Below are 288358 nucleotides of genomic sequence, written 5' to 3' on the forward strand. Positions count from 1 at the left end.
GCGTGTGTGGGTCAGTCATGCTGGGCGTGTGCGTGGTCAGTCACGCTGGGCGTGCGCGTGGTCAGTCACGCTGGGCGTGCGCGTGGTCAGTCACGCTGGGCGTGTGCGTGGTCAGTCACGCTGGGCGTGTGCGTGGTCAGTCACGCTGGGTGTGTGCGGGTCAGTCACGCTGGGCCTGTGCGTGGTCAGTTCCAGCCACACAGACCCCGGAATCCCAAAGGGAATTCACCAATAATGTGTTTTCCTGAGATTTTTACCCTGACTGCTCCAATGAGTTACAGACACCAGATTCATAAGTAAAACATTTACAAACTGTTTATTTAGTTTTATGCTTTTTTACCTATTCCCAAAACCCCGTCCCATCCTCCACCCAGATACACACAAAACAGACCCATGGCGAAGGGGTAGGAAAAGGGTTAGAATAACGGGAATGGAAGGAAAAGGTTTGAGATTAATCTTCGCGGCTGCAGTTGTGGCCCCTGTAGGCGCTGGTCTTCTCTGAATGTGACCTCCTGGGGAATTAGTTTATACAAGAGATTCAGGTTGGTGCAATTCTGACCTCTGACCACCGGATGGAGCCTTATACAGAAGATTCAGGTTAGTACAATTCTGACCTCCGACCACTAGATGAAGCCTCTGTCTCCCTGAAATATTATTGGAGCATTATACCTGAGAATCTCAGACTTTTCCATTCACCCGACATCTGAGCAGAAATACTGGCAGTATTATAAATAGAGTTCTCGGTTTGGGTTCTTCCCAGCCATTCAGACAGAGGATGTTAATATTACAGACTGGTGAGAAACGGCTTGCAATCTTTCACTCCAGAAGATCCTCTCACAGTTCTGACTTCTGTCTGTCTTTTAAATAGGAGTGCCTTCACAGGTCTGACTAGCAGCCTTTTAAAATCACCTGTCAGAGAAAGAGAGAGACAGCAGAGAGAGAGTGTCCTTGAAGGATGGTCTCCATGACTTTCTGGAAAATAGCACAAGCTGATGACACCCTGAATGGCAACCTTGTATATTCGTAGAAACCTCTGTGGGTATTGATGCTCACGAACCTTCTGAAAGCTGCGTTTAGCTCCAATTGGAGGTGACTCATGCCAAGTTTAGAAAAAGAGTGTCCTCCAGCCAGCTCTGGGTAGAGGTGGCATTGGATATCTGTCCAAATGAGAGGCCTTGTTCACTCTTAGCTTGTAACCCCCACACAGATGGACAGTTTTGTCTGCTTTCAGTACCGGGACTACAGGCCTTCCTGGAAAACATCCGGGTATTTCCCAAGGATCTCGTATAAGCGCCCAGTGCCCATCCTGAAAATCCGTTGTCAGTCCAAACGGAACTTCTATAGTCAATCACAAACCGGCAGGTTCAGTTCGGAGCCCCATGCTATTATCAAGGGCAACCTGATGGACCGCTGTCTGTAGGAAACTGGGGTCATTGTTGTGTCCACGATGGCTAGTGGTTTCCCCTTGTACTTTGCCAACCTCGCCTCGGTGTCCCTCAAATTCAAACGCTGGATACCTGTCCAGATCTTTTTGAATGTCTGACGTACTATCACCGAGACCACAATCCCCATATCCAGTTCCATTACAAGTTAGTGACCATCCACCTGGACCGTGACTTTGATGGAGGCAACCCTCGGTGTGGCGATGCAATTCAATTGCATGCACTCATCTCCGTCAGGCTTCTCTTGGTGGAAGGCCCAGGCTCTAGGTGGGCACGTCCCTCAACCTCATGTGCCTGTTGGCTGACCTGACATTGTCGGTCCCTGTGGCTTCTCCAGCCATAGGTGCAGCACCTCTGTGAGCCCTCCTCCAGTGATTCCGAGGAAATGTCTTGCATGGCTGCAGCAGTCTTTAGCAAACAGGCCTGGCCCCGATGGTGCCGGGCAAGGGCTGGCTCCCAGCGGTCTTGGGCTGGATTCTCTGTTTGGGAGACTAAGTCCCCACGCCGGAGTGAAAATGGTGATGTTTTATGCCAGGAAAACTGATGCAAAACAGACACCAATTCACCGTTTTGCTGGGGACTAGCAGGGAGGCAGCATGGAGCTCCCAGCTCTAGCTGCCAATATGGCCCTGAGCATTTCCGGGTCCGTGGCCGTGCATGCGCACGGTGGTGGCCTGCAGCGGCTGAGCCGTGCTTCATTGCGGACTCAGCACGTAGACCCGGACCGCAAAGATACTACCCCACTTTGGCCGCTCGCACGCCCAAGGGCCGCTCGCACGCCCTGGGCCACCCACCCATAATTCCCCCAGCCCCTGCCCCCACCCGCGGATCAACCCTCCCGTGACTGTGGCGGCGCCGGACTGGGTCCACAGCTGCCATGCTAAGTTCACGATGGGTGAGGCCACACGTGTCCCACGCTGTCGGGAACTCGGCCAGTCGGGGATGGAGCATCGCGGGGCAGGCCTCAGGCAATGGCCTGAGGCCATGGATAAGTGGCGCAGCGTACGCCTGGTGGTCACCACCTTTCAGGGGGTGTCATCAGAGATTCTCCGCCCCCTCGCCAAACGCAATTTTGGCATCGGGGAGCGGAGAATCCAGCCCCTTGTTCCTAAGGCGCACCACTCACCTGAATCGGGGGTGGGGGGGTGGGGGGGGTCCTATGCGATTCACCTCCATCTCTGATGTATCCTGGAGCTCCTGGACTCCCTTCTCCACGCTCTTTCGTGAGCGGGATACCTCAACACCCCTTTTCAGGACCAAAGACGAGTCGGCCAGCCATTTCCACTGGGTTGCCCGATTGTTAACTCCGCACACAAGGTGGTCTCATAGCATCTCGGGTAAAGATGGTCCGTAATCGCAGTGCTCTGCCAGTTTTCATAAGTATGCCAGAATAAATAAATAAATAAAATAATCTTTATCGTCACAAGTAGGCTTACATTAACACCGCAATGAAGTTACTGTGAAAAGCCCCGAATCGCCACATTCCGGCGCCTGTTCGGGTACACAGAGGGAGAATTCAGAATTCTCAGCTGGTACGGGAATTGAACCCGCGCTGCTGGCCTTGTTCTGCTTCACAAACCAACTGCATAATCCACTGAGCTAAACCAACTCTGAAGCTCTGTTACAGAGTCCCCCAGGGTTCTCCCATACTGAATCGGTATCTTTGGACAATGACCGACGGCTTGGGGTTATAGTGGTCCATTACGAATGCCACCATTTCATCTAACATCTTGGAGTCCAGAGCCGCAGGGTAGGTTAGGCTCTTTGTGACGCTGAAAGTGGGGGCCCCACAGGTGGTCAAAAGAATCACCTTCTGGCGGTCCTTTTCTGAAAAGGTAGCGCATACCTTCTGCGTACTGAGCCCAGTCTTCCACACTGACGCCAAAAGCGTTGAGTCTCCTGAGGAGCATCATTTTGAAACAGTGCTAACCTGCTGCTCTGAGTGTCCCGCACCACCACCTGTAGTTCTGTTTTATCACCAATATTATAGTCAATAAGGAGTCCTGAAAAGTTAAGTCAAAAATAGTTTATTTCCTACTCACAGTTAAGAAATACAGCAACAAAGCGACATTCCAAGTCTCAGCCAGGACTGTTCCGAGATGCCGGCTCCCTCTTCGGCTGAATTTTATCTCAGGGAATTAACAAGCTCCACTGTTGGTCCTCCTCCCCTCAGCGGGGGAGCTCATATTCCACCAACCCCATGTGGAGATCGATCGGGTGGACTCGGAGGGTCCCGTGGGGGTTTTAACACAGTTCATGAGCCAAACTTTGCTCACAGGCCTGTTCTGTAGCAATATATCAAATGCCTCTTGGAAGTCCTTGTGGACCACATCAATAGTATTACGTACATCAGGCCCCTTTATTTCCTCTTCAATAAATCTCCAGAAAGTTTGATAAATGGTGGCACAGTGGTTAGCACTGCTGCCTCACAGCTCCATGGTCCCAGTTTTAGTTCCGGCCTCGGGTGACTGTGTGGAGTTTGCACTTTCTCCCCGTGTCTGCGTGGGTTTCCTCCGGGTGCTCCGGTTTCCTCCCACTGCCCAAAGATAAGCAGGTTAGGTGGTTAGGCTGGGTTACTAGGTTACATGGATATGGTGGAGGGTGCTCTTTCCAAGGGCCAGTGCAGATCCGATGGGCCGAATGGCCTCCTTCTGCTTTGTAAATTCTATGACATGTTCACAACATGATTTGCCCATAACAAAACCATGCTGACTTTCCTTAATTAACCCACATTTGTCCAAATCATTACAAATATTGTCCCAAATTATTGTTTCTAGAAGCTTCCCCACTTATTGCTGATAAGTGGGTTAAACTCATTTACCTGGTAATGTTCCCACAGACATCAGGAAGCCTGCCACCTACACAAAAATGCCAAAGGCAGGGAAATGTGAAATTCCAGCAGGAATCTAAATTGTGCACCTGATATCACCTTAAGTGTGTATTGCATTCTGACAACCCCCACCCCCCCCACCCCCCCCCCCCCCCCCCCACCCCCATAATTCTTCATCCAGGGAAAATGGTTGATGGCAGGAATCATCAGCAAAATTCAAGATTGTTGCAAAAAACATAGAAAATAGGAGCAGGAGTAGGTCATTCGGCCCTTCGAGCCTGGTCCGTCATTCATTATGATCATGGCTGATCATCCAATCAGTAATCTTGAAAACCAGCAACGTTTTGGCCTCAACTGCCTTCTGTGGTAGAGAATTCGATAGGCTCACCAGTCTCCGGGTGAAGAAATTTCTCCTCATCCCAGTCCTAAATGGTTTACTCTGTATCCTTAGGCTGTGACCCTGGGTTCTGGACTCCCCGCCCTCGGGAACATTCTTCCTGCATCTACCCTGTCTAGTCCTGTTAGAAATTTATAGATTTCTATGAGATGCCCCCTCATTCTTCTTAATTCCAGCAAATATGATCCTAACCAACTCAATTTCTCCTCATACATCAGTCCGGTAAACCTTTGCTTCGCTCCCTCCATAGCAGTAGCATTCTTCCACAGATATGGAGACCAAAACTGCACATAATATTCCAGGCATAGTCTCACCAAGGCACTGTATAGATGTAGAAAGACATCCCTTCTCCTGTACTCAAATCCTATCGCTGTGAAGGCCAACATATACCATTTGCCTTGAAGAGGCAATTTGCCTTCCACAATACCATTTGCCTTCTTTACAACATGTTTACTTTCAGTGACTGGTGTACAAGGACACCCAAGCCTTGTTGCACTACCCCTTCCCAATCTATAGTCATTCAGATAATATTCTGCTTTCCTGCTTTTGCTACCAAAGTGGATAATCTCGCATTCATCCACATTATGCTACATCTGCCATTCATTTGCCCACTCACTCAACCTGTCCAAATCACACTGAAGCAACTCTGCATCCTCCTCACAGCTCACCTTCCCACTCAACTTTGTTGGAATATGCCTTTAAAGCAGCATGTCATCACTGCAAGGGAAGTGTGTCCTGTGATCCAACTTCAGTTTCACTTCAGCTGGAGCGGAACACAGACACACACACAGCTCTGACGTCCTCAAGCTTTCTATCCGTATATATGTGTTCACATGTGTCTAGAATTAATAAATGAACCCACAGTGTGTTTACATAATCCCTAATGATCAATTGGTACCTTTATATCATTATAACACAAACGGCACAAATTACAGCCCCACTTTGGTCCTCCCAATTCCATTTTCAAGTCAGGAGACAAGAAATCAGCCCAAGATATTTAACATTGATAGAAGATATTCCCTGTTTCTGCTATTTTACCCTGAGTATTATCAGGTCTGCCACACTTGCGTTATCCTCGATAGACTACACAGCATCATTGCTTTTCCGTGTCAAAGAATCAGGGTTTCCAATTCAGGGTATGGTGAAAGGCATCAGACGTCAGGTACAAATAGGTTCACATAGGACCACCGCCCTATCCAGTGACTGTGACATGTGAGATTGGGTGTTTGAACAACTGGTATCGCACCCAGGTTGGTGGGTGCTCTGTGACTTCCCCCCAACAATCATCAAATGATCATCTGATGCTATCTTGACCCCCGATAGTGCAATGGAGTCACTGAAAACATGAAAACATACTCTAATGTACTTCAGCCAATGGATTTTGAGGCCATGCTCCTTGAGGCATGATCAATTTGGCTGGAGACGAAGTTGAATTCAAACTGAGGCTTTATTAGTATCTGAAGTGTGGCCTCCTACAGCAGCTGACGAAATGGCTGCGAGCTGAAGGCCACGCATATTTATAACCCGGCTCCTGGGCGGAGCTAGCATGCAGGGGCCCAGGTGAACCTGTAGTGCAGGTTCTACCGTACAACCCTTAATATAGGAACACAGTGATTTACCACATTCACCCCCTGTTAAAATTGAGTCCGGTGGGGGTGGTGGGTAACTATATACAATTCGCAACTTTTAATATTTACAGAACAGTGAAAAAAAAAAATGTCTCTGGTCATCCGGTGTGCCGGTCAGAGGTTCAGCCGGTCCGGCGCCTTGATCGTCCTCTGGGATCGACGAAGTGGAGCTGGCGATGTTGGTGCTGTCGTGGTCAAAGTTGACTCCAGGAGCGTGCCAAAATCCTCTTCATCAACGGGGGTGGGCAGGGGGAGGTCGGAAAGTCCGAGGGGGAGTGATGGGGGCGGCGGGGGAGGGGAGGATGGCGCCGGGGGTGGTGTGGGGGCGGAACCTGGTGCCAGGTCCCTGAGGGAGACGGTATCCTGGCGGCCGTCGGGGAACGCCCCGTAGGCGTACTGTGGGTTTGCGTGGAGCAGGTGCACCCTTTCCACCAACGGGTCCGCCTTGTGGAGCCACACATGTTTACGGAGAAGCACGGTTCCCGGAGCTGTGAGCCAAGTTGGGAGTGATACCCCGGATGTGGACTTCCTGGGGATGGCAAAAAGGCATTCATGCGGTGTACTGTTAGTAGCAGTGCAAAGTAATGAGCGAATAGAATGTAGTGCAACAGGGAGGACCTCTTGCCAGCGGGAGGCCGGGAGATATCTGGACCACAGGGCCAGCTGGACGGCCCTCCATACCGTCCCATTCTCCCTTTCTACCTGTCCATTTCCCCGGGGGTTGTAGCTCGTCGTTCTGCTGGAGGCGATACCCCTGCTGAGCAGGAACTGGCGTAGCTCATCACTCATGAATGAGGATCCCCTGTCACTGTGGATGTAGGCGGGGAAGCCGAACAGAGTGAAGATAGAATTAAGGGCTTTAATGACGGTGGCAGACGTCATGTCGGGGCATGGGATGGCAAACGGAAAACGGGAGTATTCATCGATCACACTGAGGAAATACGTGTGTCGGTCGGAGGAGGGGAGGAAGCCTTTGAAATCCACGCTGAGGCGTTCAAAGGGGCAGGAGGCCTTCACCAGATGCGCGCGGTCCGGCCGGTAGAAGTGCGGTTTGCACTCCGCACAGACCAGGCAGTCCTTGGTGATCATCCTTACTTCCTCGGCGGAGTAGGGAAAATGTTGTGCCTTAATGAAGTGGTACAACCGAGTGACCCCTGGGTGACAAAGGCTGTCGTGCAGGGTCCGGAGTCGGTCTATCTGTGCACTGGCACATGTACCTCGGGATAGGGCGTCTGGGGGCTCATTGAGTTTGCCAGGGCGATACTTAATCTTGTAGTTATAGTGATCGATTCTCCACCGCAAGATTGTCATTTTTGATCTTGCCCCACTGTGTGTTGTTGAACATGAAGGCTACCGACCGTTGGTCAGTGAGGAGAATGAATCTCCTGCCGGCCAGGTAATGCCTCCAATGACGCACAGCCTCAACGATAGCCTGGGCCTCCTTTTCGACGGATGAGTGCCGAATTTCGGAGGCATGGAGGGTGCAGGAAAAGAATGCCACGGGCCTGCCTGCCTGGTTGAGGGTGGCGGCAAGGGTGACGTCCGATGCGTCGCTTTCTACTTGGAAAGGAAGTGTTTCGTCTACAGCGTACATTGTGGCCTTGGCAATATCAGCTCTGATCCGGGCAAAGGCCCATCGGGCCTGTGCCGTCAGGGGGAAATGAGTGGACTGTATGAGTGGGTGGGCCTTGGCCGCATAGTTTGGGACCCACTGAGCGTAATATGAGAAGAGCCCCAGGCAGCGTTTGAGGGCCTTGGGGCAGTGGGGGAGGAGAAGCTCCATGAGGGGGCGCATGCGGACGGGATCGGGCCCCAGAACTCCGTTCTGGACCACGTAGCCGAGGATGGCTAAGCGGTTTGTACGGAACAGACACGTCTCCTTGTTACACGTGAGGTTGAAGAGAATGGCGGTGCGGAGAAATTTAGCGAGGTTGGCATCGTGGTCCTGCTGATCATGGCCACAGATGGTCACATTGTCTAGGTACGGAAACATGGTCCGCAAACCGTACCGGTCGACCATTCGGTCCATCTCCCTTTGGAAGACCGAAACCCCATTGGTGACGCCGAAGGGGACCCTAAGGAAGTGATATAGCCGGCCGTCTGCCTCGAAGGCGGTATATGGCCCGTCCAATTTACGGATGGGGAGCTGGTGGTAAGCGGATTTCAGGTCCACCGTTGAGAAGACCCGGTACTGTGCAATCTGGTTAACCATGTCAGATATGCGTGGGAGGGGGTACGCGTCGAGCTGCGTGTACCTGTAGTCCACGACCATTCGATTTTTCTCCCCAGACTTAACCACTACCACTTGAGCTCTTCAGGGGATGTTGCTGGCCTCGATGACTCTCTCCTGAAGCAACCGCTGGACCTCGGACCTGATGAAGGCCTTATCCTGGGTGCTGTACCATCTGCTCCTGGTGGCGACGGGTTTGCAATCTGGAGTTAGATTGGCAGAGGGAAGGAGGATCAACCTTTAGGGTCGCGAGGCCGCACACAGTGAGGGGTGGTAAGGGTCCGCCGAATTTAAGGGTCAGGCTCTGGAGGTTGCACTGAAAATCCAGGCCAAGGATAAGTGCAGCGCAGAGGTCAGGGAGGATGCAGAAGCGAAAACCGTGGAACTCTACGCCTTGGACTGTGGGCGTGACCATGCAGTACCCCCCGTGGATCACTACGTGATGGGATCCGGAGGCCAGGGAGATACTTTGATTGGTAGGGTGTACCTTAAGAGAGCAGCGCCTTACCGTATTTGGATGTACAAAGCTCTCGGTGCTCCCGGAGTCCAGTAGGCAGGAGGTCACGTGGCCGTTGACTTTCACGCTGGTGGATGCGTTGGTCAGAGTGTGTGGTCTGGACTGGTCGATTACCATGGGTGTGAGTCGTGGTTGATCGTTGGGTAGTGAGGCGGCCGCTGCGTCAGGGTCGTGAAACGCCGTTGGTCTCCGTGTGCTGCGGGGTGGACAAGATGGCGGCGCCCATGAAACGCACGTGTTGTGCAGGGGAGAAGATGGCGGTGCCCATTGCTCGCACATGGCCTGGGGAGGAGGGGAGGATAGCGGCACCCATTGTCCGCGACAGGGGGGGGTGGGAGCGACCGCTGAGCGGGCCTGGTGCGGGGGAGAAGATGGCGGCGCCCATTGCTCGCACATGGCCTGGGGAGGATAGCGGCGCCCATTGTCCGTGACGGGGGGGGGGGGTGGGGGCGACCGCTGCTGCTGAGTGGGCCTGGCACACCGCCGCTTGGTGGCCCTTCTTCCCACAGGCCTTACAAAGGGCAGCGCGGGCCGGGCAGCGTTGGCGGGGGTGTCTTTGTTGGCCGCAAAAATAGCATCAGGGCCCCCCCCGGAGATCACCGGCTGGCGCATAGCGCAGGTGTACTGGGTGGATAGCGCCCCTGCTGGGGTGGCTGCCTGTGCGGCCCATGAGGCGTAGGCCGCGGAGGACTGTACATTGCGCAGGGCGACCGTCATGGAAAACGCTAGTGTTTTAGTCTCTGCGAGGTCGCGCGTAGCCCCTTCTATGAGACGCTGCCTGATAACATCGGACCCAATCCCAGTTACAAAAGCGTCCCTCATAAGGAGATCGGAGTGCTCCTTAGCTGTAATGTCTTGGCAGTCACAGTCCCGAACTAGTGGGATCAGGGCCCTCCAGAAGTCCTCGATTGACTCACCAGGTAGTTGAGTACGCATTGCGAGCGCGTGTCTGGCGAAGAGTGTTCGTCTTCTGCTCATAACTCTCTTTTAGTCGAGTCATAGCATCAGCGTAATTGGGTGCATCCTGGATCAGCGGGAAGATTTTAGAGTTGAGTCTGGAGTACATGATTTGCATCTTCTGAGCCTCTGGAACAGGGGTCGGCGCCGCGTTGATATACACTTCAAAACAAGCCAGCCAGTGCTGGAAGTCCTTACTGGCGTCGCTTGCGTGTGGATCCAGCTGCAGTCGATCTGGTTTAATCCGGAGGTCCATCTTCTGAATCAGATACTAATAAATTGAGGCACGATCAATTTGGCTGGAGACGAAGTTGAATCCAAACTGAGGCTTTATTAGCCTCTGAAGTGTGGCCTCCTACAGCAGCTGACGAAATGGCTGCTAGCTGAAGGCCACGCATATTTATAACCCGGCTCCTGGGCGGAGCTAGCATGCAGGGGCCCAGGTGAACCTGTAGTGCAGGTTCTACCGTACAACCCTTAATAGAGGAACACAGTGGTTTACCACACTCCTTTCATTATTTGTCAAAAAAAAAACCCAGAAAACATTCAATTTTCAGCCTCACTTTTTGGGCCCTGGCTCTTCACTTCGATTTCTGACTTTTAAAAAGCTGCAGAAAAAAAACACCGTTACTCACAGGTCTTGAATTTCCATTACCTTGTACATCGGAATTTGAGTAATTACTTTGAGACACTTTGAGACAATTAGAATAACTTGTTTTTTCTGTGGCCTATTGTCCAGTGGAACAAAACTAAGCCATGATTTGAGCTGCATACCTTTTGGACAATGCCACTGCAGGATAGCTTCCCCTCACCTCCATCTGCCCGGGTTGTTTACTGTATCATATTGCCTGGCTTAGAGAACAAAAGACAATCTGATTTGGACTTCAGCACTGGCATGGCTTATATTACACCTGTTTGAAGAAGGTTTAGTTATTGTGTGTGAAGGCAATGGTGTCCAATCGCTACAGACATTAAACTCATCACACACAAAGTAAGGCAGGGAAATTATGCCCAGCTATCATCAACAGTTTAGTTGGGATTAAAAACCTGAAATGCCCTTTAGGTTTTGATTAACCTCCTGTAAGGTTCTTTTAACAGTGGTGTAAGCCACTTAGCATGAAGGAATAGGGAATCCAAACTAGATTTCATCAGGGCCCAGTTTAGACAGCACTAATCCTGTAATATTTGTCTTTGGATAGGAGTAATTAACAGTCCAAAGGTAACAGCTTCAATTTAACACCATCCTGGATTAGGGAACCTGTGAACACCGCCTGAACAAAAATCACAATCGAGGACAATTTGGAACAGGCTTTCTGCTCAAGACCAGAAATTGCAAGGCTCCATCACTGGTGTTAGCATGAGCAGAGGTCAGAGACAGGGGGCGAGATTCTCCGACCCCCTGCCGAGTCGGAGGATCGCCGGGGGCTGGCATGAATCCCGCCCCCGCCGGTTGCCAAAGTCTCCGGCACCGGAGATTCGGCGGGGGCGGGAATCGCGCCGCGCCAGTTGGCGGCCCCCCCCCGCGCGATTCTCCCGCCACTAAAATGCCTGTCCCGCCGGCGTAAATTAAACCACCTACCTTACCGGCGGGACAAGGTGGCGGGGCGGACTCCGGGGTCCGGGGGGGTGCGCGGGGCGATCTGGCCCCGGGGGGTGCCCCCACGGTGGCCTGGCCCACGATCGGGGCCCACCGATCCGCGGGCGGGCCTGTGCCGTGGGGGCACTCTTTCCCTTCCGCCTCCGCCACGGTCTCCATCATGGCGGAGGCAGAAGAGACTCCCTCCACTGCACATGCGTGGGAAGCTGTCAGCGGCTGCTGACGCTCCCGCGCATGCGCCGCCCGGAGATGTCATTTCCGCGCCAGCTGGCGGGGCACCAAAGGCCTTTTCCGCCAGCTGGCGGGTCGGAAATTCGTCCGGCGCCGACCTAGCCCCTCAAGGTTGGGGCTCGGCCCCCAAAGATGCGGAGCATTCCGCACCTTTGGGGCGGCGCGATGCCCGTCTGATTTGCGCCGTTTTGGGTGCCAGTCGGCGGACATCACGCCGTTTCCGGAGACTTTCGCCCAGGATTACAACCTTTTAGAAAAAGTATACCCTGGGCGCGATTCTCCACTCCCACGCCGGTTGGGAGAATCGCCTGGGCCGCCAAAATTTCCGGGGACGCCGGTCCGACACCTCCCCCCCCACGATTCTCCCAGGCGGCGGGAACGGCCCGGTCGAGTTTCACGGGCCGCAGGCCGGAGAATCGCCGGAGACACCGAAAATGGCGATTCTCCGGCACCCCCGCTATTCTGAGGCCCGGATGGGCCGAGCGGCCAGGCCAAAATGGCGGGTTCCCCCAGCGCCGTCCACACCTGGTCGCTGCAGTCTTGAGCGGTGCGTGAACGCTGGGGGGCGGCCTGTGGGGGGGCGAGGGGGGATCCTGCACCGGGCTTTACCTGAAATGTGGGGTGGCCTGCGATCGGTGCCCACCGATCGTCGGGCCGTCCTCTCTAAAGGAGGACCTCCTTCCTTCCGTGGCCCCGCAAGATCCTTCCCCCATCTTCTTGCGGGGCGGACTTAGAGAGGACGGCAACCACGTATGCGCGGGTTGGCGCCCGCTAACCCGCGCATGCGCGGATGACGCCCATTATGCAGCGCCGGCCACGTCATCTATGTGGTGCCGCTTTTACGTGGGCGACAAGGCCTGGCGCGTGGAGATGACACGGCCTCGATCCTGGCCCATTGTCGGGGCCTGAATCGGTCGGGACCGGGGCTGTTCTGCGCCGTCGTGAACCTCAACGGCGTTCACGACGGCGCGGCCACTTCGGCGTGGGAGTGGAGAATCGCGCTCCCTGTGTCTAGAGAAGCTCTATGTTAGCAGTTGATCATCACAATTTCTGTATCATAATCTCTGTGTTATATACAGAGGGTGTAACCCCTTTTCTAAACACAGGTCAGTGCAGATCTAGACTCAGAGAGCTCCCATTATCCGTATTCCTGGCCCTTGCTTATCCCAGCCTTCACAGGGGGCACTACAGTCGGCCTCAGTATGTTTAGGAGATAAAATAAAAAGTTGGTAATCCTGGGCCTACCCTCTCTGCTGGAACATACACAGGTGGGGATCAAATGGGACAGGGCTAAACAATATCAAATGGATGACACATATCATCCAGGTCGTTATTTGGGACAACTGCAAAGTAATCCCTTTAACCATGGACCTGGACTCCAGCCAGTCAGCATCCTGAGGAGGATGTGAAAAGAGGAAAAAAGGAAAATTTGAAGAAGAAAATAATAAGATTTATGCACTGACCACAATAGAACTGAAGGATATAGGAGTCAGCTCACTTTGCCATCTTGATACTCCTTCAGTTCCCAACATGTATTTCCTTATCTTTCCTCTGCACTAGTTACATGTCTTTGTTAGTTCCACTGAACCAGGTTTGGATCCAGTTCCCTTCTGAATGTGACCACTGACTTCACCAGGCTAAATCTGTTCCAGAACTTATCAGATTGTTTATTTTTGTAACTCTAGAGGGATCCATGAAGTCAGGGTAGCAGCTGTTACCCTAACTCATTTTTTTTTATGAGTCAGTCTCTTTGACTTGAGTGTTTCATAGTGAAAGAGCAGCCCCCACAGCTGTTCTTTCCTCCGAACAAAGACACAGACCTAATGGATCCTTGCAGAGCTATAAAAATAAACAATCTGATTCTACCCTTTGAAGTTCCAGCGAGCTGGCAATCATGATGCTTTTAGCAGGCAATGGAGTGTGAATTTCAACGTAGATAATGCAGCACAAATCATTTAGCCTGTCTTCAATATTTCAAAAGGCAATGAATTTGATGTGTGAAAGCTACTTAAAAGGTTTCCACACTTTAACGTGATTACTTTCCCCTTCATCTCACAGACCTTTAAATTTGGCATACTGACAGACTTTTTAAAGGATTTAGAGGTACAGATGGGATCACTTTGACTCCATTATGAGAAAGCTTTATTTCTTACATACTGACTTACTATTTGAAGGGTTTGGGGTGCACCTAAGAACACTTTCACTTTATTATGATGGATGTGTATAATGAGGGATAATATAATGAGTGACTCTTAAATAGTATCGGGGTACATTTGAGAATATTTTCACTTTATTATGGGAAAACTTTAGCTTTTACAAACTGACCTTCGACTGAGTGAATTGTTTAATGGTTTTAAAGCAAGGTTTTTCAAGCTGTGTGTCATGACTGGCTTTTAAATTGAGAATGCCGGCCACGCCCAGCTTTGAAATAGAATGATGTCGTCTTCCGGCCAGAGGAAGAGAGCAGGTCACACGCCCGGCACGTACACTGATACGTCCTGTACGTCCGTGGCTTTTGGCACAAAATCACGGAGGAGAAATTTCTCCATTTTCTAGCTACGAGGAAGCAAGACAACAGGACTGTGAAGAACTGAAGATGGGTCATTTTAAACAAAGACCGGGAAATCGGGAACAAAGCAGTGTAAAGATAATTTCTTGAGGTAAGGCTTTGTTAATTGTGCTGATGCAAATCAGAATGGAAAACCCATGTGCAGGGAAGTACTGGCAAATTAAAGTTTAAAACTCTCAAAACTTCAAAGACATTTGAAGACTAAGAATGGCAAGTTCGAGGACAAACCTCTTAATTTTTTTCAAAGGATGCAACGAGAACTTAAATCAACGAGAACAGAAATGCAACATTGAATAACAAAGTAAGTGAGATGGTGAGGACATAGCAGGCTCATCTGAGCATTAACGGTGGAAATGATGTGTCGCAAAGGTCAGCCGGTGTGGGTCGCGAAGGTTGGCTGGCATAGGTCTCGAAGGTCAGCCATTTGGTAAAGAACAAAGAAAAGTACAGCACAGGAACAAGCCCTTCAGCCTCCAAGCCTGTGCCGACCATGCTGCCCGTCTAAACTAAAATCTTCTACATTTCTGGGTCCGTTTCCCTCTATTGCCATCCTATTCATGTATTTGTCATGATGCCCCTTAAATGTCACTATCGTCCCTGCTTCCACCACCTCCTCCGGCAGTGAGTTCCAGGCAGCCACTACCCGCCTAGTACAAAAACTTGCCTCGTACATCTCCTCTAAACCTTGCCCCTCGCACCTTAAAGCTATGCCACCTAGTAATTGACCCCTCTACCCTGGGAAAAAAGCCTCTGACTATCCACTCTGTCTGTGCCCCTCATCATTTTGTAGACCTCTATCAGGTCGTTCCTCAACCTCTGTCATTCCAGTGAGAACAAACCGAGTTTATTCAACCGGTCCTCCTAGCTAATGCCCTCCATACCAAACAACATTCTGGTAAATCTCTTCTTCACCCTCTCTAAAGCCTCCACATCCTTCTGGTAGTGTGGCGACCAGAATTGAACACTATACTCCAAGTGTGGCCTAACTAAGATTCTATACAACTGCAACATAGAACAAAGAACAAAGAAAAATTACAGCACAGGAACAGGCCCTTCGGCCCTCCCAGCCTGCGCCGATCCAGATCCTTTATCTAAACCGGTCACCTATTTTCCAAGGATCTACTTCCCTCTGTTCCCTGCCCGTTCATATATCGTCTAGATGCATCTTAAATGATGCTATCGTGCCCGCCTCTACCACCTCCGCTGGCAAAGCGTTCCAGGCACCCACCACCCTCTGCGTAAAAAACTTTCCACGCACATTTCCCTTAAACTTTCCCCCTCTCACCTTGAAATCGTGACCCCTTGTAATTGATACCCCCACTCTTGGAAAAAGCTTGTTGCTATCCACCCTGTCCATACCTCATAATTTTGTAGACCTCAATCAGGTCCCCCCTCAACCTCAGTCTTTCCAACGAAAACAATCCTAATATACTCAACCTTTCTTCCTAGCTAGCACCCTCCATACCAGGCAACATCCTGGTGAACCTCCTCGGCACCTTCTCTAAAGCATCCACATCCTTCTGGTAATGTGGCGACCAGAACTGCACGCAGTATTCCAAATGTGGCCTAACCAAAGTCCTATACAACTGTAACATGACCTGTCGACTCTTGTACTCAATACCCCGTCCGATGAAGACAAGCATGCTGTATGCCTTCTTGACCACTCTATCGACCTGCGTTGCCACCTTCAGGGTACAGTGGACCTGAACTCCCAGATCTCTCTTGTGCATCAATTTTCCCCAGGACTCTTCCATTGACCGTATAGTCTGCTCTTGAATTAGATCTTCCAAAATGCATCACCTTGCATTTGCCTGGATTGAACTCCATCTGCCATTTCTCTGCCCAACTCTCCAATCTATCTATATTTTGCTCTATTCTCTGACAGTCCTCCTCGCTATCTGCAACTCCACCAATCTTAGTATCATCTGCAAACTTGCTAATCAGACCACCTATACCTTCGTCCAGATCATTTATGTATATCACAAACAACAGTGGTCCGAGCACGGATCCCTGTGGAACACCACTAGTCACCTTTCTCCATTTTGAGACACTCCCTTCCACCAGTACTCTCTGTCTCCTGTTGCCCAGCCAGTTCTTTATCCATCTAGCTAGTACACCCTGAACCCCATAAGACTTCACTTTTTCCATCAACATACCATGGGAAACTTTATCAAACACCTTACTGAAGTCCATGTGTATGACATCTACAGTCCTTCCCTCATCAATTAACTTTGTCACTTCCTCAAAGAATTTTATTAGGTTTGTAAGACATGACCTTCCCTGCACAAAACCATGCTGCCTATCACTGATAAGTCTATTTTCTTCCAAATGTGAATAGATCCTATCCCTCCGTAACTTCTCCAACAGTTTGCCTACCACTGACGTCAAGCTCACAGGTCTATAATTCCCTGGATTATCCCTGCTACCCTTCTTAAACAAAGGGACAATATTAACAATTCTCCAGTCCTCCGGAACCTCACCCATGCTCAAGGATGCTGCAAAGATATATCTGTTGAGGCCCCAACTATTTCGTCCCTCGCTTCCCTCAGAAACCTGGGATAGATCACATCCGGACCTGGGGACTTGTCCACCTTAATGCCTTTTAGAATACCCAAAACTTCCCCCTTCCTTATGCCGACTTGACCTAGAGTATTTAAACATCCATCCTTAGCCTCAACATCCGTCATGTCCCTCTCCTTGGTGAATACCGATGCAAAGTACTCATTAAGAATCTCACCCATTTCCTCTGACTCCACGCATAAATTCCCTCTTTTGTCTTTGAGTGGGCCAATCCTTTCTCTAGTTACCCTCTTGCTCCTTATATACGAATAAAAGGCTTTGGGATTTTCTTTAACCCTGTTAGCCAAAGATATTTCATGACCCCTTTTAGCCCTTTTTATTGCGCATTTGAGATTTGTCCTACTTTCCCGATATTCCTCCAAAGCTTCATCAGTTTTAAGTCGCCTAGACCTTATGTATGCTTCCTTTTTCATTTTAGCTAGTCTCACAATTCCACCCGTCATCCATGGTTCCCTAATCTTGCCATTTCTATCCCTCATTTTCACAGAGACATGTCTGTCCTGCACTCAAATCAACCTTTCCTTAAAAGACTCCCACATTTCAAATGTGGATTTACCCTTAAACAGCTGCTCCCAATCCACATTCCCTAGCTCCTGCCGAATTTTGTTATACTTGGCCTTTCCCCAATTTAGCACTCTTCCTTTAGGACCACTCTCATCTTTGTCGATGAGTATTCTAAAACTTACAGAATTGTGATCGCTATTCCCAAAGTAATCACCAACTGAAACTTCAACCACCTGGCCGGGATCATTCCCCAATACCAGGTCCAGTATGGCCTCTTCCAGAGTTGGACTATTTAAATACTGCTCTAAAAAAACTCTCCTGGATGCTCCTTACAAAATCTGCTCCATCTACGCCTCCAACACTACATGAGTACCATTCAATGTTGGGGAAATTAAAATCTCCCATCACGACCACCCTATTGCTCCTACATTTTTCAATAATCTGTCTACATATTTGTACCTCTACTTCACGTTCGCTTTTAGGAGGCCTGTAGTAAAGTCCCAACAATGTTACTACACCCTTCCTATTTCTTAGCTCTACCCATATTACCTCAGTGCTCGAATCCCCCATTGTGACCTCCTTAATCACAGCGGTGATATCATCTATGACCAGTAATCCAACTCCTCCACCCCTTTTACCTCCCTCTCTATCCCTCCTGAAGCATCTATACCCTGGGATATTTAGTTGCCAGTCTTGCCCTTCCCTCAACCAAGTCTCCATAATACCAATAACATCATATTCCCAGGTACTAATCCAAGCCCTAAATTCATCTGCTTTACCTGTTACACTTCTCGCATTAAAACAAATACACCTCAGACCACCTGTCCCTTTGCGTTCATCATCTCTTCCCTGTCTACTTTTCTCCTTAGGGTAGTGGGTGCCTGTAACTCGCTACCGGAGGAGGTGGTGGAAGCAGGGACGATAGTGACATTTAAGGGTCATCTTGACAAATACATGAATAGGATGGAAATAGAGGGATATGGACCCAGGAAGTGTAGAAGATTGTAGTTTAGTCGGGCAGCATGGTCGGCACGGGCTTGGAGGGCCGAAGGGCCTGTTCCTGTGCTGTACATGTCTTTGTTCTTTGTTCTTTTGTAGTCACATTGAGTTTATTTTCTAGTACCTTACTGGCTTTAGTTGCTGCCTCTTTACTGACCTCTAACTTCCTAATCTGGTTCCCATCCCCCTGCCACATTAGTTTAAAACCTCCCAACAGTGTTAGCAAAAGCACCCCCTCGGACATTGATTCCAGTTCTGCCCAGGTGTAGACCATCCGATTTGTAATCACCCACCGCCCCCAGAACCAGTTCCAATGTCCCAAAAATCTGAACCCCTCCCTTCTGCACCATCTCTCAAGCCACGTATTCATTCTGACTATTCTTGAATTTCTACTCTGACTGTCTCGTGGCACTGGTAGCAATCCTGAGATTACTACCTTTGAGGTCCTACTTTTTAACATATCTCCTAACTCCCTAAATTCTGATTGTAGGATCTCATCCCGTTTTTTACCTATATCGTTGGTGCATATATGCACCACGACAACTGGCTGTTCACCCTCCCCCTTCAGTATGTCCTGCAGCCGATCTGAGACATCGCTGACCCGTGCACCCGGGAGGCAACATACCATTCGTGAGTCTCGTTTTTGACCACAGAAACGCCTGTCTACTCCCCTTACGATTGAATTCCCTAGGACTATAGCCCTGCCAGTCTTTTTCACAGACTTGCCAATTCTTAGACTCAATGCCGCGGCCATTGAAGGCACGCATGCTGTATGGCTTCTTGACTACCTTCTCCACCTGTGTTGCCCCTTTCAGTGACCTGTACACCTAGATCTCTCTGACTTTCAATACTTTTGAGGGTTCTCTGTACCATTCACTGTATATTCCCTACCTTCCAAAATGCATTACCTCACGTTTGTCCAGATTAAACTCCATCTGCCATCTTTCCGCCCAAGTCTCCAGACAATCTAAATCCTGCTGTATCCTCTGACAGTCCTCATCGCTGTCTGCAATTCCACCAACCTTTGTGTCGTCTGCAAACTTACTAATCAGACCAGTTCCATTTTCCTCCAAATCATTTATATATACTACAAACAGCAAAGGTCCCAGCACTGATCCCTGCGGAACACCACTAGTGACAGCCCTCCAATTAGAAAAGCACCCTTCCATTGCTACTCTCTGCCTTCTATGACCTAGCCAGTTCTGTATCCACCTTGCCAGCTCACCCCTGATCCCATGTGACTTCACCTTTTGTACCAGTCTGTCATGAGGGACCTTGTCAAAGGCCTTACTGAAGTCCAGAGAGACAACATCCACTGCCTACCTGCATCAATCATCTTTGTGACCTCTTTGAAAAACTCTATCAAGTTAGTGAGGCACGACCTCCCCTTCACAAAACCATGCTGCCTCTCGCTAATACGTCCGTTTGCTTCCAAATGGGAGTAGATCCTGTCTCAAAGAATTCTCTCCAGTAATTTCCCTACCACGGACATAAGGCTCATCGGCCTGTAGTTCCCTGGATTATCCTTGCTACTCTTCTTAAACAGAGGAACAACATTGGCTATTCGCCAGTCCTCCGGGACATCACCTGAAGACAGTGAGGATCCAAAGATTTCTGTCAAGGCCTCAGCAATTTCCTTTCTCGCCTCCTTCAGTATTCTGGCGTAGATCCCATCAGGCCCTGGGAACTTATCTACCTTAATATTTTTCAATATGCCCAACACCTCGTCTTTTTGGATCTCAATGTGACCCAGGCTATCAACACACCCTTCTCCAGACTCAACATCCACCAATTCCTTGTCTTTGATGAATCCTGATGCAAAGTATTCATTTAGTACCTCGCCCATTTCCTCTGGCTCCACACATAGATTCCCTTGCCTATCCTTCAGTGGGCCAATCCTTTCCCTGGGTTTCCCTCTTGCTTTTTATGTACGTGTAGAAAGCCTTGGGGTTTTCCTTAACCCTATTTGCCAATGACTTTTCTTGACCCCTTCTAGGCCTCCTGACTCCTTGCTTAAGTTAAAAGTGGTCTCCGGAATTTTTTTTTGAAAAACACTGTTTTAAAGGCTGCAGTTGGGGAGAGCAGCCAAAGAAGCCCCATCCCAGGGAAGACCCCAGACCTGAGCCCCTCCAGCACAATCCCCCTTGACCCCGACCTCCCCCAGCACCCGGCGGCTATTGCAGGAGGATATTTACCAACTTGCCACTCCTCAGACTGCAAGGTGCCAGGTTGGAACTGCAAAGGGCCTGAAGGGGGAGTCAGGGGGTAAGATGGAGGAATGTGGGGGCTGAAGGCAGGATCTTACCAGCGATTATGGTGGGGTGGTGTCATGTCTGCCATCCGGGGGCAGCAGTTAATTGAGATCGGAGCACCCTGTCCAAGAGATTAGGTCCCCTCCCGTCCCTATCAGTAGCAGCGCAGACCCTGCTGTGCCATTCCATGGCATGGAGAAGCCGATTTTTTTTTTTAATTCCCAGGTGCCATGGAAGAGCACGTCAGGAGCACTCCCAGCACTAGCAGTGGCCAATACCGATTCTCCGCTGATGGGAGCACTTTAGACTCCGGAACGGACTCCGATCCGAGTTCGCCCCGCCACCGCTGCCAGCGAGAACGGAGAATTTGGCGCTCAGCCAAAACTTCATTCACTGCAGCGGGACTCCGGGAGCTCCGGTTTCCTGCCACAGTCCAAAATGTGCAGGTTAGGTGAATTGGCCATGCTAATATTGCCCAAATGTTAGGAGGAGTTATAGGAGTGGGGGATAGGTAGGGTGCTCAATCGGAGAAAGGGCTGGTACAGACTCGATGGGCCGAATGGCCTCTCTCTGCCGGGATTCTATGATTTTATACGATCGGTGGGAAAGGGCCGAGGCGAACGGCGGGGTGCCGGACAGGAGTCCTCACACACTTTTGAGAAATGGGCCCTGGAGGTCGCTGAGGTGGCTGAGGACTGAGGGATCACTGACATAAAGGGTGACCTGCCCCATAGAGATGAGGACCCACTGACCCCCCACCCAGGTGACCTATCTCAAGTAAGTTTTGCATGTCAGACAAGATGATCCTTCCCTCTCACTGACCACAGGTCCATTCTCCCGGAGAATCCCCATCTGATGGTGCCGGCCCATCCAGTGTGGCACCCCCCTACCTGCTAAGAGAACACCTCAGAGGAGAGCTCCAGGGATGCCACCATCAATGTGTCACAACTGTCATCCCTGCCTTCAACCAGCGCGGCGACCCACACCTCGGTGGGCGACATTAGTGGGCAGGCTTCTGGGGCACGATCTGGTGAGCACCGCACAGTTGCGGATGCACAACACGTGGAGGCAGGAACATCCAAGGGAGGCAGCAGTTGGAAGTCCACTGGTACCCATAACCCAGCGAGGTCCCAATCAAATGATGAGCCTCTGGACCAGGCTATACTGAGCTGATGCAGATGCTTGATTGCGGCCATGATATTCAGGAGCAGATGGCAGCGATACTCCAGCGGGTCCGTAGCCGATTGAAGGAGTCCCAAAGGCTATGGGCACAGGAGGTGGTACCGACAATGAGTGGCACCAAAGCCAACCCTGCTAGGCTGGCGACCGCAGTGGAAAGCCTGCAACAGGGCGCCAGCATCATGGGTGGTGGTGTCCAAGGCATTGCTCAGTCAGTGATGGCCATGGTTGACCGCCTCAACATCATGTCCCAGTTGCTGGGGGACATTTCCCAGATGCATGCAGGCATTGCCAAAGCACTGCAGAGCATGTCCCAGTCTCAGGTGGGCATCGCCGAGGCATTCCAGAGCCTGTCCCAGTCACGGAGGAATGTGTCCCACACACAGGTGGACATTGCCGAGGCACTCCAGAGAATGAATCAGTTGCAGAGGAGCGTCGCTGAGGGCGTTGGCACCATGGTGCAGGAAATCGGGAGCCACCAGGGCTGGCATAGCCAAATGACGCAGGGGCCTCTGGAGCTCACTCCAGCTGCCCCTCCATCACAAGGAGGCCCCCAGGGCCCTACATGCACTGTCTGGGAAGAGGGAGCGTCCCAACAGGCAGACGACAGTGGTCTCCAGCTCTCCTGAAATCCTACCTCCCCTCCTGAGAACAGCGCATCGTGAGGTCAGTAGGCAGCATTCTGTGTCATGGCGAGGCATGTGTCAACAAGTCGACTGAGGCCCTTCGGACCCAGGCCCTCCAGGGGATTCACGCTAGGGGCATCACAGGGCACTGAAACCAACAGGCTGCCTCCCCCTCTGGTGTGCATACTGGGGACACACCTGGATGTATCGGCAGAGCACGGAGCTAAGATAGAGGATCACAGAGGGCATGGGGAGGGGGGGGGGGGGGGGGCGAGGGGTCACCGTTTGTAGCTAGGGGCAGTCAGGGTTTTGATTGTACAACATTAAAACATGTTACGTCAATACATGTGAAGCCTCTGTCATGTTATTCCACACTGCAGGCTGGCCTGCAACACCCACACTCTGGTACCCTCTGCTCTCCCATGGCCCCAGCCTCCTGGGCACAGTTGTCCTCGATCTGGGGCGCCCACGAAGCATACCACGTGTAGGTAATGCGTGTGAGCGTGCTGTCAGCAGAAAGACAGGAGTCAGACTATGGCATAGATTGAGGAGCACCAGAGCTTTCCTCACAATTGGTTATCACCCGCCTTTGTAAATTAACCCACTGACAGTGCGACACAGGCCCATCACCCTGGAGCGATGTTACACAGACCCTGGGTGGGTGGAACTGGGTGGTCGGTGCGGGGGGAGGGAATAGGTGGACGGTTAAGGAGGCCGCTCGGCAGGGGATTAAGGGGGGAATGGGCGGGAAGAGGGGGTGCAATGACGTTGATGCCTGATCCTGTAAGAAACAGGCGAGGATGAGGGTCTCCCCGGTCCTCCGGGTAGTATGGACCCTGCCAGCGCCACCTGTCCTCCATCCACCAGCTGCTTCCACAGGTCCTCCACGGGCTCATCCGCCAGCTCCTCCTGGTCCACCCCCTCCTCGTCCTCCTCCTCAGTCGAGGTGTCCCTGCTCCTCCACCTCCAACACATCGCCTCACTGCTGTGCCAGATTGTGGAGGGCACAACAGACCATCACAAAGCGGACGACCATCGGGGGGCAAGGGGGGGGAGGGGTGGTACTGCAGTGCACCATCAGAGCAATCCAGGAATCGGAACCGTATTTTGAGCAGTCTGACAGCCCGGGTGGCCACATGGGCCTCATTGTATCAGGTCTCTGCATCGGTCTCCAGCCTCAACCTCAGCGGGTGTCCCTTATCTCCCCCGCCCCCCGCAAGAGCGAACCCGTCATCCTGGGGTGTTCCTCGAAGACACCTGGGAAGTCTGACTGCACCAGGATGTTACTGTTGTGCGCTCTCTCTGGGAAGCGTGCACACATGAGCATGATCCGGAGGTGGTGGTCGCACACAAGCTCGACGTTCCAGAAGTGGAGCCCTTCTTGTTGATGAAGAGCACAGCAAGGCGACATGAATGCCATCAATTATCCCCTGGACCAGGGGCATTCAGGCAATGGCAGAGAATCCTGCTGCCTGGGCATCTTGTTGGGCTTGGTCCAGGTCATAGTTTATGTAGTCAGCTGTCGAGGGGGGCAAATAGAGCAGCTGCGATGACCTGGATGGCCACCGGGAGCAGATATCCTCCCCCTCCAAGTGGTGCCAAGTCCGCAAGGACAGGGCGCAGGTGCTGCAGCATCTCCTTGTTGAGGCGGAGCCTCCTGCAGCACATGCTGTCCAACATTTCCTAGAACAACCAACAACGCATGTACACCTTGGACCATTGCTGACCTCTCTCTCTGGGTCCCTCCCTAGCCTGATGGGTCCTCAGAGTGTGGGGCACATGGGCTGCCACTCCAAGCCTGCATCAACGCTGCTGCCACCAGTGTCTGGCCACCTGGATTGCCACCAGCATCGTGAGGGTAGCTGCTGCGGGGTGCACTACACCATCCATAATGTGATAGCATAGATTATCGTAGAACTTACAGTGCAGAAGGAGGCCATTCGGCCCATCGAGTCTGCACCGGCTCTTGGAAAGAGCACCCTACCCAAGGTCAACACCTCCACCCTATCCCCATAACCCAGTAACCCCACCCAACACTAAGGGCAATTTTGGACACTAAGGGCAATTTAGCATGGCCAATCCACCTGACCTGCACATCTTTGGACTGTGGGAGGAAACCGGAGCACCCGGAGGAAACCCACGCGCACACGGGGAGGACGTGCAGACTCCGCACAGACAGTGACCCAAGCCGGGAATCGAACCTGGGACCCTGGAGCTGTGAAGCAATTGTTCTATCCACAATGCTACCGTGCTGCCCGTGCTATCTGGAAGGAATTGGAGGTGAGAGACTAACAATCAGTTATGGATTCCACCCCGGGATCCTCGAGTCCCCCCATGCCTCCCAACCCTTACATTCCCCATATTCCCCACCTTCTGTCAGGGTGCCATTCAATGAGCCGATTGTTCTGGGGGATCCCGTCCTGCACACGCACCCCTGGCCATAGCAGGAGCCCCTAGGCTCCATGGACCCCGGACCCCAGACACCAGCCCCCTGCTGGGAACATAACTTGGACCGCGCTTAGGTTCTCTCCCTGATGCATACACACACTCTCTGGTCGTAGGGATATCCCCAGTGCTGAGGCCAGCTCATTGGAGTGTGATTGTTGGCTGCTGCCTCTGTGGTGTTGATGCCTCCAGTGTTCAGGCAAAGTGTCCAGGCCTCCCAGTCTGGTTGGGACGCTAGGGAGTAACACTCGCCTGAAACATAGCGCGTCTACCCACAGGAATCTACTCGAGAGCTGTGAAGTGCCTGTGCCACTAACATTGCCAATTCCCCCTAAGCAATAGCCTTGAGCTGTGCAGCTAGAGTCCGCCATCGTCAGAGGGAGTTAAAGTGACCTTCACCATATTACCCAGGACAGAGCTCTGCCCTGGGGCTGGTCGGTGGGACAGACAGGCAGCAGCTGAGGCTGCCGCTTTTATGGCTATACATGATTCGGGAGTTGGCCTGTTGGATCTGCAGGTGCTGAGCCCCTCGTGCCCTAGCCCAGGGGCGACCCCCCACCAATGCTGCCAAACCTCCCTGACCGTGCCGGTCCCCCACCCCCACCCCGGTCCCCCAAGTGCTGGGGCAGCAGCTCCAGTGCCCCTAGGCTGCATGTCCGATTTTGAAAATGGCTGGTCACCTCCTCCGATCCCCACAGCAGCCATTGCACTAGTTTCACGTTTTTAAAGGGCGCCCACATGACCACCCGCTGGGGAGCCGTTCAGATCACGGGAGACCATTAGATAGGGGGTTTGTCCCATTAACGATATGGAGCTTAGCCTCAATTGGTGTTAATTGGAACCTCGCCATGTCTACATGTCTAGGCGGGACCTGGAACCAGCCAGCAGGATCGAGCCAGGTAGATCGGAAACTGATCAGTGCCCAGCACGGATCTCAATTGCAGCTTCATGATCTAACCAGCTGGCACGGATGCACGCCAGGTGCCATCGCACCCTACATCTCTCATCTTCACCATCAACTGTAGGTTGCTATCAACCCACCTTCGCCCCTCCCTTATGAATCATCTCTCCCTCAGCTCCCCCTTAGACATGTCTCGGGGATTCAGTATGGCTCAGTTGCCCTTGGTTTGTGGCACTGAGAGAATTAGATTCCAAAGTGTTTTATCTTTCAGCCCTATCCAAACTTTTTCACATTTTGAAGTGCAATTGTTGGCCTCGGGGAAGCAGTTCCCACATTCTTAGTTAATATGCAGCCAGGAGAAGATCTGCTATGCCTGATCCACCACCAGGAGGAGTTTAGCTCACAAAGGGGGATAAATTAGCATAAGGATTGCAATACATGATTAATCCATACTTGTTAATTTTGTTGCAGGCAGAATGTTAAATTATTGCTGGTCCTTGAAATGAGTGGTGCATGCCGTCAGCTCTCCATACTGTTCAGATTGGCAAGGTGTGCAACATCGAGAGTGGCAAGTACCACATAAAGACAGCCTGTCTTTAAAGCAGAGAGAGCTAGCAGTTCATATTTAAAGGCCATTCTGGGCTGCATAGATCGCTCCTCAGCCTTTTGAAGTGTAGGATCAGGTGCAATCCCCATAATACACCCAGGACACACACACAAGAGTGTATCCATCGAAATAAAAAATTCCTTTCTCAAAGTTACAAAGCCAATGTACAGAGTGGACCACCATGTCAGGGGATCAACCCTGGTTCAATGAAGAGTGCAGGAGGGCAGGCCAGGGGTAATGCCAGATGAAGTGAAGGAACAGACCTAGGATCAGGTGCAATGCCTGTTTTTGTCACCAAGATCTTGTATCTCTTTTGTGGGGAGATACAAGGATTTCGGACAATGCACTCTAGTTTTGGTGGAAAGGAGTTGCAGGAGTTTCTCCAGACACATTTTCAGGGGGTAGTGGGAACAATCAGTGATGGAGGTCAATACTAGGAGTATTACTGGAAAAACATGGACAAACAGGGAGATAGCTTCATGGCAATGTCGCTGGACTAGAAATCAGGGTTAATTATCTGGAGATGTGGGTTCAAATCCCACCGCAGCTGGTGGGATTTAAATTCAATGAATAAATCTGGAAGCTAGTCTCAGTAATGGTGATCATAGCAACTATCACCAATTGTTGTAAAAACCCAACTGGTCAGGAAATTTGCTGTCCTTACTTAGTCTGGTCTACATGTGACTCCGGACCCACAGCACTGCAGTTGACTCTTAACTGCCATCTGAAATGGCCCAGCAAGTCACTTAGTTATATCACAAAGGCTAGAAGAAATGGAACTGGGTGGACCACCCAGCACAGACATAGGCACAAAAACAACAATGGCAAACTCAACCTCATCAACCCTGCAAAGCCCTCCTCAGTAACATCCGGGGCTTTGTGCCCAATGTGAGAGGGTGGTCTCACAGACTAGCCAAGCAACAGCCTAGTCAAAGTCAAAGAATCATACCTTACAGATAATGTCCCAGACACCATCATCACCATCCCTGGGTATGCCCTGTCCCACCAAGAGGTCAGACCCAGCAGAAGGCAACCCCCTATCCTATGGAACTACGCTCAAAAAGTAATCGCAAAATAAGGAATCAAAAGCTGGTTGGAAGTGAGGATCTGAGCTTGGCGGCTGCAATGGCAGAGAAGCGAGGTTCGGCCCCGACGGCTCAATGGTCGATGGATCGGTTGGTTACATACCTGGATGAGAAGTTCACCCGGCACCGTAAGGAGTGTGCGGAGGACCTGACCAAGGTGGTAGCCTTGATTAAGGAGGCTGTCGACCGGATGGAGGTGACAGTGATGGCCCAGAGACAGTCGATCCAAAAGCTACAGGAGCAGGCGATGGAACAGGGAGCAGTCCACTGGGATGGCATTGCAAATTGGAATTTTACAGGATCGGCAAAAGGGGCTGCTGGAAAAGGCGGAAGACCTGGAGAACCGTTCCCACAGGCAGAACATTTGGATCATTGGTCTACCAGAGGGAAAGGAAGGGTCGGATGCTGGTGCGTATGTTGTGAAGATGTTTGAGACATTAACGGGGGCAGAGGCGTTCGACAGACCATTAGAGATGGACCCGGCTCACAGGGCATTTATGCGCAAGCCCCAGGGTCGTGAGCCCCCGAGGGTGATGGTGGCGAGGCTGCACCGATTCCTGGACAAAGAACGCATCAGGAGATGGGCTAGGCAGACAAAACGGTTTGTATGGGAAGAAGCCGAGATCTGGGTTTACCAAGACTTGGGAGTCGAACTTGCTAAGAGGAGGGCGATTTTTAATAAAGTTAAAGTGGCCCTGTATGCGAAGGGAATAAAATTTGGACTGCTCTACCTGGCCCGCTTTTGGGTAGCCTACAAGGACCGGGAACTATATTTTGGCTCGCTGGAAGAAATGGCGGTCTTTATGAAAGACAACAACCTGGGGGACCCAAATGGGCTTAAAAAAAAGAAAAAACTGGTCGTTAGCAATTTAAATCAAAAGGTTCTGTGGTGCACTGTAACTTGAGTTGTGATGACTGGGATGAGAAGGATTTCTCTGAGTTATTTAACTTTGACCTTTCAGTGTATGTACCAAGGTACAATTTCTTCCTTTTTTTTGTGTTTGTAAAAAATGTGGAGGGGGGAGGGTGAAGAAAAGTTCTCAAATTGAGATGTTCTAGGAAGGAAATACATCTGTCTGAGTTTTTGCATGCATAATTTTTTCTGTCTTTCCATTTATCCTGTTTGTTTTCACATTCATTGTTTGAAGGTGATGGGATTGATAAGATGTTGTAAAGGGGGAGGGGTGGGCCGTTGAGCCTAGACCTTAAGTGGATGGTTTGTTTGCTTTCTGTGCTTGGTGTTATTTTTTTGAAAACTTATATTAAGAGTTGGGGGGTAAAGATCCAGCAGCTGGTGGAATCCTAGGCGCCAGGTTGGGTGACCTGCAAGGCTGGCTGGCAAGGCTGGTTCATGGAAGCGAAGTGGGGGGGGGGGGGGGGGGGGGGAGGAGGAGATGAGCTAAAAAGTGATGAGGTAGGGGGGACTGCTGACGATTAGGTGACTTCCAGGGGACTGGAGATGGTGACTAGATGGCGGTTGCTGCTGAGGGGTGGATCTGGGGAGGTGCGGGCCATGGGCTGGCCTAGGAAAGGTCATGGCTGATCGACAGGGGGGGGCAAGAGCCCCCCCGACCAGACGGGTTACGTGGAATGTTCGTGGCCTGAATGGGCCGGTCAAGAGGGCCCGTGTGTTCGCACACTTGAGACAGTTAAAGGCGGACGTGGCCATGTACAGGAGACACTTGAAGCTGGGGATCAATTGAGACTGATAAAGGGATGGGTTGGGCAGGTGTTCCATTCAGGATTGGACTTTAAAACAAGAGGGGTAGCCATCCTGATTAACAAAAGGGTGGCGTTTGAGGTGGGGAAAATGGAGACAGACCCGGGAGGCAGATTTATTATGGTTAGCAGGAAACTGGAGGGAATGGTAGTGATGTTGGCAAATGTATATGCCCCAAACTGGGATGACGTTGCATTTGTTAGGAAGATGCTGGGAAAAGTCCCGGACCTCAACTTACGGGGTTGGTTACGGGGGGGGTGATTTTAACACGGTCTTGGATCCTAGGATGGACCGGTCGCGTTCTAGGTCAGGGAAAGTATCAGTAATGGCAAAGAGCTGCGGGCATTCATGATCCGTGGAGATTTGAGGGGCCAAGGAGCAAGGAATATTCATTCTATTCGAAGGTGGACTCCAGGATAGACTTTTTTTATACTGGACAAAGCATTGTTAGCGGGGTGGCGGACACAGTACTCATCAATCGTAGTATCGGACCATGCACCACATTAGATAGACCTACAGGCGAACACGGGAAATTCTCAGCGCCCATGGTGGAGGCTAGATGCAGGGCTGTTAGCAGACGACAAGATATGTGAGCGAGTGAGGGAGGCCATTTGGGGGTATATAAAAACCAACGACACGAGAGAGACCGCGGCTGGGGTGGTGCGGGAGGCATTCAAAGCGGTCATCAGAGGGAAATATATTCCGATTCGGGCCCATAGGGAAAGGGCGGAACGGACGGAGCTGGACAGGCTAACAGGAGAAATCGTGCGTGTGGAGAGGAGATATGTGGAGTCTCCGAATGAGGAGCTCCTGAAGGAGCGTCAGAGACTTCAAATGGATTTTGGGCTCCTTTCCACAGGCAAGGCGGAGGGACAGCTGAGGAGGCAGTATGTGAATATGGGGGAGAAAGCTAGCAGGATGTTGCCACATCAGCTGAGGAAGCAGGAGGCGGCGAGAGAAATAGGGAAAATTAAGGATGCGAGGGGGAAAGTATTGAGGGACCTGGGGGCGGTTAATGACATGTTTCGTGAATTCTATCGTCGTTTATATGAGTCAGAACCCCCTGTGGGGGGGGCGGAGGAAATGAACCAATTCCTGGAGAGGCTAGAGTTCCCGAAGGTAGATAAGAAGCTGATGGAAGTCTTGGGGGACCCAATTGGGCTCGGTGAAGTGATGGACGGATTGGGTGCAATGCAATCAGGTAAGGCCCCGGGACCTGACGGATTCCCAGTGGAATTTTATAAAAAGTTTTCGGGGTTAGTGGGACCGCTGTTAGTCAAGGCTTTCAATGAATCCAAGGTGTTGGGAGTGCTTCCCCCAACGCTACCACAGGCATCAATCTCTCTCATCCTGAAGTGAGACAAGGACCCGGAGAGCTGTGGATCGTACGGACCAATTTCCCTTTTAAATGTAGATGCTAAATTACTGGCAAAGATCTTGGCCACCAGAATAGAGGACTGTGTCCTGGAGGTAATAGGTGAGGATCAGACGGGATTTGTGAAGGGCAGGCACCTGATGTCCAATATTAGACGGCTTCTCAATGTTATAATGATGCCAGCCGAGGGGCATGAGGCTGAGGTGGTAGTAGCCATGGACGCGGAGAAGGCTTTCAGCCGGGTGGAGTGGAAGTACCTATGGGATATTTTAGGCAGCTTTGGATTCGGGCAGGGATTTGTGGACTGGGTCCGGCTGTTATACCAAGCCCCGGTGGTAAATGTGAGAACCAACCGAACCCGGTCAGAATATTTTAATCTCGGGGGATAACAAGGCAGGGTTGCCCGCTCTCCCCATTACTGTTTGCCCTGGCCATACTGCCTTTAGCAATAGCCCTTAGAGCATCGAGGCGGGGGATAGTGAGCGGGGGGGTGGAGCACAGGGTTTCTCTCTATGTGGATGACTTGCTGCTTTATGTTACAGACCCAGTGGGGGGGGTGACCGGAATCATGGCGGTACTAGGAGAATTTGGGCGATTTCCAGGATACAAGTTGAATATGGGAATGAGCGAGATGTTTGTGATCCAGGCAAGGGGGCAGGAAAGGAGACTGAGGGAGTTACCTTTTAAAGTGGTGGCGGGGAGTTTTGGATATTTAGGGATTCAAGTGGCTAAAGAGTAGGGGCAGGTCCACAAGTTAAATCTGGGCAAAGCGGTCGACCAAATGAAAAGGGATTTCCACAGATGGGACATGCTGTCGCTGACGCTAGCGGGAAGGGTACAGACGTTGAAGATGACAGTCCTCCCAAGAATGCTCTTCTTTTTTCTATCCCGATTTTTGTCCCAAAGGATTTTTTTAGGAAAATAAATGTGGCGATTACAGGTATTGTGTGGGCGGAGAAAACCCCGAGAGGAAAGAGGGCACTCCTGGAGCGGGGTCGCGGAGAAGGGAGCCTGGCCCTCCCAAGCTTTATTAATTATTACTGGGCGGCCAACACATCGATGTCAGGAAGTGGGTAGTGGGGGAGGGGGAGGCCTGGGAGCGAGTGGAAGCGGCATCCTGCAAGGGTACAAGTTTGGAGGCTTTTGCCATTCGCGCCGGCTCGGTACTCTACAAGTTATGTGGTGGTGGCAGCCCTAAGAGTGTGGGGGCAATGGAGGCAGCACATGGGATTGGAGGGGGCGGCAGTGTGGTCTCCGATTTGTAACAATCACCGGTTTGTCTCGGGGAGGCTGGATGGGGGCTTCAGGTGATGGCAGCAGGTAGGGATCGAGAGATTTGGGAATTTATTTATCCAGGAGGGCTTTCCGACCATGAAGGCACTAGAGAAGGAGTATGAGCACCCGGCGGGAATGGGTTTCGATACCTTCAGGTCCGGGACTTTGTACGAAGGCAAGTTCCTAGCTTTCCTCACCTCCCCCTGAGGAGACTACAGGTTAAGGTGATGTAAAAAACTGGGGTTGGAGAGGGGAGGATTTCGGAGATACACAAGGAGTTGGTGGAATGGGAGGGTTCCCGATCAGGGAGGTGAAGCGGAAGTGGGAAGAGGAGCTGGAAGGAGAGGAAATGGAAAAGGAGATTCAATTCACCCTCGTCCTGTGCCAGACTTAGCCTGATCCAGTTCAAAGTGGTCCACAGGGCCCAAATGATGGTAGCCCGGATGAGCAGGTACTTTGATGAGGTGGAGGACAGATGTGGGCGGTGTTGGGGTAGCCCGGTTAACCATGTACATGTGTTCTGGGCATGTCCGAAGTTGAGGGGATTCTATCAGGGATTTGCGGGTGTTATGTCAGAAGTCCTGGAAGGGAGGATAACCCAGAGTCCAGAACTGGCAATATTTGGGATATCAGATGATCCGGGGGCCAAGGGGGGAGGGAGGCCGATGTCCTGGCCTTCTCCTCCCTGGTGGCCCGGAGATGAATTTTGCTGGGATGGAGGGACTCGGAGCCCCTGAAGTCAGGTGTGTGGGTCAGAGATATGGCAGGGTTTCTCAGCCTGGAAAAAAATCAAGTTCGCCTTGAGAGGATCAACTCAGGGGTTCGCCCAGAGATGGCAGCCGTTCATCGACTTCTTCAAAGAAAATTGAACATCAGCGGTAAGGGTGGGGAGGAAGAAAACAGGCGGCATGGCAGTGTTAGATAAGGACAGGGAAGTCAGTAGATGGGTAATTAGGGAATAGGGCATGGGCAGTAGGGGACATTTTTTCATTTTTTTGCGTGTGTCAGCCCATGCGGTTGTTTAAGAAATGTTAATGTGTTAAAACTGAAAATTACAAATGCTTCAATAAAATATTTTCTAAAAAAAAACAGTGCTATCAAGCGGCACTTGATTAGCAATAATCTGCTCACTGACACTCAGTTTGGATTCCGCCAAGGTCACTCAGCTGCTGATCTCATTGCAGCCTTAGTTCAAACATGGACAAAAGATCCAGAGGTGAGGTGAGAGTGACTGCCTTTGATATCAAGGCAGCATTTGAGCATGTACGATATCATGGAGCCCTAGCAAAACTGGAGTCAATAGGAATCAGGAGTGACAAGGTGGCACAGTGGTTAGTGCTGCTACCTCACAACGCTAGGGCTCCAGGTCCAATTCCGACCTCGGCTGATTGTCTGTATGGAGCTTGCACATTCTCTCCGTGTCTGCGTGGGTTTCCTCCGGGTGCTCCGGTTTCCTCCCACAGTCCAAAGATGTGCATGTTAGGTGGATTGGCCATGCTAAATTGCCCCAAAGTATCGAAAGGTTAAGTGGGACTACAGGGGTAGGGCGGGGATTGGGTCTGTATAGGGTGGTCTTTCAATTGGACCTTAATGGCCAAATGGCCTCCTTCTGCACTGTAGGGATTTTATGATTCTGTAACGAGGAAAACTCGCTGCAGTTTGGAATCATACCTGGCACAAAGGAAGATGGCTGTGGTTGTTGGACGTCAATCATCTCAATTCCAGGGAGCACGATGGCGCAGTGGTTAGCGAGGTCCCAGGGTCGATCCGACTCTGGGTCACTGTCCATGTGGAGTTTGCACATTCTCCGTGTTTGCGTGGGTTTCGCCCCCACAACCCAAAGATGTGCACGGTACGTGGATTGGTCATGCTAAATTTCCCTTAATTGGAAAAAATGAATTGCGTACTCTAAATTTTTTTTAAAAAATCATCTCAATTCCAGAACATCACTGCAGGAGTTCCTCAGGGTAATATCCTAGGCCCTTCAATTACCGTCCTTACATCATAAGTGGGGATGTTCTCTCATGATTACACAATGTTCAGTGCCATTTGAGACTCCGCAGATACTGAAGCAGTTCATATCCAAATGCAACAAGACCTGGCAAAATCCAGGCTTGGGCTGACAACTGGTATCTATCATTTATGACACGCAAGCGGAAGGCAATGACCATCTCTAACAAGAGAGAATCTAATCATTGCCCCATGGCATTCAATGGCATTCCCATCACTGAATCCCCCAATATCAACATCCTAAGGGTTACCATTGACTAGAAATGAAATGGAACATCCACATGAATATCATGATTACAAGAGGAGCTCAGAGGCTAGGAATCCTGCATCGAGGAACTCATCTCCTGCCCCCACCTCCTCCTCCCCCAAAGCCCTGTCCACCATGTTCAAGATGTGGAGATGCCGGCGTTGGACTGGGGTGAGCACAGTACGAAGTCTTACAACGCCAGGTTAAAGTCCAACAGGTTTGTTTCGATGTCACTAGCTTTCGGAGCGCTGCTCCTTCCTCAGGTGAATGAAGAGGTCTGTTCCAGAAACATATATATAGACAAATTCAAAGATGCCAAACAATGCTTGGAATGCGAGCATTAGCAGGTGATTAAATCTTTACAGATCCAGAGATGGGGTAACCCCAGGTTAAAGAGGTGTGAATTGTACCAAGCCAGGACAGTTGGTAGGATTTCGCAGGCCAGATGGTGGGGGATGAATGTAATGCGACATGAATCCCAGGTCCCGGTTGAGGCCACACTCATGTGTGCGGAACTTGGCTATAAGTTTCTGCTCGGCGATTCTGCGTTGTCGCGGGTCCTGAAGGCCGCCTTGGAGAACGCTTACCCGGAGATCAGAGGCTGAATGCCCTTGACTGCTGAAGTGTTCCCCGACTGGAAGGGAACATTCCTGCCTGGTGATTGTTGCGCGATGTCCGTTCATTCGTTGTCGCAGCGTCTGCATGGTCTCGCCAATGTACCGCGCTTCGGGACATCCTTTCCTGCAGCGTATGAGGTAGACAACATTGGCCGAGTCGCACGAGTATGTACCGCGTACCTGGTGGGTGGTGTTCTCACGTGTAATGGTGGTATCCATGTCGATGATCTGGCACGTCTTGCAGAGATTGCCATGACAGGGTTGTGTGGTGTCGTGGTCGCTGTTCTGAAGACTGGGTAGTTTGCTGCAAACAATGGTTCGTTTGAGGTTGCGCGGTTGTTTGAAGGCAAGTAGTGGGGGTGTGGGGATGACCTTGGCAAGATGTTCATCGTCATCAATGACGTGTTGAAGGCTGTGAAGAAGGTGACGTAGTTTCTCCGCTCCGGGGAAGTACTGGACGACGAAGGGTATTCTGTCGGTTGTGTCCCATGTTTGTCTTCTGAGGAGGTCGGTCCGGTTTTTCGCTGTGGCGCGTTGGAACTGTCGATCGATGAGTCGAGTGCCATATCCCGTTCGTACGAGGGCATCTTTCAACGTCTGTAGATGTCTGTTACGCTCCTCCTCGTCTGAGCAGATCCTGTGTATACGGAGCGCTTGTCCATAGGGGATGGCTTCTTTAATGTGTTTAGGGTGGAAGCTGGAGAAGTGGAGCATCATGAGGTTATCCGTAGGTTTGCGGTAAAGCGAAGTGCTGAGGTGACCGTCCTTGATGGAGACCAGTGTGTCCAAGAATGCAACTGATTTTGGAGAGTAGTCCATGGTGAGTCTGATGGTTGGATGGAACTTATTAATGTCATCGTGTAGTCGTTTCAGTGATTCTTCGCCGTGGGTCCAAAGGAAAAAAATGTCATCGATGTATCTGGTGTATAACATCGGTTGAACGTCCTGTGCGGTGAGTAGGTCCTGTTCAAGGCACAGGATGTGTGATGGAATATGCTCCACTTGCCTGGATGCTCCAATAACACCTAAGAAGCTCGACACCATTGAGGACAAAGCAGCCCGCTTAATTGACACAATATTCATTCTCTCCTCCACTGACGCACAGTAGCAGCCGTGTGTACCATCAGCAAGATGCACTGCAAAAACTCACCAAGTTTCCAAACCCATGACGACTATCATCTAGAAGGACAAGGGCAGTGGACACATGGGAACACCACCACCTGGAAGTTCCCCTCCAAGTCACTCACCATCCCGACTTGGAAATATATTGCCGTTCCTTCACTGTCGCTGGGTCAAAATCCTGGAATTCGCTTCCTAACATCATTGTGGGTGTACCTACAGCACATAGAATGCAATGGTTCAAGAAAGCATCTTACCACCACCTTCTCAAGGGCAATAAGGATGGGTGATAAATTCCAGCGACACCCAAATCCCATGAACAATTTTCTTTTTAATTATCCCTGTTACGTTGTCTCCCAAGCCAGAATTACCCCGTTTGGTTATATTTAAGGGGATAGAAATACAAACGTTTGGTGGTAAGGTTGGTTACAAATTTTCAAAAAGGGTCAGGCTTTTTTTTACAGAATTACTTTTCCTAAAAATATTCTTATGACCATGACGTGACCATCAATTCACACAAGACGATTAGTAGAAGTGAACAGTGGTTTTAATAAGCTAGATCTGTGCCTGCCTGCGACTGCTCTGCACTGAGTGCCGCCTACAAGCTGCAGATCTATATACCACCCCCGAGGGGTCGGAGCCACAGGCGGAGCCCACAAGGGCATCAACATAATACAATACAATACAATACAGTGATGAATTGTAGCAGCAATGCGTTCACCACATTCACCCCTGTTAAAAAATTGAGTCGAGCAGGGGTGAAGTGGGCTCACAGATCGAGTCAGTCCAACGTCTTGATCTTTCTCTGTGATCGCCTCAGCTCGGGCTTTGCTGCGGCACGGGTGTTGGGTTCGTTGACTCCAGAAGCGTGTCGTCTGGAGCTTCATCACGGTGGGTCAGCGATGGGGGGTGTAGGCCATGTAGGGGCGGGGGCAGTGTTCGGTGTAGGGGGGGGGGGCGTAGGTGATGGTCGCTGGGGAACCGGCGGGTGCCAGATCCCGGAGGGAGACTGTATCTTGTCGGCCGTCGCGGCGCGCCACGTAGGCATACGGAGGGTTGGCATGTAGGAGCTGGACCCTCTCGACCAGGGGGTCGGACTTATGGCTCCTCACGTGCTTCCGGAGGAGGACAGGTCCCGGTGTTGTCAGCCAGGACGGAAGCGAGACCCCGGAGGTGGATTTTCTGGGGAAAACAAATAGGCGGTCGTGAGGGGTCTCGTTTGTGGCTGTGCAGAGGAGCGACCAAATGGAGTGGAGCGCGTCGGGGAGGACCTCCTGCCAGCGGGAAACCGGGAGACTTCTAGACCGTAGGGCCAGAAGGACAGCCTTCCATACCGTCGCGATCTCCCTCTCCACCTGTCCGTTTCCCTGGGGTTGTAGCTGGTAGTCCTGCTCGAGGCAATGCCCTTACCGAGCAGATACTGACGCAGCTCATCGCTCATAAACGAGGAGCCCCGATCACTGTGGACGTAAGTGGGGAAACCGAACAGGGTGAAGATGCTGTGCAGGGCCTTAATGACAGTGGCCGCGGTCATGTCGGGGCAAGAGATGGCAAAGGGGAAACGGGAGTACTCGTCAACGATGTTGAGAAAATACACATTGCGGTCAGTGGAGGGGAGGGGCCCTTTGAAATCGATGCTGAGGCGCTCATAAGGGGCGGGATGCCTTCACCAGGTGGGCCTTGTCTGGCCGATAGAAGTGTGGCTTGCACTCCGCACAGACTTGTCAGTCTCTGGTCATGGCCCTGACCTCCTCGGTGGAGTAGGGCAGGTTGCGGGCCTTGATGAAGTGGAGAAGCCGGGTGACCCCCGGGTGACAAGAGGTCATTGTGGATGGTCCAAAGTCGGTCATCTTGCACGCTGGCGCATGTGCCCCGGGACAGGGCATCTGGGGGCTCATTGAGCTTCCCAGGACGATACACGATATTGTAATTGTAGGTGGAGAGTTCGATTCTCCACCTCAAGGTTTTATCATTCTTGATCTTGCCCCGCTGTGTGTTGTTGAACATGAAGGCTACAGATCGTTGGTCGGTGACGAGGGTGAACCTCCTACTGGCCAGGTAGTGCCTCCAATGCCGCACAGCTTCCACAATGGCTTGAGCTTCCTTTTCGCCAGAGGTGTGTTGAGTCTCGGAGGCGTTGAGGGTACAGGAAAAAAAGGCCACGGGCCTGCCTGCCTGGTTAAGGGTAGCGGCCAGGGCGACATCGAACGTGTCGCTCTCCACCTGGAAGGGGATGGACTTATCCACCACGTGCATCACGGCTTTGTAATATCTGCCTTGATGCGGCTGAAGGCCAGGCGGGCCTCAGTCGTCAGGGGAAAGATGGTGGCTTTGATAGGTGGGCGGGCTTTGTCCGCATAGTTGGGGACCCACTGGGCATAATAGGAAAAGAACCCGAGCCGTCTTTTCAGGGCCTTGTGGCAGTGGGGAAGGGGAAGTTGCAGGAGGTCGGGGTCGGGTCCTAGGACTCAGTTTTCCACGACATAGCCGGGGATAGCTAGTCGGGTTGTGCGGAAAACGCATTTCTCCTTGTTGTAGGTGAGATTGAAGGCTTGGGTGGTTTGGAGGAGGAACTTCTGAAGGTTAGCGTCGTGGTCCTGCTGATCATGGCCGCAGATGGTGACGTTATCCAAGTACGGGAACGTGGCCCGCAGCCTGTACTGGTCAACCATTCGTTCCATCGTTCTTTGGAATACCGAGACCCCATTGGTGACGCCGAAGGAAGTGGAAGAGGCGGCCATCTGCCTCAAAGGCCGTGTAGTGGTGGTCTTCCAGGGGCATCGGAAGCTGGTGGTATGCGGACTTCAGATCTACCGTGGAGAAAACCCGGTAGTGTGCAATCTGATTAACTGCTATGCGGGGAGATGCGTGTAACGATTTATGGTCTGGCTGTAGTCTACAACCATCCCGATTCTTTTCCCCGGACCTGACGACCACCACTTGGGCTCTCCAGGGGCTATTACTGGCCTCGATGATCCCCTCCCTCAAGAGCCGCTGGACCTCCGACTTCATAAAAATCCTGTCCTGGGCACTGTACCGCCTGCTCCTGGTGGCGATGGGTTTACAGTCGGAGGTGAGGTTTGCGAAGAGCAAGGGAGGGGGCGACCTTAAGGGTCGTGAGGCTACATACGGTGAGAGGGGGTAGGGGTCCGCCGAACTTCAGGGTCAGGCTTCTGAGATTGCACTGGAAATCCAGTCCTAACAAGAGAGGAGCGCAGAGATGGGAGAGTACTCGGCGCCCTGTATCGCGAGCTTCGCGACACAGTACCCCCGGATCTGCACTGAATGTGATCCGGAAGCAAGGGAGATTGTTTGGGACGTGGGGGAAATCTGGAGGGAACAGCGCCTTACCGTGTCCGGATGGATGAAGCTCTCTGTGCTCCCAGAGTCAAACAGACTCTGAAGGCCCATTGACCCGGACAGTCATCATGGAGTTCTTGAGGTGCTTGGGCCGTGACTGGTCGAGAGTGACAGCACCAAGCTGCGGGTAGCCGGCGTGGTCGGTGGTAGCGAGGTGGTCCCAAGATGGCGGCCCCTGTCGGTCGCACGTGTCGGGCAGCCTTGAAGATGGCAGCCAAGATGGCGGCCCCCGTCAGTCACACGTGTCGGGCGTAGTTAAAGATGGCGGCCCCCACGGATAGCACGAGGCGGATGACGGATCAATAAGGGGGCGTTACCGGCAGACACGCAGCCACGCTGCGGGTCTGCGAGTCTGTGAGCCGGGCCTGCGATTTTGGAACTTTGGGTCGGGCCAAGCAAACTTTGGCAAAATGTCCTTTCATATCACAGAATGTACAATGCAGAAGGAGGCCATTTGGCCCATCGAGTCTGACCCGGCTCTTGGAAAGAGCACCCTACCCAAGGTCAACACCTCCACCCTATCCCCATAACCCAGTGACCCCACCCAACACTAAGGGCAATTTTGGACACGAAGGGCAATTTATCATGGCCAATCCACCTAACCTGCACACTTTGGACTGTGGTCGTGATCCTGAAAAGACATTACGTGAGACCGGTGAATGAAGTGTTCACGCGGCATCTCCTCACCACATGTCGTCAACGCCCCGGGGAATCGCTGTCTTTGATTAGTACAGAAATTCTGTGGCTCACCTGGGCGTGGAGGAGACTCAGCTTCTATGCCTCGGTGATGGCGGGCGAGGAGGAGGCGGCGAGGTCGGCCTTAAAGCAGTGTGGAAAGATTCCTTTGGCTTCAGCTGCCTGTGGGTCGAGTTCCAGTCGATAAGGTTGGAGGGGGGCTTCCATCGCGATATCTTAGCTTATTAAATTGATGCGACCATCAATTCACACGAGGCGATTAGTAGAAGTGAACAGTGGTTTTAATAAGCGAGATCTGTGCCTGCCTGTGACTGCTCTTTACTGAGTACCGCCTACAGGCTGCAGATCTATATCCCACCCCCGAGGGGGCGGAGCCACAGGCGGAGCCCACAAGGGCATCAACATAATACAATACAATGGTGAATTGTAACAGCAATACGTTCACCACAGACCATATCCCTCCCACCTTCAGAACACCAGCTCTGCATTCATTTGAGTTGTTCCCTATAGCCTAACAAACAGCCCCTTCACCTGGAGAGGAAGAACTTCTGTACAGAAGGAAATGGTTAATAAATTATTATGTGCCCTGCCAATATTCTTCTCTTTTCAAAGAACTTCCTCCCATTTCAATGTGTGTCCTTTGCAACCTTCAGCCCAAGCCAATTCCAAACGTCTCCTCCAAGCATCCAGCTGGTTTAAATAAGAATGTGAAGGGTAAAGAGTGCAAATGAAAATGCTCTGATCCCAGATCAGGATCTCAACTTCCACAAAAAAAAGATAAACAGTTTGGATATTACAAATCCTCTTAACCCTCTCAATACTGTAAGACCTTTCCAACTTGCAAAGTAAACACCACTAATGTTATCATAAAACATCTGCACAATAATTATGTCTTCTCTTCCAATCTGCTCTCCTCTCTTCTCCTGAAGCCATTAAACTTTAGTGGGGCACAGTTCTATGAATGCTGGGCAGCCCTCCCAATATTTCACTAAAGCGGTCATTTGTTATGTCTGAACCCAGACAGTAAGGCCTAGTTTTTCCAGCTGAGCAGGAATCCCTTTAGATCTGGAGGTGATACCCACAGGCAGTGGAAATTGGGCAGAATTTGCCATGGAACTTAACCTGCTCTAATCTCACTGCATTTCTGTGAGTTATGGTATGAACCTGCTTTCTTGAGTTAGTGAGAGAGACATCTGCAAAATGGCCTCTGACGTCCTTCTTCAAATACATTGACTGGGCTCCATGATATAACTGGGGCTCAACTATCAGTTTAAATGGAGGCTTGAATGGTAACAGTTTTGGCTTCCCGGACATCTCAACCTGACAACAAGGAGCAGCAGTGCTAGTCTGGGCCGGACAAGGAAACGTTAGGTCCTTCCTGCCCCAGGCTTTCCTCTCCTTCGCTGTCCACAAAGCTCTCTTGGACATCACCCACTCCCCTCCCCCCAACCATTTGCCTAAGTGCTGGGGTACATTGTTTCAGGTCTTTGGTTGTACGCTCTTTCCTCGCGACATTCTGGCCCTGCCCACCAGTCAGCTGCCAGTCCCTGCCAGGTTTGAACAGGAGGCACTCATTGGGCCAATACAGATCGAGCCTGGGAGCTACAATCTCTGGAGCCTCATGCTGTGAAGGCCTGGACACTTTGTCATTCTGTTCATCAATCAACACGACTCCATTCCCAAGTTAAAATCAACCCCACAACAAAAGTAACCCCCATCCCCCACCTATTTCCTGATTGAACTCTTCTTCATAAATACCTTTCCACTCAATTTTTTTGGAATTCCAGCAGTCACATCATAATTGTTCCAGCAGCATTTAATTAATTTTCTTCAACAACTGGGTTTGGCACTCACCCCATCCGATGGATTGAGCTAAAATCGACCCCACAGACACAAAGACATGACAAAAAAAGTAAAGGTGGTTTTTGTGGTGTTGGGTGCTCTGGTGCACAGATGAGCCAACACAGTTGTATGTGGTACAACTCTATTTTATTTTAACTCTTATCTACAGTTCGTTCTGGATACTCTGCACGTGCTGTCTCCCTGAGTGTGTCGTGTAGCAGGTCTGTCCTGGTACTCCTCTCCAGCTAATACTGACCACCGGGTGTCGTGTTTGTGTGTGTTTGAATATCATGACATCCCCCCTTTTTACAAAGATATGTGCCTACGTGGTTATAAATATAATTGTGTCGTGAGTGCATCTAAGAGTGTGTGCGTGTGTTGTGTACAGCGTGTGTATATGACGTAACTATTTACATGGGGCGATGTCGGGTGCATCACACTAACAAGGTTGTACCATAACAAAACATGAATGCGAGAAAGAAAACAACTTGAACAGTGGTCCGGTCAGACGATATCTGGAACGATAAACAACAACAGGTTATAATACAGAAGTGTTTGACTTTTTGAACGTATGAACAGCGTTATAAGTCCAGTCTAATGGGTGACCGCCTCAAGAATAGGCTGGTCCTCAAGCCGGTTCAGCTGTGGAGATTTGGGTTCACACTGGTTCACCTTGGACTGTTGGAGGTGATGCTGTTGCCGAAGTCTCTACTTTTCCATTTGTTGTACTTCGTGCAGTGCTTGGTTTTTCATTCATGCAAATATAACATTCAACATCTTTGTTAGTGTTGCCTTGGCTGTGGTTTGGTTCTGGTGGCGATGGAAGGGGCATGATCCGTGGCATCTCCACGAAGTCATCCTTGGGAACCAGTCGAGGATCCGGCGTGTGCGTACGGCTCAGTTGCGAGCGTGGAAGGCGGCGCAAAGCTCGCTGATTGCGCCTACGCACCAATCCATCCGCCCTGCATGCCAGGAACAAGGTGGAGTCTTTTTTCTTTTTATGTTTGTGGTGGACGGCATCTTGTAGCTGATGGGTCGTTGCCATTGAAGTAGCACCATCACTAATATCATGCAAGGCGATGACTGTGCCAGATGTGGAAGTTGGCAGAGACCGTGCACGCTGGTTCCGGCCACCTGCTGTGCCGGAAGGGTGACTCCGCAGAGAAACGTCGAAGCATGTCGCCTTGGAGAGAGAATTGTTGCTCGCATCAACGTCTGGCGATGGCGCGAATTGGTGTGTCCATCTTGGACCGCCGGTGCTGGTCGCCACTGCCGACCCAGTGGGACTGCCACGCGATCCATTCCCTGTCGCCGTGGCATCCGCCGTCACCCTGAGCGTGCCATCACCGAGGCCGCAACACCGCCCGTCCGGAGCAAGGTCTGGCGTGCGCGAATCAGAGTCGGCGCTTGGCTGCTCCCCATCTGGAGTCCGGTCTGCCTTCCGTCGATGCTCCCCTTCCGGAGTCCCAACAGGTTCACTGGAGGCAGCCGAGATTCCCTGAAGCTGCACTTCTGGAGTCGGAACATGCAAGAATGCACCAACCAGTGGAGAGGCTCGAGCCATCGAGGGTGGAAGCGGTGCGCCGCCACCGCAGTCGTCAGTGGTCCCACCGTGATCGTCGAGTGCCTCGGTACGCACTAGGCGAGGTCTGTCACCTTGCACCTTTTGCATGGGAAGTGGGATGCTGTCGTCACTCGTCTCACATCCCGTGGATAGATCCTCATTAACAGCTTGCTGTTCACTAGGGTTGGGTAAATTGTCAGAGTTTTCATCTGGTGGTGCACACCATGTCGGTGGACTGTCATTGTCTTGCCGTTGTCCTTCATTTGGGCTTTTCTTCTTTGGAATTTTAAATCTTCCCCCAGACATTGCAGAACCTTTTTTATTACCCCCAAATTCTCCCATATGTATGGTCTCGAATATAGGATCCAATGTTTCTATTGACATTGTACTATTTTCCAAAGAACATTCCGTTTCACTTTTCTTCTCAGGTACCTAATATGTATCTTTGTCTAATGTACATGCCTTCATGGTCTCTGGGTCTGATTTTGCTGGGACTGGCATGGTCACAGTCTCTCTTTTACTGTTCTCAATTGCCCACATTATACTCCCCATACATAACTGCTTAATCACTGGGGATAGTGTGGTACAATGGATAATCGGGTCGACCTTATCTGCATCTTCACCATTAGTGGAAAGCACACTTGGTTCACTTGAAACTGCTGCGGGTTTTAAATTCGTTATCTGGCTACTCGATGTCGTTGTCCTCAGGATTCTTGCTCCAATGTTCTGCTCATTTATCAGTGGAGTGTGTATAGGTTCAATGCAATTAATGTTCCCCTCAAGGTTTGAAGAGTCATTACTGACTAACTGCTGGTCTCCGAAGTTGGGACTTTGCGGCGTTGTGTTGAAGGGAGACATTTGTCCCTGCTGTAGATATGATTCAGGTTGTGTTATTTCCATTACCTGAGGATCAATGTCTTGTCCATTTTTTCGATCCGTACTAAAACACTGGCAATTCTCAGTCTGCTCCTTGCAAGTTAAACATTCAATTAATTTCTTTAGCAAATCCTCAGCATCCTTCTGTGACCGTGCAGCATTATTAATCTCTGTTCGGCTATAATGATCCTGAAGGTCAGCGCATAAACCTTTTTTCTTCGGGCTTGGAAGAGGCGATTCCTTTGGCTTGTCTTCAGTTGGGCTTCAACAGTCTTCAGCGCTGTGCCCTTCATTGTAGCATGAGAGACCATCATGGTCATGCTGCTGTGTAGTGGAGCATGGTAGGCTGTTATAGCCTTCTTGCTGTTCACGTGAGCATGGCAGACTTGCATCGTCTGCCGCTGGTTGGTCAGGAGAGGTTGCTAGACCCTCACGGTCTTGTTCCTGCAAGGACCGCACATTGGAGTCTTGCGTTGCTTCTATCGTGGAGGCTGTCCACGAGCTCTCTGTGGAGGCTTGTGACACTGGAGTCACTTCTTGTTCGTGCAAGGACTGCGCTCTGGGGTCTTGCGTTGCTTCTATCGTGAAGGCTGTCCACGAGCTCCCTGTGGAGGCTTGTGACACTGGAGTCACTTCTTGTTCATGCAAGGACTGCGCTCTGGAGTCTTGCGTTTCTGCAATTGTGGAGTCTGTCCATGAGCTTCCTGTGGAGGCTTGTGACTTTGGAGTCACTTCTGGTTCATGCGAGGACTGCGCTCTGGAGTCTTGCTTGTCTTCTTTCATAGAGTCGGGAACGTTGAGCGGGACGTGGACCACGCTCTGTGTGGCAGCAGGGCGCTCTCCGTGTGCTTGCACCACTCCCTGTCTGTTAATGTCAGGCTGCAGCATCATCCGGTACTGATAAGTTGGGACGTCATATCTGCTGGATTGAAGAATTCAAATCCGAAAAATGAATCCGCATCTGCGTCGGATTCAATGTGGGGACCGCCAATGTGCAACACGAAAGGTTCGTCCGAGTCATAGTCGTATAGGACCACGGAGCTATCATTGGGCCCGCGAGGTCCGGAAACACTGTAAAGATCGTCATCGAAGTATTCGAGGTCGGAATCATCGGCTTGTGCGTAGGTAACTGCTTGTCGGAGGGTTCTTCGGAGGTCAAATTCATCTCCTGGGTCAATTTGCGGCAATGTGCTGTCATTCCAGGTGAGGGAAGGTTGTTTTACAGCTTTAACAGATTTTTGTTTTTTTGATTTGGGACGTTGCCCTTTTAAATTGGATTTGGGACGTTTCCCCTTTAAATTGGTGCGGTCTGGGGCCTCTGACATCCTGACGCTCGGTATGTAGCACGTAGGAAGCGACTGCACATGCTCAGATCGCTGTTCCTTTACCGATGGCCATTTTCTTGACTGTGCATGCGCAGCATCTCGCGCATGCGCAAACGAAACTTCCGGTTCTGCGCACTGCTTGCGCAACTGTGCTAGCGTGATACCTTTAGCAAGATGGCCGCCGACCTCGACCCAGCCCTCTCTCAGGCCCGGGATTTCGGCCTCTGGGAATTCGGGCTCCGGGATCCCGGCCACGAGGTGAGTACTGCCGCTTTTCTTACCTTTACTTGCCGATTGGATTGCGTTTTCTTCACAGTACTTGGAGAATTTGTCCAGGACTGCCTGGTAATCGTACCTTTGCTGCCTCCTGAAGAACCTGAACCTTGTGAATATTTCTCTTGCCCTTGCACCGGCGATGGTGAGGAGAAATTCAATATTTTCGCTATCATCCAGGTCTTGGAGTTCAGCTGCCACCAGGAACAATTCGAACACTTGCCGGAATCGCCGCCAGCTTTCGCGGAGATCGCCGTAGCACTGGAGCGGCTGCGGAACCGGGAGCTCTATCATTTTGCCTGGGCACTGCTGGTTGTCTCTGTACACTGAGGTATGCCGGCAGGTATCGATCCACTCCTGTACCATGTGGTGTTGGGTTCTCTGGTGCACAGATGAGCCAACACAGTTGTATGTGGTACAACTCTATTTTATTTTAACTCTTATAATACAGTTCGTTCTGGATACTCTGCACGTGCTGTCTCCCTGAGTGTGTCGTGTAGCAGGTCTGTCCTGCTCCTCCTCTCCAGCTAATACTGACCACCAGGTGTCGTGTTTGTGCTTTTATATCTTTCTGTGATTGGTTGTGGTGGTGTGTGTTCTGATTTGTCTGTTGGTGTGTCTATCATGATGTGTGTGTTTGAATATCATGACAGTTTTAAGCAAAAATTCCTGCAGGTATGTGTTCTAAACAACATATAGGTTGCAATGAAGTTCGCAATAATTTCCTCACTAATGCAAGTGTCTACGATGTCTGTAGCTGATTTAAGATTGCATCCAAAATTTGTTTTGCCATTAACCGAGGAGCATCCAGAATCCAACACATTCCCGGAATATGGATGCCATCATGAACACAAGAAAGAACTCTGGCAGTTTCTTTAGTTCCTCCATAAACTGAAGATTTGGCTGCTTTACTGCAAAGACGGGCTTGTGAATCAACAGGCCCAGTACAAGGGCTCCCCCTATGTTTCTCGTAGAGCACCAAGCAGAGACCTCACACATGCAGCAACTAGGTCGTCCTGAGTTTAGCCCAGTGCACTTCCCACCTACCCTGCCCTCTGGGTTCCAATCTTGTAAATATTAGCAATAGCCTGTTTATAATCGGAGTTATAGTTTAGAATATTTGCTGAGGTCAATTTCCCAAAACTGTCTGTGATCCAAATTTCTGATGCTGCCAAGAGAAAAAGGAATTCACACTGCAGTCATACACTCACTGCACAAAACAATCGCACAACTACAGCTGAGTTCTTTCTGTATGTACTGACTGTGCTTTTAAGTCTCTCATTGAACATTTCCCCATGTGTGTCTGTTAGAGAAGTTCTATATTGCCACCGAAACAAATTGTCTGGTATGTGCTCATACCTTACACATAATATTGATGTTGTGGAGCCAGTCTGGTAATTGTTGCAATCAGTGTCAGCTTGGCTCACTTGGTAATTGAATCACAAGGCTGTAGGTTCAACACCCACCTTAAGACTCGAGTACATAATCTAGGCTGACACTCAGTGCAATAATGTTATACTTTCCAGATATTAAACTGAAGTTTCATCTGACTGTTCAGGTGGTTGTCAAAGTCCCATGCTGCTACTCATAGGTATATTAAGAGCAGGAAGGTGTACCAGACTGGAAAGGGCCATTGCTACGCATCTGGTTAGTCCCAGTGTCTAGAAAATATCATAACGCACAATATGTACACACTCCTATATCAAATATTTCTCCAGGCAATTAGTCCAAGAGAGTAGGGAATTTTCATGAACCCTAAGGAACATTCTTCCCTCAGCCAACACCACTAAAAATAGATTAACCCAGACAGACATTCATCTAATTGCTGTTTGTGGTATCTCGCTATGAGCCAAAGCACAACAGAATTCATTGCACCACACTCACTGAATGAATCTCAATGGAACAAACCAGATGTGTACTTACTGAGGCCTTAAACATGCACACTATAAGTCATAACTGAAGTTGGGTTTTATACCCCCAGTAGAGAAACTATTTCCTCTGGTGCGGGAATCAAGAACAAGGGGGTGCATTCTTAAAATGAGAGCGAGGACATTTAGCAGTGAAAGCAGGAAATACTTTTTGTTTTACGAAAAATGGGCAGTGGAAATCTGGAACTCTTCCCTTCCCAAAAGGCTGTGGGATGCTGGGTCAAATGAAATTTCCAAGACTGAGACGGATAGATTGTGGTTAGGTAACAATAGGGACCAAATGTGGGGAAGTGGAGTTGAGATGCTGGTCAGTTGTGATCAGATTGAATGGTGGACGAGGCTCTGAATGGGCAGCTCCTGTTCAAATCTTTTTATGTTCCTCTGCCCCTGGAGTACATTCCTCAGACACCCACCATCGTTCAGTCCCTAAGACGAGAACAAAACGGTGAATATTGGCAGTACATTCAATCACAGGTTGAGACCAATTGAGGTAGCACCTCACTGGCCGAGACGAGGCTCAGGCCAAGATGGATTATGAGCGTTCTCGCTTTGAGGTGCTCAGTTACTGACCAGGCGATCAGTGAAGTTCCAGGGCCTTAATGGCTTTGAAACATTTGATTTATTAAGCACTTGGCAGCAAATTAATTTAACAGCTGGAAAATGCTGCAGATCAGTATTCCAATGATATTTTAATTTCTAAAGGCCGCACAACTGGGCTCTCCTTCGAATCAGATTTTAAAAGCAGTTTCAATCTTTTGTTTGAAAGAAAACATTGGCAGTAGAAATGGTGAATGTCACTCTAAACTCTTTGTTTTAAATTCATTCATGGGATGTAGGCGTTGCAGGCTAGGCCAGAATTTATTGCACATCCCTAATTGTCCTTGAACTGAATGGCTCGCTGGGCCATTTCAGAGGACATTTAAGAATCAACCACATTGCTGTGAGTCTGAAGCCACATGTAGTCCAAACCAGGTAAGGAGAGCCGCAAGTCTTCCCTGAAGGACATTAGTGAACCAGATGGGTTTTTAATGACAATCGACAATGGTTTTATGGTGATCATTGGACTTCTAATTCCAGATCCTTGTTGAATTTAAATTCCATCATCTGTCGTGGTGGGATTCAAATCCTGATCCCCACAGCGTTACTCTGAGTCACTAGTCCAGTGACAACATCATTACACCACTGCCTCCCCTGCTGCCTGTTGCCCAACAGCAACAATATCTGTGTCTGTTACAAACCTAGTACAACCCATGGACCCTCCCTGGTTCTTTCCCTGACTATCAAATGTTGCTTATTTCTGTGAAATATATTGGAAAAGTTTTGTCCAACTTTTTTCCCTCTTTCAATTGTCTCCCTTCCTCTTAAAGATTCTACTTCCCTCACTGCTGAGGGTGGTGTACTTCTTCCAACTAACCACAGGAAACCAGGGACAGGTTATAATCATTTTTATGATTCAAGCATGGAGGGCACCACCCCAGATAAACCCCCGAAGCAGTAATCTCCTTTGATACAGCTCTCAGCTCTAATACAGCTCTCACAGGGAGAGTAATGCAGCTCTCTTGTCTAAGTCACAGAGACACTGTTCCTACAGTTAGTCAGTACACAGAATGCTGTTTAAAATTCTGAACTTATCTACATAGGTTTAATATTAAACCTTCACCCAGAGCTTGGCTGTTATCTCCTCCTAGCTAGAGACTATTTCTTCTGACAGATACAACCCAGGCCTTGCTGCATGGCTCTAGCTGATCTTAGGTCCTTGAAGGGGTGTAAAGTCACTCGAGGCATAAGCATTTAACTCTCATGTGTTCTTTACTCTAATGCAGGGGTTTTAGCTGTAACCCCCTTTTACTAAGTCTATTCATTTACCCCAACACTGAGATAGGTTATTGTCACCTTCCAGTCCCTTGGCCAAGCGGAGGCAAAGAGTCTCAAATGCCTATCTGATGGTGGAGGCATCAGAGCTAGGCCTAATCAAGTTATCACCCATTAACTCACAGGCGGGTAACATTGAGGGGCTTTTTGTCTGTGAGGCCTTCAAGCCATCTTTAAAAAGACCTCCAATTGTTGACTCCCTTAGATATTCCTGCCTCCACTTGATGTGTATCAGCAACTGTGTGGTGCTCACCGTGTTGTGCCTGTCCACTAATGTTGGCCACCGACGTGTGTGTTTCTGCGCTGCTGGAAATGGGGGCGATAGCTGTGATGACTCGATGGTGGTCTCCTTGGAGGTCTCCTCTGTGCTGGTCCCTTGGGTGGTGGGGGGAGGATGGAGATCCTGCGAGAGAATGGGAATGTGGTCAGTGAGAGGGAAGGATTATTTTGTTTGACATGAACAATTCACTTGAAACAGGTCATCTTGGTGACTTATTGGGTCAGTGAGTGCATCCTCACCTCTACGGGGCAGCCTGCCAATCATGCCTAAACTGACACTTAGAAACGTTTCCGTTAAATCGTGCCCAATGTACATATATCAGAGTGGAGGTAGAAGGTCTAATCTCTCTAGTCGGAAGTCCTACAGGACTGTGGGGGCACTCAGTAGCGAACTCAGTGTTTGCCCTGAAATTGAAGTAATAGTGAGTTTCGAATGCGACTTTGAGTGTCTCAGGGAGAGACACCAGTTGAAGAAAAGCATCTGGTGAATGCTCTGAAGTTCGCAAGAAGAAATCCTTGGTGTTGAGACAGTGGTAAATATTCACTGTGGTTTTGTGTTTGTTAGGGTATTTCCCATAAAATGGAATAGTGCCAGTATAAATCATTTTCTGGTGCCTGTACGGAAATCTTTTCACCCTTCTCGTCTCGTGTAATACAGTTCATTTTTCTTGTTTAAAAGAACATTTGAAGTGCACGGGCAGATTGTTTGTGAAGATGTTCAGGAATTGACGTCCATGGTTTTTTAAAAATACAATGGGCGCGATTCTCTGACCCCCCATCGGGCGTGAATCCAGCCCCCGCCGTGTCCCGAATTCTCCGCCACCAGAGATTCGGCGGGGGTGGGAATTGCGCCGCGCCGGTCGGCGAAAATCCCCTGGCAATTCTCCGGTCCGCGATGGGCCCAGGTCCCGCTGCTGTCGACCCACGCAAGCCGGCGTGGATTGAACCACCTTTCGAACGGCGGGACAAGGTGGCGCGGGCAGGCTCCGGGGTCCTGTGGGGGGCGTGGGGCGATCTGGCCCGGGGGGTGCCCCTATAGTGGCCTGGCCCGTGATCGGGGCCCACCGATCCGCGGGCGGGCCTGTGCCGTGGGGGCACTCTTTTCCTTCCGCTTTCGCCATGGTCTCCACTATGGCGGAGACGGAAGAGACCCTCTCCACTGCGCATGCGCGGGGATGCCGTGAGCGGCCGCTGACGCTCCCGCGCATGCGCCGCATGGCAAAGTCATTTCCGCGTCAGCTAGCGGGGCACCAAAGGCCTTTCCCGCCAGCTGGCGGGGCGGAAATCAGTCCGGCGTGGACCTAGCCCCTCAAGGTTAGGGCTCGGCCCCTCAAGATGTGGAGAATTCCGCACCTTTGGGGCGGCGCGATGCCGGACTGATTCACGCCGTTTTTGGCGCCGGTCGGTGGACATCGCGCCTATTGCGGAGAATCCCGCCCAATGTTAGTGGGCTGGACTCTCAGATAGCCAACGCTGAAATCGCGTTCGGGGATTGGCCGGAGAATCAAAGTTCCCGACTAAATCGGGGGCGGCGCCGCTTTCACACTGACAAGTGGTGTACTCGGAGAGTATGCCGCGCGATGTATCGACAGCCTCAGGACGTTGCCAGAGGCCCACCCCACCAATGCTCCGCCCCCGATCGGCTGGGTTCCCGGCGGCGTGGGTCTCTCATGGTCTCACCCATCGGGAACTCGCCATGGGAGAGCCGATCTGCGGGCAGGGGGAACTTTTATCAAGGGCTTGGGGGAACTGTGAGGGGTAGTCCAGAGTGCGTGAGCCAGCCAAAGGGGAGGGGGGGGTGTCACTATTTCGCAGGCCAGGTCCGTGAGCGACCACTGCAGGCCGCCGCCATGCGCCCGCGCTGCCACGAACCCGGCAATTCTCCGGGCCGTATCGGCAGCTAGAACCGGGTGCTCCACGTTGCCGGCATGCTAGCCCCCAGCTACACGGAGGATCGGTGGCCGTCTTGCACCGAATGTTCGGGGGTAAAACGCCACCATTTCCACCCCGCCGTGAGGACATAGCCTCACAATCAGAGAATCCAGCCCCAGGTGTTGACGCCGGGGCAGGATTCATGGATTTTCACAACAGCAAAACTGGTACCGAACCTGGACCGATCAGCAACTGGAGGGGCTAGCAATGGCGCCACGTGGAACACAATCGATTCCAATGAAAAACGGTGCGGTATTCGCCGGGCCCGTGATTGACATTCGGGAGGCTGACAAGCTGCAGCCGCATATACACATTACAATCCCCACACACACTCATCCCAGCCAATAAGGTGGCAATGGTTGCGCTGGAGCGTGGCCATCCCACTGATGGGTCGGCTGGGGTCAGACGGCACCTAGAGGGACACTAAGGTGGCACTAAGTTCACAGTGGACTGTCAGTGGCGTGCGCAGCTGCATGGCTGCCTTTCCAGCTGCAGCAATGGTGTTCCGTGCTCGTCTGCCCCAACCCACAGCCCACCTCCTGACCACCCACCACTACTCCCCCTGGTCAGCGGCACAGCTGTCAGCAAACTATGGCGATTTTGCATCATTTCCAGACCCCCTCTCTCTCTCAGCAGCCATGACGCCGGTTTAACGATTTCTGAAAGCGTACGTAAAATGCGCCACCACAAACTCGACCCATCGTAGGTGGGGAATCACGGAGGCTCCGGAGAATACCGGGTCGGGCCCACTAATGATATGCAAACGGTGTTTACTGTATGTGCATACCGGACCGTATTGACGTCCCTGACAAGATGATGGAGAATTACGATTTGGCGCCGCCGCAATTTTGTCATCAGGACCTATTCTCCGCCCAATCGCATTTCCCGATTTCGGCGTCAGCCAACGGGGAATCCCGCCCCCTATCAAGCCAGGTTTCACTCTGGGATCTGTATTAACATCAGCTGGGATTGTAACACAAAGGTGCCACCTCATGGTAGGGAATGGAACAGCAGCTTGAGGGACACAAAAAGAAATAGATGTTCAGAGATGAAGGTGGAGTGACATTGAGCAGTGATAGACAAAAAATAAAGAGAGACAGGCGAACAAAAGAGAGGAATGGGCAGGCTTGGACAGAGGGTCAGGAAAGAGAAATAGAAATATGTAGAGAGTAGTGAAATGACATAAAGTGAGATAGAGACAGAGACAAAGGGATTGAAGTTGGATTGTGCTGTTTTTGAGTGCAGGAATTGGAACTTGCGGTTATCCCATGTCCATCCAAGTGATGCAGGGGCCACACAGATTTCATGCTGACTTCCCATCACCAGGGCTCCATGTTCAGTCCAGGTTCCAGTGCAACTAGCATGAGTTAAATCTCGGTTGCAATGGTTAAATTCAGCCTTATTGATAGGTGTGCTCAGTGGTGAAACTGTCTCCAGAAATGTTTCTGAGAAGGCGGGAATACAGCAATGGAACAGCAGACCAGAGAGAGGGAAGCTTTCAGCATCTCCAATGCAACATCGGAGGCCTGAACTCCGCAGGATGACAGGAGACCTTCGAGGCAAACATTCCGACGGTGATGGGAACAGGAAGTCAGAGGAATCAATTCAAGGAATGAGGCCCCGAGGACATGGATGCAATGCTGAAAGAAAATTAATGGCCTCACAGGAGTGGTCGAGGTCAGTGAATGCATCTTCAAATACCACCTGCTACAAACCCCATCACCAACCTCACCCACTCCTATCACTCAACATCAGCCATCTCTAGGTATCAGCACTCATGCCTAACATTCACCTACCCCACCTCACACTCAGACATTCACTCCTGCCCCAGGCCTCACATCCACATCCTTCAGACTTCCAGCTATTTAGTTATGACAGACACACCTTTACATGACAAGATGGCACATAACCGGAGAAAGCAGCATGGGATTGCCTGGGGGCATCCCCGGAGCCTCTTGGAGGGGATAGTGCTGCAAATCATTGGGCCAGTAGTGACTGAAGCCATTGCAGACAGTGTCCCTGCAAACATCCAGGGTGATGGTATGTTCCTGCTTTATCTATTTCTCAAACCCCAATTCACCCTCATTCGGCAATCTGGCATGAAGTACATGGGGTGTCATTCTCCGACCCCCCGCCGGGTTGGAGAATCGCCGGGGGCTGCCGTGAATCCCGCCCCCGCTGGTTGCCGAAGTCTCCGGTACCGGATATTCGGCGGGGGCGGGTATCGGGCCGCGCCGGTTGGCGGACCCCCCCGCTGGATTCTCCGGCCCGGATGGGCCGAAGTCCCGCCGATAAATTGCCTGTCCCGCCGGCGTGGATTAAACCACCTTTTGAACGGCGGGACAAGGCGGCGTGGGCGGGCTCCGGGGTCCTGGGGGGGGGGGGGGGCGCGGGGCGATCTGGCCCCGGGGGGTGCCCCCACGGTGGCCTGGCCCGCGATCGGGGCCCACCGATCCGCGGGCGGGCCTGTGCCATGGGGGCACTCTTTCCCTTCCGCCTCCGTCACAGTCTCCACCATGGCGGAGGCGGAAGAGACTCCCTCCACTGCGCATGCGCGGGAAACTGTCAGCGGCCGCTGACGCTCCCGCGCATGCGCCGCCCCGAGATGTCATTTCCGCGCCAGCTGGCGGGGCACCAAAGGCCGTTTCTGCCAGCTGGCGGGGCGGAAATCCCTCCGGCGTCGGCCTAGCCCCTCAATGTTGCGATGCCCGTCTGATTGGCGCCGTTTTGGGCGCCAGTCAGCGGACATCGCGCCGTTTGGGGAGAATTTCGCCCATGGTGTGTGACAATAAACCTCTTGCTTTCTGCCCAACTTCCTTTCCTGAAGCTAATCCTCCTCTTTCAGATATCCAAGCCTCCCTGCCCAGCCAGTCATAGAAACACAGAACATACAGTGCAGAAGGAGGCCATTCGGCCCATCGAGTCTGCACCAACCCACTTAAGCTCTCACTTCTACCCTATCCCCGTAACCCAATACCTCCTCCTAACCTTTTTTGGTCACTGAGGGCCATTTATCATGGCCAATCCACCTAACCTGCACATCTTTGGACTGTGGGAGGAAATCGGAGCACCCGGAGGAAACGCACGGACACTGGGAGAACGTGCAGACTCCACACAGACAGTGACCCAGCGGGTAATCAAACCTGGGACCCTGGCACTGTGAAGCCACAGTGCTATCCACTTGTGCTAGAGTGCTGCCCAGAAGTGCACTCTACAAAGGACAAGAATTAGAGCAAACATCTGATGAAGAAACAGTGTCACCGGGTACTTTAGAGGACAATATGGAGGTGAGATTAACACATGTTGAGTCATTGGGCATGAGTGAGCTGCACCCAGGGCAGGGCAAAGGATAAGGCAAATGCCACCCGCTTGGAGGGCCTGGTTGCAGAGGAACGCTGCATCAGAGGACTTAGATGAGGTGCCCAATCGACCAGCCTAGGAAAAAACTGAAGGAAATGGACCCCCAAGATGCTTGGTCCATTGGCAAGCCTGCCAACAGTTTGTAATCAATGTCAAGGAGCATGGAGAAGACCAGCTCCAACTTGGCAAAGGGACAAAATTGAACCGAACATGGAGCCCATTCTTTCCCTCGTGGAACTGTGAAGGCCCCTTGAGAACACTTGCAGATCAATAGGTGACATAGTGTCCGATGGCTGGTGTTTCAGCTTTGGATCCAGCACAGGCAGAGGCTGCCCATTGCCTGAGTGCTGCAATGGAAACTCCCAGTAAGGCCATCAAATCTCAGCTAGGTGCCATGCAAATTCTGCCATAGGCGGAACGCAATGCCCAAAGTGGCGCTCAGGTCCTGACGGCAGTCCAACAGCCTCCAGCAGCCTTGAACCAACCACACTGCAATCATTGGGGTAGCACAGTCTGAGGCACCCACATGCCAGTCACAAACTGAAAGAACAAGGGTGAATAGCCAGATTTTTCCTGTGTTACTGGAAGTGATGATGCTGTGGAATTTTCTGTGTTTTTTATTTCAGGATTATGGTCAAGAAGATGCTGCAATGTCGACATTGAAAAAAAATGGAAACATGGAGCAGCAGTGAGGCGGGCATGTTTTCAGGGAAATCTAAATCCGATTAGCTGCTCACGGAGAACCCGCCCATAGCAATGGTGTCCAGGTGTCCCTCCTCCCTCCCTCCTCTTATACCTCCCAAGCTACTTGCCAAAGACCTGGTGCCAAAGGTTCTGCCCTCATGTGTGCTAGGTTGTGGAAGACGCACAAGTCCATCACAAAGCTGGGTACAATCTGGTGGGTATTATAGAGCTCCCCTCAATTGGTATGGCCCACAGAACCATTGTTTTAGAACACTGATGGCTTGTTCCATAATATTTCTGGTGGCAAAAGGATTCTTATTGGAGGTGCATTGTCCACACGTGGTCAAGTGGTGTGGTAGGGTCATATGGAGTGGGTAGTCCTCGTCAGCAAGTAGCCATCCTCTGATTTGTTATGATGGCTTAAATGTGGTAGTACCAGCTGACTGGCACAGCATAAAAACAGATTGATTGCTATTAGGATGGAGAGTATCCACCAACACAGTTCTGTGTATGATCATAAACCCACAGTGTATTTGGGGAATGGAATCTTTTGTGATACATCTCCCATTTGAAATGAGGTAGTCAGAGCCATGTCCATGTACACAATGTCTCCCCACATCATTAGTAATCCTACTACCCTGGCAAAGCCGCATTGTCCTCCTCCTGTTTCGAAAGAAGTCTATGACGTCTCCTCTCCTTGCACACAGGCTCTCCTGGAAGCAATGGTGCAAGGTGACTTGATACCTGTTGGGGCAATGTCACGGTTTCCAGCCAGGAAGCATCCTGAAGATCTCACCCTGTATTTGATATCAGACAAGCAGTCTGATAGTGGAGCAACAACTCACACTAGCATTACAACTATCACCCATACTGATACTACTAATTTTACTCACACCAACATTATTGATTCAGACCGTCACATCTGTTCCTTAATTCAGTAAGATTTTAGTTGATCTGATCCCAACTCCATTAATCTGCCTAGTCCCCATGTACCCTGGTTTAGAAATATCCATCAATCTCAGATTTGAAATGATCAACTGAGCTAGTATCTGGGATGGAGTCCTACCCTTCTCCCAACTTCTTCCCTCAACAGCCTGGCCTCTGATTTTCAGGTGATGCCTCTTTGTCATTGGTCTGGATTTCTCCCACTATCCTACCCCAAATTGAGTGGGATCGCTCAAATACAAATAGCTCACTAGGAAGACTAGGGATGTAGGGATAAATTGCAAAAAAGCCAGTCTGTGAAGTCATACATTCCCAAGTCTACATCAATAATTCCAATCTTTTAAAGTCCCAGGAGGGAGATTATACCATACATAGTAACAAACGTAGAAAATAGAAGCAGGAGGCAGCCAGTCAGCAATTCAAGCCTGCTTCGTCATTCATTAAGATCATGGCTGATCATCAAGTTTACTACCCTGATCCCACCATCCCCTTGATCCCTTTAGCCCCAAGAGCTATATCGAATTCAATGGGAACTTTATGATATGATGGTCAAGTGGGTCTGTCATCACCCACAGCCCAATTTGAAGGCACATGGCAACTGCTCACAGCAGCAGATTAATAGTGTACATGATTATTTGTAGCACTAATAACATCAAGGTTACAGTACAAATTGTGAATGATTTAAGCACATCTTCTCATGGGTTTCCTGGCAGCATGGGAAACCCCATTGACAAGAGCAGGAAGAGAGAATCCCACCACCAGTGAATGGCACATTGCTGAGAAACACACGACTGAGGGACTAGAGAACCTCCCCCATGATGTCTGCAGTTACCAAGTCACTGAACAGGTTTATGAAACAACTAGATTTCTAGACTCTAAAGATGTCAAGGGGTTTGGAACAAGTATGGGATTGGAGATGGAGCATCAAGCATGATTATATTGAATTGGGGAGCAAGTTGCTGGGCCGAATGGCCTATTCCTAATTCATAAATTTGTATCGTATGTTCTCACAAGTCTTTATATCTTAAAAAGAAATCAGTGGTCAGTATTTTCTACGTTTGGTACTGATCCTTGGGGATCACCAACGCCTACCATCCTCCACTCTGAGGAACAACCAATTATCACCACTCACTCCTTTCTGTCCTTAAGCCAAATTTTTATCCAAGCTAAAACTGATAGTCCTATTCATGAATCTCAGTTTTGTTTAACCAGCCTTTTGAGTGATACTTTGTGAACCACTTTCTTAAAATCCATATAAGCAACATGCACTTCACAAATATCCAGTTTGATTGGTCAAGCCAGATTTGCCTTTTACTAATTTGTGAGGGCTCTCCTTAATAAACTCAAACCTCTCCAAGTGCCTTGTGATTTCTTTTCCATGATTATTATTTGTGAAATATTACCTACCATTCAGCTAAACTGATTGCCCTGTAGTTACTCAGACTGGCTTTGCACCCTTTCTTGTTTAAGGGTATTCTACAGGCCTCTGCATTTGCCTGTCTCCAAACCTCTAGCACCTCAACCATCCGGACTAGGTGACTTATCCACTCGAAGCATAACCAACCTTTCCAGTACATTCTGTTTATCAACTTTCACTCCATCCATTACATCAACTATCTACTTTTCTGTCTACATTGTGTCAACATCCTCTTCCTGAGTAAACACTGATAGAGTTTCCCTGAGTCTCAAAGCATAGATCACCTTCTTTGTCCCCACATCAATGTTAGTATAAGATGGCAGAACGACACAGCAGCTTGTGTTTTACCTTTAGCAACTTTATTCTGCCCTCAGCTCAGCAGAGACACAAACTCCTTATAGTTTTCCCACATCAATTGTTCCAGCTGTGTATATTTATATTCCTTAGGAGGTTGAGCCAATAACCATTACCTGTCTTTAATAAGGCAATTAGCTTAATAATGTAATTGCCAAATGTATGCACTTGTTGACACATTGATACTAGGCATCATTGTGTTTCTTCCTACCCACTTACTATTAAATGCCGATAAAAGACTTTTGAGTTTCCTTCTATGTTCACTTCAATTCTGTTGCAGTTGATCTCAGCACGGTAGCACAGTGGATAGCACTGTGATTTCACAACTCCGCTGGCCCATCTGTGCGGAGTCTGCATGTTCTCCCCGTGTCTGCGTGTGTTTCCTCCGGGTGCTCCAGTTTCCTCCCACAGTCCAAAGACGTGCAGGTTAAGTGGATTGGCCATGCTAAATTGCCCTTAGTGTCCAAAAAGGTTAGCAGGGGTTATTGGGTTACGGGGATAGGGAAGAGGTGGGAGCTTAAGTGGGTCAGTGCAGTCTCGATGGGCCGAATGGCCTCCTTCTGCACTGTATGTTCTATGTTCTCTCTCTCGAAGAATTCATCTGCATGTATCATGAACTTTTGTTTCATCATATTTTCCACCTCCTTCGTCATCCTGGCTTTGGTTCCCCTACCTTTTGCCCTTGTTAGAATGAACCCAGCTTATAACTGAAACATCTGCTTTTTAAAGATCACCAAATGTTCACCAACAGTGTTCCTATTTGTCTTGGGTTCCAGTTTACCTGGTTAGATCCTTTCTCATCACATTGAAATAAGTCCTCTTCCAATTTAAACATTCGCTTTAGATTGTTCCTTGCACTTCTTCATTAAAAATATAAACCTTCTGATACATTGATCACTCTTACCCGTGTTCCCTCATGGCCCCTTGGTCTAATGGGGCCACCTCATTTCTCCAGCAGCGGGTTCTTCAATGCTTTCTCCTGAGTTGGAACAAGAACATATCGGTCAAGGAAGTTCTCCTGAACATATTTCAGAAAATACTCACTCATCATGCCCTTTACTTTAACATGTTGTCTATCAATACTTGGATAATCAAAGACCCCCCCCGCCCCCATTACCACTACTCTGAAGTTCATCCACATCTCTGTAATTTCCCTGCAGATTTGCTCCTCCAACTCTCTCTCCTTATGCAGAGGCCTGTAGAGTACCCTTAATCACTGGTCTGATTAGTAAGTTTGCAGACGACACAAAGGTTGGTGGAATTGCGGATAGCGATGAGGACTGTCAGAGGATACAGCAGGATTTAGATTGTTTGGAGACTTGGGCGGAGAGATGGCAGATGGAGTTTAATCTGGAAGGTCTAATGCAGGTAGGGAATATACAGTGAATGGTAGAACCCTCAAGAGTATTGAAAGTCAGAGAGATCTAGGAGTACAGGTCCACAGGTCACTGAAAGGGACAACACAGGTGGAGAAGGTGGTCAAGAAGGCATACGGCATGCTTGCCTTCATTGGCCGGGGCATTGAGTATAAGAATTTGCAAGTCATGTTGCAACTGTATAGAACCTTGTTAGGCCACACTTGGAGTATAGTGTTCAATTTTGGTCACCACACTACCAGAAGGATGTGGAGGCTTTAGAGTGGGTGCAGAAGAGATTTACCAGAATGTTGCCTGGTACGGAGGGCATTAGCTATGAGGAGCAGTTGAATAAACTCAGTTTGTTCTCACTGGAACGAAGGAGGTTGAGGGGCGACCTGATAGAGGTCTACAAAATTATGAGGGGCATAGACAGAGTGGATAGTCAGAGGCTTTTCCCCGGGGCAGAGGGGTCAATTACTAGGGGGCATAGGTTTAAGGTGAGAGGGGCAAGGTTTAGTATAGATGTCCGAGGCAAGTTTTTTACACAGAGGGTAGTGGGTGCTGGAACTCGCTACCGGAGGAGGTGGTGGAAGCAGGGACGATGGTGACATTTAAGGGGCATCTTGACAAATACATGAATAGGATGGGAATAGAGGGATACGGACCCAGGAAGTGTAGAAGATTGTAGTTTAGTCGGGCAGCATGGTCGGCACGGGCTTGGAGGGCCGAAGGGCCTGTTCCTGTGCTGTACATTTCTTTGTTCTTTGTTCATGTGATCTGACCTTTTGTGCTTCTGAACTGTTACCAAATGGATTTTCTCTTTCCTCCCTCAAGTACATCCATTCGGTCCAACACTACAATAACTTCCAGAAGAAATACCGCCACCCCACCTCCCTTTTTTCTTCCCTATCTCTTCCAATCCTAAAATATTAAGCACTCAGTCCTCATAATTTTAAGCCACTTCGCCATTATTATTACCACCTGTACAGCATATGGTACTATTTCCTTCCCCAGTACTGTCCAATACTCCCACTCTTTTATGTATCTTATTCCTCTTTTTTATTACTATTTGCTGGTATCCAGCCCCTTGCAATTTAGTTTAGAACATTCCGAATCACATTCCTCAACTGTCTCACAAGGGCATTGGTCTTAATCTTGTTTAGGTGCAACCTCTCCCATTTGAATAGATGTCTTCTGCCCGAAAGCTGGTCCCAAGAATCTGAAGCCTTCCCTCCTACACTATGGCTCAAGCAATATAGTGATCCTCTCCAAATTCCTATTTAACTCTTGCTAATGCAAAGATCATCATCGTCCTACTTTTAAATTTCCTCTCTAACTCTGGAAAATTAGACTGCAGAGCCCCAATACTTGCCCCCGCTGTACCATTGGTACCAACCTGTACCACAATGTACCTTCTCTCCTCCCCTACAGAATATTCTCCGTGATGTCCTTTATCCTGGCACCAAGGCGACAACACACCATATGGGTATGTGGATGAAAAATATAGAGATGCCTGTCTATCCCTTATCCATGGAATCTCCTATAACCACTGCATTTCTACTTTCTGCAGTCCCTTTCCCATTGGTGCCATGGTCTGCACTGCAGTACTTCAGGGTGTTGCCACTCCCAGCAGTCTGCCTCTTCCTACTCTTCTCGAGAGCCATCCAGCTACCATCCGGAACTCTCACTGTCTGTGGAGTGACCACCTCCTAGAAGGTCCAGGGAACACTCATCCTCCCTGAGGCTCCACAGTGACTTTGGTTGCCTCTCAAACCCAGAAACCCTGAGCTTGAGCTCCAGCAGCTGGAGACACGCATGGTCACCCAAGTCATGTGAAATGTCCTGAAGTTCCACATGGGGAGGAATCGCAAATGAAAGTCTCAGCTGGCCATGCATGACCAAGTAAAACCTATATTTTCCTCTTTTAAAACCTGTTTGATAACTTGTTTAAAATATTAATTTTAATTAACGCCTTTGGACCTGCTCTATGCTAATACTCATTGTTAATTCACCTCCTGGTACACTTAACTCATGTGAAATGTTACATTTTCTGGCTCCTACTTTGAACAAATGCCCTAGTTCAGGGAAAGAGAAAGAGAAACCAATCACTTACGTGGTTTCCTGTGATATAACACTTGGATTTTTTTTTCTCTTTTTATTATTGAACGTGGGGCAATCTGTTGCAAACCCCCTAACACTTTATATCCCACTGCAGGTTCACTCCACTCTCACTCCAGAATGAATAAAGATAGAAAATCTGATAGAAAATGTCTTTGGATGATCTTCTGCAGGGTGAACAGATTCTTTTTTCTTCTATCATCAGATCTTTTTACTGGAAACAGTCTCAAAGATAAAGAATGTAAAATAGCAATGACTAAGAATTATTCGGCTCATAGTTTTTCTTATCTGATTGCTGAGTGCAGTTGCCATGTTCCACATCAGGTGGCAGCAGAGATCCATTCCTGCAATGACTGCCCTCAGGGCAACAAGTGTGGAATGGGTTTGATTTTCTGGAACCCGAAGATGGCGGGCAACCTCGGGGACCAGTGTGGGAGGTCACGTGTCAGAAGTCCGGTGGCAGGAAAATGGATCCCGATTATGTCAGTGGCGGGAGGTTCAGCAAGCGGAAAACTCACCGTTATCAACAGGAGTCAAACCACTTGGATGCAATTTAAATGTAATTTACCAGGATTTAATGTTTCCGCCCCCCCCCCCCCCCCCCACCCAATTAAATGAAGCTGCCACGAGTCCCCCATGCCTTCAATAACCTTCCCATTGAATGTAGGCTGCTGTAGTCTCTGCCCTGTGGCCTTTGATGACCGTGGCGGGCGTCCTCTAGTTGGCAGTTCTAGACCTGGATGAGCCAGGAGAATCCACTGGAGTCACTGCTTCTGGAGGAGTCTGAGTCACTGACATAATTGGGATCCTGACAACACTCAAAGTGCCTTGAGTTGACTCACCTGTGTCAGGCTGCATCTCCCCTGGCCACTCAGTTCAAATTTGTACCACCCTGCTTCACGTCGACTGAGGTGCACCTTGATGTCCAATCAACAGCCTCACACTGGCCCACTGCTGCAATGAGCCCATGGTGCCAGTGGCGATCCACAGGGAATATCAGACGCCAGTCTCTTGGCCTGTCATGAAATAAGCAATGTGCTCTCCTACTAGAGTCACGGCAGAGGTTATGCCCTGGATGGACTCCTCCTTTAGAAACCCTTACTACTGGATTCCCCTCTGGCCCCAGAAGGTATCAAGTTGTCCAGCTGTCCTTCCAATCCTCATGCTGTCAGGAAATCTGAGTAAGTTGAAGAGAAAGATGTAGATTCCAGAGAGACACACATGCAGCCTCGGCAAATTGACTATCAGCTAGAAATGGAATCTCTCGGCATTCCTAAATGGCTCTCACTGAACTGTGAGCTGATATGCTGGGTGGATTATCACATCTCTGAACAAAGTTGATTTATTTGATGACACGGACTGAACTTTTACGGAATGGGGATTTCTTCTATGGGAGCCCTCAAACATGGGTCTCTCGATATCCGAGTGACTCCCGCCATTGTGATCCGGCGACAAGCCTGAAACGTCCATCTTCATGAGCTGGCTATCACATGAACAGATTCAGGCAGTCACATCTTTCCCATACCAGATTCCCGATGACCTCTGGGCCCACCGATAGGTGCTGGGATCCAGCCCAATATGTGATCTCATCAATTATTGTTGTTCTTATAGAACAACAATATCTTCGAAGGGCTATAATTGAATCCTTATTTTTCAATGCCCAGCACTGTAGGTTGAGGTCTTTGGTTCTTTACAACAAGATAAATTTGAGCAAGTGCCCTAATTTTAGGTCATTGGTTGTGGTGAGAGTGTATGTTACTGGACTGGATGAATCAGAAAGGAGTGGATTTGCTGAGCTTAATTTATTTTTCCTCTTAATAAACATCTTTATCTCTTTATTTAATCTTCCAAGGAAGTTGAATTACAGTGAACGAACTTCCAAGAATTTGGAAACAAAGAGAAATTGTATTGCTGGAAGTGCTAGCTGTCAGTGTTTTATTAATGTTAGTCTAAGTGGGCCACACATCATGAAAATTTAGTACAACCGGCAAGACGCAATGGCCGCAACCTACCGGCCTCGTCACACCTGACTCGGGATGTGACGAGGCCGGTAAATCTTGCCAGAGGCCTCTCGCGTGATTTACCAGCCCTGTTACACCTCACGAGATCTAACGAGATCTCTTGAAGTGTGGCGAACTGGATACCACCCACAATGGGCAGGGCCTAAACTTGCATATTCAACTGTGCAGTTTGGCTCACTTGAATATGCTCTCGCCGGAGTTACCCAAGGCACGGAATCTAACCCCCGCGCCTAGGAGATTTATGTGAGTGCCATTCAGCACTGGTCCCCACCAATGTGGACCAGGCGTATTGGCACTTGGGGGGGTCTCCCAAGCAATCAGGGTACCTGGGGGGGGGGGGGGTCTCACAGGCAAGTCAGGGACCCTAAGGTGCTCGGGCTCTAGACAGGATGGTGCCCTGGGCATCCCTGAACACCATGGTACTATCAGCCTGGCACCAGAGACACAAGAATGCCAAATTTCAAAGGGACCAACTCATACTGCATGTAAAAAGAGTTGCTATTTGGTTGGAAAGTTGGCTCTGATTTGTCGAGACATTGCCATGGTGAAAACGCCAGGAAGCTATTGTTTAGTCAAAAAAAGGTGCAATATCTGGATATATTCCTTTTGGCTGCAGAGGACAGGTCTTTGTCTAAGAATACATGCAGTTTCTAGCAAGTGTAAGTAAGTTACATTGTGAGCCTGTCTGATGACCTTTGTTAGTGTAATTCTTAGCACACTCAGGATTGTTCAGCAATTCCTGCCCAATCACATCTACGTTAGCCATTACATTCTGAGTTTTGCAAGCATGGGTAGATTGAGTACACTCAGTACTCTGCCTATTGCAAACAGCCAAAGGGATGTGCTGTTTTATATAATCAGTCCGTCCTTGCAATGTATGGACTACAAGCCTGCAATGAAATTCATATACCACATTACTCGTTTGTGTGGTAAGCAGAACTTATTTTTAGCACGACAGCAGAATCCTGTTTATGGAAAACACCATTGCCACTGCATAGTAGCAGCATAGTAGCAGCAGTCTGTTGCTCAAAGTTTTGAGATAATTAAACTTTCCAGGGTATTCTGAGGTAGACTGGTCCCTTTACAGGTTCAAAAATGGCAACCTTAGGCCCTGTTTTGGAGTCAAGCTTGTACAGTGAGCAAATGGTTCGGGTGCTGTTCATAAAATTGTCATTAAGGAATCCCAGTATGCATATTATGGGGTAAAGATAGGCTTGAGGGGGTGGGGTTAAGTTAAAGTCGCTATAGCCCTAGATGACCATAGGCTCCTGGTGATGATTTAAGCAGAGGATCGCCACACCTCAGGCGAGGAGCAAGGTTGATAGATGCTTTAAGGGAAATTCATAAATGCAGCTGCAAATTCAAACATAGCAAACATATTATCCATGTATGGAAAATAAAGCAAGGCAAGGAGGTTAGAATTAAAAAAACATTTCTCCTGGAAACGGATGAAAATTTTCGAGAGATGTAGGCCTAGAGAGGAACCCATGGCAACACCATCTATTTCAGCATACATGGTGTCATTAAAGCTGAACTCAACTGCACAAATTGCTAAGTTAAAAAGTTCAATGAATACAGATTCAGAACATAGAAGCACATTGAGATCACTATGGTATAGTGACACGATGAAAATGTGTATGCCTTCCTTGAGCAGTATGTTAGTGAATAGGCTAGCAATGTTGAACAAGCACATGGACACAACATTACTATTGACATGAAAGTCCAGTTGTGATCTTTGCAAAGACGAAGGAAGATGTGCCACTTCACTCCATTTGGATTTAGATTTATTGTCACGTGTACCGAGGTATAGTGAAAAGTATTGTTCTGCGTACAGTCCAGACAGATCATTCCATGCATGAAAAACATAGGACATACGATAAATACACAATGTAAACACATAGACATACAAATCAGGTGAAGTATAGAGTGTACTGCTACTCAGTAGAGAAGATGCGTGGAGAGATCAGTTCAGTCCATAAGTGGGTCGTTCAGGAATCTCGTAACAGTGGGGAAGAAGCATCTTTTGAATCTGTTAGTGCGTGTTCTCAGTGTATCTCCTGCCCGATGGAAGAAGTTGAAAGAGAGAATAACCCTGATGGGTTATTCACAAATAACCTTTGATTATGCTGCACGCTTTCCCAAGGCAGCAGGAGGTGTAGACAGGGTCAATGGATGGGAGGTGGGTTTGTGTGATTGACTGAGGTGTGTTCATGACTCTGTCGTTTCTTATGGTCTTGGGCCAAGCAGTTGCCATACAAGGCTGTGATAGGACACTTTCCATGGTGCAGCTGTAAAAATTGATAAGAGTCAATGTGGACATGCCAAATTTCCTTAGTTTCCTGAGGAAGTATAGGCGCTGTTGTGCTTTCTTGGTTGTAGAGGTGACATGGGTGGACCAGGGCAGATTGTTGGTGATGTGAACACCTATGAATTAGAAGCTGTCAACCATCTTCACCTCGGCACCATTGATACAGACAGAGATGAGTGCGATACTTGGCTTCCTGAAGTCAATGACCAGCTCCTTATTTTTGCTGATGTTGAAGGAGAGATTGTTGTTGTCACACCATGCCACTAGGTTGTCTATCGTCCTCCTGTACTCTGACTTATTGTTGTTTCAGATCCGGCCCACTACGGTTGTGGCATCAGCAAACGTGTAGATGGAGTTGGAGCCAAATTTTGCCACACAGTTGTGTGTGTAGGGAGTTTAGTAGGGAGCTAAGTACGCAGCCCTGCAGGGCCCCAGATTGAGGATTATCATGGAGGAGGTGTTGGTGTTTATTCTTACTGATTCTGGTCTTTGGGTCAGGAAGTCAGGGATCCAGTTGCAGACAGAGGAGCCAGGTTTAGAGTTTTGATATGATCTTGACTGGGATCATCCTTCCCGCCAGCCCCGTTTTCCGGCACGGCACGCCCCCACTCGCAGCGGGATCCTCCATTTCCGCAGCCAGCCAATGGGGTTTCCCATTGTGGCCCACCCCCACGCCGTCGGGAAATCCGCTGGCGTGGGTGCACTGCTGGTGAAGCGGAGGATCCCGCCAGCGGAGAATCCTTCTGATGGTGTTGAAGGCAGAGCTGTAGTCAATGAATAGGAGTCCATTGTCTGCATCTGTATTCACAGAACCTATGAACTTTTCCAACTCATGCAGTTGAGCTCAGTTTTAATGGCACCATGTATGTCCAAATAGTCGGTGTTGCCTAGGGATCGCCTCTAGGCCCAGCTTTAGCTAACATTTTAATGGGTTTCCATGAGAAACGCGTTTTCCATGGAATGACTCTTAAGATCCTACCCCTTGCATATTTCCCATACGTGGATGATGTTTGCAATATTTGAAACTAAATGTAAGAATGTCCTTCCCCAACTTAATGGGTTCCACTCCACGCTCAAATTCACCTTTGAAATTGAGCAGTCTAATGAGCTCCCTTTTGTTGACATGTTTGTTGACAGGGGCTGGTTTAGCACAGTGGGCTAAATAGCTGGCTTGTAATGCAGAATAAGGCAGCAGCTCGGGTTCAATTCCTGTACCAGCCTCCCTGAACAGGCGCTGGAATGTGACGACTAGGGGCTTTTCACAGTAACTTCATTGAAGCCTACTTGTGACAATAAGTGATTATTAATTTGAGTTTTTTACTACTGCAAGACAACCTTCACTGGTCAATATACTTGGTTAGATTCTTTTAGCTACACACTAGCTACTTCACATTGGCAATCTCATAAATAGGGCCCGAACCATTTGCGCACCATACAAATTTGATACAAGTTTGCTTAAATATGGTACATCAAAGCCATTCTGTGAGAGAATGGCTACCCCGACCAGGCCTTTGCTCGCTGTTACATTGGGCAAACTCATGAATGGGCTGAAGGCAATCGCTATCAGATCTGAAAAGTGGCCAGTCTACCTGAAATTACCCCGAAGGGTAAGGTACCTCAAATATTTCAGCAACAGGTTAAGATAGCTGTTTCACGTTGCTACTATGCAGTCGCAACACAAGTGATTTTCACCTCTAACAGGATGATGCCAATAAGCCAAAAAGACGTTCTGCCTACTACACAAATGAGTAATGTGGTGTTATGAACCACAGTGCCAGATATGTAGGACAAACGCCCAAATGACTGGTGGATCATATTAAAAAACACATCACGGTATGTGCGTGTTAGGAAGAATACTAACCATACAAAACTGACCCATGCTTGAAAAATCCAGAACATAGGCGCAAATTCTCCAGCCTTTCACTGGTGGCGGGAATCTCTGGTCGCGGCAGCAGGAGATTTTCCATGCGGTGTGGGGTGGCTCCAATGGGATTTCCTATTGACAGCAGCGGGAGCAGAGAATTCCGCCGCCAGCGAATGGCACGCTGCCGGGAAACATGGGACTGGGAGGCCGGAGAATCCCGTCCATAGTGTCTAACATTGGATTTGATTCTAGTGTTGGGCAGGATCTGTTGAACAGTCCAGGGTATGTTAGGAACTACACTAAGAACCAATTTTAGATTATCGGTCGGGCTCACAATGTAGCTCACTTACACTTGCTAGAAGCTACATATATTCATAGGCAGGGACATGCCCTCTCCAGGCAAAAGGAATATGTCCAGAATTGTACCATTTTTGAATGAACAAAAGCATTAAGACAATGGCGTTCACCATGTCAATGTTGCAACCAGAGCAGGTTTGCCGACCAATCCGCACCCCTCATCTCAGGATAGAAACATTGTTGTTCCCTTTGAAATTTGGCACTTGTGCATCTATCCTGACCAGTGCACGAACATTTTGACAGTATGTCTCTTTCTTTTCAGCAATGCTCAAGTTCTGTACTACCAAGCAACTAATCTATGGCTAAACAGAACTCCGGTGTTTGGACTCAGGTAGTATAATTGTTCTCAAACCAAACTCCACAGACCTCTGGATGATCTGTAGAGACATTTCTGGGAATCCATGCTGCAAGGCCAGCCTTGCGGATCCGTGACTGTGTAGAGCGTTGATGTTAAGAGTAGGCAAATGAGCTGCAGTTGTAGGCATGTAATGCTGGCAGACCCGTTGTTTCTGTTCTCCGAGCACTCCTTGTGTGAAATGCATCGCCTATGCTCCTGTTCTCTGTGCGCTCCTACCTGACAGAATCTGCAGTGAGATGGACACTGCAGAGACAAATCTAACGGACTGATATAAGTAAATACCCATTTTCTTAAAGGAGTTATAAAAAAAGTATTTTAATAGCACTTGCATAATGTCAATATGATATATTGATCTACCAGCCATGTCCCGGCGGAAATGGGACGGGGCCTCCCCGGGATTCCCGACGGCTGTTACACCTCGTGAGATCTAACTGGATCTCGCGAGACGTTGCGATTTGTGGGTGGGGCCCAGTCTCGCACAGTTAAGTGAGTTTAAAAACCCACTTAGCTGTGCTAACGCCGGATCGGACGCCCACCTGGCATTTAGCGGCTTTGCTGAGGAGACCCCAGCCAGGCACCAATTAGTACTAGTCCACCGAAAAGGGGACCTGACATACCAGCACTTGGAGAGGGCGGCCTCTGGCTATGCTGGTACCCTGGCAGTATCACCTGGATGCCACCATGGCACTGCCAATGTGCCTAGTGGTACTAGGGTGCCAGTGCCAAGATGGTATTTTGCCTGTACCGGGGATCGGGCCCAGGGGTGCCCTCCCAGTATGTGGTGGGTTGTGGGAGGGCTCGAGGATCCCCCAACAGGTGAGTTGGGGCGTGGGGTTCGTCGGAGCTCCTTAGTACAGGAAACAACACTGATGCAGCCTCGGGGGCTGGGGGGGGGGGGGGGGGGGGGGGGGGGGGAGGATTCCCCGCTGGGGCCCAAAATAACAATACCGGAATTAGTGTCACCAATCCTGACCAGAACCGACTCTGATTTTGTCTGGTTAGATTGCACCCATTATAATTTACAATTCAGATGGGATGGGTTTCGGGGTGGGCCGTACCGGCGCCGAGGAGTGGCAGGAACCACTCCGGCTACGGGCCGCCCAGAAGGTGCGGAATCTTCCGCACCTTCAGGGACTAGGCCGTCGCCAGCGGGGTTGGCGCCGCGCTAGCTGGCGCCAAAGGGCCTCCGCCGGCCGGCACGAGTTGGCGCATGCGCGGGAGCCACTGTGGGGGCACCCCCTGGGGCCAGATCCCACCCTCCCCCCACCGAGGACTCTGCAGGCCGCCTGTAGAGCCAGGTCCTGCTGGTACGGATCTGGTTTGATTTACGCCGGCGGGACCGGCCGAAAACGGGCAGCCGCTCGGCTCATCACGGGCGGAGAGTCGCGGGGGGGGCTGCCAGAATCCCGCCCATGATTACCAATCCATTTGGAGAGGAATCCTTCTTACGAAATGGTTTGTAAGCCATCACTGCCACTGTATGCATCAGATTCCACTTATCCACATTAAGCTTTAGCATGCTAGTATTAAAGTTACTAAATTAATTAAAATTCATGTTGTAATGAGTGAAAAATAATTAAATGAGATGTCAATTGCTCGAATGGCTTGTTGTCAAGCTGCAGATTGCATAACACTACAGTTCCGTTGTGAGTTTCAAAGCTGTGTAAACATCCCAGAGAGCTTTTTGAATTCACACCCACTGCTCCTGCCGCCCCCCCCCTCCCCGCCCCCACCCCTCGCACTGCCAGTGTTAACCTCACTGATGTTTGTCAGTAGAATGGATGGCCACCTTATTACAATAGGACAGACAGCTGCAAGTTCCACTACAGATAATCTCTGACACAACCCAACACAGCAGCTGGAACTTCCCATTTTGTAAGGCATATGCAGTTTACCAGGAATCTCCCCCAACTGCTCTGATGGTCCTCTTGGCCCTTCGGTAAGGGAGCAATTCTTTCAAAGTTTCAAATTCTTATCTCACTAGGTCACCATCAATGGAGTCCATACCTGCCCTTGTGAATGTGCTCATTGGCTGCACCATTGTCCACCGACAGTGGGAGGCATGATGGCACAGTGGTTAGCACTGCTGCCTCACAGCTCCAGGGACTCCAGTTCAATTCCGGCCTTGGGTGACTGTGTGGAGTTTGCACTTTCTTGCCATGTCTGCGTGGGTTTCCTCTGGGTGCTCCAGTTTCCTCACACAGTCCAAAGATGTGCAGATTAGGTGGATTGGCCGTGCTAAATTGCCCCTTAGTGTCCAAACGGGTAGGCAGGGTTACTGGGTGACGGGAATAGGGTGGAGGCTTTCCAGGGGCTGGTGCAGACTCGATGGGCCGAATGGCCTCTTTCTGCACTGTAAATTCTATGATAATCTATGATATGACACTCTGGATTCTTTACTGAGCCCAAGCAGTGGGAATTCCTGGAAGAGAGAGTGCCCATTTCTGGCTCTGCTGGTGTGCAATCATTTCATTCGTATGGGACAGGGAGAAGCTACCTGTTCTGATAAAAATGAACTTGAAACCCCTGGAAGAGCAGAGGTCTGGAACAAACAGGTCACCACAATTTTCCAGGGGAACTCCAATGCGTATTATATTTTTTCAACTTTGATGTTAATTGATGGTTCTATGCAGACTGGATTTTTTTTTTTTTAATATATTTTATTGAAATTTTTTTTCCCCTGAGCAACATTTTTCCGCTTACAAAACAAGCGAAACGATAACAATAAAACAGAATTTTAAAAACTTTTTAACAATAATAATAATAATATACAAGTAACAAAACCTCGTACTCTATTGACCTATACTCAACTAAGCCTCCCCCCCCCCTCCCCCCTGGGTTGCTGCTGCTGGTCATCTGTCTTCCCTCTAACGTTCCCCTAGGTAGTCGAGAAATGGCTGCCACCGCCTGGTGAACCCTTGAGCCGATCCTCTCAGGGCAAACTTTATCTGCTCCAGTTTAATAAACCCCGCCATGTCATTTACCCAGGCCTCCAGTCCGGGGGGTTTCGCCTCATTCCACATGAGTAGGATCCTGCGCCGGGCTACGAGGGTCGCAAAGGCCACGACATCGGCCTCTTTCGCCTCCTGCACTCCCGGCTCTTCCGCAACTCCAAATAGAGCTAACCCCCAGCCTGGTTTGACCCGGGCCTTCACCACCTGCGAAATCACTCCCGTCACTCCCTTCCAATACCCTTCCAGTGCCGGGCACGCCCAAAACATATGTGCATGGTTTGCCGGGCTCCCGCCACACCTCCCACATTTGTCCTCCACTCCAAAGAACCTGCTCAATCTTGTCCCCGTTATGTGTGCTCTATGTAGCACCTTAAATTGAATCAGGCCAAGCCTGGCGCATGAGGAAGAGGAATTTACCCTGCTTAGGGCATCAGCCCACATACCCTCCTCTATCTCCTCCCCTAATTCTTCTTCCCACTTTCTTTTTAGTTCGCCCACCGACTCCTCCCCCTCTTCCCTCACCTCTCTATAAATCTCTGACACCTTGCCCTCTCCGACCCACACCTCTGAAAGCACCCTGTCCTGTATCCCCTGTGTCGGGAGCCGCGGAAATTCCCTCACCTATTGTCTAGTAAACGCCCTCACCTGCATATATCTCAAGAAATTCCCCCGGGGTAACTTATACTTTTTCTCCAGTGCTCCCAAGCTCGCAAAAGTCCCATCTATGAATAAATCTCCCACCTTCCTAATTCCCAACTGGTACCAGCTCTGAAATCCTCCATCCATTCTTCCTGGGGCGAATCTATGGTTGTTCCTGATAGGGGACCCCACCAGGGCTCCCCGCACCCCTCTCTGTCGCCTTCACTGTCCTCATATGTTCAGTGTTGCCGCCACCACCGGGTTCGTGGTGTACTTTTTCGGTGAGAACGGTAGCGGCGCCGTCACCAGCACCTCTAGACTCGTCCCTTTACAGGATCTTCTCTCCAGCCTTTTCCACGCCGCTCCCTCACCCTCCATCATCCATCTACGTATCATGGCCACATTGGCGGCCCAATAATAATCTCCCAAGTTCGGTAGTGCCAGTCCTCCTCTGTCCCTACTGCGCTGAAGGAACCCCCTCCTTACTCTCGGAACTTTCCCTGCCCACACAAAGCTCGTAATGCTCCTATCTATTTTATTAAAAAAGGTCCTGGTGACTGGATTTTATTTTAATGATGAAACAATCATAAAGCAAACACCCAGAGTGCAGGACTCGAAGAAGTAAGTCATCAATCACAGAGTTTTAAAGCCTGTGCGTTGTCCTGGGAAAGAAAGATTGTAGATAATTCTGACTCTGCAAAAGTGTCAAAATGGATGAAAATGCAATTCTGTTCCCAGTTGCCATCGCATCAAGTAAAAATGACCATCACTGAACGAGGGTAGGAGGTTGCCCAATTTCGGGATCCAGGAAGAAATTAAATAGAGCAGTAGACTGGAATATGTATTGATTTTAACAGATTAAACGATGTAGGCAAGTGAAATGTTGGTGGGGCATTCTTGGCTTATTTCTGACCCTGAGAGGGTTGCGAAGTTTAATTGTAGTGCCCTTTGCACCACCCAACTGAAATGACCAACCTCAATACAGTGCAGGCTGATAAATTTGCCGACTAAGTTATTGAAATAAGGTGGAAAAGATTACAGAAACATTTTGAAGTAATATTTATTAAAATGATCTGTACACTTTTGAGCAGATTGTCAAGGAAAAATATAATTTTTAATACAAGACGTAATATTTTTAAAATTCTTATACAAATTGGACACAATATTCGTAGGAATACAATATGTACAATTGGCAACAAAACTCATACAAGTTAAAATACCTGAGATAAAAATTACTCTTGCTGTTAAATAGAATCTGTGCCATTATAGGTCCCTACAGGTCTTTCACACCATGAATATTCAATCACACACATTCCTCCTCAGTACAAGATGCCAGTGGGCACAGGTAACATCTATTAATATAACATACAAGAACTCTGTACAAATGCATTCTTCACATCTATTTCTTTTCCACTTCATGAGAATACAATATTGTAATATTAATGATGAACTAAACAAATTGTGGGTATGCTCTCCACATCTTGCCATCCATTAACTGTAATGGTTGGAAAATCATGCAAAATGCACCTGCCTAATTTCTAAACATGGTCCCCTGGTTGGTGAGGTTCTCTGCCAAGAGCACAATTTTGTGTAGTTAGCCCTAAGATGTAAGTTTCATAGCAGATTCTTCTAAATATTCCTGTACAGAATGCCCTTTGTGTTTCTTCTTCACGTTACACAAAACCACTGGTAACTTCAGATGTCACAGAAGGGAGGTTGTAATACAAGGAATCAGAAACTGGGAAAAGTTCATTCTTCCATTAAAGACCAATGCTTCTACAAAGCTGAGCAAATATTTTGTCGTGAACAGTAGCACGGTAGCACAAGTGATTAGGACTGTGGCTTCACAGCGCCAGGGTCCCAGGTTCGATTCCTCGCTGGGTCACTGTCTGTGCGGAGACTGCACTTTCTCCCCGTGTGTGCGTGGGTTTCCTCCAGGCGCTCCGGTTTCCTCCCACAGTCCAAAGGTGTGCAGGTTAGGTGGATTAGCCATGATAAATTGCCCTTAGTGACCGAAGGAGGAGCTATTGGGTTACAGGGATAGGGTGGAAGTGAGGACTTAAGTGGGTCGATGCAGACTCGATGGGCCGAATGGCCTCCTTCTGCACTGTATGTTCTGTGTTCTAACTATCCATCCCAGCCACTCCACCTCCTGAAGAAACGTTCTGTATAAATGTGGTTACTAGTTCCCACATATAAATCAGTCATAACTCCAGAATACTTAACAATTTATCCAATGGCATATACCCTTGCTTTTCTTGGCTTGGTACTTCAATGATTCTAGCAATTTTCGAACCATTATTAGACTACTTACAATACCAGGTTAAAGTCCAACAGGTTTCTTTGGAGTCTGTAGCTTTCGGAGTGTGGCTCCTTCATCAGGTGAGTAAAGAGGTAGGTTACACAACACAGCAAGATGATACTTTTGCAAAGACCCGCATTCAAAGTATCATCTTGCATCATTGGCTTTGTCTTGATATGCTGTGTTTGTATCTTTACTCACCTGATGAAGGAGCCACGCTCCGAAAGCTAGTGATTCCAAAGAAACCTGGGCCGGGATTCTCTGACCCTGCGCCGGGTAAGAGAATCCCCGGGGGGGGCATGCGAATCCCGCCCCACCGCCGGCTGCCCTATCCTCTGGTGCCGTTTTTCAGGGACTGGCCGGATTCCCGCCACGCCGGTCGGGGCCGTTGACATCGGTCCCCCCGGCGATTCACCGGGCCCCGATGGGCCGAGTGGCTGTCCAGTTTTGCCCAGTCCCGCCGGCGTGAATCACTCTCACCTCACGCACGGCGGGACCTGGCAGGTAAGTGTGTGGTGGGGGCTGTCCTGGGGGGGCCCCCCATGGTGGCCTGGGCCGCGATCGGGGCCTACCAATCTGCGGGCAGGCTGGTTCCGTGGGGGGCCTTCTTTCCTCCGCGCCGGGCCCCTGTAGGGCTCCGCCATATTACCCGGGGGCCGGGAGAAGGGAACACGTGATCATGCCGGCCGTTCCGCGCCTGCGTGAACTCGCACCAGCCCTTCGGCCAACCACTCCGCCGTCAACCTAGCCCCCGAAAATTTGGAGAATACGTCACTTTTGAGGGCTGTTGACGCTAGTTTTCCCGCCGGCGTGGGGACATAACCCCCCCTATTTCCTGCCCCTGGTGTTGTAAGACTTCTTACTGTGCCACCCCAGTCCAACGGCGGCATCTACACATCATTATTAGACTAGTTCACATTTGATTAAAGGATTTAAGTACATATTTTGAGATGCAGTCGAGACCCAACCAAGAGGCTCACTAGTGAATTCTCACTGCATCACTTCTATTCACAAAGAGTAAAATAGCTCATGTAGCTGGTTACTCTATAATGCACGCGGGTTGAGATCTTTTACCCTCATATTGTTCTGTTATTACTCTCCCTTCCCACATCCTTTCTCTTCCAGCCACCTTTATGCGGTTGAGGTGAACTACTGAAAGTGTTGAGTTCCATCTGCCTTTCAATCCAAATTAATTTATTTCCATTGTACTCAAAATTTCAACCCCATCTATCTTGAGTTGTGTTTGCTCATCTTCTGCTTCATGGACGCAACACAAGAATGAGAGAACTTAGGAATTGCTTTAAAAGTATCACCAGCCAAGGCCTCTGTCACAACAAAGCTGGGCTACTTATCATTTCTACCCGTAGAGATCGGCGATATCCAATTTAAAAATAACAGACGCATTTGCAACAGACCTAAACCACATCAAAATCAAAAGTTAATCTTTAAAAGGGAAACATTTTTTTCCACTTTCAGCTCACGCTCCTGCAGTGAGAAGCATGTCCTCAGCCCCTAGCAGCCAGAAGAAAGGAATGGGGTTTTAGTTGTGATTCAATGGATGAAATCAAGACAACTAGAATGGACTGAATTTAAAATAGATCCTCCCAATGATGATCAAACCGAAGAGATAGAGCGCAATTATAATCTTTTAACCTGCACCTCACTGAACGAGTACATGATTCTTTGCAGTTCGTAGCCAAACAGGAAGTCTGTTTAACAATTTCAGACCGGCCAATGCTGTTACTATAGCAATAGGAAGGGCACACTGATAGAATCAAAGATGAGGGAATTAACAGGAATCCATTATCTGTCCACAATCTATGCTGTTGTATTTCCTGTTACAGAATTTTTTTTTTAAATTTAGAGTACCCAATTCATTTTTTCCAATTAAGGGGCAATTTAGCATATTCAATCCAGCTACCTTGCAAATGTTTGGGTTGTGGGGGCGAAACCCACGCAAACACGGGGAGAATGTACAAACTCCACATGGACAGTGACCCAGAGCCGGGATCGAACCTGGGACCTCGGCGCCGTGAGACTGCTACCACTGCGCTACCGTGCTGCCTTCTGTTACAGAATTTTAAGTTTATGCTCTTTACACAATGACCAGACATTTCAAATGTTCTGCGACGTATTTATCTTTAAAGGCTGTGATCCAATCTCATATCTGGCACCAACCTTATTCCTGTGAACAGCTAAATAAAAATTTCACAATCAATGGTATGTGGAAGAAATGCAAAGATTAAACGTGAAACAGTGGCAATGCAAAAGATGAGTTTCATTCCATTTTCCCGGCTGGCGTGTGTTGGGGGTTTGTTTTTCCTTCTTTATTTAACAATTGACACAATTCAGTAATATTCAGATTCAAGGGTCTATTCAAACATTAGAACAGAAAATCTCTGGTAGTATTGTGACGATTGATTAAATGGGATTTACTAATAGGAGATCTGACTTTTGCAGCTTCAGGTACAGTGCAGCGAGACCTGTTCATGTTCACAAGGCTCCAATGATTTTGCAATGTTTCCTCCAGGCCGCAAGTGAGCTACATAATGCAGAGATATGGATCTCAGTGTCATAGACACCAAAGCAAAAAGGGCTTGGAGGTCCAGAAAATTTATTGTTATTGGAGAACCTGCATCGATATGTTGGAACTATTTTTTTTAAATGAATAATGTAGCAATTGGTAGTTGGTGCTAAATGTTGGCATTCCAGCCAGCTATCACTCCACCCTGTCTCAGGCTGGATATTTCATTTGTTTCCAATAAGACTCATAGGTGTTGCCACGGACAAGTGACTGCTGGTAGACCAAAGCAACCGGTTACTGCAAACAACACTGAACTACCCACCACACAATGTATACACATATATCATGCTGTCACAAATTATACCATCTTACATCTATTAGTATACCTTCCAGCAGCAATATTAGTCTCAAATCAAAACGCCAAGCAAACCCAGTGCAGTGCAGTTCATTACCATGTCTGAAAATGCATCAAACAAATGCAACAGAAGATGGTGAATAAAACTCTAACATGCACCACTGGGTGATTTGTAATTAATTGTGTTGACTTACTTGCAGTTCAGCTTTTTTATGTTTTAAATTGTAACGTTGAAAAATAAATCACAGAATCTTTACAGACAGGAGGGGGCCTTCCAGCTCATCAGGTCTGCGCTGGCTCTCTGAAAGAGCATTCTACCGAGTTCCATTCCCCTACCTTATCCTCTAGTCACACTGATCACCCACGGCCATTGGAAAGAGAACTCAGTTATCCAACTGAATTCATCGTGGCTGTCAGTGAAACAGCAATCACCTATTCCCAGCTCCAATGTTTTTATAATTAATACATGAAAGAGTTCAAAGAAAATATTAAAACACACAAAGTTTGTTTTGTTCCTCTTGGGTTGCTTGGAATATTGTTGCAACAATATTCCAAAGATCAATCTTCAATTCCTGGTGAGTCCAGGAGTTTGGCAGTCCTAGGTACATGTTCTATGTGACGAGAGCCCCCTCCCCCGGCCATACAGCTCCACATTGGCCATGGATCAATATCTCCACAAGGGGATTCCCCAATCTCAGTAATGGGGGCAGAGATTTGATGCAACAGACTTCAGTTAACCCCCCCCAAAAAAAGCTTGCCAGAGTGTAATTCATCACTCTACAATCGATTGTATGGGCTTCCTGACACTTCATCTTTCAATCCCTTCATCCACGACCATAGCTATGCTGAATGCCAGGCATTAAATAGTGTAACCTTGGCACCCACGGCTGCTATGGATATTGGGTCATGTATTTTTGTCATTTGAATCCCATTTTCACATACATCTGCCTATGTACTATTGAATGTCCAGGAAATTAGGTGGCTTAAAAATGGGCAATGGTGTCCCCTTCCTACTTTCTTTCCTCGCCTGCCGCAGCTCAATCAATAGAGGGAGGGCAAAGATCCTGCACGCTGATGTCCAAGAATTCCTCAGGATACACTGGAAGGGTCACTAGGCCAGTGTTGTTAAGGCACTGGGTACACCTTATCCTGCTGGATATAAGGACCGTCTCTCGTACAGGACCAACCCTTGTGAGTAAAGAAAACAAAACTAATACAAATAACAACATTACAAAATCAGCAAGATTGAAGGCACTGGCTATGTTGGGGAGAGATCTCACAACTTCAGAAGTGCCTGGTGGCCATGAAGTGCAATAACAGGAAAAACTCCCAAAATCTGTGAAGCCAGGGCTATGATCAACTCCACTGGATGGAACAGATGCATACCCTAAATGGGGTGATACCACTGGAATTGTAGAGAGGGAGCGATAACATGAAAGCATTCACTTGAAACAAAACAGGCTCACTTGGAATTAGGTGGGAAGATGATCTCCAGTCTGGGGTCCAACTCAGATGCTCAAAAGGCAAAAACATTTGAGAATGATCAACGATCACACTCTGAAAGAATGTGGTCAGTGTGCATCAGCTTGGAGTTTATCTGGAGGGCAATAGATAAGTCAGAACAAGTTGCAATGACATTGCACAGATCAATTGAGGCCAGTTCTAGAGAACGCTGCGCGGTTTTGTCACCTGACCACAAAAGGTATACAGCAACATTGGAAACGATACGCGGGAGAGTTACCAGGATGTTTGTCAGCCTCAGGAGGCTGAGTTCTACAGAAAGGTTGAAGTAACTAAATTTATTTTCATTAGGGAAAGAAGGCCGAAGGGAGTCATGAAACCATTTCCAAATAATTAAAGGCTTCAATAAGTTATCTAACTTGGTCAGTATGCATAAGTTCAAAAGACATATCCAAAATTCACAAGGTTCAAATAGGGTTAGACAAAGTATTTTTACCCACAGGATTACTAGCACGTGGAAGAAGGTAATTGATTTGGGGCCTTTGAAAGAGTGAGCTTGGTTAATATCTGATGAAAAGGAGGAATGAGCATATTATTGAGATGTTAACAACACAGCTTGGTTTTATTTTCAGAAGAGGGAGATAAAGACTGTATTAGGAGATCATATGATGGATGGTATATGCTCACGGACCCTAGATAAAGGAAGCCTGATTGGTCCACTGGCCTTTTCTCTCAACAATTTCTCATGTTTTTTTGCAGATCACATTCTGTGAATATAGCCATTTCTAACTAGGGCAAACATTTCACAGTCAGTAATAAGTCAAAGTTTTGTTTTACATGCATGGAATATTTCTAGTATATTTAACATTATTTGAGTTTTCATCCCATGATTAAATCCCTAAAAACCCACAAACCAGTGTCCAAGCACCCGCATGTGTACATGAAATATTCGCTCATCATCAGTGTGCACATCTGCAGTGCAGAAACATATGTACATACCATCAATGTTCGCTCATCACCAATGTATGTACATCTGCAGTGCTGAAGCGTATGTACATACCATCAATGTACACTCATCATCAATGTGTGTACATCTGCAGTGCAGAAACATATGTACATACCATCAATGTACGCTCATCACCAATGTATGTACATCTGCAGTGCTGAAGCGTATGTACATACCATCAATGTACACTCATCATCAATGTGTGTACATCTGCAGTGCAGAAACATATGTACATACCATCAATGTACGTTCATCATCAATGTGTACATCTGCAGTGCAGAAACATATGTACATACCATCAATGTACGCTCATCACTAATGTATGTACATCTGCAGTGCTGAAGCGTATGTACATACCATCAATGTACACTCATCATCAATGTGTGTACATCTGCAGTGCAGAAACATATGTACATACCATCAATGTACGTTCATCATCAATGTGTGTACATCTGCAGTGCTGAAGCGTATGGACATACCATCAATGTATGTACATCTGCAGTGCTGAAACATATGTACATACTATCAACTCTACAACAACACAAGATTTCCTCATAATGATGCAGCAGATTTGAGGGAAGGGCTCAGGAGTCACCAGGCATTGATCCAAAGGGGGTAAGGGGAAAGAACACAATTGGACATCTCATTACATTTGACTGCAGAATCACCAAGGTTGGGTTTACAGAGCTTCATCTGCCTCCCTCTACATTGAGGTATTGTACAAGCAATGAGCAAAGGGAACAGAAAAAAGGAAACAGAATATATACCTTTAGATCTATCTACCTGCTGGATATGTACACGTACACAGGGGATTGTATATTAGAATCATAGAATTTACAGTGCAGAGGAGGCCATTCAGTCCATCGAGTCTGCACTGGTCCTTGCAAAGAGCACCCCACTTAAGCCCACTGCTCCACCCTATCCCCGTAGCCCAGTAACCCCACCTAACCTACATTTTGGACACTAAGGGCAATTTATCATGGCCAATCCACCTAATCTGCACATCTTTGGGAGGAAACTGGAGCACCCGGAGGAAACCCACGCAGACACGGGGAGAAAGTGCAAACTCCACACAGACAGTGACCCAAGCCGGGAATCAAACCTGGGATACTGGAGCTGTGAAGCAACTGTGCTAACCATTGTGCTATCATGTTGTCCTATATTGATACCCAATATATATTGAATGTGCAACATAATAAGTTAATGCAGTACTCTCCAGAAATGAGGATCTTACATGAGTATGCAGTTAAACAGAACAATCTCATATGGTATAAACATTTATTCTTGCCACAGAAAGCACATATTAGATTGTCTGTCAGTATCAGCCTACACTCAACTTCCCAAACACACCATTCCACTTGAGGTCAGCTATCAATTCCCACACGCTCCCATCAACAGCCCCCAGCACTTCCCCACACACAGTAAACACTTCCCTAGAAGTTAACATTCCATACCCCTCTCACATATCCTTATTCCATTGTTTCAGGGCCTCCACCCCAAAGTCGAAAGTATTTCCTTGCAGTATTTTTTCTACTAGCTGATAGGACTTTCATTATAAACAGATTCACGGCCAGATCGGTAAAGCTTTAACAAATGAGCACAAACTAAAATAGTCTATTTCTTTGCCCCAGTTGCATGGGTGCAAGAATTTCACAACGGTTGAGGAACTAAAGACACAAACAAGCAATAAAATTAAAACAGAAATTGCTAGAAAAACTCCAAGTCTGGCAGAGCTCTTCCAGCATTTTCTGTTTTTATTTCAGATGGCCAGCATCCAGTCTTTTGCTTTTATTATAATAAAATTAAAACCACTGGACAGAGGGACAAATTCTTTTTCAAGGTAGCTCACCAATCACTGGTACTTCAATTGGTAAAATCTATCAATATAATGATTATATAACAATCATTTAAATGTTGTTCTGTGAGGCAGATGTCAGGAAGTATTTCATTTTATAGAGGGTGGTTGCAGCCTGCGTAATAGACACGTACTTCCAAATATTCTTTTAATAAGAAGAAGATAGAAAGGGTGGTCTACTGTAAGTATAATATCAAATGGGCTGAAGAGCCTCCTTCACCTGAACCTATCTTGTAATTATATCTTGCCTGGCTGGGGTAGTTAGAAGACTGATTTTACTATGGTTGTCATTTAATGGTTGGTTGGTAACAGGGCATACTTGTGAAAGACATGTTTCTCCTGCTTGCAGTGTCAGCTCAGTTCAGGTTTTGGGCTCTAATCCTCGTGCGTTTGGTTGCAGAAAGGAGTCCCGTATCCTAGCAACCTCTATGGCACATAGGTATCCGGAGACCTTTTTATACCATTCTGGAGTCCGGCCCCTGAAGGAAAAGAAGGGAGAAATAAAAACACAAGAGTCAACAGGGAGAACAAGCTAATCATTACCCTAACTCTCCCACTGTAAGATTCACCTTAATTTCAAACATCTCTAATGTTTCTGCCACTGCTACTCCAACCTGCAAATAATTCTAAAACTTTTGTGCGAAGGGTTCCCCAATATCCATTTTAAAATTAGTGTGCACTAATTTCCATTTGTCTTTAAGTTCTCTTTACCTGACTTACTTGGAAGTAACATTCTACCCATTAATGTGTCTGTGATATAAGGTCCCCATTAACTTCCCTCTTTGCAGGGCACATTGTACTTTAAATAATCTAGGAGCTATTCAGGAACATCTCACCTAGAAGGAACCCATAGCGGTCAGGAAATGCTTTGATGACAATCAGATTTTGGGAATAGAGCGGCTTTAAACAAAATACTGCCTTCACTGCCATGTAGAAAAAGATACACAAGATATATTCTTGGAGCTCCATCTGTCATGTACATAGAAGATAGGGATAGGCAACAAATGGAGGCCAGGAACTTGCACAGGGAGGAAGGGAATACCTTGGAGGAGTAGCGCGAGTTGTCATTGATTGAACTCTCCTCCCAGCAGAAGAGACTGTTAAGTCATCTGTGCCGAGTATCTACAGAGGAAGGCACATTGTCATGCAGAAAACAGTTTAAAATGGGATAATATTACTCTTACTTAGAAATAAAGTGGCTCAATTCCTGCCGGGCTTCTCCCAATTGTTCGCTGTAACTGCAGGATCTGAAGAAACCTCGGCGAAGTGGAATAAATACCATTTATACAATCACCCCAGGGCTTCCACGGATATTCTGCTGCAACAATGTTGAACAATCAGGAGAATTCCAACAGAAATTCAACCCCACAAAATATTATTAAGAGGAGGGATCTGAGTGACAATCAAAGAACACGTTACATAATCCAAGAACCAAATGCACACTGGACGGATATAGAACATACAGTGCAGAAGGAGGCCATTCGGCCCATCGAGTCTGCACCGACCCATTTAAGCCCTCACCTCCACTCTATCCCCGTAACCCAATAACCCCATCTAACTTTTATGGACACTAAGGGCAATTTAGCGTTGCCAATCCACCTAACCTACACGTCTTTGGACTGTGGGAGGACACCTGAGCAGCCGGAGGAAATCCACGCAGACATGGGGAGAACGTGCAGACTCCACACAGACAGTGACCCAGCGGGGAATCGAACCTGGGACCCTGGCGCTTTGAAACCACAGTGCTATCCACTGTGCTACCATGCTGCCCCCCCTAAGGACATTCAAAGGACTTTTTCAGTAGTAGTGCTGGCAGTCCTTGGCACAGTTAAGAAACCAACTATTCAGCATCTTTTATTAAATCTATGGATTTATACAATTCCTCTGCATTTAATACGTTATTGTTAGGCCACAATGTGACACGGTGAGTTTGTCATTGTACTCTGAGCTCGAGCTCCCAAAGCTATTCTGCCGTCAGTGAAGGTCTAACGTGAAATGAGCCACAGCTGTCTCAACTGAGGAAAACAATGTTACATTGGAGCAGAAGAGGCTGCTTTTTTGAGATTGAGACACAGTCAGAGGAGATTGAGACACAGTCAGAGGAGAAACCGTTCATCTGGCATGTGACCAGAGCTACATTTGATTGGAAAATATTTGATGCAATTCCAGTGCTCCAATTTCCAGCACTAATATCCCAACATCCTAATGAGCATAAAATCCAAAGGGAAAAAGTGTTTTTTTTAAAACACGCATTTCATTATTGAATTCAAGACTAGTCTTTGAGGTTTTCAATCTATCACAACACTTGTCATAGAGGGAACATCTTTCCCTTGTCTGGTAACCTAGATGAGCAACTTAACCAACTGCTGTACTTGCATCTGACCCCAGGGGCTGAGAATTATTCCAGTCATCGGGCCAGCTCTCTCCCTTTATGTTCAAATTCTTGTGATTCATGCAGAACCACATCACAGAGTAGGGTGGGGAGAGATGAAACGCATACCTCAGGTCAGTCCTGGAGATGTAGGTGAGCCGGGACCGGCCTGGGCCACAAGCTTCAACCAAGTATTGCGAATTCAGGACTACTGCTCTCACACCTTCATCCAGGTGCACGGACTCATGCTCAACAGAAACTGCCACCAGAATGCACGTTTCCTTCAGCAAATCAGTGCGCCATGTCCTAGATCAGAAGAAAAACAATTGCATTGCTACAGTGAATTGGACACTGGACTTTCAACCCAAAGAATTCAGCACAGACTAAAGACGGTAAAGGGACCACACAAAGTAAGTTTGGTATTTAGTTGGAATGTGCCCACAGCACCATAACATGAGCTGAATATTACATGCTCCTGGCGGGCGTGTTTCCTGCGGGGGAGTGGGGCATATAAACGGGACAGACGCCCATCCCACCACCTTCCTGCCCACTTCCATAATACAGGGGATGGGCAGGTGCCAAAATTAACAGCCCTCCCACCATCTTCAAATGACAAATTAATGTTTAATTACGCTTGTTATCATATCAAGCCAACTGACCTTGGGAATAAGCCACCCACGCCACACAATGAGTGGGAATCCCGATTTTTCACCTTCGATGCTCTAAGGGTGAGAATGAAGGGTGGGGGAGGGGGTTAACTCTTCGGAGGCTTGCCCCTGCCAATCCCAGGCCGGCCCCCTTCGGTTGAACCATCCCTAAACTCCACCATCTTTCCAACCCGCTGCTTCCTTTCAAGGTCCTCCTCCATAACCTAGCCAAATCTTCGCAGCACAAGACCTCAGGCTTAACTGAGGTTGCAAAGCCTTGGAGTATCTTTTTTTTCCTGTAGTCCCGGTGGCCATTGCTGCCTTCCTGACACTGTCGGGACTAATGGAGCACAGCTTCAAAGGGCGGGACTTTGCCCCAATGAGGAGCGGAAGTCTCACTTGGAGCTTATCATTCCGCCCCGCAGCACTTTATGGCAACGGGGTGGATCGGAGTGGAATGTGCCTGTCCCACACCGATGTGGTTTCCGGCAGGGTAAGGGATGTGCTGTCTGACCCCCATATTATTCAGCCCAACATATACTGACAGGCAGAAATCATTGGATATGCAAGGGTATTTTTGGTATACATTTATGGAATATGGGTTTCACTGGCTTGGCCAGCATTTATTGCCCATTCCTAATTGCACTCGAGAATGGCGAACTGCCTTCCTGAACCCCTGCAGTCCCCGAGGTGTAGGTGCACCCACAGTGCTGTTAGGGAGAGAGATCAAGGATTTTGACACAGCGACAGTGAAAGAGCGGTGATATATTTCCAAGTCAGGGTGGTGAGTGGCCTGAGGGGAACTTCCAGGTGGTGGTGTTCCCATGTATCTACTGCCTTGTCTTTCCATATGGTAGTGGTCGTGTGCTCGAAAGGTACTGGGTTGGATTCTCCGACTTGCAGACCAAGTGCTAACGCCGACAAAAACGGCGCAAAAGCTGCGCCGATCCTCCGTCCAGTGTGGGGCTAGCAGTCGCACAGCGTAAAACCCGGCTTTACCTGCGGATACGGCCGGAGGATTGCCGGGTCCGTTGCCGCGCATGCGCATGGCGGCGGCCTGCAGCGGCCGTGCCGTGCAACATGGCACTGGCCACATGCGGATCCGGACTGCTAAAAACTACCCTCCTGTAACCAGCCTCGTCACTCCCGGACCACCCGCCACCAGTCCCCCCAGTCCCCGATGATAGCCCCCTGCCTGGTGAACGGCTCCCCCCCTGTCTGTGGTGGTGCTGGACTCAGTCCGCAGCCGCCATACGGGGTCCACAAAAAAAAAAAGGATAAGTGTTCCACGCCATTGGGAACTCGGCCCATCGGGGGATGGAACATCAGGGGAGGGCCTCAGGTGACATCCTGAGGCTATCCCGATGGTGTTCGGCATACTCTTCGAGTACAATGTTTCTGAGGGGGCGGATCATCGCAAAAGCGGCGCCCCCCCAATTTTGGCGCAAACGGGAATTCTCCAGCCGATCACGATTTCGACATCGCCGACCGGAGAATCCCGCCCATTGTCTAAGGAGCCTTGATGAGTTTCCACAGTGCACCTTGTTGATGGTAAACACTGCTGCCACTGTGAATGTTTATGGGTGGGATGCCAATCAAGCATGTTACTTTGTCCTGGATGGTGTTATGTTTACTGAGTTTATTGGATCTGCACTCATCCAGGCAAGTGGAGAATATTGCATCAGACACCTGACTTGTGCCTTGGAGATGGTGGATCGGCTTTGGGAAGTCAGGAGATGAGTTACTCACTGCAGGATTCCTTGCCTCTGACCTGCTCTTGTACCCACAGTATTTATATGACTGGCCTAGTTCTGTTTCTGGTCAATGATAACCCCCAGGATGTTGATAGTGAGGGATTTAGCGATGGTAATGCCTTCAGCCATTTTTCAATATCTTGTGGAGTGAATCAAATTGGCTGAAGACTGGCATCTGTGATGCTGGAGACCTCTGGAGGAGACCAAGATGGATCATTCACTTGGCGCTTCTGGCTGAAAATTGTTGCAAATGCTTCAGCCTCATCGTTTGTGAGGCACCGTGCGCTTACACCCAGGGTGTGCGTGGATTTTCCATATGGTAGTGGTCAGGTGCTCGAAAGGTACTGGGATGGATTCTCCGATTTGCCGACTAAGTGCTGACATCAGCAAGTCAACAAGCGTTGACAAAATGCACATGCACTTCAATTTGTTATTGCAGGCAGGCAATCAATTCAGAGAAGAGTGCAAGGACTCAGAATATATTTTCAGTTTAGTTCCTGGGCAAAAAGTTTACAATGAATTGAATTAAATGGGAAGAATTCTGATTTGTAAAATCCTTATTTTGTAATTTGATAATTTTTTCAATGCTAGTACACTGACAGCACCTGTGATAAACGAGATACAAGGGGAAGATTTTCATGTTCCTCTACTGAACATGTTGAACTGCCTGAAAAATCAGCCAGGGAGGACTACATGCTCATAAAAGGAGCCTGTCTGACATTCCAATCATTGTATGGACATTTGGGTACTCTTTGATAATGTGACATACCCAGCAATCCAATATACTATCATACAGAAACAAAAACATCTGCCGAATGGTCGTGCAGAATCAGTAAGAATGGTATTTCAGAGAGTACAGGACAGATGTAATGGAATGTGGAACTTATTGCTGTGAAGAAAAGAGGTCATTGGAAATAGACAATTGGGAACAAGATATAGCAAGAAAGGAGAAAAAAGGTGTAATAGTGGGTTTTAAAACGAAGAAAGAAAAAAGATTACTTGACAAATGTGCATTAATCCACAACACAGTTAAGAACTTAAATAAAAGTAACAGGGTCAGGAAGGAACAAAAGGAAACTGGAACAGCTTGTGTTTAATGGCTGAGAATCGGAAAAAGATAGAAAATGGCATAATGAGAAGTCAAATAAAGCCACGGAAGAGGGCCAGGAAGCAGGACGGTAATGCGGGCATGAGGGTAGGAATGAGGGAAAGTACAGCACAAAAGGGACTATCAGCCAAGTAAGGGAGGGTTAGCAGGGCTGGAAGGGGTTGGAAATTAAGCAGGAATATCAGGGGGAAATGAGTAGGGATGAATGGCAGGTGTTGAAATGAGGAATTGCGATGGTATGTTTTTGAGGTTGAAGTGGGTCCAAAATTGAGTCGCCGCACCCGGGCGGGGTCGCCGCACCCGGGCGGGGTCGCCGCACCCGGGCAGGGTCGCCGCACCCGGGCGAGGTCGCCGCACCCGGGCGGGGTCGCCGCACCCGGGCAGGGTCGCCGCACCCGGGCAGGGTCGCCGCACCCGGGCAGGGTCGCCGCACCCGGGCGAGGTCGCCGCACCCGGGCGGGGTCGCCGCACCCGGGCGGGGTCGCCGCACCCGGGCGGGGTCGCCGCACCCGGGCGGGGTCGCCGCACCCGGGCGGGGTCGCCGCACCCGGGCGAGGTCACCGCACCCGGGCGAGGTCACCGCACCCGGGCGAGGTCACCGCACCCGGGCGAGGTCACCGCACCCGGGCGAGGTCACCGCACCCGGGCGAGGTCACCGCACCCGGGCGAGGTCACCGCACCCGGGCGAGGTCACCGCACCCGGGCGAGGTCACCGCACCCGGGCGAGGTCACCGCACCCGGGAAAGTAGGCAACAGGAGGCATTGGCTATTTTTAGCACAGATAATCAAACTCCAATGTTGGTAACAGCAGTGGAGCTGAAGAGTGAACAGCAGGTTAGAATCAGAACCATGAGTGAAGCTGTAGGCTGATGTGAAAGAATAAGTGGGACAAGGAGCCAATCCTTTTTTGGAGAGGGTGTGGTTGTGTGGGGACTGGTGGCAGGAGCCCGAGATCAATAGAAGACCAGAAGGAAAGTAGAGAACAGGAGCAGAGATAAAATAACTTTTGAAAATATCACTATCAGACAGGTTTGGAGGCACAAGCATTAGTGTAACATTTTTTAAAATGTGATCAGCAGTTGAATTGTGAGATCGAAATATATAGTCAGGAGTGGGCCGGAGGCCAACAATTTGAGTTTCTGGTCCACCCAACTAACTTGGCATTGAGCCCAGCAAGTTTCTAGGATCAAACATGTTTAAAATGTTTAGATGGGCTCCTACAGTAGAATCAGTAAGTATCAAAAGATATGCAAGTCCCTTTTCTGAGAGTTGTCCAATTAGTCCCATTTAGCTGCTCTTTCCCAATGGCCTGCAATGTTTTCCACTTCAAGGAGAATCCGACCCTGGTTTGAAATTTATTGATGAATCTTGTTCCACCACCCATTCAGATCAGAGCAGTGTGGGCTGGATTTTGTCGGGCACCACAGTCCTTTCCCCCGAGACAGGAAGAACAGCTGCCCTGTTGTCATTTGGTTGGAGGCAGAATTTCCGCGCTTAGCAACAGGATGTCCCACCTTAGAGCGCAGCCCACCATAGAATCACTACAGTGCAGAAGGAGGCCATTCAGCCCACTAAGTATGCAGCAACTTTCCGAGAGAGCCCTAGGCCCACATCCCCACCCCCTCCCCGTAACCCAGTAACCTCACCTAACCTTTAGGATACTAAGGGGCAATTTAGCTTGGCCAATCCGCCTAATTTGCGCATCTTTTGAACATAGGAGGAAGCCCACGCAGACACGGGGAGACAAACCCCACACAGTCAGCCAAGGTCAGATTAAACCCGGGTCCCTGGCATTGTGAAGCAGCAATGCTAACCACTGTGCCACCATGCCGCCCCAATCGGATGGCCGGCAACAATGTAGTTCCAGCAATGCCAGATGGGAGTATTGGCACCGCTGGGAATACAAGCAGTCCCCAATGGAGATGATCATTGGAGCCAGACACCAAGGTAAGTGAGGGATATTTTGCCAGGGCCAGGTTTCCCTTTCCGAATACTAGCCTGCCCAGCTAAAGCTGCCGGGCAACCTGGTTTGGTATATACTCCCCTCTGCTATGGATAAAATAGCAGAAGTGGAATTAGGCCCTTATGTGGCCGTTAATTGACTATGTAAGAGCCTCAACAGGCCCAAGGACAGGCAGGCTGCCCGATATCTCCACTGCCCATGTACAATTTCATACAGCTTGTGAGTGGGCAGGTAGGCGGTCGGAAGGCCACTTGTTGGATTTTACAAGCCCCTGCTGTGGGGATGCATAAAATCTAACCCAGTAGTTTTATCTGCACTTGAGAGTTCATCGCTTGGAAAGGCAGCATTATGCATATCCCACATCTGGAACAGGAACTTTCAAATAGTGGGGTTTCCCACTCACCACCCAAAAAGGGATATGCGAGGCCAAGCAGTTGGGGGCTTTTTCTGGAGTGGCCAGGAGGTGAGGGAGCACCTGCAGGGGGCAAACCTTGGGAGAGGGACAGGGGGGGGGGGGGGCCTCTTGAGGGAGGCATTCCCACTTCCCGCTCGAGGCCCGAACAGGCTAACCTCCAGCCCCCTCACCTCAAACCTCTCCCGTCAGCCTCAAAGTAGGTCAGGTGGGAACGGCCCATAAGTGGCCATCAATTGTTCACTTGAAGGCCTCAACTGGGGCGAGCCACCTTTTGCATCGTGTCTGTCCCATGTAAAATTGTGGGTGGTCGGGGAGGCAGCAGGGTGGCGAGAAAGCTATTCGGGGAATTTTACAGACCTCCCTGCGTGCAAACCTGCGGCGGGGTATCATACAACTTCTACCCTTGTTTCATATTCCCTTGAATTTAGAAAGCCAAGAAGTGGTTTAGCTGAAGTGTGATTAAAGAACTTTAGAACCACTGACAATCATGTGGCAAGTAAGCTGACAACTTGAGTCCAATTTAAAACCCGAAACAGCTGAAGTTTAACTTTGTGTTTTCTACTAGAAAATGCTTTTGGATACTGTAAAATTAAAGGCTTGTTCAAACTAACATTATTCAAGACCATTTAAAACAAATGCTTTTGAGCGACTATTTGAGCGCTCAACCTGCTGTTCATACAAAACATTTCAGACAGCCTCTGCGCCTTTAGGGACATGTTGATTTCCATTCAGTGGGGGCAAAGGCCTCAGGTTGCTGTGTGTCAGTGACATCATAAATATGCTCATGAAGATACTGAGCAGAAGAAATCATTTACATAGCGTGCTTGGCCTTGGGCCCAATCCTAATTACGCTCATTCAAAAATAAATATCTGTTCACAAAGATGTAAACTGCTCTTTCTGGTTATTAAACACATTGCAAACTATTCATGACCACGAAAATGACTTGTGAACATAAAACATTTCAACAGTTTACTCAACTGTATCCTGCGATGTTGATCTTACATATATGCTGGGAAAGAAACATCAACCAGTGTGACTGCTTCAGCTTTTCTTACATGATGTCACAATTGAAATTCTATTTAATTATTTTAGATAAACGGGATTCCACCAGGTTCCTCAACATGGTCAATCGGAAAACAGGAGAAGTACCGAATTACAATGCAATGCTACTGGCATGAGCACATTGGCATTCACTGTTGCTGAGCCAGTGACTGGTCTTACCTCAGGACCACAAAGTCTCGTCTGGGATGCGGTGCCATGCTGTCCAGAACATAATGGCAAATCTCCATATTTTTATCGATATTTTCCACAATGTTTCCCATCAACACATCATCGTCCCAGAGGTGGCGTTCTCTTAGCAGACGGTTTAGCACGGTGTTTGGGGGCGCTTCTACCTCAGTTGTCACTTTCCATAAACGAATGGGATGCCCATCGCCAACCTACCAGCACAGAGAAGAACAAAACAAAGCGTGTTGCGAGCATTTCACTCAGAGGTTGTCACCTCCTTTCTCGTGTTGTCAGAGCCGTTTCATCAAAGGAACTGTTCTATGTTCTATGTTACAGAAAACCCAGGGTATTCCAGGAAATATTCTGGCGGCAAATAACATCTGTCAAATATGCTGGGTCATTCCTGTTTGCGAACTATTGTTCAGCCCCATTCCCTAGCTTAATTCCAGGGTTTATGGAGCTTTCCCACCCTATTTATACTTATCTGGCATCTCCACTGCGCCAGCTCATGCAACAGGGAAATCTTTTCTCTGATGTACCAATACAAGGCAGCTCCATGTTGAAGACATCAAACACATAGCTTTGCCAATTGCTAAATTTGCTGTGGTGTCTGAAGACAGGCAAGAATAACCACAAGCAATTATGTCACCAATGATTCTCATCCTCAACTATTCCAGTCACAGTCTTGTAATGATTCAGTGGAATGTTTCAAGCTATGATACCAAAGGGATAGTTCTGCTTGGTTGAAGTAACACCCACAATTCTTTTCCAACCTAATTCTCAGTAATGGCACAGAAAGTCTGGTCTCCTATGTAGACAATATCTGGAGAAAATTTTGTTTTGCGTGATTTTATCTGGAGTTACACATCCTAAATAAATCAGTGGCTGAGATCACACAAAGTCTCGCCAGACAGATTGCCAAGATACATTTTTTTAAAACTGGAATTGGTTTAAATACTCATTTATAGAATGGGATCCCTTGACAAATGACAAATACAGAGTACATTCTTATCTGTTAAACAGACCGAAGCTTTTCCTGTTTTCCTCTTTTCTATGGGTTTCTATATTGATCATTTGTCCCAAAGAGTTGTACAGTCTTCAAAATTTCCCCCCAAAGTTCTTCAATTATAAGCACTTCCAAACAGTGGTTAAAGAAATCACTCAATATTTAGCCACCGGGAAAGCTGACATAACCATCACAGCAGCCTTGTGAGCAAGGAGGAAGAAAATAATCATCCAGGTTTACCATTGAAATGAGTGAATGTAATGTTGACTCTCCCCACAACTGAATGCTTTACTTTTCCTTTTCATTTGTTGTAGGAATGTGAGCGAGGCTGACAGAGTCAACATTTAGTGCCTATCACCATTGCCCTCCAAATGGTGCTGACACTCATGATCTGGAGAGGCATCTGAATGCTGTCAGCACCTGAGCAATTGTACTCCAGTATGAGTTTGGCTCTCCAGAACAGAAAGAGAAAAATGGAGGAAAAAAATAGACTCAAGATCATAAGATCTTGATGATAAGTTAGAACAGCTGGTGCCCTATTACATTGCAGCAGAAGCATAGTCTTCTAGTTGGTACACCAGCTGGCAGTGTCATACCCCTCATGAGGCTCACAGGGAAACCATTATCGATCTCCCCGTGAGGCTCGCAGAGTACGAGCTTCCAGGGTAGGTGGCAGAGGCCACCCAGCTAGGGCTGATTAGAACTGAACATAAATGCCGGCCCAAGCAGGGCTCAGGCAGTTTGTTGTCCCAACAGGGACTGTGATTGTGGATAGTTACTGCTGTGGGCAGAGTATTGGAAATAGTTAAATTAAATCATTGTTTCCTACCGCTGGCTTCCTCGGTCATTAAACACAGGAAATGTAAAATTAGAAATTAATGCAATGTGGGCAACCCAGATTTATCTCGGCCAGTTCAGGGCGGCAGTGATGAAGGCCCAGGAGCAACTTGCACACCTTCCCAGTCAAACTTGACATGTGGCATTGGGAGACCAGAGGGTAGAAGAACAGAGAAAAGTTTGCAATCCAGCACTTAGTTCTAAGTTTGTAGAGATTGGAAAAAGCTAAAAATACACATTACATTAACAGTAATGTGCAATTTTTAGTCTGTGGAAAGCAAGAAATGGTTTTAGGACCATACATTCATATTAAATTTTAAGGAAGTAAATCTAGTGTGCTTGTATTTTCAGAACAGTTCTACAGATGGCAAACAGGCAAAAATGAAGTTACACAAGCTTATGTATATGTGTGTGTATATTATGATGCTATGATTCAAGTGCATATGAATGGTCCACTCTTTTTGCAGATTGCCCACTCCAGTCTGAATAGAGGAACCACTTGACAAGTTTGGCCAGAAGCTTAACCTTGAAGAGGGATTCAATGGCAATTTACAATATTCACTCATGTTGTGAAATTCCATCCAATACCTTCTTATAAGAAAGTTCTGTGTTCACCGGTCCTATGGCGCTGGTCCAGCCTTTAAATTTCTCACTGGCCTCCCTTAGCAGGCCCTGAATAGTGTTCTCCATGTGGATCATATATTCCTTAACCCTGCCTTCATGATGTCCCCTGAAGCCCTCCAGGGGCAGAGGATGAGCATCTGCTGCAATGTAGGAGTTTCGGGACTGCACCATTATATCATGTGGAATCTGTCAAAAATAAAATAATGTAAAACTCAGTTACAGTGGTGCTGATCACTTTTATAAATGATTCATGCACCCTATGTTCAGGAGTATGCCGATACTGCCCTACATATAAATAAACATTAGCATAATTTGGGGTCGGACATTATGGGGCTGGATGCTCCGCCTGGTCATGCTACATTTCTATTTCACCCCGCCGGCGGGATGCGTTGGGAAACCCCCGGGCTGCCGGCAAAACGGAGTATCCCGCCGGCAGTGAATCCAGCCCTGTCTCTCTTATGCACACACACAAAACCTCACACAATTTTCTTCAATCTTTACAAAAGCAGCTGAAACATTTAGTGAGATAAAAATCTTTACGCTGTTTTATTTTACAGAGAGCAAGTGAGCTTGCAGAGGAACTGGTAACCATGCCAGGATCTCAATTCCAGTACAATCTGCCCTTAAAGACAGCTCTGAGTTTCACATTTTGTTCTTTCTAATAATAATAATCTTTATTGTCACAAGTAGGCTTACATTGCAATGAGGTTACTGTGAAAAGCCCCGAGTCGCCACATTCCGGCGCCTGTTCAGGAGAATTTAGAATGTTCAAATTACCTAACAGCACGTCTTTTGGGACTAGTGGGAGGAAACCCGAGCACCCGGAGGAAACCCACGCAGACATGGGGAGAATATGCAGACTCCACACAGACAGTGACACAAGTCAGGAATCGAACCTGGGACCCTGGCGCTGTGAAGCCAAAGTGCTAACCACTGTGCTACTGTGCTGTCCCCATCTGATTCTTTCCACCTCATCCACCCTCAATCAGCACTCACTGTTTTGTCATGGATGATGCTTTTGCATCACTCTTTAGGATGCAAGGAAAATTCATTGGAGGAATAGGAGCCTGGGAAACCAGGGCAGAAGAGTTGGCGAGGGGAGCTTCTTTATGTAAATGTTGTAACACATTCATTGCTAATATCACACATTGCAATTTTAACTCTTTCATCACTCTCCTTTGCTCCTCATAGCCAAGTGTTGTTGAAAAATACCGAAATACAATCCCCAAAATGTTCTTTTTTAATTATTTTTTCAAGGGATCTGGGCACATTGGCAACTTTACCCTAATTGTTCCTGTGCTGAGTTGCCTGCGAGGCAAATTTCAGAGGGGCAGATAAGAGTCAGCCACATTGCTGTGGATCTGGAGTCACATGTAGGCCAGACCAGATAAGGGCAACAGATAAAGGACTGTTGGTTTTATCAACAATCATTGATAGTACGTACCATGGACTCCATTACTAAGACAAGCTATATAATCCAGATTTTAAATTCTGAATTTAAATTCCCCCAGCTGCAGTGGTGGGATTTGAACCCCCATCCTCAGAGAATTAGGCTGTCTTCTGTATTTCTAGATCAGTGACATTACCATTACGCTACCATCTCCCCCTTTAATGGTACCTGGAAAAGTTTCTTGCACTCTGCGATCATGTGACTCAGTCCCTCAGTTGCTGCCAGATTCTCACTGAGGTCCCTCTGATCGGGCTTGCTCAGTACACCCCTCCTTCGTATCACCCTACAAACAAGGACAGGAAAAATGTGACGTTAAAAAACCCAGGCAAAGTGACATAATACATATAAGCACATAAGTAGATACCACTGTTTCTATGATGTAAACTGCTATATAGTACCACATTAATCAGCTGGACAGATGGAATACTGAGCCATAATACAAATCTTCACATTTCGTCAGTATCCATATTCAGTCTAGTTACAGAGGTAGCGGTTGCATTTCTCTGGTGGAGGGTTTCGTTCTACAGTGGTATAGATGATGCCATTTCTTTTTTCCTCTTAACAATTTAAAGTGCTGTAGTGTTTCTCAATGTTTTCTAGATCTGTAAAACACATTTTTAAGACATCCTTCTCAGAAAAGCGGCTGAACAGCTTCCACCTTCACTGCCTCAGATAAGTATTAGGCATCTATGGCAAGTGCCAGTGTGCCGAATATGGAAGTGTACCAATATGCGTGTATCCCCAGAATGTTTGGGCGTGCAAGTCCACAGATCTTTGAAAGTGGCAACACAAGTGGACAAGATAGTCAAGAAAGCATACGGAATGCTTGCCTTCATTAGATGGGGCATAGAGTATAAAAATTGGCAAGTCATGCTGCAGTTGTATGGAACCTTGGTGAGGCCGCACTTAGAATATTGCGCACAATTCTGGTTGCCACACTACCAGAAGGAGGACACTGATCAGTCAGAAAACTGCACATTTGCCTCGTTATTTTTAAAAGGGTTTGAATTCCAATGCAGCTTCCTGAAAAACTCACTCAGTGCCGGAATCCACACAGAGGCCTGCGAAGAGGATCAGCGCCAATGACACTGTCCCATTTTTATGGCTCTAACTGCTGTATGGTAAGTTTAAAGGTCTAGTTTGAATGTTAGCACACTGGTGAATGGATGAGGTGGGTAAGTGGGTTGGGTGGGTAAGTGAGTGGGGTGGGTAATGGGGATATTCACAGAACGTCCCAAGGGGCAGAAGAATTGCCCATTGAAAGATGAAATTCCCGGGCAATTCCCTCAGATTCGGGGACCAGAAGATTTAGCCAATTTTCATTTTTAATGCATTTTGTCACCTCACAATAATATTTTGAATGCTTGCTTTAACTAATCCTGTTCCCAGTCAATCCAGAATTATTATTTTTTTTAAATTAAGGGGCAATTTAACGTGGCCAATCCACCCATCCTGCACATCTTTGGGTTGTGGGGGCGAAACCCACGCAAACACAGGGAGAATGTGCAAACTTCACACTGACCGTGACCCAGGGCCGGGATCGAACCTGGGATCTCGGTGCCGTGAGGCAGCAGTGCTAACCACTGTGCCACCGTGCTGCCCATTCAATCCAGGGTTATAACATAACACTTTATATTAGTCAAGATGATAATGAATTACTGACATGAAAATAACAAGCCCAAAATTCTTCGCCCACTAATTTTGAAATCAACCTTTTACTCATATCTATTTGTTCTCACTAGAAATGGCGAAAATAGAAATTTCCGCATGGCCTCCGCCAGCTACTGTCCAATATGCGAGAACCATCATTGAAGTTGCAGCTACTGTAAAATCTCCTAATCAAACACACTTAATAATAATAATCTTTATTAGTGTCACAAGTAGGCTTACATTAACACTGCAATGAAGTTACTGTGAAAATCCCTTTGTCCCCACAGCATGGCGCCTGTTGCGGTACACTGAGGGAGAATTCGGAATGTCCAATTCACCGAACAAGCATGTCTTTCTGGACTTGTGGGAGGAAATCAGAGAGCCTGGAGAGAATGTGGAGGCTTATCATGTCATCTCCTGTTGACTATCCCAAAACCTTTAAACTAAGGAACTCTTTACTTCCACCTTTCTTCCCTTCCTCTTATATTCTACTACCTTCTGAAATACAAGCATGTTGACAGCTAATTACTATTTTCAATTTACTTAATTTTCATTGCAGGGTTTCTGATGCTATCATTGGCAAGTCTGATTTCTTCCATCCTCGAAGAAAACTAGCAGCAGCAGAGACCCTGTGAACTGCGGAGCTCACCTTGGGGAGGAGCTTTCTTTTTTTGGCACATTCAGGTGGAACAGAGACGGTGCAAGGCAGACAGCCAGGTTTCCAGCAGTCATTTGGTTCTGCTGTACTGATGCAATGTCACTCAAGAAGTACAACAGCGACTGAAGTACCTCACGATTCTCATCTGGCATCAGCACAATAGCAGCCTGAAGGGCTTGGAGTCGTTGATCCTTTGGCACATCTGTGAGGCAAAAAGGAGGATTCACACACGTGGAACTACACATGCTTACAACTTTAACATTCGAGAAATTCCACCAAACAAAACCCCACTGCAGGCTTGATTACAAATACAGCAGCTTCAAGTGTGGGCCTTAGACATAACATTTTTAAAAAATTTTCCAAGGCCAGAATTTATTGTCCATCCATAATAACCCTTGAGATATAACTGAGTGGCTTACTAAACTATTTCAGAGGGCAGTCATGAGTCAACTACCTTGCTGTAAATCTGGAGCCACATATAGACCAGGCAAGGATGGAAGACTTCTTTCCATATTCACATGAGTGAACCAGATGAGTTTTTACAACAATCCAGTAGTTTCATGGGATTTTCCGGCTTTCCAGTCACGTGTTTCTCGGCAGTAGGAGGTGGCGCACCGCTCACTGGCAGCACGATTCTCTGTTCCCGGCCCTGCCAATGGAAATTCCCATTGAAACTACCCCACACCACCGGAAAACCTGCACTGGGCGGGTGTGCGCTGCCGGCAGGATGAGAGAATCCCGCCGCGAGCGAACGGCCAGAAAATTCCAGCCATGATCACCATTACCGACACTCGTTCTTTATCTCTTTCAAATTTATTTCAATAGCCGAATTTACATTCGCCGGCTGCGAGGATAGGATTTGAACTCATTTCTCTGGACCAGTAGGCCAGTAACTACACCATACACTGCAGCAGCTTGCCCAGGCTTCTTCAATAGTACTTTACAAACCATGGTCTCCACCACATAGGCCAAGGGTCACATGCTCATGAGAATGTCACAACCTCCAAGTTCCCCTTTAAGTCACATGGTCCCCAAATTTACCATTCCTTTATCATTGGGTCAAAGCCTTGGCAGTCCCTCCTTATAGTGCTGTGAAAGTACCTTCACCACACGAACTGCTGTTGTTAAAGAAGGCTGCTCCCCACCACCTGCAGGACATAAACAATGAATACCAATCGTGCCAATGATACCACTTCCCATGAAGGAACAAAAGAAAATCGGACTGCTTCAGATGCCATCAGAGTAATAATCTCAATTCAGTTCCTTGTGGGCATGGCCTCATTGCAAAGATTGATACCAGATTGATCATTTCTTTCATAGAGTAGCAGGTGTGAGAAACAGAAATCTCACACTGGCACAATAGACATATTGGGCACAATTCTCTTGCCACGTTGCGCTCAAACAAGAGTTGTAAACCTACTTACAACCTACCTGCCCAGGATCCACTGGCCTCCTTCGATTCTCCTGCCTCCCCAGGAAGGCTGCAGCCGGGCACCATTCTGTGCTGGTCCACACAAATGTTGCCCATGCCGAACGGCATCCAGGGGGTACCCCGGGCCATCGGAGACACCTGAGTGGTCAAGGTAAGTGCAGGGTGGCTCCCTGGCCCTCCCACTGGAACGCAGGCAGCTTGGCACTGCCCAACTGGCACTGCCACCCTGGCTCTGCCAAGGTGCCCGGGTGGCACTGCCAAGCCGGCAGCAGCTCTACCAGGGTGCCCAAGTGCCATGGCGGTACTTCCAAGGGTCAGGGGCCAAGGGGAGCCATGCCCATGAAATGAGGATGGAGGGGGGTTTAAAGTGTTGAGAGGCTTCTTGCGAGATTTGCAATGCTCAAAAAGTCTCGCAAGATTCAACGGATTTTCAATGGGCAAGATCCAGGAACACATATTTAAATGATCTATTAGGCTCATTTAAACATGTGCGCGCCCAATTCATCTTGACCCCGGGATTCACCGTCCTCGCCAGGGAGGTCTCACCTAGATGCCATTTGGTACTGGTTCACTGTGAACCAGTCGAGGTGGCACCTCGGTGGGGTGCCGAGGCCCCCAGATGGTCGGGCACTGGGCAGAGTCCCACCCTGGCACTTCCCTTGTAACCTGGGCATCTTGGCACTGCCAGCCTAGAACCTTGGCACTGTCACCTTGGCACTATCAGGATGCTTGCCAGTCTGGCATTGCCAAGGTGCCCAAATGCCACATTTTGATGCCAGGCATAGGACCCAGGGGGCCTTGCCCATGAGAGGTGGGGTTCGTGGATGCCGGAAGAATTAAGTTGGGTGTAATGGGGGAGTCCAGAGGCTGCAGTGAGGGCAGTCGAAAAATCGGGGCTGCCTATAAAAATAGCCCCCCAATAAGCGAGTAGTTCCTGCACTGGCAATCTCAGCTTAATGAGCGGTCTCGACTGGGAGTTCCTCACCAAGACCAACAAGGCAAGCGCTGCAGGCACTGAGAAATACACCACTAAACATGCCGTTTAGCTGACTTTAATTTGAGTCCGCTGAATTACACCCACTGTTGCTACACAGCTTTCTCTGCAGAATGATAACCCTCACTTTGATTATTGGGATAACAATGCTCAACTGAGTTACAAAGAGAACACCTCACTAGGTTTAAACTATTCAGAACTTACGACATTATAATTCACAATAAGGAGGAAGGGGAAGGAAATGCATTTTCCATATTTTACTCACACTGATAGATCTGCAGAAAGGTTTCTGTCAATTTGCTCGTGAAGATGGGTTCTGGAAGGTCCCGGAAATATTGTTTTAACATGTCTGCTACATCGAACGCTGACTGACCGTGATAATCAACATTGTCCGGATTGTTTTCATTCATCTGCCTCAGAACCTGGATTCGAGATTTCACCCCCGACTTCCTGAAGATGCCAACCTGCTTATAAAATATCAATTAAAATGTGTTTTTCTTTCTACTCCAAGCAACTCAAACACTGGCAGCTAATCAGTATCCACCACTGAATTCTAAAGAGGCTATGGACATTGAATCATTGTAACTGAAACGCCATGCTGCAAGATTGCAGAGGGCTAGACAGGGATGTGTTAGACAGGATATCAAAGTCACGTTCAGGATTTATTTATTCTTACATGGAATGTGGGTGTCACCGGCTTGGCCTTCATCGAAATACATGAATAGGATGGGAATAGAGGGATACAGACTCCGTAAATGCAGAAGATTTTAGTTTAGACGGGCAGCATGGTCGGCGCAGGCTTGGAGGGCCGAAGGGCCTGTTCCTGTGCTGTACTTCTCTTTGTTCTTTGTTCTATTTATTGCCCATCCCCAATTGCCCTTGAACTGCGTGGCTTGCTGGGTCTCACCAGTGGGCAGTTAAGAGTCAACCACATTACTGTGGGCCTGTAAACAGCAGATTTTCTTCCCTAAAGGACATTAGTGAAATCGGCAATGGTTTCATGCTCATTTTTCAACTTTTGATTCCATTATTGAATTCAAATTTCACCATCTGCCGTGGTGGGGTTCGAATTTGGACCCTATGACGCATCTGGATAGCACGGTGTCACGGTGGTTAGCACTGTTGCTTCACAGCACCAGGGTCCCAGGTTCGATTCCCGGCTAGTGTCATTGTCTGTGCGGAGTCTGCATGTTCTCCCAGTGTCTGCGTGGGTTTCCTCCAGGTGCTCCGGTTTCCTCCCACTGTCCAAAGGTGTGCGTGTTAGGTGGATTGGCCACGATAAATTGCCCTTTAGTGTCCAGAGATGGTTATGGGGTTACGGGGATAGGGGGCATGGGTAGTGTGCTCATTCGAAGGGTCGGTGCAGACTCACTGGGCCGAGTGGCTTTGTTCTGCAATGTAGGGATTCTATGATTCTATTAAGCTGGGTCTCTGGATCAGTCGCCCAGTAACATTATCACTACATCACCCCCTTCCCATCTGTCAAAGAGAATCAAAGGACATAACCCATAGCAAAGGGCAGGGATTTTGGCACGTCCTCTTAAACCTCTTCAGTGACTCCAAATGTGGAAAACACTTGGAGGATGCAGGTTAATTTGAAGTCCCGGTGGAAGGATGAAACTAGCAAGGGAGAAATGACTTTGAAAAATAAAGAGGCTATTGGAGGTAATTAATTTATTCTACCTTAACCATTGCTTTAATGGCTTACTGCCGGCCGTTCCTTTTTCAATTGTGAGGGGAACGTCTTGAGGAAACGGGATTGGATAAACCCCAGTCAGGAAGTTGGTAGCATAATAAACATGATGCACTGATGTTCAGCCTCATACTGTAAAGACACTTCCATGATTCTCAGGTTGCTGGGAGTAGTGAAGTTACTGAACTCAAATCACCACCCAACAGGAGAAGATTGCCTGCTGTTTGGGCAAAGGGAAATTGTACCCTCCTATTTTTGTTGATGTAATTTCTCCCAGCTCCTCTTCTGGTCTTTGCAAGTTATTCATTAGCTGGGGGGTCCAGGTCAGATATGCATGGATAACCTTTGTCTAGACCTCCACCTAGATTATTCATGGGGATATGCAAATCTAGCCTAGGTGATGACTTTATTGCCTGCTGTTACAACACCCTGAGTGAGTGTGCAGTCAATTCCAGTCCCAAAGGACCCAGAGTCTCAACACAAGTGAATTAACATTTGTATAAAGTTTCTGGGATCTTTAGCCCTTGACTGCTCCAATGACTTGCAGGCACCCGATTTGTAACTGAAACACAACAACTTTATTTATAACCAACAATAGAGATAAGGCATGCAATAATTATAATAAAATAATGGCCAACTAATCTACTACTCATCTCCCTTTTTACCATCCCACCCTCTACCCAAACACACACAAGACAGGCACACACAAAGGTAGGGGGGAGGGGTAAAATAAGAGGGTCAATATGAAATGGAAGAGGAGTATCCTTGCTTCAGATATTGGCATTGTTGCAGCAGCAGGCTGTCCTCCCAGGACGCAGAGTGATTGTAACCACTGATAGGATCGCTAACGAGGATCTTCTGGCAGTAACATTCAGTCAGAATCCCCAGCTGTAGGATCCCCTCACAGCCCAAGGCCTATATAATTCTTAGAATAACCAACAGCCTTTCCGAGATAAGACTAGTTCCCCACATGAGATTTCAAAAGGGTTTTTAAACTACTGACCCTGCCTTCAGCTTGTGGCTTGTCCCGATGTCCTTAAGATTTTCTTTGTCTCCCCTCAAACCGTAAGGGCTGTCTCAGCACGACTTTTACTCTTACTTGGTTTGCAGATGCACTGCAATGGGCAGCACGGTACCATAGTGGTTAGCACTATGGCTTCACAGCGCCAGGGTCCCAGGTTCGATTCCCGGCTTGGATCAGTGTGTGCGCGGAGTCTGCACGTTCTCCCCGTGTCTGCGTGGGTTTCCCCCGGGTGCTATGGTTTCCTCCCACAAGTCCCGAAAGACGTGCTGTTAGATCATTTGGACATTCCGAATTCTCCCTTCGTGTACCTGAACAAGCGCTGGAATGTGGCGACGAGGGGCTTTTCACAGTAACTTCATTGCAGTGTTAATGTAAGCCTACATGTGACAATAATAAAGATTATATCCTTTAGCTGTGCTGAGGGGGGGGGGGAAAAAGTCTCCAATCGGGTGTCTGAGACATATTTATCCTTTCATGGAGAGAGAAACTCTAATATCCTCCTTCAGCTCTTGAGCTTAAAATTAAACTAAAAGCAAAAACACAGTCCCATGGAGGAAGGAACATTCCAGATCGGTCAGCACGAATCAGCATCGAATAGCAGCTAAAGTTCGGCAACTGTAAAGCAGCTCATTGGCCGCCAGCCAAGTCCATCAAGAGGTGTCATCACTGAAGTCAGGCCAAACAGCACATCCTACTGGAGTGCTCTGTTTTTTTTTAATGAATTAAAGGTGAAGTCCATTTTAAAGGCATGGGTCCTATTAAAAACTGAAATAGCAGAAAACAGAAATTAAAAGGAAAAAACAAGGGACAGGCAGGGATTAACAGTAGGATCTTTACACTGCTCTGTTTCATCCTTCTTCCAAACGTAGTGCATGACTTACTATGAGTAGGACAATGGAAATGACAAACTCATTGAGTGGAATTCACACCTGTAAAACTATGCCTAACCCCTCCAAGGATATCACGCATTGGAACAGAAACACGTTTTTTTTTCTCCACAAGATGCTCAGACCTCCTCGGTTTTTACAGCATTTTCTGTTATTATTTAGGATCTCTTCACAGACATCCTTAGTGCAGGGGCCCCAGCATTAAAATCTTGTTGAGTGTGGCGTTCGCTGTCAATGATACCCTAAGAGAGTGTCCTTCTTGTGAACATTACAGTGAGTTCAGATTTCAGCGGAACATGCAAACGTACCTGGCCCATGCATTGACTGCGTAGATAGCGCATGGCCTGTTGAATGCTCTGAGGTAGCGGCTGTCCTGACCTCTTGACATTTACAATTGGCGGAACACCAAACACATATTTGCTTCTGTAGTCTGGTTCCTTGCTCCTTTTCATGAATTTGGGAACACCCCTGTGGGGGAGAAAGAGCAGAATAGTTAATAAGGCACCAAATCCTTTGGATTAGTGACAGAATTTAGATAAATAAAATTACATTAACCCTAATTACTGACAAAATACCAGAGAGACTTGTTCTCTCTTTTTATTTTTTTTCTCTTATTATCATGATCTAATAGTCGAACTTCATCCCTTCCTCCATCTCCTTCCAACACAATATTTCTTGCATAGTTCTATTTTCTCAAAGTTTATGGCTCATTCCTCCTAAGCTCCAAATATATTGGGTTCAAATCTCTTAACCCTGGACAGGCATTGGATGGACAGCTATTGACTCTTTGCTGAGGATGGATTTGTTGCAGCCTACCATTATTTCATGCATTGTACCCTCAATACACATACAGCAGAGATTTGTGTCTGAAAATGGATGAGGCAAAGTGGAACCCAGCAGCAGGCCCGTGAAACCCCAAGACCAACATTCCAATAGGTGCTGAAAAAAATACTATGTCCTCTAGGGCCAGCAGATGGTCACATACACAAGGCCGAAGCTCCCACTCCCAGCATGGTGCTCAACACCCCATCCGGGTGTCTACAACTAGAGGGAATTGAAGCAGGAGGCTGTGAACATCCCATCCCACTTGGTGAACATCTGAACACTGGTTCCGTACCTACTGCAGATGAAGAGTTAGTTCTATCCACTTTGCCCAATTTTCCTTTCTAGAGAAAAGAAAAATGGTGGAAGATGTATAGGGAGTCATTATCACCCATTTTCCACTGCCACCAAAGTTGAATTTCAGGCCCTAAATCGTGCTTTAGGCTTTTGACTTCTGCATCCTGTCCTCAAGTTATGGGTTTGTTTTCCAAATTCCTTCCCTTCTCACAGATTGTTGACCTTACTTTAGTAGTGCAACTCTCTCATTTTGCTTTTACACAAAGAATTACAATCTGTTTCCACCCTTTGTGGGTTTTTGAACAATTCAAATATAGTCCCCCAACCCCACCACCAAGCTCATGTTCCACATTTCCTCCCTCTATCACTGCTGTCATATGGCACAATCTACATCCACTCCCCACAGCTGCAAGGAGGAAACCATCTGCAAAGTTCTGAGTCAAAGGCCAGGGTTGGACCAATTCCAAGTCCTGTGGATTCCTGTTATTGTGCATTCTCTGTCTGGTTACAGTAAACATGAAGAGACAATCGCAGGGCTCATATCCAATCGGATGCTTTTTATCTTCAAGGAAACATTAAGAATGAATCTTCTTGATCACCAGGACACAGTCCATGTGCACGGCCAGCTCCTGAAAACCATTGTACAGATTTCAATTATCAAATGCACAAGGAAGGGAACGTTGTGGCAATTTACGAACACACATAATCTGATTTTCCTTCAGCTCCGAGGCCACAAGTTCAAATTTCACTGAACGCCAACGGGTTGTTTCATTGAGCAGTGAAACACGGATCGAGTTCCTGTCAGAGGGAGAGTCAACCCTGCACCTCGCTCCTACGTTTCCTGGAGGCTGGATTCACATCCTTAGAGGAAGAAGTCTGGAAGCTTATTTTCCACCTGACCTCTTGACCAGAGCTCGAGAGATCCAAAACAAAGAGAGCAACAAAACAATCAGGATCCTCCACTGGTTGAAGTGGACAACACTCAGGGTGGGACTGAGTCAGCCATGAAGATTTTAGCTTTGATCCCCATACTGCATTGAATATGTTGCTCTCAGCTAGGATGACAGTGAAAGCGCTACGACTGATTAAGTAAATTAAAAAATTATAATCCAGGGTTCCTTCACCTGATCACTTTGCTGCGATAACTGTGTGTTTGTGGTATCTCGGAATAGAATTTTGCACATATACCATTTGCAATTTATGGATGGGACATGTCTTTGGGATTAGATTATAAAGTATCATCAGAGATTATCACCCGGAATCAGGTAATTATCCAATTTCCTGAACTGGATTCCCATCTACTAGTCACTACTGGGTATTGTTTATGTATAAACCATTTAAATCCCTCAATTAGATTCCAGCCTGTGACGTACTCTGGGTGTCTATTGCTTTGGAGGCAATTTGCTGCATATTACGTTTTGTTACAGTCTATTAATATTGCCCTGTGTGGGATAATCTGCATGTCACTCTCTGTGCTGCCATTGGATGTCATACACTTCATGTCTAATCAGAATTAGTTACAGGTCTAACTTTGGTACATTGTATGAGCAGTGGTAATATAAAAATTGAAAATTCTTTCCTGGCCATGGAGCCCATGTTCAAATTCTGCACTTTGGTTTTCCAAACAAAACAGATGCAGCAAATTATAAAAATGAGTGAGTCCCTTGGCCACCCCATAAAACTCTTCGGTACTGACCAGTTCCAGCCCTGCTTGCTGCGGATTGTGTATCTTTCCATAATGGCAGTCAGGCGCAGTAAGGAGAATCGTTGCAGAAGGTTGAGCTGAGCTGCTGACTGTCTGTTGATTTCCAACGAAGCAGAGTTCAGGCTTGGACGGTGAGAGTTCTGGAAACTGTGCCAGCGTAGCTTCCTGGGGGAAGAAAATGTAATTATGAACCCAGGACACCAAACACCAAGGGTGCCAACAGCATGCTAGATACTCACAGCCTGAACCTGGCCAGGACAGCATACCAGCAAACATATTGCAAGGCACCCACTGCCACTGACCCTGTCTGAGTATGCAGGGACAGAAGAAAACTCCCCAATTTAAAAACTTCAAGTGGGCATCTGGGTTATTGCCGGCATCCATCAAAGCAAGGGGGGTTGTAGGTTTCATTACACTAGTCAGCTGCTCAGTTTCTAGCAGGAACCCAGCCTGAAGACAGATTTCCAGAAGGAATTTCAATTCTCAGGGAGGGATCTCAATTCTCAGGGAGGGATCTCTCCTTTTCTCAGGTTTTGCCCATAATTAAAATATGTTCAAACCTGTTTACCTTTTTCTATTGTGCTTTTTTCTTTACTTGTACAATTCCATTCTCTTGTGTTTAGTTTAAATACTTTATCATTGTGCTCAAGTATCAATAATATTTAAATGAGCTGAAGGAGTCATTCAGGGGCTTGGCCAAAGGCCCACAGATACACACAGCCTGGACAACGTCTGGCTTATCTAAGTTCCAGCATAATTCACAGCCCTTCCGCCACATTCCCAGCAGTCTTCAACCAAGTCTTTCCTGGAAATCCTTGTGTAAATTCAGGTCCTCATTGCCTTTACAAGAAAGTTTATATTTAATTTTATTCTAAATGACTCTTTATAAACCTGGTTCAACAAAGTTATATATTATGAAAGGGTTCACGCCTGCGATTCCACAGGTAGTGGAGTGCCCACAGCTACTGCAAAATTTATTGAGATGTGAGTGAAGGTAAATTCACTCCCTCAGGAAGTCCAACAGGTTTGTTTCGAATCACTAGCTTTCAGAGCGCAGCTCCTTCATCATGTGAATGAGTCAGCTGAGGAAGGAGCTGCGCTCTGAAAGCTAGTGGGCAAGCAGATTGGTCAGACGGTCTTTATGTTTTAGCTGCCACCTCAATCCAGGGCAGGATGAAATGACAGGGCTGAAATAAAATTTTAAAAGGTTCCTGGGGATTTGAAGTTTGTGCTTGAATGTACTGCCTAGATACTTCGGAATTTATTTTCTTTACAGTCCTGCCGCTACACGAGACAGCTCCTCAGCGGCTGTTCCCAGGTGGGAGTATATTAGAAGCAGCAGCCCACACTCTTCCTTTTCTCAGCACCCACCCTCTTCTTGCCCTCCCTGACAGTACGGCGTCTTTATCAATACCTTTTCGCATTGGCTGCCGGTTAATTAACCAGCCAGCGTGAAATCATGGGTGCGATTCTCCGCTCCCGAGCCAGTTGGGAAAATCGCATGGGTCGCCAAATTTTCCCGCGACGCCGGTCCGACGCCCTCCCGCGATTCACGGAAGCGGCCAGATTGGCACAATCGCGTTTTGCACGGCGCAGTACAGCGAATCGCCCGAGACTGCCAAAATGGCAATTCACCTGTACCCCCGCGATTCTCCGGATGGATGGGCCGAGTGGCCTGCCCAAAACGGCGGGTTCCCCCGGCGCCGTCCACACCTGGTCGCTGCCGGCAGGAACAGCGCGGGAACGCTGGGGGGGCCTCAAATGGGGTCTGGCCTGCGATCGGTGCCCACCGATCGTCGGGCCGGCCTCTCTGAAGGAGGACCTCCTTTCTTCCGCAGCCCCACAAGATCCGTCAGACATCTTCTTGCGGGCCGGACTCGGAGAGGACGACAACCACGCATGCGCGGGTGACGGCAGTTATGCGGCGCCAGCCGCGTCATGTATGCGGCGCCACCTTTACGCGGCGCCAAGGCCTGGCGCGCGTAAATGACGCGGCGCTGCTCCTAGCCCATTATCGGGCCCTGAATCGGTCGGGATAGGGGCCGTATCGCACTGTCGTGAACCCCGATCACAGCCAGACGTGTTTCTCACATCCTTTAGAGCCATGTCTCACTATTTATGTAGTTTTCACTCTGCTGACTCTATATATACACAAGTCAGGGGCTGGTTTAGCACAGTGGGCTAAATAGCTGGCTTGTAATGCAGGACAAGGCCAGCAGCGCGGGTTCAATTCCCATATCGGCCTCCCATAACAGGCGCTGAAATGTGGCGACTAGGGGCTCTTCACAGTAACTTCATTGAAGCCTACTTGTGACAATAAGCGATTATTATTATTATTACATGTGTAACTACTGGGCTATCACATAGATTAGAGCTTGATCCTCAGCAAGTTACAATCTATATCAGTAACATAGGCCGCAAAAGGCTGCAATCTACTTGTTGTTCAGGCCAGCGGGATCCTGCGGTCCTATCGACGTGCACCCCCGCTTTGGGTTTCCTGGCAACAAGGGGTGCATTTAACAGGAATTCCATTGACAGCGTTGGGACAAGAAGATCCCGCTGGTACATGCAGGTACTGCAACCAGTCAGGAAAGCAAACAATATGTTATTCTTTTTCAAAGGGATTAAGAGTATAAAATAAAATAAATCTTACTGCAATTACATGGGGCTTTGGTGAGACCACATCTGCAGTACTTTGTATAGTTATCATCCCATAAGGAAGGATATACATGCCTTAGAGGGAATGCAACAAAGGCCAGGATTTCCCGCTGCAGGCCTAAGCCCTGGGGTGGGAGTGAAGTCATATCTGGGCATCATTTTTAAAAGGCAGTTGTTGACTTAACTGTGCTCTTACCTATGGACCTGGGCGTGGAACGTACAACCCAAGGAGCACCAACACCCAGATTCAACGATGCATCACCAAAAGTACTGCTGAATGCAGGAGGAGAGGAGGGACATCATTTATCCAAAGAATGGAAGGAGGAGGATGCCCAACCCGTCAACTCTGAATGGGAGTCAGGCGCCAGGGTGGTGAGTGCCAACCGCATTCACCAGAGGACCATCCTGCAGTGCAGGAAAATGATGAACTATGTCATCCGCACCAGCAGGGTAAGTGAACCCTCTATCCCCATTATCACCTCACCGAATGGAAACCTCACTGGAAAGGACATAATCTGTGAAACCCACGCACAAAAGCATGTCTTAACCTGATACGATGATGCCTCATCGCCCCACTGCATATTATCTCTCTGTAGATAGAGTGGGGACTGAGGATTTCTGTGCAACACAGACAGATAGTACCGTGTTGGGGGAGTTGGCATAGAGGGCACCAGCATTCACTGCTGATGCCATGCCTCTGTCGGCCTTACTTTCTATCTGCAGAAGCTCACTACTCTGGAGGGTGCTGCTGAACAATTCTTGTGGACCACCTGCAGTGAATCTTTCACATGGCACCCAGGAGCCAGTGGGTTATTGGTGAAGGCTGGCAGCACACGACTGGCACCTGTTTCGCAATTGCTCACAAACTATCTTCTCTCCTTGCACAGGAGAGAGAACAGGAGGGTATGGTGACTCACACCATTTGAAGAGCGGGCTGCTGAGTTGGTATGGGAGGTTCGGGACCATATGCAGATGGTGAAGTCGGCCTCCGGCCTCCATCCAATGAGAAACCATACTTACTGAGCGGGATTCTCCCGAATCCCCGCGGTGGCCCGATGCTGGCGTAAAATGCGGCGTGAACCACTCCGGCGTCGGGCCGAGCGGAAAGTGTGGAATCCTCCAGGGCTAGGCCGGCGGCGGAGGGGTTGGCGCCGTGCCAACTGGCGCCGAAGGGCCGGCACGAGTTAGCACACGAGTTATACGCAGACCGGCCGGCGTATTCTAGCGCATGCGCAGGGGATGTCTTCTCCGCGCCTACAGGGGCCGGCGCGGAAGGAAGGAGTGCCCCCACGGCACAGGCCCACCCGCAGATCGTTGGGCCCCGATCGCTGGGAGCAGTCCTAGTCAAGATGTTGGAATGCAGCATGTTGGAATGCAGCATGAAGTGGGGGAACGAGGCAGAGGTGCCAGAGGCCCTTAACAGAGTGGCACGTGAGACAGAGGTGCCCGTCCACCTGCTTTCTGATTATATGCACTGACATATGCAGACATGGAGGTCCATGGGGAGAAGGGCGTAAGCCATCAGGAACCTGGTCCAGAATGTTTCTGGAGGGATGTGCGCAGACCTGCACTCCATCGCTATAGCCATGAGTGAGCTTTTGTAGTGGCTAAGCGAGGGGGGGAGGGAGGTGCAACACGACTTCCTCCAGATGTCCATTTCATATTTCAGGGGCCCTCGAGCACCCAAAGAGAGGAGGAACATAATGATAATCTTTATTGTCACACGTAGGCTTACATTAACACTGCAATGAAGTTACAGTGAAAGCACGGTAGCACAGTGGTTAGCACTGTTGCTTCACAGCTCCAGGATCCCAGGTTCGATTCCTGGCTTGGGTCACTGACTGTGTGGGTTTCTTCCGGGTGCTCCGGTTTCCTCTCAAGTCCCAAAAGACATGCTGTCAGGTGAATTGGACATTCTGAATTCTCCCTCTGTGAACCCGAACAGGTGCCGGAACGTGGCGACTAGGGGCTTTTCACAGTAACTTCATTGCAGTGTTAATGTAAGCCTACTTGTGACAATAAAGATTATTATTAAATGCCCCTAGTCGCCACATTCTGTTCGGTACACAGAGGGAGAATTTAGAATATCCAAATTACCTAACAGCATGTCTTTCGGGACTTGTGGGAGGAAACCGGAGCACCCGGAGGAATCCCACACTGACATAGGAAGAACGTGCAGACTCCACACAGACAGTGACCCAAGCCGGGAATCAAACCTGGGACCCTGGATATGTGAAGCAACAGTGCTATACCCACTGTGCTGCACATCAAGTGAACACTCCTGGGATCTCAACTCAGGATTCTTTAAGGGTGCCTGGCTGTTCCGGTTATCCTTTGTCTGGAGTCACCTCAGCTTGGGCCTCAGAGACCACAGAGGTTACATCAGCCCCAAAGCAGGAGAACCAAACTAAGCCAAGACCGTCCCGGCCTCTAGGCTCCAGAGGACACCTGCCAAAGTCATCAAAGACAGGAGGGCAAAGTGTTGAGCTGGCTGCCTCCACCCCTAGACGTTTTGGGCAACATAGGCACAGTGGCAGGAAACGTAAATTAAAAAGTACTGATCTCATTATGGTGGCATAGTGCACTATCATTAGTCATTGTTGATGCACACTTGCTAATAAATGTACAGTTGTAGTTTTAAGGAGGTCTTCTGTCTTTTCATTGCGCCTGTTCACTATAATGCCTGTACACACCTATATTCAAGGGGACAATTCTGCCTAGGTCTATGTCCCTCCAGATTCACGTATGCTCAGGGAGGCATTGATCTTTGCCACGGTTTTTGCAAACCAAGTGTGAATCGTCACCCTCACAGGCTGTTCTACTGCCCCTCACAGTTTATTCAATACAATCTCCTTTTCCTTGTCAGAATGACATTTTAGGGTTTGCCTTTAGTTGTCCAGCTGACCTGGCCTGCAACTCCACGACCCAATGACCCTAGTCCCATCTAGCATTTCCATATCCGGACTTTGAGGCACTAATCGGTCTGGAGCAGCCATTGTGCATGTGGTCCTTCGAAGCTCGCTCAAATACCTTTTACTCTTCCCTCATTGCCCATACTCTTCCCCCAATCGCATCGATACCCTCGGTGACACAGTCAACCTCTCTACGGTCAACCTTGAAGCCCTGCCATCACTCTTCAGCCTGTTACAGTGAATGTCTATGTCCCTTTCCTGCCCCTCCCCCACCCCAGTCACGGTTCAAATGCCTACACTTATCCTTCCCAACCTGAAGATCTGTGTCATTTTGGCTCCCCTCCAACAGCCGTAACTGCCCCTTCACCCATCATCGCAGGACCCTCACCCTCCCATCTTACCATTGCCCCCTTTAATAGTTACTATTCCATCATTCCACCGCTTTGCCCCCCAGGATTCTTTGATTAATACCACAGACCCCTACAATCATTAGTACACATGCTGCTGGAGGGTCCACCCGGAGCTCCTAACTCCAACATCGAGAGGCTCCACCTGCAGCTCCTGACTCCAACATTGAGAGGCTCCACCTGCAGCTCCGTCTCCAACATCGAGAGGCTCCACCTGCAGCTCCAGCATTGAGAGGCTCCACCTGCAGCTCCAGCATCGAGAGGCTCCACCTGCAGCTCCGTCTCCAACATCAACACCTGGCTGCACTTGCTGCTCCAGGGGTCCATCCAGGTCCAACTTGTGCACACCATTTTGGTTCAGGCATGCTCTGGACCACCATGAAATCGCGGTCAGGTGTTCATTTAAATCCCGACTATTAGATGCAAAATGACTTCTTGATGGCCCGTGGCAGGAAGGGTGCCCCATCACAACAGTCGGGACTGCAAGTTCCTGCCATCATTTACCATCATTGGAAACCAATTTTTCAGCTCCCGGCGTATTGTCCGTCCCCACCCGCCATGAACCCCACCGCTGGCATGAATGGTCAATTCCACCCAAAGGTTCACGAGACTCATCCCCGAGAACAGGAGAAATTGAATAGATTGGCCTATATTCCCTAGACTTTACAGGAATAAGAGGGATGAGAATAACTCAAACTCAAATTCCTTAAGGAGCTTTACAGGGTTGATACTGGCAGGATGTTTCTCCTAGCTGGGGAATTTAGAACGTGATATCACAATTTCAGAATAAGGGTAGGTCATTTAGGAATGAGATGTGCAGACCTTTGTCAATGCAAAAGGCACTGAAACTTTGGAATTCAGAGGCCATGGACATGCAATTGTTAACCATATTTAAGTCAGGGTTGATATTAAGAGGAACAAGAGATTATGGGGCTAGCGTGGAAATGTTCAGTTGAGGTTGAAAATCAGCCATTAATTTACTGAATGATGGAATCGGCTAAAGGAGAAAATGGCCTTCTCCTGCTCGGATTTTTATGTTCTTATGTCAAGACACTCCATAATATCTCGTGATCACAGTGCACTGATGACTACAGGAGCTATTCTATGCAACACCAATGCAGGATTTTGTAAAGTGCGGGTCACGGCCCGCAGGTGAGTCAAGGGCGGGTGTCGGGAGGGTCCCGGAACCCAACAGTCATGAACGGCTTCTAAATTGAGAATGCCAGCCACGACTGGTTTGTAAATGGAACAATGCAGTCTTCCAGCCAGAAACAGTGACAGATAACAAGTGACTCACCCGGCACTTACACTGACGTCGCGCCCTGTAGGTCCGCACTTTTGGCACAAAATCACAGAGGAGAGATTCCTCCATTTTCTCGATGCAAGTAAGCAAGATAAGGAACTGTGAAGAATTGATGATGGATAGTTTTATTAGAAGGAAGAGAGGGCCAGAGACACAAACAGGGAATGTGCCTCCTGGCCAGGAACTCGAATTGAATCTGCTAGAAGAGAGCTGCACAGGAGAGTCCACAGCAGGACAAAGCAAAGCTATGTTAACTCTGTGCAGAACACAAGGATCTCTGGTGAACAGCCAACAAAGAAAAAACTGAAATCGAGAACATAGTATAAAGATGATTTCTTGAGGTATGGCTTTGTTAATTGCGCCAGGAAAACAGGATGCATAGCCCATGGGCTGGATTCTCCGTTTCTGAGACTAAGTGTTGACGCCAACGGCGGATCCGTGGACTTTTATGGCAGAAAAACCGACACCGCACCCGATTCCACTACCATTGAGGGGTTAACACCAGTGCCACGTGGAACACACTCGATTCCACTGAAAAATGGTGTGGGATACGTCGGGTCCGTGATCGACACTCGGGAAGCTGACAAGCTGCAACCGCACATACACATTACACTCCCTACACACACTTACCACATCCAGAAAATGGCACTGGATGTATTGGAGTGCGCCCATACAGCCAATGGGTTCTCTGGGGCCAGAGGGCACCTCGGGGAGTGCCCTGGGGGGGGAAAGCTATACCACCCGTGGCACCAGGTTCAAATTGGGCTGTTAGCGGTCTGTGCAGCTGCAATGCTGCCTTTCCAGCTGCGGCAATGGTTCTCCATTACCCTCCACTATGGCCCCACAACCCACCTCCTGGCCACACACCCTACTCCCCTCAGCCCTGGCAGAAGCTCCCGGCCAGCGGCACAACTGTCAGCAAACTATGGCAATGTTGGACACCTTCCGTACCCCCTCTCTCCCTCAGCAGCCGCCACGCCGGTTTCACGATTTATAAACGCACAAGTGAACCACGCTGTCCGGAACTCAGCCCATCGGAGGCAGAGAATCACGGAGGCCTTGGAGAGTACCGGATGTGGCCTGCTAATGATATGGAAACAGTGCCTACAGTACATGCGGAGTGAAACGCATTGACGCCGTTTTTGATGTGACGGAGAATCGTGATTTGGCGTCAAATCGGAGCTTGCCACGATTTTGTCGTCCGAAGCTATTCTCCACCCAATTGCAATTCCCGATTTTGCTGACGGAGAATCCCGCCCCATGTGTGTTATATGTATGGAAGGAAGTACTAGCAAATGAGAGTTTAAAACCATCAAAACCTCAAAGGCATTTGAAGACTAAGCATGGCGGGTTCAAGGACAAACCTCTTGATTTTTTTCTAAGAATGCAGTGAGAACTTAAATCATCAGCTGAAACGTAACACTGAATGACAAAGCACGTGAGATCGTCAGGATCAAGCAGGCTCGCCTGCCGCATTAAATATAAGCAAAAATGTGTTGCGAAGCCCATCTGACGTGGTTTGCAAGAGCTGGCCGGTGTGGGTCCCGAATGTCGGCCAGTTGGTAAAATAGCTCCTGGGAAACAAAACTTGAATGTGCTCAATTTAATTCAGTCTCTTGGTTAAACACATACAGGACAGGACTGGTTAGTCTCTCATCACAGGAAACCCTTTGTTAAGATGAAGTAAAGATAGAAATCTATTGAAAAACAATGTCCTATTCAAAAGGCACCAATGAACTTTTGAAACCCAAGCAGAGGAGAGCTGATTGATAATACACAAACCATGAAATAGCTCATTTTATTTCAGTGGAATGTTGCAGTTCAGTTCTGACTTTCTTTTCCTCTCAATTAACTCCTGGTTCTCCTGAAGGCACCAATTGTCTTTGAAAAACCACGACTGAGGTCTTCCGGCTGTTCGCGCCAATGAGATCTTCCAGTCGCGCTGACATCACACCCTGGCCACGGTTTCCCGGCGGCGTGGGGTGGATTCAATGGGAAATCCCATAGACTGTGGCCAGACCAGAAGATCCCTTCACCAGTCATTGACGGGCTGCTCCTGCTGTGGGGATGCCAGGAATCTCATCCCGCATTATTGATTTGAGAGTACAAATTAAACATGTTGGCAAGACAAGATATTTGGCCATGAGGATATTGCAGTAAAGTTTAAATCTCGTCCTCACTCATTGTCCACAAATATGGGGAGCGATCTCACCAAATTACAACAAAGTCCCGTGACGAGCGCGTTTAGCTGGGTGTTTCCAGGTTTTTGCAGTGTCGAGAAACACACTATCTAACAAAACTTATTGTAATTCGGGACCATTGTGGGGAACGCTCCACCGAGGCTACACTTAGACCTTTTTCCTGTACTGAGGAACTCCGCTCACCGGGACTCCTCAGTGTAGAAATAGATGGGGGCGCCATTTATCAAAAACGTTTCTTTAAATTTCCAATTAAGGGGCAATTTAGCGTGGCCAATCCACCCACCCTGCACATCTTTGGGTTGTTGGGGTGATACCCACACAGACACGGGGAAAATGTGCAAACTCCACACAAATTGTGACCTCGGGCTGGAATCGAACTCGGGTCCTCGGAGCCATGAGGCAATAGTGCTAACTACTGCCACCAATGCCATTTTTAAATGGCATCCCGACCTCTCAATCCCCCAGCTCGACCCCGAACACACCCATTCACCCATAAGGAGCTCTTCAGGCCGCCCCGCACCTGACCTCACACGCATTGAGCACCCCAGGATCCAATCCCCGGGTTGAGAAAAATGCCAGCCTGGTACCTTGACACTGCCAGCATGGCAGCCTGACAGTGCCCCTGCCAACAGGCAGTGCCACCTGGGTTGTGCCAGGCTGCAACCCAGGTGGCACTGCCAGGGTGCCAGGCTAGCAGTGCCAAGGTGCCAGGTGGCACAGCTGTGCCAGGGTGCCACCCTGCCCAGAAGGCAACCAGCTTGGGGCCTCCGATCTCCTGTGAGACCCTTTCTGGGACCAGCACTGAATGACACTTCCCTGAGGTCTCCAATGAAAAGGGGTTAGATCCCAGAGTCTCGGTAGATCCAGCGAGTGCTTATTAGAATGAGGTTAGCCATCTCACTCTAATATGCAGATAGTGATCCTGCCCACAGTGAGACTGAGTTACAGCTTGCGAGGCGCGGCGAGCCGGGTAGATCCCGGAAGAGGGATCGCCTGTCATCGACCGGCCGCGCCGCCTTTCGGAGGCAACATGGCTGGTAGATCGCGCAATTTCCAGCTGTTAGTGAGTATAAATGGGAACTCCAGCTGATTTCCTCACACCCCACCTCCCCAACCCACCCACACCAGCCCAGGGAGGATGCTGCCAGATGCTGAATCATAACTGCTGCGTTGTCTCAAACCAGCCAATTCAGCACAGGCCTCGAGCAAGCCTTCACTAAAATATTTGCTGAATTACTGCAAATAACTGGGAGCAATTACAAAACAGCTTCATGAATATTTAAACAAATGTGAAAATTAGATACAAGAAGAAAGTTTTGCTTTCATATAGTACAACATGTTTCTCAAATTACTTCACAAATAGAATTACTTTGGAGTACAGTGACCACTGTTAGGATGGCAAATATAGCAGCCACTTTGTACACAAAAAAATATCACAAACTAAAATAAAATGAGCATCCAGTTAATTTGTTTTGGGTGGTTTTCATGACTTAGGAATGTTGAACAGAATTCCCTGCAAATATGGGACCTTTAATATTCACTTGAACCACTAAACCTCTAACATCTTACCTAAGGAATGAATAGTAAGGTAACAAATATCATAGCAATCTCCAGTCATCTACACTGGGATCTGTTTTGGTTACACAAGGCATATACATATTTGTTTCTGATGATATAAAACATGATATCAAAAGGCAGATTTCTGTCTTTACATTTTAATGGAAGCAAACTTTGGGAGGTTCTATCCCGCAGAGCTCCCCGAGAGGCATGCCTTTCCGGATTCTGCCCTGACACGGTGTATTGGCTGGGCACTAAACTGAAAACCATTTCTCACTGTCCAAAGTACAATATCATGATAAGTGTGATATTATCCACACCTTCTGAAATTTCCCCTTTCCCAAAACAGGAGGAATATTTGTGAAATGCACCCCATGTTATTTTTCAGAAGCTGACCAACAGTTTGGATCATTTATCAGTGAGGAAATAGCTAATTTCAGCCCAGACTAAGGCAAGGGCAATACAATTAGATAAAGGTCCTTTGGATGTGAAATTGCAAGACCAGTATCTCAGTCAAATAACCATTCTTCATCTGCAAGCTTAAGCATCAGGGGCGGGATTCTCCCAACAGGCGGCTAAGTGCCGATACCGGAGTAAAAACGGGAGTGTTTTACTTTGGTGTCGGCGCCCATTCCGGGACCCCATTCTGCAGCCCACAGGGGACTAGAATTGTGCTGGAGCTGCCTCCGCCGCCCCAGCTGCCAATCCCGGCCTGAACCCAGGAGCCAGCGCGGAGGAAAGGAGGCCGAGGGGGCAGAGAGGCCGGCCCGCTGTTTGGTGGGCCCCGAATGCGGGCCAGGACACTATGGAGCCCCCCCTCGGGGTCGGACCCCGCCCCTCACGCCCACAGGCCGCACCCGGACCCTTCAACACCGAGGTCCCGCCAGCCCACAGCAGGTTAGAAGGGCGCCGGCGGGACTCGGCTTTTTGTTGACAGCCACTCGGCCCATCCGGCCCGTGCCAGCCCAGGCTGGAGAGTCGGCGCATGCCCCAACCGGCGCCGCGCCGACCACGCCAGCGCCGATTCTCCGCATTGTGGTCCCCGGCGGGGGGTCGGAGAATTCTGCCCCTGTGGTTGTCTGAAGGAGTGTTGCAACATAGCTGACTTCACCCCCGCTCCCCTACCCCCCCCCCCCCCAATCCAATGTTCACACACACAATTACAAGCTAGATTATTAAAAATTACAATTGTCAGAGATCAGAAGTAATAACCCTACACCACTGTCATTGTAGCAGACTGTACAACACCTACTGTCACCCTGGCTAAGATCATCTAATTCAGGACAAATTTGCACTTGAGCTGGAAGTTCCCTCACCTTTAGAATTCAGTTCCCCATCTGGCTGAGAAAAGTAATTGAGACAGCCTGCAAAATGATGTTTTATTGATGATTTGTGATTATTTCCCAACAGAAGATCGGAAATCACTGACCTGTTTGGTCTGGTTAGTGAAGCGCCTACTCCAGAATCTCTCCGTTCCCTCATCTCTATCTCTTCATTTTCAATTAGTGAATTCCCAGTACTGTCAAAATCACTTGCAGAGGTCCCCACATCAGACATGGAATGGTCTTCAAAGTTCAAACCCTGCAAAGGAAAAACTGTCTCTCCAGTAGAGTCGGACTCTGTGTCATTAAATTCCGTGCATATCATTTTTGACCAGAGGCCCACTGACTGCTGTATTCCATTGACATGCTTCAAAACATCATCCAGTTTTTTAAAGTCGTACTCAGGCCCAGCTAAACCAATATATGGATGAGTCTCAGGCACATTGTCGTAAACACTCTGCTTGCTCCCCATGGAACTGCACGAACCTTTTCGTCCCTGAAACGCAAATTGAAAATTGTTGATGCTACTGCAGGTGGACATTCCAAGGGACAGGTTTTCTGATCTCCAGTTTACCAAACGGTCATTCGCACCCGGACACAAGCTTTCTATTGAGAGGGCTTTGGGGAAGGTCCCGACTTTGTGGTTTGCGGGGATACGGACAACATAATCTTCATGTGAGCAAGGTTCATCTTTTCTGTTATGGTTGGAGGCCATAAGCCCCCTTTCATAGTCCTCCAGGTATAGCCCACAGTGTATTGTGCTGCGGCTACTTCTTGAGTTGAAAGTCTTGGAATGTTCTCTGTATCCAGCAAGAGGGGCAACACCAGATTGAGAAACATTGTTCATCAAGCCCTTTGGGCTCTCATTCTCAGTTTTCAGAGGACTGGTGTTCTGTGAAGATTCACATTGCTGTTGTGTGACTGTCTTGTCAGCTTTTTGCTCTTTGCTTTTTGAAAGAGTTTTGCTTTTACCCCGAAGTGTTCTAAATCGAAGGGACTCAATTCGTCTCAGAAAGCTCTTGGTCCTGTGTTTTCTGGGGTTCCCCAGAAAGTCTAGAGTTGTTTGCGTTCCAGTGGAAATAAGGTTCTCACTCGAGCAGTCGTCAGTCTTTCTTGCTGCTTGGGAATGAATCATCATAACGTTCCTTGGACTTTCCTTTGATTGATCACCTGAACAGTGACCTACCAACACCTCTTGGGTGCTCCCAGCACTACTGCTGCTCTGCACAGAACTGGCCTCTGGATCACTGAGGTCAGAGAGCATGCTCTCACGACTGGCTGACTCCTTCATTGTTGAGTTTAGGACCTCAGCACGGTTCGACAGGAAGTCAACAGTTGTCAGCCGCGACCATCGTTTGCTCTCTCGCTGAAATGCCCAGCGATCACTGATAGCGCAGAGGTCGTCTTCTTCAGAATTGTCATCCTAGAATAATAATGATACAGTAGAAACAAAAGGGTTACATCATGAGAAAAGGACAACGGGAAACTGCTAATGACTGTGTTCTTCCCTGCCCCCAAATACCACCTGAAAAATGAAGGCTATTTCTTTGCACACAATCATCCCTTATAGCTTTTCTGTTATTTGTACCTGACTATTCTTGGAGAGAGTAGCAATGTAACTTACCTGCAAAAGAAAATTAGAGGCCTTTGCACGCAGATTTCCTCTAATCGTAACAGGTGTAAAGTACTCCCAGAAAAGTCTGGCACTAGAGCTCCATTCTGTGCTAACTGGCTTAAAAACAGACTCGAATGGTTAAGAAAATTTGCTGTTTTTTTAAGGTTTTTGTACTTCACTGGCTACAAAACTATTTAGATCATAAAGAACTAAATAAAAGCTATTTTTTTTCTCCAAATTAAAAATTGCTTTTTGGTTATGTAACTGTTGCAGATATTGTTAATCCGTTGAAGTTAACGATGGCAGTCATATTCAGCACCTTGCTATTCTGCACCCCACCACCTTTCGCAATGTTACTTATTTAGAGCCACATATGGGAAGTAACCACAAGCCCGCATGACAGCTGCTGAGGTCATTCACCTCCTCCGTCCCCGAGTCGCCAAAAAAAATCTTTCCATACCAGGGAGCAGAATTCCCCCTTCCCCAGATTACCTTACTCCATAAATAAAGGAGCAGCCTCAGTCAAACCAGCACATTCCCCCTATTTTCGTGCCATTGCTCTTCACCCCCACATGTGGGTTTCCTGTGTCTCAACCTACTGCTTGGCACAGTAGTGCCATCTTATTTGTCTGCTGCAAGACAGACTACTAAGGCACCCAGAGGGCCATTGGGATGCTGCCAACTAATATTGAAAACATCCCAGCGAGCTAAGGAAGGTTTGATTAAGGCTACAGACGAAGGATAATAATATTAACAGTGAGCCTTCCAAATATCTTATCCAACTTTCAGGTCCTCGAATGTTAACAAAGATCATAGTTAGGCTACATAGTACAACCACAGTTGGCAATTACACACCATCTCAAAGCTAGACTTGAACCGAGAATTTCTGTATTATGTAATATTCTAGGTGGAGGAATTCTATGATCTGCAGGTGCACAGGATCGCCTGGATTTTTCAAGAGTGCCATTTAAAGGTGTGGGCTGGTTCCTGTTAAAAGTCTGCCTCTAGCACTCCCGGCCTGGCTGACTCCATGAAAAAGATAGGTATCTCCTACTCCTCAACAAATTTGATGGAGGCAGGATATTTTTTAAGAGTCGTGGTTCACAGCTCCTCAGGAGGTGTCATGAACCATAGTCTGCATGAGCAGACCTTTTTGAAAGGTAGTTCAATAGTTTCTTTTGGCCCCAAGCCCTGCCCTTCCACTCACCCCCTATGTCCCTTCATGCCCACTATACCAAGCTACAGCACTTCCATGCCCACTGACCCACTATACGACATCTGGAATCAATGAACACTATAGTGTATGGTGGGATGTGTAATTATAAACTCATTCATAACTTTCTCCTTGGGTGAAAAAAAAGTCATTTCACCACAAGTCAATCAGCCAGACCCAGTAAAGTATCAATAACAAAAAACAAACCCTTGAAAAGACTTAACTTGTATAAACAAACAATGTGAAACTGACAGCAGACATCAGAGAGCTTGAGCTCACAATGAAACAATGTTTTCTCTGGGGAGCAGATGTTTTTGTACTCTAATAGTTGCTCTCAGACAAACATACATAATGCAGCTTGAGACACAATGAGGGCCATTAGGGGGTTGATATAAGGGCAGAGTTTGGCTTAGGGGACATGAGGGTCCATAGGATGTTGGTAGGGAGTATGAGGGGGCATGTGGAGTGTTTGGAGGGTGAGAGGGTATGAAGAGTGAGGGCTGGAAAGCCTTTGTGTTTTTAATTTAACCTAACCGTGGTGCATACAGAGGCCCCCGTGGCTGCCTCCAAACGTCTTCCCAGGTTGGCTGTCCCAACACCAGCTCACATCTGGCCATTGGCCTTTGCGGGCAATTTCGTCCGAGATGGGCAGCCAAGCCAGGAATTTTCCTGACTCCCGCTACCTGCCTCCTGGCCAGTGTGCCTATATTGGTACTTAGTCCAGAGGGTGGGTGGGGTGGGGGAGCATCTTTATCCTCTTACGGAATTAGTTATAGAACAGTGACTTTCTGTACCGCACAGTACTTGGGAGGTGGAGCTGTGCAAGTATAAGGCTCAAGGGATAGAGCAGGGATCTGTGTAATGGCATAGGATGCATAGAAAAGAGCAGTCAGTCTCTCGACTACTGTGAATAATTCCTCTATAGATTCTGTCTTAGACACAGCTACATCACACCAAACTCTGTTCCCATCAGTTTGATTGGCAAAACTATATGCTTTTTTAAATAATAGGCAATGCAGCAATACCGAAGAGTTCCAAAACAATGGAGGAAAATATGTCTGTTCATTGACTAAAACAGCTTTAGAACTGGGAGCGCAACTTTGGACCTTAAAAAGAACAATCGGAAAGTAGTTGCTAGAAACAAAAGTGAACAGTACAATTCTCCAAGCATGCTCACCAACTTTGTTTTAGTGTTGACATCAAGTTTTATGGAGGCATATTTATTCAGGACCATCAGTCGCCTGAGGAGAAAGAAAATCAGATGAAAGCTGTAAAATTTTATCACATGACTTATTTACAGAAATTACTCACAATAAGACCTCAGCTGTGAACCCTCTTTAATCTGTGATTGTTTATGAAGGGTAAAGTTGTAATATCATTCAGCAGCCTCACTTCTGTAACATTCAAGACATCTGCACGATTCTTCCCAAACCTCCCCTATTTGAATTTCTTCCCTCCTCTCCGGATAGCTCTTGCTGTCATACAATTCACAAGTATTGGTTGCCCTTGCTCACATCCCGATTCTTCGTTGATGGATGACTCTTGGGGTACATCAGAGCTAAAGCCTACTGACTATGCCTGACATGCCCTGTCCATCATGCCTTGCTGATCAGACATGAACTGGAGTTGTGACAAGTTTGTCTAGCCAAGGAGCAATTCTGGCACTGCGGAGGTCAGCACAGAACAAGGATCGGACTTGGTATGTTTTCTCTCTTTATCACACAGCATGAAATCAGACATCGCGCTTACCCTTCAACCATCTGAATTCTCTGATAATTCTTTCCTCAAATGCAGGAATTTGTCAGGTTTGCTTTAAAAATGTAATTCCCGGTGAATAAAGTGAATGACATATTTACTGGGGAAACCCCCCACTAGAAATTAGAAATCAAATGCTGATTTTATCAATGCTTAGAGGGCTGAATACCCTGAACACTTCTATGTACTCATAAACAGAATACAAACTTTACTTGGAACTGTTTCTAACTATATATGTAACAAATTATATTCATCCCACGTCCCTGCACAAGCTCGTCCACTATTGATATTCCTACTATTAACTTTTACTTATATTAATTGTTTTTGTATTAAAGCTAAATTTCCCTAAAGTTTACTCACAAATTTAATTAGATACTCATTTATTGTTCTCTACCACCACCAACCACCCCACTCCTGCAAGTCTCTCAAGAGTTGTGTATAATCATGGAACTTCAGAGGATCATTTTGGCTGACAGGTTTCTTAATAACTGATTGCAAATAAATTTAAAATTCTGATGGGCGGATGATGGCAAAGCTGGAGGCACGTACAAAGATGTTGAATATAGAAAATGCTGGGAACACTATATATGCGGTAGTGTTTGTGGAGAGGAGAGAAGAGTTAACATTTGAAACATAGATCCTTTATCAAAATTGCTGAACTGTCCACACCCAAAACTTAACTGCCTTCCTCCAAGATGGCACCTCATTAAGTGAGTGGTTCAAACAACAACAATATTCTGATCTGGTGCCAGGGTGCAGCGTAGCACATCGCCTGACAGAAGCTGCAATTTGGGATGGATCTGGTTCTAATGGGACTTCAGCACAAATCACATTCTCAGTGACTTTTTCCATCCACCTCCTTCCCATAATAAAAAAAGGGTCTCTGGAGCAGTGCCCTGGCAAACTAAGGAACTTTATCCAAAATGCCCTTATTAAGGCATCAGGCAAACTATCAGCAGCTGAGGTCTGGTCGGAGCCCCACTGAGTTCATTGCAAAGGCCCAGAGCTCACAAAGACAAAACCAATATCTTGGTCTGGGTCTTCCAAAATTGCTCAGTGGTCTGAATTAGGCAACGCAGAAACAGATGCACCTTACAAAAGGCAGGTAGCACACCCTTGCCCACGTGAGGGGCCCCAGCTTGGGCATCTGAGACACAGAGTGCGGCCTTTGCTTTGGGTGGGTGGAAATTTTGCTCCGCTGCTGGAGTGAGCCCACCAAAATATTGTCTCCATAAGGAATAATTTATCGCTTCACACATTTGGCAGAGAACCATAGAAAATAACAGAAAATTGAGAACATACTACAACATGTGTAGAGCACACATTCAGGTATTTTATATGCGCACCCAACTGGTGAAGCTCCCAGCCAAAGCTTTACGTTGATCCCAGGGTTTTATCAAATGATGAGAAGGATGATCTCCAATTCATCAGAGTACTGATGGTTATATCAATTCTTTGAAACACTGGTTTAAGTGCTCCTGCACCTGGCACATATTAGCAAAATCGCAAGGGAAAGATAGGCAAAGAATAGGTTATATCTCAACAGAGTCACACAAAAGCACTGGTGACCGTTTTATCAGGTTTTTTTTCTTCTTGGGTCAATCAGACTTGGAAAGGGTGGGGTTGATACTGACCTAGAGTAAACTTTGGAACACAAGATCACTGTGAAGTGGATGATGCTGGATTTTCAAATAACTAACATGAGACTTTTGCTGACTGCAACAGCATTACACAAAGTTCCTCACATGACGAGGCCACAGCACATTGCAGGAAGTGGGTTCTGTAAGTTCAAAATATAGTCCTCTGGGCACACTATTGACAGATACCAGATGAATAAAAATTGTAAATGATACTGTGGAAACTAGAGACGCTGTCAATGACATGCACAAGTGTTTATGTCTGTTACAGTATAGGAATTACAATCTAAGGACTGTTTGAACAAGATAATTCATACTCTAGGGACTGGGGTAGATTCTAGTCTTTGCTACCTGGGCATTAATTATTATCTGGAAAGAAGTGTTAGGCTGTGGGCATCACATTTCAAACAAGTGTCTGCCCGGTGCTCAAGAAAAATTGGGTTGGCTCAGTTAATGATGCGAGCAACCCAGGCAATAATTGAGTCAAATACCAACCCATTCAAACTGACTGCCATTTCAACTCTGAACTTCAAATATGTGGCTGAATCTCAGCTGGGGACAAGCGGCTGCTCCATCAATGCATGCAAACTAAGTCAAATGACATTATGATCTGATGCTTATGAATTTAATAACATTATGATTTTAATGGGCAGAGGCCACACAGGACTGGATGAAGGCACTGACTCATTACTCAAAAGATAATTCGGATTCGCTTTAATTGCATCCCCACACTTGGCCAATGGGAATACCACCAGAAGTCCACTAAAGAAATGCAAACAAGACTGAACCCAGACAATTAAAATCAGTCAGTAGCTTGCGGTTTGCTGGCCTAGCCCTAGCGGGCTGATCATTGGTACAGCTCCACCAGGATTAAAAAACAACACAATTTTGGAGGCACAGGAATTTCAAGAGTATTTGAGTTAGGAGGAGGGCCATAAAGATCACAGGTTCACCAAATAATTTTAAGACTTCCTTCTGCGTGAACTTAGGCAAAGGACAGAAGCACAGTTTGGCAATGCAGCAATGGCTCACGGCAGAGCAACTCAGCATCAGAAAACGACCAGGGCAGGTCAAGCACTTCAAATCCAACAACTCAGTGCAAGAAGAAGGTTAATGGCCTGACCAGGACAGACAAGGTAAGATGAGTTCGACACATCTTTCCAGAGCATACTTAGAATAAGAATGTCTCATAATCAGTGATCTTCCCCTCCCATTGTGTTGAAGTGCTACCCCTCAATACCCCGGAGGCAGCACCGTGCTTTCAACTTTCACTTGGGAGTGCTCCTTTGTTCACACACTTACATTAAGGTGGCACTAGAAATCTAACTACCTGCCGCATGCACCTCAACACACATTACGGAAATCGGACAATAGCTAACGGTTACTGCCACTCGTGAAGGTCATTTCTCGTTCTTCTGATGTAAAAGACAAGCCAAAATACCAGAAAGTGAACAAATCTCCATTCTCCCTTCTCCTATGAGGAGGAAGCTCGGCTGATATTGAGGAAGGAGGTCATACAAAATGATAGAAATTGGGAAGTCTAGAGCAGCTGCAAATTACATTTTGCTTTGTGCATAGGCTGTCAGCAAATGCTATCATGAAACCCAACCCACCACATCATTGCATCGAAAGTCACAATTGAACATGGTTCCTCAACTACCCAACCGAACCTAACTTCCTCATTTTCGCCTCCAGATTCATCTGAAAGGGAAGAAAAACCAAACCCCACTTTATCTGGCCTAGTCAACCCCTCAAAGCATAATTACGCTGTACCCCTAATTACCAGTTCAAGAGAGTTCACGAGGCGCTGCACAAGAGGTGGACGGAAAAATTCAAGGACCTGGAGAATAGGTCAAGGAGGAAGAATCTTCAGATTCTGGGTCTCCCTGAAGGAGTGGAAGGGCCCGATGCCGGGGCATATATGAGCACAATGCTCAATTCGCTGGTGGGCGCGGGAGCTTTCCCGAGGCCCCTGGAGCTGGATGGGGCTCATCGGGTCCTGGCAAGGAGACCCAAAGCCAACGAGCCGCCAAGGGCTGTAGTGGTGAGGTTTCACCGCTTTGTGGACAAAGAGTGTGTCCTGAGATGGGCCAAAAAAGAACGGAGCAGCAGGTGGGAGAACATGGCGATTTGCATTTATCAGGACTGGAGTGCGGAGGTGGCTAAAAAGAGGGCTGGTTTCAACCGGGCTAAGGCGGTGCTCCATCGGAAGGGGGTGAAGTTCGGGATGCTGCAGCCAGCGCGATTGGGGGTCACATTCCAAGATCGGCACCACTATTTTGAAACGCCTGATGAGGCTTGGAGCTTTATACAGACTGAAAAGTTGGACTCAAATTGAGGGTTTGTCGTGGGGGGATGTTTACTGTGTTTACCGCGTTTGGGGAATGTTCTTTTTGTTTGAGTGCTGGGTGGGGATGGGTGAATGGATTTGATGTGGGGGCTGTGGGAGAGTGTGGGCGTCGGTATTGGAGGGTGTGGTAGTATGTATTGGGGGTCATGTGGGACTGGAAGCCCTAATGTCATTGGCTGACAGATCCCGGGTCCTGGTTGGCCGTTGACCTCATACTCCGCCCGGAAGGCGAAGTATAAGAAGCCGGTGCCTTCCCCCGCAGGCCAGTTTACTATCGGGCTGCTGGGGAACAGACACACTTAATAAAGCCTCATCGACTTCACTCTATTCGTCTCACGGAGTCTTTGTGCGCCACAATTTATTAAGCGTGTCTGTTCCCCAGCAGCCCGATAGTCCCTGGAGAGCGCAGGTGGTAGTAGTGAAGACAGGGGAGAAACAAAGGATGGTCATTGACTATAGCCAGACCATCAACAGGTACACACAACTAGACGCGTACCCTCTCCCCCGCATATCCGACATGGTCAATCGGATTGCCCAGTATAAAGTCTTCTCCACCGTGGACCTCAAGTCCGCCTACCATCAGCTCCCCATCCGCCCAAGTGACCGCAAGTACACAGCCTTCGAGGCAGACGGGCGATTATACCATTTCCTACGGGTCCCTTTTGGCGTCACAAACGGGGTCTCGGTCTTCCAACGGGAGATGGACCGAATGGTTGATCAACATGGGTTACGGGCCACGTTCCCGTACCTCGACAATGTAACCATCTGCGGCCACGATCAGCAGGACCACGACGCCAACCTCCAAAAATTCCTCCAGACTGCCAAAGCCTTGAACCTCACGTACAACGAGGACAAGTGCGTTTTTAGCACCGATCGGCTAGCCATTCTGGGCTACATAGTGCGCAATGGGATAATAGGCCCCGACCCCGAACGTATGCGTGCACTCATGGAATTTCCCCTCCTGCACTGCCCAAAAGCCCTGAAACGCTGCCTGGGGTTCTTTCCACAACGCCTCACGAGCGTCTCCTTGTCTTCCCTAGGAGGTCCTCCTCTGGAACGTCGCTGCCGACCTGGCTGGCGGCCCCAGGACCCATCCTGCTCCGAAAGCACGTGCGGGCACATAAGGCAGACCCGTTGGTCGAAAGGGTTCACCTCCTCCACGCAAACCCCCCAGTACGCCTACGTGGAGTACCCCGACGGCCGACAGGACACGGTCTCCCTGCGAGATCTGGCGCACGGCGGCACCACGCACACCCCCCCGACACCATCAACCCAACCGCCCCCCTTCCTGCCACCGCCGCACCCCGCGACCGCCCCCTTCCCAGGAGGATCAGTCCCCCTCCCCTTTGCACCGACAGCTGAAACCGTACGGCTCCCGGAGGCGACAACGCTGGTACAAGCACCACCACCACCGCCGGGGCCGAGGCGATCGACACGGACGACCAGACCACCCGACTGACTCGTGGCGTCGATGTAAAACAAAGATGGACTGTCCAATGAACATTTTGTTTTTCCTATACCCTCTGTAAATAGTTGTAACAGGACGATACTGTCCAATACTGTACTACCATGTAACTGTTCTATCCTCCCAGGACCAGCCCTGTAAACCCTTACCACCATACGAAGCATCACCCCGCCGGGTTCATTTTGACAAGGGGTGAATGTGGTAGTATGTATTGGGGGTCATGTGGGACTGGAAGCCCTAATGTCATTGGATGACAGATCCCGGGTCCTGGTTGGCCGTTGACCTCATACTCCGCCCTGAAAGCGAAGTATAAGAAGCCGGTGCCTTCCCCCGCAGGCCAGTTTACTATCGGGCTGCTGGGGAACAGACACGCTTAATAAAGCCTCATCGACTTCACTCTATTCGTCTCACGGAGTCTTTGTGCGCCACAATGGGGAAGGGCCCCACGTTAGGAAGAGAGGGGGTGGAGGCCTGGGGATGGGGAGTTGGGGAAAGGCCGCAAAAAGGAGCTGTGCCAGAGGGGGCGGGGCCAACTGAGGAAAGCGAGGGCTTTTTCCCGTGTTAGGGAAGGATGGAGCGGGGCCGGGGGGGGGGGGGGGTGTGGTGGAGGGGGGGGGTGGAGGGGGGGGGGTGGAGGGGGGAAGGGCGGTGATGGAGAGGAGTGCACACTGACTGCCAAGGGGTGCGGGGTCGATGGAATGGCGGGAGGGGCCGGGGTCAGCAGGAGTCAGCTGACTTACGGGAGTGTCATGAGGTGAGCAAAATGGCTAGATGAGGATCTAGCGGGGGGAGGGGGAAATGGGTTGCTGCTGCATTGGCCAGAAGGGAGCTGGTAGTAGGAGAGGTAGTCTGGGCCGGGGTGCGCCACCTGGGGGACTGGAGGGTGCGGGAGGCGCAGGCACGTGGCTGTCCTAGAAAAGGAGATGGCTAGTCGGCAGAGGGGGGGGGGGGGGGGCGGCGCAAGTAGCCCCCCTATCCGGCTGATTACTTGGAATGTGAGGGGCCTGAACGGGCCGGTCAAGAGGGCCCGGGTGTTCACGCACTTAAAGGGACTGAAGGCAGACGTGGTTATGCTCCAGGAGACACATCTGAAGGTGGAAGATCAGGTTAGGCTGAGAAAGGGATGGGTAGGGCAGGTCTTGCATTCAGGGCTGGATGCGAAGAACAGAGGGGTTGCAATACTGGTGGGGAAGCGGGTGTCGTTCGAGGCACTGGATATTGTAGTGGATAATGGAGGTCGATATGTGATGGTGAGTGGTAGGTTGCAGGGGGTGCAGGTGGTACTGGTGAACGTATATGCCCCGAACTGGGATGATGCCGGATTTATGAAACGCATGCTGGGTCGGATTCCGGAACTGGAGGTAGGAAGCTTGGTAATGGGGGGGGGGGGAACTTCAACACGGTGCTGGACCCAGCACTGGACCGTTCCAGGTCCAGGACGGGGAAGAGGCCGGCTGCGGCCAAGGTGCTCAGGGGGTTTATGGACCAGATGGGGGAGTGGATCCATGGAGGTTTGCCAGGCCGCTGGCCAGGGAATTTTCCTTCTTTTCCCACGTCCATGGAGCCTACTCGCGGATAGATTTTTTCATTTTGAGTAGGGCGTTAATCCCGAAAGTGGAGGGAACAGAATATTCTGCCATAGCCATCTCGGACCACGCCCAGCATTGGGTGGAGCTGGAGTTGGGGGAGGAGTGGGACCAGCGCCCGCTGTGGTGCCTCGATGTGGGACTGTTGGCAGATGAGGGGGTATGCGGGGGTGTATTGAAAGATATTTGGAGGCCAACGACAACGGGGAGGTGCAGGTGGGGGTAGTCTGGGAGGCGTTGAAGGCGGTGGTCAGGGGAGAGCTAATCTCCATTCGGGTCCACAGGGAGAAGAGAGAAGGGAGGGAGAGGGAGAGGTTGGTGGGGGAGATTCCAAGGGTAGACAGGAGGTATGCAGAGGTCCCCGAGGAGGGGCTACTTAGGGAATGACGGAACCTCCAGACGGAATTCGACCTGTTGACCACGGGGAAAGCAGGGGCACAGTGGAGGAAAGCGCAGGGGGCAATGTACGAGTATGGGGAGAAGGCGAGTCGGATGCTGGCACATCAGCTTCGTAAGAGGGAGGCAGCGAGGGAGATTGGTGGAGTTAAGGAAAGAGGGGGGAATACGGTGCGGAGTGCGGTGAGAATAAACAAGGTATTTAGGGACTTCTATGGGGATCTGTACAGGTCTGAGCCCCCAGCGGGGGAGGAGGGGATGCGACGATTCCTAGATCAGCTGAGGTTCCCGAGGGTGGAGGAGGAGGTGGCTGGTTTGGGGGCGCCGATTGGGCTGGAGGAGCTGGTTAAAGGATTGGGGAGCATGCAGGTGGGGAAGGCCCCAGGGCCGGATGGGTTCCCGGTTGAATTCTACAGGAAATACGTGGACCTGCTGGGCCCGTTGCTAATGAGGACTTTTAATAAGGCGAGGGCGGGGGGGGGACCTTGCCCCCGACAATGCCCAGGGCGCTGATTTCTTTGATCTTGAAGCAGGACAAGGATCCATTGCAATGTGGGTCGTATAGACCGATCTCGCTCCTCAATATTGACGCTAAGTTGCTGGCGAAGGTGCTGGCTACGAGAATTGAGGACTATGTCCCGGGGGTGATTCATGGGACCAGACGGGATTTGAGAAGGGTAGGCAGCTAAACACAAATGTGCGGAGGCCCCTCAATGTGATTATGATGCCCTCGGTGGAGGGGGAAGCGGAGGTAGTGGCAGCTATGGACGCGGAGAAGGCCTTTGATCGGGTGGAGTGGGAGTATCTTTGGGAAGTGTTGCGGAGGTTTGGGTTCGGGGAGGGGTTCATCAGTTGGGTCAGGCTGCTATATAGAGCCCCAGTGGCGAGTGTGGCTACGAACCGGCGGAGGTCGGAGTACTTTCGGCTGTACCGGGGGACGAGGCAGGGGTGCCACTTATCCCCCTTGTTGTTTGCACTGGCAATTGAGCCGTTGGCCATGGCACTGAGGAAGTCCAGGAAATGGAGGGGACTGGTCCGGGGGGGAGAGGAACATCGGGTGTCGCTGTATGCCGACGACCTGTTGTTGTATGTGGCGGATCCAATGGAGGGGATGGCGGAGGTCATGCGGATCCTTAGGGAGTTTGGGGACTTTTCGGGGTATAAACTCAACGTAGGGAAGAGTGAGCTCTTTGTGGTGCATTCAGGGGACCAGGGAAGGGGGATAGACGAGCTACCGCTGAAGAGGGCGGAAAGGAGCTTTCAGTACCTAGTGATCCAAGTAGTTAGGAGTTGGGGGGCCCTGCACAAGCTCAATTTGACGCGGTTGGTGGAGCAGATGGAGGGGGATTTTAAAAGATGGGATTTGCTGCCACTCTCATTAGCGGGTAGGGTGCAGTCGGTCAAAATGACGGTCCTCCCGAGGTTTCTCTTTGTGTTCCAGTGCCTTACCATTATGATCTCCAAGGCCTTTTTCAAACGGGTAAGCAGGAGCATCATGGGATTTGTGTGGGCGAATAAGACCCCGAGGGTGAAGAGGGTGTTTCTGGAGCGTAGCAGGGACAGGGGGGGGGGGGCTGGCGCTGCCGAATTTGTGTGGCTATTATTGGGAAGCCAATGTGGCGATGATCCGTAAGTGGGTAATAGAGGGAGAGGGGGCGGCGTGGAAGAGGCTGGAGATGGCGTCCTGTGTGGGCACGAGCCTGAGGGCGCTGGTGACAGCACCGCTGCTGCTCTCCCCGACTTCGGGTGTATGGGTTGGAGAAGGCACGGTTTCGGCGATTTACCAGGAGCTGAAGGAAGAGGAGGCGGCCTCGGTGGAGGAGTTAAAGGGCAAGTGGGAGGAGGAGCTTGGGGAGGAGATAGATGAGGGTCTGTGGGCTGATGCCTTGAGTAGGGTTAATTCTTCCTCCTCTTGCGCCAAGCTCAGCCTAATACAGTTCAAAGTTACTCACAAAGCGCATATGACAGGGGCGAGGTTGAGTAGGTTCTTTGGGGTGGAGGACAGATGTGGGAGGTGCTCGGGGAGCCCGGCAAGTCACGTCCATATGTTCTGGTCGTGCCCGGCGCTGGATGGGTTTTGGAGGGGTTTTGCGAGGACTATGTCCAAGGTGGTGAACGCCCGGGTCAAGCCGAGCTGGGGATTGGCATTATTTGGGATGTCGGACGAGCCGGGAGTGCAGGAGGCGAAAGAGGCCGATATTCTGGCCTTTGCGTCCCTGGTAGCCCGGCAGAGGATTTTGCTACTATGGAAAGATGTGAAGCCCCCTAGTGTGGAAGCTTGGATCAATGACATGGCAGGGTTCATCAAGCTGGCGAGGATAAAGTTTGCCTTGCGAGCGTCTGTGCAAGAGTTCTCCAGGCGGTGGCAACCGTTCCTAGACTATCTCGCGGAGCGTTAGGAGGAGGTCAGCAGCAGCAGCAGCCCAAGGGTGGGGGGGGGTTCTTTTGAGGTGGCGATTGGGTGAAGGTGGGGGGGGGGGTTCCTATTTGTGTTTTTAAATGTTATATGGGGGGTTATTGCATATGGGGGAAATCCAATGTATAATTTCTGATTGTTGTGTTCTTGTTTCTTTCTTTTTGTTGGGGGGGGGGGGGGGGGGGGGTTTGGTGAAAATTTGTTGAAAAAAATTTGAATAAATATATATATATATATATATATATTTATTTTTTTTTAAAGTGTACGTGCCAGTACTGGGGACCAGGTCAGATAGTTTGCTGCAGATAGAGTCGTCATCTACCACACTCCCATGTTAATAGGATAAATGACTTAGCAAAACTACATCTACCTTGCTGAGTGGGAGCTCTAGAGCTATCTGCAACAGAGGGCCTCATAACTCTGCCCCAAGAGCAATCTGTGCATCTGCTATAGGTGCTCAGTTACTAATGTCAATCCCGACATTCATTTATTGACCCTAACTCAGGCATGCTATTACAAAAGTACTGGGAAAACTCAGTAGGTTTGGCAGCATGTGTGGAGAGGGAAACAGTTCACATTTTGAGTCCAATATAACTCTTCTTCACTATTGCTATCCGAAGATAAACTGGCATACTGGCTCTGAATGATCGGAATATTATTTCCATGTAATCTAGCTCACTATTAACATAAAACAAATCTGATCATTACTAACCCCAGTTAACTGCATTCCTGGAAAAATACAAAAACAAGAGTTGACATCTTGAGGGGAGGTGGACAAAATTTAAAAGGTTCCAGAAAAGGGCAGTGCGGTGACACCATGGTTAGCACTGCTGCCTCACAGCTCGAGAGACCAAGGTTCAATTCAAGCCTTGGGTGAGTGTCTGTGTGGGGTTTGCACATTCTCCCAGTGTCTGCGTGGGTTTCCTCCAGATGTTCCGGTTTTCTGCCACAGTCCAAAGATCTGCAGGTTAGGTGGATTGGCCATGTTAAATTGTCCCTTAGTGTCCAAAAGGTTAGGTGGGGTTATTGGGTTACGGGAATAGGGTGGAGGCTTGGGCCTAAGTCGGGTACTCTTTCTATAGGCCGGTGCAGACTCGATGGGCCGAATCGCCTCCTTGTGCACTGTGGGGATTCTATGATTATATTATTCCATGAAAAAATAAATTACCTGCACAGAGATTTCACAGAATCACTGTCGAGAAAATCATGATCCTTCTTGACAGCTACGGTATCGATCGGAAACTGAGAATCTACAAGGCAAGGAAACAATGACATTTATGTATCTGCTCCTCATATAATTCATTCATCGCCGAAAACTATTCAGATTTTTTTCACACACCAACTTTTATCTCTCCAGATTCTAACGAAGGATCACAGATCTGAAACATCAACCCAACCTTTTTCTTTCCTTCACAGTTTCTCCATGACCTGCTGAATATTTCCAGCATTTTTTGCCTTTATTCTGTCCTTTCTTCAAGTGCTGAGTCACACTGGGGTACCGTCACATCGTCACCAGAAACATTCTGGTAGCTCTTTCAAGTGCCATCTTTCATAGTTAAACCAAGGTAATGGTGACAATTCTCCAAATTTGCTTCCCCACGAGAGCACATTATACACTGGGTGGTGATAGCGAAAATCTAGACACACAGACGATGCAAAATCTTCCAACTGCATCAATAAATGGTCAGAAAATTTTCCACACCTACAATCAAAGATCCAAAAATGATTTCTGGCAAGTGAAACTTAAAAGTCCTGAAATTATCCCTAATGAATGTTGGTAGGTTACAGAAAAGTTGAAAAACACATTGTAGTTCCATCATCATGAAGTAAGTTAAGCAAAATACTGCAGATGCTGCAAGTCTGAAACAAAAACAGAAGATGCTGGAAATATTCTGCAGGTCAGGCAGCATCTGGGCAGAGAAACTGAAATGTTGGCCAGGATTTTCCTGCTGCAGGAATCGTTGTGGGCAGGACAGAATCTTTTGAGTGACCAGCAAAAGGTCCACTGACTTTGGGCAGGAATTAAATCATGCCCATTAACTCAGTTCCTATGGACTGCCGCTTGCAGTATGTAGGTGGGGTCGCATGTTTATTGGATCCTGCCAGAGCCGTCTTCTATGGCCTTTGCAGTCCAGCTTTTGGTGAAGATTTGTTTGTGAGGAGGTGTGGGAAGCTCTACAGCATTTATAGAATGGCAAAAAATGATCAAGAAGAATCCAGGGAAGAAGGCAGCGAGCAAAAGTCTGCTGCTGATCGTTGTGAGGGATGCAGCATGAGGAAAGAGCCTATCAGGTGGGGCCCTCCCATCCCGGGGGAGAAGATGACGGAGGTGATGGCTGGGGAGTTCGAAAGGCTGATCTCGAGGCATTTCGAAAAGATGATGATGGCCACGCTTAAGGCGTGGGTGGGAGAGACCCTTGCCCCAGTGAGAGAGGAGTTGGTGCGAACTTTGACGGTGGTGCGGAAGCAGGGGGAGAAAATTAAAGTGATGGACAAGGCCTTGTCATGGCATAGTGACGACTTAACCTCTGTGGATGAGGAGCTGCAGAGGGTGTCAGAGATTAACAGAGGGCTGAGAGCCAAGGTGGAAGACCTGGAGAACAAGTCACAAAGCCATAACCTGAGTATTGTGGGTGTGCCTGAAGCGGTGGAGGAGGGAGAGGAGCCTTCCCAGAACGAGTTGGACAGGGCCAATGGTCGCTCCAGCCGAAACCGAGGATGAATGAGCCACCGAGGGTGGTTTCCATAATTTTCAGGTGAAGCAGAGGCGTGAGTGGGAAGGCAAGACTTTTTTGTGATATCGAAGGCGTTGTTGGCGGAGGTAAAGATGGCGGCATACTTGCCGATCGTGATATCGGATCATGCGCCGGACTGGGTGGATGTGGTCTTGGAGAAGGGGCCGGCCCAGAGGCTGGTGTGAGGCTAAATGTGGGCTTACTGGCAGATCCAAACTTTTGCATTAAGACAAGGAGGGTGATGGAGGAGTATGTGGAGTTTAATCGAAATGGGGAGGTCTCGTCGTCAGGGGTTTGGGAGATATTGAAGGCAGTAGTGAGGAGGGAGGTCATCACATTTAAGGCGAAGGTGGATAGGGAGGCACAAAAGGAGTGGCAGCAGCTGATAGAGGGGATTTTGGTGGTTGGAAGATATGCAGGGGATCCGGAGCCGGTGCTGTTGATGAGGAGGAAGGAGTTGCAGGGGATATTTGACCTTCTGTCTACAGGCAGGGCGGTTCTGCAATTCAGACGAGCACAGGGGGTTGTAAATGAGAATGGTGAGAAGGCCAGTCGATTGTTGGTGGGCCAGCTCCGTCGGCAGGCAGCATCGAGCGTGATCTGTGAGGATTAGGGTGGGGTGGTGGTGGCGCCAGAGCAGTGAACATGGTTTTTGAGGACTTTTATAAGGGGTTATGTAAGTCAGAGCCGCCGGAGGATGAGTGTGGGGGGGGGGGGGGGGGGCGGGGGGGCGGTGAGGGAGTTTTTGGAGCGACTGGAGTGGCCTGAGGTGGGAGAAGTGGAAAGGGCCGGGTTAGAGGAGCCATTAGGGCTGAAGGAAGTAAAGGTAGCGATAGGGAAGCTGCAGTCAGGGAAGGCGCCGGGACCGGATGTGTTCCCGGTGGAGTTCTGTAAAACATTAAAGACAAGTTGGCACCACTGATGGTGGAAATGTTTGAGGATGAGATGATGAAGGGGGGGTTACCTGAGACCACGAGGCAGGCATCTATTTCATTTTTACTGAAAAAGGATAAGGGCCCAGTGGAGTGTGGGGCGTCTAGGCTAATTTCCCTATTGAATGTAGATGCCAAGATATTAGCGAAGGTACTGCTGGTGAGGCTGGTGGGGTGGCTTCCAAAGGTGATGGGGGAGGATCAGACGGGGATCGTCAATGACAGGCAGCGGTCATTGAACATGCGGCTGTTGAATGTGGTGCTTTCTCCAGGAGAGCAGAGGAGTTAGAGGTGGTAGTGGCGTTGGATACAGAGAAAGCATTTGAGAGTGGAGTGGAAGGATCTGTTTGCGGTTTTGGAGAAGTTTGGGATTGGGCCTAGATTTGTGGCTTGGGTAAAATTGCTATACAAGGATCCAACAGCTTCTGTACGGATGAATGAGATGCAGTCGGGGTACTTCCCACTATTCCGGGTAACGAGACAGGGGTGCCCCATGTCCCCCCTCTTGTTCGCGTTGGCAATTGAGCCCAGGTGTTGAGCGTATGGAGGGGGATAGTGAGGGGGGAGGGGGCATTGGAGCAGGGTGTCTCTGAACACAGATGATTTACTGCTGTATATCATGGACCCGGACTTCTCGGTGAGGGACATAATGGGTTGTTAGGGAAATCTGGGCCGTTTTCGGGGTATAAATTGAATTTAGGGATGAGTGAATGTTTTGTCGTATCTCCTTCGGGTGGAGGGGCGGGGAGTGGAGGAGTTGCCATTTAGGGTGGCGACAACTCACTTTTGATACTTGGGGGTGCAGATAGTGTGGGATTGGGGGCGACTCCATCAGCTAAATTTCATGAGCCTGATAGGGAAGGTGGAGGAGAATTTTGGGAGGTGGGATAGTCTCGCTTTGTCGTTGGCTGGCCGGATGTTTTTGTTTCTATTCCAGCGTCTACCGGTCTTTTTGCCAAAGGCAATTTTCTGAGGGGTGGATAGGCTGGTCTAGTCATTTGTGTGGGCAGGGAAAGTGGCAAAGATAAGGAAGGTGGTGCTCCAAAGGGGGTGGAATTGGGGGGCTTGGCTCTTCTTGAATTTGTTGCACTATTACTGGGTCCAGAAAGTGCAGGGCTGGAGGAAGGAGTCGGAGACTTTGTGGGTGGGGATGGAGGTGGGATCCTGTAAGGGGTCGGGGTTGCGGGCGCTGGCATTGGCGCTGCTAGCCTTAGGGAGCTGTTCTGGGCATCTGGTAGTGGTAGCCATGGCTGAGGATCTGAGGACACTTTGGACAGCACTTCAAGTTGAGGACGGGGTCGAGGGTGATGCTGATAAGAGGGAATCACGTGTTTGAGCCAGGGAGGATGGATGTGAGGTTCCGGGTCACGGGAGGAGAAAGTGGTGAAAGAGATAAAGCATCTGTTTCTGGAGGGGAGATTCACAAGTTTAGAGGAGTTGGGGGTGAAGTATGGGCCGCAGTGTGAGGAAGGCTTTAGGTATACGCAGGGGCAGAATCTTCTGAGTTTCCCGGTGGTGCCGCCCTCCTCGTTGCTGTACTATTGTTAGTCAATTGGTTGCACAGCACTGCAGCACCGTGGGATCAGCCAGAACTTTAGATTCAAACTCTAAAAAGAGATAAAAGTGATAGGTAATAGAAAAATTGTGACTGAATGGTGCCACCGAACCACCTGAACCACCCTCTTAGTGCTATGGCAGATTACCAGTGTAGACTCCGGTTGATTAGCTGAGGGAATAGTATCAGAATTTGAAAGTACAACATCAGAGCAGAACTATACACAATAAAAGATAGTTCTGTAAAGCAAGGAATGATGGGAAATGTGGAAAACCATAGGCCAATGTAAACAAAACTTAATTTCATAACTTTCAGTGCTCCCAACAGTGATTCAAAACGAGTTCAAAGAGGAAATTTATTCACAAGTGTCACTAGAACATTAAAGCAACTTTGGAATTTTTTGGGATGTGTTCAATTTTCCCTAAGGAAGCAGTAACACATGCTTTCAGTGGGACCCGGGCTGAAGGTAAAATTAATTAATGGAGAGGAGGTTTGACAGAAGTTCATTGTCAATATGCTCCACTTCCGGCAATTGTTCCCTACCGACCCTCCCAGGCTCATTTAAAGTTACGGTCAAATTTCTACTGCCACTTTAAAGTTTTGCTTTAATTAAATCTGTAAACGAATCATTTTGGGGGGTTTTGTACCGAACTTAAAACAGGAAGTTCCATTGCAGCAGACAATAAATATTTAAAGTGAAAGTAGCTGTTCGCAAAAATGAAACTTTTGTGAACTCATTCAGTTTTACTGACAATTTATAAATTCTAAAAACCGGAACTTGGGGCAGAAAGCATATATGCCTGTTCTGGGGCCTCCTGTGCCCAAGTGATAGTAGTACTGGGGTCTCAATACAATGGGTCACACCTGATTGGGAATGTAGGTAGTTTTGGGATGGGAGGGTGGTGGGGTGGTGCAGGGGACAGGAAATCAAACGTCTATAAAACCCACTGAGGAGGTGCAGGCTGTGCCTCTTAAGGAGAAGGTGCACAATTGCTACAGAGAATAATGGCTGAAAGAATTGCAGATCAGGCTAACCACTGTGCCACCATGCTGCCCTGTGCCACCGACCGCTGGCATCTCCCGGCATCTACCGGTCGGGTTGCGCATTGCCGCTTTTTGGGTACAACGCGACCAGCAGATCTCGCCCTCGAAGTGTCATTTATGGCAGGTTTTGCTGGGAATTTCCCGCAGGTTCCCCACCACTATCTAACCACACTTAAGTCACTTTTTTGGGCCCTGGGGAGTTTATCACCAGTTTAACCCACACAGAATTATTTTCATCACTGTGGAGCTGAATTCACTGGCCAGGCGGCACCTCAGAAATTGGGCCATCATTTTGAAAGAGGGCGCCGATCCCTATGTGAATTTGAGGGTCCCCCAACCCCCACCCATGGTCAATGTCAACCCCCACACACATGGGCATTACCCCACAGCCCAAGTGAGGACATCCCGTTATGGGATCCCTGAGGGGCCTTCCTCTTCAGGATGCACCCCCAAACACCCTTACAGGCATTCCCCCTTCCAGGACCCCCACCCTTCACCTCCCCAGAGACCCCTACTTACCTGCACTGCACCCCCTTCCTACATTACATACCCCACCTCCACCCTCCTTTTATCGGCATGGCCCCCCTCAGGCCCTGACCTTTGGCCATGCCACCCTAGCACCCGAGTACCCTGGCATTGCCACCTTTGCACCCTGGGAGTGCTCTTGCTGTCTTTGTGGTGCCACCTGGGCACCTTGGCCATGCCAGGATGGCAGTGCCAAGGTGCTAGCCATGCAATGGTAAGGTGCCACATTCCAGGGCACGAGCCAGGGGGCCACCCTGCCCTATCCCTGACCACCCAGGGCCTCCGATGGCCCGGGTGACCCCCCGGGTGCTGTTCCCTAGTCCACGTTTGCGTGGACAAGTACTGAACGGCCCCTGGTTGAGGCATCCATGAGGAGCCCAGTAGATCCCGGGAGGCTGGTAGATAGCAGGTAAGTACGCTTAAGTAGGTTTAAAACCTACTTAAGCGTGCGTGGCTTGGTCCCACCCATTCTGGTCGCGCCGCCTAGTGGGACTTGGGTAGTCCGGCGAGGTGTCATCGCTGCCGGGAAGCCCGCAGGATGCCTCACCTGGTGTGACGTGGCTGGTAGACTGCGCCCCAAATCCTGAATGCTGTCTGCAGTTTAGAACTCGGTATTTAATGAAGGATGTAAATGCACTGGAGGCGATTCACAGCAGGTTTACTAGATTGATGCCAGGAATGAGCAGGTTATTTTATAAAGATAGGTTGGACAGACTGTGCTTGCTTCCACTGGAGTTTAGGAGAGTGTGGGTTGACTTGATTGAAGTACATATGATCCTGAGTGGTATTAACAAGTTGGATGTGGAAAGGATGTCTCCTCTTGTGGTTGAGCACATAACTAGGGGGCACTGTTCTGAAATTAAGGGACATCTTTTGAGGACAGATATGAAGAGTAGTTCTTTCTCTCAGAGGTTTTGGAACTCTCTGCCTCAGAAGACAGTGGAAGAAGGTTATCGTGGGTAGATGGTAATGTAGAATTCGAAACACAAATAGATCAGCTATGATCTTATTGAGTGATGAAGTAGACTCAAGGGGCCGAATGGCTTCCTTCTGCATCTATTCCGTATATACATGTTTGTATGTAATATTATTCTAAATTAAACTGTAGAATAGAACAAAGTAAAATGGAATTTTTGTCAGGAAATTCTTCTTCAAAAAAGTGCCAATCAACATGTGGAATAAAGTTTCAAATGGAGGAAAGAATCTTGGAACCATTGCTTAGAAGAGCAGTGGATCAGGAGGAATTGCATTAGAGCATCCTTCCGTGGACAAGTTAAGAGGGGTTAAATGGCCTTCCACGTCCATAATTGTCTAGAGGTCTTGTGAACAAAATTCAAATAAATACTTGTGCTCATCTTGACAAATCTCTCTTGGGTAAAAATAAAGATGGGGGGGGGGGGGGAGACAAGACCCTATTTGCATCTAATTTAGGGGCGCAACAAAATCAAGACTGCATCCCAAGTTGTATCTGCGCATGACAGATTTAAAACCAATGTCTCAAAATCCCACAGTCAAGAGTTTCCTGATTGGCCTCTCCTCCCACATTCTTTTCAAAACCAAATTAAACAGATAAATAAATACGGCACAAAGGCCACACCCACCTTCATAGAGCTGTGCATATTGAGGAAATCCTGCTGCCCGCAGCCAATCGCACGCCTCCTTGGCCTCCAGTTCTATAAAAATGACAGTAGATCAGTAAATTAGGTTTTGCTTCGCCACAAAGTTGCAAGTTGCTCTCAATCATGTCAAAACAGAACAATAGCTTTTGGCCTACAGCACATTCCGTCCAACTTTTCTCTGCTGACATTTATGCTCGACATGAGTCACCTTTCACCCTTCTCCGCTAACCCATTAGCATTGTTTTCTAATTTTTCCATCATATGCTTATCCATATTCACCCGAAATGCATCTATGCTATTTGTCTCCTTGGTCTGAACTTTTCAGATGGTGGAGGCCCGACCCCCACCATCCAGAGCGTCAGTGAGGAATGCATCCCCACCAACTCTGACACCCCTGCTGCCGCTTCACCCTCAAACGAACATTGATTGGAAGCAGGTGGGACTTTTGTTCACACTTGGGAGGAATTCCTGCCTTGAGGAGCTGTTGGCCAGATTAAGGAGGGGAGGGGGAGGAAGAGTAAGGAATGACCTTGGGGGGAGGGAGGGGGCTTGAGGAGAGTGGGTAATCAGGAGCTAGGCCAAGGAGGGAGAGGGAGGTCCAGCGATGTCCAGACCTTGAGGGGAGACTACCCCCAGTCAGAAGGGTGCTTTCGATGAAGGCAACCCCCCACCCACCACCAACCCCTGCCTCCCGAGATCATGACCAATGATTTTTTTTCTAATTCCCACCCTTAACTATCCAGCGCCGGGGCAGCACGTTGGCGCAGTGGTAGCACTGCAGTCTCACGGCGCCGAGGGCCCAGGTTCAATCCCGGCTCTGGGTAACTGACCGTGTGGAGTTTGCACATTCTCCCCGTGTTTGCGTGGGTTTCGTCCCCACAACCCAAAGATGTGCAAGGTAGGTGGATTGAACATGCTAAATTGCCCATTGATTGGAAAAAATTAATTGGGTACTCTAAATTTTTTTTAAAACTATCCAGCGCCTACCAGCCTGAAAATCCATGGGCAGGAAAGGGCCCTGAAGTAGCCATAAACTGGCCTCTTAGTCGCTTGAATGGGGGCAATGGACTGTCAGAGGCCCCGCCCTTCCCAGCATAAAATCGCATCCCAATCGGGGCAGGTGGGATCCTGGAGGGAATCCAGACCATGCAATTTCAAGGTCCCCTACCCCTGCCTCAAAACCCGCAGGTGGGGTAGTATAAATTTGAGGACCTTGCGGTTGTATATGCCGCACTCTCAATGCTCGATAGGTGCCGAGATTTCTATGGAATTCCCTTTTTGATGTATTTGTGACTATATTTATGGTCAGTAATTTTTGAATCCCTTCCAAGTGGAAACATCCCCTCTAAGTTTACCCTGTCAAATCCCATTCTTCATTTCAAAGATTCCGGTCTAGTCACCACCAAGCCTTCGCTATTCTATAAAAGACCCCCAGCCTGTTCAATCTTTATGGATAGTTATAACCTCCTTATTTCTTTATTCTGGAGGATTTGGTATTATTGTGGTCACTGTTCTAATCATTGTATTTTTTGCTTTCCTCCTAAATTCCAAATATGTCTACTTACATTCTCAAAGTGCTGAAATCAATGTATTATTTATCACTCAAGTGCCTTCCTTCCTAGAACTTGACTATCTGTCTCTCAAATTTATTTTCTTTGGATAAGCTATACATTTTTGAATTTAGTCATTATTTTCTTATTCATCTAGTTTTCTCTCCGCTTTTCAACCTTGATGGTCTCGTGCCTTGCTCTCGCTCAGCAAAAAAATAAATAAACCGTTCTCAAAGTGAGCAATTTAATTTCTGGGGAATGGGGCCCTTGCTATCCAGAATCAGCATCGAACCTCCTCTACATTATCCCATCAAGTCCTCAAAAGGATCAGGCAGAGCAGAGCAAAGCTTTGGCTATTGTGCATCATTCTTATACAGTGAGGTAAGATTTCTATTGGCTACTGCAAGTTTCAACATTGTGAATGTACAATATAAATAGAATGGTCTTCTCAACGTCCAGAAATGTGACAGCACTGAAATTTTTAGTGAAATTAGTGTCTGTACAATGGTAACAGGCAGAGGCACTCCAGTATGGAGACTGCTGTATGCACAGGTGAAACAGGTAAAAGTACCACAATCTAGTCAAAGCATGTGCCATGGTCTGTACAGTGGTATGTGGGCATTTTAACATTTTGACAGCTCCTTCTCCTTTCCGGAGGGTGCTGACTGATAGTAGATATAATTGCAAACACACCAGGCATTCTTCCAGCATCAGTCTAAATAGTGTCAGCCGAATATTCAACCATGAAAGGACAGTTCTAACCCTTCATTTTCCAGCAGCATTAACTGATTCTGATGATTTATCGTTGGTCTTCCCTCCCTAGACCAAGGACACAGAAGCGAACAGTATAGCCTAAATGCCACTCTGGTTAGGGTCAGAGCAGGAAGCAAACACAAGGCCTTCTGTTGTGCGCAGCACAGTTTTTCCTTGCAGAAATGTGCAGAAACACTAAAGCTTCTTTTCCTCAGTTGCATTCCATTGAAATGCTTCATCACACTGATTCACTTTTCTCTAACATATTCTATATTCACCCACTTTATATACACAAAGGATCATTATGATATGTGGTAAGGAGATTGAGCATTACTTAAAAAAGCTTCTTTGGCCAATGTTTCTCCACGCACCCTAAAAACATCAAGAACGTTTACATCTCAAGGGCCTACACGCGGTGTATGTCCGATATTTAAGCTGGAAACACAATCAAACCATCATGAATTTGGGTACTTACAATGACTCTGTTTACTCTCAAGCCTCACATCCATCACTGTGACAGAAGTGAGGACAACCAGGCCTACACTCAACAGATGTCACAAATCGACCTATTAGATAAAACCACTTCCACTGTGTTAGACTGAGCTCAGTGCAACATGTGGATCCAGTATTTGTCAAGGCAGCTCTTGACCAAGGGAGGCATCAAGGAGTACTCGCAAAACTGGAGTCAATGGGAATCAGGGGGGGAAATTCTCGACAGGTTGAGTCAGGCCTAGTACAAAGGAAGATGATTGTGGTTGTCACATATCTCAGCTCCAAGACTTCACTGCAAGAGTTCCTCAGGGTAGTGTCCTAGGCCAACCATCTTCAGCTGCTTCGTCAATGATCTTCATTCCATCATAAAGTCAGAAGTAGGGAGCTTGCTGATGACTGCACAATGTTCAGCACCATTCACAGATACAGAAGCAGTCCGTATCCAAATGCAGCAAGACCTGGACAATATCCAGGCTTGGTCTGACAAGTGGCAAGTAACATTTACGCCACACAAGTGCCAGGCAATGACCATCTCCAAAAAGCAAGAATCTGACCAGCCATATATAAATACTGTGACTACAAGATCAAATCAGAGGCTAGACAATCTATGGTGAGTAACCCACCTCCTGACTCACCAAAGCCTGCCCATCATCTACAAGGCACATGTCAGGAGTCTGATGGAATACTCTCCACCTGTCTAAATGAGTTCAGCCCTAACAAAACTCAAGAAGCTTGGCACCAGGCAGGACAAAGCAACCTCCTTGATTAGTACTCCTTACACAAACATTCACTCCATCGATGACTGATGCACAGTGGCAGCAGTGTGTACCATGTACAAGATGAATGGCAAGAACATACCGAGGTCCTTCAAAAGCACCTTCCAAACTCACGACCACTACTAGCTAGAAGAACAAGATGTGGAGATGCCGGCGTTCGACTGGGGTGAGCACAGTAAGAAGTCATACAACACCAGGTTAAAGTCCAACAGGTTTGCTTCAAATCATTAGCTTTCGGAGCACTGCTCCTTCCTCAGGTGAAGAACAAGGGCAGCAGACACATGGGAACACCAGCACCTGGATTTTCCTATCTAAGTCCACCATTCTGCCTTAGTGAAAGGACAGCGATATATTTCTGTCATTGGGTCAAAATCCTGGAGCTCCTCCTTAATAATGCTGTTGGTGTACTTACGCCACATAGACTGCGGCGGTTCAAGAAGACAGCTCACCACCACCTTCTCAAGGGCAATTCTCTCAAGGGCAATTAAGGATGAGCAAATAATACTGGCCTAGCCAATCCCACATCCCTTGAATTAATTTTAAAAATCTGATTGATCCAGTATACCCCAAAAAGTGGATTGATGACTTGAGCTCATTAAAGGCTGAGATAAAGACATGCAAATATTGCCATTAAACTGGAAAAGGTCTCTCCAGCACACACTCTGAGCAGCTGCTACCAGTATATCACAAACCACACACAACATTTAGGTCATTGACTTGAAATCGTGGGCTGGATTTTACATTTGCAAATCAGGCAGATCACACACACCTCCCACCCTATATTGAGCTGGTAAAAAACAAAGTCACCTGCAATTTTTCATTGCCCTTTGCATTTTCAGGCGCTGAACGTGAAAAAAGCTGAATGTGTTCCACAGCAGCTATGATGAGATGGCACAACAGGGGAAGGAAAGGTCTGTCACCTGGACCAAAGCTGAATGTACCAGCAGAATCTGTTGGAGAAGGCGTCAGCATCTGCATGTTTTTTTAAAGTCATTTAAAAAATATATTTTTTGAGCCTTCAATGCAAAAATAAAAGACTGATTCAGAGAGACTTTACAAGTGTAGCTGTGACTGACTTCCTGTTCACGCCATTACCCCTTTGCTACATGATGTCCCGGCCTACATTGCCAATTGGAAGCAGAGCCACCCTTTGTTCTTCTGATTGGTGTCATCCCTGCCAGGTAACCACTAATTGGCTATACGATGCTTGATTGGACGGGCAGAGATGGTGGGAGGAGAGTGGCCCACTCAGTTTCCATTCCGCTTCACTCACCCTGCTGAGAAACTCCAGCTTCGTAACTTTGCTTCTTTCTCCAAAATACACCTTAACCTGCTGAATAATTACAGCAGTTTCTGTTTCGAATTCACACCTCCAGTGTCTGCAATACACTGGAAGAATGGCTACACTACAGCCACTTAAAGGCCAAATGCTAATAAGAGACAGGGAGTGGGACTTGCTGTCCCTCAATTGCTGGACGTCCTGCCTCAAGAGAGCCGCCATTCAAAGGCCAGCCGCTATCCAGTACTGAAGAACTACCAGGAGCGGTGGTCACTACCGGTACTACATGGAATTTGAGGAGGCAAGCTGTGCTGGGTCATGACTTTGTCTTTGGTGGGGGGCCCTTCAATGGACTCAAGAGGCTCATTAAGGAATGACACTCCCCTATCCACTATCTGCTGAGCTGACCACTTGGCACGAGACTTTCCCACTGCTGGTGAAATCCCAGCCCTTAAGTGAGCAGGTTTCAACTGGCCTACTGGTGTGTGGACCACCTGACATCACCTCTGGTAAAACTGCAAGAACGTCACCTGCTGGATTTTACATTTCACCACTGTACCATCACCTTCAACCCCACCAGCTGGAAGTATAAAATCCAGGGGGTTAACTGTTTCTCTCTCTAGAACAGCTGTAATACCTGCTGCGTATTCGCAGCATTTTATTTTCATTTAGAACACTACACAAGCTGCTGCACAGACTGAACAGTGCATTACACAGAGTACCTTGGTGGAAATTGGTGCAATTGTTTCTAACTTTTGGTTGGTTCAATTGGCTGTTTTATAGGGGCAGCACGGTAGCATTGTGGATAGCACAATTGCTTCACCGCTCCAGGGTCCCAGGTTCGATTCGGGCTTGGATCACTGTCTGTGCGGAGTCTGCACATCCTCCCAGTGTGTGCGTGGGTTTCCTCCGGGTGCTCCGGTTTCCTCCCACAGTCCAAAGATCTGCAGGTTAGGAGGATTGGCCATGATAAATTGCCCTTAGTGTCCAAAATTGCCCTTAGTGTTGGGTGGGGTTACTGGGTTATGGGGATGGGGTGGAGGTGTTGACCTTGGGTAGGGTGCTCTTTCCAAGAGCCGGTGCAGACTCGATGGGCTGAATGGCCTCCTTCTGCACTGTAAATTCTATGATAATCTATGATAAGCACATTTATTATACAGAGTAATCGCTACTCATGCACAAATTCTACATCTAAGCTACTTCTACGACTAACAGGCCTATACTTAGCTTCGGACTGGCCCACCAGGTCAGGGGAACAAATGGCCTTTCGTTCGGGTTCTGAGTCTGCGGGATTCGAAGTTGGTACGGATTGGAAGCTAGGAGCGCCTATCTCGTAGCGAGCGTTGACTTAAGACTTACTGGATCTCGGCGGCAGTTGAACCGGTCACGGTCAAGGTTGGTTCGCGTTGCTGAGTGACCCAGTCAAGAAGAACGATTTGAACTTGGGGTCTTAACTTTATAATCCGTAGGGGCTTCCCGCCTTTCGGGGCGGACCCTGTACTTGGTTCCAGGTGATTGGACTTTGTTCCAATAGCTTGGTTCGATTTCTCCAATACTGGAGCGGTTCCCTGATCGATGGTCGGTCTTGAGTTGTCCGTTAACCTCTTTTGTGTTGGCTTCTGCTGGCGCCGGGGAGTCTGGCTTAGCTTTGTTTGTCCCAAATGTTGCGATTGTTCCCAGGGATCGCTTATTAGTATGTAGATGGCTGCTACATTATTATGCAGATGGCTGCTTGTATCGATGCTGTCTGGGCTTTTGCAGAGTTTAATACACAGTAAACTTGCACCTGCTGGTTTCTGCCTGTGTTGGCTGAATTTCCCTTCAGCCTTTGCTGTTCTCCATTTTAAATCGGGAGTTGGCCAACCCAGGTGGCTACACAATACAGGGGTTAAAAGGTTTTTGAAGCTAAAGGTGTCTTTTTTCCTTTTGCACGTACTACCCACAACTTTAAGCCGACTGTCAAGTATCATTTATTTAGCTAACCTTGAAATCCTTCGGTTTGCCCTGCAAGAAAATCAGAAGTGAATCCTTCCTGAGTTCAGCCTCACGGTCTATAACCTCTATAGGTTTCCTGTTTACTATGAGTTTCAGAAGCAAACATGTTCCAGATGTCTATCAACTGAACAGGCAGAATGCTGTGAGATGGATTTTGCTCGAGATCACATGGCCATCATTGTTGTCCATCCTTAATTGCCCTTGAACTGAGTGGTGTTTAGCGAGTGGGAGAACCCCAAAGAATCTGGTTCATGCCCATCGATGGCATAACCCAGATTAGCATATATAAATTCTCATTTAAATGTGCTCTGTTAGTTTAAGCCAGATTCTCCCTGCTCCCGGGACCCTGACCCTTCGCTCACCAAAAAACAGACACCAGTCGTGATGACCACGCCAGCTGGAGGGGGGCAGGCCTTGGAGCCACTGAACTCCCCAGGTGGTCAGGGTAACAGCTGGGTAGTGCTTCAATTTAATTTAAAACGGTGCCCCAATCTCCGAGGAGTCGGTCTTGCCGGCATCTTTAGGTCCCCACTCCAAAAAAAATTCCAAGTGTGGGAGAATTCAGTGAGAATCTCCTCAAGCTCCAAAAGAATTTTGCAGCGTGGTTGAATTGCGAACTGATTCGTCCCAAGCCACTCGGCGGGAATCACACTGGTATTCCTGCTGGGGACAACACCCAGAAATTGTTTGGGAGAATTTTGCCCAGAGTCACAGCATTGTGCAAACGAAGGAAGGAAATGAGGTGCATAGCAGAGTGAAGATTTCATAGGTTATGGGGGTTACAGTAATCAACTATCATTTGGAGCAGATGGAGAAGAGTACCAAACAGCACTGTGGTGAGCACAAGTAAAATGGAAGAAGCTGAAAGAGGAAGAAGGAAAAGAAGGGATCACTGCATAATAACAAATTAGGGCAAACAGAGGGGCCAGGATACAGCACAATGAAGATGAGCACCCAGATTACAGTGCAGTAATAAATTGGGAGGGGCAGAGTCACAACACATGAAAATTGGGCAACAAGATTACAACACAATGAAGACACAGGAGAAGAGGAAATGAGGTTAGAATACAGTGTTAACCTGCATTGACAGATTGATGGCGATAAAACATAGTTTGACAACAAGCACAAATGGCTTAGTTTTCATTCATTTGAGCATTACTACCTCACCTAACAAGACAAATCAAAAAGCATCATTGTGTTCTTGCTTAAATTTTAAATAACATACCAATAGAAGCCATAAAATATAAAATTCATAGACCCAGCTATATGTTTTCCGGTGCAGTGAACTTTGTGTTTGAACTAAAACTTGATGTCAATGTCCAATATCTCATCTTGCAGAAAAGTAACCCAGCACTTCCATTCAGTGACCCATTCATTGCCAATTGCCTGAAAAAGTGTATAATGGATATATAAATTGTCCCATGTTTGATGAAGACACTCAAGGCATTATTTAAAGGATACATTCTAACTGCCTTACTTTAAGGTGGTATTAACCTAGTTAATCTAAATGAGTTAACGTGCTAAAAAACCACCAAAACCACTGCTGAGTTACAACAGCAAGCATGGCTTGCACCATGTACTTATACTGAGGTCACATTCCTCTTCCAACTCACCCATCCCTTCATCTAACTTAAATGTATTTTATCGGTTGAACCTCAACCCCAAGCTCCAGACCAATATCATTTCCAAATCCTTTCCCATTTCACCCCGACAACTTACTGAAATGTGAAAGAGGCCAGAAAACACCATCAAGTGGAGGAGTTAGTATGTCATCCTGAAATATTTTCTGGCCAGGGCACATTTCTGAGGAGATAGATAACCGGATCTGCAGAGTTGAGGGAGCCCAGAATCGTATATTTTTCCAATAGTTGAGCATTCCTGCAGTTAATATCAATAAATGGCATCAGACATTTGGCACCTTTTTTTTTTAAAAGGAAACCCAGGTTTCTCTTGGTGAGGAATTCTGTGGAAAAGAGATTCATTGTTTTATGTGTGGAGTTTAGAAAAACTAACAGGTTACCTCATCTCAGCCAAGAATGCAGTAATTCATCCAATTCCTTTCCCCTCTCTCCGCAAATACACTCAACTTCTGCCAGGCAAAAATAATGTAAATATTACAATTCCCAAGAACTCCCATATGGATTGTGGTCCAACAAATGCAGAAGTAGGTGTGCTGCTTTCTTCATATAACCACTAACAGACGCAATACATAAACACTAAGGAAGAGACTCAACAGGCGGGATTCTCCGGTCCAGCCACGTATTGCTCGGCCGGGCGCCATTCGCTGGTGGCAGGATTCAATCTTCCCGCCGATTGTCAATAGGATTTCCCATAGTAACAACCCAACGCCACCACGAAACCCGCTGGCGGGGATGCGTTGCCCATCGGTAAAATAGAATCACAACAACTAGAGAATTCCGGCCAACATCACAGTTCAGCGAGTGTAAAAAGGGCTGGTGACAAATTCATCAAAACTCAAGTTCCACGCCTCATTTGCATGTTGACCTACACCGCTGCCAAATTTATTGAGGCTTTTTTTTTTTTTTTAAAACGGGGCCCCATTTCAATGTTGAAAAGTGCCTCATGTGACCATTTTAGGACCCGTCCAAAAGATTCGGGGGCGATTCTCCGATATTGAGGCCAAGTGTTCACACCATCATGAACGCCGTCGCGTTTCATGACGGCGTGAACAGGGCCCGGGCACGACCTATTCTGGCCCCCATAGGGGCCAGCACGGTGCTGGAGTGGTTCATGCCACTCCAGCGTCCTTACCCGGCGCCAAATGGGCGCCACACCAACCCACGCATGCGCAGTTGGGGTAGCCCGATCCCGCGCATGCGCAGTTGGGCCGCGCCATCCTGCGCACGCGCAGGGAACGTCTTATGCACGCCGGCCCCTCACCAACATGGCGGCAGTGTTCTGGGGCCGCGCGCGGAAGGAGGTAGGCCCGGGGAGGGAGAGGCCGGCCCGCCGATTGGTGGGTCCCGATCGCGGGCCAGACCCCATCGGAGGCCACCCTGGTGAAGGAGCCCCCCCTCCCTCCCCCACAGGCCGCCCCACCCAGCGTTCCCGCAGAGTTCCCGCAGAGTTCCTGCCGGCAGCGACCAGGGGTAGACGGTGCCGGCGGGAACCTGTCGTTTCGTAGCGGCCGCTCGGCCCATCCGGGCCGGAGAATCGCCGCTTGCCGGTTCTCCGAGCGGCCCGGTGCGAATCGCGCGCCGCTGGTTTCCGGGGGGGGAGGGGGGGGGGGTGAATCGCATGCGGGGGTCAGGGCGGCGTGGCGCGATTCGCGCTGCGATTCTCCCACCGTTGGGGGGGGGGGGGGGGGGGGGGGGGAGAATAGCGCCCTAGCACCCTTCATCTGTCTGGAACATGAACATTTAGTGGCCAGAGAAATCTCCCCAATTATCTAACAGATAGTGCTCCAGCTCCACATCATGCTTCTGCATGAGGATTTCCACAATCAGGTCTTTTGGAGGGTGAAGTTGCACAGGACAAGCCACTATCTTCAAGACGGTTTGTCTACCTGGATTGTATTGGAGATCATCTCCAGAATGATCCAAGCAGTTGAAGCAATTGTGGGCTTGATGGTGATTCGAGTAGAATTATAGGCAGGTGTGTGGCAGACACACACAGTCTCTTGAGGTATCCTTTGATGCCAAATAGCTACATAAAGATATGTTTATCTGGTGAAGTACTGCTAGTACAGTTATCAGTGTTAAACAGAAGCACCATGATAGCCTAATGAAGGTTAAATAGGAGTGTATTGCCACAACCAATGCTCATGGATAGAGCTGCAGATGACACCCAAAGTTGGTCACCAGCTATAACTTTCTTTACCTTGGAGAAATGAACCAATATCTTACTGTCCTGCTGCTGCCAACCAGCTATTCTAAAGCTGACAAACTGTGGAGCAGCCTTGGCAAATAAGGCATCGCTGACCTTGAAAATGAAATGAAATGAAAATCGCTTATTGTCACAAGTAGGCTTCAAATGAAGTTACTGTTAAAAGCCCCTAGTCCCCACATTCCGGCACCTGTTCGGGGAGGCTGGTACAGGAATTGAACCCGCGCTGCTGGCCTGCTTTAAAAGCCAGCTATTTAGCCCTGTGCTAAACCAGCACTTTTTGGGTGCAGACATGCTTTGTTAATTAGTTAACACTAGTAATGTCCTCTGTAACTGTGCTGGGTTATTACCAATGGAAAGGCCCCACTGAATGCAATAGAAGAGTGGAACTTCATAATCTATTATTACCCAATTCCAGCAAATATACATCAGCAAGGTATGTAGTTCAATTAGTAAGTATGCTTTCAGAAGAGGTACTGAACCATATAAGTTAGGAAAGTCCGAAATCTGATCCCTAGTTTGTCGTACAATAGCTAACCCAAATAAGGCAGCCATAGGGGCAATGTGCATTTTGGACTAAGACATGGCGGAAGAAAAAAGCTGTGCCTGATCCTCATTCAGTGCTGAATTATAGAAGAACTGCAAATGCAAAGGTTGGATGAGGACTGAATGGGGCTGAGCTACGCTGTCTGTTGCAATCCAACATTCTGCTGAAACGCCAGCCTGGATTTTCCAGGCTGTGATCATTTTAACACGAGTTTAGTAACACGGATTGAAAAACAGAACATAAATTGAAAAATCCAATCCTCATTCTTCAAACTCGCACATAAAGAATCACTAGCTGGGGAGAGGTATCAGGGGTGCCACTGCAAGGGCCATTGGAAACGACGCAGAGAAAACAAACAGCATCAAAACAATGAACACAGTCAACGCTCTTGAGCAGGAACAGGCTTAAATTAACTAGTTGAGAGTGAACAATAGCCACCTATATTTTAAAGTTTTTTTAATGTTACAAAAGCAGGAGTAGGAACTAGTTTCCTGCCTCCCCCACTTCAAGTCACACATTCAAGAAACAGATGTCGTGGGAAAGGAAGCCACACATGTTTTTTTTAAGATTACAAAAGGATGCAAACGTTTATCAAAGGGTGGTTGGAGGCGGCTGAGGACACCGCAATGCTGCTTCATATACTTCTAGGTTTGTGAAAATCCCAACATTCCACAACAGCAAGGAACAAGTTTTGGCCCGAGTACTGCAATAGACTTGCAAATCTTCACTGTTATCAGCTTCCTATTCTGAAATGCTTCAGGTTACCCTTTGCTAGCCTCTTTCCCAGCACACTGTTACAGTAAAAGTCACCCCATGTGAGGCAGCTCGAATAAAAATAATTACTGAAATGCTAATATAACTGAACCCCAAAAATTCTTTAGAATTTCTAGTTTCAGGTGTGCTACAACAGCAACAGTGGTCCATACATGTCTCAGACAGTAGTTATATACAGCAGTGAGCTCCCAGCAATGGACAAGAGCTAGGTTGACACTTTCAATCATAAGATAAATAACACCAAAACATAATTGCGCCTGATCTTGCAGTATATTCTTCCTCCCTTTATCTTATTTTTCAATATAGGGCAGCTCGGTAGCATAGTGGTTAGCACAATTGCTTCACAGCTCCAGGGTCCCAGGTTCGATTCCCGGCTTGAGTCACTGTCTGTGCGGAGTCTGCACATCCTCCCCGTGTGTGCGTGGGTTTCCTCCGGGTGCTCCGGTTTCCTCCCACAGTCCAAAGATGTGCGGGTTAGATGAATTGGCCATGTTAAATTGCCCATAGTGTCCAAAATTGCACTTAGTGTTGGGTGGGGTTACTGGGTTATGGGGATAGGGTGGAGGTGTGGACCTTGTGTAGGGTGCTCTTTCCAAGAGCCGGTGCAGACTCGATGGGCCGAATGGCCTCCTTCTGCACTGTAAATTCTATCTATGAATATGTTTTTGCCCTTCTATTCATTTTATGTTTCTCACTACACTCACCCAGTTATAGAACATTACAGTGCAGTACAGGCCCTTCGGCCCTCGATGTTGCGCCGACCTGTGAAACCACTCTAAAGCCCATCTACACTATTCCCTTATCGTCCATACGTCTATCCAATGACCATTTGAATGTCCTTAGTGTTGGCGAGTCCACTACTGTTGTAGGCAGGGCATTCCAGGCCCTTACTACTCTCTGAGTAAAGAACCTACCTCTGACATCTGTCCTATATCTATCTCCCCTCAATTTAAAGCTATGTCCCCTCGTGCTAGACATCACCATCCGAGGAAAAAGGCTCTCACTGTCCACTCTATCCAATCCTCTGATCATCTTGTATGCCTCAATTAAGTTACCTCTTAACCTTCTTCATAGAATTTTACATAGAATTTACAGTGCAGATGGAGTCCATTCGGCCCAGCGAGTCTGCACCGGCTCTTGGAAAGAGCACCCTACCCAAGGTCAACACCTCCACCCTATCCCCATAACCCAGTAACCCCACCCAACACTAAGGGCAATTTTGGACACTAAGGGCAATTTATCATGGCCAATCCACTTAACCTGCAAATCTTTGGACTGTGGGAGGAAACCGGTGCACCCGGAGGAAACCCAAGCACACACGGGGAGGATGTGCAGACTCCGCACAGACAGTGACCCAAGCCAGAATCGAACCTGGGACCCTGGAGCTGTGAAGCAATTGTGCTATCCACAATGCTACCGTGCTGCCCATTCTTCTCTCTAACGAAAACAGCCTCAAGTCCCTCAGCCTTTCCTCATAAGATCTTCCCTCCATACCAGGCATCACTCTGGTAAATCTCCTCTGCACCCTTTCCAATGCTTCCACATCCTTCCTATAATGCGGCGACCAGAATTGCATGCAATACTCCAAATGCGGCCGCACCAGAGTTTTGTACAGCTGCAACATGACCTCATGGCTCCGAAACTCAATCCCTCTACCAATAAAAGCTAACACACTGTACGCCTTCTTAACAACCCTCTCAACCTGAGTGACAACTTTCAGGGATCTATGTACATGGACTCCCAAGATCTCTCTGCTCATCCACACTGCCAAGAATCTTACCATTAGCCCAGTACTCTGTCTTCCTGTGGTGAGAGATTGGGAAATGTTGATGTACAAAGGGACCTGTGTGTCCCAGTACACCCGTCACTGAAAGCCAGCACACAGTTAGGAAGGTAAACGGTATGTTGGCCTTCACTGGGAGGGGATTTGAGTACAGGAGGAGGGATGTCTCCCTGCGGATGTACAGGGCCCTGGTGGGACCACACTGGGAGTAGTGTGTGTGCAGTTTGGGACTCCTTATCAGAGAATCAATACAATGCAGGAGGTGACCATTCGGCCCATTGAGTGTGCACCGGCCCTCGCTCCGATTGAGCACCCTACCAGCGCCCAATCCCCAGCTCCCATCCCCATAAACCCACTTAACCTTTTGGACAACATTAGCAATGGCCAATCCATCTAACCTGCACATCTTTGGACCGTGGGGGGAAACCGGAGGAAACCCACGCAGACACGGGGAGAACGTGCAGACTCCGCACAGACAGTGAGCCGAGGCCGGAATTGATGGAATAGATTCTTCTTCTTGGAGACTAAGGGAAATCATGGCAATGCTTATTTTTAAAATTCATTCTGGGGATGTGGGTGTCAGTGGCTGGACCAGCATTTATTGCCCATCCTTGAACTGAGTGGCTTGCTAGGCTAATTCAGAGGGCAGTTTTAAAAATATATATATTTTATTAAAGTTTTCAAACACAATTTTTCCACCTTACAAATCAATCAAAAAAGATAACACAATAACTAATAGATGACATTATTTAAATAAAATAGTGAACTAACAAAGTAACAAAAAATAGTGCTCCCCCGCCCCGTCTCCACCCCAACCAGAACAAAACAGGTTGCCCCTCCCCGCCCCCCCCTCTGGGCTGCTGCTGCTGACGATCTATTTTTCCTTAACGTTCCGCGAGATAGTCAAGGAACGGTTGCCACCGCCTGGAGAACCCCTGAACCGATCCTCTCAACGCAAACTTCATCCGTTCCAGTTGTATGAACCCTGCCATATCGTTTATCCAGGCCTCCACGCCGGGGGGTTTCGCTACCTTCCACATGAGTAAGATCCTTCGCCAGGCTACCAGCGACGCAAAGGCCAGAATATCGGCCTCTTTCGCCTCCTGCACTCCCGGCTCATCCGCTACCCCAAATATAGCTAACCACCAACTTGGCTTGACCCGGACCTTCACCGCCTTTGAAATCACTCTTGCCACTCCCCTCCAGTACTCATCCACTGCCGGACATGAGCAAAACATGTGTGTGGTTCGCCGGGCTTCCCAAGCACCTGTCCTCCACCCCGAAGAACCTGCTCAGCCTTGCTCCCGTCATGTGTGCTCTGTGTAGAACCTTGAATTGTATCAGGCTAAGCCTGGCACACGAGGAAGAGGAAGAGGAATTTACCCTACTTAGGGCATCAGCCCACAGACCCTCCTCAATCTCCTCCCCCAGCTCTTCTTCCCATTTTCCCTTCAGTTCGTCCACCAGCGCCTCCCCCTCCTCTCTCATCTCCTGATATATTTCGGACACTTTGCCCTCCCCGACCCATACACCCAAAATCACTCTATCCTGGATCCCCTGTGTCGGGAGCAGCGGAAATTCCCTCACCTGTTGCCTCGTAAACGCCCTCACTTGCATGTATCTAAAGATATTCCCCGGGGGCAACTCATACTTTTCCTCCAGCGCTCCCAGGCTCGCAAACGTCCCATCAATAAACAAATCTCTCAATCTCCTAATTCCTGCCCAATGCCAGCTCTGGAACCCTCTATCCATCCTTCCTGGGACAAACCTATGGTTGTTCCTGATCAGGGACCACACCGAGGCACCCGTCACACCCCTATGTCGCCTCCATTGCCCCCAGATCCTGAAGGTTGCCACCACCACTGGGTTTGTGGTATACCTTTTCGGGGAGAGCGGTAGCGGCGCCGTCACCAGCGCCTTTAGGCTCGTTCCTTTACAGGACGCCATCTCCAGCCTCTTCCACGCCGCCCCCTCTCCCTCCCTCATCCACTTGCGAACCATCGCCACATTGGCAGCCCAGTAATAATCGTCCAGATTCAGCAACACCAGTCCCCCTCTGTCCCTGCTGCGCTGCAGGAACCCCCTCCTTGCCCTCGGGGTCTTCCCTACCCACACGAAACTCATAACACTCCTATCTATTTTCTTAAAAAAGGCCTTAGTGATCAAAATGGGGAGACATTGAAACACAAAAAGAAACCTTGGGAGGACCATCATCTTGACCGCCTGCACTCTGCCCGCCAATGAGAGCGGCAGCATATCCCACCTCTTGAAATCCTCCTCCATCTGCTCCACCAGCCGTGTCAGATTGAGTTTGTGTAAAGTTCCCCAGTTCCTGGCTACTTGAATCCCCAAATATCGGAAGCTCCTTTCCGCTCTCCTTAGCGGCAGGCCATCTATCCCTCTTCCCTGATCCCCGGGGTGTACTACGAAAAGCTCACTCTTCCCCATATTAAGACTATATCCCGAAAAATCTCCAAACTCCCTCAATATCTGCATAACCTCTGTCATCCCCTCCACAGGATCCGCCACATACAGCAGTAGGTCATCTGCGTAGAGTGACACTCGGTGTTCCTCTCCCCCTCTAACCACCCCCCTTCATTTCCTAGAGTCTCTCAACGCTATGGCCAGTGGTTCAATTGCCAGCGCGAACAGTAATGGGGACAGAGGGCACCCCTGCCTTGTTCCCCTGTGTAACCGAAAATACTCCGATCTCTGCCGATTTGTGACTACACTTGCCACTGGGGCCCCATAGAGGAGTTTAACCCAACTGACAAACCCCTCCCCGAACCCAAACCTCCTCAGCACCTCCCATAAATACTCCCACTCTACTCTATCAAATGCCTTCTCTGCATCCATCGCTGCCACTATCTCTGCCTCCCCCTCCACTGGGGGCATCATTATCACCCCCAACAGCCGTCGCACGTTAACATTCAGTTGGCTCCCCTTTACAAACTCTGTCTGGTCTTCATGCACCACCCCCGGGACACAATCCTCGATCCTCATCACCAGCACTTTTGCCAGCAACTTGGCGTCTACATTTAGGAGTGAGATAGGCCTGTATGACCCGCATTGCAGCGGATCTTTATCTCGCTTCAGGATTAATGATATCGTCGCCTCCGACATTGTCGGGGGTAGAGTCCCCCCTTCTCTGGCCTCGTTAACGGTTCTTGCCAACAGCGGGGCCAACAAGTCCACGTACTTCCTATAAAATTCCACCGGGAACCCGTCTGGTCCCGGAGCCTTCCCTGCCTGCATGTTCCCCAGTCCCTTAGTCACTTTGTCCACCCCGATTGGCGCCCCCAGACCTGCCACCTCCTGCTCCTCCACCTTCGGGAACCTTAGTTGGTCCAAAAACTGTTGCATCCCCTCTTTTCCCTCCGGGGGTTGGGACCTATATAGCCTCTCATAAAAGGTCTTAAACACCTCATTTACCTTCCCTGCACTCCGCACCATAGTTCCCGTTTCATCCCTAACTCCCCCTATTTCCCTCACCGCTATCCTCTTACGAAGCTGGTGGGCCAGCAGCCGACTCGCCTTTTCCCCATATTCGTATCTCATCCCCTGTGCCTTCCTCCACTGTGCCTCTGCCTTCCCTGTGGTCAGCAGGTCAAACTCCGTCTGAAGTCTTCGCCTCTCCCTATATAGTCCTTCGTCCGGGGCATATCTTTTGTCCACACTCAAAATCTCCCCCACTAATCTCTCCCTTTTCCTTGTAAGCCCTAATGGAGATCAACTCTCCCCTTACCACCGCTTCCCATACTACCCCCACCTGGACCTCACCATCATCGTTGGCCTCCAGGTACCTTTCAATACATCCCCGCACCCTTCCACAGACTCCCTCATCCGCCAATAGTCCCACATCCAGTCGCCAGAGTGGGCGCTGTTCCCTCTCCTCTCCTAGTTCCAGATCCACCCAGTGCGGGGCATGATCTGAAACGGCTATGGCCGAGTACTCCGTTCCTGCCACCTTCGAGATCAGTGCCCTACTTAAAACAAAGAAATCTATCCGGGAGTAAGCTTTATGAACATGGGAGAAAAAGGAAAACTCTTTGGCCAACAGCCTAGCAAATCTCCACGGATCCACTCCCCCCATTTGCTCCATAAACCCCGAGCACCTTGGCCGCTGCCGGCCTTCTTCCGGTCCTGGATAAAGACCGATCTAACCCTGAATCCAGCACAGTATTGAAATCCCCCCCCCCCCCCCCCCATTACCAGGCTTCCTACCTCCAGGTCCGGGATACGTCCCAGCATCCGCTTCATAAATCCCGCATCATCCCAGTTCGGGGCATATACATTTACCAGCACGACCTCCATTCCCTGCAATCTACCACTCACCATCACATATCTGCCGCCGTTGTCCACTACTATATTCCTAGCCTCGAACAACCCCCATTTCCCCACCAATATAGACACCCCTCTATTTTTCGCGTCCAGCCCCGAGTGGAACACCTGTCCCACCCATCCTTTCCTTAACCTCCCACCCATCCTTTCCTTAACCTAACCTGATCCGCCACCTTCAGATGCGTCTCCTGAAGCATGACCACGTCTGCCTCCAGTCCTTTTAAGTGCGTGAACACTCGGGCCCTCTTAATCGGCCTATTTAGGCCTCTCACATTCCACGTGATCAGCCGGATTGAGGTGCTGCCTGCCCCCCCCCCCCCCCCACACACCCCCATCCCCCGCCCCCCCCGCCGACTAGCCATCACCTGTCCCACGTCCAGGTCCCGCACCCCCACCAGTCCCCCAGGCGGCGCACTCCCGTCCCGACCACATCTTTCCTTGCCAGCTCCATCTCGATCCCAGCAGCAGCAACCCAGTTATCCCCCCCGCTAGATCCCCATCTAGCATGGTTACTCTCCCCATAATGCTTCTGAACGTCAGCTGACTCCAACTGACCCCGGCTTCCCCCGCTCTCTCCTTGACCCCCCCCCCCCCCACCCAGTGTGGAGCTCTCATCCTCCTTGCGCCTATCTTCCCGCCATCATCTCCCTAGCGCGGGAAAAACCCCGCGCTTTCCTAGATCAGCCCCACCCCCTATGGCGCAGCTCCCCCTACAGCCCCATTCCCATTCCCCATCCCTCACCTATGTTCCTTTTTCCACCAGCGCCACATTTCTCAGTGTCCCCCCCGTCAAAGAAAACAGGGATTCTTCTCATCCCTTTCCCCTCCCCATCTATCGTCCCGATACGGTGAACCTCCCATTCCCCAATTTACATTTCTGTACATCAACATCGTCATCTCCCCCACAGCATCAGCCCCTCAGTTCTGGTCCAATTTCTCTTTTTGGATGATGATCCATGCCACTTCCGACGTTTCAAAATAGTAGTGTCTATCTTGGTACGTGACCCACAATCGCGCAGGCTGCAGAATCCCAAACTTTACTTTCTTCTTGTGAAGCCCCGCCTTGGCCCGATTAAAACTCACTCTCCTTCTCGCCACCTCCGCGCTCCAGTCCTGATACACTCGTATCACCGCATTCTCCCACCTGCTACTCCGTACCTTCTTGGCCCAGCTCAAAACAGCCTCTCTGTCGGTGAAGCGGTGAAATGGTGAAATCTCATCACTATCGCCCTTGATGGTTCTCCCGCCTTGGGTCCCCTCGCAAGGACCCGGTGAGCCCCTTCCACCTCCAGGGGGCCTGAGGGGGCCTCAGCTCTCATTAGCGAATGGAGCATCGTGCTCACATAAGCCCCAACGTCAGCTCCCTCCACTCCCTCGGGGAGACCCAGAATCCGGAGGTTCTTTCTCCTCGATCTGTTCTCCAGGACTTCGAGTCTTTCGATACACCTCGTGTAGCGCCTCATGCGTCTCCATTTTAACCGCTAGGCCCAGAATCTCATCCTCGTTCTCAGCTGCCTTCTGCTTCTCCCCATGGAGCTCTATCGCCTGGGCCTTTTGCGTTTCTTTTAGCCCTTCGATTGCCAACAACATCGGCGCCAGCACCTCCTTCTTTAATTCCTCCACACACCATCTAAGGAATTCCTGCTGATCCGGCCCCCATGTCGTCTGGTCTCCATCCGTCGCCATCTTGCTTCTCCCTTCTCTGCCGCTGCTCCAGAGGATCCTTCGCAATCTGGCCACTACCACCGATCTTTTCCATACACACTAGGGGGGACTCCTTACTTCGTCACCCCACACTGGATTTGGTCCGAAAAAATTTCCGTTGGGGCTCCCAAAAAGAGCCCAAAAGTCCGTTAGAGCAGGAGCTGCCGAAAAGTGCAGCTTAGCAGTGCATCGCCGGAAGCTCAGAGGGCAGTTAAGAGTCAATCGCATTACTGTGGGTTTGGAGACCATGCAGGCCAGACCAGATGGGTTTTTACGACAATTGACAATGGTTTCATGCTCACCAGTAGACTTTTAACATAAGATTTTTAGTGAATTCAAATCGTACCAACTGCCATGGTGGGATGTCTCTGGATTACTAGTCCAGTAACAATATCATTATGCCATACCCTCCCCTCATAATAAGATAGAGATATCCCAGCATCCATGTGGATAGGCAAAGGCCTCCACAAGACCTTTCATTTTAATGGACCCTTTTCACTATCATCAAAGTGTTAGTTTGCTTTCTGGTGCTGGGAATATCAGCTCATGCACACATAGACAGGAGCAGGAGGAAGGGAAGCTTCAGCCTCACAGAGTCTCCCACACCTGCTAAATAGGAGAGTGTTGTAAACTTGATAAGAGTCATGAAAGGGAGGCTCAGGCTATGAACAAAACTAAGATTTGTACTTTAGTCGAATATCTGCAGCCAGAATGCACTGTAGCAAGAATTTGTGCCCGTCAAACCTGACCCTGGAAGCTGCTGTGAACACAGGAAATCCTGGGCTAAAATCTACTTTGGACCAACAAATTAGATTACCCAAAGCTTAGGGCACAGTCCAGCAACCCTAGTTCAATGAGCAAGTAAAACATAAGAAAGAACAGAAATAAAAGGTGACCCAGCTCACCAGTCCCATTCTTTCCACAGACTGTGTGCAACTAATCATGGATTTTACTCCATCCACTTAATTTTCTGAGTGAAACTTGTCCAGGATTCCTCAAAAACATCCTGAAGCAAAATACAGAGTATTCATCCAGCCTTATATCCATTATTGAATTCTCACCTCGAAGCAACATTCTTCATCAGTCTCAGCTGCACAAGAACCACTGAAGCCTGTAGAAAACTTGGTCGACATCTAATAATAATAATAATCTTTATTGTCACAAGTAGGCTTACATTAACACTGCAATGAAGTTACTGTGAAAGTTCCCTAGTCGCCACATTCCGGACCCTGTTCGGGTACACGGAGGGAGAATTCAGAATGTCCAATCCACCTGACAGCACGTCTTTCGAGACATGTGGGAGGAAACCGGAGCACCCGGAGGAAACCCACGGAGACATAGGGAGAATGTGCAGACTCCGCACAAACAGTGACCCAAGCCAGGAATCGAACCTGGGACCCTGGCGCTGTGAAGCAACAGTGCTAACCACTGTGCTACCACGATCTATCCCTGTAATCACCTATTGCATTGCAACCAGATATTATATAATTCCCCAATAAAATGATGTGTACAATGCAATAAGTCCCAGGGTAATCTGTCTTGGGAAAGTTCTCCAGAGGCATGAGAAGCAAAGTGTGAAGCTTCAATGGCTGCTGCACTGTGCAGACATTTTCAATTTATGCGCACTGTTAAGAGATTTCAGGAAGTATTCCATCTCTGTAAGCACAAGCAGGATACAATATCTCAAAGGAACAAGCCTTTTCATTACTGCGTTAGCTGATATACAGAGCATCACAACTCATTCATACCAACTTACTGAATTATTGGCCCTTAGTACCAAAGTTAACACATCCTGTTCAGGCAGCTGGTTTTATTTTCAGTGCTGCTGAGATTAACATTTAACATCCATGTAACTGCTCATAGTTTCAACATTAAATATAGTACTGTTCTCATTCCTGCCTCTCCCTCTTTTCTTTTTGAATTGTTTCCCCCTTTATGTTGCGGCAGCTCAGCCCAAAGTGTGGGCATTAAACCAACATCAGTCGCTTGTTAATAGTTGTGTACGATGAGGATTGCCAACATGAAAGAAATTCCACGTCAGATTTTTAATTGCAGGTCAGATACCCAAAGCATTTCCTGGAACAAAAAAGGTGAAATGTTTAAGAACTGCCATGGTAACTTCAGCAGAAAGGCCTGATATTCTCCCTACGTTGGAAGTCTTGCCAATGTCACCCTCGGACAATCCTGAAAGGATTCTTCAAAGACTGAGTAGGATGTATGCCAGCCATGTTATTGGTGCATGTGAGGGCCCCGGCCCAATACTCAGGCCTAGGTACCTGAAAATTTAAGTAACCTGGTATGTTTGATCACCACCATCGCCTCCACCCCCCTCCTCCCCCATAAAAGGGTACTAATGAGTAAAAGACAAATATATTTCTGAGAAGACATCACTCTGAAATATTAACCTTCCCCCTCGCTATCCTTCCACAGATATCCACACCTGGTGGGCATTTCCTGTTTTTATTTCACCTGGTGAGCATTTCCTGTTTTTATTTCAGGTTTCCAACATCTGCATGTAAAGACTACCAAGAGCAGACAGGTCTGCTCCGAATGTCCAACCTTTCCAATTTTGATTTCAGCTTCAGAAGATGATGGCTTGTCTACAGTAAGGTTGTGAACCGCAGTCTGCCAGAGTTCCTATTTATAACCACTGCTATCTGATCTCCAGAAGATGCGTCAAAGGCCTGTTTCAAGATACCAATTAGCCACATCCAGAACAACATGCGTTTCTGTTACTTTAATTGTTTGCCTGTCGAATAGCTTTTGCAACAGAGCAGGCACCATAATTCATTAGAAAGTGGCCGAGTGAGAAGATGCTCAGCAGAAAATGCACACATGACCTCGCTGAGCCAGCTTCGCGGGGACTGTCATTGGCCTCGGTACTTGGGTGGACATTCAGCCAGGATTCCCACTGCTGCTCGCCATCCAGTGACCCTGCTGGGAGGGCCTGGATCAGGTCAGGGTGCAAGGGGGGGGGGGGGGGGGGCGGGGGGCACCAGCATCCAATTTCCACCTAACACCTAATATAAACCACATTCCCAAGAAATTGCATTGCTGACATGAAGCCAGTGAGGTTTCAGCAGCTCATAAGGAAGGTTTTGCTCTCATTTCCTTCGCCGAGGATTAACTCCTGGGAAAATCCTTTCCAGGGCAGCTCTGCAATGCACTCAGGTCGCACTTACCGCAGCCCGTCAAAATCATCCCACACCGTGCAAGTTCATGGAGGAACAGCCCTGAGAACAAGCCAGTCAGAAGCACCTCGTGGCGGCTCCGCTCTTTTAATCCCGTTAGATAAGCACTCGGAAAAGCGAAATGCCGATGGATTCAAGAGCAGCAGTGGGAGTGACCGACAGCGCAGTTTAAAATCTCTCTCTCTCCCACTCCAGGCAGAGCCAAGTCCATTCGCCAAATAATAGAGTATCCAAGGTGTCATGATATTCAAACACACACATCATGATAGACACACCAACAGACAAATCAGAACACACAACACCACAACCAATGACAGAAAGATATAAAAGCACAGACACGACCCCCGGTGGTCAGTATTAGCTGTAGAGGAAGACCAGGACAGACCTGCCACCAGACACACTCAGGGAGACAGCACGTGCAGAGTATCCAGAACGAACTGTATAATAAGAGTTAAAATAAAATAGAGTTGTACCACATACAACTGTGTTGGCTCATCTGTGCACCAGAGCACCCAACACCACATGGTACAGGAGTGGATCGATACCTGCCGGCATACCTCAGTGTACACAGACAACCAGCAGTGCCCAGGCAAAATGATAGAGCTCCCGGTTCCGCAGCCGCTCCAGTGCTACGGCGATCTCCGCGAAAACTGGCGGCGATTCCGGCAAGTGTTCTCATTGTTCCTGGTGGCAGCTGAACTCCAAGACCTGGATGATAGCGAAAAAATTGAATTTCTCCTCACCATCGCCGGTGCAAGGGCAAGAGAAATATTCACAAGGTTCAGGTTCTTCAGGAGGCAGCAAAGGTACGATTACCAGGCAGTCCTGGACAAATTCTCCAAGTACTGTGAAGAAAACGCAATCCAATCGGCAAGTAAAGGTAAGAAAAGCGGCAGTACTCACCTCGTGGCCGGGATCCCGGAGCCCGAATTCCCAGAGGCCGAAATCCCGGGCCTGAGAGAGGGCTGGGTCAAGGTCGGTGGCCATCTTGCTAAAGGTATCACGCTAGCACAGTTGCGCGAGCAGTGCGCAGAACCGGAAGTTTCGTTTGCGCATGCGCGAGATGCTGCGCATGCGCAGTCAAGAAAACGGCCATCGGTAAAGGAACAGCGATCTGAGCATGCGCAGTCGCTTCCTACGTGCTACATACCGAGCGTCAGGATGTCAGAGGCCCCAGACTGCACCAATTTAAAGGGGAAACGTCCCAAATCCAATTTAAAAGGGAAACGTCCCAAATCAAAAAAACAAAAATCTGTTAAAGCTGTAAAACAACCTTCCCTCACCTGGAATGACAGCACATTGCCGCAAATTGACCCAGGAGATGAATTTGACCTCCGAAGAACCCTCCGACAAGCAGTTACCTACGCACAAGCCGATGATTCCGACCTCGAATACTTCGATGACGATCTTTACAGTGTTTCCGGACCTCGCGAGCCCAATGATAGCTCCGTGGTCCTATACGACTATGACTCGGACGAACCTTTCGTGTTGCACATTGGCGGCCCCCACATTGAATCCGACGCAGATGCGGATTCATTTTTCGGATTTGAGGATCTTCAATCCAGCAGATATGACGTTCCAACTTATCAGTACCGGATGATGCTGCAGCCTGACATTAACAGAAAGGGAGCGCTGCAAGCACACGGAGAGCGCCCTGCTGCCACACAGAGCCTCCACAGCAAGCTCGTGGACAGACTCCACAATTGCAGAAACGCAAGACTCCAGAGCGCAGTCCTTGCACGAACAAGAAGTGACTCCAGTGTCACAAGCCTCCACAGAGAGCTCGTGGACAGCCTCCACGATAGAAGCAACGCAAGACTCCAGAGCGCAGTCCTTGCACGAACAAGAAGTGACTCCAGTGTCACAAGCCTCCACAGAGAGCTCGTGGACAGCCTCCACGATAGAAGCAATGCAAGACTCCAATGTGCAGTCCTTGCAGGAACAAGACCATGAGGGTCTAGCAACCTCTCCTGACCAACCAGCGGCAGACGATGCAAGTCTGCCATGCTCACGTGAACAGCAAGAAGGCTATAACAGCCTACCATGCTCCACTACACAGCAGCATGACCATGACGGTCTCTCATGCTACAATGAAGGGCACAGCGCTAAAGACTGTTCAAGCCCAACTGAAGACAAGCCAAAGGAATCGCCTCTTCCAAGCCCGAAGAAAAAAGGTTTATGCGCTGACCTTCAGGATCATTATAGCCGAACAGAGATTAATAATGCTGCACGGCCACAGAAGGATGCTGAGGATTTGCTAAAGAAATTAATTGAATGTTTAACTTGCAAGGAGCAGACTGAGAATTGCCAGTGTTTTAGTACGGATCGAAAAAATGGACAAGACATTGATCCTCAGGTAATGGAAATAACACAACCTAAATCATATCTACAGCAGGGACAAATGTCTCCCTTCAACACAACGCCGCAAAGTCCCAACTTCGGAGACCAGCAGTTAGTCAGTAATGACTCTTCAAACCTTGAGGGGAACATTAATTGCATTGAACCTATACACACTCCACCGATAAATGAGCAGAACATTGGAGCAAGAATCCTGAGGACACCGACATCGAGTAGCCAGATAACGAATTTAAAACCCACAGCAGTTTCAAGTGAACCAAGTGTGCTTTCCACTAATGGTGCAGATGCAGATAAGGTCGACCCGATTATCCATTGTACCACACTAACCCCAGTGATTAAGCAGTTATGTATGGGGAGTATAATGTGGGCAATTGAGAACAGTAAAAGAGAGACTGTGACCGTGCCAGTCCAAGCAAAATCAGACCCAGAGACCATGAAGGCATGTACATTAGACAAAGATATATATGAGGTACCTGAGAAGAAAAGTGAAACGGAATGTTCTTTGGAAAATAGTACAATGTCGATAGAAACATTGGATCCTATATTCGAGACCATACATATGGGAGAATTTGGGGGTAATAAACAAGGTTCTGCAATGTCTGGGGGAAGATTTAAAATTCCAAAGAAGAAAAGCCCAAATGAAGGACAACGGCAAGACAATGACAGTCCACCGACATGGTGTGCACCACCAGATGAAAACTCTGACAATTTACCCAACCCTAGTGAACAGCAAGCTGCTGATGAGGATCTATCCACGGGATGTGAGACGAGTGACGACAGCATCCCACTTCCCATGCAAAAGGTGCAAGGTGACAGACCTCGCCTAGTGCGTACCGAGGCACTCGACGATCATGTTGGGACCACTGACGACTGCGGTGGCGGCGCACCGCTTCCACCCTGGATGGCTCGAGCCTCTCCACTGGTTGGTGCATTCCTGCATGTTCCGACTCCAGAAGTGCAGCTTCAGGGAATCTCGGCTGCCTCCAGTGAACCTGTTGGGACTCCGGACGGGGGGCATCGACGGAAGGCAGACCGGACTCCAGATGGGGAGCAGCCAAGCGCCGATTCTGATTCGCGCACGCCAGACCTTGCTCCGGACGGGCGGTGTTGCGGCCTCGGTGATGGCACGCTCAGGGTGACGGCGGATGCCACGGCGACAGGGAATGGATCGCGTGGCGGTCCCACTGGGTCAGCAGTGGCAACCAGCACCGGCGGTCCAAGATGGACACATCAATTCGCGCCATCGCCAGACGTTGATGCGAGCAACAATTCTCTCTCCAAGGCGACATGCTTCGACGTTTCTCTGCGGAGTCGCCCTTCCGGCACAGCAGGTGGCCGGAACCAGCGTGCACGGTCTCGGCCAACTTCCACATCTGGCACAGTCATCGCCTTGCATGATATTAGTGATGGTGCTACTTCGATGGCAACGACCCATCGGCTACAAGATGCCGTCCACCACAAACATAAAAAGAAAAAAGACTCCACCTTGTTCCTGGCATGCATGGCGGATGGATTGGTGCGTAGGCGCAATCAGCGAGCTTTGCGCCGCCTTCCACGCTCGCAACTGAACCGTACGCACACGCCGGATCCTCCACTGGTTCCCAAGGATGACTTCGTGGAGATGCCACGGATCATGCCCCTTCCATCGCCACCAGAACCAAACCACAGCCAAGGCAACACTAACAAAGATGTTGAATGTCATATTTGCACGAATGAAAAACCAAGCACTGCACGAAGTACAACAAATGGAAAAGTAGAGACTTCGGCAACAGCATCACCTCCAACAGTCCAAGGTGAACCAGTGTGACCCCAAATCTCCACAGCTGAACCGGCTTGAGGACCAGCCCATTCTTGAGGCGGTCACCCATTAGACTGGACTTATAACGCTGTTCATACGTTCAAAAAGTCAAACACTTCTGTATTATAACCTGTTGTTGTTTATTGTTCCAGATATCGTCTGACCGGACCACTGTTCAAGTTTTTTTTTCTCTCGCATCCATGTTTTGTTATGGTACAACCTTGTTAGCGTGACGCACCCGACATCGCCCCATGTAAATAGTTACGTCATATACACACGCTGTACACAACACACGCACACACTCTTAGATGCACTCACGACACGATTATATTTATAACCACGTAGGCACATATCTTTGTAAAAAGGGGGGGATGTCATGATATTCAAACACACACATCATGATAGACACACCAACAGACAAATCAGAACACACAACACCACAACCAATGACAGAAAGATATAAAAGCACAGACACGACCCCCGGTGGTCAGTATTAGCTGTAGAGCAAGACCAGGACAGACCTGCCACCAGACACACTCAGGGAGACAGCACGTGCAGAGTATCCAGAACGAACTGTATAATAAGAGTTAAAATAAAATAGAGTTGTACCACATACAACTGTGTTGGCTCATCTGTGCACCAGAGCACCCAACACCACACAAGGCATTATTAATAGGGACATAGAGTACAAGAGTAAGGTGGTAAAGTTGAATTTGTTTAAGACACTAATTCAGCCTCAGCTGGAGTGTTGTTTTCAGTTCTGCGTGCCCCACCAGGAAGGACGTGAACGCATTGGAGAGAGTGCAGAAAAGGTTCATGGGAATGGTTCTAGGGATAACTTATATTATGAAGATAGATTGGCGACATTAGGACTGTATTCTTTGAAGAGAAAGCTGGGAAGAGATTTGATAGAGGTATTCAAAATCAGGAGGAGTCCGGACAGATTAGATAGGGAGAAATTGTTCCCACTCATGAAAGGAACAAGAGAGTGAAGACTTAATATAAATTAGCATAAGAAGCAAAAGTGACACAAGGGGAAACCTTTCAGTGTTTGGGGTGTTAGGGAGGCATTTAAAAGGGAATTTGACCATTACCTGAAACGGAAAAACGTGCAGGGTTATGGAGAGAAGGTAGGGGACTGGCACTCGGTAAATTGATCATTTGGAGAGCTGGTGCAGAAACGATGGGCCCAATGGCCTCCTTCTGCACGGTAACAATTCTGTGATCATTATGTACTCCGACAGCTTCCTCAGCAGAGAAATGACATGTAAGAACAATGGGGGAGGGGGAGGAAACAGCACAATAGCTGAGTGACTTCCAGACTTCAGGGTGGAATGCTCTAAGCCACAAGAGGAAAGCTGTAGCAGATTGCGAGGCTTCTGTCGGCCCTGATTACATTGAAAATTTTCAATCGTTCAAGTATCTGCTGCTGTAGGATGTAGATAAAGTCCTAGGTTTGATCTGCAGATAGTGTGGAGTTAACTGATTTCAATCATGGCAATAGTTAAGGCACTACAATTGGCCACACTGTCCTGGGTTAGTGAGGGGTTGGGGGGAGTCTGCCAGTGTTGCCCATTCCTAATTGCCCTCCAATGGTATCTTAATGAAAGCGTTTCGCATGTGGAAATTATCTACCAATTTGCTCAATCGTCAGTGTTCTACAGAACAAGGATTGAAAAACTGGATTTAGCTCTGGTTTATGTGAGTGAAAGGTCAGAGTTTAGAAATGTGTACAGCTTCAATCCATCCCTAATAAGATTACATGCAAACGTTAATCTAACTGTAAACTCTACTGAAGGTTGACATTACAATGCATTATTCAGATGGAGTGAGTTGGTCAGTAATTAGCAAGCCATTTCACACACTGATCGCTTGTCAGCTGTAAAGATTCCATGTCAAAATAATTTAGGAACATCTCAATCCAATTTTTACTAAGTACATGTCCACAGTATAAAACTGACAATGATTGGGCATAGACTGATACAAAATATCCAATTTCACATAAGCAAGAAGAATGATGTAGAAATGGAAATGCCAATTTGGTGCAATTGGGGCTCTCTTTTGAGGCCATGTTCAGATGCTTCTTTGGGAGCAATATAAAGAGATTTTTACTCTTTACTCTGGAATAGTAAGCCAGAGGCCCAGGCTAATGCTGTGGCAATATGGGTTCAAGTTCCACCATGGCAGCTGGTGGAATTCAGATTCAATTAATAATAAATCTGGCATTGAAAGTTAGTCACTGTATTGGTCATGGTGAGATTATCATTGATTGGCTTAAAAACCCATTTGTTCAGTAATGTGCTTCAGGGAAAGATACCTGCTTCCCTTACCTTGCCTGACCTACATGTGACTCCAGAGCCACAGGAATGCGGTTGACTCGTAATTGCCCTCGGAAATGGCCTTGCAAACGACTCAGTTGTCGCAATTAGGGATAGGCAACAAATGTCCATCCACAGCCCATGAAAAATAATGTTAAAAAGGTCTTATGTAATTTCCGTGCAGCTTACAGTTCAACTCATCCAGCAATTTGTGGTGATTCATAATTCTTTGTTTCTTTTCATTCAAGGTTTGTGGGCTTTGCTCGCTAGGCCAGCATTTATTGCCCATTCCTAATGGGAAAGTCGTAGTGACCTGCCTTCTTGAACCGCTGCAGTCCATGTGATGTAGAATATCCCACAGTGCTGTTAGGGAAGGAGTTACAAGATTTTGACCCAACGACAGTGAAGGGACGGTGATATATTTACAAGTCAGGATGGTAAGCAGCTTGGAGGGGAACTTCCAGATGGTGGTATTCCCAGGGGGTCTCTCTTTCTCACCACAGGTTGCCAGATAATTAGCACATTAATAAAGATGTGCCCATTAAACTAGCCATTAGTTTGGCAGCTAACTCTGGTTATTTATCCATTCCCTTTACCGGGCTGGAAACAACATTAAACAATAAGCAAATACCTTTGATCATTTTCCGCCACTGTAGCAAATGTATGCACACTTACAAGTGAGAACTGACTGAACTAGCAACTATTTTAGGAAGCTTTAACATCTCTGAGCCCTTTGAATTTTGTGCACTCCACAGGCTGCATAGCAAAGAAGCTCCACCCAGAATTCCATCCAGAAGCCTTAATGAAACTCAGTATTCAATCCTCGAGAAGTGAGCCCCACCAGCTGCTCCATTTAATCAAAAAGGTTGTTTTATTTTTCTTCCCCAAAACTCAGGGAGTGACCTCACTCATGGGGAGTGGAAGGAAAAAAGGTTTTTGCGACAACGTACTCATTGAGTCTTTTTTCATACAGCTTGTTCCTAATTACATGGGCCATCCTGGCGCCAGAGCTGAAACCCAGCCCAAAGCAAGCAGTGACCGAGAGTTTAAATTTAGATCAGCAGCAACCACTCTGCACACGGAACAGGAACAAAAAAGTTAATAGACCCAACAAGCTTTCATTCTGGAAGACCAATTCCACCCACCCTCCAACTCAATTCTATCTAAGAAAAGCATTTAATTGTCTTTTATCAACACCTCCCTGAACAGGATGTTGACTCCAGTTGGGCCTTGATTCAATTACTAGCATTTGCCATCCAAAACCTCAACAAAGTGGTGAGCCTACTCAGAGTGTCAATGGGTTAATTAGGGCTGAGAGCATTACAGCTAATTCTAATCCTGCTATCACCTTGGCTGGATTCGCTTTGTTGTGGCATCATGGCAGGATGGTCTTTAACCCACCACACAGACACTGCCATGATCCCCGGCCCCAATCCATTTTCTGGCATCAAGCTATTTACAATGCTCTGGAGGGCTCCTGACAGGACATTCTTCAAAAGAGGATATATGCCAATGCCAGGGTGCAAGTGGTCTTTTGGCATAATAACTGCAATGCCCAACAAGATGGCCAACCTTTTGAACTGGGCATAAAATCCCTATAAGTTTAGAGTTCAACTTAGGCTAAGATATTAGACAATGGAGAGAGTTTAATTCTGTAGTCTTCTGTATTAAAAGGATTTGGGGCCAGCCACCACTTTAATCATTTGACTCTGAGGAACATTAGTAGCAGTGGCACACAGCAGCACGACCAGCCAGTTGGTTGAGCCCTAGCCATCGCCAGCCTTTACACGCAACAGGGGCTCAGCAAGAGAGCCAGAAACATGGGGCTAAATGGATCAGGAGAAGGTGCTAGTAGTTGCATACAAGTAAGATATCAGAATGTGTTAATGGGAGAATAAAGGTCTGTAGATCTCAGTTTTCTCTTTCCCACCCTTTCTAAATAGTGGGGTTGCATTTGCTTCTTTCCAGTCAGCCGAAACCTTTCCAGAATCCATAGAATTTTGAAAGTCAACCTCCAATGCATCCACCAGAGTCATGGGGATGGTTCTCCATTTGGGAGACTATGGGTGGGATTCTCCGTCCAGAGACGCCAGAATCGTGAAATATGATTGGGCGGAGAATTAGGTGTCAGCCGAAAATTGAGGTTGGTGCCGGGTGCCGAACAGAATGCCATGCTCCAGACCCTCAACAACGGTGTGCATACATTCTACGCTGTATGCCGATGTGGGCATTCAATTGTACAGTAAGCGTTGTTGGCATATCATTAACCGGCCCACCCGGCATTTTCCTCCAGCAGGAATTACCGACGGTGACGTTCACTTGTGGTATTTACAATCAGGAAACAGGTGCCCTGGTTGCTGAAAGGGGGGGGGGATATGAAGAGTATCTAATATTACCATAGTGTGCTGCCACTTATGCCGCGGGTTGGGGGCGTCTGCCACTACCGGGAAGAGTAATGGGGGGCGTAGAGGAGGTTGGCCATGGGGTTGGCTTGGCCAGGAACAGACCACCACTGCCACAGCCTGGCTGCACATGCTACTGGCTGCCCACTGAGAACTTAGTGCCACAGGTCGTATGGGTGCCAGCCCAGGCCAAACCTGTAGATACTCTCTGGCCCCAGCCGACCCATCAACGGGATGGGCGGCTCCCGTGCAACCAGTGCCATCTTCTTGGTTGGGATGAGGGCCGGCATATATTGGAATCACACGAGTTCCATGTGGCGCTGGTCCAAACCCATTAACAAGACCCGAATTGCTCCAGGACTGGCACCACATTCGTGAACGTAGAACACTCGCAATTCAGTCCAGGCGTCAGCACTTAGCCTCTCAAAGGGAGAATTCAGCCCTATGTTCTCCCACCGGAGAGAATCCCCTTGTGAGTGCAAAGCTGGTGCAATTCCGTATGCCTTGCCGTGCAAGTTTATGTGTGGTGAGGAATACAAGGGATTCCCAAGGGAATCCCGTTATTTGGCCGCCATTTTGAGGCGGGCGGCCTGAAAGCGAAGTGCCGCAGCCAGCCACCCGCACACTCCCCTCCCCCCCCCCCCCCCCGGGGCGGGGAGGAGTGGGCAGGTAGTGAATTGTTAGGGAGGGGGTAGGGTTGGCCCAAAGATGAACTCTGGGGGAAACTCCCCTCAGACGTTACCCCCTTGGCCCACCACGAGGTCCACCGTGGCAGGACCATGTTGGTAGAGACGTGGTCCCGGCCCCGAGAGTCGGAGAATCATGGAGGGCCAGAGCATAGTCTGTCGGGCCCGCTAAATGGGTCATTAAGACCCGTTCTCATTCACTTACATGCTCCGACCCCCCACTGGCGTGCGGTCATGGACCTCGATTCTAGTGCCAGTAGGGGGGGGGTTGGAGCATGGCGTTCGGATCGGCGCGAACCGACGCCCGGCTCTGATCCTGATTTCACGATTCTCCGGCGCATCATGGATCCCGATACCAGCATCAACTGACAGAAAATCCACCCCATACAGCAATGGAGATCTACAGCTCAGAAAAGGCCATTCTGCCCATTATGTCTGCGCCATCAAAAACAACCGCCTACCTATTCTAATCCCATTTTCCAGCATTTGGTCCATAGCCTTGTCTGTCTTGGAATCGCAAGTGCACATCTAAATACTTATTAAATATTATGAGGGTCGCTGCCTCCTCCACCCTTTCAGGCAGCGAGTACCAGACACCCACCACCCTCTGGGTGGAACGGTTTTCCTCACATCGCCTCTAAACCTCCTACTCCTTATCTTAAATCTATGATTGATCCCTCGACAAAGGGGAAAAGTTTCTTCCTGTCTGCTCTATCTATGCCCTTCATAATGTTATACATCTCAATCATGTCCCCCCCTCAGTCTCCTCTGCTCCAAGGAAAACAATCCAAGTCTATCCAATCTCTGTTCATCACTAAACTCTCCAGCCCAAGTAACATGCTGGTAAGTCTCCTCTGCACCCTTTCTAATGTTATCACATTCCTCATACAATGTGGATTCCAGAACTATATATGATACTCTAGCTGTGGTTCAAGCAACGTTTTGTTCAGTCCCAGCATAACCTCCCTGCTCTTAAACTCTATGACTTGGCTAATAAAGGCAAGTATGCCATATGCCTACTTTTAAAATATATATATTTATTAAGATTTTTTTTAAAATAACACCATCACAACCATATTCAAACAGCCATTACAATATTTCAACCCTCTGTTCCCCCAAAACCAAACCCAAAAAGAACAAAAAACAATCCCTGATCCCCACCCGCCTCCCCCCCCCCCTTCCCCAACATCTGACGGTGACTAGCTCCCTGAAGTGCAAAATGAATGGCTGCCATCTCAGATAGAACACTTCCGTCAACCCTCTCAGGGTATATTTAATTTTTTTCTAAATGTAAGAACTCCATCAGGTCACTTAACCATGCTGTGGCACTGGATGGGATCGAAGACTTCCATCTAGCAGCCGCCTTCGGCCTATTAGCGAGGCGAAGATCAGACCATCTAAAAGCCCAAAGAGAGCCACCAAAAGGGCAAAGTTCCAACTCAACCCAAAGAGTTCCTGACAATGTGCTGAAGCAGGAGACCCAAAAGCTCATAAGCTTAGAACAAGACCAGAGCATGTGTGTATGGTGGCCCGGACCCCTAGAACACCGCTTGCACCTATCATCAACTTCCAAGAAGAGCCCACTCATCCATGCCCTGGTCTGATGTGCCCTATGAACCACTTTAAACTGAATCAGACTGAGCCTAGTGCACAAGAAGGTGGAGTAACTCTGTGTAGAGCCTCGCTCTACACCATCCCCCACAAACACCTGGCCCAGCTCCCCATCCCACTTCCTCTTAACCTCCTCCACTGGAACCTGCTCCATCGACACGAGCCAACTATAAATGTCCAACATATTCGACCACCAAAAGAACTCTATCCATCAACGAGGGCGGAGTCACCAAGGGGAAGGAAGAAATCTCTTTTTGTACAAAGGCGTGTACCTGATAATAATGAATCAGATTGGTCTCGAAAGCCAGTACTTGCCTACCCACTGCTCAAAATCAGCAAATTTATAAACAAATCTATAAACAAACCTTCAAACCTCTCCAACCCCTCCTTCCTCCATCGCCCAAACAATGAGTCCAAGGGCGCCAGTACAAAATGGTGATTCTCATAGATTGTGGCCAACAATGACATAGCACCCAGCTTAAAATGCTGCCTGAACTACCATATGCCTTCTTAACCACTTTATCCACCTGCCCTGCTACCTTATGCGATCGATGTACATGCACATCAAGGTTCCTCTGATCCTCAGCGCTTCCCTGGGCCCTGCCATTCATCATGTACTCCCTTGCCTTGTTTGTCCTGCCGAAGTGAATCACCTCACACCTATCCGGATTGAATTTTGTTTGCCTGATCAGCCCGTCTAAATCCTCCTGTAATCTAAAGCTATCCTCCTCACTATTTACCACCCCACCAATTTTTGTATCATCTGTGAACCTACTGATCAACTCTCATACATTCAAGTCTAAATCATTTATATAAACCACAAACAGAAAGGACCCCAACACTGATCCCTGTAGGACCCCACTGGACACAGGCTTTTAGTCAGATAAATACTCTTCCAATTTGCCATATTTCCTTGGATCCCATGGGTTCTTACCTTCGCTATCAATCTCCCATGTGGGACGTTATCAAAAGCCTTGCTGAAGTCCAGGTAGACTATGTCAAATGCATTGCCCTCATCTGGTCACCACTTCAAAAAATTCGATCAAATTGGTCAGATGTGACCTCGCCTTAACAAAACCATGCTAACTGTTCTCAATTAATCCCTGCCTCTCCAAGTACAGATTAATTCTGTCACTCAGAATTGCTTCCAATAGTTTCCCCGCCACTGAGGTTAGACTGACTGGTCTGTAATTTCCTGGTTTATCCCTTCCTCCCTTCTATTGTAATCTGTTTTTGGTTATGTTAATTGAAGGAAGAATATTGTTCTGGATATCGACAGAATTTCCCACACATCTTTGAAGGATACTACAGAATCTTTAACATTAATATGACCTACCAAAACAGTCATGTGTCACTTGTATTGGTATTTTGACATCAGTGTACAAAAGGTTAGATGCTTCCAAATAGAATGTGGAGCAGGTTAGTCAAAGAGTTGAAACAGATGGAAAACTTCTTACGAAAGTAGATGATGCATCCTTTTAAAAAATAAAAAGTAAGAAAAAAAAATCTTGATGTTTGACCAAAACGGACAAGCCTTCCCAGGCAGTTTCCTTCCTTGTTCACTCAGTAGGCCAGGATGAGGGTGGGTAGGGGGTAGGGGAGGAAAGCGGTCAGAATATTTTTGGCAATTATGTTCAAGTTAACTGTCCTCTGAATCACTCCATGGAAGTGTGTACTGCAGACAAAGGTTTTTGTAAATAGGAAACAGCCCTGGGAAGAAGGGCTTTTTTCAAATGCTAAATGCTTAATCAGAATTTAACTCTTGGGCAGCATGGCAGCGCAGTGGTTAGTACTGCTGCCTCACGGCGCCGAGGTCCCAGGTTCGTTCCCAGCTCTGGGTCACAGTCCGTGTAGAGTTTGCACATTCACACCGTGTTTGCGTGGGTTTCGCCCACACAACCCAAAGATATGCAGGGTAGGTGGATTGGCCACGCTAAATTGCCCCTTAATTGGAAAAAATGAATTGGGTACTCTTAAAAATTTTTTTTTAAAGAATTTAACTCTTTAGTTACACGCAGCAGCTTGGCATTATTTTACATTTGATGTGATTGCCTGTGTAACGTCACTGCATTTCAAAGCATTAATTGTACTCCAAGCACAAGACTTTGTTAAATTTATAGTGAACCCGATCACTTTTTTAAGCAGAGAAACAGCATTGATTGGACAGTCGATCAAAGGTCAAACAGACTCCACAATATCACTTCATTCCATGTCCATTGGCCAACCATTTAGGAGCCCATAGGATCAATAGAATAAGAAGTTCTATAATGGGTGGAGACTCTGTCCAATCAGATTACTCCTGATTTAATGTCAATTGAATTTTACCCTATTGACAATTGCCAGTATTGTGTGGTACAGACATAACATACAAATTTTATCACAGCATGACAAAAAGTCACCTGAACAGAAAAGAGAGGACAAACCGTAACGGTATCGAGATTTAGAAACGCTCGTGTGTTCAGCCTTTACACACAATCAGCAATCTGACTACAGAGCACATGGACAGCAAAGGAAATAAGTTCTTATCCAGAAATGTGAAATTGATTTTGAACATTTTAGTTTTGTATTATTCAACAGGACCACCCCGTCATGAGGGTCAAATTAGCACAGTTGTAATGTAATTCACCATTCTGGGTCATTCCCATATAAGGCAGGGTTACCTGGATTAGATTTCATGCTGTTGCAAGTTGTAATGCAAGGTTTACGAATATGATGAATGCATATTAAAAATAAACAAATAACTTGAATTTTGGGAAGGCTGGGGCTTGCAGAGTTCTTTCAACTGAATTGTAATCTGTGTCTGTCAAGGCAAGACCCTCCCCTTCATAAAGTGATGTATGTTTGCTGGCTATTTCGAACCTCAAAAGTTCAGCCAGGATTGCATTCCATTGGTTACTGTTGACGTCGCTGCCAGATCCTTCATGCTTAATGTTTTAATGAGCTTGTCCACTTTTGTCCAGGTCCTTTCATGGTCCACGTTCAGTGGCTGTCTGACCTGTTGGCCTAGTGTCTCAACACCGAGCAGTAGGACGAAAGAGACCAAACAAAAACAGGAAGAATAAGAAATAGAAAAGGAAAGAGAGACCAGAATCAAAAAAGAACATGAAGAAGAAAATTAAGAAAGAGGAAAAATGAGTGTGATGGGAATGAGAATCAGGAAAGCGAGAAATAGAGGGGGAATAAAGGGAAAACAGGGAAAGGCAAGTGAGACAGGAGCAAAGAGGGACAGAAAGAGAAAGGCTAAGGCACAGCTAGAGTGCAGATGAGAGAGGGGTAGAAAAAAAGCTAAAAGTGAGCAAAGGAATGGGAACAGCCAGAATTAAAAATGAGAGACACAGAAGAGTCGTGATAAACGGTTGTTCCCAGACTGAAGAATGGTAGACAGTGGCATTCCCCAAGATTCAGTGCTAGATCCACTGTGTTTTGATAAAATAACATAGATAATAACATTTTAAAATTTACCAATGATACCAGATTTGGAGGTGTGACAGACAGTGAGGATGATATCAATTGACTGCAAAAGGACATTGATAGGCTATGAAGGGCAGGCAAGTGGGAGATGACATTTATTAGAAAAGTGTGAGGTGATGCCTTTTGGCTGAAGGGATAGAGAGATGCAATATATATCTAATGTCATAGTTCTAACGAATATGCAGGGTCAGAAGGATCTTGTGGTTCATATGCATATATCTTGGAAGACAGCAGGGAATATTGGGAGACAGGATGCTAGGCTGGCACTGCCAAGGTACCAGGCTGGCATTGCCAGGGTGCTCAGGTGGCACCAGCAATGCCAGGGTACTACTCTGCCTAAAGGGCAAGCAGCTGGGGGCCTCCGATCTCCTTGGGAGACCCCCACGAGTGCCATTCTGTCTGGTCCCCGTTTGTTGGAGACCAGTGCCAAACGGCACTCACCGAGGTCTCCGAGGCAAAGGGGATGAATCCCAAAGCCTCAGGTATCTCGGGAATCTTCACATTAGCGTGAGATGAACGGTCTCGCTCTAATATGCAGATTTGCCAAAAAGTGATCCTGCACACAATGGATGGGATTTACATTGCAGCATCTCGCGAGATCGCATTAGATCAAGAGGTGCTGTGAGCCAAGTAGATCCTAGGAGCAGGATCCCCCTGCTGTATCGGCCATGCTGCACCGTGGCGAGCTGCTTTTCTGGTGCAGCGTGGCCCTTGGATCTCGCCCTATGAGTGATCACTTGGAAGAAGTGAGAAGTTTCAAGTACTGTGGTCAGTGGCTAAAGATGGTAGAAGAATGCAAATTTAAATTAAGCAACAGATAAAATCTGATTAGAGTAATTGGAAAAAGTGCAGTGGAGTGTTATGTGATAGAAAAGTATCGCTGAAACTGAAAGGGAGAATCTACAAGGCAGTTACGAGACTGGTCTTGTCACAGAGTGCAAAACCTTAGACAAGAAGCGGGGAATAACAAGCATGGTACTAATGAGATGTATATACTAGGATAGATGTAGATATGGGATAGATGTAGATACTGGGATCGAAGTAAATACTGGGATAGAAGTAGATACTGGGAAGTAGTAAATACTGGGATAGATGTGGATACTGGGAAGAAGTAAATATTGAGATGGAATGTAGATACTGAGATAGAGGTAGATACTGGGATAGAAGTAAATACTGGAATAGAAGTAGATACTGGCATTGATGTAGATACTGGGATAGAAGTAGATACTGGAATAGATGTAGATACTGGCATTGATGTAGATACTGGAATAGAAGTAGATACTGGCATTGATGTAGATACTGGGATAGATGTAGATACTGGGATAGATGTAGATACTGGAATAGATGTAGATACTGGGATAGAAGTAAATACTGGGATAGAAGTAAATACTGGAATAGAAGTAAATACTGGGATAGAAGTAGATACTGGGATAGATGTAGATACTGGGATAGATGTAGATATGGGATAGCGATAGATACTGGGATAGATGTAGATACTGGGATAGATGTAAATTTTGAGATAGAAGTAGATACTGGGATAGATGTAGATACTGGGATAGATGTAGATATGGGATAGATGTAGATACTGGGATAGATGTAGATACTGGGATAGATGTAGATACTGGGATAGATGTAGATACTGGGATAGCGATATATACTGGGATAGATGTAGATACTGGGATAGATGTAAATTTTGAGATAGATGTGTGGAACAATAAGAAAGGAAAAAACTAAGAAATCAGCACATCAGGGGTTGTCAGTGAGGATTATGGGAGCATGAAGCAAGTAGCAAAAAGCGATTTAAATGGTATGGTCACCTTCTGCAGAGAGAGAGAGAGAGAGAGAACAAGTAGTGAGGTCAGTGATAGAGATGGAACTGCTAGGAAAAAGGAGACGAGGAAGGCCCAAGACCAGATGGAAAGATATGCTGGTGAGAGACGTAAACACAGTGAGACTGGACGATGAATGGGTGACTGATCAGAGGAATTGCAGAAGAGTGGTCAACCAGCATTGTGGCGACCCCAATGAAAATGGAGGAAGCCAAAAGAGAAAGAGACAAAGAAAAGCTATTCCCATTAGCTGATGGTACAAGGACTAAGTGATGCATTTTAAGGTTTTGGACAAGGGATGAATGGATTAAGTGAGGAAGAACTTCTACTTGCAGTGAGTGATAATGACCATGAACACTCTGCTTATGAGGGTGGTGGAAGCAGAGACAATCAATATCAATGACTTCAAAACAAAACTGGATATGCACTTGAGAAGAATAAACTTGCAAGGCTAGAGATAAAGTAGGGGAGCAGAACTGATTGAATTCACAGAACATACCATGCAGAAGGCCATTCGGCCCATCGAGTCTGCACCGACCCACTTAAGCCCTCACTTCCACCCTATCCCTCTAACCCAATAACCCCTCCTAACCTTTTTGGTCACTAAGGGCAATTTATCATGGCCAATCCACCTAGCCTGCATATCTTTGGACTGTGGGAGGAAACCAGAGCACCCGGAGGAAACCCACGCAGACATGGGGAGAACATGCAGACTCCACACAGACAGTGACCCAGCAGGGAATCAAACCTGGGACCCTGGCGCTGTGAAGCCATAGTGCTAGCAACTTGTGCTACCGTGCTGCCTTTTGCTCCACAGAGAGGCAGAATGACTTGTTGGGCTCAATAGCCTCATTGCAGAGTGGAGGGAGGGGAGTGAAAGGAAGGTAGAGAGATAATGGAAAGACAGACAGCAGAATTCTCCGTCGGCTGGATCCTCCAGTCTGCCGACAGCGCACCCACGCCCGGACGTTTACCGACGGCGTGAGGTGGCCACAATGGGAAACCCCATTGGCTGGCTGCAAGAATGGAGAATGCCACTGCCAACCGGGGCACGCTGTGCTGGAAAAAGTGGCTTGTAGACTGGAGAATCCCGCCCAGAGTGTGAGTGGGATTACTCACGTCATTTCACTCCCTTCTAAATTACAGAAGATGTTCATGTTGACCTATGCAAAAGCTACATGCATACGTTTGGTGGATGAACAGTGATTCATGCCCACAATAAAAATGATTTCAGTGCAGTGGTTAGCACTGCTGTCTCACGGCGCTGAGGATCTGGGTTCAATCCCGGCCCCTGTCCGTGTGGAGTTTGCACATTCTTCCAGTGTCTGCGTGGATCTCTCCCCCCCCCCCCCCACACACACACACACACACACACACACACACACACACACATACACCCACAACCCAAAAAGATGTGCAGGGTAGGTGAATTGGCCACGCTAAATTGCCCCTTAATTGGGAAAAAAAATTGGGTACTCTAAATTTATTAAAATAACTGATTTCAATACACTTTCCTAACCACACGAGCAACTCTGACAAAATCTCGAAAATTTTGGGGTAAGTGGTTGAAATGGAAACCTGGAATGCGTTCCATTTCCAGCTGCAGATTCTGCAAAGCAATGGTCTTGATGGTTGCTGGTTTTTATAATTGGGGACTACCTCACACCCACTGAATTTATACCAATGGTTCCAAGGCATGAACTGGCCCAACAGTTAAATTCATGCATAAACCGAATACACCACAAGCATTGGAAGAATACCAAGTGATTCTGGATAACTAACAGTCTAGACAGCACTTCACACAACAAAGACGTCTGGACAAAGCTGTATGTACTATTAGGAGCTGATGATCTGACTAATGAGGAATAACTGTTTTCCTAGTTACACGGGGCACCCAGCTGAGTTCAATGACTACCACTTTTAGTTGGAATACATAACTTATTAATTACCAATGGAATGCAGAGGTTAGCAGAGAGGTTATCGGGCGAAAATAAGGAACATTGCAGTTTGAAAGAATTAGGTTAATATGCAACCAACTCCAAAAGGAGCCAGAAAGAGAATGTTCCTTTTCTAATAACACCCAGTACTAATTCACATGTACCCTTACCCTGCTGAATAAATAGCAGTGCCAATGTAGCCACACATCATTTAGCAGCAACTGTTAACAATTACAGTGGCCAACCATCATTCTGAACACCAGCTTTGTAGAGTTACACAATGAACAACAATTACCCTGCTGAATAGCATTACCATTACACCGTAAATAATCCTTACCCTGCTGACCTAATGGTCACTCTGCATAACTGGAGGGTAGACTTTACTACATCGAATTCAGTTACAAGCTACAAACCCTAACCTGAACATATAAATAGCAATCTGTTCCATTGCAAAATTGGCTATGGTTGGGCTAAGCTGAATTCCACGGTTAAAGGAGAATTGTCCAGAATCTCGGGACTCATACGCGCATAGCACTCAGTTAAGTCAGTTCAACTTCTATCTAATCTTATTCTATTGCTTCTGCACCAACAATACAGATTCAAATACACTTCTCTCACCTCCCTATAAATTAATGGTCATGAGATTTCAGGGATAATTTTCCCTAAAAAAAATTATAAATGCGACTTAGAATCAGAGAGTCTTACAACAGAGAAGGAGACCATTTAACCCATCATGTCTAAACTGACTCTTTGGAAGAATCATCCAACTGATCCCATTCCCCAACTATAATAATTCCAGGAGGCGCAGGATAAAAGGCAAAGCAGGTTTATTCTCCAACACAAATAAGGCGGCAGCCAAGGCGTATAAAACAAATGCCCCAGGCCAGGAATATGGGGGGGCTGAAGGTCCAGGCCTGGACATTCAAGGCCTGTCTGGTGAAGCCCTTCCACCTGCTCAACACGGGAGCCCCTATTCTACAAAGCCCATGGGGAGACCCATCAGTAATACCCCCATAGTCGTCGTGAGGGCTATTCATGCACACACGCACACACGCACACACGCACACACGCACACACGCACACACCTATTTTCAGGCAATATACCAATCCCATTCCAGAATGCAACAATTCATGCATCAAATAAATTCTCATTTCGCTTCTGGTTCCTTTGCCAGTAAAACAATCACAGAAATGTATTGATGCAGCGAAACACTTATAGTAATAATAATCTTTTATTGTCACAAGTAGGTTTACATTAGTACTGCAATGAAGGGCAGCACGGTGGCGCAGTGGGTTAGCCCTGCTGCCTCACGGCGCCGAGGTCCCAGGTTCGATCCCGGCTCTAGGTCACTGTCCGTGTGGCGTTTGCACATTCTCCCTGTGTTTGCATGGGTTTCGCCCCCACAACCCAGAGATGTGCAGGGTAGGTGGATTGGCAATGGTAAATTGCCCCTTAATTGGAAAAAATTAATTGGGTACTCTAAATTTATTTTTAAAAAACACTGCAATGAAGTTACTGTGAAAAGCCCCTAATCGCCACATTCCAGCGCCTGTTCGGGTAATAAGCCGGTACGGGAATTGAACCCGCGCTGCTGGCCTTGTTCTGCATTACAAACCAGCTGTCCAGCCCACAGAGCTAAACCAGCCTCTAGTTCTAAACCAGGATGAGTATGTCGTCCTCCTCCAGGTAATTTAGCTTCATCCAACAAGACACCACTGGTTTGCAGTGCCTCGGCAATGCCCACCTGCGTCAGGGACACATCCCACAGTGGTTAGCACTGTTGCTTCACAGCGCCAGGGACCCCAGTTCGATTCCCGGTTTGGGTTACTGACTCAACGTTCTCACCGTGTCTGCGTGGGTTTCCTCCAGGTGCCCGGTTTCCTCCCACAAGTCCCGAAAGACGTGCTGTTAGGTAAATTGGACATTCAGAATTCTCCCTCTGTGTACCCGAACAGGCGACGGTATGTTGAGATTAGGGGCTTTTCACAGTAACTTCATTGCAGTATTAATGTAAGCCTGCTTATGGCACTGATAAAGATGATTATTATTAAGACTGGGACATGATGTTGAGGCCCTTAGCCATGGTCATCACAGACAGAGCCATGCCTTGGACGCCACCACTCAAAGTCGCTGGTGTCATGCTGCAGGTTTTCCACTGCAATCGCCACCCTTGCAGTGATGGCCTCAGTTCCTCAGTTCCACGCATTGTCGGCATCACCTGCTGTGACCATAGCCTTTGGGACTCCCCCCAATCGGCTATGCATTCACTGGGATATCACTGACATCCCATCCTGAATCTCACGGTCGTACCCTAGCATCTGTATCAGCTCTGGGATAACCTTGTCCAGTGGTTCGGCATTTGACTGGGACTCAGCTGAATCCTGGGATCTACTGACCTCCAAATGCCGACTCCCTTGGATGTTCCTGCCTCCACCTGATGTGTATCGTCAACTGTGTGGTGCTCACTAAATTGTGCTCCAGAAGCCTGTCCACTAATGGTACTCACTGAGGTGTGTGTCTCTGCACTGGTGGAAGGTGGGCTGGGGGGGGGGGGGGGGGGGGGGGAGGGGGGGGGGGGGGGGGGGGGGGGGGGGGGGGGGCCTAAACATGAAGGGGTTGTGCTAGTGGTTGCAAGGGAATGCTGAGGAACGAGCACAAAGATTCGATATGGGGAGGGTGTGAGGTGTCAGCCAGTAGTTTTTGTTTGGGGGGGTACAGGCAGTACTGATGCCAGGAAAGAGGTAGTAACTTACCCTTGCAGCGCGGTGGAGATCGTTGGTCTTCTCCATACATTGTATGACAGTCCTGCTGGTCATGCTACCCGCACTGACAGCCACTACCACTGCCTCCCTGGCAGTATTACTGGCCCTACTACTGGCCCTCTGATCCCCTCAGGGTAACAGGATGTCCCATCTTGCCTCCACAGCATCCAGAAGCCTGGCCAGATCGGCGTTCCCAGAGCCAGGACTGCATGGTGCCATGCTTGTTTGTTGACTGGAGCGAGTGGTGAGGAAGTGTTTAAAAGCAGCTCCCCCTGTGTTAGCAGCGAGCTGCTGAGGCGCGAGTCTGGCAAATTAGACGGCGAGATGGCCAGTAATGGGGAAAAACTCGTGGGGGCTTATTTCCAGCATTAAATGCTGTAAAATTCGGACCACGGTCTTGCCAACCCGGCCATTGAGAAACACCCGCCAATCACACCCAAGCTAATTCTTGAAATTTTTGTGTTAGATCGCGCCTATCGTAACATAAGCAAAACAGTGGGTGTTAATCTGCCTTTAGTATGATTTGCAGGGTTGCACTAGCCAACATTGTCATGAAATCAACTTCAAGGGAAATTTAACAATACAGCATAAAACAGAGACTTTTCTAGCTTGAAACAAAAACTAAGCTAAAAATACACAATCTGCAGTCCCTACAGGCAGTAACACATCCAAAGGTTGCTTGCAACAAATTGTAAGTTAACAGTCAGTGCACAATGTATGTGAATACGGATTAATACATTTAGAGCAGTCAAAATCCGACATACATACCAGAAAAGATCAGTACAAAAAGAAAAATACATGCAACCGATGATTCAAATTCATTAACCTATTAACAAAAACAGCTTCTTCCCCACTGTTACCAGGCTCCTGAAGAACTCTCTTTTGGACTGAACTGATTTCTTCACACATCTTCTCTACTGAGTAGTACTGCACTCCGTATGCTCATCCGTTGTCTGTGCCTGTGTATTTACATTATGTATTTATATATGTCATATGTTCTTTTTTCATGTATGGAATGATCTGTCTGCGCTGTACGCAGAACAATACTTTTCACTGTACCTCAATAAAACAAATCCAAATGTTTTGTCTTTCAATTCAAATATATTTTCGGGGCAGCACGGTGGCCTAGTGGTTAGCACAGCTGCCTCACGGCACTGAGGTCCCAGGTTCGATCCTGGCTCTGGGTCACTGTCCGTGTGGAGTTTGCACATTCTCCCAGTGCCTGCTTGGGTTTCGCCCCCACAACCCAAAGATGTGCAGAGTAGGTGGATTGGCCACACTAAATTGCCCCTTAATTGGAAAAAATAATTGGGTAATCTAAATTTATTTTAAATATATATATATTTTCCAAAAAGTGTCTTATCCTGGACAGTAAAACTGGCATGACTGTGTAAGATAATTAACTTGAACGCTACAGTGTTCCCACTCCTTCCAGTTTTCTACCATACAGCCTGGCACCACCTCATTCCTTGGGCAATAATTTCCAATCATAAAAGTTGTCTCTTAACAGATTCTGAACAAGTAAGCATTACTTTGAAGCCATGACAGCATTCCATGTGGCTGTTAAAACATATCTGGCAGCTATTCTTCAGTTTATCAGTGATTTATCATTGTACAATATTGGCAACTTCTTCGCTACTACTAGATATATGTATTGCTTTTTTCACTTCCAAATCCTCTTTTGCATCTCCTTGAGTAGGCCCAAAAATTACAACTGCAAGATACCTTAAGAAGGTAGACATATAATGGAAATAGAGCGCTAGGAGTTTGGTAAACACAAATAAATATCCAAGAAAAAGGGATTTGGTTGCAAAAGAAATTGAAAATACAGCAAAATACTCAAGTAGATTTATAAGAAAACACCTCAATAATGACGGAAGGAATACAATCAAAGCCAGAAGTTTCATTGGTGTGCACAACATGGAGTCCAACAAATATGGCCAGAATAAATTTTGATGTTGGCTAAAATGAACAAAGTTGTGAGAGGAAATTCTTTACAGGATCGTTGAGATTAGCACCGGTGAAGAAAAACAAGTCATAAAACTCGACAGATTTCTCCGAGAGAGCTGGCAACTACCAGCAGAATGGATAAGAGATGTAAAGTACACACACACACATATACATATGTATCTACATTACAATATGGAGGCAATAGAATGATTTTAAATAAAAACAATGTCATTGCTTCTCATTTTAAAATACTGTAATAGTGAAATATAATCACTTTAGACAACAACAAAAAATGTCAAAAGATTACTCCTTCAACATCTCTTCAATGTGGAGATATATACTGTATATACACACACAAATAATGCAAATGTGTAATTTCAAATTTGATCAATTGAGACATTCATTCCCACATGTCTGGCAATGACACCACAGGTCATAACAGGTCAATTACTAGTCTGTACAGTAATTGACCAACAGTCTCTATGGTAGAAACCTTTCTCAATGATAGAATTAGCAGTAATTTCCATCAAAGAACAATAACAGTACTCAGGTCGCAAGAACTTTAGTACTGGGGAGAACCAAGGCAAAAAAGAGGAACAAGCTCATTTCTAACCATATGGTAGACTTTGCAATGACTCAAAGGTCTGACCTTCAGACTAATAGATCATACAATTAATATTCAGATAGGGATGAGCCCAAATCCTTCATCTACACCACCAAATTAAATTATTTCATTCAAATTAGTAGCTCATTGGAAATAAATTTTAAGAAACAAGTATGACATCACAGCTAGTGAAATAGTGAAAATTGGTGGAATAGTTTTATTTAATGGCTCTCTTTCGTGCAGGCATAAATAGCATTCTCTTCTGGCGACCTTTTGACTGCTAAAGAAATTGGAATCAAAGAGCCCACTCATGGCCTAAACCTCTCACAGGAAATTGGAAAGAGACAGCCTATGAATTGCATATCGACAGGATCCCGGAACAGGGGCCCCAGTGTGCAAAGCCAAAGATTACGGCTGCCTGCTCATTCCTTCAGTCTGAGAGCCTCATTGTTGGGCACAGCCCTAGCACAGAGTACAGGACATGCCAATTTGATGGAGCAGGGGAGAGAGAGGAAGGGTTCTGTTCTGTGATTGACTCAGAAAGAAAACATGCAATGCACTTTCCCCTCTCCTACTCATTTGATGTTGATTCACATTAGAGCTGAATACTCGCCCAATGGCTCAGAGACCACCCCATGTAGTAATAATCTATTAAGAATGTCCCAGATTCAATTTATGGTGTAGGTCAGATCTCAGCTGTATCAGCATGGATACTACAATCGTGCATAGCTCATCTGCACTAATATATTGAAAATTAGCCAGACTCATCATTCCAAGTTGCTACCCCGACTGGAAGGGGTGCATGTAGATCTTGCTTGTGAATAGAACTGGGCTCAGCTGTGATGTTCCCTAAATTTGGATAGCCTATCTTACATGCACATGTGAAAGACTGTCCACTTGGGTGAGGGCAGGTGTTAGACCAGTTACCCTCATTAGGGTCAACATCTTCAGAAGAGGGAGAATAATTGGACCAAAAAAAAATCACAATTCAAATCAAATTTGGCTATGATTCAGGTTAAATTTAAATAGTTATAGTCCTAAACTCAAACAGATAGCTGCAGCTCTCCAGGTTTAAAGCACCCCTCATTCTCAGATGGGCAAGGAAAGATCGGTGTAAGTATCTTATGGAAATTCATTCCAACCTCATCACAGTTATTCAATTTTCTTTTGGACTTACAAATTCCATGTGAAACGAATTTGGATATTCTCAACAAAATATCATAGCATCATAGAATTTACAGTGCAGAAGAAGGCCATTCGGCCCATCGAGTCTGCACCGGCCCTTGGAAAGAGCACCCTACCCAATCCCACACCTCCACCCTATCCCCATAACCCCATAACCTAGTAACCCCACCAAACACGAAGGGTAATTTTGGACACTAAGGGCAATTTAGCATGGCCAATTTAGCATGGCCAATCCACCTAACCTGCACATCTTTGGACTGTGGGAGGAAACCGGAGCACCCGGAGGAAACCCACGCACACACGGGGAGAACGTGCAGACTCCGCACAGACAGAGACTCAAGCCGGGAATCGAACCTGGGACCCTGGAGCTGTGAAGCAATGGTGCTAACCACCATGCTACCCCATATCAGCAGTGAGTGTGGGCTCAACAGTGCAAACCTATCCCTAATTTGATACCGCACTCAAATAGTCAGCAGAATGACTGGTGCAGGAAATAGTAAAGTGCTCGTGGATTGGATATGATGTTGGATCTGCCAGGGTGCCCAGGTGGCACTGCCAGGGTGCCCAGGTGACATTCCTGCCCAGAGCCCAACCACCCGGGGACCTTGAATTTCCTGACAGACCTCCCAAGTGCCATTATGCCTAGTTCACATTTGTCTGGAGCACTGCTAAATGGAGCCACAGCGAGGTCTCCAAGGTACAGACGTTCAATCCAAGGCCTTGGGAGACTCTGGCGCGAACATGATTAAGTGAGCTTAAACTGCACATTTAAATATGCAAATCTGGATCCCACCCAATGAGGGCGAGAGCTAGATCGCGAGATCACATGAGATCTCGCGAGGTGTCACGAGCGTCGTAAATCTCGCGATAGACCTCTCGCAAGATTTATTGGTCACATTGTGTCACCGAGTCAGGTACAACTAGACCATACAAGTGGAAACATCCTCTCCATGTCCACTCTATCCAGGCCTCACAGTATCCTGTAAGTTTCAATAAAATTTCCCCTCATCCTTCTAAACTCCAACGAGTACAGACCCAGAGTCCTCAACCGTTCCTCATACGACAAGCTCTTCAGTCCAGGGATCATTATTGTGAACCTCCTCTGGACCCTTTCCAAGGCCAGCACATCCTTCCTTAGATACGGGGCCCAATACTCCAAACGGGGTCTGATCAGAGCCTTATATAGCCTCAGAAGTACATCCCTGGTCTTGTATTCTAGCCCTCTAGACATGAATGCGAAGGGGATTTCCTCGAACACGTCCTCTACAATCTATGATTGTATCACGGTTCAGGAGTTCTTTGATGTGTTTTTTCCATCGAAGGATGATGTTTTCTCTGTCTCTCAAAAGAGTTCCGTCCTTACTCTGCACTGGTTTTGAGGCTTAGGGTATTGGGTCCATATATTGCTTTGGTGGCACTGAAGAAGACCCGGGTGATGTGCTTGTCCCCGAGGAGTTGCAGCTCCTTAGCTTTCTCAGCCAACCATTCATTCTTGATTTCCCTAGTTCTTATTTGTACCTCCGCCTTGGATGATTGATGAGCTCTCCTATTTGCCTTATTGGTGATGTTGTTTTGCCAGGCGCAGAGAGTTTTTCTCTTCTTGTCGATGAGGTCTTGGATGTGTGCTTGTTCAAACCAGTCTTGGCATTTCCTGGTCTTGTAGCCGATGGTTGAGATGATGGCTATCTTCAGCTCTTTCCAGTTTTCCTCCACTCCATTAGAATGAATGCTTTGGAAATTTTGGTGAAGATATTGTTGGGGATTCCTTTGTATGCTTGGCTCTATAAGCCGCTCAACATTAATGGAGGCCTCTCACGGGATTCAACAGCCACATCCCGTCCCAGTTCCAGGGGGACCTGGCCGGTATATCACACCTTATGTTTGCAAATGGAGGGAATGTAGAGTTCAGAGCTAATCTTAGCATGGAACACTCTGCCCCAACCTAAAACTCTGGCTGGTTAGGGGAATGGATTCCATGGTAAAGGTCTGAAGTTGTGTACAAAGAAGATAATAAAAGCAAAATACTGCGGATTCTGGAGATCTGAAATAAAAATAGAATGCGCAGGGAAACCTCAGCAGGCCTGGCAGCATCTGTGGAGTCAAATAGAGCTAATGTTCAACCTGACTCTTCTTTGGAACCAAAGATTATAGCGTGGGATTCTCTGACCCGCCGCACCTGTTTTCTGGTGTCCGTCGCGGCAGCCGGCTAACGGAGTTTCCCATTGTGGGCACCCACACGCTGTCAGAAAATCCTCAGGCGCGAGTGCGCTGCGAGTGAAACACAGGATCCCACCGATGGAGAATCCAGCCCCATGTGTTTAGTCATTCCCAGTGCTTAGCTTGAATAAACTGTGGCTCATCCAGGGCAGGCAAATAGTCAAACAGCAAAACAGGAAGTGAAGGAGTGTGAGAAAGCGGGATGTTGTGGGCATACATGAGAAACTGACCCCATATTAACAGATATTGTTGCCAAGGGGCATATATAGTTAAGGAAGAGGAGGAGCCATATCTTTGGGGAACTCCAGACTTTAGTGTATACGACAGGAAGGGAAGCCATTCCTGGCGATCTTATGCTTACAATCAAATACATAAGGAAAAATGAAACTAAGTGACGGTAATGTCACTGACCTTGAAAATGGAGGGAAGGTGTAATATGATAAAGGAAAAAGGGACAGCGAGGGAGGGATGGGTTGGAGTCTTTTTACTTGTGTGACATATGATGGTTCTGTCAATTCTAAGTAGAAATTTTTGAAAAGTCCCTTTTCTAGACTAAGACTAAGACATCAGTGTTGCAGGAGAGCTTTGGCAGCAGGCTTTTTCAGAAGAACTGAACATGTCCAAAATTCACCCCACCAAAGCAGCGCATTGTTTAAAGAAAGAGGCTGAAAAATGTAGTATCCACCCACTTTCTTTCAAGGTAGCTGTGTGTGTTTTCCAATCTGTATTTATTACATGTCCTTCCAGATCAAGTGAGAAAAAGCAACATCCGCCATGAGAAAGGTTAGTGTTTGAAAGGCTAGAGTTAGTAAGTAAGGCTTACCAAATGTAGCTAAAAGAACTGAAACTGAACATTAAAAAGGGAACTGACCAGGGACTAAATTACGCTCGTTGTTTTCTACTTGAAACGGGAAGAACAATTCGTGGTGAGGGATAGAGAAAATGAAGAACTGACTTCGCTCTTTTTCTCTTAAAGGTCCTGGCTCTTGCTGGGATGCATTTCAACTGGGCATAACAGCTCTTTGCTATTTCAGCAAAATGGTCATTCTTACTAGTGAGCCCCAGCAGACAATTCAACCTGGGTAAAATTACAGAAAGCCCTAGAGTGGAATACATGAATCACGCACACATGAATCCTAAACAGGAGTACTGGATACAGATCAAAATCTGAAAGCACAACTACTTTTTCTTTCTATCGCTCACCAAAGAGCATGGAGGCCAATTGTATCATGCCTGCATCCACCCAAATCAGCACAAATTAAGGTCTCAAATTTGGAATCTTCCCATAATTATTCAGTGTCACACAAGGGGCACAATTTAACAGGTGGCAGGGTTCCCCTCCTCACCACTCCATGAAGCATTAATTGGCTGGATACAAGACAATGGCCCCTCACTTGGGTGGATGTCCTGCCTCAGAGAACTGTAGTCAATCTGAAAGGCCAGCTACCCAGTAATCACAACAGTGCCACTTGGAGCAGTGGCCATTGCTGGGACTACAAGCGATCCCCAGAGTCTAATTCCCAGAGTTCAGGACCAGGTAAGTGCAGGGGGTCTCACAAAGGGGAGGCCTAGGTGGAGTGTGGATCTTAATGGAGTGGCCAAGAAAGAGGACACACCAGGGAGGGCAGACCTTTAGGAGGCACTCATTGTGGAAAGGGGGCCCAAGAGGGAGATTCCCCCTCTTCCCACTTGAAGGCCAAGCAAGCTAACCTGCCAGGCCTTGCACCCACCTGCCGCACCCCCCCCCCCCCCCCCCCCACCAGCCCCATCAGCAATCTCCATTCCTTTAAAAATAATAAACAGGGCAGAACGGTGGTGCAGTGTGTTAGCCGTGTTGCCTCACTGCGCCGAGGTCCCAGGTTCGATCCCGGCTCTGGGTCACTGTCCATGTGGAGTTTGCACATTCTCCCCGTGTTTGCTTGGGTTTTGCCCCCACAACCCAAAAGATGTGCAGGCTAGGTGGATTGGCCACGCTAAATTGCCGCTTAATTGGAAAAAAATAATTGGGTATTCTAAGTTTAAAAAAATAAAAAATAAAATAATAAACAGCCTGCCTGTGTTAGTTGAAAAAGAGAATTGAAAAAAATCTGGTTTAGCAGTTACATTACTGTTATTACCCCATTGCATTACCACAAGGACTATCATTATATCGTATTAATGGTTGGCTGTTTTCCACAACCTACAATTATCCCACAAGCTTGGGCTCTAAATCCACAGATTGACTGACAACTCAAAAGAGGTTATTAAAGGATTAGCTATTTTTAATTGGGGATTATGAATACAAGTCTGCTTTGATAGGATTAAATACTTTAGAACCTTTAAAGGTTGGATGGGCCTTCATAAATAGGAGTGTTTTTTATTGTAGTAAAAGCTGAAATAATTAATCAGATCTTTATTTTATTTCATCTGAACATGGCTCCTGGTGTCAGCCCATGGTGGATACTGGATCAGTTGCTAGGGAGGATGTAAGGGCAAAGGATGATGTGGGGGGGGTGCATCGATTGGCATTCAGTTGGCATGGGGCTATAACAAGCCATGACGGGGAGGGGGGGTGGGTTTGGGAGCGGCGCGGGGAGCGGGTGAGTTAGTGATGGTATGTGAGGGCTAGGGTACCTAATGTTTAACAAAATAACAGGGGTGAAGTCCCAGAGAACGGAGATGGATCTTATAATTAGCCGTCTCAGCAGTCAGCAATTCCTGTGCCTGCCTCTGATCTGTGTACAGGAGTGGCATGCCCAACCCCATTTCGCATCCGCTCCCCAGAGCAAGGATCTTGCAGTATTTTCTCCCGTCACCGCCCCCCCCCCCCCCCCCCCCCCCCCCCCCCCCCGCGCCCCGCCCCGCCCCCCCCCACCGCCCCCGCCCCGCCGGCAACTCCAACCACCACCACCCCTTCCCCTTCGGGAGCAAAAATCCAACCTTGCAGTCTGATTTTAGGTAAGTATCTCATGTGTGAATAAGTTAAAGAGTGGATGCAGAAAAACAGGTGTGCCACTCGTCACACATCATAATAGGAAACATACTTTCACACAGGATATAACAATCCACAGAGATTTACCATTCAGTAGAAGGCTTTAACCTTGCAATTGCTTCAGCTTTGTGAGTTTTAGTATGACTCTGGGGGCTGGTATATAATTCTGCGTAAATGAATGATTTTGAGTGATCTAAAACTTTGCCCTACATCTCAGTTTTTATTATCAGCCACAGATGAGATCATCAGGAGCCATTAAAAATATTCTGTGTGTAGAGAAAAATCCCCAAATGTTCCAATACCGAATCAGAAAAGGAACAGAAAGTCATAAGTGGAGAAGAATGGATGGAAAGCAAACCATTTCTACAACATTTGACTATGGGACTAGATGGTCTAGTCAGTGACCTTACAATGCTGACCTTTCGCCTTTAGGATCTGGGTTTCAACACTCTCAACAATCACAGTGTAGCAAACAAAATCACTCAAATGGTGAACACTAGGAGCACCTAAAAATACAGGCAAAGTCTAATAGCTTCATAATGGTGAAACTGTTATAAAGGGGGACTTAGAGGGTGTCAAGGAAAACATCACAAGAGGCAACATTATATGGTGGGTACTGTGTAACTAAATGAGTATTATATTCAAGTAGTATTTGATAAAGATTGGCAGAACCAACAACCTTTTAGGTTGAGCGAGGTACTAATGGAAAAACTGAGTATAAGAGGGTAAGTCATAAGCCTATGACTGTGGATTTAATATGTAATGGAGATAGTATGTCACAGACTTATAATAAGGATGATTATAACAAAGGTGCTATAACTGGACTCTGCAATAAGGTGGGAAGTATAACAGAGCATTATATTGGACAGCATTGTAAGTCAATGGGCAAGATTTAATGGAAAAGAAGAAGAATCCCGTTTTGGGTGCGTTTAGTGGGGTGTTTCCTGTCACTTGCAGGGCCGCGAATGACTCCCACTATTAAACAGGACTCTGCTTCTTTTAGGGTCCTTGCAAGGAACGCCCCATGCCAACTGCCGCTTTTACGCAGGGTGGATTTATCGGCCTCATCATGCCCGACCCGGGACATGACGAGGGCGATAAATCTTGCAAGAGGCCTCTCACGAGATTTCGTGAGGCATCACAATCTGGATCTCGCCCTAACTGGACAGTTAGACTAATTTGAATATGTTTGCTCCGGAGTTACCCAAACCGCAGGATCAGACAGCCTCGCCTCAAAGACCTCCCCGCGCGTGGTGCAGTTTAGCATTGGTCCACACAAATGTGGACCAGGCGTAATGGAACCTGGGGGGGGGGGGGGGGGGGGGGGGGGGGTCTCCCAGTCGATCGGGGGCCACCAGTCAGGCTCTGGGCAAGGTGGTACCCTTGCACTCCCGATGCCATACGAGGTGGGGTGCGGGGGGGCTCGAGGACCCCTAATTGGTAAATTGGGGAGTGCCCGGAGGCCGCAGTGGGGGGGGGGGGGGGGGGGGAAGTCATGAGATTGGGGCGCCATTCCTGCACTGGCAAGCACAGCATGTTACTGCATGAAATGGGTCTAAGTGCGGCCTCAGCGAGGCGTTCAAGTACCAGGAGATACCCCACTAAATGCACCCAAAATGGGACTCTGTTTCTTTTCCATTAAATCGCATCCATATTTCCTGCATTAATGAGCTCAGCTTGCCAATGCAGGAAGAGATCGAAACACCATCAATCCCCCACCGCGGCCTCCAGACCCCCCCACAATTTACTAATTAGGGGATCCTCGAATCTCACGCACCCCACCTCAAAAGGAGAGGGCATCGCCGGGCCCGGTTGGGTGTACGGGGGGGGGGGGGGGGGGGGGGGGGGGGGGGGGGTATGGCCGGTAGATGCTGGGAGGGGGGGGGGGTATGGCCGGTAGATGCTGGGAGATCCCTCTTCCGGGATCTACCCGACCCGCCATGCCGCGTGAGATCTCATGAGACATCGCGATCTGAATCTCCCCATTCTGACAAATCTGTATATTCGAGTGAGGCAGCTAGTCTCATTCTAATATGTGCTCGCCTGATCTAATGAGGCCCTGGGATCTAACCCCTTTGCCTGGGAGACCTTAGGCGAGTGCATTTCAGTACTGCTCGCCGCAAACGGGGACCAGACGGAACAGTACTTGAGGGGGTCTCCCAGGGGATCCAAGGCTCTCAGGTGGTTGCCCTCTAGGCAGGGTGGCACCTAGACACATTGTGGTACCACCTTGGCACTGCCAGGATACCCGGTGTGCAGGTGCAACAGATGATTAAGAAGGCTAATCGAGTTTTGTCTTTCATTGCTAGAGGGATGGAGTTCAAGACTAGGAAGGTTATGCTGCAATTGTATACGGTATTGGTGAGGCCGCATCTGGAGTATTGTGTTCAGTTTTGGTCTCCTTACCTGAGAAAGGACATATTGGCACTGGAGGGAGTGCAGAGGAGATTCACTAGATTCATTAATACAGGAAATATGGATGCGATTTGATGGAAAAGAAACAGAGTCCCATTTTGGGTGCGTTTAGTGGGGTATTTCCTGGTACTTGAACGCCTCGCTGAGGCCGCACTTAGACCCATTTCATGCAGTAACATGCTGTGCTTGCCAGTGCAGGAATGGCGCCCCAATCTCATGACTCCCCCCCCCCCCCCCCCAGAGTTGAAGGGATTAGATTATGACGAGAGGTTGAGTAGACTGGGACTGTACTCATTGGAGTTTAGAAGGATGCGGGGGGATCTTATTGAAACATATAAAATTATGAAGGGAATGGATAGGATAGATGCGGGAAGGTTGTTTCCACTGGTCGGGGAAAGCAGAACTAGGGGGCATAGCCTCAAAATAAGGGGAAGTAGATTTAGGACCGAGTTTAGGAGGAACTTCTTCACCCAAAGGGTTGTGAATCTCTGGAATTCCTTGCCCAGTGAAGCAGTTGAGGCTCCTTCTTTAAACGTTTTTAAGAAAAAGATAGATACCTTTCTAAAGAATAAAGGGATTTGGGGATATGGTGTACGGGCCGGAGAGTGGAGCGGAGTCCACAAAGATCAGCCATGATCTCATTGAATGGCGGAGCAGGCTCGAGGGGCCAGATGGCCTACTCCTGTTCCTAGTTCTTATGTTCTTATGTCCGACAGCCATACCTCAGCCCTTGGAGGCTTTGAGTCCTTCCATGCTAACAGTATTCGTTGCCGGGCTACCAGGGAAGCAAAGGCCAGTACGTCGGCCGCTCTCACCTCCTGGACCCACGGGTCCTTCGAAACCCCAAAGATTGCCACCTCAGGGCTCATTACCACCCCAGTTTTCAATACCCTGGACATGATAACTGTGAATCCCTGCCAGTACCCCCTGAGTTAAGGGCACGACCAGAACATGTGTACATGGTTAGCCGGCCCATCAAAGTCCTTTTAGATAGCGGGGCCTTTCTCAGCCCTGCGAGCGCCGGGAAACACCCACGTAAACTAGCTCGACACGGGACTGTGTTGCAATTCGATTAGATCACACCCAATATGATTAAGAAATTAAAATAGAAAAGTTTTCACCTGAATTCCCCAATCTGCACTATGCTACTTCCCCTTTCTTGGGTCAGGCATTGGAAACCCCTTTGGATTGTTCTCATTATGATCAAAAAACATCTACTGCCCCATCTTCCTTCCCTTTCCTGCAGTAGTTTGTCTAGTTCATCCAGCTGGGTGCCAGATACAGAAGGCAATACCTATCATCGATACTAATGCTCAAGCACTATCAGACCATTAATCCAGATGGGAATTGTGCTTTCAGCATTCCAATCATGTTGTAAAATAATGCCTCTGGTGAATGTATGAACCTAGTTCCACTGCTCAGTGTTACTGCAAAGAAATCGGAACAAGTTTGCAGAGCATGCTCCTTATTTCTATAAAACCGTCTGTTGAGCTTCTTTTGATTGGCAAAAAGCACCAGCACAGAGGAATGACTCAGTATAAATACGTCATTGTAACGGTTAAAGTACCTCGCATTTGAGCTTCCGGTTGCGGCGATGCACTGCTAAGCCGCACGTTTCGGCAGCTCCCGTTCTAACGGACGTTTGGGCTCTTTTCGGGAGCCCCAACGGAAATTCTTTCAGACCAAACCCAGTGTGGGGTGACGAAGGAAGATCCCTCCCCCCCCGGTATGTGTATGGAAAGGACCACTGGCAGTGGCCAGATTGCAAAGGATCCTTTGGAGCAGCGGCAGAGAAGAGAAGGGAGAAGCAAGATGGAGGCGGATGGAGCCCAGCCGACATGGGGCCCGGACCAGCAGGAATTCCTTCGACGATGTGTGGAGGAATTAAAGAAGGAGGTGCTGGCGCCGATGTTATTGGCAATTGAGGGACTGAAGGAAACACAAAAGGTCCAGGCGATAGAGCTCCGTGGAGTGAAGGCAAAGGCAGCCGAAAATGAGGATGAGATACAGAGCCTGATGGTAAAAACAGAGACGCATGAGGCGCTACACAAAAGGTGCATCAAAAGGCTGGAAGCCCTGGAGAACAGCTCGAGGAGAAAGAACCTACGGATTCTAGGTCTCCCCGAAGGAACAGAGGGAGCTGATGTTGGGGCTTATGTGAGCACGATGCTCCATACGCTGATGGGAGCTGAGGCCCTAACGGGCCCCCTGGAGGTGGAAGGAGCGCACCAGGTCTTTGTGAGAAGACCAAAGGCGGGTGAAATACCAAGGGCGATAGTGGTGAGATTTCACCGCTTCATGGACAGAGAGGCGGTCCTGAGCTGGGCCAAGAAGGTACGGAGTAGCAAGTGGGAGAATGCGGTGATACGAGTGTATCAGGACTGGAGTGCGGAGGTGGCGAGAAGGAGGGCGAGCTTTAATCGGGCCAAGGCGGTGCTTCACAGGAAGAAAATAACATTCGGGATGCTGCAGCCGGCGCGATTGTGGGTCACGCATCAGGGCAAGCACTACTACTTTGAAACGGCGGATGAGGCATGGACCTTCATTCAAGAAGAGAAACTGGACTAGAACTGAGAGTTTGATGTTGGGGGGAAGCAACGAGGTGGTGGTACAGAAATGTAATGTAAAGTGGGAAATGGGTGGTTTATTACATAGTAACGTTGGATGGGGAATTTCTCTCCCCTTGATGGGGGGACACGAAGAAATGTGGGCGCCGGTGGGAAAAAGGAACAGAGAGGGGGTGGGGGAATGAGGGAGCTGCGCCATAGGGGGCGGGGGCGATAGGAAAGCACGGGGTTTTCCCACGCTATGGAGATGATGGCGGGAAGATAGGCGCAGGAAGGAAGAGAGCCCCACACGCAGGGAGGTCAAAGAGAGAACGGGGGAAGCCGGGGTCAGCTAGAGTTAGCTGACTTTCGGAAGCATTATGGGGGGAGTAACCATGCGAGAGGGGGATCTAGGGGGCGGGGGGGACTAACTGGGTTGCTGCTGCTGAGTGCAAGGGGGAGCTGGCAAGAGAAGAGGTGGTCGGGACGGGAAGGCGCCGCCTGGGGGACAGGTGGGTGCGCGGGACCTGGACGGGAGGCTGGCCCAGAAAAGGTGATGGCTAGTCGGCCCGGGGGGGGGGGGGGAGCGGCCCCCCAATCCGGCTGATCACGTGGAATGTGAGAGGCCTAAATGGGCCGATTAAGAGGGCCTGGGTGTTCGCGCACTTAAAGAGACTGAAGGCGGACGTAGTCATGCTCCAGGAGACGCATCTGAAGGTGGCGGATCAGGTTAGGTTAAGAAAAGGATGGGTGGGACAGGTATTCCACTCAGGGTTGGACGCGAAAAACAGGGGGGTGGCGATATTGGTGGGGAAACGAGGCTAAGAATATAGTGGTGGATAACTGGGGCAGATATGTGATGGTGAGTGGTAGATTGCAGGGAGAGGCGGTTGTGCTGGTAAATGTATATGCCCCGAACTGGGATGACGCGGGATTTATGAAGCGGATGCTGGGACGTATCCCGGACCTGGAGGTGGGAAGCTTGGTAATGGGGGGGGGCGGGGGGACTTCAACACTCTGCTGGATCCAGGGCTAGACCGGTCTAGATCCAGGACTGGGAGAAGGCCGGCAGCGGCCAAGGTGCTTAGGGGATTTATGGAACAAATGGGGGGAGTGGATCCGTGGAGGTTTGCTAGGCCGTTGGCCAAAGAGTTTTCCTTTTTCTCCCACGTCCACAAGGTATATTCCCGAATAGACTTCTTTGTTATGAGTAGGGCACTGATCTCGAAGGTGGCAGGAACGGAGTACTCGGCCAGAGCCGTTTCAGACCACGCCCCGCACTGGTTGGATCTGGAACTAGGAGAGGAGAGGGAGCAGCGCCCGCTCTGGCGACTGGATGTGGGACTATTGGCGGATGAGGGGGTCTGTGGAAGGGTGCGGGGGTGTATTGAGAGATACCTGGAGGTCAATGACGATGGTGAGGTTCAGGTGGGGGTAGTATGGGAAGCGCTGAAGGCGGTGGTTAGAGGAGAGCTGATCTCCATTAGAGCCCACGAGGAGAAACAAGAGGGCAAAGAAAGGGAGAGATTAGTGAGGGAGATTTTGAGGGTGGATAAAAGATATGCGGAGGCCCCAGACGAAGGACTATATAGAGAAAGGCAAAGACTTCAGACGGAGTTTGACCTGCTGACCACAGGAAAGGCAGAGGCACAGTGGAGGAAGGCACAGGGGATGCGATATGAGTATGGGGAATAGGCGAGCCGGCTGCTGGCCCACCAATTTCGTAAGAGGATAGCGGCGAGAGAGATTGGGGGAGTTAGGGATGAAACGGGAACTATGGAGCAGAGAGCAGGGAAGGTAAATGAGGTGTTTAAGACCTTTTATGAGAGGCTATATAAGTCCCAACCCCTGGGGGGAAAAGAGGGAATGCTACATTTTCTGGTCCAAATAAGGTTCCCGAGGGTGGTGGAGCAGGAGGTGGCAGGTCTGGGGGCGTCAATCGAGGTGGACGAGGTGACTAAGGGACTGGGGAACATGCAGGCAGGGAGGGCCCCGGGACCAGATGGGTTTCCGGTGGAATTCTACAGGAAATATGTGGACCTGTTGGCCCCGCTGCTGGCGAGAACCTTTAACGAGGCCAGGCAAGGGGGGATACTACCCCCGACAATGTCGGATGCGACGATATCATTCATTCTGAAGCGGGATAAAGATCCGCTGCAATGCGGGTCATACAGGCCTATCTCACTCCTAAATGTAGACGCCAAACTGCTGGCAAAAGTGCTGGCGACAAGGATAGAGGATTGCGTCCCGGGGGTGGTGCATGAAGACCAGGCAGGGTTTGTAAAGGGGAGACAACTGAATGTTAACGTTCGACGGCTGCTGGGGGTGATGATGACTCCCCCAGCGGAGAGGGAGGCAGAGACAGTGGCGGCGATGGATGCGGAGAAGGCATTCGATAGGGTGGAGTGGGACTATTTGTGGGAGGTACTGAGGAGGTTTGGGTTCGGGGAGGGGTTTGTTAGATGGGTCAGACTCCTATATGGGGCCCCAGTAGCAAGTGTCGTCTCAAACCGGCAAAGATCGGGGTATTTTCGGCTACACAGGGGAACAAGACAGGGGTGTCCCCTGTCCCCATTACTGCTCGCGTTGGCAATTGAACCACTGGCCATAGCGTTGAGGGACTCTAAGAAATGGAGGGGGGTGGTTAGAGGGGGAGTGGAGCATCGAGTGTCACTCTACGCTGATGACTTACTGCTATATGTTGCGGACCCTGTAGAGGGGATGCCAGAGGTTATGCAGACACTGAGGGAGTTTGGAGGTTTCTCGGGATACAGGCTAAATATGGGGAAGAGCGAGCTTTTTGTAATACACTCCAGGGACCAGGGAAGAGGAATAGATGCTCTGCCGTTAAGGAGAGTGGAAAGGAGCTTCCGATATCTGGGGATCCAGGTCGCCAGGAACTGGGGAACTCTACACAGACTTAACCTGACGCGACTGGTGGAGCAGATGGAGGAGGACTTCAAGAGGTGGGATATGCTGCCGCTCTCATTGGCGGGCAGAGTGCAGGCAGTAAAAATGATGGTCCTCCCGAGGTTTCTTTTCGTGTTTCAGTGTCTCCCCATTCTGATCACAAAGGCCTTATTCAAAAAAATAGACAGGAGCATTATGAGCTTTGTGTGGGGAGGGAAAACCCCGAGGGTAAAGAGGGGGTTCCTGCAGCGCAGTAGGGATTGAGGGGGACTGGCACTGCCGAGCCTGAACGACTACTACTGGGCCGCCAATGTGGCAATGGTTTGTAAGTGGATGAGGGAGGGAGAGGGGGCGGCGTGGAAGAGGCTGGAGATGGCGTCCTGTAAAGGAACGAGCCTAAAGGCACTGGTGACGGCGCCGCAACAGGTGAGGGAATTTCCGCTGCTCCCGACACAGGGGATCCAAGATAGAGTGATTTCCGGGGTATGGGCCGGGGAGGGCAAAGTGTCCGAAATATATCAGGAGATGAGAGACGAGGGGGAGGCGATGATAGAGGAGCTGAAGGGAAAATGGGAAGAAGAGCTGGGAGAGGAGATTGAGGAGGGGCTGTGGGCTGATGCCCTAAGCAGGGTAAATTCCTTGTCTTCGTGTGCCAGGCTTAGCCTGATTCAATTTAAGGTTCTATACAGAGCACATATGACGGGAGCAAGACTGAGCAGGTTCTTCGGAATGGAGGACAAGTGTGGGAGGTGCTCGGGAAGCCCGGCGAACCACACACACATGTTCTGGTCGTGTCCGGCATTGGATGAGTACTGGAGGGGCGTGACAAGGGTGATTTCAAAGGTGGTGAAGGTTCGGGTCAAGCCAGGCTGGGGATTAGCTATATTTGGGGTAGCGGAAGAGCCGGGAGTGCAGGAGGCGAAAGAGGCCGATATTCTGGCCTTTGCGTCCCTGATAGCCCGGTGAAGGATCCTACTTATGTGGAAGGAAGCGAAACCCCCCCACCCCGGCGTGGAGGCCTGGATAAACGACATGGCAGGGTTCATAAAGCTGGAACGAATAAAATTTGCGCTGAGAGGATCGGCTCAGGGGTTCTCCAGGCGGTGGCAACCGTTCCTTGACTATCTCGCAGAACGTTAAGGGAAGATAGATTGACAGCAGCAGCAACCCGGGGGGAGGGGGGGGGGGGGGAGCACTATTTTTTTGTCACTTTGTTAGTTCACTATATTATTTAAATAATGTTATTTACCAGTTATTGTATTATTTTTATGTTGATTTGTAAAAACAGAAACATTTTGTTTGAAAAATTTAATAAAATATATATATTTTTTTTAAAGTACCTCGCATTTGTTATGTTATGTAGTTTGGAATAACACAGACTGCCACTTGGTGCAGTTTTAAGTAAAAGATGCTCCAGACTTTGAAACGAGTTCACTGTGTTTATTGAACTATTAGCACAGTTCTCAATGAGTTCGACTCTCTGCTGATCTAATTGTAGTAACTCAGTCTAACTGAACCAGCCTGCTCTAAGCCACATGCTGGGGTGTGATGCGGAAGATACACCCTGTCTCACTCTGTAGATGTTGGTCTGTGGAAAGAGGCAGAGCATGTGTGCCATGTCCTTTTATATGGGTTGTGAAGTGCCCCCTTGTGGCAATGCCACCTCTGGGTGTCCTGATAACCCATTGGTTGTGTCCTGTTGTAATGACCCATTGGCAGTATGTCTGCATGTCATGACATCTCTGGTGCTCCCTCTAGTGATTACGTAGTTGCAGTGTATTTACATTAATCCCTTGTGTATATACAGTGATATATATCACCACAGCATTGACATGCAGGATCATGTGCCTGTGGTTAGAAACTAGTTGCACATTTAGAGACTGGTATTCCTTCCTGTCGGTGTAAGTCACTGTATCTTTTATTTGTGATCTGATAGCCATGCGTGCAGTCCACGCTGCCTTCCCCTTTTAGAAATCCTACTTCTTTGAAACTGTACATTGAAAATGTACAGGAGATCGAGATAAACTTTGATCAATCACCTGCCAATTGCAATGGTGGACCACAGATCACAAGAGGTCCTGTTATGTAAAATTTAATCTCCATTAAAAAAAACAATGCAATCCCTTGAAGATGGCTTCAGATCTGCATAATACTTGAAGCACACTTTTGAGCATTTGAATTGTTCTTATACAGCTAGAGGACAAGATGTTTGTGTTCTGTACAGGCTGGATAACACCTTACCTTCCTCAATGCCCCTTGATATTGTCAGAATCTTCTCTGGCCCTAATACTCGTCCTCACAATGATGACAGAAGGCCATATACAAAGGAATGTCCAAAGATAATATTATGCTTACTGGCATCACAACGAAACTCCCTCCTACTTAATAAGACATTGGAAACCAATTTAAAAACTTTCCACCTTAATGCATAGTTTTAGGCCTCAGTAGTAATGAGCCTCAAGATAAAGTGCTTCAATATCATGAGCAAGAAAATACCTCACCCAAATAAACCCTCTTCTTGAGATAGGTCAATAATCTAACCTCACTAACATGTACTTTATCATCTTCCACTGAGATTTATGAGTTCTGGTCTAGTTTTTTAGCTTTAGGGTGCCTTTTGAACAATGTATGGAGGATGGGATAGCGTGAAATAGCATGCAGTGAAGTCACAACAATATCCAACCACACATTTGCATCTTCTCCACTTAATTTCCGGTAAATCTTGGTAAATAGTAGTGGAATTCCCAGCAGCCAGTAAAATTCAACAGATCAATGTTTGAGCAGAGATTCTGCGGCACAAGACCAATCCACTCTCTGCCCGCACTCAACACTTGTCCCTTCATTTGTAGATGGGAAGGGGAGAATATCCCCTTATATCTCTCTAAACGGTGCGCGTGATTTTCTGGCCGCGTTGCGCCCAACCCCGATCCCGCCATTCATGGTGAATAGCGGGAGAACCCAAACCCAGGTTTCACCAAACTGATTACGATGCTCCTGACCCACAGTGTCCGACGCGATCTGGATCACGCTCTCGCTGGGCGTGACCCAGATCAGCATATTTAAATATGTCATCAACCTAATTTAAATGTGTGCAGACGGAAGCCGAGTCTCTCGGCTTCCGGGATTCACCGGCTGGCGTGAATCAACACTGGTTTTCAGAAATAGAAACCAGACATGATGACCATGAGGGGGAGGGGAGGGTTGTGAGAAGGGGGCTCAGAGGCCAATAGATCCTGGGTGTTCAGGGCATGAAGGGACTTTCACAGGCAACTGGACAGTGCCAGCCTGGCCCCCAACAGTAGAAAACTGGGGTCCCAGATTGGCACTTCCATGGTGCTGACAGTGCCAGGGTGCCGGGTGACAGTACCAAGGCAGGGCATATGGGGACATGCCCATGAAAGAGGGATGAAGGGGGCATGAAGAGGGTGCATAAATGGGGGCATGAAGGGGGGAGACCTGAAGGGGTGTATGAAGGCTGGGGACATGAAGGATGGGTATGAAGGGTGGGGGATATGAAAGGGGGGCATGAGGGGTGAGTATAAAGGATGAGGGGGTGAAAGGGGGGTATGAAGGCGGATATGAAGGGTCGGAGGTGAAGGCCCGGGGAGTGGGATCCAGGGAGTGGGACCCTCAACTTGACTCTGAGATCTGCACACCCTTTATAAATGACGCTCTAATCTCTGAGGAGCGAGTCTTGCTGATGTCTTTAGTTCCCCATTTCAGAAACAGTCCTATGTGGGATGATTTAGTAAGAATTTCCCCAAGCTCAAAGAAAAATGACGAAGTGTGGTTGAATTGCAGGGTGCAATCGAACAGCCACATTGTAGCCAAAAAGCTGCTCGCCGTGGCACAATGTGTCCAATAAGAGCCGGAGACCCCGCTCCCGGGATCTACCCAGCTCTCAACACCTCGTGAGATGTTGCGATGTGAATCCCGTCCATTGTGGGTGGGATCACTTTTTAGAAAATCTGCACGTTAAAGCAAGACAGCTAGTTCTACTTTAAGTAGAGTTACCCGAGGCATGGGTTCAATCTCCTTCACCTCGGGCGAGCGCCGTCGCCACAACGGTGACCAGATGGAATGGCACTCACGGGGTTCCCCAGGGGATCGAAGGCCCCCAGTGCCTGCCCTATGGGCAGGATGGTACCTGGCACTGCTGGTGCCACCCAGGCACTGCCAGCCTGGCACCTTGGAGGTGCCACTGTCAGGGTATGAGGTTGGGACTGCCAAGTCATCAAGTTTGCATTTTTTGCAGGGTGCGATCAGTCTGGGGCTGCCCTGCGTGGGTGTTGAGAATATCCCCTTATATCTCTCTAAACGATGAGCGTGATTTTCTGGCTGCATTGTGCCTAGCCCCGATCCTGCCATCCCTGGTGAATAGCGGGAGAGCCCAAATGGGTGTTGGGAAGGGGGGGGGGGGACTATTCCATAGTGCTTTGGGGTGTGGGAGGTCACTTTGGGGGCCTCGGAGATCAGGACGCATTTTCCTCGCTACACTGAGGTCTTCCGGTGAGCAGAGCTCATCAGTGTACAAAACAGGACTATGTGCAGCCTCGGCTGCGCGTTCCCTGTTCAGGCACCTTATCAAATGCGATCTGCAATTTTTAGCCTTGTGTAGCTCAGCGCTGCAAACACTGGGAAACACACGGCTAAATGTGCTCACAGTGGCACTTTAATCGCATTTAGTTAAATCGCACCCGAATCGTGCCAAACACCCCACAAACCCGCACAGAATGACACTTGGGAGAATTGTACCCAGTATCTTGTTCACCTTACCACCCTTTCCCTTTCACTTAATTTCTGTTTCAAAGTGAACCTGATCATTAAGCAATGAAAGCAATCAAAGGCAATGAAATATGTTCTGAGGAATAGTCGCTGCTGCAATGTAGGAAACACGGCAGCCAATTTGACACTGCAAGTTTCTCCAAACAAGGCAGCACGGTGGCGCAAGTGGTTAGCATTGTTGCCTCAAGGCACTGAGGTCCCAGGTTCGAACCCGGCTCTGGGTCACTGCCCGTGTGGAGTTTGCACACTTTCCCCGTGTTTGCGTGGGTTTCACCCCCACAACCCAAAAGATGTGCAGGATAGGTGGATTGGCCACACTTTTTTGCCCCTTAATTGGAAAAAACCCAAATTGGATACTCTAAATTTATTTTTAAAATGTTTCTCCAAACAGTAATGAAATTAAATGAAATTCGCTTATTGTCACAAGTAGGCTTCAAATGAAGTTACTGTGAAAAGCCCCTAGTCACCACATTCCGGCGCCTGTTCGGGGAGGCTGGTACGGGAATTGAGCCATGCTGCTGGCCTGCCTTGGTCTGCTTTCAAAGCCAGCAATTTAGCCCAGTGTGCTAAACCGTGATCTGTTTTCATAATATTGATTGAAGAATAAATATTTCCCAGAACAACAGGGATAGCTGGTTTAGCACACTGGGCTAAATAGCTGGCTTTTAAAGCAGACCAAGGCAGGCCAGCAGCATGGTTCAATTCCCATACCAGTCTCCCCGAACAGGCACCAGAATGTGGCGACTAGGGGCTTTTCACAGTAACTTCATTTGAAGCCTACTTGTGACAATAAGCGATTTTCATTTCATTTAATTTCATAGCTCCTCTGTTCTTTTTTGAAATAGTGCCATGGGGTGGACGGCATGGTGGTGCAGTGGTTAGCACTGTTGCCTCACGGCACCGAAGACCCGAGTTCTCAGGTCACTGTCTATGTGGAGTTTTGCATAGTCTCCCTGTGTCTGCGTGGGTCTCATTCCCATAATCCAAAGATGTGCAAGGTTAGTGGATTGGCTATAATTGCCCCTTAATTAGAGAAAAAAAGAATTGGATACTCTAAATTTTAAAAATAAATTTTAAAAAGAAATAAATAAAAACAGTGTCATGGAATATTTTACATTCACCGTGGAAAGCAAAGAGGTCTCAGTTTAACAGTCCATCTGTAAGAAGGTACTTCTAACAATGCAGCACTTCCTCAGCACTGCACTCGAGTGCCAGCCTTGATTTTGTGCTGGGTATCTAATGTGGAACTTAAACCCACAACTTTGTGACTCAGAGGGTTATTTGGAATTACATAGTAACATGGGGTGTCTGTAGTTCCATGTTGTTTTCTCCATGGCGATGTCTCAACCAATCAGCACCCTTTTCTCCTGTCATATAAAGTGCTGTGATTGTTTGAAATTTGGCATTCTTGCATTTGTCCCGAGTGCAAGATTAAAAAGCTTTAGCAACATGTGCATCTTTTCAGCAAGATTCATTGTGTTCTCAGCAAAACAGATAATTTTAATGCCCTGTCTGACATTCCCTCACTCATTGAAAAAAATGATCTGGGTGGGATTTTCCAGCGACGGAAGCGGCCCCTCATTGGCTGGCGGTGGGATGTTCACAGGGTTTTGCGTGCCCTGCCCTCCGCCGCTGGAAACACACCGTGGCAGGGGCTTGTCAACAGCAGGTCTGGATCATCCCACCAGCAGAAAGGACCGGAGAATTTCAGCCACTTGTTGCACATTCCCACTAATTCACCAAACACTTGTACTGTGTCCTAATGCGAAAATTTACATATTTTTGGACTGAACCACACTAATTCTTAAATTATCAAACTTACTACTGCCATGGGCTTGATGAGCCTTCTGTGACATAATGATTCTATAATGTAATGTGGCATTAATACAGAAATAAAAAGGTACCCAGAGGTTGCAATTATTCACATGCAAGTATAGATGTCATGCAGGCAGACTGTTCAGCTTGGAGAGATTCACAGCCAAGCCATTCTGTTCCAACGTCGATGGGGTACTCGACATTATTACAAATCTCTAAGGGGTCACTGGATAGTGATCAACTGTGATTGATCTTCCCCTCCCTAGAGTGTTGCCTAAACCAACAGTTAAAATTCTGCCCTATCTGAGATCAGTCGACCCAACACAAATTTATTTAGGGAATAATTAAAATGTTTCAAACATCTCAGTGTTGTTAGAATATCTGCAGTAAGCATCACGCAAGCAGATTTCAGGTCAGTGGCACTCTCCATTTTGTCAATGCTTGACAAGAATGTTTCCTATCGTGAAAATTAAAATGTGACTGATTAAACTTCCGCCCTGAGAAAAATCTCTGCCTTTGTAGGTACTTGGACGGCACATTTAAAATCACGTTCATTGTTACATAGCCATTTAGGATGATTGTAGCTATAAATTTTAATTTTTTTTAAAAAAAACACAAACGGAGAGGGGTATGTGTTGGAGAATAATCATGTGCCACTGCCATATGGCAAAGTTGGCTGGCACTAGTTTACCATCACATAAAGAGATTTGTTGGGGGCGATTCTCCAGCTCCACTAGCGCAGGCGCAAATCACGTAATAATAATAACATATTGTCACAAGTAGGCTTCAATTAAGTTACTGTGAAAAGCCCCTAGTCGCCACATTCCAGCACCTGTTTGGGGAGGCCGGTACGGGAATTGAACCTGCGCTGCTGTCATTGTTCTGCATTGCAAGCTAGCTATTTAGCCCACTGTGCTAAACCAGCCCCATTATGGCCGGAATCTCTTGCAAGAGGACCATACACAATTTGCGCCGGGAAGAACTCATTTTGAGATTCTCCCCACTCCGGTTAGCGACGTAGTCTGGTGAGGGAGTGAACCAGATTGGCATATTTAAATCATCATTAGCCTATTCAGATTCGGCTTTAAGCCGGATTCACTGGGTCCCTTCAATTTTCCAAATCGCCGGCCCAACGTGGAGCCAGCAGGAATCACTACCGGTCTCCAAAAACAGAGACCAGGGGCGAAATTCTCCTACCCGCCCCGCCACATTTCTGCGCCGACCGGCCGGCGGGAGTCTCCGTAACACCAGCCGGTCAATGGGGTTTCCCATTGTGGGGCAGCCCCACGCCGTCGGGAAACCTCCGGGCGCCGGCAGAACGGAGACTCCCGCCGGCGGAGAATGACTCCCCAGATGTGATGACCACGCCAGGGAGCTCGGAGGCCTTTGAAGTCTGGGCAATGGTTAGAAAGTGCTCTGGCACTGCCCAGGCACCACCAACCTGGCAGTGCCAGGGTGCCAGATTGTCACTGCCAAGGGGCAGGTCTTGATGGGGGGGGAAGAGTCTTTGGTGACTCCATAGCGGGTGTCTCTCACTTGAGGAAGAGTGGGGGAGGGCGACAGCAATTGTGGTGGGTTTCTTTGCCAGTCATTAGTCGGGTGGAGACTTCTGTAGGGTTGTCTTAAGATCGGGGTGTCTTGCCAGAGTCCTTAGCACAGTGCCAATCACCTCAATCTCTAACAATGTCTACGTGTGGATCTTAGTCTAATATCACAGCCCTGAATGTTTTGTACAGTGATGTTGTCAGTTATATACAGAAGCTGCCAGTTCACTGCCCACAGGACTGTTTGTACAAGATTGCCGTACTCAAGCAGCGCTGGAAGTGTAGGAATTCAGGAGTTTGTACCAGGATGGCGAACCTAAACATGCGATGTGCCTCATTTATAAATAAATCCTCACATACGCTACCCCCAGAAAAGGGGCACATGAAAATTACCCAAAGAAATCGCACATATAACCCTGCTAACCAAATGCCCGAGACTTGCTATTGTGTACAATTGTATGTGTTACAGATACACACCGGTTCGTCTTATACCAAAAAAAAAACTTTTTTGAAGGAAATATATCTGTTCTCACCTATTATTACCCGTCGCTCGCTCATTTTACTGAGGAATGTTCTCAAGCTCTTGAAGTGGAAACTCCGGGACCTCCTGAGCGCGGTGGGCGGTTCACAACCATCCATGGTCGCCGAGATCAGAGCCTCGGAGCGGGCGGCGAGCGGGACGTGTGCCTGGTGTACGTGCGACTTGTCCTGTCAGGGGCAGCGCCTGGCATCCTCCAGGAGCCCCGGGCACACAGCGCCGATGGGTGTTGTGTTGGCGGGAGGGGAAGAGAAGGGAGGGGCTGAGTCACCCCCTGGTCCACTCACTCCCGACCTGCTCACTCCACTCTTCTTGGAACAAAAGTTCCCCCGCCGCCGCCGCAGCTGCGGGAAGTTTGCAGTGAAAGCCACAGGTCTGACTTAAGTCAAGTCACAAGTCAAAATGAGATCAGGGATTATTTATGAGCCCTCCTACACACACACACTGAGAGGAGGGGGGATTACCAAAACAAACTACCATAATCGCCTGTCCAACTTTAATCATCCAACTGAATCGTGTCACACAGAGAAAGGGCCATTCGGCCCATCATCTCCGTACCTTTGAAACCGTTATCCTATTATTAACACTCTCCTCCACCCCGCTTTTCCCCCACACTGAGTCTTTTAAAATATTTCCTCCTACTTTCCCGAAAGGAGGATTCCTTTGCTATAGAAATCCATAGGTGCTGACGAACGGTCACTAGGCAGAGCGAGGGGTCCATCTCCACATCCCATACCCACTGCTTATTTTGGCATGACTTATCTTATTAAATTGTGGTATTATCCCTCACTTTCCCCAAAATCATTTCTGGAGAACGGGTTACCAAGTGTCCCCAGCACTCCAAAATGTCAACCAAGTAATCAGTGGATGTCATCAGGATGTTCTACCAACGAGCGAAACATCACAGCTCTGTTCTGTTCTGACATCCACGGAATCTTAGCAATGATTACCAAGTAGCAACTAAAAACAAATATCTTAATTAACTGTTCTCCCTGTAACCTAGGGCCACAGAGGTCATTTTAATACAATTCGCTTTCATTAACAATTATTGGACGGCACACTGGTCTCGAGTAATAATAATAATAATCTTTATTATTGTCACAAGTAGGCTTACATTAACACTGCAATGAAGTTACTGTGAAAATCTCCGAGTCGCCACATCCAAAGCCTACATAAAATCAGATATATAGCAAGTATGAAATCATGTTTGCCATCTCCCCAGTATTAGGATTGACAATTTATAATATTTCAAAGGTTTGTAGCCTGGACTTTATCTCAAATTCAAAAAACTCTAGGAGGGTTATTTTCAGTCCACGATCACCGTAAGAGGTCGCGATTCCCTATTTTCCTTGCCCCTGACCCGTGACGTCATGGGGTTCGCATCTACAAAAGACGGGAACCTCATTTAAATGGATTATAATAAACTTTAACATTACTAATGGGCCTGCCAGCCACATGCTCCCTCCTCACTAAATATTCATACCATGCCAATGTGACATCACCTCGGTGAGGTTTACAACAGCTTTTCAAATACTGGATCCAGTCGAGAGGATTGGTCCGGCCGCACAAAGATAAGTACAGTCCCTGAGAGGAGAGGGACATTTAATACCCTTGGCACAGATTGGCACTGCCCCAGCCTGGCAGGACTACCCTGGCAGTGCCAACCTGTGCTGGGGCAATGCCAGGGGCAGGCCCTCGTGATAGCCCCATGGGGAGGATTTATATTTATGTGATGGGTTTGCAAAGTGGGCAGTAAGGGGGTGACTTGCAGGCTCAAGGAGGAGTGGCCACTGAGGTTGGGGAACGCTGGTGATACCTCCGCGGTGGTAGAGGGGGGGGAGCCCCCAATTATTCACTGGCCGTTGGAGCCCCCGATGATTTTTTTGGGGGAGGTTGCAGAATGAGTAAACGTCAGTTCTGATCGGGGCTCCCTTTAAAAATGGTGGCCCGACATCTATGGAGCCAGGTGCCGGCTCTATCAGGCCCCGCCACACCAGAGCGACGGCGTTAACCACACCCACTCATTTGTTTTCTTTAAAGAGGCTCAATATCTGGAAATTAAACTGATCTGTGCAGCTGGAGAGATACACACAGTTTTCAGTCTGAGCCTGACACATTGAAAAAATATGGTAAGATTCTGCCTATTGTGTCTGACACTGTGAACATATCTGGGGTGAACATACTGGGCGGGATTCTCCCGAATCCCCGCGACGGTCTGACGCCAGCGTAAAAAGTGGCGTGAACCGCTCCGGCATTGGGCCGACCGGAAGTTGCGGAATCCTCCCCACTTCCGGGGGCTAGGCTGGCGGCGGAGGGGTTGGCGTCACGCCAGCCAGCGGCGAAGGGCCGGCGCAAGTTAGCGCAGGCGCAGAACCGACGGCGTGGTCCCGTGCATGTGCAGACCGGCCGGCATATTCTAGTGCATGCGCAGGGGGTGTCTTCTCCGCGCCGGCCATGGCAGAGCCCTACAGAGGCCAGCACGGAAGGAAGGAGTGCCCCCACGGCCCAGGCCCGCCTGCAGATCGGTGGGCACCGATCGCGGGCCAGGCCACCGTGGGTGCCTCCCCCGGGGCCGGTTCCACCCGCACCCCCCGAGGACCACACCAGCAGGCCTACCAGCCAGGTCCCGCCGTGTGGGACCACGTCCAATCCACGCCGGCGGGACTGGCCAGAAACCGACGGCTGCTCGGCCCATCGGGGCCCAGAGACTTGCCGGGTGGGTCCACTGCCAATGGCCCCCGACTGGCACGGCATGATCCCCGCCCCCGCTCGGAAAAAAGCGCCGGAGAATACGGCAGCCGCCGTCAGAACGGCGGGGCGGAATTCACGCCCCCCCCCGGGGATTCTCCGATTCGGCAGGGGGCAGAGAATCCCACCCACAATATCGGGAGTGAAAATTCTATATCTGGAGTGAACGTACTATATCAGATGTTTTTAAAATATTGTATTCCTTCCTAACAACACTCTGGGTGTACCTACACCACATAGATTGCAGTGTTTCAAAAGATGGATTACCATCACCTTCTCAAGGAAAATTAGGGAAAAGCAACAAATGCTGGCCCAGCTCGAAATGCCCACCTCCCATGAAATAATTTTTTTAAATTACAATTTTTTTCCTTCCTCACGTGGGCCTTCAAACATTCTGCAATGGAGAGGGCCTGTTAGCATCCTCTTCCAAGCTGCTTGCATTGGCACGAGAGAGGTGCCCGAGAGCAGAGATCAATGCTTTCACATTCTCTTTTGGGACCCATTGACAATCCACAACAGAGGTTCACAGGTTTGAATCCAAGCCCTGTTTTAATTGGCTGTTTGTGTACTGGCTTAGTCTCATCAATTGCCAATCAGGTCACCAAAACAAGCAAATCACAACATTAAGTAGTTACTTCAGGTACAAAAATAAGAGGACTGTCATTCCACCTGAATGATACTGCCTGTTGGCCAACCTCACTGTGATATCCACGACAAGTGCAGGAAAGTGTACGGACTCAGCAAGGTATGGTTATAAGTGCAGCTGATCAAAAAGGACATTTTCAAAAATGTTTTGGAAATTTTCAAATTTCAATTCTGAACGTGCTTTGACAAGCTTTTTACCCAGATTGATACAAAGCAAAGGTCAATAAAAGCACAAAGTAAAAGTTATCTGAAAAACTAAATGCAACACTAGGTAAATTAGTTCACTCTCACTCAGTAGATCGGTCTCCATTGCCCTTTAGATTCAATTGTTTAGACTGTGCTTCACTTGGCAGTTAGTGGTTCAAGTTTCATTTCCCTAATTGATTAAAAGATGCAGCATTTCCTCCTAAAAACTGCATCATTTCCAGCGTGTTGACAGCCAGCAGGAAACAAAGCAGTCAAACTAGACTCAACTGAGGTGTGAGAAAATGGCATGAATTCCAGAAACACTGAAAGAGAAATAATACACTTGCAGTTACATTTACCTCCTTCCCAAAACTAATAGTCGTATTGGTCAACTGGGCCCTTTTGAATTTCTGTATTGAATCATTGAGCTTTTACAGCACGGAAAGAAGCCCTTCGGTCCATCATGTCTGTGCCAGCCACAAAGCACCTCTCTACTCTAATCCTATTTTCCAGAAGTTGGCCCATAGCCTTTTACGCTATGGCAATTCAAGTGCTCAACTAAATACTTTTTAAATGTTGCGAGGGCTCCCTTCTCCACCACCCTTTCAGGCAGTGAGTTCCAGATCCCAAGCACCCTCTGGGTGCAACAGTTTTTCCTCACATCCCCTCTAAGCCTTTTGTCTGTGTTATAACCTGCCTGCTTACCATTGGCTGGGGACTAATGACAATCCCACAATCCTGTGGGAGTATGAGCTTCCCCAATGAGGGGGGGGCGGAGAAACCATTAGTAAACTCCATGTATAAATAAAGCTGGCCAATTTGGAACCAGCAGGAAGCAGTGTGCAGCAAGGGAAGTTGCTGCTGTTGTATATATATATATAAAAAATATATTATATATTATTGTAAATAAATGTTATTACTTTGTATCCTATATATATATATAAAATATATTATATATTATTGTAAATAAATGTTATTACTTTGTATCCTATATATATATAAAATATATTATATATTATTGTAAATAAATGTTATTACTTTGTATCCTTAAAACTCGTGCTGGATTCTTCGTGGCCCTCATAAAACTGGCGACAAGGATGGGATTCGAACCCACGCGTGCAAAGCACAATGGATTAGCAGGTGTGACCAAAATGAAAATGTTGGCCCGGAGTTATGTCTGGTGGCCAGGCCTCGACACCGACATTGAGAAGGTGGCCCAAAACTGCTCCATTTGTCAGGAGCATCAGAAGCTTCCACCAGCCGCGCCCCTACATCACTGGGAATGGCCAGGGCGGCCTTGGGCACGCTTGCATGCAGATTTCGCAGGCCCTTTCCAAGGATCCATGTTCCTTCTACTAATCGACGCCCAGTCTAAATGGCTAGTGGTGCATAAGATGCAGGGGACAACGTCTGGCGCAACAATTGAAAAGATGTGTTTGTCTTTTAGTACGCATGGCCTCCCCGAGGTGCTGGTCACGGATAACGGCACTCCATTCACGAGTGAGGAGTTTGCGAGGTTCATAAAGATGAACGGCATACGCCATATCCGCACTGCCTCTTACCACCCGGCTTCAAATGGGTTGGCAGAGCGCGCAGTGCAGACATTCAAAAGAGGCCTAAAGAAGCAGTCTTCCAGACCAATGGACACGAGACTGGCTCGCTTTTTGTTTACGTATAGGACCACCCCCCATGCGGTGACTGGGGTAGCTCCCGCAGAACTCCTAATGGGCCGGAGACTTCGTACCCGCCTTAGTATGGTTTTCCCGGACATTGGCGCAAAAGTACGCTGCACACAAGAACGGCAGGGACAGGGATTTTCTCTGCATCGGCCGATTCGGCAGTTTGCACCCGGTGACCCAGTGTTTGTTCGGAATTTTGCTGGTGGTGCCCAGTGGGTTCCTGGCGTAATTTTTTGCCAAACGGGCCCTATATCTTACCAGGTGCAAGCCCAGGGTTGTCTCCAGCGCAAACATGTAGACCACGTTCGGTTCAGAAGACTATCCCTCCAAAGATTCCCCGTCCCCGGAGCTCATTTCTACAGCCGCAGAGACCAGAGACAAGGGAAGGTAGTCCTCACAATCTTCCTCTGGTGCCTCACTCAAAGCCTGCGCAGGTCGTTACAGAACGGAATGGAGATAGAAACGCTGACATGACGGAGGCAGCAGACTCTGACTCCGAGATGGAGACACAGGACGCATCAGAGGGGGAATCCTCGACTCCACGGGCCGTGGATGTACAACCATTACGCCGTTCATCACGGAAGCGCCGGTCTCCGCCTCGTTACACGCCGCCTGATCCAGCGCCGCATGCAAATGGTGTCCGGCCTGCGGCAAAATGAGTCCGACGCCCTCCTTCGCCAGGGTCTTCGGTGGATTCCTTGGACTTTGGGGGGGAGGGATGTTATAACCTGCCTGCTTACCATTGGCTGGGGACTAATGACAATCCCACAATCCTGTGGGAGTATGAACTTCCCCAATGAGGGGGGCGGAGAAACCATTAGTAAACTCCATGTATAAATAAAGCTGGCCAGTTTGGAACCAGCAGGAAGGAGTGTGCAGCAAGGGAAGTTGCTGCTGCTGTTATATATATATGTTATTGTAAATAAATGTTATTACTTTGTATCCTTAAAACTCGTGCTGGATTCTTCGTGGCCCTCACAAAAGTCTGTTACTCTAAAACAATGCCCTCTGGTTATTGAAGGGGAAAAGTTTCTTCATATCCACCCTACCTATTTCCCTCATAATTTTATAAACCTTAATCAGGTTCCCTCTCAGCCTTCTCTGCTCCAAGGAAAACAACACCAGCCTATCCAGTCTCTCTATATAATTGAAACATTCCAGGCCAGGTAACACCCTGGTGAATCTTCTCTGCACCCTCCCTAGTGCAATCACTTACTTCCGATAGTGTGGCAACCAGAACTGCACATAGTTCTCCAGCACTGGCCTAACCAGCATTTTAGACAGTTCCACCACAAGCTCCCTGCTCTTATATTCTGTGCCTGGGCTAATAAAGGCAAGTATTCCATTTGCCTTCTTAACTGCCTTATTTACCTGTCCTGCTGTCATCAGGGTTCTATGGACGTGCACGCCAAAGTCCCTTTGATCCTCTGTATTCCCTAGGGTCCTACCTTGCCTTGTTAGCGTGGTAGTACAGTGGTTGCACTGTTGCTTCACAGCACCAGGGATCTGGGTTCGATTCCTGGCTTGGGTCACTGTCTGTATGGAGTCTGCACGTTCTCCTCGTGTCTGTGTGGGTTTCCTCCGGGTGCTCCGGTTTCCTCCCGCAAGTCCCAAAAGACATGCTTGTTAGGTGAATTGGACATTCTGAATTCTCCCTCAGTGTACCCGAACAGGCGCCGTAGTGCGGCGACTAGGGGATTTTCACAGTAACGTCATTGCAGTGTTAATGGAAGCCTACTTGTGACACTAATAAAGGTGATTATTATTTGTCTTTCCAAAATGAATTACTTCACACTTTGAAATTACTTTATTAAAGCATTCCAATTCCTGAAGGAACTGTTTCAATAAGAACTCTGCCAGCACTCCAATTTCGCTTGGAAGACTCTTGTGGCAATCTTAGCAGTGACTATTGGCAGCCTAATTGCCAATGGAGGCCAATATAATTGAGACCGATTCTGCCCTCACCCAATGCTGAGGTACATGTATCTTTCCAGGATTAAAGTGAGATTACTAGCAGCTTTACCGCTCTGCCACCCACGGGCACTTTGGGCAATTGTTTTGTATTAATCAATCCTACAGCATTTTATGCATTTATTCTCTCTTCAAATTGTTCAAGATATGTAATGGCTGATTCAGTAAATATCATGTAAAAGATTAAGTCAGCATGTGGTAGGTACTATAATTAAATTAAAGGAACTCAAACTTCCATGTCAGACTGGCTGAATTGCTCTCTGAAGTGTTTTGTACAAAGTTATCAGACACTCTCTGTACTTGAGGTAAACGTGTTTGTTCTGCTTTTCTCAGTGAACACTTAAGATTACCAACTGTTCCTTTCAATATGTTCCTCTTCTTTCTGTCAATACAAAGGAATTTAGAATTCCTGAGGCTGTTACATTGCTCCTCCTCTTTTCAATTGACAAGTTCATTAAATATTTTTGTTTAGCTGGATGATCTTTATCAGGACAACCAATCAGCCATTGAGATATTAAATTTGCAGTTGCTGTGTGGACAATCATGGCCCTGTTATATTAGTCATAAATCGTCCGGCCAATTGTAAGGAACCTGACTGAGGAGGGCACAAGGTCCCACGGAGAAACCAAAGATATTATAGAAAATGGGCCTGGAAACTGCAAACAGAAAACATTCTTATTCTTGAAAAAATCCTCACCAGGACACAAAAGCTTCCTAATATTATTCAACTTGCACTGCAGAACCTTTACTCAACAGATGAGGCCTCGCTCTATTATATGTTGCTCCAGCAACGCAGTACTTCCATAGGACTGGTTGGGACTACCAGTTAAATGACCATAATTAAAGTTGCAGGAATGTGAATAGTTTATGGCGTTCTTCAGGAATCTTGATATTCAAATCTCCTCATCTCCAGCGTATCATACCTGGCACAAAAGAAGATGACTGCAGTTGCTGGATGCCAATCATCTCAGTCCCAGGACATCGCCGCAGGAGTTCCTCAGGATATTGTCCTAGGCCCAACCATCTTCAACTACTTCATCAATGACCATCCCTCCATCACCAAGTCAGAAGTGGGGATGTTCACTGATGGTTGCACAATGTTCAGCGTCATTTGCTTCTCCTCAGATGCTGAAGCAGTCTGTGCCCATATACAACAAGACCGTGACAGTATTCAGACTTGGGCTGATAAGTTGCAAGTAGCAATCGCGCCCCACAAGTATCAGTAAGATAAAATCTACCCATCTCGCCTGGACATTCAATGGCATTACACTGAATCCCCCGCTATCAGCATCCTGCGGGTTACCATTGACCAGAAACTCAACTGGACCAGCCATATAAATACTGTGCTAACAGGAGCAGGTCAGAGGCTGGAAGCTCTGCAGAGAATAACTTACCTCCTGACACCCCAAAGCCTGTCCACGATCTACAAGGTACAAGACAGGAGTGTGATGGAATACTCTCCACTTGCCTGAATGAGTGCAGCTCCAACAAAATTCAAAACCCATCCAAGCATCCCACTTGATTGGAACCCCATCCACCATCTTCAACACCCACTCCCTCCACCATTGACATATAGTGGCAGCAGTATGTTCCACCTACCACTTCAACAACTCACCAAGGCACCTTCTACAGCACCTTCCTAACCCGTGACCTCTATCATCTGGAAGGACAAGGGCAACAGACACATGAGAACACCACCACCTGCAAGTTCCCCTCCAAGTCACTCACCAACCTGACTTGGAAATATATCATCGTTCCTTCATTATTGCTGGGTAAATTCCTGGAACTCCCTCACTAACAGCACTGTAGGTGTACCTACACCATATGAACGGCAGTGGTTAATCAAGGCAGCTCACCACAACCTTCTGAAGTGCAATTAGGGATTGGAACTAAATGCTGGTCCAGCCAGTGACACCAACATCTCATGAACAAATTTTAAAATTGCAAGTGTTTTAGTATGGCTGAAATTCTCCGGCCGTTGAGAGCCTCTGTTCCCGCCGGCAACGCAACTCTACCCATGCAGATCATGACAAGCTATTTCACCTTGTGCAGAATAATAGAACTACAGGACATGCCCTGTGCCTGCACAAGGAGAAATTCAAAACTAATCTGCAGAAACAATTATTCCAATGAATGCTGTTGAAACCCTCATTCATGTTTTTTTACTTATAGATTTGACCATTCCTACAAAATCCTGGATGATCTCCCATATTCTGCCCTCTTCAAACTTCCAAAATTCTGCTGCTTGTGTTCCAACTCACACCCAGTTCCATTCACCTACTACCTCTGTGCTCCCTGGTTCTTAATCATGCCATGGCTTGATTTTAAAATCCTCTTAACTTGCACCAAATGCAAGTCTGACATCCCTTCTGCTCATTGACCTACACTGGTTCCCATTTAAATGATTTCTCCATGGTCTTATCCTTCCTCCAACTCCATAAATCTTCCAAGATATCTGTGCTCATCTGATGTTGTTATTCTGGAGCATCCCTTAAACTTTGGAATTCCCTTCCTATACCTCGCCACTTCTCTACCTCACTTGCCTAGCTTAAGGCATTCCTAAAAACCTACCTTTTTGAGCTTGGCCTTTGATATTTTTTTTTTATTCGTTCATTGGACATGGGCATCACAGACTGTGCCAGCATCCCTAATTGCCCTTAGGGGCAGTTAAGAGTCAACCACATTGCTGTGGGTCTGGAGTCACATGGAGGCCAGACCAGGTAAAGATGGCAGATTTCCTTCCCTAAAGGACATTAGTGAACCAGGTGGGTTTTTAGGTCAATCGGCAATGGTTTCATGGTCATCACCAGATGTTTTTATTGAATTCAAATTTCACCATCTGCAATGGATTTGAACCTGGGACTTCAGAGCAGTACTCTGGGTGTCTGGATTACTAGTCCAGTCACAATACCACTACACCACCGCCTCCCCAATCGGCCCTATAATCTACCAAGTGGCTCAGTGGCACAGTTTATTTTATATTGCTCCTGTGTAGAGCCTTGTGACATTGTGCTAAAAGCACTATGGGCGCAATTCTCTGGAAAGATTTCTAAGTATGGCAGAAAGCAGGAACTGCCGCGAGCTTCCCGGCACTTGGCCCAACGAGACCGGCAACGCTATTCAACATTAATTGGTCCACTTAACGAGACCCCACAGGCATCTCGCCGCAAATGAAGGCTCGCCAGCTAATTTGCCGGCACCGCAGTCGCCAGCCCCCGGCTATCAAGGTCGAGCAGCATTTGCTCAGCCAACCCCAGCCAGCTCACAACAATGGCGCCCAGGAGTCTGGTCCCAAGATTCGGGGATTCAATTCTGGGAGGCACCTAGACCTAGATCCCTAGAGGGATCTCCTGTTCCCTTGAAGGTCCCGGAAGGTCAGCCATAGGGCAGCCTAGGACGAGAGGGCGGCGGCTGTGAGCGCCGAGAATGTGACCGAGAAAAAGTCAACGACCTACACCAAGCAACCCGAGTGTGTAAACATCAACATCACCCCCGCCTCTCCACCCGAGACATTTCCACCCCCATGTGAGCATCCACCCCCCAACTCTCCACGCGACCCCAACCTTCCCTCCACCCCCTCTCCCTTCAACCCTCCCCCAACTCTTCCTTCACATCCTCCCCTCTCTCTTCAACCCCTCATTCACACCCACTCTCCCACCACTATGAACCACGCATGTGGCTAACAATGCCCTCTTTGTGTCTCCTCAGGAAAAGCTCTCCCACAATCGGCAGGAGAAGCACATATGGATGGTGGGGTGCCAGACATAAGAATCCTCACCACCTTCGAGGAACATACCCTGTAGTTGACTGGTATGGCCGAGGACAGGGCGGTCACCCACGCGGAGGCTGGCGGACGCCGCAGAGGTGAGGAACCACCGGGCCCCAGCCAAAGGACATGTCAAACTTGGGTTGTTATTGCCTTACTGACTGACCCATCCCTCCCACTTACCACATGTCCATTCTCCCGCAGGTCCTCCAGCCGGCGGCGCCAGCCCACCCCGGGTGGCCCCCCTCTCCAGCCTCCCTGAGGAGAGCTCCAAGGAAGACACGACCGAGGCGTCACAGCTGTCATCCCCACCCTCTACCAGTGCTAATGCACGCACCTCGGTGGGAAATGTTAGTGGTCAGGCTTCTGGGACACAATCTGGTGAGCACCACACAACTACTTATGCAGGAACCCCCAGGCGAGACAGCAGTTGGAGGTCTGCTGGATCCCAGGACCCCAGCTGGGTCCCTGCCTGATGCTGAGCCTGTGGAAGAGCTGATGGAGACATTAGGGTGCAGCCGAGACATTCAGGAGGAGATGTCAGCGACACTCCAGCAGGTCCATTGCCGCTTGGAGAAGTCCCAGAGGCTACAGGCACAGGAGATGTCACCGACAATACCTGGCACCGAGGCCAAAACTGTTTGGGTGGCGGCTGCAGTGGAGAGCCTGGAGCACGACGTTGGCACCATTAGTGAAGGTGTCCAACAAGGTTCCCTTATGAGGCCTGGAGGAGGCCTCATGGATCACAAAATAAAACATTTTAAAATAGTTTTAAACTTACCTTTCTAGGCCTCTTGTCCGTGATTCAGCTCCCGTGACATTTTGCCTGATGGGAAAACTGTCCCTTCACCCTCTGTTCAGGCCATAGACTAAAGTTACCAATAGGCAACTTCAGCCCCAATTGTTATATTTAAAGCAGGACCCCTTTACCTTCTTGCAACAGGCATACTGTTCGCCTGCCCAAAAGAGCAGATTAATTTTGGAATCTAGTAGAAAATCAGTGATCACAGGAGTAAGTCTCTGCCCACAACTGTCCCTCTGCCCAAATTCCGTCATGCAGGGTGAGGGAATTACACCCGTATTCTTTGTGTTCCACACTGAGGCGGTATTTCAGTGTGTATGGCAGCTGGGAATTCACTGCGTTGGGCTGTTCAGTGGGAGACTGCACATAGACTTTTTTCTCAAATCTGGGAGTTGGTGTTGTTCAAATTCAACTCCCTAGTAAGCAGTAACTGAGTAAAAAGAGCAGGGGGGGGGATTCTTGGTAGCTCTGGCAAGTAGGTGGCATTTCACTCGAGGGCTACTGTACTTCATCCACTCAGTGATCTTATCCATTGGTCGACTGCAGGGTCCTTGTCACAAAAATTGCATGTTATTGTCCAGCAGTGTGCATCCAGCAGCCATAGGACATCACTGACATTTCCAGAGGCCACGAATGAAAGACTGTCGCATGAAACTGCACACACTTCCTGCAATACTTATCATTCCTATCTCCTTCCTCCCAGCCTCCAGACAGACCACAAATTATTATAATGTTGCGTTTTTCATATTTTTCACCGGGGGTGGAGGGTAACCCTGGATTTAACCATGTCATACCACGGAGGGAATCATTGGTTTGGTGGATGTGCTTTTTATTGTAAAGAGCAAGGCCCACAATGCATGATCAAAGTTAAAAAGATAAAAGCAAAACTAAAATGATTCAAGAAGCAGTGTTTATTAATGGTTCAATTTTGAAAGCTATAAATTGTATCATGGAGAGCAGTGTAACAGAGGCCATAAGATAAATGCAGGAAATGGAGGGCACTTCTCCTATTTTTATCATCAGCCCCAAAGAAAGAGTTTAAATCATTGCATCACAATGACACACTTAAATTCAATCATGCCCCAGTTGGATATTTACTCCAAGTGCAAAGAGTTACATGGGTTTCACATCATAGGAAGAACAAAATTGGAATTCTGCCCCAATTCTAGTTTGTCCTTAATTATGATTTGCATGTAACTTCCGTTTGCCAATGCACAGGTTATCTAAACTCATTAATATATCTATGTTATCACATCATCAGAAGACTTACTTTCATTTAGCTCCTTAGCAGTGTCATAATATGCACCCATGCACATCATGAGGTAAAAACAGGCAATGACAGACACCCAGGTTAGCCAATCAACATACAGGAAAGAACACAACCAATCACCAGACAGAACACCAGAGTGGGGGCTTCCGACTATAAAACACGAGGCATCAGCACTCCGCATCTTTCCACTGGTGACAACTGTAGTGACAGTCAGGGTGTATATGTCAGTCAGCACCTTCTACACGTGGATCAGAGCTAGCCTGGTCTAGTAAGTTAGAGTTATTACACTTAGAGTAGTAGAGTGTCAACCCACAGCCAGCTGTGTGCATTGTTACAGAAGTTCAATAAATCGTACTGAACCAACGTCTACGTTTGGTGTATGCTTTACCTTTCACCTGCATCCTGTTGCAGTCGGTGTTACCCCAGGGTGAATAACACGACATGATACCAGGAGTCTACTTCATCTAAGTAATTTACCTTGAATAATTCAGTGACGACCAGCAAGTGCCTTCCAGCGGCATGGAGAAGATCCAGGCCCCTCCACAGCTCCGGATCTCCGGAAATCTCGGCGCCAACTGGCCGGTCTTCAAGCAGAAATTCAGTCTATACATTGAGGCCTTGGGCCTCAAAGATGCGTCCGATGCCAGAAAAATTGCGCTGCTCCTATCGACTGCGGGGGACTAGGCCATCCAAATCTTCCATTCGCTCACTTTTGCCGACGGCGAGGACAAGACCAAGTTCCAGGCCCTGTTAGCCAAATTTGACAGTCACTGTGAAGTCGAAACGAACGAGAGCTTTGAGCGCTATGTCTTCCAGCCACGCCTTCAGGGTAAGGATGAGCCTTTCCAATCCTTTTGAACTCATTTCCTCATATTAGCGCAATCCTGCAACTACGGTGACACCGCTGATTCCCTCATCAGGGATCAGGTCGTGTTTGGCGTCCACTCCGAAGCCCTGCGGGAGCAGCTCCTAAAAATAAAAAACATGACCCTGCCAGTCGCCATCGGGACGTGTAAAGTGCATGAACAGGCGAAAAGTCGCTACTCCCGCCTTAAATCGGCAGACCAGGACCAACATGCCTCCCATGAGGCAGAAAGTGTTCAGGCCATCGCCCGAATGCGGCACCTTAGCATCGATGAAGGCGGCCATTTCGCGCGCTTTTCCCGGGGTCCCACGCATGCGCACCACGGACGGGAGAACGAAGCGGCCGAAGACCACACTGCGCAGGTGCGAGCAGCGGCTGACCGCACTGTGCATGTGCGACAACGCACGGAGCATTACGACGTCAACGCCATGACGCGCCAGAACTGCGGCACCGCCCACTTAAAGCGGCAATGCCCTGCAAGAGGCAGGCAATGTTTAAATTGTGGGAAGCCTGGCCATTATGCAGCCTTATGCAGGTCTGCACCTCCGATCGTGGGCCAGCAATCCCAGTTCCAACGCAAACGAGTTCGAAGTGTGCAGCAAGGGCTGCTGGATTCAGAACCTAGTAACACCACGGATCCAGAGGATGACTGCCTGGAGTCCCCATATCGTGTGGGCATCATTACTACGTATGACAAGGCCTCCTCAAATTCAGCAACACGCATACCCATCCTCAACGTGGATTCTGCGGACGAATGGCGTGCTGTCATACACGTTAACCAATGCAGCATCCGGTTCAAGCTGAACACTGGTGCTTCAGCCAATCTCATCTCTCAAGCAGATCTTGCTCGCATCCAAAGGCAGCCAAAAATTCTTCAGCCGGCCTGCCAGCTGCTTGATTATAATGGCAATGCCATTACTGCGTTAGGGTCTTGTCACCTGCATGTCTCCAACAAGGCCATCAAAGCCACACTGCGATTCGAAATCGTCAAGCCTGACAAGGCTTCCCTGCTTGGTGCCCATGCATGCAAGCTACTCAATCTCGTCCAGCGCGCACAGGCCATGTCCTCTGCCAATATGAATCTTCAGGCTGACATTGACAAAATCCTGTCACAATACCCAGATGTGTTCAGTACGATGCGCACGCTGCCGTACCGCTACAAAATCGTACTCAGGCCTGATGCCCCGCCACCACGCCGGGTGCCGGCTCCTCTGAAGGACCGTTTAAAGGCGCAGCTGCAGGAGCTCCAAGACCAGGGTATAATCTCTAAAGTGACGGAACCGACTGACTGGGTCAGCTCGATGGCCTGAGTGAAGAAGCCCTCTGGAGAACTGCGCATATGTCTAGATCCCAAGGATCTTAACCGAAACATAATGCGGGAACACTACCCGATCCCGAAGGGGAGGAGCTAACCAGTGAGATGGCACATGCCAAATTCTTCACAAAGCTAGATGCATCGCGTGGCTCATGGTAGATACAACTGGACGTTTAATACACCTTTCGGAAGGTACTGTTACAACCTCTGAAATCTTTCACAGGATCATTGAACAGATGCTGGAGGGCATTGAGGGTGTGCGGGTTTATGTTGATGACGTCATTATATGGTCCACGACCCCAAAGGAACACATATCTCGTCTCCAACAAGTCTTTAGGCGCATACATGCCAACGGCCTCAAGTTGAACAAGGCCAAATGCTCCTTTGGCATGTCATCAATCAAGTTATTGGGTGATCAAATATCCCAGCAGGGCGTGCAACCGGACTTGGACAAAGTCAAGGCCATCAACACCATGAAGACCCCGGAAGACAAAAAGGTGGTACTCCGCTTCCTGGGTATGGTTAACTCCTTGGGAAAGTTCATTCCTAACCTTGCATCACACACCACGGCTCTCAGGCATCTGGTGAAGAAGTCCACTGCCTTTCAGTGGCTACCCACACATCAAGCAGAGTGGCTCGGGTTCTCGGCAAAGCTCACCACTGCTCCAGTACTAGCGTTTTTTGACCCAGAGCGGGAGACAAAAATCTCCACAGATGCCAGCCAGGACGGCATTGGTGCGCTGCTCCTCCAGAAGGATGACTCCTCGTCCTGGGCTCCAGTGGCCTATGCGTCCAGGACCATGACTCCCACTGAGCAGATGTATGCTCAGATAGAGAAAGAGTGCCTGGGCCTCCTCACCGGTATTTAAAGTTCCATGATTACGTCTACGGTCTACCAACCTTCACAGTAGAGATTGACCACAGACCCCTAGTCCATATCATTCACAAAGACTTGAATGACATGACGCCCAGGCTTCAGCGCATTCTCCTTCGACTCCGCAGGTATGATTTCAAATTGGTTAACACACCGGGCAAGGAGCTAATCATTGCGGATGCCCTGTCTCATGCCATCACCTCGCCCTGTGAACAGGTCGACTTCATCCGCCAAATTGAGGCACAGGTGCAACTGTGCGCCAGCAACCTCCCGGCCTCAGACGAATGAGTCGTCAACATTCGAGAAGAGACTGACAAGGACCCTCTTCTGCAGCGGGTCATACATCACCTTGCAAATGGTTGGCAGAAAGGACAATGCCCCCATTTCTTTAATGTCAAGGATGACCTAACTTTTGTCGAGGGGATCCTCCTCAAGCTGAATCATATCGTTATTCCTCGCAGCCTCCAGAGCTTAGTGCTCAAACAGATCCATGAGGCACACCTCGGTATCGAGAAATGCAGGCGCAGGGCCCGGCAGGCTGTCTATTGGCCTGGCATCAACGAGGACATATCCAACATGGTCCTCAATTGTGCGACTTGGCAGCGTTTCCAGCCTGCTCAGCCCAAAGAAACACTCCAGCAACACGAGATCGTGACCTCTCCCTGGTCTAAGGTGGGAATCAACATTTTTCCACGCCAATGGGCGTGACTAAGCGCTTATAATTGACTACTTCTTGAGTTACCCCGAAGTGGTGAAACTGCCCTCACATCAAGGACTGTCATCAAGGCCTGCAAGGAAACATTTGCCAGGCATGGTATTCCGTTCACGGTCATGAGTGACAACGGTCCCTGCTTCTACAGCCAAGAGTGGTCCAACTTCGCGAAACTATACCAGTTCAAGCACATTACCTCGAGCCCGCATTACCTGCAATCTAACGGGAAGGTTGAAAAAGGGGTCCATATCGTGAAGCAACTGCTCTGCAAGGCTGCGGACTCAGCTTCTGACTTTAACCTTGCGCTCCTGGCGTACAGGGCAATCCCTCTGTCCACCAGTATGTCTCCGGCACAACTCCTTATGAATCGTGACCTGCGGACGACTGTTCCGGCCATTCATTTACCTGACCTGGATCACCTCCCAGTGCTGCAAAAGGTGCAGCAACTCAGAAACCGGCAAAAGCTGACATACGATGCTCATGCTACTGATTTGCCTGTGCTCTCTCCGGAAGATGCTGTTCGCATCAAGTTGCCTGGTTGGGGCTGGTCCGCTCCAGCTGTTGTTGTTCGACAGGCTGCTCCCAGGTCGTTCGTGGTTCGCATGGCTGATGGATCCATTGTCGGGCGCAACAGAAGGGCACTACACAAACTTGCCTGCCCACCACCGGATCTCACGTTCCCAGTTGTCGTTATGCCTTTTCCGGACACCTCACTCCACGAGGCCACCAGTCTGGCTGCAATCCCGCCTGTCAAGGCACCGTCGTCCCCACCTCCACCTCTCAGGCGGTCGACAAGGATCCAACACCAGCCCCAGAGATTGGACTTATAAATATTTCCTTTGTACATATTGTTCTGTGTCTGCACGCTGGACACCTTACATGTACATATGCCTTCGCTCGCCATTTGCTGTAAATAGTTATATCTGTACATATGTCGTATATGCTCTAAGCAACCGACAAATTATTTTTAAGAAGAGGGATGTCATAATATACACCCATGCACATCATGAGGTAAAAACAGGCAGTGACTGGCACCCAGGTTAGCCAATCAACATACAGGAAAGAACACAACCAATCACCAGACAGAACACCAGAGGGGGGTTTCCGACTATAAAACACACGAGGCATCGGCACTCCGCCTCTATACACTGGTGACAACTGTAGTGACAGTCAGGGTGTATATATCAGTCAGCACCTTCTACACGTGGTTCAGAGCTAGCCTGGTCTAGTAAGTTAGAGTTAGTACACTTAAAGTAGTAGAGTGTCAACCCACAGCCAGCTGTGTGCATTGTTACAGAAGTTCAATAAATCGTATTGAACCAACGCCTACGTTTGGTGTATGCTTTACCGTTCATCTGCATCCTGTTGCAGCCCGTGTTACCCCAGCGTGAATAACACGACAAGCAGGTCCTTAAGAAAAATCGGAGGTGGCATGGTGGTGCAGTGGTTAGCACTGCTGCTTCACGGCGCCGAGGTCCCAGTTCAATCCCGGTTCTGGGTCACTCTCCGTGTGGAGTTTGCACGTTCTCCCCGTTTTTGCATGGGTTTTGCCCGCACAATCCAAAGATGTGCAGGGTAGGTGGATTGGCCATGCTAAATTGCCCCTTAATTGGAAAAAATGAATTGGATCCTCTAAATTTAAAAAAAAAAGGAAAATCAGAAAGCACTTCATACTAACTGATTACTTTGAAATGCAGTCACTGTTGTTATGTAGACAAATCTGGGGGAGGCAGTGGCACAATGGTATTGTCACTTGACTAGCAATCCAGAGGTCCAGGTTCAAATCCCCCAATTTAAAAACTCAATTAAATATCTGGCATTAGAAGTCTAATGACGACCCAGAAACCATTGTGGATTGTCATAAAAAAAACATCTACCCGGTTCACTAATGTCCTTTAAGGAAGGAAACCTGATGTCCTTAGCTGGTCTGGCCTACAGGAGACTCCAGACTGACAGCAACGTTGATTCTTAAATGCACTCTGAAATGACCAAGCAAACCATTCAATTGTATTCGACCAGATGAAACCAGACAGACCATTCAGCATTGACCAGGCACCGACAACGGCAAACCCAGCCCTGTCAACTCTGCAAAGTCCTCCTTACTTATTTCTGAGAGCTTGTGCCAAAATTGGGAGAGCTGTCCTCCCACAGACTAGGCAAGCAACAGCCTGATTAGTGATACTCACAGAATCATACCTTACAGGTAATGTCGCAGACACCACCATCATCATTCCTGCATATGTCCTGTGCCGCTGGCAGGACAGGCCCAGCAGAGGTGGCTGTACAGTGGTAAACAGTCGGGAGGGAGTTGCCCTGGGAGCCCTCAACATTAACTCTGGACCCCATGAAGTCTCATGGCACCAGGTCAAATCTAGGCAAGGAAACCTCCTGCTGATTACCACACACTGCCCCCCCCCCCCCCCATCCCCCACTCAGCTGCTGGATCAGCACTCCTCCATGTTGAACACCACTTGGAGGAAGCACTGAGGGTGGGTGGCAAGGGCACAGAATGAACGCTTGGTGGGGGACTTCAATGTCTATCACCAAGAGTGACTCGATAGTACCACCACAGGCCAAGCTGGTCGAGTCCTAAAGGAAATAGCTGCTAGACTTGGGCTTGAGCAGGTGGTGAAGGAACCAACAAGAGGGAAAAACATACTTGACCTCATCCTCACCAATCTGCCTGCCGCAGATGCATCTGTCCATGACAGTATCAGTAGAAGTGACCACCGCACAGTCCTGGTGGAGACAAAGTCCCATCGTCACATTGCAGATAGTGCTGTGTGGCACGACCACCGTGCTAAATGGGATAGACTTTGAACAGGTCTAGCAACTCAAAACTGGGCATTCAGGAGATGTTGTGGTCGATCAGCAGCAGCAGAATTGTACTCAACCACAATCTGTAACCTCATGGCCAAGCATATCCCCCACTCCACCATTACCACCAAGCCAGTGGATCAACCCTGGTTCCATGAAGAGTGCAGGAGGGCATGCCAGGAACAACACCAGGCATACCCCAAAATGAGGTGTCAACCTGATGAAGCTACAACACAGGACTACAGCATAAAAGCAAGTGATAGGCAGAGCCAAGCCATCCCACAACCAAGGGATTAGATTTAAGCTCTGTAGTCCTGCAACATCCAGTTGTGAATGGTGGTGAACAATTAAACAATTCACTGGAGGAGGAGGCCCCACAAATATCCACATCCTCAACGATGGAGGAGCCCAGCACATCAGTGCAAAAGATAAGACTGAAGCATTCGCAACAATCTTCAGCAAGAAGTGCCGATTGGATGATCCATCTCGGTCTCCTCCATAGGTCCCCAGCATCACAGACTCCAGTCTTCAGCAAATAAGATTCACTCGACGTAATATCAAGAAACAGCTGAAGGCACTGGACACTGCAAAGGCTATTGACCCAGACAATATTCCGGCAATAGTACTGAAGACTTATACTCCAGAACTTGCCGCGCCCCTAGCTAACACTAGCGTGTACCCGGCAATGTGGAAAATTGCCTAGGCATGACCTGTATACAAGAACAGGACAAATCCAACCTGGTCAATTACAGCGCTGTCAGTCTACATTCAATCATCAATAAAGTGATGAAAGGGATCCTCAAAGTGCTCTGAAGCAGCACTTTCTCAGCAATAACCTGCTCAAGGACACTCAGTTTGGGTTCCGTCAGGGTCAATCAGCTCCTGACCTCATTACACCTTGATTCAAACATGGACAAAAGAGCTGAATGCCAGAGGTGAGGTAAGAATGACTGCTTTTGACATCAAGGCAGCATTTGACCATGTATGGCATCAAGGGGCCTTATCAAAACTGGAGTCAATGGGAATCAGGGGAAATCCTTTAAGTGGTTGTAGTCATACCTGGCGCAAAGGAAGGTGGTTGTGGTTATTGGAGGCCAGGCATCTCAGCTCCAGGACATTACTGCAGGAGTTACTCAGGGTAGTGTCCTAGGCCTAACCATCTTCAGCTGCTTCATCAATGATCTTCCTTACATCATAAGGTCAGAAGTAGGGATATTTGCGGATGACTGCACAATGTTCAGCATCATTCATGACTCCACAGATACTGAAAGCCCAAATGCAGCAAAACCTAGACAATATTTAGGCTTGAACTGACAAGTGGCAAGTTACATTCGCGCCACACAAGTGCCAGGCAATGACCATCTCCAACAAGAGAGGATCTAACCATCGACTTTGACATTCAATGCCATTACCATCACTGAATTCCCCCACTACCAACATCCTGGGGATTACCATTGGCCAGATACTGAATTGAACTAGCCACATAAATACTGTGGCTGCAATAACAAGTCAAAGGTTAGGAAATCTATGGCGAGTAACTCACCTCCTAACTCCCCAAAGCCTGCCCACCATCTACAAGGCGCAAGTCAGGAGTGTAATGGAACACTCTCCACTTGTCCAGATGAATGCAGCTCCAACATTATTTAAGAAGCTCGACACCAATCAGGACAAAGCCATCTGCTTGATTGCTCTCCCTTTCCACAAATATTCACATCCTCTACCACCGATGAACAGTGGTAGCCGTCTGTATCATCTGCAAGATGTACCGCAGGAACTCACCGAGGTTCCTTAGGCAGCACCTTTAAAATCAATGACTACTACCATCTAGAAGGACAAGAGCAGCAGATACCTGGGAACACCACCACCTAGAAGTTCCCCCCCCAAGTCACTCACCATCTGTACTTGGAAATATGTCACCTTTTCTTCACTGTTGCTGGGTCAAATCCCTGGAACTCCCTCTCTAACAGCACTGTGGGTTTACCTACACTTCAGGGACTGCAGCGGTTCAAGAGGGCAGCTCACCACCACCTTCTCAAGGGCAACTAAGGCAGGGAAATAAATGCTGGTCTTGCCAGAGATGTCAACAACTCATAAATGAATTTTTTAAAATCTGTGTAAATCGATGCAGACGAACACTTGCCCTGTACTGAAACTTGTTTATTTTCTTAAGAGATAATAAATGATGTTATGCATTGGTGGAAGGGAGTATTGCTCTTCCACATTGCAGACCATTGATGACATTCCCAGATTGGCTCACTAATAAGAGCACCACCACAAAAAAGCCCAGATTTACAATCCATTTTCTGCCGATGTCAGCTGGGACAGGAGATGGACATTATCATTTCTTTCAGTTATCCCAGGCAATGAAATGGGAAAACGATTTCACCGCAACCCAAAAAATGATTAATGGCTTGATCTACCCAAATAGGAAGAGAGTCCCGGAGAGTGCATGATTAGGTGCGTTGCGTAACACCACACTATCAAACGGCCATTGGGGCAGATATGGGATCACAGTGGGGAGGGAACCAGTGGCCTAGGTCATACTTAATCCCATTTTCTGCACTGAGGAGCTCCGCCCAACCCCCGATCGCCCCCCCCCCCCCCATCCCCACCCCCACCCCACCACCCCACCCCACCCCCCACACAGGGCACACCAGGCCCAATCTACAGCACAGAAAAATGCCAGCCTCACACCTTGGCACAGCAGGCATGGCACCCTAGCAGTGACCTCGCAGCTGGCAGTGCCTCCTGGGCTTGTAGGCAGTGCCAGGTGAGCACCCAGGTGGCACTGCCAGAGGGCAAACACCTGGAAGCCGCTGATTCACTGGGAGACCCCCAAGAGTGTCATTCCATTTGGTCCCCGTTTGTGGCGACCAGCACTGAACAGCATTCGCCCATGGTCTCCAAAACAAGGGAGTTAGATCCCACGCTTTGCATAGATCGGGGGAAGGCATATTCGAGTGAGACTAGCTGTCTCACTCTAATGTGCAGATTTGCTAAAAAGTGATCCGCATAAAAAGTGAATTACATCTCGACAATAATGATGTGATTAAAGTCGAGGTGCTTAAGAGGCAAAAGGTGGAGGAGCGCAGCTATAACATCTAATTCTGTATACAGAGATTCTGTGTAGCAGAGGTGTTAATGTCTGTGGAATCCAGCAAGTTAGCACCTTCGGGAGACGGCGAGGCAAAGTTGGAGCAGAGACAATTGTTGTACAGTCGATATCTTGCTCCAAACATCTCTGCCTTGCTATGTAAATTTCACAGAATTCAATATTAACATGCAAGTTACATCTGGTAGCTGACTAATTTGGACAGGTATTTTTTTGGTGCTGAGCTGCAATGCCAACCATCCATTCAAAGGTACAATGCGTGGAATTATTGAATCCTGCTGACACTATAACCAACTCACCAGTACCACAAACATCTTACTAACACCATATAGAAATTTCACCAACATGTACAGGTCTTGCTGAGACGTCCACAGTTTACCAATAACACAGCTGGCTACTACCACGCACTTTAATAGAACACACTGTGTAATAGCTGTGAAAGATGCTCACCAGATACAATTCTATTCGTCATCCATGACAGCATCTGAAAAGGAAACACAGTCAATTATTATAAATTAAATGAATAAAATATTGAGCAAATATCAATTTTAAAATGCTAATATCTTAGTTATTCAGTCATTTATGTATTGAGGGGCTAGAATCATAGAATCATGGAATTTACAGTGCAGAAGGAGGCCATTCGGCTCATCGAGTCTGCACCGGCCCTTGGAAAGAGCACCCACTTAAGCCCACACTACCAACCTATCCCGTTACCCAGTAACCCCACCTAACCTTTTTTTTGGACACTAAGGGCAATTTTAGCAGAGTCAATCCACCTAACCTGCACATCTTTCCACTGTGGGAGGAAACCCACGCAGACACGGGGAGAACTGCAGACTCCACACAGACAGTAACCCAAGCCGGGAATCGAACCTGGGACTCAGGAGCTGTGAAGCAACTGCGCTAACCACTGTGCTACCGTGCTGTCCCACTCTATATCCCACTTTATGCTTTATCCTACACCAGTCACTGTGGCTAGGATTTTCCAGTCCCATCCATGGTGGGACCCATCAGGGACAAGAACAGAAAATTTGCAGAGCTAGCCAAAAATCCCTTGGGCTGGATTCTCCGAGCCTCAGCACCGAAACCACGATCGGGGTGGGGGCGGAGAATGGACGTTTACACCAAAATCGGGTCCGACGTCGCTCCCGTGATTCTCCAGTCCCCGGAGAATCGCTCGCGAATCGCACGCAAAGTACATGACACGGGTAGGGGGCCATTGACAGAGGCCCCCACCCCCGGCGATTCTCCGAGGAAAACTGGCTGAGTTCCTGGTGGTGTGGTTCTAACCACCTATCGGCCGTCGGGAACTGCCGGTGGCGGCTGCGGACTCAGTCCCCGGCTGTCCTGGTGGGGGACGGGGGGATTGATAACCGGGGTGGGGGGGCCTCATGGACGGCCAGGGATGCGATCGGGCACCACGGACCCAGGGGCGCACGCGATATCGGGGGGGGGGGCGCCGACATTTCTGGTGCCGCTACGCGGGCTGAGTCCGCCATGTCCCAGGGTCAGCCACTGCTGTGCGCATGCGCGACTCCCGACCAGAAATGCAGGGCACTGTATCTGCAGCCGGAGCTGCAAGAAGCACTCCGGTGCCCTGCTAGCCCACTGCAATAGGAGAATCACTCAAGACTTTCTTCAGGAAAGTCCAGAGTGATTCACCAGGGTTTATACGCTGACGTGGGGACATAGCTCTATTATTGGAGAATCCCGCCCATTGTCTTTCGATGGCATCAGAAAATCCCGGCCTCAGATGGGCCAGAAAATCCTGGTCTGTAACTTTGAGAAAGACCTGAGGAGAAGGGGTTATTTACAATGTCAACTTCCAGGGAGATGGGCACAGATGTTTGGTGATCATGATTTTAGTGGGAATGTGATGATGGGAGCAGGAGATGTGTCTCATGGATAATCTGGAATTTCAGATAAGCTGGAAAGCCAGAGTTCTTTCCTGTCCAGAATAATTGTAGACTAATGGGCAGATTTGGGAGTGAGACCTGATGGTGCTAAATGTGGTTCAGCTACATCTGCTGATGGCAAGCTAAACCATTTGTGCAACAGATACACTGGAGTCTGCCTTGGACTTGAGGGAGCAAGGCCTATCCCTATCCCTGGGGGAATAAGCAGATTGGGACAGAGTGAAAGTTTTACATCAAGTTATAACAGTTATAAATGCGCGAGTGCTTAAGCAGATCAAAAGCTAAAGAATTACAGCAGAAAATGGAAGGTCAAAAGCTAAGAAGGAAAGATATTGGCAGGAATTCTCCGGTCGTTGTGATTCCCTTTTCCCACCAGCAGCACAACCTCACCCGTGAGTTTCTCAGCGGCATGGCGAGGTTAAAATGGGAAATTGATGAGCGGCGGGAAGATAGAATCCCGCTGCCAGTGAACAGCGCGCCGCCGAGAAACATGCGGCTGGGGGACCGGAGCATCCTGCCCATTAAAGAGGAGAGAATAGTTTTGTGAAAAATGTTTTTATTGGGTTTTCATATTTCGTATTTCACAACTCAGATGTTATACTTTACATAACCGCGCCGAAAAGAGGCAACAAAAGATGTGGCAAGAAACACCCGGTTTGAGTATCCCTCCCATTTAATGGACCTTTTATGTCTTGCCCAGTTCGGAATGATGGCCTGTGGCTACTCCCTGGCCTTGGACTTTGGCCGGACAAACCTGTAAATATGGGCTGGGTCAGCCATCAGCAAACACTCAGGAAGTCACTCCAGATATGACACTTGGAACATTTTCCATTAAATCGCACCATATATGTCTGCGAAAGCTGTGATTAAGGGGTTAACAGCTAGGCATTTCCAAGGACAGTGTGCATAAATCTGTAAGCCACGGATGGTTAACTTTATTAATGAGCAGCATTTGACCTGTGGGTGTGGATTTTGCTTAATTGAAATTTTAGAAGTAGGTGGGAAAGTAAGCTCGAAGACCTTTCTTTATATTTTAAGAATTGTTCAACTGTTCATTGAAAAGCTGTTTTCTCTTGGATGTTAATAGGATAAATTCTGTGATAATAATAAAGTTTGTTTTAATATAAAAGATCCCTAGTTGTCAGTGAAATCACTCCTGGAGCAAAGTATCCTTTCCTCACAGCTTACAAATCGAAAAGTTTAGAGTTTGCACTTTCTCCCCGTGTCTGCGGGGTTTCCTCCGGGTGCTCCGGTTTCCTCCCACAGTCCAAAGATGTGCAGGTTAGGTGGATTAGCCATGCTAAATTGCCCCCTAGTGTCAAAAAGGTTAGGTGGGATTACTGTGTTACCAGATAGGGTGGAGGTGTGAATTTAAGTAGGGTGCAGCTTACAAATCTAAAAATTATTTCTCGTCCAATTTCCTGATATAAATTGGGGTCTGGTCCGGGTACCGTAACAATGCTTATATGTTTAACATATAGACAATATGGATCATAGAATCCCTACAGTGCAGAAGGAGGCCATTTGGCCTATCGAGTCTGTACCAGCCCTTGGGAAGAGCACCCTACTTAAGCTCACACCTCCACCCTATCTAGTAACCCAGTAGCCCCACCTAACCTTCTTGACACTAAGGGGCATTTTAACATGGCCAATCCACCTAACCTGCAAATCTTTGGACTGTGAGAGGAAACCGGAGAACCCGGAGGAAACCCACGCAGACAGGGAGAGAGTGTAAACTCTACACGGGCAGTCACCCGAGGCTGGAATTGAACCCAGGACCTGGAGCTGTGTGGCAGCATTGCTAACCATTGTGCCACCGTTCCGCCCATAAATATTTTGACATAGACCGTATATAAGAAAGCGATGACTGTGTTGTCCAATTGGCCACATATATTATGTGCTTATCATTATGATGGTGTAGTTAGCAGCTGGCTCTTTCCAGCATTTGAGGGATATAAAATGAGGGGCCAGAAATGAACTAGAACAAAGCAATGGAACGTTTTTCCAGAGCAAGTTGTAAGAATATATAATTCACTTCCAAGGTTAATGTTTGCGACAGAAAGCACATCAACCTTAAAGAATAGGTTGGATAGGAAGATAAAGAAAAAGGAGATAAGGTGATATAAGAACTAACTTTGTAAATGTGATTAGTACTATTCCTCACAAGGAAGGTAAACACAAGCATGGACTGGTCAGCCTGAATGGTCTATTTCCATGTTATAACTTCTTTGTACTTCTATGTATTTCTACTGTACTCTACTCGTGCTCCATACTTTCTACTCTAATGCTTTGTCAGATTGTAATTCCTCACTCTCACACTTCATAAAGCAGCATAAATGTCACTTAACACTTTTGACATGACCCTCACTGTTTCCAAATTTCTCATTGCCACATTCCCTGATATTGCCACACCCTTCATTCTAACAGTATGTCATATAACTTACATCCCACCAACACTCACTATGCTCACACATGTGTGGGTGAGCTGCCAGCGTGCCCAGTTCCTGTGGAATTTCAGCATACATTAGTACCTTCAGGAGAATCGGGGAATTTAAAAAAGCAGATTTTAAATAAACAGTAAGTCAAAAACAAAATAATGCCCCAATTATTAAACAGGAAGGAGTTACCACATTCCAAGTCCAAATAGGAAAAAACACTAACTCCAAGCCACCTTTCTGTCAATCATGGTAACTGGCCCTTAAGCCTCAAACCTGGCTTTTCTGCTCACTCCGCACCCACACACCCAAGGAGAGATTTCAACAAAGCACAATTTAACTGTGCACCAGGGCTTGTGTACCTATCCCCTCACATACTTCACAACACACTTGACCTTCTGTTCCCTCGATTTATCCAGATAGGGAAATCTTACAAATGATCATTTTTAAAATTAAGTACTAAAAACGCCTGTTGCAAACAGAATATTTTTCATCCAATTTTCTCTCCTGACCTGTAGGCACTGATCTAAGAGACCAACAATCTTCTCAACTCATTCCTCGTACCTGAAACGAGATAGTGATTGTTGACAGGATAGTTGGCCATGATGAGGATCATAGCGGAGCAGAATTTGGCCCTTAACTGATAACAACCCATGTTTACTTTATAGGAGAAATCATTGATTTACCGTTTGTAATCAAGTCTGGTTAGTCTTCCACCCCCCAGCCCCAGACCCGTGGAGCGGAAATTAATTTTCGTGCTCAAAGTGTTGCCCTGATTTTAATCAGCTAATTCACACAGATTAAGAACACAATGTTGTAATTTCCTTATCTGTATAATTCAGGACTACGTCCGGCTGTGCATTGGTTCGCTGAGGCATCAGGAGACTGAGGCCATGTATTGAAATTGCAAGAATTAATGCCCTTATGATAAGGGGTTTTGTAATTCAGCTGATGGTAGAATGAAAAACTTTGACTAATTAATGCACTGCATACTTTACCAATCTCTCTCTGTTCTATACATCCGTGCACACTAGGATATACAGTGTAACCTCAGCAACCGAACCATTTGAAATGTAACACTCCAGTGGATGGATTTTTTTACTCTCCTTTTCAAATCAGACATACTGCTGAGTTCCTGATGGAATCACAGACTGCCAGCTTTCAGTGTACAGCAAGAAGAGGGGGGAAAAAACTGGATTTCCTCCAAAGTGAACAGCAGCAGGACAGAGAGAGTACTGTGAACAGACTCTATTACTACATTTTTTATAGGCTACGTGGTGGAGTAACAAAAAATAACAATAATAAACAGTCCAGTGTGAATTCCTTCTCAATGAACATTCCTATTAAACAGTAAGAACATTGTGAAGCAAGGGGGCAAGCTCCGTAGTGCAAATATTCAACATCAACGTTTGCATTCTCAAATAAACCTGGCATGTATGTGTTTTATATATATTAGCGCTATCAAATGTTCATATTGTGTATAGCTCGGAATTATTCAGCAGAATGATCTGAAATGATTTTCCACATTCAGCGGTATGGGCTATTCATAGAACTGTGGAATAGTTGTAGCACACAAGGAGGCTACTTGGCCCATCTCATCTGCGCTGACCCTCTGCAAAAGCAACCCAGCTGTTCCCACCCCCCACTATCACCCATAGCCCTGCATTTCTTTATCTTCAGGTGTTTAATCACTTTCCCTTATGAAAGTCACAAATGTCTCTGCCTCCAGCACTCTCTCAGGCAGTGCACTCCAGACCCTAACTACTTGCTGAATTTAAAAAAAATGTCTTCATATCATCGGGCAGCTCAGCATCAATGCTCCCTTTTTAAAGGGGTTACTAATAGAGGCGGCACAGTAGCACAGTCGTTAACACTGTTGCTTCACAACGCCAGACACCTGGGTTTGATTCCCAGCTTGGGTCACTGTCTGTGCGGAGTCTGCCCGTTCTCTCCGTATCTGCGTGGGTTTCCTCCGGGTACTCTGGTTTCCTCCCACAGTCCAAAGATGTGCAGATTAGGTGGATTGGCCACGCTAAATTGCCCTTAGTGTCCAAAAAGGTTAGATGGGGATAGGGTAGCCTATAAAAACTGTAGTAATAGAGTCTGTTCACAGTACTCTCTGTCCCGGGGCTGTTCATTTCGGAGGAAATCCAGGTTTTTTCCCCCTCTTCTTGCTTAAGAGAGCTTAATTGAGGTGCTCTTTCCAAGGGCCAGTGCAGACTCGATGGGCTGAATGGCCTCCTTCTGCACTGCAAATTATATGATTCTATGATTGTAGATTCTTTCTCCAATTGTGTTAAATCAGTGTCCTTGGATTCTAGATCCTTCTACAATGAAAACAATTTCTCACTTTCTACTCTGTGTACTCCAGTATACCTTTTAATCCATTTTTCAAGCTGCCCTTCAATGATTTGTACTCCTTGGAACAATAAAATCCCTACAGTGCAAAAGGAGACCATTCGGCCTATTGAGTCTACACCGACCCTCTGAAACAACCCCCCCCCCCCCACCTAGACCCACTTCCTCGCCCTATCTCTGTTATCCCATCTAACCTGCAAATCACTGGGTATTAAGGGACAATTTTATTATGGCCAATCTACCTAACCTGCACATCTTTGGACTGTGGGAGGAAACCAGAGCATCCGGAGGAAATCCATGCAGATACAGGGGGAGCGTGCAAACTTTACACAGTCACCCAAGGTTGGAATTGAACCCGGGTTCCTGGTGCTGTGAGGCCGCGGTTCTATCCACTGTATCAAATGTCCCCTCAACCATCTCTTTTCTAAGGAGAGCAACCACAGCTTCTCTGATGCACCCACCTAACCATCTCTGGAACCATTCTTGATATCTTTTCTGCACCCTCGCTAAAGCCTTCACAACCTTCCTAAAGTGTGGTTCCCTCTGGGAGGATTGCTCAGAGGCAGAACGTGCAGGTTACTGATGCAATGCTTATTTCTCCAAAATTTCTCCCACACCCACTAAACCAGAGTTTCATAAAGGTTCGTCATAATCTCCTTGCTTTTGTATGTTCTGTGCCTCTTTTATACAGGTCAAGATGCTGTATACCTTTTAATCCATTTTTCAACCTGCCCTGACGCCCTTCAATGATTTACATCTCCAGGTGCCCCTGCTCCTGAACAAAATGTGAATTGCACCCGTGATTTTATATTGCCTCTTGTAGCCATCTAAGATGGCCACCTGCAAAGGACCATGGGAATTATGGCCAACCTAGGACTCAGGCAGATACAGAGCCTATATGTATCTGAAACACAGGTAACCAGGCCTGATCGAAACCCCCGCTCGTTTGCATTTTAATGGCCCATTTTCCCAGGACAATAGAACTCCAATCAAGCAACCGATACAGCCACAGACTGAGCGGTGCCACTCCCTTTACTCAGAAAGCCCAACTGCCAAGATCAATGACCGTGAAGGACCTGCCCAGCTAGCAATTGCCTCTTTATTGGCCGAAATCGAAGACAGTGATCAGAGCCCTGTCGAACTATTGGGTCCAAGGTTAAGGACCGCCCCAAAGAGCGCGAAATCCCAGAGGGATAAAAGAGAGCACAGCCATGTGTTCTGTCTCTTTTGGATCCGGCCTGTACCAATCCAATTGCAGCAGGAACAGCCAGCCAAGTTCAAGACCAACGATCGCTATCTGACGGATGAGCCCAGCAGAGTCAGAGCCACTTTCTTCGAACCAGCCAAGTGAAATCCAGATAAAGGCCATATCCATTTGCACAGTGCCGGTCGCCCTGAAGTTATGTATAGGTTATTGTAGCTGATAGGTGTAGTTTAACTCGTAGTAGATATTGTGTTTGCATGTCGACTTAACTCTTGTGTATGTAAATAAACCATCTTTTGAACTAACTAATTGGTTGTGTGGTCATTTGATCGACATAAGGGAAGGCTTGTGGTTCACCAACATTATTAATAGAGCAACACTCTCCTCCTTCTTCTGACCTAAATTAATCAATTAGCGCATGTCTGCATTAAATTTCATCTGTCATGTGTCTGTTCTTTTCACCAAGCTGTCTTTAACTGTGCCCTCTACACCTAAGTCTGGGTCATTAACATATATCAAGAAAAGTAGTACTCTTCGTACTACTGACCCATGGGGAACCCTACTAATTACATTCCTCCAGTCCAAAATATACTTGCAGTTTCTGTGAGACATTCATTCCACAACGCACTTCTACCCTGTCTATCAAGCATTTGCAGGTCCAAGTACAACCGGATTTAGAAGTTAACTAGCAAAAGATTAATTCCACTGGTCCAAAAATTGATATGGGGGTACGGAGGAAAGGCAGGGAAATGGCACAATGGACCAAATAACCTCCTTCTGTGCTGTGACAATTCTGTGATCCTGAACGAGAACATAGGACATACGGTGCAGAACGAGGCCATTCGGCCCATCGGGTCTGCACCGACCCACTTCAGCCCTCACTTCCACCCTATCCCCGTAACCCAATAGCCCCTCCTAACTTTTTTGGCCACGAAGGGCAATTTATCATGGCCAATCCACCTAACCTGCACGTCTTTGGACTGTGGGAGGAAACCGGAGCACCCGGAGGAAACCCACGTAGACGCGGGGAGAACGTGCAGACTCTGCATAGACAGTGACCCAGGGGGGAATTGAACCTGGGACCCTGACGCTGTGAAGCCACAGTGCAAGCCACTTGTGCTACCGTGCTCCCCTGTGTGAGGCATGGGGAGAGTTAGAAACATGAGAGAATTTAGGGGTATCTCACATTAAATATTCACAAATTGCAGCACAGATTAGATGAAGAGTAAAGTGCTCTCCAGTCATTAAGTTATTTGAATTATTATAGGAAATTGCTAAGCTTATAATTGAACGGAATGCAATAGGCAGATATCCCAATGTGTGTGCTTGAGGGGTCAAATAGCCTTTTCCTGTTCTTGTGTACCTGTGTGGTTCCAGAGGTGAGGGTCCATCCTGGGAACAGGCGAACAGCGACGTTACCCTTATGAGTAAATAAATGTTTCTCATATTAGAGATTTGTAGCATCATGTAAGAGACTTTTATGAGAATTAAAGCCGACAGTAGCAAAAACCAATTGACAGCAATTTGAGAGATGGTTGAAAGAGAGCAAGCATGGAAAATAAATCACACATTTAATTTCCCAATATGTACTATCAGTGGGCAAGGATCTGTTCCAGGAACCCAAGTGGAATGTTCCTCAAATTGAATCAATACTGGGGTCATTCTTCATCTCCATGTACATAAATGACATGCACAAGTCTCCTTTATGACCCTTCTTAAAACCCAACTCGCTTGTTCATAACATTCAATGGAGAATAGTAAAATTTTACAAGAACAAAGAACAAAGAAAAGTACAGCACAGGAACAGGCCCTTCGGCCCTCCAAGCATGTGCCGACCATGCTGCCCGACGAAACTGAAATCTTCTACACTTCCTGGGTCCGTATCCCTCTATTCCCATCCTATTCATGTATTTGTCAAGATGCCCCTTAAATGTCACTATCGTCCCTGCTTCCACCACCTCCTCCGGTAGCGAGTTCCAGGCACCCACTACCCTCTGTGTAAAAAACGTGCCTCGTACATCTACTCTAAACCTTGCCCCTCGCACCTTAAACCTATGCCCCCTAGTAATTGACCCCTCTACCCTGGGGAAAAGCCTCTGACTATCCACTCTGTCTATGCCCCTCATAATTTTGTAGACCTCTATCAGGTCGCCCCTCAACCTCTGTCGTTCCAGTGAGAACAAACTGAGTTTATTCAACCGCTCCTCATAGCTAATGCCCTCCATACCAGGCAACATTCTGATAAATCTCTTCTGCACCCTCTCTAAAGCCTCCACATCCTTCTGGTAGTGTGGCGACCAGAATTGAACACTATACTCCAAGTGTGGCCTAACTAAGGTTCTATACAGCTGCAACATGACTTGCCAATTCTTATACTCAATGCCCCGGCCAATGAAGGCAAGCATGCCATATGCCTTCTTGACTACCTTTTCCACCTGTGTTGCCCCTTTCAGTGACATGTGGACCTGTACACCTAGATCCCTCTGACTTTCAATACTCTTGAGGGTTCTACCATTCACTGTATATTCCCTTTTTGTTCTTCTACTTTGTTCTTCTACCTACATTTTTGTTCTTCTACTGGTAAATGTTCCTTTACTGTTTATTTAATTTGCTTCAGAGGGGATTCGCCAGGTTGTATATGTCTAATAAGGGTGAATAGGCTGGGTCTCTTTCCTCATGAAAAGAGAAGATTGAGCAGTGATCTAATAGAGGGCTTTAAAATTGTGAAAGTTTTTGATATAGAGTACACATGAGAGAATGTTTTCACTTGTGGGCCAGAGCAAAACTAGAGATTAAAATAAGATAGTCACCAAGAAATTAAATAGAGAATCAAAATTATCATAGAATTTTCAGTGCAGAAGGAGGCCATTCGGCCCATCGAGTCTGCACTGGCTCTTGGAAAGAGCACCCTACCCAAGGTCAACACCACCCACCCTATCCCCATTACCCAGTAACCCCACCCAACACTAAGGGCAATTTTGGACACTAAGGGCAATTTATCATGGTCAATCCACCTAACCTGCACATCTTTGGACTGTGGGAGGAAACCGGAGCACCCGGAGGAAACCCACGCACACACGGGGAGAACGTGCAGACTCCGCACAGACAGTGACCCAAGCTGGAATCGAACCTGGGACCCTGGAGCTGTGAAACAATTGTGCTATCCACAATGCTACCGTGCTGCCCTGAAGAAATAAACTTTCATAACCCAGAGAGTTGAGATAAAGTGGAACTTGCTACCACAGATGGAAGTTGAGTGGTGTAGATGCATTTGAGAGGAGGCTAGATAAGCATATGATGGAGAAAGGAATGAAATGTTGATATTGGTTGTTGAGGAAGAGTAGGAAGAGGCTTGAGTGGAGCATAGATGACTGCACTGACCGGTTCAACCATTGACCTGTTTCTGTGTTGTATTTTCTATGTAATTCTATGTACAGCTATCCCTCGTTTACTGTATCCTCAATGTGTTCCAGGAATAGTGTGTTAAACAAAAATGCTCTAAATTTTGCGATAAGGCAATAAGTAGTTGTCTGATAGTACAGAACTGGAGGATTGCTGAAAACAGGGACATGGTGTCAAAGCTTTTTGACTTACTCCTCTATTGTCCTGATGAGTACAAGATGAAATGCTTTGACCACATGTATCTTTTATCAGCAATGCTTAAGAAAATATGCAAAAAGGTTGTTTTATGTTGGATCGAGCTCTGCCCACTTCTTTCCTCCCTACTCATTGCAACCATACTGGTCGCAGCAATTACTACCTGAAAATGTTGTGCTGCATCTGAACCAAGACAGCACAAAGTAAGTTGCCAGAAATCTTCCTTCTAAGGATGGAAATACTCTTACAGGACTGGCAGTGATAGCAGCTAGCAATGATCTGTACCATATCCGAGGGCATTTCTTTGAGTTGGGCAATTGAGCTAATGTTTAGCTGATGCAGTGCTTGCACCAGCCTGGGCCTAAGCAGCCTCCCGAGTACCTGCTTTGGGCTCATCTGACTGGTTCCCATGAGACCATTCCTCACCATCGGCACGCACATCCTCTTCAATCACGTGGGCAGCCTGCACCATTTCGAGAGTATGGTTTCACCAGGCTGAGGCCAAGGTTCTGTCCAAGGAGGATAACCTAGAGGCAGTGACCTGGGTGAGTGAGTGGGACTCAGCAGGAGGCTGGGGCCCGCTGAAGGCGTGCCAGTGGATGGGGAATAGCCTGGAAGACCAGCTGCTCACCGTGAACTGAATAACATTTTACAGACATTTACCTAGTTGTGAAATTTGAAAGCATTGAAACCGAAACTAAACCTTGGCACGCTCCTTAATGTATACACAGTGACAAATTACCTATCACGCTACATCAAAAATCCAGGTCATGGTCAGCAGCACTATTTCGGAAAGTTCCTATTTATAAAGCAGCTCTAAAAATTCTCTAAACAGGGGATATCTGTATGTGGAGGCCGAAACACTAATTTGATATTACTTACTATTCCACCTACTGATAATAAGGGCATCACGTGGCAGCAGAAAAACGACGACTTGCATTGATACTTTTTTTCTTAGAAAATATTTTATTGATCCATTTATAATTTTAAACAACAAAAAGATCCAACACACACAAAAATCCCACAGTAATATATCCAACTCCCCCCAGCCCTAGACCCTAACTACCCATACATTAGATTCCCTACTCTTATTTGTCACTTCCATGCCTCCCCCCCCCCCCCCCCCACCCACCGCACCCCACCCCGCCCCCCCCCCTCCTGCTGGCAGTCAATTCTCCTTGAAGAAGTCAATGAACGGCTGCCACCTCCGAGCGAACCCCTCTAATGAACCCCTTAAGGCAAACTTAATTTTCTCTAGCCGAAGAAACCCTGCCATGTCACTGACCCAAACACACGACTTTGGAGGCTCCGTGATCCTCCATCCCAACAAAATCCGTCTCCAGGCCACCAGGGAGGCAAAGGCCAAAACGTCGGCCTCTCTCCCCCCCTGGGCTCCCGGATCTAAATATTGCGACCTCTGGACTCGGAGTCACCCTCCTTTCCAGGACTCTGACATGACATCAGAAAATCCCTGCCAAAATCCCCTCAGCCTCGGACACTCCCAGAAATATGCACATGATTCGTAGGACCTCCCCCACAGTGCTCACACCTGTTCTCCACCTCCTCAAAAAAACTGCTCATCCGGGCCACAGACATATGTGGACCACCTTGATTTGGATCAGGCTAAGCCTGGCACACGACGAGGATGCATTGACTCTCCTCAGGGCCTTCTCCCATAACCCGACTTCCAACTCCCCTCTCAACTCTTCCTTTAATTTCCTCTTCACCTCCCCTATTGGAACCCCTTTCCATTCCATCAATTCCTTATATATTTCTGAGACCCTTCCCTCCCGAACCCCTGTTTTTGATGTCACCTTATCCTGTAACGCCCTTAGTGCGAGGTGAGGGAAGCACGGGACCTGCCTCTGGACAAAATCCCGCACTTGTAAGTACCGGAACCCGTTCCCACCCGGCAACTCAAACTATTCCTCTAGCTCCTCCAAGCTCAGGAAACCCTCCTCAATGAAGAGATCCACAAATCTCTCAATCCCTACTCGCTGCCACCTCCCGAAGCCCTCATCCAGCCCGCCAGATCTGCTAATTGTCACAGATCGGTGACCACACCAATGCCCCCTCCAGTCTCATGTTCTGCCTCTATTGCCCCCACACTCTCAGGGCTGCCACTAACACTGGGCTTATGGAGTACCAAGCCGGCGAGAATGGCAGAGGTGCCATTATCAAAGCCTTCAGACTCGTGCCCTTTCAAGATGCCGCATCCATTCGCTCGCACACCGACCCCTCCCCCACTACCCATTTCCTAACCATCAATGTATTAGCCGCCCAGTAGTAATTAATGAAGTTTGGAAGGACCAATTCCCCCACCCTGCACTCCCACTCAAGAAGGACCTTGTTCTCCCTCGGGGTTTCTCCCGAGATCGCCTCATTCACCTTAGCAATTATACTTTTAACATAATTGTAATGTATTTGCGAATCCATTCTTGCTGGTTCTGTGTCACGTGATATGTTGTGACATCAGGAGAGTGTTTGCGTGGGCTTTCAGAAAATCCCCATCTTGATTGTATGAGCAACACCCTTAATAAATCTCTCACCGTGTTTTACAAGAATCCAGAGTGTGGCCACCTCTACTTCTTTTTCCTAAGTGGCAACAAAGAAATAGACCAGAAGAGAAAATTGGCGACAAGAATGGAGGCAGACAAATCACTGGAAAGAAGATTTTAATCGATTAATTGCGGGTCGTGATCGGGAGCAACAGAAGATTCTCGGGACTGGTATCACACATACATAAGAACATAAGAACTAGGAACAGGAGTAGGCCATCTGGCCCCTCGAGCCTGCTCCGCCATTTAATGAGATCATGGCTGATCTTTGTGGACTCAGCTCCACTCGCCGGCCCGTCCACCATATTCCCGAATTCCTTTATTCTTTAGAAAAGGCATCTATCTTTTTCTTAAAAACGTTTAAAGAAGGAGCCTCAACTGCTTCACTGGGCAAGGAATTCCAGAGATTCACAACCCTTTGGGTGAAGAAGTTCCTCCTACACTCCGTCCTAAATCTACCTCCCTTTATTTTGAGGCTATGCTCCCTAGTTCTGCTTTCCCCGACCAGTGGAAACAACCTGCCCGCATCTATCCTATCTATTCCCTTCATAATTTTATATGTCTCAATAAGATCCCCCCGCATCCTTCTAAACTCCAATGAGTACAGTCCCAGTCTACTCAACCTCTTGTCATAATCTAATCCCCTCAACTCTGGGGTCAACCTAGTGAATCGCCTCTGCATTCCCTCCAGTGCCAATATGTCCTTTATCAGGTAAGGAGACCAAAACTGAACACAATACTCCAGATGCGGCCTCACCAACATCCTATACAATTGCAGCAATACCTCACTAGTCTTGAACTCTATCCCTCTAGCAATGAAAGACAAAACTCGATTAGCCTTATTAATCACCTGTTGCACCTGCACACCAACTTTTTGCGACTCGTGCACCAGCACACCCAGGTCCCTCTGCACAGCAGCATGTTTTAACATCTTACCGTTTAAATAATAATCCATTCTGCTGTTATTCCTCCCAAAATGGATAGCCTCATTGGCAACATTGAATTCCATCTGCCAGACCCTAGCCCATTTACCTAACCTATCCAAATCCTTCTGCAGACTTCCGGTATCCTCTGCACTTTTTGCTTTACCACTCATCTTAGTGTCGTCTGCAAACTTTGACACATTGCACTTGGTCCCCAACTCCAAATCGTCTATGTAAATTGTGAACAACTGCAGGCCCAACACTGATCCTTGAGGGACCCCACTAGTTACAGGTTGCCAACCAGAGAAACACACATTTATCCCCACTCTCTGCTTTCTGTTAGTTAACCAATCCTCTACCCATGCTACCGCTTTACCCTCAATGCCATGCATCTTTAGTTTATGCAGCAACCTTTTGTGTGGCACCTTGTCAAAAGCTTTCTGGAAATCCAGATATACCACATCCATTGGCTCCCCGTTATCTGCACTGGTAACGTCTTCAAAAAATTCTACCAAATTAGGCAGACACGACCTACCCTTTGTGAACCCATGCTGCGTCTGCCCAATGGGACAATTTCCCTCCAGGTGCCCCGCTATTTCCTCCTTAATGATAAATTCCAGCATTTTCCCTACAACCGAAGTTAAGCTTACCGGCCTATAATTACCCGCTTTCTGCCGACCTCCTTTTTTAAACAGTGGTGTCACGTTTGCTACTTTCCAATCCTCTGGGACCACCCCAGAGTCTAGTGAATTTTGATAAATTATCACTAGTGCGTTTACAATTTCCCTAGCCATCTCTTTTAACACTCTGGGATGCATCCCATCAGGGCCAGGAGACTTGTCTACCTTTAGCCCCATTAGCTTGCCCAATACTGCCTCCTTAGTGATTACAATCATCTCAAGGTCCTCACCTATCATATCTTTATTTCCATCAGTCACTGGCATGTTATTTGTGTCCTCCACTGTGAAGACTGGCCCAAAAAATCTGTTCAGCTCCTCAGCCATTTCCCCGTCTCCTATTATTAAATCTCCCTTCTCATCTTCCAAAGGACCAATATTTACCTTAGCCACTCTTTTTTGTCTTATATATTTGTAGAAGCTTTTACTCTCTGCTTTTATGTTCTGAGCCAGTTTACTTTCATAGTCTACCTTACTCTTCTTTATGGCTTTTTTAGTAGCTTTCTGTTGTCCCCTAAAGACTTCCCAGTCCTCTAGTCTCCCACTAATTTTTGCCACTTTGTATGTTTTTTCCTTCAATTTGATACTCTCCCTCACCTCCTTAGATATCCACGGTCGATTTTTTCCCTTTCTACCGTCTTTCTTTTTTGTCGGTATGAACCTTTTCTGAACACTGTGAAAGATCGCTCGGAAGGTTCTCCACTGTTCCTCAACTGCTTCACCATGACGTCTTTGCTCCCAGTCTACCTTAGCTAGTCCTTCTCTCATCCCATTGTAATCGCCTTTGTTTAAGCACAAAACACTAGTGTTTGATTTTACCTTGTCATCCTCCAACTGTATTTTAAATTCCACCATATTGTGGTCGCTCCTTCCAAGAGGATCCCAAACTATGAGATCATTAATCAATCCTGCCTCATTACACAGGACCAGATTTAGGACCGCTTGTTCCCTTGTAGGTTCCATTACATACTGTTCCAGGAAATTATCCCGGGCACATTCTATAAACTCCTCCTCAAGGCTGCCTTTACCAACCTGGTTAAACCAATCGATACACAGATTAAAATCTCCCATGATAACCGCTGTACCATTTCTACATGCATCCGTTATTTCTTTGCTTATTGCCTGCCCTACCATCCTGTTACTATTTGGTGGCCTATAGACTACTCCTATAAGTGACCTTTTCGCCTTACTATTCCTGATTTCCACCCAAATTGATTCAACCTTGTCCTCCATAGCACCAATATCATCCCTTACTACTGCCCAGATGCCATCCTTTTTTTTTTAAAAGTCCTTTTCAAACATTCTTTTTAAAAAAAAAAAAAAATTTTTATTAAAGGTTTTCATAAAATATCAATAACAAAATGAGAAAGAAAAAAGAACCCAACAGGGTTAAGTACTAAACACAATCTAAAAAAGCAACCCCCCAAACCCCTCCCCCCGTGCCTAAATAATAAATTAACATTAACACCCCGACTTAAGACAACAGGTCTATACACCCCCTCAGACCCTTCCAGTGTAAATAACATAAACAAAAATAAAGTAAACCCCACCCCCCGAGCTGCTGCTGCGATTGACCAATGTCTATAGTTCTGCCAGGAAGTCTAAGAACGGTTGCCACTGCCTAAAGAACCCTTGTACTGACCGTCTCAAGGCGAATTTCACCCTCTCCAATTTAATGAAACCTGCCATATCGCTGGTCCAGGATTCCACGCTTGGGGGCCTCGTATCTTTCCACAGAAGGAGAATCCTTCGCTGGGCTACCAGGGACGCAAAGGCCAGAATTCCCGCCTCTTTCGCCTCCTGCACTCCTAGCTCCTCTGCCACCCCAAATATTGCGAGCCCCCAGCCCGGTTTGACCCTGGATCCTACCACCCTCGACACCGTCCTCGCTACGCCCTTCCAAAATTCGTCCAGCGCTGGGCATGCCCAGAACATATGGGTGTGATTTGCTGGGCTCCCTGAGCACCTAACACACCTGTCCTCACCCCTAAAGAACCTGTTCATCCTTGTCTCGGTCATGTGTGCCCTGTGCAGCACCTTAAACTGTATGAGGCTGAGCCTCGCACACGAAGAGGAAGAGTTCACCCTTCCTAGGGCATCTGCCCACGTCCCCTCTTCGATCTCCTCTCCCAACTCCTCCTCCCACTTACCTTTCAACTCCACCACCGAGGCCTCCTCCTCCTCCTGCATCACCTGGTGAGTTTCCAAGATCTTCCCCACTCCCCCCCCCCCCCCCCCCCCCCCCCGAGAGCACCCTGTCCTGTACTGTGTGTGGCAGTAGCCGTGGGAATTCCACCACCTGCCGTCTGGCAAACGCCCTTACCTGTAAGTACCTGAAGGTGTTCCCCGGGGGGAGCCCATACTTCTCCTCCAGCTCACCCAAGCTCGCGAACTTCCCGTCCACAAACAGATCCCCCAACTTTCATATCCCTGCCCTGTGCCACCCTGAAAATCCTCCACCTGTTCTTCCTGGGGCGAACCGGTGGTTCCCCCGTAATGGGGTCCACGCCGAGGCCCTAACTTCCCCCTTATGCCGCCTCCACTGCCCCCAAACTTGGGCCGCCACCACCACCGGGCTCGTGGTATACCTCCTTGGAGGGAGCGGCAGCGGTGCCGTTGCCAGCGCCCCAAGATTCGTACCCACACAGGACGCTGTCTCCAGCCTCTTCCATGCAGCCCCCTCCCCCTCCATCATCCACTTGCGCACCATTGTCGCATTGGCGGCCCAGTAGTACCCACAGAGGTTGGGCAGCGCCAGCCCCCCCCCATCTCTACTCCGCTCCAGGACCACCCTTCTCACCCTCGGAGTCCCTCGCGCCCACACAAACCGCATTATACTCCTGTTAACCCGCCTGAAAAAAGTCTTCGGGATAAACACGGGGAGGCATAAACACGGGGAGGCAGCCCGGATGCCATCCTTAAACAACAAAGCTACACCACCGCCCTTACCGTCCATTCTATCCTTTTGTATATTCTGATACCCTTGGATATTTAACTCCCAGTCGTGACCATCTTTTAACCATGTTTCAGTAATGGCCACTAAATCATAGTCATTCACGATGATTTGCGCCATCAACTCATTTACCTTATTTCGTATACTATGAGCATTCAGGTAAAGTACACTTATGGTGTTTTTTATGTCTTTGTTATGAATCCTAACACCTTGATCAGTAACTTTTCGCAATTTATTTTTCCTCTTACCCTTTCTCCTAATTTTCCTTGTCTTTGAACCCACATCACAACATAATAACCTGTCACGTAACCTGCTGCCTTGATCTCCATTAACCATTATACTGTCCATAGCTTTACATTTCCCTTCCCCCCAACTTGCTAATTTAAAGACGTCGGACAAATCACTGCCGCCGGTATGAATGTTTAACAAAGTTTTTGTCAGCAGCTGTGAGCAAGAAGGCCAATAGTCGGAGAAGAATTGCTTGCATTGAAGTGAGTGGGGTCTTGGCTGCAGGGACCACGCAAGTGGCAAAGCTACATGGCCTGCGGGGAATGGGGATTTCAGAGTCCCGACTCTGCATAGGCCACTACTCGGGCGAAACGTCGAAACACTCAGGCATAAATGGGAAAGATTTCCCAGTTGCTTGTTTAAGGGATTGTTTGTGCCATACTTTCCAAAACAGTTCGAATGGAGGAAGTGAGTGTGGTGATGTGTATCAATGTAAATGCATGTAGGCTAGCTAGACACCAGAGGGAACACCAGTGACATCACACACACACACTCAACCAATAGACCAGTTAGATAGGACACGACTAATGGACATTCACGATACACACGGAGGTGACACGACCACAGGGGGGCATTACACCAACCCATATATAAAGGACACCACACACATGATCTGCCTCTTTCCAGTGGAGACAGTCAGTGAGTAGAGACACAGGGTTGATTCAATGTTACACCCACCACGTGGATTGCAGCAACTGGTTAGTCAGTCTGGGTAGCTATAGTAGGATTAGCAGGAGTGTCGAACCTGAGTAATAGAAGTGTAAATAGTTTAATAAACGTGTTGAAGTTATCTCCACGTCTGAACCTTCCTTTGTCAAGTGCACCACAAGGAAGCCGCTTATGTTACACCTACAACATAACAAATCAGTGAGGACTTTAAGAGCCGGGATCCAAAAAATGGGCGCCGTGAACGTGTTTGATGAGGATTATGAAAACTGGAATTCATATGAAGAAATATTCCCATTGTTCTTAACAGCTTATTGGACAATGGAGAACTTAAAGGTCGCAACATTTCTCAACTCAGTTGACGTAAAACGCTTATTCTGCTACAGAATCCTGTTCACCCAGCAAAACCAGGAGACAAGTCCTTCAGTGAATTCATGAAAATCTTAGAGGGACATTTCTCTCCAAAACCATTATTGAATGCAGAAAGTTTCCCATTCCACAGCCGCAGTCAGGGAGAAGGTGAAACCATTTCACAATTTGCAGCGTCTTTAAGAAGACAAGCTTTATATTGTGAATTTGGCACAACACTTAATGATACTCTTCGAGACAATCTGGTTTGGGGATTAGCAGTTCAGCAATTCAGAGGAAACTGTTTACTGTAAGTGATTTAACTGTAAAAGCTTCTGTGGAGGTTGTCACATCTATGGAACTTTCTACGAGAGAAGCTTCACAGGTCAGGGCTAGAGTGAAGATCCACAAAATGGATACCTCAAGGAACTGGGCTGCAAAGGTGCAACCATGTCATCGTTGCACACAGGTTGGGACACTCAGCAGTGGAATACTACAGCAAACCAAATACATGCAAGAATTGTGGCAAGAAAGGCCAGATTGCCAAAGTGTATTGGGCTAAGAAAATATCTCCTACACCAAGAAGAACAATACAAGTAAACAATCTAGTCATGTCTACAAATTAATGGATGAAGCTCATGATCACGCAAAAGCTACTGCAAGAACTAAGTTAGGTGCTTTCATTTTTGGGCATATCTAAAACTTGACGGTCATGAAATTAAAGTGGAAGTGGATACAGGCACAGCAGTATCGCTAACACCTGAGACAATTTATTATCAAAAGCTGAGGCATCTGTCTTTAAAACTATCAAATGTGATCCTAAGGATGTACACTGAAGAAGTTGTACCATTAAAAGGATGCATTATGATGAACGTAGAAGCAAATGGGCAAACTGCGAAATTGCCTCTTCACGTTGTCTGTGAAACTTTTCCCGTTCTGTTTGGCAAAGCATGGTTGGCTAAGATTAGGCTTAACTGGGAAACAATCAATCATTAGTGGATTCAGAGAGCAATTTGCAACAACCTCTGAAGAAGTATGAGAAGGTATTCGAAGATTCACTAGGCTCTCTGACTGGAGTTGCGCAACACCTAAAAATCAAGCCAGAACCGTACCATATGCCATCAAGCCTAAAGTTGAAGAACAACTAGACAAATTAGTAAGGACAGGGGTTGTTTTACGTGGTACTACAAGTGATTGGGCAACATCAATTGTTCCTGTATTAAAATGGGTTGGCTCAGTGAGAATTTGTGGAGATTTTAAAACTACTATTGACCAATTTTGTGCATAAATTATTATTCACTGCTGCTGATTGAAGACTTGTTTGCTGGACTTTCTGGAGGACAGAAATTCAGTAAAATTCACAGATATATCTACCAATTGGATGTGGCTGCTGAATCACCAGTGTAATACACATCTTTCTTTTGGAATAGTATCTGCCCCTGGTCTTTTTCAAACACCCATGGATCAAATTCTAAGTGGGTTCAATGGAGTGAAATATTATTTAGATGGAGATATTCATCACCAGTTCAAGTGAACAAGAATAGTTGGAGAATTTGGAAGCTACCCTGAAGTGGTTACAGAGCCACAACCAGAGAATTAAGAAGGAAAAGCGTGACTTTTTCAAGTCATCCATAAAGTACCTCCATCATATCATCGACAAAAATGAGTTACACAAATAATGAAGAAAATGTCAGAAATCTTAGAAGCATCACATCCTCAAAATGTATGTTACACAATTAAGGTTATTTTTAGGATTGATCAATTATTATGGTAAATTTGTGCCAAATTTAGCAACACGATTGAAGCCCTTACACACTTTGCTATATGTCGAACAGGCATGACACTGGTCAGAAGAATATGAAAATGCATACAATGAAGTGAAAGAGGTTTTACTGAATTCAGAGCTTAATAAACCTCTCATCATATTGTACAAGAATCCAGAGTGTGGGCACCTCCATACCTGTGGCAACAAAGAAATATAACAATAATGGAACAAAGCACATCATAGGAAAAAAAATGTTTTTAAACATTTGACGTAAAGACAGACCCAGATCTAGAGCAGCAGCCAAAATCTGCACATTGTAACATTGCTGGGTTGTGTTGGAATGATGACAAAGGACTACAATTTAATAGTTTACTTAAGGTCTTCAGCAGCTCTTTCACGCCATGCCTGTAGTCACATTGGTGAGAACTCCCACACTACCAGCACATCACGTCCTGTGTACAAGTCATGCAATAGATACATGCATACACATTCTATACATGTGAAAATATTAAACCTGGTTACTTTTCAGCAAAGGAGCTCCCAATGGAACTGCCAGTCTAAAAGTCATCTTGGATGTATCTAATGAACAGAGTGCAGTGGCATGATTCTCTGTTTGTCTCCTGGGTCTCGGTACATTGATCAAAGTATTGGGTTGGTCTAGGTACAATGTGGTTTGTGCAAGATATGGGATCTGCTTACAAAAGTGGTCAGTAACAATAACCCCAAGGAACATAATCACAGTAGAATTCCAAAAATGCTACAGTTTGGCACAGTTGATAGCCATCCCACTTCATGGTACAATTGAAAAAAGTAAACAGCCTTCTTGTGTCCTGGCCAATATTCCTCCCTCGACCTGCACCACAAAAACAATTTTACTGGTCATTTGTTGGATTTGTGGCACCATATGCACAAGTTGGCTGCCATGTTTGCCTCCAAATCAACAGGAACTGCACTGGAAAATGTAATTCCGTGGTTGTGAAGCACTTTGGGATATCTTGAGGACACGGGAAGGCATTTTTACAAATGTACCCTCTACCTTCTTTCAATACCCAGTGCTACAAAAACGCAAAAAAGCGTATGCTGTAGACATCTGGGATGGGCACTTCCCGATTACAAAATGGACACTTTGCAAAGATTGCAGGGAAAATGGACAATACTGAGAAAACAAGCAGGTTCAGAGTTTATCTGTATATTGGAGCCGCAGCTCCCAGACAAGACCAAAACGGTAGGCCCATTAGCATACTAATGACCCATCTCCAGGAACAAAAGAGTAACATTTGAGAAACCGATGCTAAGGCAGACACCCCGGCGCCAGAGGAGACCAAAAACAAAGCAGGCCAACGGCCACCTAGGACACGCCCAGCCATCAGGGCACCCACCCCTTTATTGGATGAGATCAATATGAGTGATCAAGAAACGGCCAAATTGATTGGGGCCAAGTTCAAGGCCTGCCCAAAAGAGCACGAAACCCCTTTGGGTATAAGAAGGAGCCCCCAAGAGAGAATCGTTCTCTTGGACCCAGCTCTCACCGAGGAGAGACCTGTCCACCAGCTGCACCAGAAGCAAGTAAGTCCAAGGTCAACACACGCTACCAGACAGACATCCTTAGCTGTTCCCCTTTACCACTTCGACCTTAGCAGCCTCAGAACCGAACAACGGCCATTGTTCCTCTGACTGAGTGGGCGCCCGAAGCTAAGTATAGGCTTTAGCAGCAGTGATAGTTTAGTCTGTAGAGTTTCGTGCATGAGTATATTTAACTGTGTGTGTAAATAAATAAGCATTGACTTTGAACTAACTAACTGGTGTATCGAGTCTTTGATCCGTATTCGGTTTTGAACCTTGTGGCGGTATCGAAAGATACCTGGCAACTCTAGAGCAAACGTAATTAGAATTAAGGAAGGCGACCATATTGACCGCCATATTCAGAGCCAACCAAAGAGAGCAACATTTACTGGCGACTCCGCCGGGACTCGACCTAGAAGTGGCCTCGTCACTCAGAGAGAACCCAAATTTGAATTGGAATCTAATTGGAAACAGAAAAACCACAAGTGTGAGAACGATACTGATCAAACCTCCGAGATTCGGAAGTGTGTTAATGCATGCGTACTAACAGGGATATAAGGTAAACCTTGTTGAGTAAAACTGTTGGGAGTTTTGTAGGCCGGAAAATAGCGTAAGCCGTACCTGTGTTTATATTACCACTTTATCACCCCCTGTTCCAAATTCCGTAGAGAACCCAGAGATAGAGAGAAAATGGCAATGAAGGCAATGGAACGCCTTATGAACCCCCAGGAATTTGAGGTCGCAGCGACTAGTAGAGTAGGACAGTGTCCCGTATGGGAAAAGAGATCAGGAAATATCTCAAAGGGAAAGGATGGCCCCTTTGGAGTGAATTCTCAATGGCGAAACAGGTCCCGGGTGAATAGGACATACTTGGTGGGAGAACATGTCAGAGATTCATAAGAAGAGCTTGTGGAAAGCTCGCAAGCCGATGGCAATCGTGTCCTGCTTGGCACAATTTCGAGGCACAGAGGATGTCGTTAGGACGATCCGTAGAGAGATTGAGGAGAGAGACAGAAATAGTGAGGGAGATGTGAGCGAATTTGAAAAGGAGAATAAGGAGTTAAGAGAACAGTTAGCAGCGAGGGACATAAAGGTGGATGGTGCCAAGAGGGCACACCAGTCTTGCCTCGCCCATTTGAGTAGTTTTCAGACCCAGTACGATAAGGCCTACCAGGACACGCAATGCGCGGTCTTGGTAAGACAAGAAACCGAGCAACAGGTAGAGCAATGGCAGAAACAGTGCAATGATTTAAAAGCAGCCCTACGAGCGCTCCACACTTCCACGACGGAACAAAGGCAGAGCTCCATAGATCACGCAAAGTGCCGGAAGCAAATTGCAGAATTGCAATCTCTGCTTTCTGTTCAGAATGGGTTTCAAAGTACGTTTGGACCCCAGTTAGACCAGGAAATGGCCCCGATTGGCAGGAGTTAAATGAAACTGCCCACAGATACATAAATGGGACATGTATGTAAGAAAAACCACAAAAAAGGAAAGCATCCCAACCCCCGACTGAACAGGCAGAACACACCCCCATGAACCCTGTAACCACACATCGCAGGGACGCAGCAGAAGGAAACGCAGATTTCCTGTATACAACCCCGTTAACCATGACCCAATTACGGGACGCGTGTGGAAAAATTACACCGTTCCTTCCCACATCAGACCCCCACCAGTTTTTCATTAGAGTTAAACAGCAAGCTACCATGTACGGCCTGGTCGAAAAGGAGCAAGTGAAGCTCACAGTTTTAAGCCTCGACCCTTCACTCATGGCAGCCCTTCCCGACCCACAGAATGTAGGAGGAGGCACACTCCAAGAAATGCACATAGCGATCCTGGATGCGATCGGCTATAACAGAGGTGACCCCGTAGAAGGCCTAAACAAGTGTAGGCAAAAGAAAACAGAGCACCCCACAGCGTTTGCTGGACGCTTGTGGCTACACTTCACAGCAGTATTTGGAGAGTTAGCCCGCGCCCATTTGTCCGCGGATAATATGGCCAAATGGACTTGAATCCTAGTTTCTCATGCGACAGAGGCAGGACAGAGAGCTTGCGCAAATTACGACCCCTCAGACGAGGCCCACAACGAGAAATGGGTTTTGAAAAGATTGTCCCGCACTTGGGAACAATCCGTCCAAGGCAAAACTGCATTTGCAAAACCAGTGGAAGAGCAGGCAGACATGAATCCAGTTAGGACACACCAGAACCCCACATGGGTAAATGAGGGCAGGAACAGCCCACCACAGCCTAAATCCCAGGAGTGTTACAATTGTGGACAATTAGGTCACTATCCACGAGAGTGCAATGCGCCCCAGAAGCAGCAGAAAAACCAACAGACAGGCACCCTAAATAAGAATAGGACAAAGCCAATCCATAGCGTTCGCGCCCATTCAGAGAATGCAGACATGAACGGCACCGACTGACGGTGTTCGGGCTCCCCAACTTGGGTCTGCGATACCCTTTGGGACAAGTCCGGTAGACCGGTAGGAGCAGGCAAAGTCCGGGGACACCCCGTAGAATTTCTTTGGGACACAGGAGGGTCCTGCACCACGCTCAATTCCTCCACGATGTTTCAACGAGACACGTGGCCCACAACAGACAGCATCACACTCAGCGGCTTTACAGGTCATTTACAACAAGGACACATCAGCGATGTAGCAATACAAATAGGGAACATTACGACTAAACACCCCGTAGTTTTCGTCGATCTACCCCAGACAGCTGAATACATCCTAAGAATCGATTTTATGAGCTCCCACAACCTCTCTTTTGATCCGGTTAATAAATGTGTATGAAGAATGGCAAAGGCAGCACGAGCCCCCGCCATGCTCACAGTTGGAGAGTATGCAAACAGAATCAGCACAGTAAGAGACTTCTGGTTCGACCCCCAAGCCATTAGTCAGGACAAACAGGTTAGGGAAGTCCTGCAGCAACACAAAGCAGCATTTGCACAGCACAAGCACGACTGTGGCAAAATAGCTGGCTTAGTGAACATTACAGGTCCCGACCCCAGACCCCAAAAGCAGTACGGTTTTCCCCAAGAGGCAGAGGGAGAGATCTCCAAAGTATAGACAGTCTGCTTGATCAAGGGTTACTCCGATCAGTCGCCTCCACAAATAACGCACTAATTTGGCCCGTCAGGAAACCCGATAGATCATGGCGATTGACCATTGATTACCAGGAACTGAACAAAGTAACCCAGTAGCAGCTCCCACCGTAGCCACGAGTCCCGAGACCATGCTCAAACAGGGACTCCAGTCAAAAGATATTCGGTTTTGGATATTAGCAACGGCTTTTGGTCCATTCCATTGGATAAAGCGTGCCAGTACAAATTCGCCTTTACATTCCAGGGACAGCAATACACGTGGACGTGCCTTCCACAAGGCTTCCACAACTCCCCTTCCATTTTCCACCGACAGCTGGTAAATGGACTAGCAAAATTTTCCCGACCCGATTGTCTGGTCCAGTATGTAGATGACTTGCTACTACAGACAAACACAACGCTTCTCGCCGAACTCCTAGCACTCCTAAAACAGATTGGATGTAAAGTCAACCCCAAGAAGGCCCAGATTTTGCAGGAAAAAGTGATTTACTTGGGTACAGTAATCACACATGGTAAATGCGAGATCGAGCAAAAGAGAATTGACGCGATCGTCAAATTGCTCCTTCCCCATAATGTCTCAGCCTTCCGGTCATTTCTAGGACTGGTTGGCTACTCCCGAAACCACATCGACGGTTTTGCCACAAAAGCAGCGCCCCTATCCGACCTTCTCAAAAAACAGGCATCTTGAGAATGCCTTCCACAGCACACAGATGCCGTGGATGCTTTAAAGAGAGCCCTCAGTACAGCCCCCGCATTACAGGTCCCAGATCCACTTTCCCCGTACGCAATCGAAGTAGCAATCACCGACCGAACCCTTTCGGCCGTACTTCTCCAGGAACGTCATGACCAATTACGCCCCATGGCATACTCCTCACGCGTGTTAGATCCTGTCGAGCAAGGATTTTCTGCCTGCGAAAGGCACCTGCTCGCAGTTTTTTGGGCAGTACAGTACTTTGCCTACATTACAGGACCCCATCACCATTCTCACTGAACATACCTCAACACAGCTATTATTAGACGGTCGACTTAAAGATGGCACAGTCAGCCAAATCCGCGCAGCCCGTTGGACCCTTCTTTTACAGGGACGGGACATTACAGTTAAAAGAACCAAGACCCACACTTTCCTAGCTGACAATTTGCAATATGCAGATACCCCATATGAGTGTGAGATCATCACCACAAAACATAACACAGGCCCATTTATACCTAAGTCAGCTCCCAGGAAAGCAGGTAATACACCCCAGAGACCCTAGCCCACAGACACGTGCACACCCCTGAAAATTTATGTGGATGGCTCCTCCAAAGTTTTGAATGGAAAGAGAATCACCGGTTGCGGCATTTATGTAGTGGGCACGCAGGGACGCACCCTTGAAGAGATTTCATTAAAGTTGCCAGGACATCTAGGCTCGCGGGCAGCAGAACTGGCAGCCATAGCTTACATTGTTTACCACCCTGACTCGTTTCCGACCCCAGCGGCCATATATTCGGACAGTTTACATGTCTGCAATAGTTTAACAGAATTCCTACCCCTGTGGGAAACTAGAGGATTCATTTCCGCAGACGGAAAGCCCCTACCCTCAGCCCCATTACTCCGGCATATCCTAGATACAACTAAAGATAGAAAATATGGTATTATTAAAGTTTGCAGAAATCACCGTTCTTCCGCCCCCCCCCCAGAACAATCCGGACAGATATGCAAGAAAGGCTCAGCTTAGTCACACTCGCCCCGTTAATGGCCCCTGGACGAATTTGCAGATAGATTATATAGGACCCCTACCCCCCTGCAGAAATGGTTGTAAGTATGTATTGCTGGTCATCGAAACCTTCACAAAATGGGTGGAAGCTTTCCCATCCAGAATGAATACGGCCAAAACAACAGCTAAATCCTTACACAGCACATCTTTACAAGATGGGGCCTCCCACGCAGTATAGAGTCCAATCAAGGCTCCCATTTTACAGGACGAGTAATGAAGAACGTCCTCACAATTTTCGGAATTAGGCAGAAGTTTCACATAGCATACCATCCCCAGTCAAGCGGCATTGTAGAGAGGGTGACCAGAACTCTAGAAGCCACTCTCAGGAAAATGGTGCAGCAGAACAACAGCACCTGGGATTCAGTTCTCCCATTTGCTTTAATGTTCCTAAGAAACACGTATCCACGTCCACAGGATACACCCCCCACACCCTCATGGCCGGACGCCCCATGAAAGGGACAGAATATTTATGAAGACTGGACTTGGCCAGCCCCGCCGTCACCGCCCTCACGCATGAAAATGCTGTACAGCAGCTTATTGAGAATATAAAGGCAGCCCAGCTCGCAGCAGCTGTGAGACCTGGGACCAGGAGGAAACAAAGCAAAGCTTGTTTCGATAAAACAGTACATGCCACCGAGTTTGTAGTAGGGCAGCAAGTGATGCTTTCCCTATACAACCTCAGTTCATTCCTTTTCCCCAAATTTTCTGGACCATACTCCATTTCAGACAAAGTCAGCCCCTCGGGATACAAGATCACATATCCCAACGGCAAGTCTGCGTGGTTTCACATAAACCAGCTTAAGGTTTATGGCTCGCAGAACAACCATGAACAACACACCACATCTCACTCGCAGCAGCAGGCGAGCACGCCCCGCCCACAGATGATGCATTCCTACCCTCCCCCAGCCAGTCCAGCCCGTCCTCAGACACATCTTCAACTCCAACCCCAGAGGCACAACTCCAACTCTCCCTTCCTTCAACCAGCAGCGACAGCGACAGTGATAACGACAGCAATGACGACAGCCACAGCACACCACGTTATGAGTACACCCCTGCACCAGGCCCCACTCCCAGCGAATCCAAGCATGATTCCAGTGACCCCTTCAAAATCACGTACATCAAAGCCCCTGACCCAGACCCACCGCCCGACGATTACCCATTAAAACCTAGTAGTTCCAACCTCGACACACGATTCTGGCACTGAGACAATTCGTTCAGGCTAATTCCTAATGATGAGATGGACCCCAGTTCGCCCCAAGCAGTTTTAGCCAAACTACTCCAGTCAAGAGTATGGCAGCCGGGAGAAAATGATGACATAGAGTCTGACTCCCACCAAACGAATCCCTTTGCGACCCTGTTCCCTACTGAGCAATAAGGTGTCCACATGATGACAAAAAGGAACCGATGGAGAGATATGGTGTCCTTTCTGATGGAATCTGCACCATGTTTGTTGTATGTTTGTTCGTTTAATGTACATGCTAAATGTTGTTTGTGAATTTAAAAGCTTTCATGGCCCCACGCCACTACCCTTTTGACGCCCAATGGCTGTTAATGGAACAAGTTTGTCGACAGACAACCGTTCAGAGGAACTAGTTTGTCGGCAGATACCACTCATAGCTACTCTTCTGATTCGATCACGAGAGGCAGTCCCCACGACGATCACATTCTTACCCGTTCTTGCCGGTCGGTCAGGCAGTGGACCTGCCTGAGGACCCCCCTCTGGTCAGCTATGCTTGGGTGGAGCACAAACGGCACTGATCACTGTCCTACCCGGGGATTCCACCCATTTCTTACCCGCCGCGGCCCATACGCATCCCACTTTGGCACTTTCAGTTTGAAATTCTTTTGTTTGTTTCTGCCGATCCTTAGGTTGCTTCCGTGTGCTATTTACATCCTCAAACACTAGGATGGTAGATCGCACAGGCTGCGAGACAGCTCGCACTGTGTCAGTATTTTGCTTGGATGTCTTGTCCAAATATTCGGTTTAAAAACAAAATGAGGGAGTCACAGATGGTGACCAATTATAATGGGTAATTGGCAACAAAGGACAGACAGACAGACATACGATATCTTAAACAAGATAATAACAGATATTATGCTTATGCCCACAGAACTCCGGAACCTCAGGAACCCCAGAGGAAGAAAAAGAAGAAGACCGACAAAAGGAAAAATGAAGATGACCTTCATGCTTTTCACCTGGATCTTAGCAGGATCCCTTCAGTTGCGCACAGACTCTACCCCCCTGACCCCTACCACACAGGCTGTGAATGATTAACATCCCTGTCAAAAACGGTACCCCGAGATAGTTACACCCGAGACAGTTACCGATACCCCGACCTGGTGTGAAAGGTTTATCACCTGGTATTCAGTATCTTACATCATAGAAGCACTGTTAGTACTGGCAATACTCTGCAGTATCGTGCAGACACTTAGACTCAGGAAATGGCGAAGGAGAGCCTCCCGCTCTCGCACCCCGGTATACACGTTTAGGTCCCCTATTTTCGGACTTCACCAAACCTCCCAACCCCTTGAGTGAATTAAAGTGCATCCATTTTTCTATATGTGTGTTTTGTTCATTCAATAAAGAAATGTAAACCTCTGTGCTTGACTGCCAAGCCAGAGAAACTTGTGTTGCTGCTATTGGTACAGTTTAAAGTGTTGTAGATTATTTTTGATTGTTTGAGTGAGGATAGTTTATTGAGGATAGTTAGAGGGTACAGTTTTTTTATTTTGTAATGCAATCCTGAATGTCATAGTGCCCCGTAGAGTTTTATAATGATGTATGTATGTAAAATGATTTTAGGTAAAATTGCGCTGCATAGGATAGGGCAGTGTAGAGCCCGTGAAGTGCTTATGGGTGCCCAGCTTGGTCAGAGAACGAAGACAACGCGGTAATGTGATCCTTCACGCTTCGCGTTGAGGATCACAAGGAGGGTGTGTAGCCATCTGGGATGGCCACTTCCCGATTACAAAATGGACACTTTGCAAAGATTGCAAGGAAAATGGACAATGCTGAGAAAACAAGCAGGTTCAGAGTTTGTCTGCATATTGGAGCCGCAGCTCCCAGACAAGATCAGAACTGTATGCCCATTAGCATACTAATGGACCATCTCCGGGAACAAAAGAGTAATATTTGAGCAACCGATACTAAGGCAGATACCCCGGCACCAGAGGAGACCGAAAACAAAGCAGGCCAACGGCCACCTAGGACACGCCCAGCCATCAGGGCACCCACCGCTTTATTGGATGAGATCAATATGAATGATCAAGAAATGGCCCCATTCATTGGGGCGAAGTTCAAGGCCCGCCCAAAAGAGCGCGAAGCCCCTTTGGGTATAAGAAGGAGCCCCCAAGAGAGAATTGTTCTCTTGGACCCAGCTCTCACTGAGGAGAGACCTGTGCACCAGCTGCACCAGAAGCAAGTAAGTCCAAGGTCAACGCCGCTACCAGACAGACGACCTTAACTGTTCCCCTTCACCACTTCGACCCTAGCAGCCTCAGAACCGAACAACGGCCATTGTTCCTCTGACTGAGTGGGCGCCCGAAGCTAAGTATAGGCTTTAGCAGTAGTGATAGTTTAGTCTGTAGAGTTTTGTGCATGAGTATATTTAACTGTGTGTGTAAATAAATAAGCATTGACTTTGAACTAACTAACTGGTGTATCGAATCTTTGATCTGTATTCGGTTTTGAACCTTGTGGCGGTATCGAAAGTTACCTGGCGACTCTAGAGCAAACGTAATTAGAATCAAGGAAGGCGACCATATTGACCGCCATATTCAGAACCAACCAAAGAGAGCAACAATGCTAAAAAGGTTGATAGGAGCAATTGACCACTGATTAATGAATGGACTCTTTGGAAATGTACTTTTCCTATTCCTACAAATTGTTATGCTGTTATGTATTATATGGAACAATTAGACCTTTAACCGATTACACACCCAGTCCCACATACCCAACACACTTATACTTGGAATCGATTAGCTCAGTTGGCTGGATGGCTGGTTCATGATGCGGAGTGAAGCCAACACCGTGGGTTCAATTCCCGTACCGGCTCAGATTATTCATGAAGGTCTGCCTTTTCAACCTTTCCCCTCACCTGAGGTGTGGTGATCCCCAGGTCAAATCACCACCAGTCAGCTCTCCCTCCCCCTCCTGGGGGAAAGCCGCCGATGGTCGGCTGGGACTATGGCGAATTTACTTACTTTTACTTTACCTTGCCAACCATTGTTGGCACCCCCATCTCCAAATGCAAGAACCCTTCTCTGCAATGTCTGCACCTTTCACTTTCTGATTCTGGTGTCTAGCTTCAGTCAGTTCCTTCTGTTCCGCTCTCAAATGGCACCTCTCTGCACTCTGGAACTCTCTTTCCTAACTTCTTGTCTTATTACATCACAACCTTCTTTTAAAACTTCCTGGAAGCTTGTCCCTTCCACTGTTTTTTCAGTCAGCACTTCTACTCTCATTTTTTCTGGAAGTTGCCATCACTTTTCTCTGAATGATCTTAGATCATTTTGCCTGTGAAAAGTCCGATATAGATGTAAACCCTAGTTGTCTTCTGTAGATGTAATGTTATTTTAAGACATCTTGACCAGAAGCACATTTTCTCATGTGGCAGTGAATAATCTGAAGAGTGGTTGCTAGCTCCTGGAGGATTTTAAAGAAGAATACTTAAAATGTTGTGGAGAAACCAATGTCTCACCCACAAGACACTATCAAAACTAGTAGAGAACCACAAGCCAGACTCCGAAGCTGACAGTCAAATTCTCGAGACAATGAGCAGCAATCAGAATTACTGAATAAGGTAGCAAGCCACCTTTTAATAAAACGTGTTTGATCTTTCTGTTTATAATTAACGACAATGTCAAACTTCCTGTGGATTTCTACCTCTCCCCTTCCTCCACCCTGCCCCATCTTTCCCCTTCTTCCAAAGGTGCCCACCTTTTTGTGGTTGGATAGGCCTGAGTCAACCTCTGATATCTCACCCACAAGATCATTTTTCATGCGTGAGTGCTGCACAGTAATTGTGTGTGCTAGACAGTAAATATATTAAGTATGAGAAATACTACAGCCAAGCCTAATTTTAACCAACATTCATCTGTACATATACTTTCTAGCAGGGGTCACTGGATAGCAATCATGACAGGAAGTCTGGTAAATTATTTCTCCTCCCTATTCCTCGGACCACAAGGATAATGGCAGCACCTCTGCCGCAATTCCCAAGAGATTATCTCACCTCAGTACAAAGCAGTGATTGAATATGGAGTCCTGGGAAGTATTACCTGTTGTTGAGAGACAGGAGACTGGCCAGATGCACAGTGGTACCGCCTGAGAGCAGTAAACAGTAATAACCTTGCTGGAACATTCTTCTGAGTCACTGCAATAATCAACTGCTGATTACCGCAACAGCAGGTGTCTGAATGAATCATTCACTTACAGTTCCCTCAAAAACAGCACTCAAGGTCTGGGACCTGGGGGCTAGAATTTGTTTCAAGAATTTTGATTAAAAAGGGTATGAGAAAACATCCTATCAAGAGATATCTCTTTCCCTTATCTTTTTCTAAGCTTCCTTTCGCCCCCTCCGTCTTCTCCCTGCCACCTCTCCCTCTCTTCTTCTCCATTCTTTTCAATCCTATTCTTTCTCTCTCAAGCTCATTTCTTCTCTTTAGCTTCACTATTTCCTTCCTTTCCTTATCTTATCTGCCTCCCTTCTTCATTCTCTCTGTCTCCCATACCTCCTTGTTTTTGTGTTTCCTTTTCCTTTTTCTTTTGGATTCTCCCTACTTCTTTCCCCCTTCCCATCTCCGTTTGTGCACTTCCAATTGTTAATTTTATGAAATAGTTCTCCCACAAGGGGCATTCATGGGCATGCTCCTGTTTTTTTTTGTCCATTAAGATGGAAGTCCATTAAGACTGTGAGGTGGTCACTCCTACCAACATTGTCATGGACACATTCATCTGCAACAGGCACACTGGTGAGGATGAGGTCAAATAAGTTTGTCCTTCTGGTTGGTTCCCTCGCCACCTACTACAGATCCGATCTAGCAGCTGTGTCCTTTTGGATTCAGTCACAGCTGTGGAACCACTGAGGCACTCTGCAGTGATGGACATCCCACAATTTGTCATACATGCTTCTGCCTCCAATAGGGTTCAGGAAATTAGTCTGTGGTGTAGCGTTGATGTAACTAGAGCAGCAATCCAGAGATCCAGGCATTAATGCTCTCAGGACATGGGTTCAATCCAACTATGCCAACTGGTAGGATTTAAATTCAATTCAGAAATTTGGAATTAAAGCTGGTGGAGTGTTTTGAAAACCCATGTGGTTTACAAATGCCCTTCAGGGAAGCAAATCTGCCATCCTTACCTGGTCTCATCTACATTTGACTCCAGACTTCAGCCAACAACTCAGTCAGTCAGTTGGAAAACTACCGCTATGAAGAATAAAACCAGATAGACCACAGGACATTGACCTAGGCACCAGAAACACAACATCACATCAAACCCTGTCGACCCTGCAAAGTCCTCCATACAAACATCTGGGGGCTTGTGCCATAATTGGGAGCTGTCCCACCGACTAGTCAAGCAACAGGCCGACACGGTCATACTCATAGAATCATACCTTACGGATAATGTCCTAGACACCACCATTACCATCCCTGGGTATGCCCTGAACCACCGGCAGGACAGACCCAGCAGAGGTGGTGGCACAGTGGTATACAGCCAGGAGGGAGTTTCCCTGGAAGTCCTCAACGTCGACTCTGGTACCTATGACGTCTCAGGGATAAGTTCTAACATGAGCAAGGAACTATCATGCTGGTTACCACCTGCCTACAGCCCACAGCTGATGAATCAATAATCCTCCGTGTTCAACAGCACTTGGAAGAAGCACTGAAGGTGGCAAGAATGTAGAATGTACACTAGTTGGGGACTTCAATGTCCATCACTCAAGAGTGCCTCAGTGGTTCCACAGCTGACTGAATCCAAAAGGACATAGCTGCTAGATCGGATCTGTAGTAGGTGGCGAGGGAACCAACCAGAAGGACAAACTTATTTGACCTCATCCTCACCAGTGTGCCTGTGGCAGATGGATGTGTCCGTGACAATGTTGGTAGGAGTGACCACCTCACAGTCCTTCTGAGGATTAAGTTCTTGTCTTCACATTGAGCAGTCATCCAGCTATTGCATGGCACAACAATTGTGCTAAATGGGATAGATTTCAGACAGATCTAGCAACTCAAAACTGGGCATCCCTGAGGTGCTGTGTGCCAGAATAGTATACAACCAGTCTGTAACTGCATGGTCCAGCACTCTACCATTACGATCATGCCAGGGAATAACCCTGCCTCAATGAAGAGTGCAGGAGGGCATGCCAGGAGCAACACCAGACATACCTAAAAATGAGATGTCAACCTGTTCAGGGTACAACACATGACTACTTATGTGCCAAACAGCAGAAGCAGCATGCAATAGATAGAGATAAACAATCCCACAGGCAAAAAAAATCAGATTTAAGTTTTGCAGTTCTGCCACATCCAGTCATGAATGGTGCTGGTGCAATTAAACAACTAACTGGAGGAGCTGACTCCACAAATACTCCCATCCTCAACTGTAGGAGAAATCAACACAAAAGGCAAGGCTGAAGCATTTGCAATAATCTTCAGTCAGAAGTGTCAAGTGTGTGATTCATCTCAGCCTCCTCCTGAGGTCCCACAGATGTCAGTCTTCAGCCAATTCGATTCATTCCACGTGATATCAAGAAATGGCTGGTGGCACTGGATACTGCAAAGGATTTGGACCCTGACAATATTCCAGCAATAGTACTGAAGACTTGTGCTCCAGAACTAGTCACTCCCTTACCCAAGCTGTTCCAGTACAGCCAAAACACTGGCATCTACCCCAGCAACATGGAAAATTGCCCAGGTCCTGTCCACAAAAAGCAAGACCAATCTAACCTAGCGAATTACCACCCATCAGTCTACTCTCGATCTTCAGTAAAGTGATGGAAAGTGTCATCAACTGAGCTATGAAGCAGCACTTAATCAACAATAATCAGCTCATTGACAGTCTATTTGGGCTCTGTTGGGCCACTCAGCTCCTGACCTCATTACCGCCTTGGTCCAATATTGGATAAACTCCAGACGTGAGGTGAGAGTGACTGCCCTTGATATCAAGGCCATATTTAACTGTGTATGGCATCAAGGAGGCCTAGCAAAACTAACAGTCAATGGGAATAAGGGGGAAAACTCTCCACTGGTAGGAAGATGTTTGTAGTTGTTGGAGATCAAGCATGTGAATCCCAGGACATCATCAGAGCAGTGACCTGGGCCCAAACATCTTCATAAAAACATACGAAATAGGAGCAGAAATAGGCCTACGTTTTTTCACAGTACTCAGCAAAAGTTTATACAAAAGGAAGGACAGTAGAAAGAGGGAAAATCAACCATAGATATCTAAGAAATAAGGGAGAGTATCAAATTGAAGGAAAAAGCATACAAAGTGGCAAAGATTAGTGGGAGACTAGAGGATTGGGAAATCTTTAGGCGGCAACAGAAAGCTACTAAAAAAGCTATAAAGCAGAGTAAGATAGATTATGAGAGTAAACTTGCTCAGAATATAAAAACAGATAGTAAAAGTTTCAACAAATATATAAAACAAAAAAGAGTGGCTAAGGTAAATATTGCTCCTTTAGAGGATGAGAAGGGAGATTTAATAATAGGTGATGAGGAAATGGCTGAGGAACTGAAAAGGCTTTTTGGGTCGGTCTTCACAGTAGAAGACACAAATTACATGCCAGTGACTGATGGAAATGAGGCTATGACAGGTGAGGACCTTGAGATGATTGTTATCACTGAGGAGATAGTGATGGGCAAGCTAATGAGGCTAAGGGTAGACAAGTCTCCTGGCCCTGATGGAATGCATCCCAGGGGACTAAAAGTGATTGCTAGGGGAATTGCAAATGCACTCATGGTAATTTACCAAAATTCCTTAGACTCTGGGGTGGTCCCGGCAGATTGGAAACATGACACCACTGTTTAAAAAAGGAGGTAGGCCGAAAACGGGCAATTATAAGACAGTTAGCTTAACTTCAGTAGTCGGGTAGATGCTGGAATTTATCATCAGGGAAGAAATAGCGAGGCACCTGGATGGAAATTGTCCCATTGGGCAGACGCAGCATGGGTTCATAAAGGGCAGGTCGTACCTAACTAATTTAGTGAATTTTTTGTGGACATTACCAGTGCGGTAGACAACGAGGAGCCAATAGATGTGGTATATCTGGATTTCCAGAAAGTTTTTGACAAGGTACCACACAGAAAGTTGCTGCGTAAGATAAAGATGCATGGTGTTAAGGGTAAAATAGTAGCATGGATAGAGGATTGGTTAATAAATAGAAAGCAAAGAGTGGGGATTAATGGGCATTTCTCTGGTTGGCGGTCAGTAGCTAGTGGTGTCCCTCAGGGATCAGTGTTGGGCCCACAATTGTTCACAATTTACATAGATGATTTGGAGTTGGGGACCAAGTGCAATGTGTCCAAGTTTGCAGACGACACTAAGATTAGTGGTAAAGCAAAAAGTGCAGAGGATACTGGAAGTCTGCAGAGGGATTTGGATAGTTTAAGTGAATGGGCTGAGTCTGGTAGATAGAATACAATGTTATCAAATGTGAGGTTATCCATTTTGGTAGGAATAACAGCAAAAGGGATTATTATTTAAATGATAAAATATTAAAACATGCTGCTGTGCAGAGGGACCTGGGTGTCCTAGTGCATGAGTGGCAAAAAATTGGTTTACAGGTGCAAGAAGGCAAATGGAGTTTTGTCCTTCATTGTTAGAGGGATGGAGTTTAAGACTAGGGAGGTTATGCTGCAATTGTATAAGGTGTCAGTGAGGCCACACCTGGAGTATTGTGTTCAGTTTTGGTCGCCTTACCTGAAAAAGGACGTACTGGCGCTGGAGGGTGTGCAGAGGAGATTCACTAGATTAATCACAGAGTTCAGAGGGTTGGGTTTCGAGGAGAGGTTGAGTGAACTAGGACTGTGCTCGTTGGAATTTAGAAGGATGCTGGGGGATCCTGTAGAAACATATAAAATTATGAAGGGAATAGATAGGATAGATGCGGGGAGGTTGATTCCGCTGGCGGGTGAAAGCAGAACTAGCCTCAAAATAAGGGGAAATAGATTTAGGACTGAGTTGAGGAGGAACTTCTTCACCCAAAGGGTTCTGAATCTATGGAATTCCGTGTCCAGTGAAGCAGTTGAGGCTCCTTCATTAAATGTTTTCAAGATAAAGATTGATAGTTTTTTGAAGAATAAAGGGTTATAGTGTTCGGGCGGGAAAGTGGAGCTGAGTCCACAAAAGATCAGCCATGATCTCATTGAATGGCGGAGCAAGCTCGAAGGGCAATATGGCCTACTCTTGCTCCTAGTTCTTATGTTCTTATGTTCTTATTTCCATCTACTCGATAACCTTTGATTCCTTGCTTGACAGGAATCTATCTACCTCTGCCTTTAAAATATTCAATGACCCCGTTGCCACCGCCTTCTGAGGCAGAGAGTTCCAAAGTTGCACAACCCTCTGAGAGAAAAAGATTCTCTCATCTGGGTCTGTCCTAAAAGAGCAACCCCTAGACACTTCCGGTGACGGCGGGCGGGAGGCGGGCGCACAATGGAGGGCTCCCGGTCGGCAACGGCATTTCCGGGGCTTTAAGCCCGGGCCCAGGGTCCGCGGAGGTGGCAGAAGAAGGGAGAAGGCACGGAGGACGCACAGTGGAGACACAGGAGGAAAAAAGGAACAACGAAAAATGTAAAGGGTGAGCAAGAAAACGGCTGGAAAAAACAGCTGGAGGTCCGTCGGGGAGTGGAAAGGTCACCGCGGGGTCACCAGGAAAAATGGAGGCTGGAGCACCGGGGAAGGCCGCACTGCTTACGGCTGAAGAAATAACTAAGGTGATGGCTGCGCAATTTGAAAAGCAGTTGGCGCAGATTGCGAAATGCATGGAGACGGTGAGGAAGGAGATGAGGGAGGTTTTGAGTGTGCTGGTGGAGGAGGCGGTTTCCCCGGTGAGGTCGGAGGTGGCGAGTGCAGCGGCGGAGGTGCGAGAGCAAGGGGAGGTGCTGAAGGAAGTGGAGGAGACGTTATTGCAGCACGGTGATCAACTTGCCTCGATGGGGAAAGAGATGCGGAAGGTGATGGATACTAACAAGGATCTGCGAGGAAAAATGGAAGACCTGGAAAACAGATCCAGGCGACAGAATTTGAGGATTGTGGGGCTGCCCGAAGGAGTTGAAGGACCGAAGCCGACTGAGTACTTTGCCACGATGCTGGCAAAATTATTGGGGGAGGGGGAGGATCCCTCCCGATATGAACTGGATCGGGCTCATCGGTCGTGGAGGCCTATACCAAAGGCGAGTGAGCCGCCAAGGGCAGTGACTCTGTGCTTCCGTAGGTACAGTGTGAAGGTGAAGGTCCTGAGCTGGGCCAAGCAGAAGCGGGTGGTGCAGTGGGCTGGAGCTGGTATACTTGTATACCAGGACTTTACGGTGGAGCTGACAAGGAGGCGGGCTGCTTTCAACCGGGTGAAGAGGGCACTGTACATTAGCAAGGTGCGGTGCGGCATTGTATACCCAGCGAAGCTGAGGGTGACTTACAAGCTCAGGGACTTTTATTTTGGAACGATGGAAGCAGCGGAGGAGTTTGCGAAGGCAGAAGGACTGTGGCAGAACTGACAAATTGAGGAATGGCCATGTGCCGATGTAACCTCATGACTGTATTTTCTTCTTTTTTGTATCACTGTGCGCGGGTGTAGAGATTAAAGGAGCCAATGTGGTATATATTTGGACAAGGGAAGGGACGGGACTTCCACTCGAAATGAGAGTTCTTTGGGGTGTAGGTGGATATGCGGGGTTTGTGTGCTAAAAGGGGATCTTTGGGCTTTCCTAGGGCCGGGCAAGTGGAAAAAGGACCCGGGCGGGGGCCTCCACGCTGGCCGGTTTAAGCCGGCCAGTGAACGGGAGTGAGGTGGGGGGAGGGGCTGCGGCCATCGGAGCCTGGCAGAACAGGGTCCGAGTGGTCTAGCCGGGGTGGAAAGTTGGGGGGAAGGAACCGAGGTTGGGAGGAGGAGTTTTACAAGAGGCAGTGGACAGGAGGAGCTGGAGACCTGCGGTGGGGTGGGGGGGTGGGGGGTGGGGGGTGGGGGAGAGCTGTGTAAGATTAAGGGTGACTACGGGTAATCCCTGATTCCTTTTTGCCATTTGTTTATGTAAACATGCGGGTTGAGGTTTGGGGGTTGGTGGGTAGATGGGATCGTTGTTATTATGGGGACTGACATATCTTGCTGATTATTGTTTATTGTTGATGGATGTAAATGTGGGAGAAAAAGGAGGAGAATAAAAAATTTTTTAAAAAAGAGCAACCCCTAATTTTAAAATAGTACCTCCCATTCTGGACTCACATCAAGAGGAAATATCCTTTCCATGTCCACCTTGTCAAGACCATTCAGGATTTTCTATCCCTCAATCAAGTCTCCCCTCACTCTTCTAAACACCAAGTCAGAAGTGGGGTGTTCGCTGATGGTTGCACAATGCTCAGCAGCATTCATAACTCTTTAGATCTTGAAGCAGTCTGTGCTCATATGCAGCAAGATCTGGGCAACATTCAGGTTTGACCGGTTAAGTAGCAACTAACATTCATGCCACATTAGTGACAGGCAATTACCATCTCCAACAAGAGAAAATCCAATCATTTCCCGCTGATATCAGTGGCATTATCATCACTGAATCCCCCACTATCAACATCCTGAGGGTTATCTAGACCAGAAAATGAATTGGACCAGGCTTACAAATGCTGTGGCTACAAGAGCAAGTGAGAGGTTAGGAATTCTGCAGAGTAACTCATGGAGTCATACAGTTTTACAGCACAAAAAAGAGGCCCTTCGGCTCATTCTGTCTGCAACAGCCATCAAACACCTGTTTATTCTAATCCCATTTGCCAGCATTTGGTTCAAAATCTTGCATGGTGAGGACTGCAAGGGATTCCAGAGAGAATCCTGCTATCGGGCCACCATTTTGAGCGGGGGCCTGTTAGAGTGGTCCCCACCCCCCACAATGCAATTCAGCTCCCACCGCACCCCCAGGAATTTCTGGACATCCAGGGGTGAAAGAGTTTTGTTTCTTCACCTCAGCACATAATGTGTTCCCCAGGATTGACTGATTCACTTTGTCATGAGCCAGGCGCTGTTGGCAGGGGTGAAGAAATCGGAGTACTTGCAGGTGGTCATTTCTGACCATGCTCCACATTGGATGGACCTGGAGTTGAAGGTAGGCCGGGGGTGTCGCAAGGGGTGGCGGTTAGATGTAGGCCTGCTAGCGAATCTGGGATGCTGTGTCAGGATCTCAAGGGCTATCCAGGACTATATCTTGAACAATGATAATGGGAGGTCCCACCCTTGATACCATGGGAGGCGCTGAAGGTAATAATCAGGGGAGAAATTATATCTTTTAAGGCACATGTTGAAGCGGAGGCGAGGAAGGCATGGGAAAAACAGGTGGATATCATAGAGATAGAGCGCAGATGTGCGAGCAGTCCATCCCCAGAACTACTAGCGGATAGGAACAAACTGCAAATGCAGTTCAATTTGATCTCCACAGATGGGTGGTGCGACAGTTGAGACAAGCTAAAGAGGCAATTTATGAGCATGGAGAGAAGGCAAGTCGACTCCTGGCATATCAACTGAGGAAACGGGAGGCTGACAGATTGGCCAAGTTAGAGGCGTTCGACCGGGTAGAGTGGGACTACCTGTCCGGATACTAAAGATATTTGGTTTTGGACCGGGCTTTGTAGCATGGGTTCAGCTGTTGTATGCGGTCCCATTTACCAGTGTTTGCACTAACAAAGTGACTTCTGAACCCTTTTGTCTATACCGGGGTACCAGGCAGGGATGTCCACTATCCCCTTTGTTATTTGCATTGGCAATGGAGCCACTAGCCATGGCGCTGAGGACTTTGAAATCTTGGGAAGGAATAGCTAGAGGGTCTCACTATACACCGACAATTTGCTATTATATGTTAAGCATCCGGAGGCGTCAGTGGGAAACGTTATGGGGATCTTGCAGCGGTTTGGGTCTATTCTGGCTAAATATAGGAAAGAGCGAGTACTTTGTGGTTGGGGCACATTGGTGGAGAGGGGGATTAGGAGCTTACTGTTCCGTTTGGCAGGAATTAATTTTCGGTATCTGGGGCCCAAATAGCAAGGGACAGGGGAAATTCCAGAGGTTGAACTATACAAATCTGATGGGGAAGGTCAAGGTGGACCTGCAAAGATGGGATGGTCTCCCACTATCTCTATCTCAGTAAAATAGGTTAAAATGAATATTTTGCCGAGATTTTTATTTTTATTCCAGTGCCTCCCAGTATTCCTGCCCAAACATTTTTCAGAGAGATTGACCGGCTACTGACTGGGTTTATTTGGGCGGGTAAGGGCCTTAGGATCAGGGAGAGACAAGCAGGGGGCTTGGCCTGGTCAAACTTTCAACATTACTCTTGAACGGCTAATGCTGAAAAGGTGCAGGAGTGTTGCGGGGACTCGGAGGAGCTATGGGTCCAGTTGGAAGCGGAGTCTTTGAGGAGACCAAGCCTGGGGATGTTGGTAATGGCTCCGCTCCAGGTGGAGCCAAAGAAACACTCGACTAACCCGGTGATGGTAGCCATGTTAAAAATTTTGAGACAGCATCATCAACATTTCAATTTGAAGGCTGCCTCAAGGTTAGCTCCCATCTGTGCAGACCAGTTCTTCTAGCCTGCTAGGCTGAATGTGAGGTTTAGGGAGTGGAAGGAAAAGGGGTTGGAGAAGGTGAGAGATTTATTTTTAGAAGGTCGGTTCACTGGCCTGGGGTAGCTGAAGGAGAAACATGGACTTACAGGTGCTGATGGGTTCAGGTATCTCCAGGTAGGTAACTGGGTCAAAAAATACTTTCCAGCCTTCCCAGTAAAGCAGCTTTCTAACTTGCTCGAGCGGATTTTATCCTCCTCGGGGTCGGAGGTGGCCAGTACGCCAAGTATATGCCAGCGGATAGTGGGGGAGATGACGGGTTCGGTTGAGGGAGTGAAATCAAAGTGAGTAGAAGAGCTTGCGCCAATTTTGGAGGAGGAGATTGAGATGCTGAACGCAACCTCGTCCTGAGCGAGGCGGAGTCTCATTCAGTTAAAGGTAGTGCTTCGAGCACACCTCACGAAGGCTAGAATGAGCCTATCTTTCGATGGGGTGGAGGCTTGATGCGATCGGTGTTCGAGCGGGCCGGCACACCATGCACGCATGTTCTGGTCGTGCTCAAAGCCGGTGGGCTTCTGGAGGTCCTTTTTAGATACCATGCCGGCAGTGCTGAACATTCTGTGCCTACCGGTAGCGATTTTTGGGACCTCGGATGGGCTGGAGCTCCGGACGAGGGCAGGGGTGGAAGTTCTGGCCTTTGTCTCGCTTTTGGCAAGGAGGCAAATGGTCTTAGACTGGAGGTCAACTACACCGCCCAGAGCCTCGCCGTAGCTGGGTGACGTGATGGAGTTTTGGACCTTGAGAAGGTCAAGTTCACCATGAGAGGGTCAGTGGACGGGTTTTACCATAGATGGTGGCCGTATATAATGTACTTTAAAGAGTTGGTCACTGTTAGCTGTTAGGTAGGGTGGGTGGGGGGGTTTAGTTTATAGTGTTGTGGAGGAAGGGGTGGCGAGACAGCGTTATTACTGTTACTTTATGTTATTGTGTGTTTTTTGTAAACTTTGAATAAAAATTATTAAAATGCCAATAAAAATATATATTTTTAAACAGGCAGCTAAAAGAGATTTTGATCAGAGTAGAAATGAGTTGTAAATGCACAAAGACGTGTATTTGACCTTATTGTCTCAAAATGAGAATTTAGATTGTTTGAGTTTGGAAAATGAGCTAGAAGAGAGAATTACACTTACAGCTAATAAAAAGAACAAAAATTGGGCTGTGGACTTTAGCAAAACTTTCTTTGCTGAATTAAAGACCGGAATAAGAGGGAAATTAAACACAAGCACTGAGTCCTGATAATGCTACGATTCTGCTAATCCATGCATGCTTGTGCAGAAGAAAAGAAACAGAATGGGGCAAAAAGACAGGTCTGATGACCATCATCTTGTAGGTGTCCCAGGGTGCAGGACATTAGAGGGGAACAGGGAGAATGTTCCAAACCAAGGAGAAGGATGGGGTGAGGTCCCAAAAGATATTCCCAGGTAAGGGGTGAATATAAAGGGACAGGAAATAGGTTCCATAAGTAAAGTTAAAGAAAGAAGCAGAGAAATATGTTCCAAACTCAAGGAAGAGCTGTAGGGAGCACACTTCAAGCAAAGTGGGCATGAGAAAAATCCTAAAGGTCTGAGAAGGCCTGAAGGTTGGTGTATCTGTGCTGTGGGCCATTGGGGGAAAGGTATCTATTAAGAACAATGATGCTCTGCTTGGCACAACAACGTTCTGAAATTCTGTGTGCAAGCTGAAGCACAAATGTACTCCTAGATACAGGTGAAAAAAATCTCGGAAGGTAAGATTGAAACCCTGTGACAAAAGTCATTGTTGAAGACTTCTGAAGAGAATTTAGATGCAAGACCTTCAGATGTGCAGTTTGGAAATGCCGACAAGAAAAGATGAACTTTCATTGAAATTGGTTGGCTCACAATTTGACAAACAACTTGGTGGGTTACTGATCGCATCTGTCTTCTGTCGTGTAGTGTGGTGAGTCCGACCACAGTTCCACTGTTAATTCACATGTACCTCATACTTAACCTGAATGTTAGAGTATAAGGTAGATATTGTAGATTGTTTAATCTTTCTGAACTTGAATGATAACGTTTATATTTCTTTGTTCAAGACCCATGGAATATTGTGGCTTTATTCGCTTGGTAAGTATATTGACTCTCAAACTTTTTTCTACTTTAAACAAATTGTAATTGGTCCCTAACTAGATTTCCCCCATGTCTCGGGATCGGACCAAGGATTATTCTATTTTTGGAAAATATTTTTATTCGGTTTTAAACATCTTAACATTTCATACATAAAACAAAACAATGTAAAACAACAAGAAAAACAAGCCCCCCGCCCCCCCCCCCCCACTCTACCAACCAACACACCACTAACTCAAAGAATTTCCCCCCATCCCGACCTCCCCAAACAGCTGACGGCAACCAATTCTTCAAAATGAAGAATAAACATACCCAATTTCTTGTGGAATCCCTCAATCGCCCCCCTCAAGGTAAACTTAATCTTCTCCAAATGTCGAGGCACTGAGCAGAGAGGCTGACCTCCACCCAACAAGACTCGCCTGTAAGCAATCATCGAGGAAAATGCTAAAACATCTGCCCAGCTCCAGCCTACAGCTCTGGCAAGTCCGACACACCCCTAGTATGGCCCCCAGGGAACAGGGCTCCAAATTCAATTGCAAGATCACCGTCATGGTGCAGAAAACGACCCCTGAAATTTCTCCAACTTCGGGCAGGACCAGAATATATGTATATGGTTGGCCAGACTTCTCCCAGGCTGCTCGCAAGTGTCCTCCACCCCCTCAAACAACCGGCTCATCCTCAAACTCATTACGTGTGCCGTGTGAACCACCTTTAACTGTATTAACACTAACCTCACACACGAGGTTGAGGCATTCACCCTTCGCCACACCTCACACCACAACCCCTCCTCCAATGCCACCACAGCTCCTCCTCCCACTTGGCCTTAACCCCCCTCCATCGACACCATATCCTCCTCCAAAATCTTCCCATAAATTGCCGAGCTGACACCTCCCGCAACCACATCACCAACAACACCCCCTCCAACAACAAGGAGGGAGGTGTCACCGGAAACGTCGGGAAAACCCTCCTTTCAAAGTCTGCGCCTGCATATACCTAAAGCCCTTCCCCGCAGGATCCCAAACTTCTCTGTCAACTCTTCCAAACTCGCAAACCGCCCTTGTAAAAATAAGTCCTGCATTTCCATTACCACCCACTCCTCCCATCCCGGAAACCTAGCACCCAGTCTCGCTGGCTCAAACAAATGATTCTCTTGAACCAGCATAATCTTCAAACCTGCCCCTGACTTAAAATGCTGCCAAAATTGCCTCCATCTCTCCAGCATGGCTACTACCAACGGACGACCCGAGTATTGCCCTGGGGCAAATGGGAGTGGTGCCGTTGCCAGTGCCCGCAAACCTGACCCCCTTCAAGAGCCTGCCTCCATCCTCACCCACATTGCCTCCAGCTCCGTACTCCAGCCCTCCACCTTCTTGGTTTCGCCACCCAATAGTAATACATCATATTCGGAAGAATCAAACCCCCGACTGTCGCCCTCTCTGAAGCACCATCTTCCACATCCTCGCCACCTCACCAGCCCATACAAATGACAAAATCAACCGTTCCACCCCCATAAAACACCTTTGCCAAAAAGACCAGTAAGCACTGGAATAAAATTAAAAACTGCAGCAAGATATTCATCTTTATCGCCCACATCCGGTTTGCCAATGATAGGGGGAGGCTGTCAATAAATCCGCCTTAATCCTACCCATCAGGCTCGTAAAATTCAATTTACAGAGCTGGGCACAGTCTCGAGCACGTGCACCCCCAGGTAGTTGCGACACAACACCTTATGCTTCACCTTACCCCTCCCTTACTATTCCCTTCCACTTATCCAAGCTCCTCCGTGCAATAACCAAGGGCTCTATCGCCAGTTCAAACAAAAGGGGGGACATGGGACACCCCTGTCTTGTTCTCCTAAGCAGCTGAAAATATCCTGCATTCACTTCATTTGTACGAACACACCACTTCAGTTCCTTATGTAACAATTTGACCCACGCCACAAACTTACGTCCAATCCCAAAGCGCTCCAACGTGCAAACAAATAACTCCACTCTACTCGATCAAATGCCTTCTCCTCATCCAATACCACCACCACCTCCAGCTCCCCCCTTCTGATGGGGAGAGACCATATTTAACAAGCGCCGCACATTCGAGGACAACTGCCTACCCTTTACAAACCTTGTCTGATCCTCCCCAATCACCTGCGGAAGGCACTCCTTCAAACTCAGCCAACACTTTGGCAAGAATCTTGACATCCACATTTTAAAAAAAATTGGGCACTCTAAATTTTTTTATTTTTTTTAAAAAAGGAATTCCACCCATCCAGCTCCGGTGTTTTACCCGCTTGCATCTTCTCTATCGCTGTCCGAACTTCCTCAATTCCCGCTGGCACCTCCAACCCTGCCTTCTACGACCTATACAACCTCCTCAAATGCCCTGTTCACCTGCTCCGGTGCCATCACCAGCCTCATTGCCCCATCCTGGACCTGAATAATCTCTCGTGTGGCCGCCTGCCGACGGAGCTGTCCCGCCTTCTCTCCGTACTCGAACAACACACCCGTCACCGGCCTCAACTGGTGTACCGCCTTCCCTGTAGACAAAAATCCAAACTGCGTCTGCATACTCCACATCAACCTCTAAGATTTCATCTACTAGCCGTCGCCTTTCTATCCACATGTGCCTTATATGAGATGATCTCACCTCCAAACCACTGACGGCGAGACCTCCCCATTCTTATTAAATCCCTTTATCATCAATCACCGTAGCCATCCTCATACAAAAACTCAGATCCACAAGCAGCCCGACATGCAACCTCCATGCCGGCCTATGCGCAGGCCTCTTCTCCAGGACCACATTCCCCAAATGCGCAGATGATCTGAAATGACAATCGGCGAATATTCCGCTTTCCGCCTGTCCTCACCTCCAACAACAATGACCTCTCCATAATAAAGAAGTAAATCCTCAAATATACATTATGCACTGGCGAAAAAAAGAATACTCTCTGCCCCCTGGTTTTAAGAACTGCCACAGGTCCGTTCCCCCCATCTCCTTCATAAGTGCTGCGTGCTGCCAACGCCCTCATTCCCCCCCCCTCCCCTCCCCGTGAAGGGGTCAACGAGCACGGCTTCAGCACTGGATATAAATCCCCACCTAAAATGAACTGATGCGTGTTTAGACTTTGTATGTCTGCCAACCTCCTCTTCATAAACCCTACATCATCCCAATTTGGGGCATACACGCCATCCAACATCACCAACCTCCAAAGCACCCGTAACTATATTGTTCCTGTCCCCCTGGTCAGCCACCACCTTCTCCATCTGAAGCCTAACTCTCTTACCCACTTTTGTAAGGGCCACGAAGAATCCAGCACAAGTTTTAAGGATACAAGGTAATAACATTTATTTACTATAACATATATACATAACAGTAGCAGTAACTTCCCTTGCTACATACTCCTGGTTCCTGAACTGGCCAGCTTATTTATACTAGGAGTTTACTAGTGGTTTCTCCGCCCCCCTCATTGGGGAAGCTCATACTCCCACAGGATTGTGGGATAGTCATTAGCCCCCAGCCAATGGTAAGTAGGCAGGTTATAACACCCACTAATACCGCTAACCCCTGGGCCCTGCTATTAAAACACAAGTGGAACACCTGACTCACCCAACCCTTCCAAAGCCTAACCTGGTCTTAAATGGGTCTCCTGCAATAGCACCATATAGGCTCTGACCAAGGATTATAAGAGTTACATCAAGTCTCTAATCTTGATTTAAATACAAGGCAGGGGAAAGTCTTGTGGATGAATCACATTGGTGCTCTAAAACACTGAGAAATTAACTTATAAAAGATTCCTGTCAACAATTCCTTGTATTTGGCCAGCTTCCAATCTCAGTTGAGCTGTCAAGCTACAGTCCTAAGTATTCTCTAGCAACTGATTCGACAAATAAATATGCCTGTACTTATCATCTTCCCGGTAACATTCCCCCAGGAGAGCATTGGCAACCAAGGACTTCCATTGGAGCAGTCCATGATTACGCTTGATAAAATATCGGAGTGGTTTACCATTGCCTTCTGCAGTATGGTTGACCAGAAAACTCCTATCACTACCTGCCACAGGGTGTATTTGGGAGGCTGATAATCAACCTGCGTGGCCACGGATGTACCTTCTGTGGCCATCATGTCCTGACGTGGGAGTGAACCCAGGGCTTCTGGCCCATAGGAAGGGACACTACCACTGCACCACAAGAACTCACCTGCACTGCATCACAAATATTTGTTATTCATTTGGAATTCCTTACTAACACTATCTAATGGCATCATATTCTAGGCTGCAACACTCGGAATCCCATTCTCGAAAAGACAGGAGGAATCCATCCTCAAGTGTTGCCCCCAGCTAACTTACTTATTTTAAGGAGCATAAATCCCCTTTGGAGGAAATATCAGTGAAAATTGTCATTCTGGACCTTGGCAGTTTTCCAAGACCAGACTGTTTACACATACTGACTGCACTTCAAAGGTACATCATTGGCTGTAAAGCACATGAGATGTCTTGAGGTTGTGAAATGAGCAACATAAATCCTTTTTTTCCTTTTACATTGGATGACACACACTGAGCTGCTGAGACACCTAGCAAGACTGGCCAGTGTTATTGGAAAAGCCAAGGTTTAAATGGCCAATCCTTTCCAAATATCTTTGCTGGCAATAAACCACCGACCTGTAGAAATTTAAACTTGCAACGGGACAAGCAACTTTTATAAAAATAAAAGCTGGAAGCATAGATATCAGAGTAGATCATTAGGTCCATACTGTAGGAATTATGGAGCTAAAACTAAATTCATACCCTGTGCCAATTGATGTAAATATCTTCATATTTCTGCTACCCCTTCCCCATAAATGAGATAGGATTGAGGGAGAACAAAAAGCTCATAATGTTCAAAAAATATGAAAACTAAAAATTATCTCGCCATTTTACAATATAGTTTGTAACCAACCGGCTGCCAAACAAGATGAGGAAAGCAATGGCAGTCTCAAATTCTGACATGCAAGACAATTATAGCTACTTCAATCACTGAAAACATCAGGCAAGGCTGTAGGCGCAGCAACAGTAATGAAGTTAATACACATACCAATGTGTGACATTCATTGTGGAGAGAGAGAGACAGAAAAATAATAATGAGTAGGAGTGATGGAGATGCAATCAGTGCAGCAATTACTGAAAGTGACAGAGACAACAACAAGAACAGCAGCAGTTACAGCGAGTAATAGATGAGTCACTGAATCGATATAGCTCAGAAGGAGCCATTTGGCCCATCTTATCTGTACTAGCCCTCCGATGAGCAACTCACCAAGAACCAAAGTCCTGCCTTCTCCCCATCACCCTGCATATTCGTTCTGTGCAGAAAACAGTCTAATTTACTTTTTTGAAAGCTTGAATTGAACCTTTCTCAACCACACTCACCGGTAGAACATTCCAGACCCCAGCAACTCGCTGCCTGAACAGTCTTTCCTCATATCACTATTGCTTCTTTTGCGAATTACTATAAGTTGGTGCTCTCTCATTCTTGATTCTTTTGTGAGCGGGAACAGCTTCTCCCTACCTATTCTGTCTAGGCCCCTCATGATTTTGAATACCTTTATCAAACACCCTCTCAAACCTCTTTTCTCTAAGGAAAACAGTCCTAACTGCTCCAATCATTCTTCACAACTGAAGTTCCTCACTCCAGGAACAAGTCTTGTGAATTTTTGCTGTTTCTCCCCTCTGCCTTCACATCCTTCCCAAAGTCAGTGCCCAGAACTGGACGGCAATGCTCCGGCTGAGGCTGGACTATTGACTCATATAAGTTCATTATCTCCTTGCTGTTGTACCCTATGTCCTGAGTAACAAAGCTCAGGATACTGTATGATTTATTAACCACTCTCTTAACCTATCCTGCCACGTTTAATGACTTATGCGCATATACACCCAGGACCCTGTGCTCCTTCCCCTCCCTCCACCTCTCTGGAGGTGCACCCCCTATTTCATACTGTTTCTCCATGATCTTTCTACAAAAATGAATCACTTCACATTTCTCTGCATTAAACTTCATAAGCCACCTGTCCTCCCATTTCGCCAACTTGTCTATGTCCTTTTGAAGTTCTACACTACCCTCCTCACAGTTCATATGCATCTGAGTTTGTATCATCTGCAAACTTTGAAATTGTGCCCTGTACACCAAGGACATGAAAGGCTAGAGTCCCAACACTGACCCCTGAGAACTCCACTACAACATTTCTCCAGCATGAAAAACATCCATTCACCACTATTCTCAATGTCCTGTCACTCAGCCAATTTTGTATCCATGTCCCTTTTGCTCAATGAGCTATAAATTTGCTCACAAGTCTGTTGTGTGGCACTAACTCAAATGCCATTTACAACTCCATGTACACTACATCAATATCATTACCCTGATCAACCCTCTCTGTTACCTCTCCAAAAGTTAGTTTTCTATGATTTTCCCTTGGAAAATACATGCTGGTTCTCCTTAATTAACCCACATTTTCCATGTGACTATTAACTTTGTCCTGAATTATTTTTTCATTTGTTCATGAGACATTGGCGTCGCTGGCTGGGCCAGCATTTATTGCCCATCCCTATTTGCCCTTGAGGGGGCAGTTAAGAGTCAAACACATTGCTGTGGATCTGGAGTCACATGTAAGCCAGACCAGGTAAGAATGGCAGATTTCTTTCCCGAAAGGACATTAATGAACCAGATGGGTTTTTACAAAAATTGGCAATGGTTTCATGTTCATCGTTAGACTTTCAATTCCAGATTTTTATTGAATTCAAATTTCACCATCTGCAGTGGTGGGGTTCGAACCCGGGGTCCCCAGAACATTACCCTGGGTTTCTGGTTTACTAGTCCAGTGACAATACCACTACGCCACCACCTCCCCATAATTATTCTTTCCAGAAGTTTTTCCACCACCGAAGTTAAACAGATTGCAAATGCTGGGCTTATCCTTGCACTCTTTTTGAACAAGGTGTAACATTTTTAATTCTTTAGTTCGCTGGCACCACCCATGAGTCTAAGGAAGACTGGAAAATTAAGGCCAGAGACTCCACAATTTCCAGTCTCACTTCTCACAGTATCTTTGGGTGCATCTCATCCAGTCGTGATGCCTTTCAGCATAGATAACTATCCTATACCTCCACCTTTTCAATTTTGAATCATTCCAGTATCTGTATTACCTCCTCCTTTACCGTGGCCTGGTTAAACATCTTCTTCCTCGGTAAAGACAGATGTAAAGTATTCATTTAATATCTCAGCTATGCCTCTGCCTCCATGTGTAAATTAATTCCTGGTCTCTCATCATCCCTACTCCTCTTTTACCACTCTTTTACAATGTATATGCCTACAGAAGACTTTGGGATTCTCTTTTCTAGAGACTCTAAGTGCGGCAGCAGTTACGAAGAATGAGGCTTGAGAAGCATAAGGACAACTGCATTTGCTGCAGAAAGTGACAGACATAAGAACAGTAGTCACTCTTACACACAAAATGACGGGCTAGATGGCAAGAACAACTGTGGAAAGTGACAAGTGAGACAATGGTATCAACTACAATCCCAGAGAGCTCCGGGTGCTCCGGTTTCCTCCCACATGTCCCGAAAGACATGCTTGTTAGGTGAATTGGACATTTTGAATTCTTCCCCAGTGTATCCGAACAGTCGCCGGAGTGTGGCGACTAAGGCATTTTCACAGTTACTTCATTGCAGTGTTAATGTAAGCTTACTTGTGACAATAATAAAGATGATTGTTATTATTAACTGACTTTTACAGGGAGAGTTCTATTCGCCACTTCAAAGGATAAGTGTAATTATATCAAAGGAAAATGACTGATGGTTCCCACATGGCGAATGACAGAATAATTTCATCACACTAGACTGGAATATCCCTTTAACTACTTTGTTGGCTGTGGTCTGGATTCACTGTTTATGTAGTTCTCTGGAAACAAGGGTGGGTCATTGCCACTATGCCGGAGGTGCGAGGCAAGGGAGATGGAGATGATATGAGGCCCGAAGGAGAATTTATTTCTATTTTGATACGTTACAAATGTTCAAAAGAGACAAGCAGGCAAATACACTTTAATCTCAATAGAGCAACACACAGCATAAGAAATTCCTGTGAAGATTTTATCAGGGCATTGCTTGCAGCATCCTGTGGGCCTGAATTCAGAAGTTGAAAAGTAAACATTTTTTTGAGGCAAGAGATCCAGATTTATGATGGTGCTGTGAATCTGGAACGAGGGTGCTCCATGTTCCACATGTTGATTTGCTTTTCTCTTAATGTTACTATGCAGAGCAGCAAGGTTATATAAAACAGTTCCATGTGGAGTAATAGGAGCTACTCTTGTACGCTATCTAGTGGTTGAAATCAGAATGGTATGGCAGAGGCATGTCAGCCCTTCAACTGACAGCGTGTTGCATAAGGACAGCAGGAAAGATAAAAAAAACGTGTCGCTTTCACCAGTCTACTGTCGGCATAAATTCCAGGCTGCATTCAGTACATTTTAACTACATTTTACCTTAGCTATGGAGGGACGCAAGCTCAATTATGATTTACAAACTCTTCCTCACATGTAAGAATATTAACAGCATTTCATGATTTGTTCTGGATACTCATTTTACGCATGCTATACCTCACCTTAAAAAAGATGATGAGACAATGGAGGGACCTTGACTCTGCAACTAACCCATGCTGCAAATGACTTCAAAATACTCTGCACTGGCATTGAATACCTTGATACATAAATATATAAAAAGATGACATTGAAGGGAATTAACACAGAAGGAAGTCATTCAGCCCATCGGGTCTGCACTGCCCTTTGGAACGAGCACCCAACCTAAACCCAGTAGGTTACTTTCGCAGTAACTTCATTGCAGTATTAATGTAAGCCGACTTTGACAATAATAAAGGTTATTATTATTACCTAATCTTTTGGACATGAAGGGGCAATTTAGAATGGCCAATCCCCCTAACCTGCACATCTTTGGACTGTGGAAAGAAACCGGAGTACCCAGAGGAAACCCACA

The 288358-nt window shown here is 47.9% G+C and overlaps 1 protein-coding gene across 1 annotated transcript; it reads right to left on the reverse strand.

Moving 5' to 3' along the window:
• Positions 1-73667: 73667 nt before the first annotated feature.
• Positions 73668-211905, reverse strand: LOC140421116 (stAR-related lipid transfer protein 13-like). Its single transcript, XM_072505523.1, has 14 exons — positions 211574-211905; positions 141877-141948; positions 134653-134734; positions 123057-123120; positions 119159-120474; positions 106683-106856; positions 104176-104335; positions 100529-100727; positions 97829-98039; positions 95698-95812; positions 94044-94265; positions 91607-91824; positions 84627-84803; positions 73668-82605 (listed from the first exon to the last, which is right to left on the reverse strand). The coding sequence occupies exons 1-14, from the start codon at positions 211677-211679 to the stop codon at positions 82488-82490; spliced, it is 3234 nt and encodes a 1077-aa protein (XP_072361624.1). The 5' UTR covers positions 211680-211905; the 3' UTR covers positions 73668-82487.
• Between the last annotated feature and the right edge of the window lie 76453 nt (positions 211906-288358).

This window comes from Scyliorhinus torazame, chromosome 5 (assembly GCF_047496885.1).
Source record: "Scyliorhinus torazame isolate Kashiwa2021f chromosome 5, sScyTor2.1, whole genome shotgun sequence".
Taxonomy (NCBI): Eukaryota; Metazoa; Chordata; class Chondrichthyes; order Carcharhiniformes; family Scyliorhinidae; genus Scyliorhinus; species Scyliorhinus torazame.

Bases quoted from the DNA above. Each gene is read 5' to 3' on its own strand.
- LOC140421116 (XM_072505523.1), bottom strand. From the start codon at position 211,679: ATGGATGGTTGTGAACCGCCCACCGCGCTCAGGAGGTCCCGGAGTTTC. The intron at 104,336-106,682 runs GTCAGTACCGAA...TCTCCCCCACAG, and splicing joins AGCAAGCAGGGCTGGAACTG to GGGTGTTCCCAAATTCATGA. The intron at 84,804-91,606 runs GTAAGACCAGTC...CTTCTGATCTAG, and splicing joins CGAGACTTTGTGGTCCTGAG to GACATGGCGCACTGATTTGC.